Source organism: Capra hircus, chromosome 19, assembly GCF_001704415.2.
Source record: "Capra hircus breed San Clemente chromosome 19, ASM170441v1, whole genome shotgun sequence".
Taxonomy (NCBI): Eukaryota; Metazoa; Chordata; class Mammalia; order Artiodactyla; family Bovidae; genus Capra; species Capra hircus.
Window position 1 is genome coordinate 55,699,176 of NC_030826.1, and position 277,010 is coordinate 55,976,185.

The 277,010-nt window shown below is 54.2% G+C and overlaps 11 protein-coding genes and 1 long non-coding RNA gene across 29 annotated transcripts; 8 read left to right on the forward strand and 4 right to left on the reverse strand.

Moving 5' to 3' along the window:
- On the reverse strand, positions 3,474-13,183 carry OTOP2 (otopetrin 2). 2 transcript variants are annotated; one of them, XM_018063845.1, is made up of 7 exons: positions 12,949-13,183; positions 12,414-12,667; positions 11,588-11,724; positions 10,256-10,314; positions 9,670-9,803; positions 6,401-7,278; positions 3,474-4,019 (listed from the first exon to the last, which is right to left on the reverse strand). In XM_018063845.1, exons 1-7 carry the CDS (start codon positions 13,110-13,112, stop codon positions 3,849-3,851), a joined length of 1,797 nt encoding a protein of 598 aa, XP_017919334.1. In that variant the 5' UTR covers positions 13,113-13,183; the 3' UTR covers positions 3,474-3,848. The 2 variants fall into 2 exon arrangements, with proteins under 2 accessions (XP_017919334.1, XP_017919335.1); XM_018063846.1 differs by having other exon boundaries at positions 12,323-12,667; positions 12,949-13,035.
- On the forward strand, positions 14,001-20,960 carry USH1G (USH1 protein network component sans). 2 transcript variants are annotated; one of them, XM_018063847.1, is made up of 3 exons: positions 14,001-14,348; positions 16,576-17,796; positions 19,238-20,960. In XM_018063847.1, the coding sequence occupies exons 1-3, from the start codon at positions 14,185-14,187 to the stop codon at positions 19,239-19,241; spliced, it is 1,389 nt and encodes a 462-aa protein (XP_017919336.1). In that variant the 5' UTR covers positions 14,001-14,184; the 3' UTR covers positions 19,242-20,960. The 2 variants fall into 2 exon arrangements, with proteins under 2 accessions (XP_017919336.1, XP_017919337.1); XM_018063848.1 differs by lacking the exon at positions 19,238-20,960 and having other exon boundaries at positions 16,576-17,800.
- On the forward strand, positions 33,327-48,663 carry FADS6 (fatty acid desaturase 6). The gene is made up of 6 exons (XM_018063849.1): positions 33,327-33,588; positions 34,231-34,397; positions 44,920-45,100; positions 45,858-46,045; positions 47,277-47,456; positions 48,239-48,663. The coding sequence occupies exons 1-6, from the start codon at positions 33,426-33,428 to the stop codon at positions 48,386-48,388; spliced, it is 1,029 nt and encodes a 342-aa protein (XP_017919338.1). The 5' UTR covers positions 33,327-33,425; the 3' UTR covers positions 48,389-48,663.
- FDXR (ferredoxin reductase) lies at positions 54,362-65,837 on the forward strand. Of its 6 annotated transcripts, none has more exons than XM_018063852.1 (13): positions 54,362-54,380; positions 54,811-54,891; positions 55,676-55,773; positions 60,091-60,186; positions 60,385-60,507; positions 60,644-60,757; positions 61,065-61,166; positions 63,204-63,311; positions 63,538-63,622; positions 63,755-63,954; positions 64,038-64,209; positions 65,020-65,190; positions 65,325-65,837. In XM_018063852.1, the coding sequence occupies exons 2-13, from the start codon at positions 54,813-54,815 to the stop codon at positions 65,453-65,455; spliced, it is 1,479 nt and encodes a 492-aa protein (XP_017919341.1). In that variant the 5' UTR covers positions 54,362-54,380; positions 54,811-54,812; the 3' UTR covers positions 65,456-65,837. The 6 variants fall into 6 exon arrangements, with proteins under 6 accessions (XP_017919341.1, XP_017919340.1, XP_017919342.1 ...); XM_018063851.1 differs by lacking the exon at positions 54,362-54,380 and adding an exon at positions 54,405-54,488; XM_018063853.1 differs by lacking the exon at positions 54,362-54,380 and adding an exon at positions 54,545-54,563.
- GRIN2C (glutamate ionotropic receptor NMDA type subunit 2C) lies at positions 66,735-83,311 on the forward strand. 3 transcript variants are annotated; one of them, XM_018063857.1, is made up of 13 exons: positions 66,735-66,857; positions 72,247-72,660; positions 74,722-75,320; positions 75,655-75,769; positions 76,745-76,956; positions 77,104-77,269; positions 77,557-77,710; positions 78,014-78,139; positions 78,496-78,725; positions 79,092-79,252; positions 79,740-79,927; positions 80,990-81,222; positions 81,803-83,311. In XM_018063857.1, exons 2-13 carry the CDS (start codon positions 72,262-72,264, stop codon positions 82,901-82,903), a joined length of 3,684 nt encoding a protein of 1,227 aa, XP_017919346.1. In that variant the 5' UTR covers positions 66,735-66,857; positions 72,247-72,261; the 3' UTR covers positions 82,904-83,311. The 3 variants fall into 3 exon arrangements, with proteins under 3 accessions (XP_017919346.1, XP_017919347.1, XP_017919345.1); XM_018063858.1 differs by lacking the exon at positions 66,735-66,857 and adding an exon at positions 67,059-67,814; XM_018063856.1 differs by lacking the exon at positions 66,735-66,857 and having other exon boundaries at positions 70,979-72,660.
- On the reverse strand, positions 86,915-141,127 carry TMEM104 (transmembrane protein 104). 2 transcript variants are annotated; one of them, XM_018063860.1, is made up of 10 exons: positions 141,014-141,127; positions 140,098-140,214; positions 129,852-129,973; positions 127,115-127,196; positions 126,068-126,164; positions 125,273-125,350; positions 121,514-121,613; positions 120,952-121,057; positions 101,487-101,580; positions 86,915-89,404 (listed from the first exon to the last, which is right to left on the reverse strand). In XM_018063860.1, the coding sequence occupies exons 2-10, from the start codon at positions 140,140-140,142 to the stop codon at positions 88,644-88,646; spliced, it is 1,485 nt and encodes a 494-aa protein (XP_017919349.1). In that variant the 5' UTR covers positions 140,143-140,214; positions 141,014-141,127; the 3' UTR covers positions 86,915-88,643. The 2 variants fall into 2 exon arrangements, with proteins under 2 accessions (XP_017919349.1, XP_017919348.1); XM_018063859.1 differs by having other exon boundaries at positions 120,952-121,060.
- On the forward strand, positions 89,389-90,751 carry LOC108638197. The gene is made up of 2 exons (XR_001919636.1): positions 89,389-90,352; positions 90,550-90,751. It is a non-coding gene; the product is annotated as an uncharacterized LOC108638197 (long non-coding RNA).
- Positions 141,318-146,674, forward strand: NAT9 (N-acetyltransferase 9 (putative)). Of its 4 annotated transcripts, none has more exons than XM_018063861.1 (7): positions 141,318-141,400; positions 142,004-142,095; positions 143,239-143,348; positions 143,888-144,031; positions 144,604-144,663; positions 144,814-144,908; positions 145,026-146,674. In XM_018063861.1, the coding sequence occupies exons 2-7, from the start codon at positions 142,019-142,021 to the stop codon at positions 145,158-145,160; spliced, it is 621 nt and encodes a 206-aa protein (XP_017919350.1). In that variant the 5' UTR covers positions 141,318-141,400; positions 142,004-142,018; the 3' UTR covers positions 145,161-146,674. The 4 variants fall into 4 exon arrangements, with proteins under 4 accessions (XP_017919350.1, XP_017919352.1, XP_017919351.1 ...); XM_018063862.1 differs by having other exon boundaries at positions 141,330-141,400; positions 142,010-142,095; XM_018063863.1 differs by lacking the exon at positions 142,004-142,095 and having other exon boundaries at positions 141,322-141,400.
- On the reverse strand, positions 147,707-164,764 carry SLC9A3R1 (SLC9A3 regulator 1). The gene is made up of 6 exons (XM_013972188.2): positions 164,056-164,764; positions 153,713-153,874; positions 152,557-152,710; positions 149,973-150,013; positions 148,778-148,867; positions 147,707-148,578 (listed from the first exon to the last, which is right to left on the reverse strand). The coding sequence occupies exons 1-6, from the start codon at positions 164,518-164,520 to the stop codon at positions 148,384-148,386; spliced, it is 1,107 nt and encodes a 368-aa protein (XP_013827642.2). The 5' UTR covers positions 164,521-164,764; the 3' UTR covers positions 147,707-148,383.
- Positions 165,815-233,418, reverse strand: RAB37 (RAB37, member RAS oncogene family). Of its 3 annotated transcripts, none has more exons than XM_018063868.1 (9): positions 232,963-233,418; positions 183,271-183,381; positions 170,232-170,273; positions 169,642-169,708; positions 169,488-169,540; positions 168,522-168,587; positions 167,924-167,980; positions 167,766-167,842; positions 165,815-167,586 (listed from the first exon to the last, which is right to left on the reverse strand). In XM_018063868.1, the coding sequence occupies exons 1-9, from the start codon at positions 233,032-233,034 to the stop codon at positions 167,481-167,483; spliced, it is 651 nt and encodes a 216-aa protein (XP_017919357.1). In that variant the 5' UTR covers positions 233,035-233,418; the 3' UTR covers positions 165,815-167,480. The 3 variants fall into 3 exon arrangements, with proteins under 3 accessions (XP_017919357.1, XP_017919356.1, XP_017919358.1); XM_018063867.1 differs by lacking the exons at positions 183,271-183,381; positions 232,963-233,418 and adding exons at positions 171,302-171,412; positions 173,853-174,189; XM_018063869.1 differs by lacking the exons at positions 183,271-183,381; positions 232,963-233,418 and adding an exon at positions 173,853-174,193.
- Positions 195,754-213,792, forward strand: CD300LF (CD300 molecule like family member f). 3 transcript variants are annotated; one of them, XM_018063864.1, is made up of 7 exons: positions 195,754-195,900; positions 206,148-206,480; positions 207,858-207,957; positions 209,198-209,310; positions 211,675-211,697; positions 211,991-212,140; positions 212,606-213,792. In XM_018063864.1, the coding sequence occupies exons 1-7, from the start codon at positions 195,858-195,860 to the stop codon at positions 212,822-212,824; spliced, it is 981 nt and encodes a 326-aa protein (XP_017919353.1). In that variant the 5' UTR covers positions 195,754-195,857; the 3' UTR covers positions 212,825-213,792. The 3 variants fall into 3 exon arrangements, with proteins under 3 accessions (XP_017919353.1, XP_017919354.1, XP_017919355.1); XM_018063865.1 differs by having other exon boundaries at positions 207,912-207,957; XM_018063866.1 differs by having other exon boundaries at positions 207,930-207,957.
- CD300E (CD300e molecule) lies at positions 262,755-273,767 on the forward strand. The gene is made up of 4 exons (XM_005694160.3): positions 262,755-262,906; positions 268,528-268,875; positions 269,244-269,355; positions 270,445-273,767. Exons 1-4 carry the CDS (start codon positions 262,867-262,869, stop codon positions 270,758-270,760), a joined length of 816 nt encoding a protein of 271 aa, XP_005694217.2. The 5' UTR covers positions 262,755-262,866; the 3' UTR covers positions 270,761-273,767.

A 277,010-nucleotide genomic window follows, 5' to 3' on the forward strand; every position in this document is an offset into this window, starting at 1 on the left:
CAGTCAAAATTAAAATAATAAATGAAATGCAGCCGCTTCAGGCCCCCACTCTCCCATGTGCAAGCTGCCCAATATTTATACCTCCTAAGGTCCTCTTCTGGGGCAAATAGAATAACAAAACTTGGTGCTCTTTTAAAGATTCCACCAGTGATTTCCTATCCTTTTCCCAGTCCTTGTCTTTCCTGCTCCAGTTCACCCTCCTCCTTGTCCAGCCCCCTTCTCACACCCCAGGCACATGCCCACCACAGGCCCAGCCAGAGGACTCCCCGTTTCTCCTGCCGTCTCCCCCCGCCATCACTCCTCCAGCCTGCTGTTCCTTTCATCTCTTGTGCTGTCCTCCCCTAATCACTCTTGCCCACTGTCACCATCCAGCTTAAGCACCTCTCCTGGGAAGACTTCTTCTTTTGCCTAAGCGTCTATCGAGAGTGGGTATGTACTGCTCCGGGTGTGCCTGGTGGGCAGAGACCAGGTCCTGCTTATCTCAGACCCTGCCCTACCCCTAAATTTGTTACAGGCAGGACACTGAACCAATGTTTGCTGACTGCCTCTGGCATTTTCTGGGGAACTTTCAGCACCAGAGCCGTGGACAGAGACCCGAAGGCATCAGACCCTTGACTTTCCAGAAGATCTTTATCTTTTCCCCTAAGACTTCCCCGCCCAGGTTGAGCAAGCCTGAAGCTCACAGGGACAACTCCTTGCTCCTTTCCTCCCAAACCTGACTGCCCCATCTCGCCTTCCCAGAATCTGCACCGAGGCTGGAGGACCGCCTAATGCCAGAATCTGGCACTAACTACCAGGGTGATCTTGGACAAGCTCCCTAGAATCTCTGTTTCCCTTGTCATTCCGGGCGTTTCTCTTCGGTTTCCTCATCTGCACACATGCACAACTATGGAATAGTACCTGCTACACAGTAGATGTTCAATAAAGATTTCTTGAACCGGTAAACGAAGGAATTAATGCATGATACCTACCTGGTGGAGTTCCCTCAAAAGTAAATGATTTAACACACGCACATACCTATAGAGCCATGCCTGGCACACAGAGTGATCTGAGTGTTAAACTATTTATGCACTTCCTCCCTGTTCTGTCCAGTCTGAGAGGAGCCCCAAGGGCCAAGGTTATTGGTGAATTTGCGGGGGTGGGGGGGGGCAGTTTTGATTGGACTGCAGACCTAGACAGGACGCTGGAGGAGGAAGTCCTATCCTCTAGGGGTCCTCGCCTTGACTATCTTCCCCGCCCCCATCCCCAGGGGCCAACCCTGCATCGGCAGCTAGAGGGAGCCCTCAAAGTGGTGGAGAGGATCCTTCCCCCGGAGAGGGTGCTGGGGTGGGCAAGCTGGGGTCGCGGGAAGTGGGTGAGGGCGCCCAGACTGACAAAGAGAAATCCACCACTCTCTGACACGCCCTTCGGCGCGACGCCAGTCCGAAGGAGGGCCCAGACACCAAACTGGTTTGTGGGTCTTGATTAGAGGCAGTGATGAAAGCTGCGGAGCCGTCGGGGCGCGGCGCCCGGCCAGTTCCGAAGGAGGCTGCTGAGCACCGGCCGGGGAGCTTCGGCATTTCTTTCAGAGCCACTCGAGGGACTGCGAGGCCTAGGACGGTCGCCACACGTCTGCCTCGGACTGGGCGTCCGGGCAACCTCAGCCGTCCGGACGTTTCTCTTCCTCCCGGCTTCGGCTGTGCGCGCTCGGACGCGGCTATGGCAAGGCGAGCTCTGTGCGCCCCCAGCCAGGGAAAAGGAGATGGGGCGCGGAGCTGAGGTTGGGGTGGCGATCAGAGAGGGGCTGAAGTTCAGGTCCCCAGGGGTTGGCTTCCCTCCCGCCCCAGTGCTTGCAGCCCCCGGTCTCTGAACCTCACTTTGGGAGCGCAGTAGGTGTGTGTCGAGGGTGGGCTCACCTGGAATGCTCCTGCAGGAGTGCGAGGGCGCTCCAGGCCCTAACGGCGCCGCGGGGAAGCCTTACCTGAGGCCTGGGCAGGCATCGCCGCCGGCTGGCTCCTGTCTGTCCAGATGAGGCCCCCGCGCGGGGACCGAGGCCCCCGACGCCCTGCCCTCGCGGGACTGCGCAGCTGCTGCCTCTCCGGCTCCGCGGCCCATTGATTTTTCTGTTGACTTTGGGGCTCTCATTAATCCTTCATTAATTACCCTGCCGGGGGCTCCCCGGACGGCTCAGCCAATAGCGAGGCGGCTGGACCGGAGGGCGGGGCCGAAGGCCGTGCAGACACGCGGCGCAGGGGTGGGGTGGGGTGCAATGTCCTTAGGCCAAAGTAGAGGCCTTTCGGGGTTCAGGCCACACTTTCCTCTGGTGGCCCAGCAGGGAACGAGCCGTCCTCCATAGATCTGGGGTCGCTCCGCCCCCCCACCTCCCCGTACCCCACCTAGCACCAGCCTTGCCGCACCCTCTCTCCCCCTAAGTCAAACGTGAACTTGGGGCGGAAGAGACCTGGTTCCGACAGGGCAGGGGGCGGGGCAAGGGGCGCCCCCTCTGGCCCTCCTCAGCTCTCCCTGGAGCCTGGCGTCCTGCCCACCTAGTCCTGCTGGCAGAGTCCTGGCAGGTTTCTCTCCAAAGTCCCCTGTGCGCCCGACCCTGTTGCTCCCACTCTCCCCTCTAAATGCCCTCTCCTCCCACCCCAGGCCCCATCCCAACCTGTCCCCCTTCTGACTCCGCTAGCTGCTGGCGCCTCCTTTGCCATCTCTGACTTTCTCAATCTCTCCTTCTCTATCTCCCCCTCCCTCCTTTTTGGGATCAAATCATTTTACTGGGGGGCTTCCAGAGAGGGTCAAAGGGCTGGGAGAACAATGAGATTGCAAGTCCTCTGCCCCACCCGGGTGTCCCCACTTCACAGTCACCCCCATCTCTATATCTTTTATAGAGTAGAAGCTAGAGGGCTTTGGAGAGGCGCCTCGGGGACCACAGGGAGGGGCAGGTGGTGGGTGACCGGAGGCCCTGATGGGGTGGGCTGTGCCACCCAACACCTGTTAAGCTAGAACTGCCAGGTTATAAACTGGGTTATATCAGCGTGTGTTGTAAATGTGAGACCCTGAAATGTTTTATTTGAGAGAAAACAAATGCTCTGATGCTTGAAAAAAAAGTTTGAAAATTATTATTCTTAGTAGAAAAGTGCTGGCTTCCTTTTGCTGTGGGACTGTGGGCAAGTCACTATACTTCTGGGCCTCAGGTTTCTGGCAGTTGGATTAGTCAGTCCTTCCCAACCTTTCACGTGTCATGGAACACATTTAAAAAATGTCTATGTCACTTGAGGATAAAGCTAAGAGGGAGGTGGAAGCCTGGGGACTCCACCCAGCCGCTCCCAGCCACCCAGGTACTAGTCTGTAACTCAGACTTGGCTTGCCCACAGAGAAGCCTGAGACCTCAACCTCTCCAGGGGTCCTTGCAGCTTTGACCCCAAGACCCCCCTCCTGCAATCATCTTAGAGGTGAGCGCTGAGACAAGAAGTGGGGAGCCAGGTGGCGTAGGGCAACATCAGGTTTATTGGTTTCCAGCTCCAGGCCACAGCACTGGCCAGGTCACCGGGCTGGGGGTGGGGGTGGACCCAGAGCCAAGGACGCTTCCAGGCCTTGTCTGGTCCTAGAAAGGGGTGCAGCAAGGGGTCCTCCTCCCCCAGCGGCTCCACCCCCAAGCTCATGCTGGGGTGAATGTGCATGTCCTGATGGTGATCTAAAAACTCATCCTGGAAAAATAACTCTTGTGAAAATGCCACTCTGGGGCCAGTGCGGGGGCGGGAATGGAGAGTACGTGGCACAGTGACTGCCAGCCTCGGCTTCATTCCTGGGGGTCTCTGGGTGGGTGCACGAGCCGAGCCCCTCCTCCCGAGGTCCCGAGCAGGGCTTCAGGACATCACATAGACCTCCAGCAGGCTGGAGACAGCATGCATGCGGTAGAAGATGCCGAAAGGCAGGCAGATGTTGACGATGGCTGCCCAGAGGGAGTAGCCGTAGAAGTCCACCTCCACGGTGTTGCTGAAGTGAGGGCGGGCCCCGAAGGCGGGCATGATCCACAGCTGTGGGGAGAGAGGAGGGTCAGGACCTGGCCCGGGCGGGGGGCTGCGTGTCACTCTGTGGGCGGGGGGCAGGATGGGGGTCCCCACCCTCTGGTTTTGTGGCTATCGAGGGCTGGCTGTTGCCGAGCAGGGGGCTTGCAGCCCCTTGGGCAGAGCCTGGCACTCACAAGGGAACTCAGTAAACGTGCCCAACTGAGCTTGCCCACCGCCAGGCTGAGGCTCCACCCTCAGGATGGCCCACTTGTGGGATGGGGAGAGAGGAGAAGAGGTTTCAGTAGGTGACATGAGAATTTGGAATAAATGGTTAAACCAGCAGCAGCAGCTCTCTCTTGGAGAGAGGCCTGTGGGTGAGGGCGGTCGAAGCAGACAGGCCCAGGCCAGGGGGGCCAGGATCCTGCCAGAAGGCTTCCCCACCCCAGCTCTTCATGAGCTCCACCCTCCAGTTTCACTCTCCACTTCCCACCCTCTTCCCAGGTGTGGGGGGAGGTTGAAGCTGGAATCTGCTTCATCTCTGGCTGTGAACCCAGACGGTTCAGGCATGGGGCGTGAGGCAAAGAGAAAAAACTTCTGGGCTAGGCTGGACCCTCTCCGATCATATCCGTAGGCACATCACAGCCCAAATCGGAGCCTGCCTCTGTCCTATAAAATGGAGTTGGAGATGACACTCTAAGAGCTTATCCAGACTCAGATACCTGGAACAAAAGCGGCCTCCCAAGTGACTCTTAACCTGTAGGTTCGGCCTCGGGAGAAAGTGAGGGAGTGGCCAGGGCTGGAGGAGGTTTCGGTCCTTACTGCTTCTACTGTTACATCAGAGATTGGTGACTGCTGTTTTTTTTTTTTTCTTTTTAATAAGTTATTTGTGCTTATGTGCATGCTCAGTCATGTCCGACTCTTTGCGACCCCCAGCGACTGTAGCCCGCCAGGCTCCTCTGTCCATGGGACTTCCCAGGCAAGATACTGGAGTGGGTTGCCATTTCCTGCTCCGGGGGGTCTTCCCAAACCAGGGATCGAACCTCCTGCATCTCTTGCATCGGTAGGCAGATTCTTCACCACTGCACCACCTGGAAAGCCCTAGGTTACCAGTAGGAGGGGCAATATTCAAAGTGGGGACTTTGCCAAGAATGCACCTCAGTTTTTCCTGTAGACCCCCACTGAAATGCAACCCCTCTGGAGATGTGTTCTACATTGGGGTATACCCGTTTTCCCATCTATTTAAAGATGTTTTCTGTATTAGAGGTATTTTTCTGTCAGAGGTTACAGCTAAAAGGACTATCTTTATATTGAGCAGCACTTCATTGAGGTGTGCCCTCTGTTTGGGATGTATTCACAGGGGAACATGTTTCTCTGTTAGAGATTTCCCTCCCAGGGGTTCTTTCTACACTGGGGCCTTTCTCTATTGGGTTGGAGCTATACACTCGGAGTATTTTTCTATGAGGATGCACCTTCAGGAAACATGTTCTCCTACAGGAGGCATATTTATATTGGGTCAAGCCGGACGATATACAGAGGAGTTTTCTTTTAGCTCAGATGATAAAGAAACTGTCTGCAGTGCAGGAGACCGGCGTTCGATCCCTGCGTTGGGAAGATCCCCCGGAGGAAGGCATGGCAACCCACTCCAGTATTCTTGCCTGGAGAATCCCATGGACAGCCTGGCAGATCACAGGAATTGGACATGACTAAGTGACTAACACTTTCTCTTTCTCTTAGAAAGAGGTTGGCACCTCCCTGGTGGTCCAGTGGTTAAGACTCTGCCCTCCAAGGAAGCAGGTGTGGATTTGATCCCTGGCTGGGGAATGAAGATCCCACGTGCTGAGCCAGCGCAGCCAAAAAAAAAGATTAAATAAATAAAATAAAAAAAAAAAGAAAGGGGCTCTGTGGACTCGCTGGGGAGGGCACAGCTGCTGGGGGTGCTCCTCTCCCGGCCAGCCCGCCACTGCACTCTGCTGACAGACCACTCACAGGTACACTGGTCCCTGCCACTTCCTGTCGCTGCTCCGATTATTCTAAGAAGCAGGCTGGTCACAAGTTCCCAGGAGCAGTCACACCTCCCGTCTGGGAGCGAGGTCCCCCCCACCCCGCCCCAGCTCCCTCTCACCTCCTCCCAGCCCCATGTCAGCATTCCCTGAGACTCTTCCAGCTCTATCCGCAGCCTCGAGGCCAGAATGCTGGCATCTCATTCTCTTTGTATGCCCTGAGATGCTATCTGCCCCGGGGCTGCTCCCAACCCTCCCTGAACCTGCTTCTTTCCTTGAGAGGCATAGGATGCTTCCAAGGGGATGCGGGCAAGATAGAGAAGGCCAGGGGAAGAAACCATAAAAAGAGCATTTTCCCTTGGCTTTCTCCTCCCCGGAGCCCACGCCTGCCCCCGCCTGGGTACTCACGATGATGTTACAAAGCAGGAGAAACAGGGAAATGTCCTTCAAGCACCGGCGTCTCCAGTGGCTCCTGGGAGCCACGATGACGCTCGCAGCCTCCTGAGGTCCTGCTGGGCTGGGGCCAACCAGCCTGGGAGTGGGCGGGCAGGCAGGCAAGGTATGGAGGGCATCCAGGTTGGCAAAGGTCAGGCCATGGCAGGGGTCCTTGGGGGGCGTGTCATGAGGCTCAGCGCTGGGGGGGCCCCGGTGGAGGCTCTCGATGATGAAGACGTTCTGGAAGGTGTGCTGGGCGATCATGAGCAGAGCGTGGGCTAGGTTGAGCCCTGCTAGCAGGTCCCTGGGGGTGCCTGCCACCACGGCTACGATGGAGTAGTAGGAGATGGCATACTGGCCCAGGGCAGCGCCCATCAGCAGGGCCACGTCCAGGGTGCGCGTGGGGTTCTTGTGCTGGTCCATGGCCCGGCGGTCGAAGCGGTAGATGACCGAGCCACTCAGACTGACCAAGGTCATGAGCCCCAGACAGACGATGCTGAAGCTGTAGTAGGTGACCAGGGCCTGCTGGGTGCGGCCCCGCTCCCCGCTCACCTGCACCTCGTAGATGATGAACACGGCCAGCCCCACCACGAAGAGCATCAGGCCCAGGACCGGGCCGACGAAGAAGGTCTCCCGGAAGAGGCTGACGGGGGACGGGGCGTGGCTGTGGCCGGGGGTGGAGGAGGCGAGCAGCCTGCCCACGTTCTTCCACATGACGTAGAGCATGGTGGAGGCGAAGAGGCTGTACTCGATGTTGAAGGGGTACAGGTAGAAGTAGCCCTGCTGGAAGATCTGGCAGACCGCCGTGTCGCAGGAGCAGTCTCCCCCGACCGCGCTGCTCGCACGCTCCACTGCGGAGAGATGGCATGGAGCGGCACTGCCCTCCCGCCTTCCCGGAGGCACCCCATCTGAAGAGCCTCACCCCTGGACCGTGACCTTTGGAAGGCCTAACTTGAGAGCTGCCACCACTGTACCCCAAATGCCTACACAGGGCCTGGCACGTTCATGCATGCCACAAGTATTTACTGAGCACCTACTATGTGCCAGAGACCGAGGGGGCACATCCCTGAACAATATCCAGGGCTCAACTAACAACAACAAAAATCTGGAGGACTTCCCTGATGCTCTAGCAGTGAGGAAGCCGCCTTCCAATGCAGGTCCAGTCCCTGGTCGGGGAATTAAGATCTCACAGGCTGTGAGGCAGCTAAACCCAAAGGGCCACAACTAGAGAACCCGTGTGCTCCAGAGCCCGTGCGGTGCAATAAGAGAAGCCCTGGTGAGCTGCAACCAGCGAAAGCCTGCGTGCTGGAACAGACCCAGCGCAGGCAAAGTAAAAGTAAATAAACATATAAGTAAATAAAGTTAAAGAAAGTCTCAACTGCAGAACTGACTGCTTCATCCCATCCCATTCCTGCAGAAACACACTCCCAAACCTTCCCCACCAGTCATGACTTGCTCAAGACAGGCAAGGCTCTGGTCCTAATAAGGTTGGACCCCCCTTGGCAACCCCTAAACTCCAAGCTTCCTCGCCTCTCTCTCCAGCATCTGCCTCAGCCAGAAAGCACCTGCTGTGCCCAGGTCTTGACCAGGGCCTTCCGTCACTTCAGTTTGTACTGTACCAATAGGCATCTTGTCCCACATCCAGAGTGTGCTCTGATGTGTAGGATACCTTGGGCCTTGGCAGACATGTCTTTTGATCCCCAGAACTATCTCAGCTGGTTTTGCAGAAAAAGGAATCGAGGCTCACTGAGGGCAAGTGGCTTGTGATGGTGAGCTGATGCAAATGCTGTGACTCTCACCCCCGAGGCAGGTCCCTCACCGGGCGCCTCTCTGTACCGCCCGCAGCCCCAGCATTTTAGGTCATCCACCGCCCTGGGCTGGTTCCAACCATCCCCAGGAGCCCTCTGTATGTGGAGGGCGGCCCTTTGTCAGTCCTGCTGGCCTGGGATCGCCTGGATCCATGCTTTCCACTCCTGGACCCTGCCGTGCTGGGTGTGTGTGTGTCTTCAGGTCCAAGTAGATTTGGTCATCTAGTCTCATCGTGGCAGTGGGGGGCCCTAAAGAAGTCCAGAGAACCAGGACTGGGGGGCTGTGGGCCTGTTCTTCACCGTAGAATACTGTGTGTTCAGTAGCATCCAACTCTTTGCCACCCTATTGACTGTAGCCCCTCAGGCTCCTCTGTCCAGGGGGTTCTCCAGGCAAGAATACTGGAGTGGGTGGCCATTTCTGTCTCCAGGGGATCTTTCTGATGATTCAAAGCAAAGATGGGTCTTAATGGTAGTTCTCCATTGTCAAGCTCGGTGACCTTGGGCAAGCTACTTAACCTCTCTATGCCTTAGTTTCTGTATCTGTAAAATGGGAATACTAATAGTACCCATCTCATAGGGAGGTGGCAAGGGTTAAGTAAGATGGTGTTTAAGACACTTAGCACAGTGCCTGATGTATAGCGCTCCATAAGTGGTCACCATCATCATCACAGTTATTATTTCTGCCTTCTCCTCCTTGCCAGACACTCTGTTCTGATCCTGCGCTTCCACCACTGAGCCACCCTGCCTCCCATCTGCTCTCTCCAGCTTGCTCAGCCATGCCCTTTGTCTCCGGAGCCCGAATCCCTCCTCTGGTGGAATGGAGACCTGGACAGTGGGACGAAGGCTGTACCATCCAGGATGAAAAGATGTCCCTTTCGGCCTGGATGGGAGGAGAGTTTGGAGGAGAATGGATACACGTCTATGCATGGCTGAGTCCCTCTGCTGTCCACCTGAAACTATCACAGCATAGTCTGCTAATTGGCTATGTGCGTATGTGCTCAGTGGCTTCGGTCATGTCAGACTCTTTGCGACCCTAGGGACTGTAGCCCAGGCTCCTCTGTCCATGGGGCTCCCCTGGCAAGAGCACTGGAGTGGGTTGCCATGCCCTCCTCCAGGGGATCTTCCCAACCTGGGGATCGATCCCAAGTCTTCTGCGTCTTCTGCATTGGCAGGTGGATTTTTTTACCCACTGGCCCCCCTGGGAAGCCCTAATTGCTTGTACCCCAATACAAAATAAAAGGTTTCTAAAAAAAGAAAGATCTCCCCATACTCTTCCTCCTGGGTCACCCACATCTAGACTTCTTCAGAGGCATAGCTTGGAGCAGGAGGGGGCCTCTGGCCTCTTGTGCCTCCATGCTCTCTACAGGTCCACAGAGCACTCAGCCCAAGGCCTGGCCACCAAGGGGCCAGGGTTAATCTGGAGTGGGCACTCACGGTCCAGAGCGAGGCGGGTGTGGCTGGTGTTGTTGTGAGAACTGCTGTGGGAGTGAGCCTGGTGCACGGATTCATCCACCACGGCCGCCATCCAGATGGCCAGGTTGGTGGTGAGTGTGAACATGAGGCCACACCTGTTCGGGGACGGAGAGCAGAGGTCACTGAGAGTCTTTGGCTCATGTCGGGTCCCCAGCAAGCTGGAGAGCTGAGGCTATACTAGGAGATGGTGCTGAGAAGCAAGAAAACAGGCAAGCCCCCATGTGAGCAGAGAAGATGAGTTTGGAAGGAACACAGCCTGGCTGAGATGCCTCCCAAGAGAGAACTGGGAGTGTCCAAGGGCTACTCTGCTTCCTCCTCTAAGAGAGAGGACATTTGTACATGACACACACCATCCCACCAAGTACCCCCCACCCCCACAGCACAGGCTGGTGGAAGCCGGGCTTACAAAGCGAGAGGGCCTCGACTGAAACCCTACCTGGGGCAGAAAGAGGACCCATGCCCCAGGCTGGGAAGCGCCCATCTCATGCCAGGTGAGCTGAGCACCTGGGCATGGGCACTGGGCCATGGGCGTGGAGCAAGCACTCACCGAGTCAGATCCAGGTGGGTGTGAACACAGTCTTTAGCGGAGACCCAGAGAAAGTAAGTCTGTGTTGAGAGAGAGTGGTGGTGTCATCTACTCCGCAGGTGGGCTCACCCTGGGAGCAGCCGGGCCCACGCCTGGCACTATGTCCGCTCTGCCTCAGGAACTCTCTAATTGCGTGATCACGTTTATTTCAGCTTTACAATGTGAGATGCAAGGTTTTCTCTCTTTCTATTCTGCAGGGCAATCAGTATCAAATACTTCTCTGATCTTTAAAAGTTTGCAAAATGCCACCAGTAAATTCTCTGCCTTTGTTTTCTGTTCCAGGGTGGAGGGAGTGGAGTTTGGAGCCCAGTTATTTACTCCTTGGTGCAGGATCAGCCTCAGGTTAGGTCTTGTCCAAGGTAAAAAGAATCTCGGGGACTTCTCCACTCCACTTAGGCAGCATCCCCCCACCCCATCCTCATCTTTTGTTGCCCTCCAGGTCCTCCCCCTCACCTGGATGCCCACAAATCCTTGCTCTAGTGTTTATCAATGTTGTTGCTGTTTAGTCGCCAAGTCACGTCCAACTCTTTGTGACCCCATAGACTGTAGCCTGTCAGTCTCCTCTGTCCATGGGCTTTCCCAAGCAAGAATACTGGAGTGAGTTGCCATTTCCTTCTCCAGGGTTATTGATGTTGGGGTAGCTTTATTTTCCATTTTGCCTGAGTATTCTTTAAAGTCATAAAATATAAAATTAAAACTATATGAATGCCAAGCTCATAAATGTGTTAAATTGTGGAAACCTGGGCAGCATGGATGATGCTTCAAGAGAGGGAACCATACATGTGGTCATTCTGGGCTGAGGTCTATTCTCAAACCAGTCCAGCCTCAGCTCAGTCGGATCTTTCCAGGGCTTATTTATGCAACAAATAAAAACTTGAAGTTGTTTGAAAAATCCCATGTACAGGATACCCTATTTTCTGAACAAATTCAGAATACAGGGGACATGGCTGAGGCCAAACTGGACTCTGAGCTGAGACCTATGTCCTCTATGAGCCGCCAAGGAAGGCAGGGCAGTTTTAGGAGTCAGAGCAGCCGCCACAAGTGACGCCTCCTAAGTGTTAACTACAGGCACCACTTAGGTTGAAATGAAATCGCAGGGCCCTGAAGCAGGTACTCACATTTGGATATTACTTCATTACCAGGTGCTTCCAGATTTATGGACTCGTGATCTTCACTACAGTCCTATCCCCGCCTTAATTAATTGCTCAGCATAAAAGAGGAGTGGAGTTCAGACCTCCTGACCCCAGGCGCTGGCTCCTTGCCACCACACTCAAGGACACTCCTCTCACCCACCTGGACAATGACAAACACAGCCTGGGTGAGAGGGTACAGGATCTTGATGGCTGACTGGCACTCAAAGAAACTGGAGTAGTAGCCGGTCTTGAAGACGTCCATGACGAGAGTGCAGATCCCAAACAGCACCAGCCCACCTGGGAATGAGGGGTGGGGGTGGATCAGAGAGGCAGGAGAGAGGGATTGTAGATTTGAGGACGGATGGCTAAGTAATGGGATGACGGGGTGGATCCATGGATGAATGGGGTAGGTGAGAGGATGGATGGATGGACAGATAGCTAGGTGGACAGGTGGATGATGAATGGGTGGGTGGAAGGATGAGTATATGATTGACTGAGTGGATGGATGGATGTCCGATTGAGCCCCCACCTCTGTGGCTGCATGGATAAGGGAAAGGGCCCTAGATAGGCTCTTTCAACTGCAACAGCCATCTGTTCTGAGAGATCAATGCCTCTCCCACGATCACCTTCTTTCAGTCTTTAGACAGGGCAGTGAAGTTCCTTTCCAGCCCTCTCCGCATCCCTTTTCCAGGACTCTTTCCCTTCCTCTTCTCCCCCAATCGCACCTCACCCTCAGGCACATCTAGTCTTGGGCAGTGCTGGGCGCGGGGCGGGGAGGTGCACTTCCCAACAGTCTACCTCCGACGGCCCCCAGCGGTTCCTGCGAGAGCTCCCCAGCCTCCCGCTCCCACCCTGGCCCACCCCACCTCCGCCCCCGCCTCGCCCTCGGCACCACCTCGCAGCCAGATGGGGCCTGCGTGCGCGTCCCGGTAGGGGACGCCGTCGGGGCAGCGCGCGGTGCCCAGGAGGTAGAAGAGGATCCAGACCATGGCCAGCAGCAGCATGGTGGTGAGCAGCGCGAACACGTCGGTGTCGTACACCGCCACCTTGTTGAAGGCGCCGCCGCTGATGAGCGTGCAGGCGAGCAGCAGCACGTTCACCGCCAGCAGCACCGACAGCAGGCGGCCGCCCTTCTTCCAGACTTCGGGAGGCGCGGGCCGCGGTGCCGGCGGGCTCTCCTTGGGTTCCGGGGGCAGCTCCGTGGACATGGCAGGGCCACTGGAGGAGGGTGGAGGGGTCACTGTGGTGGGGAACAGACAGGACCCAGGTCAGCCTCGAGGGCTCTCCCTGCTGCATCTTATCCCTGTATTTGGGGACCGGGGTTGGGGGAGCTCCTCGACCGCGCAGAGGGTGGGGGCTGCGGGTGGTGAAGGATGCGCGCGCCGAAGCAGAAGAGAGAAGCCGACCGTGCGGGTCTCGCACTCGACGGGGAGGGGAGAGGCGGATGCGGCGGAATCCGACCCCGTCCAAGGTCCCCCACCCCCCAGATGCGTCGTCCGGCTAGCCCCCAGGGGCACCCACCTGACTGGGCCGGGAGCCGCGCTGAGCTGGGGGTCAGGGGGCGGCAAGCGCGTCCTCTCTCTGACGCCGGGCTGGACGGGCGCTTTATACCGGGGAGGGCAGGATGATTTACAGCCGCGGGAACTCAGCTCCATAAACCTCTCAGTCTCACTCACATGATCCATCTTTTTTCCGGGCTGAATTTAGGGAAGAGCGTGCGGGAGCCAGATAAGGTGAGATTTATATTTACCCGTTAAGAGGCGCCCCCTCCCCCGCCGCCCTGTCACCTCGGCGCAGCCCGGCTCGGGCGCGGCCCCGCAGTGCGGCACCCAGAGGACACCCCGCCCCCGGCGCCCACCGCGCCCTGGCGCCCCGCGATCCCGACACCCAGAGCCCCGAGAGCCGAAGCTCAACAGACGCCCCAAGGGCCCGCGGGCACTCCGACGCGCCCCCAGCCCCGGCGGCGCTTATCTTTGTGCTCCTCTGTTGTCGCCCCAAGATCGGGACCCTGATGCCCCTTGCCACACACCCCCCCCACCCCGCCCAGCCCCCTCAGCAGGACTCCAAGTCCGGTCTTCCTCTAGCCCCTCCCGCATCCCTGCTCCGGCGGATGCTGCGAGGACGCACTTGGGTATCAAGTCCCTGGGCAGTCTTCCAGCGCCCTCTACTGGACAGCGCGGGCAGGGGGCGGCCTGGACCAATGAGTGCAGATTGCTGACCGTCTGGCGGTCGGTCCTCGTAACCTTCTTGGACCCTCCGTCCAGGGGGCGGGGGGTCAGGGCAGCCCTCAGACATCCTTCCCCAGTCCTTGGCCCGTTCCCTCGACGGGTAGCGACATCGGGGGCCGCCGCGCCTGGCTCTCGTGAGGACAGACCTCGAACTGCCCCCAGACTGGGCCTCCCGGGGCGGGACGCTGGGGTGGCCCTCTGGCAGAGAGGCCGGCCCTGTGGGCTCAGGGGCAGGGTCACCGCCGTGAGCTCTGCAGCAGGGAGTTTAGGACCCAGGGGCAGCGCGGGGCGACCTTCCGGGCGGCTGGCGGTCCTCCCCACACCCTCCCCCGCCGGGTGTTCGGCTCAGATGTCGGAGTAGCGGCGGCTCTGGCGCTCCCCGTCCTCGGTCTGCGGCGGCAGGGGCTGGCGGCCCCGGCCCCTGCCCGGCCCCCTCCCCCAGCTCCATGCCTCAGCTCTAACCGCGTCGCCCTCCCCGGCGGGGGACACGTCCCCGTGTCCCCGTCCCGTCCCGTCCAAGTCAGGCGCCATGAACGACCAGTACCACCGGGCGGCTCGGGACGGCTACCTGGAACTCCTCAAGGAGGCCACCAGGAAGGAGCTGAACGCCCCCGACGAGGATGGCATGACCCCCACCCTCTGGGCCGCCTACCATGGCAACCTGGAGTCGCTGCGCCTCATTGTGAGCCGGGGGTGAGTGCCGGCCGCCCAGGCCCCTTAGGGGAGGGCAAGAGCCTCAGGGCCCATCTGGAGCCCCCAAGATCACCTCCTGCCCAATTGTGTGGCATCTTCCCCCCACCTCCTCTGAATCACCTCCTTCCCTGGGACAAGGCCCTAAAGTGGGACCTGGGAGACTGGCAGGTGTGGGAGGTGCAGACAAGCTGAGGCCTCTGACATTTGTGAGCTGGATGTGGGGCTGAGAAAGGAGGGGGCCTGGGACTTTGCGGGGTGGGGGTGGGGGTCCATGATGGGGTCAGGGCTTCAGAGTGAGGAGAAAGTGGGAGGGGCCACCTGGGTGGGTAGTGCCGGGATGCCAGAGCAAAGGGCATGAAAGGCTGGGGGAGAAGGAGCAGAAACCTCACAAGTGGGGCTGCCAAAGAGCCCCTCCCCACTGCCCACCCCCATGCCCCCAGCCGGGGGCCCAAGAGGTCCTCCCCACCAGTGCCCACAGCCCCCACACACTGTTCTCACACGGCTCGCTTCCTGCTCACTCCCGGGATTTATGGGCACTGCCCGCAGGACCAAATGCCACTCGGTTCAGCCACCTCATTAACTAGCTCCCTCTGTCCCCCTCCCCCACACGGGCTCCCTCACCCTCCCTTTGGAGTTGTCGGGGGCGGGGGTGGGGGGACAAGTGGGCATTGCATCCAAGTGTCAGGGCCAGGGAAGCGGTTTGGAAGTAGCAGTTGAGGGATGCGGTGTCCAGGGCTACTGCCTTGGGCTCCCTGGGGCTGCCTGACCCTGTGGACCACTTGCCAGCCCCAGCAGTTTAATAAAGAGAAGCCAGGTTGACCTGGACACCAGGCGGCCTGGATGGGGCAAAGGGAGGCCAGAGATGCCCCCGGAGGGTTAACATGAACATCTCAGGGCCTGGGAAATCATGGTACAGGCAAAGGGGCCCAGCGGGCCTGGTGCCAGGCCCTGGCGTGCGGTTGGAGCACGGGGTGAGCGGGGAGCCCCCCCTTTGCCCTCCCTCCACGGCTGCTCCCCAGGCCCCAGCCGCAGGTGGCAGCAGCCCCCGAGACTAGGAGCTGAGCCATGTTCCAAGAGGCCAGGACTGGCCTCTGTCCACGCCAAGAGGGTACACAGTGATCCTGCTCGCCCCTTGGAGAAATTCATGGGAAGAGGAGACAAAGGGGGCCCCCTGAGTGCACCAAGCCCCCCACCTCCTCTGGAGGGCAAGGGCTGGTGCTTGATTGGGGGGTGGGCCTATTGCCCAGCAACTCATTCCCACATGCAGGACCTGAAGACCAGCAGTGGAAATGAGGAGGGGGGTGCCGGATGGGAGGAGGGGCAGTCACACAATGAAGCGATTCTTCCTCCAGCCCTGCAGGGTGGCCTCCTCATTAGCTTGGGGCAGAGGGCCTGAGCTAGGCCCTTGAGGGAGGGGCGAGCTTGGAGGAGCCAGCGGACGTGTGCCCAGAGGGGAAACAGTCTGGCATGGAGGGGCTGCATCTCCCGGACAGGCCCAAGCCAGCCTGCCTCCCGGGGCTTGTGAAGATGCGATGCGGCGGCCCCAGGACTGGACGGCAGCTGGGCCCAGGTGGCAGGATGCCCGCCCCCTCCCCTCCGGTCCTGGCTGCCCCCACGCTCCCCTCCTGGCCCAGGCCAAGACCCAACACCTGCTCTCACACCCGGGCTTGCCAGGCCTGGCCCTGCTCCCTGCAGACATGGCGGGTCCCAGGGACACGCAGGCACACGCTCACACACTCCTGGGGGCTCAGGCCCAGCGCACACCACTGGTACACCACTGCTGTACTGGCAGCTGCTTTCACCACGCCTGCCGAGAGACCCGGACTCGGCCCTGGCCCACCACCTCTCTGGGCCAGCTCCCCGCCGGGCACCATGAATAATTCACTCTTTTCTCTCTGGGCATCAAATATTTATCCCCTGAGATTCCCAGCCCGCCCTGCTCTTGGGGTAAGGCCCGGCCCTGGCCCCGCCTTCTCCGTCGCCCCACCCTCTGCGAGTCTGGGCCACCTTGAACCGCGGCCTCACTCTAGGTGCCTGCAGTGGCTCCGGGCTGCGGGTCCCGGATGTCCTGGAGTCGGAGAAGCGATCTCAGGCCGTCGAGTCCCTCTGGGGTGCCTCGGGGGGAGCTCAACCAGGCCGGCCGCCTCCCCCGCCTGCAGCTGCTGCCTGCCGACTGCCGGCCTGAGTTTGCGATGCTCCTCACCCCTCCCCGCGTGTCGTTCCGCAGGGGTGACCCGGACAAGTGCGACATCTGGGGCAACACGCCCCTGCACTTGGCGGCCTCCAATGGCCACCTGCACTGCCTCTCCTTCCTGGTGTCCTTCGGGGCCAACATCTGGTGCCTGGACAACGACTACCACACGCCGCTGGACATGGCCGCCATGAAGGGCCACATGGAGTGCGTGCGCTACCTGGACTCCATCGCAGCCAAGCAGAGCGGCCTCAGCCCCAAGCTGGTGGGCAAGCTGAAGGACAAGGCCTTCCGCGAGGCGGAGCGGCGCATCCGCGAGTGCGCCAAGCTGCAGCGCAAGCACCACGAGCGCATGGAGCGCCGCTACCGGCGCGAGCTGGCCGAGCGCGCCGACTCGCTCAGCTTCTCCAGCCTCACGTCCAGCACCCTGAGCGGCCGGCTGCAGCATCTGGCGCTCGCCGGCCACCTGCCCTATTCGCAGGCCACTCTGCACGGCACCGCCAAGGCGGGCAAGACCAAGATCCAGCGGAAGCTGGAGCGGCGCAAGCAGGGAGGCGAGGGCACCTTCAAGATCTCCGAGGACGGACGCAAGAGTGTGCGCTCGCTCTCTGGCCTGCAGCTGGGCAGCGACGTGATGTTCGTGCGCCCGGGCACCTACGCCAACCCCAAGGAGTGGGGCCGCGCCCCGCTCCGGGACATGTTCCTCTCCGACGAGGACAGCGTCTCCCGTGCCACGCTGGCGGCCGAGCCTGCGCACTCGGAGGTCAGCACAGACTCCGGCCACGACTCCCTGTTTACCCGCCCGGGCCTGGGCACCATGGTGTTCCGCAGAAACTACCTGAGCAGCGGGCTGCACGGCCTGGGCCGCGAGGATGCGGCACTAGACGGCGCGGGCCCACCGCGGGGGCGGCTGCAAAGCTCCCCCAGCCTCGATGACGACAGCCTGGGCAGTGCCAACAGCCTGCAGGACCGCAGCTGCGGGGAGGAGCTGCCCTGGGACGAGCTGGACTTGGGCCTGGATGAGGACCTGGAGCCCGAGACCAGCCCGCTGGAAACGTTCCTGGCCTCCCTGCACATGGAGGACTTCACCTCCCTCCTGCGGCAGGAGAAGATCGACCTGGAGGCGCTCATGCTCTGCTCGGACCTCGACCTCCGCAGCATCAGCGTGCCCCTGGGGCCCCGTAAGAAGATCCTGGGCGCCGTGCGGAGGCGCAGGCAGGCGCTGGAGCGCCCACCGGCCCTGGAGGACACCGAGCTGTGAGTGCACAGCGCCTCGGCGGGGATGGGAAGAGAGGGCTTGTCTTGTGTGTAAGGCCCTGGGGTGGGCGTGGATCTGCCTTTAGGGGAGGGGGTAGGGGAGGTAATAACTAGGTCGTCATCAATTACAAGAGGCCCCACTTATTTACCGGGGCTTCCCTGGTGGCTCAGATGGTAAAAAATCTGCCTGCAATCCAGGAGACCCGGGTTCAATCCCTTGGAGGGGAGGATCCCCTCGAGAAGGGCATGGCCACCCACTCCAATATTCTTGCCTGGAGAATTCCATGGACAGAGGAACCCGGCAGACTATAGTCCCTGGGGTCCCAAAGAGTCTCACGCGACTGAGCAACTAACACTTTCCACTTGAAGAAGTTGAAGTTGAGTCGCTAAGTCGTGTCCGACTCTTGCGACCCCGTGGACTGTAGCCCACCAGGCTCCTCTGTCCTTGGGATTTCCCAGGCAAGAATACTGGAGTGGGTTGCCATTTACTTCTCCAGAGGATCTTCCTGACCTAAGGCTCGAACTCTGGTCTCCTGCATTGCAGGCAGATTCTTTACCAACTGAGCCATCACGGAAACCACTTATTTACCCCCAATTCTGACAAAGAAGCTGCTAGTTTACATTGCTGATGTCAAATGCACCTCAATTTTGAAGATGTCAGAATGGAGGAAGTGGGTGTCTTCCTACGGATGACGCTCAGTGGTCATCACAGCCGGGCTGTTTTGAGCCCTGCCGTCTCCTAGGCACTGGAGATGCCCTTATGCAAGTTCTCTCAGTTAATCCTGCCCAGCTCTCATGTGAAGGGGCTATATCATCCCCATCTGACAGGTGAGCAAGTGGAGGTTCAGAGGGTTAGAGTAGCTCGCCGGAGGTCCTTGTGCTGCTGAGTGGAGAGTTGGGCTTGACCCCTGTGGTTCTAGAGCCTAGGGACAAGGGTGACTCCCATGAGATAGAGGGTGTGGCAGTCAGTCATCTCTCCAGATGCCCAAACCCTCAAGGCAGATATTTTACCTGCTGGTCCCTGAACCCTGGAACCAGGAACATGAGCAAATGCTCCCATCAGGACCAACAGCAGCCTTGAGGGTGGAGTTGTCACCTTCAAAAAGCCACATGGGAACCAAGGGCCGCTGTCTCACTGGCAGTGTTGTTGGCCCATCCCGGCCCTGACTCTCCCAAGTGACATCCCATAAGCCCAGCAAACACTGCAGCCCCCTTTTGGTCTCTCTGGCCTTTACACTGCACAGCTGGGCGGGGGTGGCGGGGTGGGGAAGGGTGTCTGGTTTAGAGTTTGGGGGATGGGAGGGCACCCTGAGGCCACCCTTTGCATCCCTGACCATCAGCCTGCCTAGGGAAGGTAAGTGGGCAAAATAGTTGGTCTTGGCTTAAAATAGTGTCTCCAAAGATTCTTAGCTCAAGTCTGCTTCTGTCTCTTCCTCCACAGGTAACAGGGGGCTCCTCTCCCCAGACCAAAATGAGTTGCAAGTTGCCACAACCCACAGTGGGACCAAGAGGTCCTCACAGTTGCCAGCCCTGCAGCTCCCCAGCCCCTTCCCCGGAGCAAGGATCGTGCGGGTCATATTTCTTGAACGCCTGTCCACACTCTGCAGCGGAGGGTATGGCCTGCAGGCACCTGGAAAGCCAAGAGAGTGACCCAGAACATCAGTTCCGAGGGGTCTCAGGGTCCCTAAGCCACATCTATTTGAGTGGCTTTAAAGGACATGTGCATTCGTGGAAGGCCAGCCCCAGTGCCCGTTAGAGCTGCATGGAAGTGTGGGGGGGTAGGGGCACCTATCTCGAGGACCATGGTCTGCCCTCACCCCTCCTCTGAGAGTCCTGTCGTCCTGCTCAGTCTGCAGACTCACATCCTACCTTTTTGTGAAGGAAGGGTTTGGGCTGCCTCCCCTCCCCACATACACTCCAGGGAGGAGGTTCCCAGCTAGACTCTTCAGCCAAATGCCCGAGTTTAGTCCCCTGCCTGTCGCTGAGCATGGCTAACCCCCCCTCCTTCTCCTGGCCATGCTGGGGGTGGGGGGTTGGAGTGCCAGGCTGGGCTGGAGTGGGGTGACTGGTGCCCTTCTGGCATACCCCGGGGTGGGGTCCAGCCTGACTTGGCCCTCCCCATCCCGACCTTCTCCACTCACTCTGTCCTCGGATGTGCAGCCTGGTTATCCAACCTGTTATCCCCGCCTAAGACCCCAGAGGGTCAGGGCCGTGGATCCAAGGTGCTAGAGCAACTGGCTGCAGTATTATGGCCCGGCAGGGATGCTCTATGCTGGACAAAGGCATCTGCCAACTGGTTCAGAGTCCCCCAGGCCCAGGAGGGCAGAGACTGGTTGTAGCCAGGTGTCCAGCCGAGTGTGGACAAGGCCTGCGAGGTGGACCCTGGGAGCCTGGGAATGTGGAGAGTCTAAACTCTGATTGTCCCCAGACCCCCAGGGCTCTGTGTCAGGAGGTTGGTTGGTGGATGTCCCTCAAGCTCTGGAAGCCTCTGGGTGCCTCTCTGGTTCTGCATGGGTAGCAGGTGAGGGAGAGCTTAGCTTGAGTCCCTGACCTGTCATGCTGGTGAGGTCGGTGGAAAGGCCAGCCTCGGAGGGTCCTCAGACCAAGGTCCTGAGTGTGGGAGAGTCACTGAAGCCCACACACGGGGGGCACATATACCTCCATGCGGATGCGTCCTTGCCCTCTGTCGACAGTGGTCCCCCCATCTCTGATCTTCAGCTTGGGAAGAGTCTCCTACCAGGGGGGCATTGCCACAGCCCTCAGCTGCTCCTTCCTGGGGCCCCTTGGCTGGGGCAGGGGAGAGAGAACCCCCACAGAACACCACAGGCCTTGCTGCAATGTGTCTGTGTTTGAGGATGGCCCCCAGGCACACACATGCTCCAAGGTGGGAGCGTGATGGAGATGGCCCCTGTGCCCACACTGAAGGCTTGGCTGCCCTGAGCCCGCCTCAGTCTTTCTGCCTGTTCTCTGGGCCTGGGGCCGCTCCCATGTGCCGATGCAACTTTCCCGGAGCGCTGGGAGCTGCCCTTCCTCTCCGGTTCCCTGTCCACGGATGACTTCGTCCCCCTCCTGGTCCTCCCAGTGCTGGGGTGGGGCAGGCTCCCCGATTCCCACCACTGTACGAAGCGCCCCTCCAGCAGGCTCATTATAATTTTTGTAGAAAACATTCTGCGTCCTTGTCTTGACTATGTCTTGTTTTACTCATGTGGGGGTGGGAGACGGGTGGGTGAAGAGAGCAAGAGGGTGGAGGCGGGAGAGGGCCTTTTTGTGTCCAAGAGGACTTGGTCCTCTTCCTTGTGGGGGAGAGGGTCCTGGGATAGATGGTAGGGCAGCCCCCACACATCTCTGCAGAGCCTCTCTCATCCCCAAGTCTTCACCTTGCTCTCTCTGGACCTAGGATTTAGAGCTGATGGAGAGAGGGGTTTCAGAAGAGCCCCCAGCAGCTGAGTGAGGAGGATCTCAAGACCCAGCCCACCCCAGCCTCCAGTGGGGTCTCCATTTCCCTCATCACCCCCAGGAAACTCATAGGGCAGTCCTATTTAGCGATGTCCTTTCTCCCAGGGGTAAGGCTTGCCCTGAAGCTGCGGGACAAGGGGCTCTGTTTTCTCAGTCAGGTCTGAGAAAGGGCCCTGGAGTCATTTTGTTTCTTTCCCCAAGGTTGCTGGACTCAGTGCTGCTGCCAAGGGCAGTTCAAGACAGCCTCCTCCCTCCAGGATCATCAGAAAGTTTTATAGGACATCAGAGCCACAAGATTGCCTAGCAAGCTTCTAGAGGTTCTAGCCACCTCCCTCCACTTTACAGATGGGAAACCTGAGGCCTACCGAGGAGACCCAGGCCTCCTGATTGCTGCCTGGTCTTCCTTACCCTCCATCCCCCCCATCCCCACCCCCACCTTGGTTGCCAAGGGGACCAATTAAGGTACAGATAACGCGATATGCCGCCCTCGGGTGCTCCTCGGCGTTCCGCCACCTCGCGACCCCTACTGGCGGTCCTGGTCACTGCACCTACCTCACCAAAGACCCGCCTCCCGGCGCCGCCGGTCCAGGGACGGACATGGGGGTGAGGAAGCCAGAAGACCAGACGGTAGAGACCCGAGCTTCGGCGTGGAGGAGAGACTAACCGGAAGCAGTGGGGGCTGGGGTCCCCACGGGTGGAAGCCTGGGGTGCAGCAGCTGGTGTGGCTCCAGGAGGCCTAAGGGGACTTGAAACACAGTGAAGGTGGTTTTATACACCACCTTTCTCTACTCATTCCCCTTAAAATTTAGATCGAGGTCAGGGAGATTCTAAAATGCTAAACTAATCAATGATTCTTAGCTTTAAGGGAGTAGAATCTGGTGTCGGTATGGACACTTGCCTTGGAAAAATGCACATTGAACAGGTTTACACTCACATACAACTTTCCTCCTGACTCCAGGCAGCTCCTGAAGCCGGCAGAGGTCCAGGGACCCCAGCTTACGAAGCCTTAGGGTTTCCGCGGTGGCTCAGTGGTGAGGAAGCCGCCTGCCAGTGCAGGAGACATGGGTTCCATCCCTGGGTCAGGAAGATCGCACATGCCTCAGAGCGACTAAGCCCGTGTGCCGCAACTTCCGAGCCTGTGCGCTGAAGCCTGGGAACCACAACTCCTCAGCCCACACACGCTAAAGCTCGTGCTCAGCGACAAGAGAAGCCGCCGCGATGAGAAACCCGAGCGCCGCAACGAAGCGTGGCCCCCGCTCACCACAACTAGGGAAAAGCCCTTGCAGGGACAAAGACCCAGTGCAGCCAAAAATAAATCCATGCATAAATTAATTTTTAAGAAATAATAAGAAGCTTTAGTTAGACGGCTGTGACATTACATCATAAATGAGACTGTGAAGTTGCCGAAAGTGGGGGTGGTGGGATGAATCAGAGGCAGGAAGGGCCTCAGGGTATGTGGCATTTTTTTTTTTTTTTTTGCCTGCTCTATAGCGTGCAGGATCTTAGTTCCCTGACCAGGGATCAAACCTGGGCCCCCTGCTTTGGAAGCGCAGAGTCTTCACCCCTGGACTACCAGGGAAGACCCAACAAACTTCTCTTTTTACAGATGAAGTAACTGAGGCCACAGGGCAAGGGGGCTGGCTGAAGATCATAGAGCAGCCAAACGGGTTAGATAACAGTAGGTCTCCAGATGCCTCTTGTTTTGCCAGCTGCCTCCTGTCCCCAGGTTAGACAGTCCCGGGAGGCACCATACCCCGTCCTCCCAGCACGTGCCTGTGCAGCCTTCTCTGAGACCAGCCTGGGTTGCTCGGGAGGTGGTCGTACTCCAGGAGGCAGCCGGATCTGGGCGGCAACACTGGCTTTTCCCCTCTTCAGATGTTGCCTTAGGCAAGCTACCCAGCCTCTGAGTCTGTTCCCTCATTTGTGAAACAGATCTTATATTATGAAAGTGTCACCCGCACAGGTCATTGGGAGGGGGTAATGACGGTGCACGGAAAGCCCTTAACATGCTGCCCAGTATTTAGCGCACGTCAGTTAGTAATGATCACAGCTATGCGTGGGGTCTGAAACGGGCCCATGGGGAGCTCCTTGCATCTGTGGTCCTGGCGGCGCAGTGGGTGAGTCCAAGGCAGTTCCAGTGAGCAGTCCTGCTTTTCTGACCCTTATGTGACAAAGAAACAGAGCCCATCCTCATCAAACCAGCGGGGGGTGTTGACAATCCAGCCAGCGGTTGTAGAACAGTCGCCTAGCCAAGGGTGGGGAAGGACCTCTGGAGATGTCCAAGCTGTTGAGGTGCCCAAGGAGCTGAGTATCTTTTATGGAGGGGGAGTCGCAGACCCACCAGCCTGCCCCCATTTTGCCACTGTCTGAACTTTACCAAAAGCTTTCCCCACTCCTGCGAGGTAGGCAGATGAGGGGTTTTATCCTTCACAGGTGAAGATACTGAGTATCAGAAAGGTTTTCGGTATTCCCAAGGTCTCAGAAAGTTAAGGATAGTTCAGGATCCCTCCCCTGTGTCCCTTCTGCTACCCCTGCCAGGGCAGAAGGACCTTATATACAAGCCCCATTTTACAGATGTGGCAACTGAGGTTCAGGGTGGGAGGCAATGACCTGCTGGGAACTGCATAAGCCAGGATATTTAGTCTGGACCATTCACACTGCTGTATTTGGTCAGCTGCTGTCTCAGGGCATGTATCTAGCACTTTCTACATAGTGGGCCCAGCAAACCCAGGAAAACGGTGTCACGGCTCTGTCTGACAGGTAAGGAAACCAGGGCTCGGGCAGCTTTAATTCATTTTGCTAAGCTTCGGGACTCCCCTGGTGGCTTACACCGTAAAGAAACTGCCTGCGATGCAGGAGACCTGGGTTCAGTCCCTGGACTGGGGAGATCCCGCTGGAGGAGGAAATGGCTACCCACCCCAGTATTCTTGCCTGGAGAATCCCATGGACACAGAAGCCTGGTGGGCTACAGTCCATAAGGTCGCAGAGTCAGACATGACTGAGCATTGCACACCACCAAGCTTCCGAGTGCAGAAATGTGAGGGATTCAAACCCCAAACTCTGGCTTTTTCCATGGCAGTCCCAGACCCATTCACTGAGCTAGATGCTTATTCAGCACAATGGTGATTCAGGGGCTCCCGAGGTCGGAACAGGGGCTCAGTTGGCAGGACTTGGGCAGGTGGCATGGGGGACAGACGGGCCTCTTTGCTGCCTCCTGCTCAGCCTCTAACTATACCACTCACGGCTCTCCGCCTGTGTGTACACGTGTGCCCGTGTGTGCCCGTGTGCGCCCATGTGTGTGTGGGTATATGCGATGCAGCTGAGGACTCTGACGTGGATCCGTGCAAGGATGGGGTGTAATGGACCCAGAGCGTGCTCTGAAGCTTGTATTTATTTGTGTGCTTCCGTGTGCTTGTGTGTCTCTGTGGTTTTGCTCATTTGTCTTTGCCTCGGGGTTTCCAGGTTTTTCAGAGGAGGGAGGTGTGCACATGAGTGAGTGTATGTGTGTGTGTGTGTGTCTGTGTGAGCACAGTCACAGAGGGCTTCATGACTTGGTCTAGAGTTTATTTTATTTTTTTAAATATTTACTTATTTGGCTGCGTAGTCTTAGTTGTGGCACATGGGCTTAGTTGCCCCAAGGCATGTGGGATCTTCGTTCTCTGACCAGGAATTGAACCCATGTCCCCTGCCTTGCAAGGCAGAGTCTCAGCCGCTGACCCACCAGGGACACCCCTGGAGCCTGTCTGAGACGCCTCCTCCTGTCTATTGTGTGTTGTCAGGGCTCCAGCTCCTTTAGACTGAAAGGCTGAAGCTCCGGCCCCAGCCCTCACCCTGAACAGAGGGCTACCACGAAGCTTCCTCCAACCCTAGCTCAGTGAGTGGCTTGTTGGGGAGTCAGAGCCCCAGGGGCGGGGGTGGGCAGTAGGGGGAGAAGGGCCGAATGGGGTAGAGACAAATCAACCTTTCAGGGCCATCCGGGTACCGAGGGGCCTGGTGGGCCCTTCTAGGGGCTGCAGTGCTCAGACTGGCCGGCCAGCCCTGATATTTGCTGGGAAGACTGATTTGCTGTTCCAAGCCTCGGTATTTTCGTCTGTAAGTGGGGATAATTATACCCCACATCACAGGCCAGTCGTGAGGATAAACTACCTAAAGCTCTTAGCTCAGCCAGTAGGCAGAAGACCAGCCCAGGGACCTGGGGGCAGGGAATCTGGGGATGGAGGAGGGCTCAGTGGGCACCAGCCAGGCCTGGGCATCCCTGAGCTGGTGACAGAGAGCAGTGCCATGCTGCGCGGACCTTCAAATCCCCTCTCCATGTTAGCACACCTTCTGCACAGTCATGCACAGTGGAAGTTGAGGGATTATCACACTCCTGAACCCCAGCCCTTCACACACACACACGCGTGCACACACACACGCACACAAACATACATGCACACACTCGCACACACACGCACACAAACACAGATGCGTACACATGCACATACATGCACACCCGCACGCACACGTGTGCACACGTATGCACACATGTGCACACACACGGACACACATGCACACAAACACGCGTGCACAGATGCGCGCACACACACATGCGCGCACACACACATGCACGCACACACACATACACACAAAACGTGGGCAAGGACGAGAACAACATAGAGAAAGTGAGCATGTTCAGCCCTTTTCCTCACTGGAAATGGAAACCCTTTATGAATATCGTTACTGACACCAATATATATTAGATTTAAATCATATCAATAGCCAAAATAACAACATTGCTATCGTTACCATAGCCCAAGGAATGGCATTCATGATAGTCTATCTACCTCACACCTTTGCCCTTTTATTACCTTCTTGGCAAAGTGCATATTAATAGTATCACCTCCATCCACTCTGAATCACCCTTTCAGACAACTGAGGCCCAGAGAAGCCAAGGGACTTATCTAAGGTCACACAGCAAGGACTGGAACCTGTGTATGGGAATCACAGCCCTTACTCCCCACAATAGCCCTGGCAACTGGCCCCCCCAGGTCCCTCATACACCCTTCAGGCTGTTCCATACCCCAGAGTCACTCACCCACACTGGCTATGGTGTTGCCCTGGTGCAGGGGGAGAGGAAAACCTTAGAAAACCTCACAAGGCAGGAGGCTGGGCTGCTAAGAGCCCCAGCTTTGGGTTTTCAAGGACCTAAGATGCTGAGGAAACCTCAGTGCCTGTTAGGTGGCGACAGACGACGGCCCCAGAGCCTCAGCAGCATCCCCATGGGATCCAGGTCGGGCCCCTTTCCCTCACCACTCTTGCTTCCTTGACCTGCCTCTGGGCCATCACCAACCTGGCTTTGTCCCTGCAGAATGGCGGGATGGAGGCTGCAGGTAACTGGCACCCCACGGAGGGTTCCTGGAGGTGAGGCTGATGCAGAGACACCCCGTCCCTGTGGTCCTGCCCTGCTGGATCCAGAAGCTTCGGGTGCTGGTCCCACTCTCAGCTGACCAAGGTCTGAGCCAGAGGCCAGGCCACTTCTCCCCAGCACACTCAGCCCCACCCCTGTGAATAATGCCACTTGCCTCACAGAGCTGGGCCTTTGATGATTTGGGGGGTGACAGGAATGGGTGGAAGACAAGAAAGGGTTAAAGACCCATTCACCTAGATTTGGAGCACAGAAAGGGTTTCCCTGATGGCAGGAGGTGTCTTTCTAGTCCATCCTGTGCCCCCCAGACTCCCGGTTCTACCCCTCCAGGTCTCCAAACCCATCCCTGACTCTCAGGGTTCCCCCTCCAGGCCCTGGGTCCCAGGCAACACTCCCTGCCACCCTACCCCAACCACAACAGTAATTAACCCCAATGAACCCCAGCAAATAAAGATCTGGATGGCAGAAGGGAGGAATCATCACTGCCCCAGGGTGGGGAACTCCAGAGTCTCCCAGGAAGACCCAACCCAGCATCATCTAACACCACACCCCTTGTGCTATTATTGATGCCTGGGTAGGTCCATGAGCACCCAGCCCCTTGGGGTCTGGAGTCTTCTCTATCATCTATCTGTTTTTTAACTTAAAAAAAGCACAAAGTCTCCCTTTTTAAAAAACATATATTTATTTATTTATTGGGGGCTTCCCAGGTGGCGCTAAAGAACCCACCTGCCAACACAGGAGATGTAAGAAACCCGGGTTCGATCCCTGGGTGGGGAAGATCCCCTGGAGGAGGACATGGCAACCCACTCCAGTATTCTTGCCTGGAGAATCCCATGGACAGAGGAGCCTGCCAGGCTACAGTCCGTGGGGTTGCAGAGTTGGACAGGCTGACGTGACTCGGCACATACGCACACACGTGTATTTTATTAGGCTGGGCCGGGTCTTAGGCGTCACACATGGGACCTTTGCTGCACCATGCAGGACCTTATAGTTGTGTCATGTGGGGTCAACCCCTGGCCCCCTGCATCGGGAGCATGGAGTCTTAGCCTCGGGACCCCCAGGAAAGTCCCTGGGGTTGTTTCAACAGCTAGTGTTACTTTTCCTGATTAAGGCAGGCAGATGACACAGAGCGCACTGAATCTTAAGGCCAGATAGTGTGACGGGGGATCACTGCTGGACAGTATATGATAGCTGACATCGAAAGTGAGCTGTTAGGGGAGGGACTTCCTGGGGCTCCAGTGCTTAAGACTCCACCCTTTCACTGTAGAGGGCACAGATTTGGTCAAGGAACTAAGATCCCCCATGCCATGTGGCCAAAAAAAAAAAAAAAAAAAGAAAAGAAAGAAAAATAATGCAACCGGGGAGATGATGACGTCAGAGGAAGGGAAAGACAGCTGGAGCCCCTGGCCACCATAGATGTTCAATAAGATTGGTTGAATGGACTTCCCTAGTGGTCCAATTGGAGAAGGCCATGGCAACTCATTCCAGTACTCTTGCCTGGAAAATCCCATGGATGGAGGAGCCTGGTAGGCTGCAGTCCATGGGGTCGAGAAGAGTCGGACATGACTGAACGACTTCACTTTCACTTTTTACTTTTATGCATTGGAGAAGGAAATGGCAACCCACTTCAGTGTTCTTGCCTGGAGAATCCCAGGGATGGGTGAGCCTGGTGGGCTGCTGTCTATGGGGTCGCACACAGTCGGACATGACTGAAGCGACTTGGCAGCAGCAGGAGCAGTGGTCCAATAGTTGAGAATCTGCCTGCCAATGCAGGGCATGAGGGCTCAATCCCTGATCAGGGAAGATTCCTCATGCTACAGAGCAACTAAGCCCGTCTAACTAAGCGTGGACTACTGAAGTCCACGCTCTGCAGTGAGAAGACCAAACACTGCAAATAGACAGCAGCTCTCTCTCACCGCAACTCGAGAACGCCTGGATGCAGCAATAAAGACCCAGCACAGCCAAAAATTAGATCAATTAAAAAAAAATGTTAAATGAGTGGAATATATGAAAATCCTGGATAAATTTTGTAGGAGTGACTGACGTCACCAGAGCCCCAAAGGATGGGTGGGGCTTGGAATGGGGAGGGGGTAAGAATAGAAACAATTTCCCTGGGAATAAAGACAGAGAAGTGAGAAAAGGCAATCCCTATCCAGGGGTCAGAGGTCAGGGATACATCATTCTGCCCCAAGTAGTCAGATGTGGAGCTAGAACTTGGCCGCCCTCAAAGATCAAGCTGAGTAATTTAGACTTTAGGCTGTGGTCTAGTCACCTCTACAGTGGAAGTGTACACGCAATCTACCGGGATACAGGAAGAAAATATTAAAACTCCTATTGATATTTATCTTCCTCCTTTGTAGTGTATATGAAGCTGCTAAGGCTCGGAGAGGTTGAGTAACTTATCCAAGGTCACACAGCTAGTAAGCATGCCAGACTGCAAAGCTGTGCTCTTCACATAAACTGAGTCTTGTGCAGATAGGTGGGAGGTTGAGTGGGAGCAGAGGTTGGTCTAGAGCAGAGTGGCTGGGAGGCATAGACAGCTCCCAGCCCTGGCTGTCTCTGCCTAACATTCCACTGTGGGCAGAGGGCCAGGAGCCTGCCCAGGCCTGCCCCTTCAGGACCTGTTGTAAAAAGCCAAGCAGAGAGCCTTGATGGCAGCAGGCCTGCCTGGCCAACCACCCAGAGCCTTTCATCCCAAGCTTTGTTCTCAGGTCTTTCTCATCTTCGCTGGGAGCCAGAAGGCAGTGGACCAGGGCTGAGAACCCAGAAGGGGCTCACAGAGAGGACTGAAGAATTTGGTAAATCATCCACTCCGCCACCCCACACACTCGGCTGTCCCCATGGCCAAGAGACTTCAGATACCAGACTCACCCTGCTTCCCCCACTTCAGTGTGCTACATTTATGGGTGACATTTACGATCTGAATTATACCTCTTAAAAAAAAATCACCAATTTTGAAAATAAAAAAATAGAAGTATAGTTGATTTACAGTACTGTTAGTGTCAGACACACAGCAAAATGATTCAGGCATATATATATACATATATATATATTTTTTGATTATTTTCCACTGTAGGTTATTCCAAGATATTAACCATAGCTCCCTATTCTGTACAGTAAATCCCTTTTGGCTGATCTATTTTATGTATAATATTTTGTATCTGGAAATAATTACTTTTATTCATGTATTTGGCTGCACTGGGTCTCAGTCGCCGCATACAGCGTCTTTGGTTGTGGCATGTGGAATCCTAGTTTCCTGATTAGTTCCCTGACCAGGGATTGAACCCGGACCCCCTATATGGGGAGTGCAGAGTCTTAGCCACTGAGCCACCAGGGAAGCCCCATGCTCTTTCCATTTTGAAGCAAAATCTGCTTTGCTGCTTTGTTTTTGCCCGGGCCGACTTTACTGAGGTCTGATTAACTGTAATAAAACACACGCCTGTTGAGTGTGCAGGTTAGTGACTTTTGACAGATGCGTACACACCCATGTAAATACCACCACAATCACCATCTGGATCATTTCCACCCTCCCAGAAAGGTTCCTCACGTCCCTTTGCAATAAATGCCCCCCACTCACCCCTCCCCAGGGAAGGATGGGTGTGATTTCTATCGCTATACATTAGCTCTCTCTGTTCTTGACCTTCACACGAATGGGTCATGCAGTTATTGCGTCCTCTTAGCCTCCACCTACTGTCTGTGAGATGACATCAGTTCATCTGTCCTGTTGCCCAGTGCCTTTTTATTGCATAGGTTGTGTGACGGTATCACATTTCATGTGTCCATTCTCCTGTTGGCAGACATTTAGGCTGTTTCCAACTTGGCTCTAATGAACAATGCTGCGATGATCATTCGGGTTCAGGTTTTTATATGGATACATTTTCATACCTGTTGGGTGACTATCTGGGAGCTGAATTACTGGGTCATAGGTTAAACCTATAGAACTTCCCAGGTGGTGCTGGTGGTAAAGAATCCAGTGGTTTTAAGCTGAGGATCCAAGGGGCTTCCCTGATGGTGCAGTCTCAGTGGTAAAGAAGTGCCATGCAGGATACACAGGAGACGGGGGTTCGATCCCTGGGTTGGGAAGATCCCCTGGTAGAGGGCATGGCAACCCACTCCAGTATTCTTTCCTGGAGAATCCCACGGACAGAGGAGCCTGGCAAGCTATAACCATAGGATCACACAGAGTCAGATAAGACTGAAGCAACTTCGCACACACTACAGGGTAAGTGCTGGAGAAGGCAAGGGAACCCCACCCCAGCACTTTTGCCTGGAAAATCCCATGGGCGGAGGAGCCTGGTAGGCTGCAGTCCATGGGGTCACTAAGAGTCGGGTGCGACTGAGCGACCTCAATTTCACTTTTCACTTTCATGCATTGGAGAAGGAAATGGCAACCCACTCCAGTGTTCTTGCTTGGAGAATCCCAGGGACAGCGGAGCCTGGTGAGCTGCCGTCTATGGGATGGCACAGAGCCCACGACTGAAGCGACTTAGCAGCAGCAGGGTAAGTGTATATTTACCTTACAAGAAACCGTCAAACTGTTTTCCAAAGGGTTTGCACCACTTTGTACTCTCATCAACAACAAATGAGAGGTCCATGATTTCACATCCCCTTGCCAAGGATTAGCAGTGCCCGGCTATTTTAATTTTAGCTATGCTCTGGATCTGAAGGGCTCTCTTACTGGGATTTTAATGCGCATTTCCCTCGAGACGAATGCTGTGGCGCATCTTTTCCTGTGCTTATTGGTCATTTGTACCTTTTCTTTGGTGAGCTGTCTATTCAAGTCTTTTGGATTTTGTTATTCCCCCATCTCTCCCAACCCACAGCCCCTACCCCAGCCATCTCCACCTGTCGTATACCCTCTTGCTTTAAGTCGGTTCTAAATTAAGGCTGCCTCTCTCCGAGGAGACCACAGTCAGCCCCCCCCCCCCACAGGGATTCTTCGCTCCTCTGAGCTCCTTCAATATACAACTGCCTCTGCTCCTGTTTAACACAGTACCACTTAGATGTCCAAAGGGTGGACGAGGCTGGACGAGGGGCTTCTTGGTACCAGAAAGCTCACAAGCAGTGGGATTCTGCCCTTATAGAATTATAATATTGCACATTAATAGCAACTATGCTTTTTAAAAGTATAGGTATCCCCATCCCTGAAAATGTCAGACTATCTGAGAAAGAGGAACATGAAGGTGGAATAGAGAGTGGGAAGGTCACTCCCCCATCACCACCCCATGCTTCTGTCTTAAGAATCTCTGATAAAAGCAAAAGATGATTGGGCTTGGAGGAGATGTCCTGGATTTGAGTTCTAGTTTTGCTGTTTAGTAACTATGGGGGGGCTGTGGGCAGATCTGGGCCTCCATCAATTAAATGGGGATGACATCATCCTCTGGGAGTTGTGGGGGTTACACAAAACCTGTTAAGTATGCAGAAGCAGTGACAAACTGTAAGGAACCAGGTGTGTTTGCTTGGGTATGTGTGTGTTGGCCTGTTAAATTACAAACTCTTTAGAATTGCTGACCTGGTAAAGAAAATCTTGCCTATATATATATTTTTTAAAAAATTGAACGGATAAACGCGCAAGAAATCATGAAGGAAAACACCAAAGAAGATAAAGGAACGCAAGTCCTAAGCCTTCCGGACTCTGTTTCCGGTTTCTCTTCCGTTTCCTCCCAGCCTCCTCCCCGCCTTCCTCTCCCTCTTCTCCTCCCTCCTCCAAAGGGCTCCTGCCCGCCCCCCACCACCCCAGGCCTCGTTTTAAAGGGACCTCTATATGAAACCATATGAAAAAACCATATGAAAAAAGAGAAAGGACCCTCAGAAGTGGAGGAGAATGTTTGCACAACACAGCGGCTTTGCTCCCAGGGCCAAGGCCAGACTCCCGCAGCGCCGGGTCAGGGCCTGGGCGGATGGGAAGGGCCAGGGCGCGTGCTGCTCCCGTCTCCAGGGCCCTTTGCAGTGGCCTTCAGCCCCGGGCACCCCTGAGTGAGCGGTACCGCAGAAGGACCCCACCTGAATGCGTTTTCTCTACAGCAGTCCCTTTTCAGTCCCAAATCCACTGTGCTAGAGAGACAGCTCCCCACGTGCTGCTGCTAAAGCCGGATTCAGAGGGGAGCACCCCACCACCACCACCACTCAGGCTTGAACGAGGCCTTGAACTTTCTGTCCCATGAATTCACACATCTTTCCAGACACTGTTTCAGGTTCTGAAGATAAGACTGGAGAAAAAGCGGCAAAGTGAGGCCTGCCGGTACCAGCGTCCCCTCTGTGGGTGGAGACAGGGGACGAATGTCCGTGTCGGGTGTGGAGCGGCTGCTAAGTGCTACTGGGAAAAATACTTAAGTTAAGGGATTAAAAAAAGGTCCCACAAACCCAAGCAAGGTGCGGCGCCGGGATTATATAAAGGAGTTATTTGAGGTCAGGCGGTCAGGGAAAGTCCTGGGGGAGGAGGGTCTCTACGGGGGTCCTCGCGCCCCCATCCCGTCCGAGCCCCCGTCCCCTCCGCGGCGATTTGCTTCTGGCTCCAGGTGGCCTCCCCACCCCCGCGCATCCGTGCGCTCCTCCTGCGCCCGTTCTGGTCCCGCCCGCCAGGAGGGTGGCCCCGGACCGGCCGGGTCGCTCTGGGCGCGCACCCTGATACCGGGGGCGGGTGTCCCCGGCCGCCGCGTGACTCCGCCCCGCCCGCGCTCGCTCGCGCTCGCCGCCTCGGCCACCCGGCGCCGCAGACGCTCCCGATCCTGCGAGTCCTCGGCGGGTGCCCGGCCCGAGCGCGGAGCCCATGGAGCCGGCGGGGGGCGCGCCCCGGGAGAGCGCCGGGGCCGAGGCGCTGCTGGGCGAGCTGGAGGCGCGGGTGCAGGAGGTAGTGAGGGCGAGCTCGTGGTGGGAGCGCCACGGCGTGGACTGCGCCATCCTCGCGCTCAGCCTCTTCGCTTTGCCACCCGGTGAGGGACACGGGGACTGGGGGCTGCGGGGCCCGCTGGGCGGTGGGGGAGGGTGTCGGGGACGGGCGGCGGGGTGGGATAGATGGCGCGTGCCTGGGACACCAGGACAGAGGGTCAGCCCGGAAAGTCTGGTTGGGGAGTCCTGACTTGTGTACCCGGAGATGCCCCGATGGATGAAGGGCAGTGGAGGAGAAAGTTGAGCCGAGTCAGCGAGAAGCGGCGGGGGTGGGGTAGGGGGGCTGGGGGGGTGGGCTGGGGGGAAGGGGCGAGGTGGGGGGATGAGATGGCCTGGGGAGGGGGAGGGTGCTCCATGGGGTGCCTGGGGAGGGGGCGAGGGGCGTGTTCCCTCTGGCAGGGGCGCAGAATCAAGATTCCCGGCCTCTCCTCCGTGAGTCAGTGGCGCTCTGTCTTGTCTCAGGGCCTTTAGGGAGAACCAACCCATCCTACTCTGGCCTTCATGGAACCTGCCACATCGCTGTCCGTGGCAGTCCCCAGGGCTGGGCCCTCTTTGGCCCGGGCTTCCAGGGGTGCAGGCTGGGGCGTTTGGGCTCAGATCTCCAAGAATCAGAGAAAGACCCTCCGCCCTTAAGGCTCTCCCGCTTGCAGCCAACCCTCTCTCCCCCGCCCCCCCCCCCCCCGCAGGGTTCCTGTGCCTGCGCTCTGACAGGCCCCTGGTCTTTGCCCTGGGCATCACCATCCTGGGGGTGTGCCACTACACGCTGACCGTCAAGGGCAGCCACCTGGCCACTCACGGCGCCCTCACCGAGTCCAGAGGCTGGAGCAAGGTCTGGACGCTTTTCTTTGTGGAGGTGAGCCTGGGACGGGGTGGGAGCCGCTGCGAGGCCTTGATGTGAGAATCTAAGTGTGCACAGCCCTGTGAGCCCTCGAGGGCCAGCAGCTGCGGCTGTTGGCACGTGGGCCCAAGCGTGTCGCCTGCCTGCACTACAGTCTGTGTGTGTCTGTGTGTGTGCACAACCCCAAGCCCTTGAGGGGGGAGAGGGCTGCATGAGGAATGATCAGTGCTCAACTGAGGCCGGAGACGCAGCCGGAGCACCTGTTTCTCCTGGGGGTGGCTCTCTTCTTCGAAACACTGGTTCAGGAGGGTGGACCTTCTTCCTACCCCCAGGACTCCTGCGGCTGGCAGTCCTGGCTGCAACCTTCGGGCTTTCTGGTTTTGCAGTTGGGGTTTGGGATGTGAACCACGGACAGAGGGCAGGGGGAGCAGGGGCCTGGTGTCTGTCCCAGCACCCCAGTTCCATAACAGCCCCCACCTCCTGACACCTGGAGATAGTGGAGCCTCCTAGAAGCCCCCTGCTTCCCTGGGTCTGTATGGGGAGGGCCCCTCCTCTCTCTTGATTCTTGCCCCGTTTCTCCCACCGTCTCCCCAGCCTGCCTCAGCCTGTGGGCACGGTCAGGAAGGCAAAGGTGTCTGGCCTGGTTCCCCTTTTCTGGACCGGTCTCAGGTCTCTGATGCTCTGACACCCCCTCTTCCCTCCCTTCCAGGTGCCACCCCCACCATGGACCCTGGGTCCCTTATGAACAAATGTGAAAGCTGGTACCAGAAACAGTCCTTTTCTGCCAGGAACTGGTTACTGTGACCAATTAACTCAATCATTAACTTTTCTTTTTTTGAAAGAGCTTTTATTTGTTTATTGGCCGCACCACGAAGCAGGTGGGATCTTAGTTTTCCAACCAGGGATGGAACCCTCACCCCTTGCTTGGAAGCTCAAAGTCTTAACCACTGGACCACCAGGGAAGTCCCTCAATTACTAACTTTTAATAAAGTTATATACCTTTACATAACTGTACATGCACGCACATAGGACGTTTTATAACCTTATAGTGCATGAGTTAGACGAGAGGAAGCGCTGTCTGTCCAGCGCCCTCCATCGCCTTCAGTGTCCCCAAACCCGCCTCTCCCACCTGCACACGTTTCTATTTTTTTCTTAAAGGGAGGGGGATTCCTTAATTTGTTATTTTCTAAGATTTTTATTTATTTGGCATCAGGTCTTAGTTGTGGCACTCGGGATCTTTGATCTTCGTTGCATGATCTTTAGTTGCAGCATGTGGGATCTAGTTCCCCAGCTAGGGACTGAACCTGGTGCATTTGGAGCGTCAAGTCTTACCCGCTGGACCATCAGGGAAATCCCTGCACACATTTCTAAAATGCAAAGGACCAGTGGGGGGGACTTCCGGTCCAGTGGGTAAGACACCGAGGCAGGTTTCCCAAGGCAGGTTCCTGGGTTTGATCCCGGATCCGCGATCTAGATCCCGCATGCTGCACCGAAGACCCAGCATAGCCAAATAAAGAAAAATAAAGAAATTTACTTTTTAAAAAGGACAAGGGGAACCAATGGGTCCTCAGGGTCCATTTCAAGACACTCTTCTTCCCAGGGACCCCTGAGCGTTGGTCTCAGCCAGGCTCTAAGGTACAGACCCAACCCTGGAGCCAGGGTCAGATGCCCTCCCCACCAAGTTTGTAATCACAAGCAGAGGAGGAACCAAGCGTGTTGTGCTATCACGTGGGCTCTGTCAAAGCTGCACTGAGCCCCAGGGGCCTGGGGGCAGCTGAGAAGGTGGAGTCTTCCCAGGCTCCCCAGATGGAGGGCTCCAGCTGAACCACAGCACGGGATCCACCCGGAGGGACCCCGGCAGCCTGGTGGCCGCACCTTGTCTCGTCCCCTGGGACCCAGGGCAGTGGCCTCATCTTTGCCTCTTTAGTCCCTGGCACAGGGCTGAGCTCAATGTTTGTAGACGATGACCCTGCAGGGGACACGGGGACAAGGTCCGGCGAAGAGCAGGCTGCCGGAAGGTCACAGCCTGGAGGCGGGTGAGCCCCACGTAGTGGGGAAGGCTTGGCTTCCATCCCCAGCTGTGACGGCTGGTATGCTGCAGGCAGACTGCAAATTTCTTGAGGGCACCCTGAGTGGGAGGCCTCTGCTTTTCCACCCCCCATGCCTCAAGGCATGGCCCTGACTCTGGCCAACCTCAGGGAAGATTCAGCTCCCAGTGGGAAGGAGCCGATGGCTCCACGTCCTCGGCCACTGGCATGGGTGGGGCTAGTGGATTCTTTCCTTTTGTCAACCAGGCAGCGGACAGTGTCGGGGCCACCTTGGACACACTGACTCTGTGACCTTGGACAAGTTACTTAATTTAGCATCTAAGTGTTGGTTTCTCCATGTAATACATGGGAAGAAGAATGTTACTTCCATTGTGAAACCAGTGTGAATATTAAACGAGACACCCTAGGTCTTCATTAGGGCCTAGGCCTGACTCTTCAATGCCTGCTTCCAAGTAACAAGCTCCACCACACCCATCACCTTTTTTTTTTCCTCTGGAGGGAACACACAGTCAGTTGCAAGGAAAAGGTTAGTGGTTTTTGTTACGTGTTTTGTTTGTTAGCGTGTTTTTTTTTTTTTTTTTTTAACTTCTTCAAATGCTTTAGTTTTCTGTGTGCTTTTTTTTTTTTTTAACACTTTTGTCTGCGCTGGATCTTTGTTGCTGCAGGGCTTTTCTCTAGTGGTGAGCTGGGGTTACTCTCCAGTTGCCGTGCTCTGGCTTCTCCTTGCGGTGGCTTCTCCTGTTGCAGAGCAACAGAGCTCTCGTGCGTGAGGGCTTCAGAAATTGCGGCTCCCAGTCTCTGGAGCCTGTGCTCATTAGCTGTGGCACACGGGCTGAGCAGTACCACAGCATGTGGGATCTTCTCGGACCAGGCATCGAACCCGTGTCGCCTGTATTGGCAGGCGGATTCTTTACCGTTGAGCCCACTAGGGAAGCCCAGCGTTGTTTATTTTTAACTGAAAAGTTGACCAGCTTATACAAAGCTCAGTGGATCTGTGTGTGGTGTGTGTGGTGTGTATTGAGGGGGCTGTTTGCTGAGGCCCTGAACCATACCTATCCTTTGCATCACACAGAGGACCAGCTCTTGCCAAGTAGGATCTCAGCAGACTACCTGGGATCCTCCTGGATCCCCGGCTCCCCCATCTTTCACGTCCCGTTGTCTCTCTTTCATCCTCCGCTTGTCAACTGCCTGCGCTCTTTCCAAACCGTGACCCTCAGGAGGCAGCGTCACTATAGAAGAATCTAGTACCCTAGTCACAGCCTCAGGTGTCAACTGGAGTGTCACTGGCTTTCCTGGCGCACCCAGCTTTTGCCAGGCCTCTTTCACAATCTGCTGGCATGAGCTGGGGGTGAGAGAAGTCACCCTTTCTGACCCGTTGGATCTGAGGGGCAGGCAGCCAGGATGGCGTGGGCAGCTGACATCCAGGTTGCTATTGCTTCTCTGCTAAAGTATCCAAAATCATATACCCCACTCACGCCAGGATTGACTTCCCTCTGAACACCCACTTCCCGTCTGCACCACAATGTTCCATTCCATTCAGTGCACCTCTGACCCTTTCCCTTGCCCACGGATTACCCTCACCTGCCTGCTCCCTATCCTGGGTTATGTCATGAGGACTTCAGTTATCTTCTTGGGTACTGCCTGTCAAGGGCCACAGGAATGTAGGGGCAGGCTGGGGTGGGCAGGCCCCCACTGTTCCAGTACTGAAGCTTGGAAAAGTTTATTTTTTAATTTATAGTTGATTTATAATGTTGTGTTAATTTCTACTATACAGCAGCAAGGTGATTCAGTTACACACACACACACACATATACACACATTCTTTTTCGTATTATTTTCCATTATGGCTTATCACAGGGTATTCACCCATTCTGTGTAATAGTTTGCATCTGCTGACCCCAGACTCCCAGTCACTCCCCCACTCCTATCCCCCTTGGCAACCCCAAGTCTGCTCCCCGTGTCTGTGAGTCTGTCCCCTGTGTCTGTGAGTCTGTTTCTGTTTTGTAGATAAATTGATCACATATAAGTGATATCTATCATACAGTGTTTGTCCTTTTCATTCTAACTTACTTAATATGATAATCTCTAGGTCCATCCATGTTGCTGCAAGTGGTATTATTTCGTTCTTTTTTTATGATTAATATTCCATATAATATATATATTTCACATCTTATAATCATATTATATTCCATATAGTATATATTATCATATTATATATATATATGTATATACCACATCTGCTTCATTCATTCATGTGTCGATGGGCATTTAGTCTGTTTCCATGTCTTGGCTATTATAAATAGTGCTGTAATGAACACAGGGATGCATGTATCTTTTCGAATTATAGTTTTCTCCAGATCCATTCCCAGGAGTGGGTCACAGGATCATATGGCAACTCTGTTTTCAGTTGGAGAAGATTAACTCCTGCAATCAGGAAGGCTTTAGGGACTCCCTTGCCAGTCACTCACAGTCAAGATGTTCCCCTAAGTGGGAGGGAACAGGCCGTGCCAGTTACTAAGCTCCATTGTGTCTCAACTTCCAACTTTCCTTTTAAAGTCGGCTTTGTGCTATGGGGGTGGCGTCACAGCTGGTCCACGGAGAGCCCAGGCCGGCTCTGCCCAGGGGGAGGGTTGTCACCCGGGGGAATGCTGTCACTTTCTTTCCAGTCCCCTGCGGTGGTGGTGGAAACCAAGCCTGAGCCCAGAACCTGGGGAGCCTGATTACGATGCTTGAACGATTACGATTCTCTTCCTACCAGTTCACTGCAGCCCTTTATCTTCTGGGCTGTCTCTCACCTTGTTTCTGTTTGGCCCCACCTGAACCCTGAGGGGTGGTCCTCTGAGCATGCTCCACTGTGATTTTTAAATTTTTTAATTAAAAAAAAAATTTAGCAGGCAAACTCAGACCTGTAGTACAAAACATACTTCTTCTAAAAAAAAAAACTTTTGTGCTTTTGAAATAATTAGAGATTCACAAGACACTGCAAAAACAGATCAGAGAGGACAAAGCGGTCCAGTGGACCCTTTACCTAGTCCCTCAATAGTTACATGTATTTGTCATTCAACATTTGATACCACATTTGAGCCACCCTGGTGGCTCAGTGGTGAAGAATTCACCTGCCAATGCAGGAGATGTGGGTTCGATCCCTGAGGGAGGAAGGTCCCCTGGAGAAGGAAATGGCAACCCACACCAGTATTCCTGCCTGGGAAAGCCCATGGACAGAGGAGCCTGGCAGGCTGCAAGTCTGTGGGGTCGCAGAGAGTCAGACACGACTGAGCAACTGAACAGCGATTCAGCACACCAGGACGTTGACTTTGGGGTGTGTGTGTCTGTGCGATTTTATTGTGTGTGCAGATTTGTAAAATGTACTTGCAAGGGGTCATGTGGCAGTTCCCACACTGCTGGGTCTCCAAAAGCTTGGCCCCGTGGGCTTGCACATGGACCCCCAGAGGCTGAGGATGCTGGAGCAGGGTTAGGTGGTCGTCTGTGCGTGGTGGCCCTGAGCCTGGTGAGTGTCCTTGGGTGGGTATGGTGGTGAGGGGTCTTGGAGAAAAGGGTGGGGCTGCTCCAGGGGGCTTGTGGCTGCCCAGTGGGGAGGGGAGACTTGGAGGGAAGCTGGGTTTGCTGGGGAGATCTAGGGGCTGACACAGTGTCGGTCAGTTGAGGCTCCACACGGGTGCTGGTTGAGCAGCTCAAAATCACCGAGCTTTCGCTCCCGGCCCAGCCCTCTGCTGGGTGCTGGGGACGCAATGGCGAGCAGAACCCTTTTCCAGTTCCCCAAGGGGTCAGAGTCCAGTGGGTAAACAGGCACACACGAATGACATCAAAATAATAGGAGTCTTAACTATACCCACCGACCAGTACTGGGTGCTTACTGTGTAGTTGATGGCAGTTAATAATCACGCCTCCCTGTGAGGTCAAACCTATTATCACCCTGACTTTGTGGATGAGGAAACACTGGTCTGGCAGGTTAGGTCACTTGCCCCCGGCTGCTCAGCTGCTGCACAATGTAGCCCAGGGCCCGGACAGGCAGATTGTGAAGGCGGCTGTGTGAAGGCTGGGGGAACACAGAGAGGAGAGGGCGTGGCAGGGACATGGTCAGTGTCTGCCGGTGTTTTGGGCTGATGACTAGGGTGTGTCTGTGTGTCTGCACATGCGTGCAAGTGTGTATGTGTTGGTCCTGGCATCTAGCAGATAGGCGGCAAGGTTGCTGGTAGATAGTCTACTATGCACAGGATATGGAACATAAAAGTATGAAAGTGTTAGTCCCTCAGTGGTGTCTGACTCTTTGCAACCCCATGGACTGTAGCCTGACAGGCGCCTCTGTCCATGGGCTTCTCCAGACAGGAATAGTGGAGTGGGTTGCCATGCCTTCCTCCAGGGGAATCTTCCCTTCCCAGGGATCTAACCCAGGTCTCCCACATTGCAGGCAGATTCTTTACCGTCTGAGCCACCAAGGAAGCCCCCAGTCCCCAGAGGCAATAGTGGCAAAGCTGAGAACCCCTGGTGAGAGCGTCTGGAGGAGACGCTGTCAGGACAGGCTGGCTGGGCCCAGAAGTGGGAAGGTGGTTGCTGGTTCGACTTTTTGTGACCCCATGGACTATAGCACACCAGGCTCCATAGAGTTCTTCAGGCAAGAATACTGGAGTGGGTTGCTATTTCTGTTTCTATGTCCTATACTTAAAAAAAGAAAACAACATTATTTGGCTGTGCTGGGTCTTAGTTGCAGCATGTGAGATCTTTAGTTGAGACATATGGGATCTAATTCCCTAACCAGGGATGGAACCCAGGCCCCCTGTGCTGGGAGCATGAAGTCTTAGCCATGGGACCACCAAGTAAGTCCCCAGGTGTCCTATACTTGATGTGACAAACTTAAAGCGGGGAAGACTCCAGCCCACAGTCCCTCCTGCCTGAGGGATGCTGCCTCTGGGACAACCCTCAGCCCCTCCTCCTCACCCTGCCCACCCTGTGGCCCTCTTCTCCTGTCCCTGTCTCTGGAGTGACCCCCCACCCCCGCCAGGCTTTGAGCTGGAGACTTGGCTCCTGTCTTGATTGCCTCCTCCTCCTCCTCCCTCCAGATCCCTCCTTCTGCCCCTGCCCTCTGGTCCTCACCTCTCTCAGTGGCCACACCTACAGCCTCCACCTGGCACCTGCCTCATCCTGACCCTCCCCTTCCGATCCAGTAAGTGACCTGTTAGGACACTCTGTGTCCTAATCTTGTAATGATGGTTTTCAATCCTGCAAAATATTGTTTGCTTAAAAATTAAAAGAGGAAAATATTAGAGGACACATAAAGAGATAGAGGACCTCCCTCACCTCCCAGGAGGGAAATGGGGCAATTGGGGGGTGGGGTAGGAAGAAGACTTCCCCACCCCACTGCATATTTTTTGAATTATGCAAACATATTACCTGCTCAAAAAATAAATTATTTACAAAAGTACCAAGTTAGAGAACTACCTTAGGCTGCTGGTGGAGGTCTGAGAATGCTTAATGAATAAACAACTAAATGAATGAGAGATCTGGGGAGGAGGGACCCCGATTTATTTTAATTTTTATTTATTTGCTTTTGGTTGCCCTGGGTCTTCGCTGTTGCTCTTGGGCTTTCTCTAGTCATGGTGAGCACCTCTTCGTTAAGGTGCTCGGGCTCCTCACTGCGGTGGCTTCTCTTGCTGGGGAGCACTGGCTTTAGGTGCGTGGGCTCCGGTAGTTGCCACTCGAGGGCTGCAGAGTGTGGTGGGTCCCCCAACTGTAGCTGAGAGGAGATGTTGAGAGGAATTATACTGACGTCTACCCCACACTCACTTTGACCACTTGAGGGGCCTGAGTGCGGCTAAGAGATCTAGGTTCTTAAGTCTGCCTGAGAGTCGTAGAAGGTAGTGATATCAGGAAGCTTCTGGAACTTTCTCTGGGTCTGGATGGGAGATCGTCTTGGGCAAGGCCTGTAAATAATCCTTTGCAGCAGGACCGTCTGTAATGCGTGGCCCTGTCCCCCTGTCCTTTGATGGGTGCACATAATACATGCCGAACCCTGTGTCCAGTCTCTCTCCTCCTCCCAAGCCCACCATGTTCCCTCTCATTCTGGAAGGAACATCTAGATGGGAGGGAGAATTCCAGTGTATAGAAATAGCCTCAGATCTGGGTTTCTTTTCTTTTTTAATGTGGACCATTTTAAAAGTCTTTATTGAATGTGTTACAATTCTGCCTCTGTTGGGAAGCGGTGGGGTTTTAGCTCCCAACCAGGGATGGAACCCGAACCCGAACCCTCTCATTAGGAGGTGAAGTCTCAGCCCTGGACCACCAGGGAAGTCCTCTCAGATCTGTTCTTATTCTTGCAAAAAGGCAGGTCACACATATTCCAGAAGCTTGTGCTGAGTCACAAACCAGGTGTTACATGGTGGGCCCTGCCCCCAGTTCTCTGGTCTGGGCATGTGGCTGAGAATCTGGCCCCACAGGCCCCTGAGATCAAGCTTGGTAGGGTTCAGGCCCCAGGCTGTTTCTGGCTCAAAGCATGATCAGCTGCTAGTCTGAGCAGAGATGCCAGAAGGAAGGGCAAGAAGGAAGAGCAGATTGCTGAGTGCAGCTAACATTTCTTGAAGCAAAAAGCAATGCAGGCAGGCTCAGCCTTTGGAGCAGAAGTATGAGGAAGGAAAACAGTTAAAAACATCAGTTAAAGGCAGTCACGGACTTCCCTTTTGGTGCCAGTGCAGGGGACGCGGGAAGACCCCATATGTCCAGGGTCAGCTAAGCCTGTGTATCACCACCGCTGAAGCCTGCACACCCTAGAGCCTGTGCTCGGGGACAAGAGAAGCCACCCTCGAGAAAGTCCTTGAGCGGCTGAGAAGTAATTAATAATTAAATTAAAAACAAACAAAAAACCAACAACAAAAGCCCAGTTACTTTTTTCCAGCTACAGAACCGTGAGGCTCAAAATACACTTGCAAGCCTTGGGCAGAGGTGGGCTGGCCTCTGAGGAGGCCCTGGCAGATCCTGGCAACAGCTCCTTTGTGAACCAACTGGTCCTTTTTTTTTTTTTTTTTAAATAATTGATTATATTTTACTTTTTAAAAATTTATTTTTAATTTTTTTATTTGACCGTGCTGTGCAGCATTTAGAGATCCCTGACCGAGGACTGCATCCAAGGCCCCTGCCCTGGGAGCCCGCAGCCTTAACCACTGGACCACCGGGGAAGTCCCCTGCTCTGCTCTTTGTGGCGCTCACAGTGACTGGCATTGGGTCGCCCTTCACACCCTCTAGGATATAGGCAGGCAGCATCTTCAATAAAATGAGCAAAGTCTTCTGGCTTTTGGATAAAATATTGGAAGAGACTGAGGTTGGGTGTGTTAATTTGCATATATCTGCATGAGAAACACTTTGGCGCCTCTTTCATATTCAGAATGACTGCTCTTCTGGGAGTCAGGTAGCTGCTGCTGCTCCTACCAGCTTCAGAGACTCTCACGTGGGGTCATGCCAAAGAGTCACCCCTAGGAAGTTAACTCTTGGCCACCACTGGGGCACCCTCACCCTGGGTGCCACCCTCAGGGACCGTTTAGAAGATGGCGTTTCTTCCTCCCTAGACTCTCCTCACTGTGGTGGGCTCAGGATGCAAAGCAGTGTCATGAAAGTGCAGATGTTTCCACGGTGAACACTCACGAAATAATTGCCATCAGATGCCTGGAGCTTTGCCTTCAATGCGTCCAGTCCTCCAGCAGCCCTCTCAGACTTGCTGGCCTCCCGCCCCCAAATGCTTTGCAGCATCATGCTGAGTGGATACAGTTGCTTTTTTTTTTTTATGATTATTTATTTGGTTGCATCGGTTCTTAGGGGCTTCCCAAGTGGCGCTAGTGGGAAAGAACCTGCCTGCCAGCGCAGGAGGCAAGAGATGAGGGTTCCATCGCTGAGTCGGGAAGATCCCCTGGAGGAGGGCATGGCGACCCACTCCAGTATTCCTGCCTGGAGTATCCCATGGACAGAGGAGCCTGGCGGGCTATAGTCCATGGGGTCGCAAAGAGTCGGTAAGGACCAATGAATCGACGTAGCGCGCCAAGGCGCGCACGCACACGCGCATCAGGTCTCAGCTGCGGCACCCGACCGCAGTATCTCTCTCTGCGGCTTACTGGCTCTTCACTGCAGCTCGTGGGCTCCTCTAGTTGTGCTGCGGGACTCTTGAATGTGCAGACTCAGTAGTTGTGGCACACTGGGCTTAGCTGCCTCCAGGCATGCGGGCTCTTCGTTCCCCAACCAGGGATTGAACCCGCCACCCCTGCACGGGCAGGCAGATTCTTAACCACCGAACCACCAGGGAAGTCCCAGGATGGCTTGCTGCCCTAGGTCCCTGAGAGCTGATGGTCAAGGCTGATGAGCTGGGGGTGGAAGGCAGGAAGGCCTTGGAAAGGCAGAGTCTGGGGAAGAGGGTCTTTTCGAGGCTCCAAGGGGCCAGCTTTGCTCGCCTGTGATGTGGACCCCGCCCCGCTTCCGGCTCCCTCCTCCAGGTATGCACGTCCTTCACTGCGGAGTATGCCAAGTATGGACACGTGAAGATGCACCATGGCTACACCAACGTGCTGGGCCTGGGGGACTCAAGCACGTGGAGGCTGCCTTGCCTCAACCGCTACGTCTACATGTTCCTCGCTCCTCTCTTGATCCCCATCATAACCCCGCTGGTGGCTGTGGGTGAGTAAGCCAGGGCCATGCCCTGCAAAGACCTGGTCCCCCCCACTCCCCTTCCCTTCCTCCCTCTCCTGGCTTCGTGGAGGCTTCATGAAGGAAGTGATGAGCCCTGAGTTGAGACTAGACAGAAACCTTCTGAGACAGCCAAGCAGGGTGGAAAGAACTTTGGAGCTGGGGCCCAGTCTGACTCTGCCGCTTACTGGCGGGTGATGACTGCAGGCAGGTAACTTAACGTCTCTGAACTTCAGGTTCTTCCCTGCTCCTCAAGGATGGTGGGAAAGCATAATGAGGTCGTAGATGTAAAAGTGCTTTGTAAAGGCCTCATACTCTGTTGTACGTTATAATGTTTAGTCTCGTAGGAGCAATATTGTACGGTAGAAGGAGCAGGGGCTAAGGGCTCAAACCCCATGCCACCACTTACTATTAATATCAGACTGACTTTAGGTTGCTTAATGCTCTGTTTCCTATTCTAAAAATGGGCGAAAGAAAAAAAAAAAAGGGGAATTCCTTGGTGGTCCAGTGGTTAGGACTTGGCACTTTCACTGCTGGGGCCTGGGTTTGATCCCTGGTCGGGGAACTAAAATCCTGTAAGCCACACAGTGCAGCCAAAGGGGGAAAGAAAAGCGAATGAACCTACTCTTCAGGGCTGTAACTACCTTGATCACCGGAGTTTGCACCACTCAGCCACCAGGGAGCCTGCTTCTGTTGTATCAGAACCTTGCCAACCCCCCCTCCCCCAACCTCTCGCCCCTTCTGGCAGAGCGGCTGAGAGAGGTGGAGCTCAGGACGGCCCTGCGGACACTGGGCCTCATCTCCCTGGGCCTTTATTCTCAATACTGGCTGCTCCTGAATGTGTCTGGCTTCCAGAGCCCTGGCTCGGCCCTGGCCTGCATGCTCATCACCAGGTCCCTGCTGGCCCACCCTTATCTCCACGTCAACATCTTCCAGGTGAGGCCTCCCCTACCCTGCACACAGGGGAGGTGGGCATGGGGACCACCCTCCGGGGTGCCTGGCCAAAGGCTGGACTCTAGATTCTAGGGAGAGAGAGGCCACCAGGTGAAGTACTCCCTACTCTTACCCTCTGCCCTTCTCCTTGTGGGTCATCACGGAGAGTTTTGGTCTCAGGTAAGGAGTTTACTTCCCTTCAACACTGGCTGCCAGTCGAGCATGGATGAGAGTTATTAAGCAGCTTCTGTGCAGAGGTGGCATGAATGGTAAAGAGCCTGCCTGCCAATGCAGGAGACGTCAGAGACCCGGGCTTGGTCGCTGGGTTGGGAAGATCCCCTGGAGGAGGGCATGGCAATCTGTTCCAGTACTCTTGCCTGGAGAATCCCATGGACAGAGGCGCCTGGTGGGCTACAGTCCGCAGGGGTGCAAAGAGTCAGACATGACTGAAGCGACCTTGCACGCACATGTGCACAATTTACTTATTCAGCTCCTTAGGGACACAAGTGAATAGGACCCCAGCTCCTAGCCTCGGGGCTGTTACTGTGATGAGCCCGAGGGAAGTGAACCAAGGGCCATCACCGAGGTCCCAGTGGGCAAGTGTCTAGGTAAGATGCTGGAGATGGGAGGTCTTTGTGGGAGGCTGGCAGCTCAGCGCTCAGTTCTGGGGCCACTTCAGTGGGGACGGTCACCTCCCTGCTCCCTGGACCAGTGAGGATCCCAACCTAGCACTTACCACCTGGCCATTAACGACTTAATCCCACGGTTGTGTTCCCTCTGCTTGTCCGGTGAGACCAGAAGTTCCCACTCACTTCCTCATCTTCTAGACTGAGGACAACACCTGGCAGAGGAGGCGTTTCTTGAACCACGAGCAGGATTTTGATTGTTGAAAGGAGAGCAGAGAAGGGTTTCTTCAGGATGAAGCGGAGGCACAGGGATGTGAGGGACAGTGGGGGGCAGTCGTGGACTTAGAGGACCACAGGGCCAGAGGGGCACCCAGACTCCCCCATTCATTGTGCTGACATGGGGACTGGTCCAGGGATGGGCGAGGGTCAGCACAGGACACAGAACCTCAGCCTCCTTGTGCCTCTTCTGGGTCCTGCCGGAGCAGGACATGAGACACAGACAAGGACCCACGGGGCCCCTGGGTGCCAGCTGAGGATGCCGGGGTGGGGTGGGGACACACGGGTCTGCCCAGCCCGGACCCAGGGCCTGACCCTTGTGTCTGTCACAGCACATCGGGCTGCCCATGTTCTCCCCTGACAAGAAGCCCCGACGGATCCACATGATGAGCCTGGGGGTGCTTAACCTGCCCCGGCTGCCCGTGCTGGACTGGGCATTCGGCCACTCTCTCATCAGCTGCCACGTGGAACACCACCTCTTCCCCAGGCTCTCCGACAACATGTGCCTGAAGGTAGACGAGGGTGGGGCTGGAGGGGCTTGGATGAGGGAGCTGCCTGAGGGTGGAGGGGGAGTCCCCTTCAGAGCCCTCTGACCAACTGACCTGGCCAGAATTTCTCAGGAAGGGGCCGCTCAGGGAACAAGCAGCAGTGTGGCTTTTGATCAGAAACACTTGGGTTTCTGACCAAGCAGTGTGACTCTGTACAAGTTAACTGAGTGTCTCTGAGCCTCAGCCTCCTCATCTGTAAAATGGGACTAAGCCTTGCTTGGGCTTCCCTGGTGGCTCAGACAGTAAAGAACCTGCCTGCAATGCAGAAGACCCGGGTTCAATCCCTGGGTTGGGAAGATCCCCTGGAGAAGGGAATGGCTACTCACTCCAGTATTCTTGTTTGGAGAATTCCATGGACAGAGGAGCCTGGCGGGCTGCAGTACAAGGAGTTGCAAAGAGTCAGACACAACTGAGCAACTAACACTTTCAAGCAGCGCTTATGTTGACAGGTTTTGAAGATAATGGAGAAATGGACCTGAAATGTCAGGAACCTGTATGTGCTTGGTGAAAGGGAGAGATGGCATTTGTCCACTTATGCTAAAGAGGACTGTCAGATAGTCAGGATCCCCGGAGAAGAATGCTGGGGATAAAACTCCCTTTCCCTTTCCTGCTGGAAACCTCCCAGCCCCTAAGCTCCTCCCCAGCATCATGCGACAAAGCAGACAGGAGTTGGGGGCTGGGGAGAGGAAGGGTCCCCATGAGGATGCCTCTATCTGCAGCCTCTCCTCCCGCCCACCTTCTGGCAGGTGAAGCCTGTGGTTTCCCAGTTCCTCCACGAGAAGCAGCTGCCATACAACGAGGACTCCTACCTGGCTCGGTTCCGGCTGTTTCTCCAACGCTACGAGGAGTTCATGGTGCAGACTCCTCCCATCACAGAATTGGTGGGGCTGCAGTGAGGGGCGGGCCGGCCCAGCCACCCCACTCTCCTTCCCGGGGCCCAGCCCTGGCTCTCCTGCCTCTGCTGGCCACCCCTGGGCCAAGAGGGCGCTGGCTCCCACCCAGGGGCTGTGCTTCGCTCCACCAGAGTGTGGAGGCGCAGGTGGACAGTGAGGCGGGGAGCTCGCGCCAGGGCTTCCAGGGATCGCCTGCCCTGCTTGCTTTTTTAAGTTTTGAGGAATAAAGGTGGCTGGGCAGTCTGCTAGTCTGGACCTCAGCCAACTTCATCTCAGGACTAAACAGCTGGATTCCTTCCTGCTTCCACTCTGAGCCTCGGGAGGGCTGAGGACAGGGGTAAGGGGAGGCCCTAGGTTGGGGGCAGGCCAGGAGGGGCATGGAGAGAGAAGAGTCCACCTGCCCCCTGGCGAGGGCCTCCCTGGTGCCCGGGAGCTCTGAACTTGGCCACTGCTCCTTCCTGTGCCGTTTGAGATTCCGGCCCCGAAGGAGCCCTCTCCCCAGGGACCACAGGGAGAGGTTACCTTCGGCAGACTTTCCTAGTATCTCAGCCAGGAAGCCTGTGCAAGACCCTGGGCTTAGCAGCTCCCGAGACCCACAGCATCTGTGAGCTCAAAGTGTGTGTTTTGTGGGGAAGGGTTCAGGGCAGATGAGAGTAGCAAGGGGGTAAGTAGCTTTGAGCAGGACCTTGGCTAGCTCTCCAAGTCGGCTTTGTTTGTGATGTTCCCATGGGGTGGAAGAATTCTCAACTGGGAGAGGGAGAAAATGACTGGGAGGGTAGCTGAGGCTGGAGAGGGGTTATGGGAACAGGCACTGGAGGTCAGATGGCCTTGGAGAGGAGAGGAAGGAGGGGGAGAAGGATGGGGATTCAGACACAAGAGCCAGGAGTCAAGGGCCACGCTTAGCTGTGAAAGGAATGTCTGCAGCCTGGGAGTGAGGCGGAGATGTAAGGGAGTGACCCATGCCAGCTGGAGGAAGAGGCTGGGTACTGGGGACGCCACTGAGATCCAGCCCAAAGCCGACGGCCTGGATAGACAGCTGGGAGCAGCGCTGCCTGGAGGCTGGATGAGAAAGTGGGAGGCAGGGCCCGGCTGGAGGCTGAGGGAGGGTCAGAAAAGGAGGCTGGACCTCTGACACAAGGCCAGAGCAGTTAGTTTAAAACAGGGTTTCTCATTTTGGCACTGTGACGTTTTGGCCAGATAATTCTTTGTCGTTGGGGGGCCTCTGTTGTGCATTGTAGGATGTTTAGTCACCTCTCTAGCTTCTATCCACTAGGTTGCCAAGTTGTGACAATCAAAAACGTCTCCAGTCATTGCCAAATGTCTCCTGGTTGGGGGGCGAGTGGCAAAAATCCTCTCTGGTTGAGGACACGCAAGTCTCTCCTGAGTGCATGATTGCTTGTTTTTCAGTGAAGTCCTTGGACAAGGTGAAGGGCATGCTGACCCTGATAAAGGGGAGGCTGAATGCCAGCACGTGGGTGGGTGGGGGGAGAGGGGCAGGCGAAGGTGTTCTCTGAGCCTGGTCCCGTGAGAGCACCCGTCTCTGGTGTGGCCTTAGGCGGCTCTGCTGAGTAGCTCCCACTTGCGTGGCCAGGTCCATTCCCCTCTCCTCTACCCTGCCCTTCTCTCTGGAAGCCCACAGCTCCTGGCCAGTGCCCTCTCCTCCTGCTGCAGCTCTTGCTACTTCTGGAACAGCTCCTTCTTTTTGCTCCTTCAGGGCCTAGGGTGAAAGTGGCTTCCAGCTGTTGATCATCCCCCCCCCCCACCACGCTGGGGGGCACTTCACCACATCCTTCATCCTGCCATACCTCTGCACAGAGTTCCTTCATTAAACTCTCTTCAGTCAGCCCCTCTGAGCACACCATCTGGTTCCTGCTGGGAGGCTGACTGATAGAGCAGTTTCGGATCCAAGCAGCCCTCTTGGAAGGAGCCAGGCTTGGCAGCCTCCCCCACCTCCTGCTCTGCTATATGTTACTGATGCTCTTTTGAAATGCATTGGCAACTCAGAAATGGCCTTAAGGTCTGGGAATGTGATTAATCAAACTGCTAATTCTCCACATGAAAAGTGCAACATCAGAAAAGGCCCCCTTGCACACTCCTGGCTAATGATTAAAACCATCCTAATATAACCAGTGACTCACTATTCCTGATCTGGGTCTGAGTGGGGAATGGGCTGAAGTTGGAGGCCCTGGTACCAGACCTGGCTACCCAGCAGGCCCCCAAGAACACTCTATCACTTTGAGCCTTGATTTTCTGTTACTCTGGGATTGTGACTGGGATTGACTGGGCCTTGAGAAATGAGGGGAGGTGACAGGAGTGAATGAAGCCCTTTAAGGGCTCTGCAGAGACCTAACGTCTAATTTACAGAGACATACTGGAGGGGATAATATTTATGATGATGTTAGCTAACATCAATTCAGAACTTATGGCACATTTTTAACCTATACTATCTTAACTTAAAAATTATTTATTAGACTTTTCCGGGTCTTAGTTGCAGCATATGGGATCTAGTTCCCTGACCAGGGATCAAACCCTGGCCCCTGCATTGGGAGCTCGGAGTATTAGCCACTGGACCACCAGAGAAGTCCTTATGCTATCTAACTTTAACCTTTACAGGAAATCGGTACTATTTCCCCCTCATATTGTGAAGATAAGCCTTAGAGAGATTAAACTTATCAACGTCATATAGCTTGTATGTGGAGGAAGAAAGATTCAAACCTGGTGTGTCCAACTCCAGAATTCCTGCTCTTAACCACCAGAGATACCACCTGTGGGCAGAGAGCACTCTAGGGCTTAATACGGTGTCTATCCTGAATCTCCTTCTCTTCCTCCCATGTGAGAGGATAATAAATGGAATGTTAAGACATGTACATCCATTATGTGCCTGGCAGTGTGTAAACTCTGGGGATAAGAGTGTGATTGGGCCCCAGTCTCCTGGAGCTTACTGTCTAGTGCAGGAATCGAGAAATGTTTTTGGTAAAATGTTAGATGATAAATATTTGGGGCTTTGTGGATGATATGGTTTCTGTCACAACTATTCAACTGTGCCATCAAAGTGCAAAAACAGCCAGAGGCAATATGTAAAGAAATGAACATCACTGTGTTCTGTGTTTTTTGCCATGCTGTGAGACTTGTGGGATCTTAGCTCCCCGACCAGGTATCAAACATAGGTCCTGGCAGTCTTAGCACTGAGTCCTAATCACTGGACTGCCAGGGAAGTCCCTAAATTCTTTTTTTTTTTTTAAATTTTATGTAATTTTCACATGTCACAGAATATTATTCTCTAATTTTAGAAAAACCATTTAAGAATGTAAGTCATGAACTTGTGGGTTATACAAAGACAGGTGGTAAGAGGAATCTGTGCTACAAACTATAGCTTGCCTATTCCTGGACTGATGGGAGGAGTACAAAACACAATGGCTTATTAGAAATCCTTCCCTGGTGGCTCAGACGGTAAAGCGTCTGCCTGCAATACGGGAGACCCAGGTTCAATCCCTGGGTTGGGAAGATCTCCTGGAGAAGGAAATGGCAACCCACTCCACTATTCCTGCTTGGAGAATCCCAGGGATGGAGAAACCTGGTAGGCTACAGTCCATGGGGTCGCAAAGAGTCGGACACGACTAAGTGACTTCACTTTATTAGAAATCAGAGCAGTATTTACTTCTCAGTGAAGAGAAGTAAGTGGAAGGGAAGGGAAGTAAGTTGAAGGGAAGGGAAGTGTCTAGAAGGGGCAAAAGGAGCTCCTGTAAGTGCTGGCCAAGTTCTATTTCGTAATCTAAGTCATGGTTACATCTTGTGATGATTCATCAACCAGTACACTTACGGTTTGTGCAGTTTTCTGTTCATCATACTTTGTAAAGAGAAAAAAAAAAAGTCTGCCATTCCAGTTCTACAAGGATCAAGCTATTAGCTACCACAGTCACTCAGCAACAATGTTCCCAAGGGGAATTCACCATGCGGAAAAACAGAAGTGTTCTGTGCTTTGTATGTTGCTGTTTTAGTCCCTAAATCATGTCTGCCTCTGTTGGGACCCCATGGACTGTAGCCCTCCAGGCTCCACTGTCCATGGAATCGCCCAGGCAAGAATACTGAAATGGGTTGCCTTTTCCTGCTCCAGCAGATCTTCCTGACCCAGGGTTTGAACCCATGTCTCCTGCACTGGCAGGTGGATTCTGGACCACTGATCCACCTGGGAAGCCCTGTGCTTTGGACATACTGCTGCTGCTGCTGCTGCTGCTAAGTCGCTTCAGTCGTGTCCGACTCTGTGCGACCCCATAGATGGCAGCCCACCAGGCTCCCCCGTCCCTGGGATTCTCCAGACAAGAATACTGGAGTGGGGTGCCATTGCCTTCTCCAGTAACAGCCTATCTACACAGAATATTTATGATGTACAATTTGAGTTAACCCAGGAATCTACTGTGTACTATGGAATTCAAACAGCAAACGAGATCCAGATCCTACCACCCACCAGGAGACCTCAAGTGAGGCACGCAGCCCCTGTGGAAGTTGAGGAGCAATTATGATTTAAAGCACCACAACCAAATGAGTCTTAGATAGTCTATTCTGGAAGCACTGAGAAAGGAAAATTGCTGTAGTACCCTAGATGAGACCTGTTGTTTAGAAAAGGGCAGTTAAAAAGATGTTTAAAAAAAATTACAAGTCAAGAAATTTCAGAGGGTAAACTGGATGTGAGATTATATCCCGTATCAAGGTTATCAGAGACAAAGTGGAAGTAAGGAGTCTACTTTTCCCTTGTGTTCTCTTTGCTGGGCTTCCCTAACAGCACTTTGGGTAAATAATGTATGTACTTGTTCTTTCTCGTATGATCACATCAAGTGAGAAAGGATTTAAACAATGAAGCAAAAAAGCGGACAAGGAGGTAGGTCACATTTTAGCATGTCATTGCTGTCTAGCTAGGACATAAACGATGACTGTCTTTCTCAACTTTATTGTCAGAAAATGATAAATATGATATACTGGCCCCTAGATAGTTGTTATATAGCTAACGAAAAATTCCAGTGACCCCAGATTCTTGCATCTTCCCATACATGGAAAAGCACTAAAATCATTAACTCAAGATGTGTGTTCTTTGTGGTTAACAGTAATCTTTTTTGCTTGATTATATGTTATTTCCAGCGGGAAAAAATAAGTTTATAAATATCTTGGTTCCTCCCTTACCTCTCTGAAGCAGTGTCTCCGAGGAATCTGAGAGGCTGGCTTCCTGGGCAACAGTCCTCAGGAAGGTGCCAGAATAAAACTGAACTCAACGTGTACATTGTGCATTATTCTTTAAGCTGACAACGTCAAATAAAAAGATAACTTAAGAATGATAAAGCAGTTTAATAAGTAATGAGGAGCTGGAGTGTTAAGGGGATAAAAACGGGCGCTAACCGGGCTTGGGAGACGACAGGTCAGGGAAGGCTTCTTCAAGGATGTGCCTGACAGGAGGGCCCTAGGGGCAGGGGGTGGGAAAAGGCGGCATCGCAAGTATTGGGTCAGATGTCACTAGGGCTGTATTTAAAAATACATCTTGTTCATTATGAATTTTTTGCCTTAATTTTCATCTTTTAAAACATTGCATTACAATATTATTACCTCGATTTCTGAGAGTTTTGGCGCCCTCTTAAATCCTGCACTCGGGGCCAGTGCAAAATTCGCCTCCGTCTATCCCAGCTTATTGGACAAGGGTGGGAAACCTGGCTCTGTCCTTAGTACAGAGGGCAAGACTCTCCTGCTGGTCCCTCATCTTTGTAAAGGGGAGGACGGTTACGCAACAAGATCACCGAGGGGTCGGACCATCTACAACGCGCCGGAGAAAGTGCCGCGGGAAGACCCTTTTCCCAGACTTCCGGACTTCATCCTTATTACCCAATGGGAGGGGAGGTGCGCTTGAACCCGGCTTGTGATTGGCTGGGACCGAAACGAGCCGGGATAGGCTCTCAAAGGGGAACGGCGACTTGAGTCATCAGCGAGCGACGAGAGCCTTTAGAGGAAGCAGGTAAGTAAACTAAGCTCCTTTCTAATTGGCTCGATCTTTCAGGAGGGTTGAAACAGTAATGGGGATTTGCTCTCCTCCAAGTCTAGGCTCCAGATAATTGGAGAAAAGGTAAAGACGAGGGAGAAGTTTATTGCGTCACTTACTGCCCGGAAGTCCTGGGGGGCGAGCCTTCAGAGGAAGCGGGTGGGTTGCGGGGGCGGGCCTTTCCCTGCGGGGTGGTGGGGATAGAGCCGCCGCGCCTTTCGGTCCTGAGGCAGTGGAGGCGGGCTTGGGGGCGGGGTCGAACCTGTGGGCGGGGGGCCAGAGGAAGGGCTGGGGCGGGGCCGTGCCTGTGGGCGGGGCCAGGGAAGGGCCGGGGCGGGGCCGGGCCCGGCGCGGGAGTGCGGGGCAGCCGGCAGAGTTTGGTCCTCGGGCTGGTTCCTCTTCCTAGGCATGGCTCCGCGCTGTTGGCGCTGGTGGCCCTGGTCGTCATGGACTCGGACTCGGCTGCCTCCTTCCAGGAGCATCCAGAGTAGGAGCAGATCCCCTCTAGGGCTGGGTGGGAGTTCGGGGAGGCCTGCGAACGATCCCGTGAGAAGTGGGAGCCGAGCCGGGGCAGGGCTGGAGAGGGGAGAGGGAGGGGACCAGTGCTGAGACTGGAGGGGTGCACTCGTGTAGACGGAGTCGGGGCGGTGTCCAGGGGCAGATGACAGCCTGTGCGCCAAGGTGTGAGGCTGCTGGGGTGAGACAGGGGTCAACAAAGGTGCGAAGGGGAGACCGTGATGTCCACAGGCATGAGAAGGAGTGAACGAGGGGGATAAGGAGGTCTGTGGGGCAGGAGGGAAGTCTGAAGCAGGAGTCTGTATGGGTGATAGAGGGCTCTGTGGAAGGAGAGGAGTTAGAAGAGGTAAAACGGGGCATTGTGGGGAGATCCACAGGGACGAGATTGGGTGATACTGGGTCTGTTGGAAAATGTGGTATTCTAGCTGAGTGGGTCGGGAAAACCCAGTAAGAAAAATTAAGCAGTGCTGAGCAGTTCAGAGCACCACTTCAGGGGTGATGGGGAGTGTTGAGTTGGCCCTCTAAAGCGGGCTCTGGATGTGGGTGAGATGGGGGCTCTGGATGGACACACAACCTTTGGGGATTCAGATGGAATAAGGGACCCTGGCAAATGACGAAGCTTCGAGGAAAAAGAAGGAGGTTGCATATGAGGGTGAAGCCTGGAAAACTCCGTCTTCTCTTCGACATTTAAGTTGGGATTTGGCACAGGTGAGGGAGTCTTGTTCTGACCTTCCGCCCCCATCCCCCCACCCTAGACTTCGGCCAGCACTTCTCCACACAGGAGCAGACCCCCCAGATCTGTGTGGTCGGCAGTGGCCCAGCTGGCTTTTACACGGCCCAGCACCTGCTAAAGGTAAGCCACTTCCCCCTGGTTCTTTTTCCCAAGATTCACCTGCTGCTCCAGTCCTAAGTGCAAGCCCCACTCCTTTGGGTTTTAAAAGCACTCCTGGATTCCTGATGGGGAAGAGGCTCCCAGCCCATCTGGACAGGACACTTCATACATGCTTTGTCACCCGGGACTCCCCATTCTAGGTCCTCAGCTCGGAGAGAGTGTGTTTGCCTCCTGGGTGGTGGTTCGTGGCAGACAGTTGGCTATGCTTTCCTGGCCAAGTACTCCAAGGAGCTTACTCCAGACCTGCAAGATATCTTTTTCCTGCCCCTCATCTTCCCTTCTTTCTCCTCTCTCTCCTCTCTGTTCCCAATATCCTGCATCTTGAGGCCACCCCCTCTTCTCAAGGCCCTTTGTAACTTTAGGCGCCTCATTGCACTCTCCTTGCCAATAGTTCCAGCCCTCCCCATGCCATGCTGTTTTTTTAGCCTGCTCTCCACTCCCCATCCACCCCTTCCCCCCACCCCATGGCCAGAGTCTCAAGGTTTATAGTACTAGCCTTGGCGGGCAGGGCCGCAAGGTTGCTGGTTACCCTTGAAACATCGGCAGGCCTTGGTGGGGCGGAAGTCGGGGATGGGAGAGGGGTGCGTGTGAGTTCAGCTGACTGAGACATAGGACAATGACCTTGCTGTGGAGAGACAAGAGAAAGGATGACTATATTAATTATGCACTCTACTTAAAAAGTAGAGTGATCAACCTTCCCAGTTTGTCTAGGGTGTGAGGCTTTCAATCTTAAAGCTGGGAGGGTCTTGGGGAGGCCAGGATGAGTTGGTCCCCCTGCTAGAAAGTGACCTAAGCTCACCTTCCAAGCAGCACAGATAAAAGAGCTAATTACAGTGAAGTGACCAGTAAGAGCCTGGTTAGGTGGGGGTCAGTAGGAAAGTGCTTCCTGGAGAGGTGTGTCTGAGTTGCACTGAAGGAGGCTCCCAGGCTCTGGAGAAGGTCTCCCACATGTGGGGCTTCATTACAGGTCAGTTTCCATGTGTTACGACAGACCTGGGCACTGGGAAGGAGACCAGGGATCTTCCACGGCTTGGGTAAGGGGAGCTATGTGAGCAGAGCCTGAAATCTGGGGAGAGGGGGCCTTCCAGGCAGGATCCTCAGTGCCCCTAGTGTGAAAAAAGGCTCTGCCCTGTGCCTACTTTCCCCATGGGAGGTACTGGGGGTGGGCACCAGGGCCAGTTACAAGCTGGTCCCTGCCCACTGGGAGCTTCAGACTACCAGCTATGGTCCTGCGACAGGAACACGAGGCATGTTTGGGACAGTGACAGTTAGCTGAGTCAGGCACTGCCTACACAGCATGTCCTCACAGCCTCAAGACAACTTGTGAAGCAGGTGGCATGACTCTTGCTTCAGAGGTGAGAATGCTGAGGCCGAGCGAGGCTGCCCAAGGCCCCACCGCTGAGCAGGGAAGGTCTGGGTTCTGAGCATGGACTGTCCGATGGCAGAGCCTGCCCTTAAGGTCCACGCTGGGCCGTTCAGTTATCAAGCACTGGACGCTGACATGATCCAGGCACGGCTTGGCCCTGGGGACATGGGCATGAGCAGGACAGACACAGTTGCCACGCTCAAGGACCTGACAGCTTACGTGGGGGGTTGTGGAGTAGAGGAGAAGAGGGTTTACATGATAGTCTAGGATTCCGATGGGCGAGGGGGCGCTGTGTGCAGGAGAGACACCTAACCCAGCCGGAGGGGGGTGATGTCCTTGATCGATGTCTAAAGGACAGAAGGAGGGGTTTGGGGGGGAGCCCAGAGAGGCCCAGGCACAGATAACTACCTGACAGACACCCAGGGGAAGGGAATGCAGGTTTGGGGGTGGGTGAGTTCAGGAGGTGGGAGGGCAAGAGTAGAGGCTGGAGGAGGTGCGTGGGCCTGGGTGCTGGGGGCCTGGAAGCCCCTGAGCAGGCTGGACTCCGGCAGTTTCTCTGAGTGCTGTCCATCCCCCTCCCTCCATCAGAGTCCCCTGGGGGACTGGTGAAAAGGCACATTTCTGGGCCTCCTTTCCACCTAATCAAGTCTTGACTGGGGCCCAGGAATCAACATTTGAAAACAGCATGCCTCCCTTTGTCCTGGGGGCGCAGTTGCCACAGGTGGTTGGCTTCACCAAAGGCTTTTAGGCGGCGGAGGGGGGGGATGTTGAAAGCACCCTGATTTCGATCTGGAGCTCTCTGCCTGCAGGGCGGGAGGCAGGGCTGGTGGCCAGGAGAGCAGCAGGAGCCGCTGGGGTGGCAGTGGGGAGGATGGAGGTCTGATTGGACACGGATGAGGGGAGTCAGAGAGGAGCCCCAGCTTCTGGCTCAGGGTGGAAGGAAGCCTGGGAGCGGAGGGAGAGAGGTTTGGGGTAAGGGGACTGGCTTCTATCTGGATTGGTGTGAGGTGTCTCCGGTGAGCTGTCCAGGGGTCTCAGGCTTGGTAGGAGGGCTGGGCAGAGGAGAGTAGAATGTCATCAGTAAATCCACGGGAATTTGAGGTCATAGGAGGGAATGATGACACCTCCCCAGGGAGTGTCCTGGGCAAGGGGAGGGGACCTCAGATTGGAAGAACCTCTGAGAATATTCTTGTTAGAGAAGGAATAGAGCAAAGAGGACCTGGGAAAGAACAGCTAGAGGGATTGGAGGGATGGGGGAGAGCTAGGAGGCACCAGTGGTAAAGAATCCGCCTGCCAATGCAGGAGACACGAGATGAGGGTTCGATCCCCGGGTCGGGAAGATCCCCTGGAGGAGGAAATGGCAACCCACTCCAGTATTCTTGCCTGGAGAATCCCATGAACAGAGGAGCCTGGCGGGCTACAGGTGGGGTCCCAAAGAGTCGACTGAAGTGACTTAGCGCTCATGTGAGAGCTAGGAAGGAGGGGCTTCCTGGAAGAGGAGTCCGGTCCTGAGAGAACCAGTGAACAGGTCCAGCGGGTTTAGTCTTGTGGAGGTGGCCTTGGAGAGGGCCCTGTGACCTGGAGGGAAGGCTCCAAGCTGGAAAGAAGGAAAGATAAGATGGAAAGGCACATAGTGTATGATATTGACCTCCAGGCTAAGCAGTTTGGACTTTGTCCTGTGGCCGGGCAGCCAGGGAAGTTTCGGGAGCCAGGCGGTGAGACACAGCCACCACAACTGCAGTGACGGTAATGCCAGCTTTTGATGGAACACTCGCAGTGGGTCTTGCCTGGGGCTGAGGGTGCAGGCCTTGCTCATTGCATCTGGAGCATCACGCCAAAAGGAATGTTCCTTGGTCTAGAGAAGTTAAGAATCATTCCAGCGGCACAGAGTCAGATAGTGGTGGCGCTGGGTCAGCTCCCGTGGCTGTTGACTCCAAAACTTCAGCTCTTCAAGGGCACAGTGAGGTCAGTGGCGAGGAGGGAGGTGGTTCTGGTGCCACCTGTGGATGGCACTGATGGGGAGAGTCAGCAGGCACGATGGGCAGTGGGGGGGCCTGGACTTGGACACAGGCAGTGAGCTTCCCAGGTGGTGCTAGTGGTCAAGAACCCGCCTGCCACAGCAGGAGACATAAGAGAACACCGGTTCGATCCCTGGGTCGGGAAGATCCCCTGGAGGAGGAAATGGCAACCCACTCCAGTATTCTTGCCTGGAAAATTCCCATGGACAGAAGAGCCTGGTGGGCTACAGTCCATGGGGTCGCAAAGAGTTGGACACGACTGAGCAACTCAGCACACACACAGGTATAAGTTTCCAAGGGTGGGTCTCAGGTCATCCACAGGCTGGGCATTTCTAGAAGCGTCAAAGGGTTCTAGGACAGGGCTGTGTGTCACACCTGACCCAAATAGATGGAGAAGCTCTCCTGATACAGCTCCGGTGGAGGGAAAGCTGCCGCCTTTCTTAGCTGGCCAGTGGTCTCGCCGTCTCAGTGGGCTGGTGGTCCTTGAAGTCAGGCCTTGGCTGCCCTGGCTCTGGTCTGCCCATCCCTCTAGTCTGGCTCTCTAGGCAGGTGAGGACAGATGGGCCTTTCTCTCTCCTGTGTCCTCAGCCCACTGAGCGGGGCTGTCCTGCTTTGCCTTGGGAAGGGCAGACTTAGCCTCTGCTTCAACCCTACCAGGGCTTCCCAGGAGGCCTACCCATGCAGGAAATGCAGGTGATGTGGGTTCCATCCTTGGGTCGGGAAGATCCCCTGGAGGAGGAAACGGCAACCCACTCCAGTATTCTTGCCTGAAGAATCCCATGGACAGAGGAGCCTGGCGGGCTACGGTCCACAGGGTTGCAAAGAGTCAGCCACGGCTAAAGCGACTTAGCACACAAGACACTTGGCCCCACCAGCCGCTGCCCTCTCCCCCAGCACCACTCCCGGGCCCACGTGGATATCTACGAGAAACAGCTGGTGCCCTTTGGCCTGGTGCGCTTTGGCGTGGCGCCTGACCACCCGGAGGTCAAGGTGGGTATCTCTGAGCTCAGAGCGAGGGTTGAGAGACTTTGGTCAAGATGCGGGGAGGAGGGAGGCTCCCGGACTTCATGGGATGACCCCAGGCTCTCTGGAGGGACTGACACCCCAGACACTGTGGGGTGAGGGTGGCATTGCCGTGGACCCTGGCGCTGCCCCACCCTCTAACCCCTCCCCCGCTGGGCCTGGCAGAATGTCATCAACACCTTTACCCAGACGGCCCGCTCTGACCGCTGTGCCTTCTACGGCAACGTGGAGGTGGGCAGGGATGTGACCGTGCAGGAACTGCGGGACGCCTACCACGCTGTGGTGCTGGTGAGTGCAGACGGGTGGCGGGGGTGGTGGCTGGGGGAACGCTATGGAGAAGGAGCTGGAAGGAGGCCAGTGGGAGCCTGGGCGCTGGGCTGCCCAGTCCCTTAGCTGCCACTGAGGCCTCTGGGTCTGTCCTCAGAGCTATGGGGCAGAGGACCATCAGGCCCTGGATATCCCTGGTGAGGAGCTGCCTGGTGTGTTCTCGGCCCGGGCCTTTGTGGGCTGGTACAATGGGCTTCCTGAGAACCGGGAGGTGAGTTTTGGGAGCCCTCCCCCGGCCTCTTCCTGCCCACTCCTGAGCCAGCTCTTGGCTCCCATAGCTGGGGGAAGGGGCAGCCACAGGCCTGGGAGGTGGCTGGTGAGATGAGACGTGAGGCATCAGGCTGGCCAAGGAGGGAGGCTTCTGGGAAGAGGGGGTGATGGGTAGTGGGGGCGGGACCTGGGCTGAAGCTCTGAGCACGGAGGAGCCTAAGGCTATGACTGGGGATGGGGCATGAGGCTGAGGTCAGCCTGACTGAGGCCCAGGCTGGGTGAGCCTCATCCCTACCTCTGCCCCTCAGCTGGCCCCAGACCTGAGCTGTGACACCGCCGTGATTCTGGGGCAGGGGAACGTGGCTCTGGACGTGGCCCGGATCCTGCTGACCCCACCCGACCACCTGGAGGTGAGTGGGTAGGTCGGGCTGCAGGGGTGGAAGTGGGGGGTTACACCAAAGAGAGGAGGCCCCTGCCTTCAGGGTTTGGGCCTCGTCCCTCCAGGCTGAACTCAGCGCCTGCTTCCCCACATGCCGGGCAGAGGCCTTCTAAACGGCAGCTTTATCTCATGCTATTTCCTCATCACTTTCTGTAGCTACGTAGGCTTTTTAAAAGGAAAAGTTTTCAGTGTACACACACCACTGCCCCTGCTCACAACCCTCTCAACACACCTCCTACGTGTGCGCCTGCATGCTACGTCTCTAAATTGTGTCCGACCCTTTGCGACCCAACGACCGTAGCCCACTAGGCAGCTCTGTCCATGGGATTCTCCAGGCAAGAATGACTGGAGTGGGTTGCCATGCCCTCCTCCAGGGGAAGTGAAAGTTGCTCAGTCATGTCTGACTCATTGCGGTTGGATAGTCCATGGAATTCTCCTAGGCTAGAACACTGGAGCGGGTAGCCTTTCCCTTCTCCAGGGGATCTTCCAGACCCAGGGATCAAACCCAGCCTCGCACATTGCAGGTGGATTCATCTTTAATTAATTTTTAAAAATAATTTCAGTTAGTTTATTTTTGGCTGTGTTGGGTCTTCGTTGCTGTGCAGGCGTTTCTCCAGCTGCACTGAGCAGGGGCTGCTCTCTGGTCGTGGTGCGAGGGTCTCATCGGGGCGGCTTCTCTTGTCTCAGAGCACAGGCTGTAGGGCGCGTGGGCTTCAGAGGTCGCAGCTCCCGGGGTCTAGAGCGCAGGCTCAGGAGTTGTGGCGCATGGGCTTAGTTGCTCCAGAGCATGTGGGATCTTCCTGGATCAGGAATTGAGCCCATATCTCCTGCATCAGCAGGCGGATTCTTTATTCCCGAACCACCAGGGAAACTCGCCTGTATTCATCTTTTAATTCCTGGTTCAGTTGTTCCTTCCTCCAGGAAACCTTCCAGGACCATCCTGAGTAGGTCTACCTCCCCTCCTTCGGTGGATTCGGCTACTTTTTGTTTCAAAGTATGTCACCACTGCAGTGTTACACTATTAATGAATATTTGGTAAGCCTCTCCCCGCCCAGGTCAGAAGCGCGGTGCGGCCGGCACCACGTCTCTTTTGTTCACCATTGACGCTGCCTGCTGTGCCCCTTGCATACTTGGTAAACACTTGTTGAATGAAGATAGTCAGCCTGGTTTGCTACTCAGTTCAGTGCAGTTGCTCAGTTGTGTCCGACTCTTTGCGACCTCATGGACTGCAGCATGCCAGGCTTCCCTGTCCATCACCAGCTCCCAGAGCTTGCTCAAACTGTTGTCCATCTAGCTGATGATGCCATCCAACCATCTCATCCTCTGTTGTCCCCTTCTCCTCCTGCCTTCAATCTTTCCCAGCATCAGGGTCTTTTCCAAGGAGTCAGTTCTTCATATCAGGTGGCCAAAGTATTGGAGTTTCAGCTTCAGCATCAGTCCTTCCAGTGAATATTCAGGACTGATTTCCTTTAGGATGGACTGGTTTGATCTTGTAGTCCAAGGGACTCTCAAGAGTCTTCTCCAACCCCACAGTTCAAAAGCATCAATTCTTCCACGCTCAGCTTTCTTCATAGTCTAACTCTCACATCCATATATGACTACTGGAAAAACCATAGCTTTGACTAGACCGGCCTTTGTTGGCAAAGTAATGTCTCTGCTTTTTAATATGCTGTCTAGGTTTATCATAGCTTTTCTTCCAAGGAGCAAGCATCTTTTAATTTCATGGCTGCAGTCACCATCTGCAGTGATTTTGGAGCCCAAGAAGATAAAGCCTGTCACTGTTTCCATTGTTTCCCCATCTGTTTGCCATGAAGGGATGGGACAGGTTTGCTGCCAGTTGGAACCATTTGCAGAATTGGCGGCAGTGCTCTGTCTGGCCACCAGAGGGGACAGTGTTGCCATTTCAGGTTGCCAGCCTTCTCACCGCCCAGGCTCTGGACACCAGCAAACGGAGAGTCCGCTTCCGCTGTCAGTTTCCAGTGACTTTAAGGTCCTCCTTTTGTGCCAGAAAACAGACATCACTGAGGCTGCCCTGGGAGCCCTGAGACAGAGTCGGGTGAAGACGGTGTGGATCGTGGGCCGACGTGGACCCCTACAAGTGGCCTTCACCATAAAGGTGCTGGGGTCTGAGGGCCAGGGACCAGGGTCCCTTGGGAGGCGTGGCAGGGCAGAGCTGCCCGGGGTGGATGAGGGGGAGCCAGGCAGGGCCCCCTGGGGCCCAGTGCCTTCCGTGGTGGTGGGTGGCAGTGGTGTTTCCCCTGGGCTGGGTTCTGGGGTGGGCTTAGGAGTGGACAGCACTCTGGACCTGACCCTCTCACCCACTCCCCACCCCCACCCCCAAGGAGCTTCGGGAGATGATTCAGTTACCAGGAACTCGGCCCATGTTGGATCCTGTGGATTTCTTGGGTCTCCAGGACAGAATCAAGGGTGAGGGGCCCTTTCCTGGCTCTCCAGCTCACTAGGAGGGGATGATCTAGGTCAGAGAGGGCTAGGGGGAGGGCATGTGGGGAGAGGGCTGGAACCCAGACACTGCCCTGAGATGTCCTGCGTTGCTGACAGAGGCTGCTCGCCCAAGGAAGCGGCTGATGGAACTGCTGCTTCGAACAGCCACGGAGAAGCCAGGAGTGGAAGAGGCTGCCCGCCGGGCATCAGCCTCCCGTGCCTGGGGCCTCCGCTTCTTCCGAAGCCCGCAGCAGGTCCTGCCCTCGCCAGATGGGTGGCGGGTGGCAGGCATCCGCCTGGCAGTCACCAGACTGGAGGTGAGTCTCCTGTTCCCCAAAGACACCCCCGTTCTCAAGTCTCCCTACCCCCCAGCCTGGTGTTTCCCACACTTTCCCCACAGGGCATTGGAGAGGCCACCCGGGCAGTGCCCACTGGGGACGTGGAGGACCTCCCCTGTGGGCTGGTGCTGAGCAGCGTTGGGTATAAGAGCCGCCCCATCGACCCCAGTGTGCCCTTTGACCCCAAGCTTGGGGTCATTCCCAATATGGAGGGCCGGGTTGTGGATGTGCCAGGTGAGAGGGCGTGGCGGGGGCACAGGGAGGCTGGTGTCTCTCAGGGCTGTTTCACATTCATTCCTTCATCAGGTGATATGCATTGAGAAACTGTTCTGAGTCAGGCCTGTGACTCAGCCCCACCCACCTCCTGGCCCTACGAGAAGTCCCCAGTGTAGCTGAGATGCCCACTCGTATGTCTGGTTATTAAATCGGGCTCTGGGCTAGGCCAGGGCTGAGACTAGAGATTAAGCAGCAGCTTAATCCTTGTCCTCTGCAAGTTACCAGCCTGGTTAAGTATGTGTGCTATGCTCAGTTGCTCAGTCCTGTCCCACCCTTTGTGACCCCATGGACTGTAGCCCACCAGGCTCCTCTGTCCACGGGGATTCTCTGGGCAAGAATGCTGGAGTGGGTTACCATGCCCTCCTCCAGGGGATCTTCTTAACCCAGGGATCAAACCCAGGTGTCCTGCATTGCAGGCGGATTCTTTAATGTCTGAGCCACCAGGGAAGCCCCAAAAATCACATACCTATCTAGTTATTAATTCATTCAGTCAGTGTTTACTGAGAGCCTGCTGAAGCAAGGTGACAGGACCCAACTCCTACAGAGAGCGCCAAGATGCAGGGACCCTAAGGTGTAAGGTGGGGGGCGGTGCATGGTGAGAACACCTGGGTATGTTTGGGGAGGAACTGAGGGCAGTGGCGGCAGATGAGTGGGCCCCGCTGACGGGTGCTGGGGGCCATCCTCCCGGCATGTGTGTCCTGGGGCTCAGGCTTGCCAGGGTGCCCAGGCCACTCCCCATTCCTTCGCCCTCTGTCAACCCCACACCAGGCCTCTACTGCAGCGGCTGGGTGAAGCGGGGACCCACGGGTGTCATCACCACCACCATGACTGACAGCTTCCTCACTGGCCAGATTCTGCTGCAGGACCTGAGGGCCGGGTACCTGCCGTCTGGCCCCAGGCCGGGCTCTGCAGCCATCAAGGCCCTGCTGGACAGCCGAGGTCTGGGCCCCATGTGAGCTCCCAGGAGTTGGGGAGGGGGGCATCTGGGGGAGGTCCCTGGGCCGGAAGGGGGCTGCTCCCCACTGGGGCAAGGGAGCAAGTAGAGGCCCTGAGCCATCTTCCCTCTGCCGCAGGGGTCTGGCCCGTGTCTTTCTCGGACTGGGAGAAACTGGATGCTGAGGAGGTGTCCCGGGGCCAGGCCTTGGGGAAGCCCAGAGAGAAGCTGCTGGATCCTCAGGAGATGCTGCAGCTGCTGGGGCACTGAGCCCAGATCCCAGCCCAGCCTGGTGCAGAGAGAAGAGGAGGGTGACCCCAGATCCTAGCCCTGCTTGGAGAAGAGAGGAGGCGCGCTGGGCAGCAGAGAGGCATCGGGGTCAGCCTGAGCGGGACTCTGCACCCCAGCTGCGTTGTCTGCCCGTCCTGGCATACGGCCCTGGCTGCCTCTTCTCCAGGGGTGTAGGAGCACTTTATTGAGCCAGAAGGTCGCTCCTGCCAGTGTGGGTACTTTTCAGCAAGGAGATAACCTTAGTTAGGGATGGAGGCAGGTACAAGCTGACCTCCCTCCCTCCTGTCTCTCTCCTGCTGGACTGTGGAAGGTCCCCAGGTCAGGAATATGCTGGAAATAAAGCACCTGCCACCTAGGGTCACTGGTTCGTGTGCGCGACTTCTTTCGAGGCCCAGGGTCACCTTCCGGCCGCAGCTCCTCTCCAGTCGCCAGGTGGCGCTGCAGAGCCAGCTCCCTGTCCCCAGGGGGGCCGGTGGGGGGTTTTGGCAGCCCCGCCTGGCGCCCACCAGTCTTCCCAGCTTGGCCCTTCTGCTGTGGTCGGCCTGCCTTCTGCCCGCCCTGCAGGCACTCTGTGACCCCAGCCTGCCTGCTCTGCTCGCCCTCCTGTCGGGTCCCCGTCCCTGGTTTGTCTCCAGCACAACCAAGTGCAAGACAAAAGTGGGAGCCAGGGCGCCGGGGGGCCGCTTTGCCTGCGTGTCCCTGTGGCCCCTCGGACTGGCCCGGGTTCCCCGCTCTCTCATTCCCAACGCCTCCCCGCCTTGTTGCTTTCCAGCTGGATAGACAGGTCTTTGAAAAATAGCACCCTGGTGTCCCTAGCGTGTTCATCATCTTTTTACCAGCCCCCCAAGCTGCCAGCGTCACTTTACAGACTGGGGTTGAATCCTCAAAATTAACCAGCCCAAGGTCACACACCTAGTGAGCCTGGGGCTCGAACCCAGGGCTGCGGGCAGCCTGTTTTCTCCGAGTCCGTGGGGTCTGGGGACACGGGGAGAAGGGACACGCCGGCGGAGTGGGCCGGCCGGGGCGGGGCGGAGGCGGCGGGCCCCGGTGGGGCGGGCCCGCGCGGGTGGCGGCGGCGGCCGCCAGTGCTCCGACACAGCCGGCTGGCGAGCCCTGGGAGCCGGAGGCGCGGCGCGGCGCCCAGCCCGGGACGGAACCCGGCGCCGAGTGGGCCACCGGAGGGGCGCGGGGCGCGGGGGCGGGCCCGGCCCCAGCCCAGCAGGCCACGCCACGGGCACCGGCCCCGCAGGCGCCCCTGCCCAGGCGCCCGCCAAGCTAGGACAGAGCGCGCCAGCGCGCGGAGCGGAGTCGCCGGGACTCGCACCGCGCGGGAGGCGGCCGGCGCGGGCTCTGGGCGCGGGCGCAGCGCCCCTTCCCCCCGGTGAGTGGTGGGCGGCGAGCGGGGGGCGCCAACTTCGCCGCCAACTCGGGGCTGGGCTCCGGCGCCTCGCGGGGAAGGACGGCGGGGACAGACGCGGGGCACCGGGGAGAGTCTGGCGGGCGTTCGGAGCCCGAGTGGGGTGGAGCTGGGGGTCCGGGACCTGGGGCACCCGGCCTGGGGGTTCAGACTCAGGCGGGCGGGGACGAGGTGTGGGAGAGAGGCCGAGGGGCCAGGCGCGCGCGGCGGACGCGAGGGAAGGACGCGGGCGAGGCGCCCAAGACGTTCGTCTCCCGGGTCACCAAGCACTCCGGCCCCCGTTTTCGCCAGGCGCCGCGGCACCGCTGGGGAGGGGGCGGTTCGGGGACGCAGGAGTCGGGGCTAGGAGCCCCGCAACTGTTGCTGCGGGAAGCCGGGCGGGGCTTGGGGAGCTGGAGCTGTGGCTGAGCTGAGCCAGAGCGAAGGGGGCTGGAGAGGGCGCGGAGCAGAGAGGACCAAAGGGGCTGTCGGTGGCTCCAGCAGCCGGCCGCCTGCTCCCGGGAGGTCGGCCGAGGATCTGCCCTCGCAGTCCCGCCCCGTCACCATCCCCGCCCCCCCGCCAGGTCCTCCCCTTCCAGCTTTTCCTTCTGTGCAACCTCCCTCCTCTGACCTCAGGGAACCAGCGTGGGCTTTACGGGGTGGTGGGATCTCCCCAAACGCTGGCCCCGCGCCCGGAAGACCCAGTCAGGCTCGAGGCTGGGAGACGAAGGGTGGGCTAAGAAGACTTGGGAGAGGCGAGAGCCCTCCACCCCACGTGCGCCCCCGTGCCGCTAGGCCTTGGCGGCCGCACCAGCGCGTTACTCTGATTTCCCCGGGCTTCGACCAGAATCCCCGACGGCGGGGAAGGGGAGCCGCAAGCCTCCTGCTGCAGAAAGTGGTTCACGCCTAGGCCTAGGCGGGCAGGGCCAGGGCCATGAGAAGGTAAAGTCACCCAGCGGCCAGACCATCCCCAAGGGTGCATCCCACGAGCCGGGTGAGCGAAGGGGGAATTCCTGCCGGGCCCTGACGCTCACCCTAGTGGTCCTAGCCCTGCTCCCCCGGAGGGACTTCGGGCTTGGTCCCCAGCCCTCCAAAGCGCACCGCCCTGACTTCATCCCCGAAATTGAGGAAGGGAATTTGCGGGGTGGGGATGGCCTGCTGTGTCTCAGAGCCCGTCTAGTTTCTGGCTGCGCCAGTCAGCTTCCAAGCTGTTCCTAAATGCGGTATGAGGAATTCGAGTACTAACGTGAAAGGGGCCGAGTAGACCTGGAATCTGACTCCCGAATCTGCCCTAGGGCAGGATTGAGCTGGTACGGCGCCCACACCTGCTCGCCTGGCCCCACTTGCCAGGTGAGCTCGGCGCTCCCCACCCGCGGGGCTTGGGGCACGATCCAGCTTGGGGCCAGCGGGGATGAGGACCTAGGAGCCGGGGAGGTCCGCAGAGGGCAGCGGCGAGGCGGGGGGCGCGGGGTGCGTGGTGCCCAGTTTGGCCGCCAGGAGGCGTGGCGCGGGTCCCGGCGTCCAGAGCCGCCGCCGCCGCATCGCAAGTGTCCTTGAGCCGCGGGTGACGGTGGCTCTCGCCGCTCGCGCCCCCTTCTCCCGCGGGGGGAGCCTGATGCCACGTTCCCTATGAATTATTTATCGCTGGCCTAAAAATACCCCGAACTTCACAGCCCGAGTGTAAGAGATTCCCCTGGGGGTCCGAGTGGAATCAGCGGCGAGGGTAGGGGGTGGGGGGAGTTAGTCTTGCAGGAGGGAGACCGCGGTGTCCGCGACAGTGGGGGCAAGGGGGAGGGGTGGTCTTCTCCCCTGGCGTCCGGGTTCTCCTCTGGCACTCAGCAGAAGGGAGGCAGGGAAACCCGACGGCAGAGCCGAGGTCGCTCACCCTGTGGGCGCGAATCCAGACGGGCCGCGCAGCTGGGGTCCCTAGGCTCCTCCGGGAAGCGGCACGGTTGGTGGGTGGGGCTGACTCCGGGGACCCAGGCTCCCGGCCTGGGGTGGGGACGGCCCTCAGATATCTGGCGTGGCGGAGCGTGTGCACGTCTGTGTGCGGGGAGCCTGCCTGGGATTGGGGGAGCAGAGGAAGAGAGAGAAGAGCTCTAAGCAGGCGGAGGTGTTCCCGCCGTTCAAGGTGATGCTGAGTGTCTCAGAAGACCGACCATTGCCTCCCTCCCCCGGGCTTTTGTGGGGGGTCCGAGTGTTCATTAAATATTAACAGCCCCTTTGCGAAAGGTGTGGACCCGCAAGTGGGTGGGCAGAGGTCTGGAAGGCAACAGTCCAGCGCCCGAGGTGGGGGCATCCTGAAGTGGGCACGTTGCTGCCACAGGGCGTCGTGACAGGAGCCGTCCCAGAATCATAGCCGGAGCTCCCCAACCGGAGGTGGTGGTGAGGAAGGGCAGCTGGCTTGGGACCAGACCCAGACTCTCTGTGTCCCCACCTGTGCGTCCGCAGCTGCGAGGTACTGAGGCAGGGGCTCTGTGGAAGAGGAATTTACCTGGGGCTCTGAAAGTTCTGGAGTTTGTCCTGCAGACGAGAGAGGCAAAGGGAAGAGGCCATTGCGGCCGGAGGGAGCAAGCCTGGAAGTGAGGGCACTGGGGGCCGTCCGGCCCCCAGACTGAAGGGAGGAGGAGACCCACGGAGGGGAGGCTGGTCAGGGTGTGTTGGGCTCTGTCCGTGGGACCAGGATGTCCCGGCTTCATGTGTGGGCACCAGGGAGCAGCTGTGCTGTCTGAGGAGGGGTGCAGTGGCCAGAGGACTTTTTTGGCCAGGGGGGCAGGTAGGGTGTGGCTGGATGGGAGGAGGAGAGGTGGGAGGCCAGGGGGAGACATGTGGGAGATGGGGTCAGGCTGGGGCTCAGGTCTGACCTTCCTGACTTGCTGGGGAGGCTGGATGCTCTGTGGTGGTGAGACTGTGGAGCCTGAGACTCTTGGAATCTGCCCATTGCTCTTTTTTTAAAAAAATGTTTCTTAAATTTATTTTTAATTAGGAGATAATTGCTTTACAATGTTGTGTTAGTTTCTCCTGTACTCCGAAGGGAATCACCCATGCATGTGAGCTCAGTTGCTCAGTTGTGTCTGGCTCTTTGCAACCCCATGGACTGTAGCCCACCGGGCTCCTCTGGCCGTGGGATTCTCTAGGCAAGAATGCTGGAGTGAGTTGTCATTTCCTCCTCCAGGGGATCTTCCTGACCCAGAGATCAAACCCATGTCTCTCGTGTCTTCCGCACTGGCAGGCACATTCTTGACCACTGTGCCAACTGGGAAGCCTTTCCCATTGCTCTTTGAAGCTTAGGGACTGCCTTGACCGGGCTCCCTCCATGCACAGGCATTGTGTGGTCACTCCTGGGGAGAGGCAAGACCTGCCCCAGCTTCCTCTCCTCGCCAGTTCCAGCCCTGGAGGACACCTTCCCATCTGAGAGAGTCTCTGGGGGCGGTGCCCCCTTGGAGCAGACAGAGGACCTGGGTCCTTCATCTACAGTCACGTGGCTGGAAAGAACCAAAATGAGAGCCACATGTAGGCACATTAGAAAAAAGGAAAAAGAAGTGAAATGAATTCTAACACTATATTGTGTCTGAATCAATGTATCTAAAGTATTCCTTCAACATGTGATCAATATAAAAATATTAACGAGATATTTTCTTTTTATAATAAGGAGTTTTTGTTATCCCGTGTGTATTTTACACCTATGGCACACCTCCGTGGGGATGAGCCTCATTTAAGGGCCTGATAATTGCACATGACTGGTGCCTGCTATATTTGACAGCACAGGCCCGGAACTCAGAGCTGGGAGGCAGAAGTAGGGGAGGCTTCAGGCTTCCCAGGGATGGGCAGCTGAGCACAGAGAGCTTGCAGGAGGAGAAAGGAGCGTGACAGTGTCCTTTGCTGGTGTGGTTAGAAACCTCTGATTGAAGGTAGCAGTGAACACGGTGGGCTTATGTCCCTACCCTAGAATCACACTGACATTCAGTTTATTTATTTATTCGGCTGTGCTGGGTCTTAGTTGTGACACTTGGGGTCTTTGATCTTTGTTGCAGCATTCAGGATCTTTAGTTGCTGTATGCGAACTCCTAGTCGTGGCATGTGGGATCTAGTTCCCCGACCAGGGATCGAACGCGGGGCCCCTACATTGGGAGCATGGAATCTTAACTACTGGACCACAAGGGAAGTCCCTCTGGGCTGATATTCTCAGTGTACTGGGAAACCCTACACAGGGGGAGATTTCAAGGGCACAAAAGCAAGTACAGTATTCCCTCCCCTGCCAAAAATCCTGTCTCCTCATTCTGAAATGAAGCCTGGCCCAGCCCGGTCACCCTTTGGCCCTCTCCCGTTCAGAAGTTTCATCGGGGAAGTGATGGAAATGGAAAGGGTGGCAAAGCTATGGCTGACAGCCAGCTGGGAGGGAGAGCTGCTTCGCTGGGCACCACTCACCAGTGTGGCTGTTGGTCCCAACCCAAAGCAGTGATGCTTGTTTCATGAGGACACACATCAGGCCCTTGGGGTAGGTTTAAAAAACCCCTCACACCAGCGACTGCCCAGGGAGGCAACTCTCATGTGAGATACCATGGGGATTGCAGGTGACCCCAAGCCCTGAAAAACTGAGTGGGGTCACACTCCTGCAGCGGAAGAGCTGCTACTAATTGAGGCCACGGAAGGAAGGGTAGGGATGTCTAGAGCCCAGGAGGAGGGGGCTTTGTGCCAGGCAGGGTTACTCAGAGCAGGGTCCTCAGGGATGTTAGATTCAACTTAGAATGCGGAATGTGTGTGTGTGTGTGTGTGTGTTTCAAGAGCTGCCTTCCGTCACCTGGCTATGGAGCTGTCACCTAGAAAATAAGGATGCTGATAACAGTGGGTAGCCCTCTAACTGCTGTGAAGTAGTCCTGTGATTATTGCCGGCAAGAAATCATTGCTCAGAGAGGCCAAGCAACTTCCCCAAGATCACACAGTCAGTGAGTGGCAGAACTGGGACTTGAACTCAGGTCTCCTTGACTCAAACCCATGCCCTTGGTACCAGATTAGCATTTGATGTGTACCTCCCTGGGGCAGACCCCAGATAGATAAGTTTCAAAGGTCTGGCCTTTCTAGCCAAGCATGCTGTTCAACAGCAGAAGGGAAGTCATGAATACCTCTCCAGGCCACATTCTGCCCAGACCCCAGTCTCCAGGCTGCACGTGGACCCTCAGCTAACCTCTCTGCCTCTTTCTCTGTGTCTGTCTGTGTCTGTCCGCCTCTCTCTGTGGAGGGAGGCTCCTCCCTCTTCTCTTTCGTCCTCTGGATGTCTGTCCCTCTGACACTGGCTTTCGCCTCCTCTCTGTCCTTCTTGTTTTTTCTCCACACCTCCATCTTCCTGCCTGTGCCTACCCTGCTCTCTCCGCAGGACTCTCCAGTGGACATGGGGGTGGCCCTGGGCCCGGCCCTGCTGCTTACCTCACTCCTCGGGGCCTGGGCAGGGCTGGGCCCTGGGCAGGGAGAGCAGACTGTGACGGTGGCCGTGGTGTTTGGCAGCTCGGGGTCCCCGCAGGCCCAGGCCCGTACCCGCCTCACCCCCCAGAGCTTCCTGGACTTACCCCTGGAGATCCAGCCGCTGACCGTGGGTGTCAACAACACCAACCCCAGCAGTCTCCTCATCCAGATCTGCGGGCTCCTGGGGGCTGCCCGGGTCCATGGCATCGTCTTTGAGGACAACGTGGGCACCGAGGCCGTCGCCCAGATCCTGGACTTCGTCTCCTCCCAGACCCATGTGCCAATCCTCAGCATCAGTGGGGGCTCTGCTGTGGTCCTCACCCCCAAGGTGCCCGTTCAAAGTCATGTCTTCCCATCCCTTGAGCTTGGAGCCAGGCTGGGGCTGGGAGTGTGGGCTGAGTCTGGGCCAGGGAGATGCTTGGGTCCTGGGAAGGTGGGATTGGGTGGGCCCAGCAAGGATGTTGGGATTGAGAGAGACATGGGTGAGGGAGGGGAAGGCTGTGGGAATGATGATTCTATGTTCTGGAAGATAAACTTTCTGAGCTGCTTTCACATTTGTGACTGGATGAGGGGTAGGCAAGTGGAAAACGCACCTCCGGTTCTGAGACAGCCCTGGCTCGCCTTCTGCCTGTTTTTCTGACCTCCCTTGGTCAGGCTCCAGACCCCAGCTTGAAGGGCCAGGCTGGGCATGGGATCTGAAGTAGCTGGCCTGCAGGCTAGAACTTGTGGGGTCTCACTGTCTGAGACCTGGGGGAGGCAAGCCCTCTCTGTCTGTCTTGGGGGGAGAGAGTTCTAAACACACATTTACCTGCAGTCGCAGCTGGGATCAGCGTCTGGAAGAACAAACACGGGATGCCACATGGGAGTTCAATAGGGCCCCTTCTGGGTCCGGGGCTGGTCAGAGGAGAAGGTCTCTTAAGAAGTGACACCTAAACTGAGCCCTGGAGGATGAGAGGGGTTGACAAGTAGTGTGTGTGGAGGTGGGGTGGAGTGGGAGTGAGAGTCCTAGGCCAAGGGAACAGTTCCAGGCAGTTCACAGTAGTGCAGCTGCTCAGAGGTGAGAAGGAGCAGAGTGTTTAAGGAACGAGAGAAGCCTGGGGAGGGAGGTGGGGTCCCGACCACATGGGAAGACATTTGGGTTTCACCCTAAGAAAGCGAGGAGATGAAGGTATCGAGGGGAGAGACTGATCTATTTGCCGTCTTTTATGCTTATATTTTTATTATGGGGAGTTTTGAGCATACATAAAAATAGAAGAGTTTAATGATCCCAGGTAACCCCTATCCCACCCAGGCCGACCATGCCTTATCCTTTCCCCCACTCACTTTCCCTTCTTCTGTATTACTTTGAAGCAAAACCCAGATGCAATATTTATCTCATCCATAAATACCTCAGTACACAACTCTAGACGATAGGACTTTACAAAATAATAAAACCACCATAATCATCCCATCTAAAAAACAATAAAAATCCCTTAACAGCAAAACACATCCAGGCAGTGTTCAAATCTTCCCCCATTGTCTCATAAACGTGTATGGTAAAATCTGTTGACCAAACTAGCGTCCTGCGTGGCGATTGGTTGGTGCGACTTTCGCGTCGCCACTCAAGTCTTCTCTCCCGTCTCTCTCTCTTTTCCTTGTAAATTTGTTTGTTGAAGGAACTGGTTTGCTTGTCTTATAGGGTTTTCATGGAGTTGCTTTTTTAAAAGACTGGGACAGTCACAGTGTGGTGAAGTCGTGGTGGGGTGGAGTGGCAGCAGGGAGCTCACAGCTTGGAGAGGACTGCCCTAGTCCAGGCTAGATTTGGCAGGTCCTGGGTGCTTTGTGGTGGCCAACGCAGGGGAGAGGAGGAACTTTCTCATCGCCAGGGCTCCGTAGAGGATGGAGCTTTCCCAGTTGCCTCTGGGCTTGACGTTATCTCTCAGCACGGGTGACTCTCCACTCTCACAGTGCTGTAGAAAAATACAGACGCCCAGTGTACCGTTTCTGAGAGGCCCATTCAGCTGGCCGGGACTGGTGGGCTCAAGAGTCATTGAAGCGTTTGTTGAAATACAGATCCCTGGGCGCCATCCTTAGAGAATTTGACCTAGCAGATGTGCATTGCCCCAGAGAATTTACATTTCCTACAAGCGCCCAGGTGACGCTGCTGCTGCCAGTCTGCGGTCCAGACTGGATCAGGCAGCAAGGTTTAAAAAATGATCTCCAGGGGATTTTCATGGGCAGCAGGGGCTGGGAACCACGCGCGGGACCAGGGGGAGGGATGAAGGGCATAGCAGGAACAGGGGCCCCCGGGACGCCCAGCATCTTCCAATGCCGAGACGCGGGGTGGGGTTAACCAAGGGGCGGGGCAGGCCGGCCACGCCTCCGCTCAGGCCCCGCCCCCGCCCCGCAGGAGTCGGGCTCCGCCTTCCTGCAGCTGGGCGTGTCCCTGGAGCAGCAGCTGCAGGTGCTGTTCAAGGTGCTGGAGGAGTATGATTGGAGCGCCTTCGCCGTGATCACCAGCCTGCACCCCGGCCACGCTCTCTTCCTTGAGGGCGTGCGCGCCGTCACCGACGCCAGCTACCTGAGCTGGCGGCTGCTGGACGTGCTCACGCTGGAGCTGGGCCCCGGCGGGGCGCGCCAGCACACCCAGCGCCTTCTGCGCCAGCTCGACGCCCCGGTGCTGGTGGCCTACTGCTCGCGCGAGGAGGCCGAGGTGCTCTTCGCCGAGGCGGCGCAGGCTGGCCTGGTGGGGCCCGGGCACGTGTGGCTGGTGCCCAGCCTGGCCCTGGGCAGCACCGACACGCCCCCTGCCGCCTTCCCCGTGGGCCTCATCAGCGTCGTCACCGAGAGCTGGCGCCTCAGCCTGCGCCAGAAGGTCCGAGACGGTGTGGCTATCCTGGCCCTGGGCGCCCATGGCTACCGGCGCCAGCACGGTGCCCTGCCCGCCCCGGCTGCGGACTGCCGCGCCCACCCCGGGCCCCTCAGCCCTGCCCGGGAGGCCTTCTACAGGTAGGCATCTGCCCAGGGCATGGGCTTGAGGTGGGTGCTTCAAGGCCCGTGGTGGCAGGGAGTTTGGGCTTGCCTGTGACACCTCCCACTAGCTGCGTGACCTGGGGCCGAGTGACCTCACCTCCCTGGGCCTTAGTTTCTTCATCTGAGCAAAGAGCGGGGTGTGAGAGGGTGGTGAGGACCTCAGGGGTCAGCGTAAGGAGACAGAGCAGGAAATACACAAATGCTGCCTGCTGGGGGTGGTGATGAGGCAGGAGGCGGGGGAGGGTGCGTCCGGGTCTGGGCTGGGCTGCAGGCAGGGCTCAGGGGACACTGGCTTCTCCCCTCCTCGCAGGCACCTACTGAATGTCACCTGGGAGGGCCGGGACTTTTCCTTCAGCCCTGGTGGGTACCTGGTCCAGCCCACCATGGTGGTGATTGCCCTCAACAGGCACCGCCTTTGGGAGATGGTGAGAAGGGGGTGAGCCCAGGGGCCCTCGGTATCCTTTCATTGTGTCCCCCCTCCTTGCCCCACAGCTGAGCAGAGAGTCCCATCTGCCCCTTATCCGGCCCCTCATCCTTCAGGTCTCAGCTGAAACATCTCCACTGAGAAGCCTTCCAGGTCCCCCAGGGTGGGTGAGGCACCTCTGCTCTGGGCTCCCACACCACCCTGGCCTCCCACCACTATAAAACTTATTAAGCACTCTTATTGCACAGTCCTGCCCTTGGAGGAGTAACTCACAGCTGTGTTGGCTAAATGGATGGAAACAAATAGACTTTGGGGAGATCTTTGCTTATGAAAGAAGGTTTGCAAAGCATTATGGGAGTAGAGAGGAGGGGCAGATATTGATTCTGCCTTCAAAGGAGGAAATTGGAGAAGTCTTCTCAGAAGTTGGGACATTTGGTCTGGGCTATAGACGGTTGAGTAGGAGCCCACCCAGAAGGGATGCTAGTCTTGTATAGACCAAGGGGAAGAAGGATGTGGAGCATTTTTAATCGATGTGTTCAGGGGTGTGGAGACTGGGGAAGAAGGTTGGGGTGATGGAGAGAAGTTGAACCTAAGTGTGAAGGGTATTGAGTGCTGGGCTAAGGACTTTATGTGAGGGTCCTGGGAATGAGTGTGGAGAGACAGGCTCAGGTCTGGGCTTTAGGAAGACTCCCTGGGCCAGCAGCAGTGTGGAAGCTGGACTGGAGAGTGTGGGGAACAGAGGCGGCGGAGGCTGCAGGGAGGTCTTCCCTTCTGGGCGTGCCCAGCCCTTTGCCCTGACTCTCCTGTTCTCCAAACTCTCTTGCCCCAGGCCCTGCTCTGGCCTGTCCCATGTGATCCTAGGAGTGGTGGTGGGATTCTTGGTCCTGGCATGCCCCCCCACCCCACAGAAGCCATACCTACAGGATGGGCGTAGTAGGGCTGAAGGTCCCAGGCTGAGGCCGGTCACCCTCTGCAGGTGGGGCGCTGGGACCACGGCGTCCTGCACATGAAGTACCCCGTGTGGCCTCGCTACAGCGCCTCCCTGCAGCCCGTGGTGGACAGCCGGCACCTGACGGTGGCCACGCTGGAGGAGCGACCCTTTGTCATCGTGGAGAGCCCCGACCCTGGCACAGGCGGCTGCGTGCCCAACACTGTGCCCTGCCGCCGGCAGAGCAACCACACCTTCAGGTCCGCCAGAACACGGGGGTGGGCGGGGCGATGTGAGCTGAGTGACGGCGGGCGAGTGTCTGTCTTATGCTCGGGAATTGGGGCGGGGTCTGCATGCCAGGCTGAGAGAGCCGCTGGCTCTGACCCCAGTGGTCTTCTTGGCGGCAGCAGCGGTGACGCGGCCCCCTACACCAAGCTTTGCTGTAAGGGTTTCTGCATCGACATCCTCAAGAAGCTGGCCAAGGTGGTCAAGTTCTCCTACGACCTGTACCTGGTGACCAACGGCAAGCATGGCAAGAGGGTGCGCGGTGTGTGGAACGGCATGATCGGGGAGGTAGGCCCGCCCCCAGGCCGCCCGAGCCCACCTGCCTGCCTCCCCCGCCACCGCCCTGACATCCGTCGGCACCCCCCAGATGGTCCCCTAGGTGTTTCCTCCTGGCTGGGGCTCCGCCGGGGTGAGACCCAGGCCCAGCTCCCACGGGTGTCTGAGCTGGCACGGGGACCGTATTGACACCAGTGATGACTCCGGGGGTGGAGCTCTGAGGACTCGGGTGGAGGGTGCCGGCAGGGGGGCCAGGAGGGGAGCAGGAGCCCCTCCTCCGATCTGGGCCTGACCCTCAGGTGTACTACAAGCGGGCGGACATGGCCATCGGCTCCCTCACCATCAACGAGGAGCGCTCTGAGATTGTGGACTTCTCCGTGCCCTTCGTGGAGACGGGCATCAGCGTGATGGTGGCCCGCAGCAACGGCACCGTCTCCCCATCGGCCTTCCTGGGTGCGGCTCAGGGCCGGGGCGGGGGGCGGCGAGGGTGGTGCAGAGGAACCCCCAAGTGGATGTGTGGAGCCTGGGGTGGGCCCTTGGAGGGCAAGCACTGGGTGATAGGACCCTGTCCCAGAGCAGATGGAGAGGGGAGACCAAGGCTTGCTGGGGAGCCTGGTCTCCCTAGGGGGGGTGTCTCCCCTGGGGCTCCGCTGCTCTGAGTCAGAGACCCCTCTGCTCCGTCCAAGGGGCTGGTGACCACGTGGACCCACCTGCCTGCACCCAGGCCTCCTTTGAGCCGCCTCCCTCTGTTCCCAGAGCCCTACAGCCCTGCCGTGTGGGTCATGATGTTCGTCATGTGCCTCACGGTTGTGGCCATCACTGTCTTCGTGTTCGAGTACTTCAGCCCCGTCAGCTACAACCAGAACCTCACCAGCGGCAAGAGTAAGCTCCCACTCGGGCCTGGGAGGAGGGAGCAGGCTTGGAGCTTCCCGGAGAGGTGGGCTCAGGGCTTTGGGTGGAGGGGGTGGGGGAGGCTAGAGAGTGAGAGGATAGGGCAGTGGGGTGGGGGGGGAGCCTTTCAGAGAATATCCCCTAGTGGGGGTTCCTGGCCTTCAGACAACATGCAGGGGACCCATCAGATACATGAGAGGGAGAAGCAAAGTGAGTTGATGTGCTCTGGGGTGGGGAATGCCAGGGATGGGGTTAGTGGAGACAGGAGCCATGGACTCAGGTGGGCTGGACCTGATGCACTCTGTGCCGGGCAAGAGGAACCCCAGCATCTGCCCTCTCGCCCCCAGGGTCCGGGGGCCCGTCCTTCACCATCGGCAAGTCCGTGTGGCTGCTCTGGGCGCTGGTCTTCAACAACTCGGTGCCCATTGAGAACCCCCGGGGCACCACCAGCAAGATCATGGTGCTGGTGTGGGCCTTCTTTGCCGTCATCTTCCTCGCCAGCTACACCGCCAACCTGGCCGCCTTCATGATCCAGGAGCAGTACATCGACACCGTGTCTGGACTCAGCGATAAGAAGGTTCTGAAGCCCCTGCTGTTGGAGGGGCGGGGTGGAGGATGCTGCAGGCAGGCAGGGGCAGGCCTTGGGTGGGACACAGGACAGATGGAGTCAGTGGAATCTGAACTGGAGGCGGGAGCAGGAAGAAGCCGAGGAGCCTGGGGAGGGGAGAAATGGCTTAAGCCCACGTAGTATGTCTTGAGTGCATCTTTCCTTGTCCTGGCCTCTGTGTCCTCGTTTGTAAGACACAGGCCTGGCGCAATCAGTCTCTAAGACAGTTCTGCCGTTCCTGTGTGAGTCCAGGCTGCGGGGATTGGGTTGGGGGTGTTGGCGCCTGGAAGGTCAGAGGAAGGGTTAGGAATGCCGACAGCTGCCCTCTGCCTGCAGTTCCAGCGGCCGCAAGATCAGTACCCGCCCTTCCGCTTTGGCACGGTGCCCAACGGCAGCACGGAGCGGAACATCCGCAGCAACTACCGCGACATGCACACCCACATGGTCAAGTTCAACCAGCGCTCGGTGGAGGACGCGCTGACCAGCCTCAAGATGGGGTGGGTCTGCAGTCCTGCACCCACCCTCTGACTGTCTCTACCCATGTGTCTCCTCGAGAGACCCAAAGTGGGGGCGGTGAGGCTGGGTTGCCCGGTAGGACTCCTGGGGAGGGGCAGAGTGAGTCAAAAATGGACACCCACCAGAGCCCAGGGGCGCAGCTATGGTACTGACCAGGGTTCAGCCTTGCCCTCAAGTGTTGGTTATGACCTTTTTAGGGTCTTTAGGGGCCCGGAGGGCAGAGAGGGCGTGTCCTCCTGGGGCAGAGAGCCCCCCTGGCCTCTCTGAAGAGGAGGGAGGTGGGGTTCCCAAGCCCCAGGGAGGGGGCTTCTTTGCATCCAGGACCCCAGGGAGGAGAAGGCTCTACCCATCCCCTCCCCGCTGGGTGGTGGCCTGTGGGCTCTCACGGCCCAGATCCCCGTCAGGCCCCCGGTTCGGTGCCCTGCACCTTGCTTGATTGCCGGCCTGAGGGCTCAGCCTGTCCCCCAGGAAGCTGGACGCCTTCATCTATGATGCCGCTGTCCTCAACTACATGGCGGGCAAGGACGAGGGCTGCAAGCTGGTCACCATTGGCTCTGGCAAGGTCTTTGCCACCACCGGCTATGGCATCGCCATGCAGAAGGACTCCCACTGGAAGCGGGCCATAGACCTGGCGCTCCTACAGTTCCTGGGAGATGGTGGGTGCAGCCTCTGGTGGGGGCCGGGGTGGGTCCCACGTGGGTGAGAAAGCCCGTGGCTGGGACAGCTGCCTGGTGGCTGGTTAGCATCTCCACTGCTGTTCTCTGAGTGCCCAGCGCCTGTGGGCAGGGAGAGAGGCTCTGGGGGTGGGAGGTTGGCACAGTAGTTGGGTGGGGGCATTAGGAACACTGGAGGGAGACTGGGGAGGGATGAGTTGGCCAGGAGGGAGCAGGAAATAGTTGGGGAGTCCTTGAAGGAGGGAGCTCAGGCCACACAGCGGGGCGGTGGGGTGGGGTGTCTGAACTCCTTTACTTTTTCCCAAGACCCCTCCCCTCCATTTCCATCTTTTTTTTTTTTTTTTTAACAACAGCTATCTTTTATTTATTAATTTATCTTGGCTGCACCTTGGGACATGTGAGATCTTAGTTCCCTGACCAGGGACTGAACCTGTGCCCCCTGCAGTGGAAGTATGGAGTCCTAAGCACTGGACAGTCAGGGAATTCTCTCCATTTCCATCTTGAGAGGACCTGGGGGTGGTGCCAAGAGCCAGCCTAATCCCAGAGCCCCAGCCCAGGCTGGCCTTGGCACCGAGACCTCACACCCGTGAGTGGCCCAGCTGGGCTGCTCCGAGACCCAGAGAGAGCTTTGAATTTCGAGTCCCAGTTAGATAAACTGGCTTTCCATCAGTGCTGCAGAGTAATGTGAGTGATACCAGTGAAGGTGGTTGCAGCCTCCCTGGGGGCCTAGGTCTTCTGTCTCTGTGTGCCCAGTGCCATGCCTGGCATGCAGGTGATCAATAAGTCTTTGACGAATAAATGATTGATAACATTTACCCAGTCAACAAGCCTTTACTGGGCATGTGGGAGGTGAGCATGTCAGAGGCTGGCATTGCCCCCTAGCTCCCACTCTGCTCCCCTCCCCCCATCCTCCCCTGTAAGGCTGGATCCCTGTGTAGTCCTACAGGTAGGTGGTACCCTGGCCCCAGGCCCCTCCTCACTGCAGGCATAGGTGAGCCCTGGAAGGGTCCTCCCTGAGCCAAGTGTGCACCTCCCCGCCCCCAGGGGAGACCCAGAAGCTGGAGACCGTGTGGCTCTCGGGGATCTGCCAGAATGAGAAGAACGAGGTGATGAGCAGCAAGCTGGACATTGACAACATGGCAGGTGTCTTCTACATGCTGCTTGTGGCCATGGGGCTGGCCCTGCTGGTCTTCGCCTGGGAGCACCTGGTCTACTGGAAGCTGCGCCACTCTGTGCCCAACACGTCCCGGCTGGACTTCCTGCTGGCCTTCAGCAGGGTGGGTGCCCACGCCCTAGCCAGGCCCCAGCTGTAGGGGCACCAACCTAGCTGGCCCCTGGCCCTGTTTACAGATGTAAAAACTGAGGTCTGGAAGGTGGCATGGCCTGCCAGCATCACGCAGCAGATGAGAAGCAAAGCCCTTCTCCAACAGGCAGGGCAGGACTCTGGAGCCAGGCTGACCCGGGTCCGAGTCCTCACTGCCATTTACACGCTGTGTGAGTTTAGGAGATGGAGTTCCTCTCTTGGTGCCTCAGAGCTCCTCTGTAAATGCTCCCAGTGGGACATAAGAGGCGCCTAACAAATGTTAGGGAGAAGGCAGTGGCACCCCACTCCAGTGTTCTTGCCTGGAGAATCCCAGGGATGGGGGAGCCTGGTGGGCTGCCGTCTATGGGGTCGCACAGAGTAGGACACGACTGCAGGGACTTAACCGCAGCAGCTGCAACAAATGTTAGCTTCTTCTTGGGACTGAGAGATGCCTGAGTCGATGGATCCCGCCTGGGCCAGGGGTGAACCGGGTTGGGGCGGTCCGGGAGGGCAGGGCCCGGCTCACGGCGAGTCTGTCCCCTCCCTCCGCCCAGGGCATCTACAGCTGCTTCAGCGGCGTGCAGAGCCTGGCCAGCCCCGCGCGCCCGCCCAGCCCCGACCTCACCGCCGGCTCGGCCCAGGCCAGCGTGCTCAAGATGCTGCAGGCGGCGCGCGACATGGTGACCACGGCAGGGGTGAGCAGCTCCCTGGACCGCGCCACGCGCACCATCGAGAGCTGGGGCGGCGGCCGCCCGGTGCCCCCGCCGCCCGCCTGCCCCGGCCCGCGGCCGCCCACCCCGGGTCCTCCCCGCGAGCCGAGCCCCACGGGCTGGAGGCCGCCGGGCGGGGGGCGCGCTGCGCTGGGGCGCAGGGCTGAACAGCCCTCGGGCCGCCCCCCGACGCCCCGGCCCGCCCTTCCCGACGTCTCCCGGCCGTTGGGCCGGCGGGCCTGGGAGGCGCGGTGGCCGCTGCGGCCCGGGCCCCGCGGACGGTGCTTCTCGGCCTCCGAGCGGCGTGCGCGCCCGGAGCGTCCCCTGTCGCCCGAGCGCGGCCACTGCAGCTCCTTCCCTCGCGCCGACCGGTCCGGACGCCCCTTCCTGCCGCTTTTCCCGGAGCCCCCGGAGCCCGAGGACCTGCCGCTGCTCGGGCCGGAGCAGCTGGCTCGGCGGGAGGCCCTCCTGCGCGCGGCCTGGGCCCGGGGATCACGCCCGCGCCACGCGTCTCTGCCCAGCTCGGTGGCCGAAGCCTTCACTCGGCCCAGTTCCGGGCCCGCCCGGTGTGCCCGCCCGGCCTGCGGGCGCTTGATACCGGCACAGTCCATGCGGCTGCCCTCTTACCGCGAGGCCTGCCAGGAGGGGCTGTGGGCCGGGCCCCCAGCCTGGCCGCACAGACAGCACGCCTGCCTCCACACCCATGCCCACCTGCCGCTCTGCTGGGGGCTTGTCTGCTCTCACCTCCCACCCTGTGCCGCCCACGGCGCCTGGCTCCCCAGGGCCTGGGGGCCTCCGGGGCACAGGGACAGGACCCTGGGGCGGAGCCCAGAATACAGCGACAGTGGGGAACTGGAAGGGGTCAGCAGGGCGGCCTGTGGGACCCACGGCTTTCCACGGCCTTGCACCTGGAGGCGGATCTCCAGCTTGGAGTCAGAAGTGTGAGGGCTCAGGTCCTCTGGTTCCTGTTCAGCTGGATCCTCTGCCTGGCGCTGCCAGCAGTTAGCGGGCAGGTGGTCTCTGGCTTTCTTGGCTTCTGTCTTGAAATCCAACCGAGTGACAGATGATATCTTCATGGTCAGCTCGGTGACCTCAGCGGCTGCAGTCCTGTTGTGGGTTGGGCTTCTGCTATCTTCTTATGCAAATCCCTTCCCACCTGGCCTGGAGTCACGCGGAGAGCAGCGGGGTCTCCTGCTGTGAGCCGGTCCCTGGTCCTTGCTGCTGGGGGCTTGCTGTGGGAGGCGTGTAAGCTGGAACTTGGGGTTGGGGCAGGGCTTTCGTGTTTCTTGTTCCATCTGGCTGGAGTTTCTTTTCTCCAAATGCTGGGACATTAAACCAACCTTTTACAACCCACTGGCCCTGACTGCCTCATTCTGCATCCCTGGAGTGGGGCACACGGCAGCCTTTAGGTGACATAAGTATCATGGGAGTATCCCAGGTGAGATGCCTGCCTACAGCAGGTGGGCAGCTCCCTTGGTGGGAGTACCCAGGAAGTGAGGCTGAGCGAAGACTCTGGGCAGAAGCCACTTGGTTTTCAGTGTCAGCTCCCTCCCACCCTGGTGCCAGAAGTGACAAATGTGCTCAGCAGGGGGCTCTGGTGGTTGAGGGATGGCTTCATCCTTCAGTGTCCTTGAAAACAAGGGCTCACGCCAGGGGGCTGTGGGTGCCCGGCTCTGCCAGGGGCCCCGATGGGAGCCCAACAATGTCATGGTGCCGATGGTGGAGGGAGGTCTGTCCGGGGAGCCTGCTGGGCTTTCCTGGCCAGCGGTATTCACTCCACGGTGGCTGTGCTGGGCTCAGACTGCCTGCTGGTTCTGGAAGCCTGGCCCGGGTGGGCTTCTGGGGCCAGGCACAGCTCAGCTTCGCTGGTGCCAGGACTCCTGGGGCTGGGAGGACCCCCAGGTCAGAGAGTCTGTCCCACATCTCAGTGCTTTGTCCTCGCTCCGGGGCTCCCAGCCCCACGTCCTTCCTCTGCCTCATGTCATTGACTGTGAACCATCTAAAAAGATGGCTCTTGAGTACCGTTTGCAGTGCGTTCACATCTGTGATTACATTTAGCCCCACAATGACTGAAGCCAGAATTCCTTCTTCATCCATTCTGCAAACACTGGTGCCAGCAAAGCTTTTCTGACTGTGAGCATGTGAAGCCTGAGGCCTTTCTGTCCTGACAATTAGGGTGAAGCAGGGCGGAAACTAACTCTGTGTCGTAGGGAGGAGGCCAGCAGCGCCATGTGCAGCCGCTGCCCCATGTTCTTACCCTCACCACTCCTCCTTGCTGGCTTCCAGGAGGCTGGGTTCCCTCACGAGTCTCCAAATAGTCCACTGCCTGGCACTGGAGCCACGAAAAGTGGAAAAAAAAATTTTTTTTTTGTTTGGCTTTAGGGGTAAGAGCAGCTGAAATAGTAGAGTGGGGGAAATTTCTAATACCCTCCATTCCCAGCTGGAGTGCCTGACCACCACCAGTTTAGGGGGCCCCCATCCAAAGTCAGTTTCACTTTCTCTGCCCCATGGATTTTCAGATTCAGATCCAGAATCTGGGAGTTCCACAACAGGTGGGTCTGAGTGAGTGCTAGGACACAGCCTCTGGAGGTGAGAGGGTTAACCATTGGCCACCAGCCCCTGGATCTGAGCAGGCTGCAGTAGGTGAGGCTGGGAGGGGTTTCGAGGTCCAAGCTGCTCTCCGCTCCCTGTCCAAGATCATTAATAACCAAGAACTGGAAAGATAATTAAGAACCACATGTGGGGCTGAGCCTGCTGCTGGCTGGCTCTAAGGAGGGGCCCTTCCCATGCCCAGGGACAGGTTCCTGGCTGCCTGGCTCCTTCTCTAGGAATGTATTCTGGGGAGAAGCGAGTCTTAGGGGGGAGTGGGGGCAGGAAGAGTGCCTTCTGCAGGTTCAGATGCCTGCTGCCCCTCTGTGTGATCAAGGGGAGGGCAGAAAGCCTGGCAGGGGCTCAGGGAGCCAGCTGTGTGGGTGAGTGCAGCGAGGCCATGGTTATGTTCAGTCATCGTAAAGCAGGGCGTGACTGGGGAGCCAACAGCTGGCTGAACCCAGACACCCAAATGCTGTGCTTTTGACGGGACACACGGGGAGGGAGGCAGTTGGTCGCATCTCAGCTGCAGACGCTTCCCGCTGTCTCACTCTGCTCCCTCCTGCTGCCCTGGTCACTGCGTTTCTTCCTCTGTCTTTATTGAGGGGCTCATCCTCTACAGCTCCTCTTTCCTGGGGCCCAGGTGTGGGGAAGGGGACACAGAGCTTAGACAGGGGTGGGCAAGATGGCTTCGGTCAGGATACCTGAGCTTCGGTTCTGTCTTGGCTCCAGAACTCCCCAGCTTGGGCTGAGGCTGGGGCTGTGAAGAGGGTAGGCTGCCCTTCAGTTTGCAGGGGAAGTTGGGGAGCCAGAGACTACCCCCTCCCCAAAGCCCTAAAGAATTCAAGTGCATTTCCTGTTTCTGAATCGTGGCAGGCAACTGCGAACAAGACACTCGACTCACTAGGTGGCTATGAAACCAACTAGGTGCCTGAGGACCCAGACCAGGGGTCTTTGATGAGTCTAGAGGGACATGGCTACACGTGCAGTATGTCTGGTGAGGACAAGGGAACTGGTCGGCAGTACACGGAAGAGCTTTCTGAGCACTTCAGGACTTGAGCTCCCATACAGGTCAGGGATACAGGTACAAAAGACAGGAGCAGAGAGCTTGGGGGGTGCTGCCTCCAAGTGGCGGGTCCGATTTCTCGGTCTCCACTCTTAGCCTGCAAGTTATGCCGCTAAGGTCCACATGGAGAGTGCCAGTGCCATGCCTGGGACACACCAGGCACTCAGGAGACGTCACTTCCCCCTCTCTGCAGTCTACACCACGAGCCCAGGCCCTGGGGAGGCGGGATCATACAGCTCCCACCTGCAGCTCTGGATCTTGGTTGCAGAAGGCCAGGTGTCAGCCCCGATCAGAGGTGGGGTCTCTCAAAAGGCATGGTTTCAGCCTTCACTGGCCCAGTGCCATACACACTGCCGGCTCTCCCCCTGGGAGAGCTCTCTCCCGGGAGGTGGGGGGCTGCCCCTGCCCTCCCCCATCCTGCCTTTGGCCTCTGCCTGTTGCTGAGGCTGCTCCCACCCCCATTTTGGCAAGAACAGCTGTGTGGCTGAGGGCCTGGCAAGGTGCCTGCTGCCCACCTCCCACCACTTGGCAGTGCCTCCTGGCCTGTCATCCGCCATATGCCCCATCTGTAAGCCCGCAGCCGCCTCTCTGGCCTCAGGTGAGGGCACAGCCAGGAGCTCCTGGCACGAGGCTCAGCACTTTTGCGGGGAACAGACAGAGTAGGCTGACTCCCACCTTGACCTGGCCTGCCCTCAGGGCCAGTCTGGGGCAGGCAGGACAGGTGAATGGCAGCAGGTTGGGGCCTCCTCTGCAGCGACAACTTGGACCCGAACCAGGTTGGGCTGGCATCCTTTCCTAGCTTCCCCACCACCGACCCCAGGTTTGTCTGTAGACTAGACGCCATCACCCTACTTGCCCACCTCCCTAAGTGGGTGTCAACACAGCTGAACGTGCTGGACGGGCAAGGTCAGCACCTGGGGACCGGCCAGCTGTTAGGCCCTAGGCCCCCGTCCCCTGGGGCTATTAGCAGCAGAGAGGACGCTGACCCCATCTGACCTCCAGCAGCACAGAAGTTAGGCAAACAGCAAGGAGCAAAGGAGCCCAGACCGGCAGGGGTGAGGCGCCCTGGTTTGCTATCAGTGACGTGGACACCTCGGGCCACTTATTTCCGGGACTGTGGCTGCTCGGCTGGGAGGCGGAGCGGAACGTGGCCGCCGGACTCTGCGGCTGTCAGCTCCAGATTGCCACATAAATCAACCTGGCTTTACGACACTAATAAATTTGTGTCCAAAATTTGGTTTGGAGCCTGAGGCGGCAGGATGGTTTGGTTCGCTTTGTCCTTAAGCAAGAGGAAAATGTAATTGGAGAAGGGTAAGCACAGACGTTTTAATTGACTTTTCAGCAAAACAGCTGGGCAGCCCCAGGGAGGGTCCCAGCCCCAAGAGGGTGGACATATCCCGGCCCCGCCCACCCTGCAAGGCCTCCTGGGAGGCAGCTGCGACGGCAAATGGGGAAGGGGTATCTTTCCAGGAGGATGGAGGATAACAGTGCGTTGGACGAGCTGTTAGGACGGAAGATGCATGACAAGAGTGAGAAAGCAGGTCGTGGCCGATTGAGACACTGGACTCTCACAGGCCGGGGACTACCCCGGGGGCCCCAGGGGAGGGCTGGGACCACCCGCGGACACCCGGTGTTCTTGCAAAGCCTGTGTCCCCCTCCCCGAGACCACTGTGGGCCTCAGAAGACCTGGCAGCCACGCTCTGTCCAAAGTTTGAACACAGTTGAGATGCATGGGGGTGGAGGGGGCGGGGAGCAGGCTGCTGGGATTCCCTGGAGAGCCGAGCAAGGCACTGAGATCAAAGAACGGAGGGACAGGGACCCCACCCCAGAGGCTGCTCCTGTCCACTGCTCTGGGCTTCAGGACAGGAGGATTAGGCCCAGGGCCGGGGGCTCGCCAAGGAGGGCCAGGAGGAGCCCCCAGGTCCTGAAGCAGGAGAAGGCACATTGAAAATGCAGTTCATTCGAGTCACCCGTGTCTCCCAGGGAGGCCGGCCCAGCAGGTGCATGCATGATTACGTGTATGGGGGGGGGGTACCATGTGGAGCTGGTGAGGTGCCGGGAACCTGGCCCTCCTTCCATGGGAAGGGTGAGCGGGCCTAAATTTCACCCCACGGCGCCCAAGGGGCATGGAGAGCATGGACGTTGGTCCATACCCACAGCCCGGCTCGAAAGGGAGCCCCTGTTAGTGTTGGAGTGGGGGCAGGGTCATTGGGGAGCAGGCCCGGTCTCTTACGGGGTGGGAACCATGGGCTACATGCTGGGGTGCTCCCAGCCACGGTGGTGACAGCCGGGGGTCACTCCAGTGCCCCTTGTACGCTGGCCCCTGCCCCCGCAACCCAGGCACTGCAGAAGGCCCAAGGATCCCTTCCAGGGATGTGTGGGCTGCTGTGTCTGCGAGAAAATGGCTGCTTCCACCTGCTGCTCCGGGGTCATCGTGGACTCAGGAGCCCAGGAGAGATGTTGGTGCCCTCCGCGTGGCCCTCACTGCTCTGGTCTGGGGCCCCTGGGACCAATTAGCACATCCAGTCCTTGTCACTGGCTGGCCTGGTGCTCCCCTAGGAGAGGTGCTTGGCACCTCCAGCCCTGGCGGAAAGGCGAGCCCTGCCAGGCCCAGTGGGGAGGACAGGAGGGCTCTGGGATTGCCCTGGTGGAGCGGATTTGCCAAAGATGCGAGGGGCGGGGGCTGGGAGGGAGGCTGGGGGGACATGAGTCTGGTATAAACAGTGGCAGTGCCAGCGCTGCGTTTCCACCGTTCCAAAGCAGAGGACTCGATTCCAGTAACCAGACTAGAACCTCGGAGCAGCCGCGTGGCCCTGCTGTGGGGCTCGGCTGGCCGGGGGCAGCGCCAGGCAAGAAGACCTGGAGGAGAGCGACCTCAGCGAGGTGCAGGCTGTGTGGAATCCTGGGTGGGGAGGAGGTCCCCTCCAAGAGCCTGGGTCTTGCCTGCCCCGCTGTGCCCAGGGAGGCAACGAGCTCTGGGCTCTGCCAGTGGGGCCCCCTACCCCTCTCGTCACCAGACACGTCCTGCTGTCAGAGCTTGGTCTCGCTAAGGACGATGTTGGCGGTGACAAAGAAGAAGCAGGAGAAAGCCCAGAGCAGCACAAAGCCCACCCAGAAGGTGTGGCGGAAGGGGGACCTGTGCTTGTTGACGGTCCCGTAGCCGAAGGCCAGCTGGGTGTCCTTGCGGCAGAGGTACACCAGGAAGGCCGGGATGATGTACTGGATGCCTGTGCCTGCGTAGGCCCCCGTGATGCCCACCAGGGACTCCAGGTCGTGGGTGCAGAAGGCCACCAGCACGGGGGGCAGCAGGGTGATGGTGGGGAACACCACGCGGTCCACCACCCAGGGGTACGTGCCCCCCTCGCGGTGGAAGAGCGTCTTCCAGTTGTTGCGGAGGGTCACGGCGATGATGGGGAAGTTGGTGCTGATGGTGAAGACAGGGAAGAGGCCCAGGAAGAAGCGCACGGCGGCCAGGCCCACCACGTCGCAGCGCGCGAAGTTGAGGGTGTACATGTCCAGCAGGCTGTCGCCGCGGAAGCAGAAGATGGCGGTGAAGGAGAGGAGTCCGTAGAACGCCAGGATGAGCACGTAGTCCAGGAAGACCAGGCGCGTGAGGTGGTGCTTGGAGGAGACGGGGGTGAGGAGCGACGGCAGGGAGTGCTGGCACATGAAGGAGTAGACGCACACGCCCAGCAGGTTCCGGACACCCGAGAGGTCGGCCAGCGGTGGGCGCCCCTCCCCGCGCCCGTGCGCAATGCGCACCAGGGCCAGCACGATCATGATGGCGAAGGCTGCAAGACAGGACCGCGGTCAGAAAGGCAGGGAGGAGGGGCAGCCGCGCCCGGGCCCTGTCTCGGGTCTGGGGGCGGCAACTGCAGGACCCGAGCCCCGAGAGAAAGCGCATTAAGATTCCCAAGGCTGGGAGAGTCGTCCTCGGGGGCAGGCCAGCAGTGGCTGCTGTACAGGAGTGTGTGTGTGTGTGTGTGTGTGTGTGTGTAGCGTTGCTGGGCACAGCAGAAGGGCGATCAGTGGAGTAGCCGCGGGCTGTCCCCTTGGAGGAGTGCAGGCTCCCTACAGCCCAGGGCTCTGGGGGTAGGGGTTTCCTGCAAGCCTCCTGGCATGGGCAGGCCTGGAGTAGGGTGCTGGTCGCTCTTCTCCCTTTGGTTTAAAGACTGGGTTGTCTGAGGATTGAGGGGTGGGGTGGAGGGCATGGAGCCCTTGGGAGGAGCCATCCTCCTGGGCGGGGGCCACGGAGGATGGCGGCCTTGGGTGGAGGACGGGACCGAGTCACTCGAGGCAAGAAATGGCACTGGGGGCCAATGCTGCAGGAGCTGAGGCCAAGGCTAGAGGCTGAGGCTGTGTGGCTCTGTTCTCCTGGACAGGTAGGGGACAGGAAGGACTCTGCCTCGGGTGTGCTGCAGAAAGGGAAGGGGATCGGGGACTGTTGAGAGCAGACAGAGCTCCGGGCTGGCTGCACTCTTACAGCGGCCCTGATACCACGAGCCGGTGCTCCTGAACATCAGCGCCTGGAAGACAGACGCACTTGCTGATCCTGTGGACGCCAAGTCTCTGGCTTCCCGAATCTGTTATCCAGAGTTCCCAGAACGGCCACTGCTAGGCGCTCTGCACACCCAGAGACCCACGGCATTCCTGTCTCCAGTGCCAGGGTCCACACACCCCTGCTGTCTCTGCTCAGACCAGACCTGGCAGCCCCTCCAGCCTGGGCCCCCACGACTCAGGTAAAGCCCACCGTGACACCTGACATTTCTTGGGCAGTTATGCAAGTGAGGTGAAGGGACAGTGGCTGAAGAGCCGGGCTGCCGACCACGTGGCTCCTGCCTGCCAGGCCGTCACAGGCTTGGGGGTCCTCCCAGGTGGGAGGCTGGGGGTCTCCCCACTGTGCCCTTCAGGCCAGGTCACACCGTCTGCTCCCCAGAAGGGAGCCCTTTCTCCGAGGACGCCCGGGAAGCCAGACTGCCATCTGCCCACAGTGACACTTGGGAGCAGGACGGATGGAACTGTCATCTATTACTTTTAATCGGAGCTGCCGACGCTGCCGGGCACTAGTCGGGAGGAGGGGAGCCAGGAAACAGGCCGTGGAAATTGCCAATAAAGACGATTTGTTTCTGAGGCTCTCAGCCGCACACGTCCCTGCTGCTCCTGATTCTGGGGGCCCCATGACCAAGGGCATCACAGGTCCTGCCAGTGCTCGTCAGTCAAGGGGAAGCGGCGACCCAGTTCCCCCCTCGGGGACACCTGAGACCCCAGTGGTCTGGCTCGTGTTTTCTTGGGGTGGGTGCAGGGTGGGGAGGCGGGTCAGAGATCTGTGTAGGAGAGCCACATCCAGAAAGTGCACTGGGGCAGGATATGATGGCAGGGGGTGGGGGGCACCCAGGGGAAAGGCCGGACAGGGTGGAGGTGGAGCCAGGGGGTCTTGGGCTTCCCCGGTGGCTGAGTGGTAAAGAATCCTCCTGCAATGCAAGAACCACAGGAAACATGGGTTCGATCCCTGAGTTGGGAAGGTTCCCCTGGAGGAGGGCATGCTAACTCACTCCAGCATTCTTGCCTGGAGAATCCCATGGACAGCGGAGCCTGGTGGGCTACAGTCCATGGGGTCACAAAGAGTCGGACGCCACTGAAGCAACTAGGCAGGGAGTCTGCCCTGGGCCAGAGAGGGTTACAGAGCAGAGCTGAGCGGGTGGGGTGGCTACAGCTGGCCCTGGGCCCGCCTGGTGCTTAGCTGGTCAAGAGGCTGCAGCGGACAGTTCTGCTAGCAGAGGTCGGCCACCTGAGGCAGGGCCAAGGCCAAGAGGGCAGCTGCTACAAGGCAGGAGCTCAGTCCTGCCCTGCCCCCACCTGAGTGTCTGGTGGTGAACTGGCACTACCCCGGCCCAGGCCGAGGCTGCCATGTGCTGTGAAAGAGGCACGTGGCAAACCCTCCAGAGATCTGTTGAACTTGGCCGAGGGGCTCTGGGTCTGGTGGGCGTGCAGGAAGCAGGAGAAGCTGGCTGTTTGGACGTGAGCCTATCCCTGCTCCCTCCAGCTAGGAGGCTGGCTGGCGCGTCTCTACTCATTTTCCTCCTCAGCTCTAAATCTCCAAGACTAGTAAGAAACACAAGCAGAAACCGGCTTGCTGACTTCAGAACAAGCTACCTGCTCAGTCCTGATGGGTGGCTCTGATCTTGAGGGGTCATGGCGCCGAGGGGGCGAGGGCCAACTTCCCCAGAGCCGTCTGGTCCTGCCCTGGGGACCACACGCCTTCCCTCTGGGCCCTTCCCTCCCCCGGGGCGGGCAGGGGAGCAGAGTTCCCTAGGAGAACAGCTGTCTCCTAGATTGATTATCCGGTCCCCAGGAGATGGCTGCTCCAAAAACTCATCGGGTCTGATCGTAAATCAAGATGAAACGAGGGTGACAGGCTGTGAGCGACGGATGCGGCCAGCAGAGCAGGGCTCTGAGCGTACACCGGACGCCCAGGGCTCGGGCGCTGCCACGGACGGGACGCCCAGGGCTCGGGCGCCGCCACGGACAGCTCGCGCCCCCGGGTTGCGGCCAAGGTGGGAGAGAGGATGAGGCAGTGAGCATCCTGACATCTGGGCGGGCAGAACCTGCAGTTCCCCAGGGCACGCATGGCGGGCTGGGCTTCTCTCCGAGCCTCACAGGCTGCGTTCAGAGAGCCTGTGTGATGGCTGGGGTTGCAGTCCGCGTCCATCCACTTCCACCTTCGTCCCACACCAGGCTGCTGGGGAGGCAGCCCTGGGGGTGGGGGGAGCAGCTGGGGGCCTGACACACGTCGCCCGAGGAGTGGCTGTCGGCCTCGGAAGGGGCAGCTGCAGGGTAACAAGCGGGGTCAGGAGGCTTCTCTTTTAATCTCTGCAGCACCAGCCCGGGGGGAAAAACAACCGGGCCTGTTTTGTGTGAATCAGAGGGCTCACCAGGACCATTCATTCATTCATTTGGCGGTGATGTCCTGAGGGTCCCCTGTGCCGGTAACTACTCTGGGCATCTGCGGATGGTGTCCTGAGCCAACAGGAACAGACCTAGTCCTTCTAGGGCCTACAGTCCAGGGGCCCACCAGGTGGAACTTACAGGGGAGAAATGACTATGAAAGAAAGGACCACTACGTGAGCTACGGTGGGGATATGGGGAGAGCCCAGTCTCAGGAGGTCCAAGCCAGGACAGACCACCACCTGGGGCTCACAGAGGGGAGCCAGGCGCCAGAGTCGCTTCAGAAGAACCAGTGGGGCTGCCCTGTCATGGTGCAGGAGGGGAGGGTCAGCCCGAAGGGGGCGGGACGGGGTCAGGGCCCCTGGACGGCACTTGCCGCCATGCCCTGTTCCACCCTCAGAGTATTGATCCACCTTGAGCTGTTCCTGCACTGCCTCGGGAGGGAGGGACAGGGAGAGGGAGAGAGACAAGGCAGGGAGACAGACAGGAGCGGAAGGCAGGTCCTAATCTGTACAGATCCTGAGCCCTGAGCAGACAGCTTGGAGGAGACATCTCCCTGATTCCTTTTCTGAGGAGGTCAGGTTGAAAGTGGCTCAGGCACGTCCAGTTGGCAGCCTCAGGTCAGTGGGGTCATGTCATTGCCACCTTTCCGTCCTGGGGACATCAGAGGCCTCAAGTATGGGGGTCAAAGTAAACTCTTATACCAAGATGCAGGCTCATGATAGTTAACAAGTCATCAGCGAGGCCCCTAGGGTGCTCTGACGAGAAACCCCCCTTGGTCACCTGCCCTGATTTGCACATGACACTTAAGAGACACAGGACTGAGGTGTGAAACTGGGTTGTCTTTAAAAAGCCCAAGGAGAAGCAAGCTCTCATTTGCCCGGGGCTGTGACCACCTGGGTGGCCTGCTCTGCAGAGGGGAAGGGACGCACTGCTGGGTGGTGCTGGGGGCGTTCCGGAAGTGGCCTCTGGTCCCGGGTCACTGAGTCAGAGGCATGTTTTGGTAGAAGTCTGAGCTAGAACAGAGCTCCTCTGGAAGGTGGGAGGACTCTGCCCAGCGGCCCAAGCCCAGCCCTGACCCCTGCTGTCTCCTCTGCGGGCCCTGGGAGGAACACAGCTGTCACGGGAGGAGAGGGGATACCTGTCCACTAAGACCAGGTCCCTCATCCTTGATCCCCAAGGGCCCCGGAGCACACAAACACAAGGAGCCACGACGGAGAGCCAAGGGTGAAGCTGATGGAGTCCTTCCGGTGGTGCCCCGGGTGGGGGCCGTGCCAGCAGCCCAGCCCCTGCCCCGCGGCCAGCGCTGTGCCGTGCATTGCCTGGGAGGTGCCACCTCCCTCCCTGAGCTCTGGGCCTGGCCCCAGATGCTCCCCCCACACACACCCTGCTGCTCTCGGAGCCCCGCGAGTGGCCCTGTTCCCTCACGTGTGAGGCGCAGGCCATCCGTCAAGGGGGCTGTCAGGGGGACAGTGCCCTCCTCTCCAAGCGGGGAACCAGTGTGCCATGGCTGATGATTATGAATGGCCCTGGGTGCCCATCTCAGCTCGGGCACTGGCGCTCCAGGTGGGGAGCTAGGTCCCGGAGAGATTCCAGCTTCCTCCTTCAACCCCCAGTGCCCTTGGAGGTTGAGTCATCACGCTGGGCTGCCCCCAGCCCCCAACCCTGAGATTCAGGAGGCCTGGGAGGATCTGATGGGGTAATGTCAGCCTGATGTGAGAACACTGAAGATCAGGCAGTTTCTTGGCCCTAAAAGCAGGAACAAGTGGCTGGGCAATTGTTCCTTATAAAATAGGACTGGCTAGGAACAGAGAGCCACTGGGCAGGTTCCCAGGACACGCAGGTCAGGGTGGCAGCTCAGCCTGCAAAGCTCTAACCCCTCGGAGAGAACAGGAGAGAGAGAAGGGGGGAGGAGGCTGCTGCTTTCCTTCTGAACGAGCGAAAGTCCTCGAGTTGCACTGGGCTCAACTCCTGGCCCTGTCCTGAACTGGGTGAGCCTGCAGTGGTCACTTTGCTTCTTAGTGCCTCTGTTTCATCACCTTTAAAAAAGGGAGATGCTCGTGGGGGTGGGGACATGGAATAAGATGTTATTTAAAAAGGTGACAAAGGTCCGTCTAGTCAAAGCTACAGTTTTTCCAGTAGTCATGTATGGATGTGAGAGCTGGACTACAAAGAAAGCTGAGTGAAGAAGAATTGATGTTTTTAAAGTGTGGTGTTGGAGAAGACTCTTGAGAGCCCCTTGGACTGCAAGGAGATCCAACCAGTCCATCCTAAAGGAAATCAGTCCTGAATATTCTTTGGATGGACTGATGCTGAAGGTGAAACTCCAATACTTCGGCCACCTGATTCGAAGGGCTGACTCGTTGGAAAAGACCCTGATGCTGGGAAAGATTGAAGGCGGGAGAAGGGGATAACAGAGGATGAGATGGTTGGATGGCATCACTGACTCGATGGACATGAGTTTGAGCAAGCTTTGGGAGTTGGTGATGGACAGGGAAGCCTCGTGTACTGAAGTCCATGGGGTTGCAAAGAGTCAGACACGAGTGAGCGACTGAACTGAATTGAGTAAGCACAGCGCAGGATCTGTCCCACAGCAATCACTCAAAAACATGTCCGTCCCTTTTATCATCACAGGAACCTTATTTCCTATCCTGATAGCCCAGGTCAGCAGGAAAACCTATAAACCCTAAGTCCTCACCTAATTCTCCTTCTGCACAAGGAGGGTCCTGGGGTCAACCCATGACCCCACTCAGGTCGAGTCACAGTCATGACCCTTTCCTGCTGAGGGTCTCTGGCCCAGGTGTCAGCTAATCTCTGGGGGCTGAGGAGGACCCGGGGCAGGCTGCTCACACTTGCTCTGTGGACCAGAGCCACCTCTTTCTGCTCCGCTGAAGCTCATACGAGGCCAAGCTGCCCCCAACACCCGGTTGGCCATGGGGACTCGGCGTGTGCTCTCTGTACGGGGCTGGGTGGGAACTGGAAGGGAACTGTATGGACTCTTCTGCACCCATGTGAGCCCATCCTTCCGGTCATTGCCCTCCCACTTGAGCTCAGGCTGTGGTCGGGGCAGAGGCTCCTTTCACACCAAGAGGGGACAGGACACAAGGAGACACGCTCTCTGGCGGGGAGGGGCGCCCTCGGGGGAGGAGGGAAGCCCCTGAGCAGATGCACTCGGCTCCAGGAGCACCGTGGCCCTGGGTCAGATTTTGTGCCAGGTTCACAAGACATTCTGTGATCTCCGGCCTTGCCTGTGTAACTCGCACAAGTCCCCTGCGTTGCGATGAAGGAAGGGACTTTAGATCTGACTGCCTTCCCCTGCTGGATCAGCCCCTGAGGTTTCCAGCTTGGCGGGCATCATTATCATCTCAGAGGCAGGAGAGGAGGGTGTTTGAGTAATCAACTTAGGGGACGGAGGTTCTGCTCCAGAAGGACTCAGGGCAGAGCCTCAAGTGTGTCAGGAGGAGCGAGTTGTTGATCAAGGGCAGGTATTTGAGTCTCTGAAGCAATCAAGCCTTAAGTATGAAATCAAGAGCTCTGGCCTTTTCATCCTTCGACTTTCCACGCCCTCAAGGCACGGCAAGTGGCGGCTGGGGAGCTGGCTCCTGTTTGTAATCGCTGAGAGAGCACAGCCCAGGGGCCTCTGGCTGGCGGGCGGACTAATCTCCTTTGGCGAGATCAGAAACATAACTCTTCCACACCGTCACTTTTCCCGAAGGCGGCTCAGTCCTTTCTAAACCTTCTCTTCTTGCTCCTTCCCCCTCTCGGGTGTCTAAGCCCTAACCCCTGATGTGACCGCACCTGGGGTGACTGCGTGCTTCCCAGGGGGTGCTGGGAAGAATCCGCCTGCTAGTGCAGCTGGGGACGGGGCCGTTAAAGAGCTGTTACAGGTCAAATGCGATCAGAAGGGCGGACCCTAATCTGATGGGATATGTGCTCTTTTTTAAAAATAAATTAAAAAATTTTTATTTAGTTATTTTTGGCTGCTCTGGGTCTTCATCACTGCACGTGGGCTTTCTCTAGTTGGGACGAGTCGGGGCTACTCTTTGCTGTGGTGCTCGGGCTTCTCTTGTTCTGGAGCACCAGCTCTAGGGCACGTGGGCTTAAGCTGCCCCGTGGCATGTGGGACGTTCCCAGACCAGGGATCGAACCCATGTCCCCTGCACTGCAAGGCAGACTCTTAGCCACTGGACCACCAGGGAACTCCCACGTGCTCTTATAAAAGGAGAAAGGGGAGACAGAGCCCATGCTGTCTGCACACACAGAGGAAAAGCCACGTGATGGCATGGTGAGCAGGCGGTCACCTACAAGCCAGGGAGGGAGGTCTCACCAGGAACCAGCCCTAGTAGGCTCCTTGATCCTGCGCATCCAGCCTCCAGAACTGAGAAGACAGACCTCTGCTGTTTAAGCCACCGGTTCACGGTATCGTTATGACAGCCTGAGCTCACTAAGGCAGCTGAAGAGCAGTGGCTGGATGCAGAGAGAAACCAGGAAGGCCAGAAAGAGGGGAGGCGTGGGGCTCCCCAGGGTCTGAAGGCAGATTCCGGGGCTGCCCAGGGCCACAGCTCCTCCGATATGGATGCCCAACCTGGCTGCCTGGCTGGGGTTCACCCTGGCTCGTGGGCAGCCCGGTTCTGAGCAGAGTCGTGCCCGTAACCCTGGTCTGTCGGGCACCTCACCTGTCTGGGCCTCATCCCCCTCTCTCTGCTTGAGTCCAGGCAGCTGGCCTGCCGACCTCCTGCATGAGCAGGAGTCCCTGCCTGAAGGCCAGGTCAGCACAAGTGTCGGCCACACGCAGAGGCCGCTCAGAGGGGAGAGCCAGTCAGGGTCTCTGCTTGGAGCCAAGCCGGGCTCTGAGGTCAGCCCTGCCGCTAATGAAAGGGGTCATTTGGTGACATGTGGCTGGCCCTTCAGCAAGCTTTAATTAAGGTCTTCTCTACCTTAAGAGCCTTAAGACAGCATCCTCCAGTTCTTCTTTCAACTAACCTCTGCATCTGCAGAGAAAACTTTTGGAAAACCAAGAATAAAATTAAGACCAGAGTGAAACATACATAGAAAGGTTTTCCTGGATCCCCTCCGCTGGCTGCATAACCAGTGAAAGCTGGACACAAGGAGAACCCTGGACAGTGGCCGAGGTGGGGGATGTCAGGGTGGGGGCAGCGGCAAAGGCTCGGGACAAAGCCTGGCTGGGAGGGCAGGTGGGGGTCCATGTGCTACTTTCATTTGCGGCGGGGGGGGGGGGGGGCCTTCCTGGCCTTCCGAGAAGCACCAGTTGCGTGAGGGGGCAGTGCTGAGTGGCTGTGAAGGAATTCAAACACTGAGCTGGCCTGTCGAGCCAACAGGATGTGGGGAACAGATGGCCCAGGCATGGATGACCCCGGGCTGCTGGTGGTGACGGATCAGAGCAGTCCCAGCAGGAGACACTCAGCTGAGATCAGTCATGGATCCACGGGGGGAGTTGGCCACTCGGCCACAGATAATTCTGGGGATGGGCAAAATTGGAGCCCTCGTGTTCCCGGGTGACGTCCCCTCCCGGGGACCTTCTGCTACTCGGGCCACCAGCCCTGGGCCCCACCTCTTCCTGCTGGCTCGGCCTGAAGGACAAATCTGGGGCACCTGCCGGGGGAGGTGGGACGTGCGGGGGCCGAGGAAATCCACGCGGCTCCAGCGTATGCACAGACCGCTGAGGGGGATGGTGCCTGACCCACTTTGAGGGGAGCACAGAGACGGGAATAACGCGCGTGGTGCTGCTCTGAATACACGATCAGAGGGAAGGCAGCCCTGTGGGTCCCCGACAGCCCAGCCCGAGGAGGGCTGCTGCGCCGGAGATGCCTTTATTAGAGAGAAGCGGTTTTTTAATAACACTGAACGGGGCGCCCCGAGCCGAGCCAGCTGTGTCCCTGAGCGGGAGGCGTCTGCTGGGGGTGGGGCGTTGGGGGGGAATAACGGGGGTGAAGGGATGCTGCCGCTGTGGCCCCTTCCAGCCTAAGAGCTGCCCCCCTGCCCCCCTGCCCCGGGTGGCCCAGGGACCACGGTCCACAGTGGTCGGTTAAGTAGCTGAAGGCTCCAGCCCTGGGGTCACAGCTGCTGGGACTGTGGGCCTGAAGGACAGCACTGTCGTCTGCGTCCCCTAAGTGTCCCTGGTGGATGCGTGGCTGACGGTGAGAACTAGGAGTTAGGAGGAAGCCCAGCCTCTCTGCGAGGCCGGCCTGAGTCTCATTACTGGGAGGCTCGGGCTTTCCTTGAAGACGTGGGGGTGATGGTGAAGAGCAGGGAGGCATCCCATCTGATGGGCCTGGGGCCCAGCACTGGGTGGGGGGCGGGACGGGGAGGCCGGACAGCGGCAGCCGGCAACGCTCCCAGATCTCGGCAGGGATACCCAGGGACACAGCTCTTTCGGGGCAGTTTGGGCCACGTTCCTGACCTCCTGGCCAGCCCCAAGAGAGGTTCACTCTGGGGCCGCTCCTGGGACATAGTGGCCAGAGATGACCACAGTGAGGGTGCGCACAGGGCTGGTGTCTGGACGCTGGAGCGCTGTGCAGACAGCGCTTTCTACATGGTCTCATTGTATCTTCCAGGTCTCCCAAACTCAGCCACCCGGGCTCCCCAGAACTTATTTGAGCAGCAAAAGAAATCGATGGTGGCGCTTGTCAGATATGTTCTGACGTTTTCCTGACATGTGGCTATTTGCAAAGGCCATCAGCCCTTTAGATCGCAACCAGGGGCTTCTGTCGGAGGGACTGGCCCGCAGGCTTCTCAGCCTGTCTGGAGCTCTGGGTGGGGGAGGGGGTTGGGGGGGATGGGTATGCTCAGACAGGGTCCCTGCAGTCTGCCCTGGCCTCAACAGATGGCAGAACAAACTCCTAATTACGCATGAGAAAGCTTCCGGCTCAGCACATCTATTTATGATTTTCCAGTCCCTTCGGTGTTCCTTCTTCCCTGTGCCTTCCAAGAACCCAAGTTAGCTGATTGCCACCCTATCTCCCCTCCCCGCTTGGCTCCCCCGGACATCCTGGGCCCTAATCTGGGTGGTGGGGAGAGACACGGTGGGCAGGAAGTGGGAAGGCAGGGGGGACATGGCCACAGAGCTGCCGTTCAGCAGCAAAATGAAGAGGGGGCTCATCGCAAACTGACAACTTGGCACACACTCGAGAGGACAAACAGGGCCAGGGTGCTCACTGCCTCTGCAGGAGTTCTAGAAAAATCACCTGGGGTCATTTTGGGCCAGAAGTGAGATGCCCTTCACCCACTGCGATATCCCACGGGCAGGGGTGACTTGCTCCCTCCCACGGCGGCGTTGCCTGGCGGTTCCCCGGGTAAACGATTTCTGCTCCCTGCCCGCCCCCCCATCCTGCTCTGTCCTGTGCTCTGGGATCAGGACCGGGGAGACCCCTTCAAGCAGGTCTGCAAAGGAAAATGACTGGGTGGCTCCAGCGGGAACTGAACCCCAGGCTCAGCTACCTGTTAGAGGGCTGACATCACTGGGTGGTTGGGCTTCCACCCAAGAGGGCTTCGTGTCAGAGATGGCTTTCCTTTTCGAGCCCAGAGGCCTGACTCTCTCAGGGAGACAAACAACAGGCCCGAGCTGTCACCCACGGTTGGCGGAGAGGCTGCGGCCGATTGATTACCTCTCGGATCAGAGGGAGAAGACGGGCAAGGGCCTCGCAGCGACAGCCAGGTCACTGCCTCGCGCCCTCTCACAAGGCCACGGCCACCTCGCCCTGCCACCCTGCCAGGGGCTGCCTCTGAGGGCCTGGGGGCTGCAGGTGGAGACTGGCGGAGGCCCCCTGCAGTCCCCTTGCTGCCCTAAAGGGAGAGGCTCCGCCCGGGAGGAGGAGAAACAGAGCGGGGTCACGGCAGGCCGCAGCGGCCCGTGCTGGGGGAAAGAGCAGCCCATTTTCTAAAGCAGCTGAGCCGCGGGCTCCATTCCGTGAGCTCCGTCCTGGAGGAAGGCGAGGACCCCAAGAGCAGAACTGGGAGGGGCAGGGGCTGTGGGAGGTGCCCAGGGATCCCGGGCCAGCTGGCGCTGGGAGCTCAGCATGGCCTCTGCGGGTGGAGCCGGGTCTGACCCGAGCCTGGGGCCACCTGGTGTCCGTGCCAGATACCCGCCCTTTACTTACTGTCAGCCTCCTCTCTGCCTCCTACAACCTCTCTCTTCTAACACAGGCACCGCTCACCACACACAGACAGGACCTCATGTTATACATGCCCCCTGGGGATCCTGGGGGGCTGGGGAGACCCCTCTGCCAGGCCCATCAACCAGAACAGCAACAGCATCTTTGCTTTGAGACCAAAACCAGTGTGTGACTGATCCCAGAGCGCCCGCTGGGGGCGGGGGTGACGGTGGCTGCACACCCTCTGGTCGTGGGCCCAGGTGGGTCCCGGCCCTTCCGGGTGGATGGCAGAACGGTGTCAGAAGTGAATGAACTCCCAGCCGCCAACTCCCCCCGAGCTCAGTGGGGGTCTTGCTCTTTGCAGTGTCAGTTGGAAGGTACTGTGGTGGTGTCTTTTTACGCTCTAGTGGCCAGGGACTCAAGAGGCGGCCACCACGGCCCGCTGGGTTTTAAGGCTGTGCTGCATGGGGTGTCCGTGAGAACAAAAAGCAGCTGCTCTCCTGCCCTGAAGGGGCCCAGCCCCATCCAGGCCTCTAGGAGCACCACCCTCTGGGTGATGGGGACCTAGCACAGTCAGAACAAGCGGTCCTCAGCTGAGCCCTGCCTTTGCCCACGTGACCTTGAAGTGACTTGTCTTTTTTAGGGACAAAATTTGCCCACCAGTAAAAAGGCACAGAGTGCTTGCCTCCTCCCCGCGCTCAGGAGTCCACGGGAGCCCCTTCTACCTCCTAGCGCTGGCTGCGAGCCCGCGTGGCTGTCTCGGAAAGACTGGGAATGAGGGGAGCGAGGCAGACCTCGAGATGCTTGTCAGACTCACCGATCCATCTCATCAGGGACGTGAGGATCTGTAGGTACTTGGTCTTCTGGACATCAAAGAAGGTGAAGGGTCCGAGGAGGAGCGTGAAGACGGCCTGGTGACAAAAACGAGAGTGAGAAGGTGCAGAGGCCGGGCGCGTGCGGCATCCCGTGCGTGTGGGCAGGGCACACTGTTCATGTAGCCTCCAGCCATCACCAGGGCTGCTCCGAACCCAGGTGTGCGCCGGGAATGGCAGAGGCTCCCTGGGGTCAGAGAGCACCGCCTGGCGAGTTCCTAGGACCAGGGCTGCAGCAGAAAATGAGACCCGTGCGTGTCTGCTGGGCCTCATACTTGTGGTCCTGAGGCGACTTTCTAGGCAAATCACAGGTGATCTCTTGGGGACATGGCCCTGCTTGCTTCTCTTCTCAGTAAGTGCTGACCGAGGGGGTCACGGGCCCAGCAGCAGGCTAGTGTGAGCACTGGTTAGGAAGGTGAGGCTCCAAAACAAACCCCAGGTACATCCCGGGTTCTCACGGTTTACTGGGAAGAAAGGACAGAGGGGCGGGGACGCAAGGGCCCCGATGACCCGGCACAGTGGGAAGGACACCATCCTGAACGGTTCAGAGGACAGGATCAATTAGGATGTCGGTAATCAGCAACCTCTTGAATTCTGAGAGAAGGTGAAGCCTGAAGAATCAGAGCCAGTGTCTCCTGGGGCAGAGCCACAGAGAAACATCCTGGACCAGGAAGAGCAGGAAGCCCGGAGTGGACGGGTGTTGGGGGTGGTAGCCGTGGGGGTGCCGGCACTGGCCCCCCTCGTGGCCCTTCCTCTCTGGAGAACAGGGAGAGCGAGTGCTTCCTTAGGGGGAAAACAGAAGAGAATTCAAACCCGGCCTTAGAGAACTGGGATCTGGGGAAACTGAACCCCTCTGCAAAAGAGAACAGGGAGGCGGATAAACGTGGCCCCACTGAGACTGGGGCTGGGGACGGAGGGAAGCGGAGGCTCTCCATGCCAAGCCGGCTGCTCCGAGAGCGGAGCGATTAGAAGCCGCTGGGTGGAGTTACGAGGATGGCACCATTTCCAACCTGCCACTCGGAAGCGGCAGTGGAGGCAGCAGATAACATTTACAGCGTGCCACCTTATCACGCTAACGCTGATGCCACTTGCCAGGGATGCAGCGGGCGGTGCCGAGCCCGAAAGTGGGGAGCAGGGTTCACTCTGGGGGAGTCGGGGCTGGCCCTGGGATCCGGGTGAACGTGTCCCAGCTGCCTAGCCTGGTGGCCAGTCCCTGGCTCCCCCGATGGGGGTGGGGGGTGAGCCTGTCCCCTCCACCCCTGCCCCTCCTGGAAGGGGAGCAGGATGTGGGAGAGGCTGTGACCCCTCATCCAAGTCCATTATCACTGCGAGAATGACAGGAAAGACTGAAGTGCTGCTTAAGCAAGGGCTCTAATTAGCTGGGGTGGGTACGGCCTCCTGGCAGTCCCCCAGGGCTCGGAGACTACTGGAAGGAGCTTCCTTCTGGGGGCAGACAACCAGCTCTGCTTCCGCTCTGGAAGAAGCAGCAATTTCAGCAGGTGGGGTGATGGGGGAGGCAGGGACAAGGGCTCTTGAGCAGTCCTCGCCGGTCCCCCTGTGGCCTGGGGACAGTGAGGTGACAGTCACCCAGCCGTGTCCGATTCTTTGCCCCCTCATGGACTACAGCCTGCTAGGCTCCTCTGTCCGTGGGATTCTCCAGGCAAGGATATGGGTTGCCACGCCCTCCTCCAGTGGATTTTCCCAAGCCAGGAATCGAACTCTGGTCTCCTGCATGGCAGGCATGGCCCGGGGCCACAGCGAGGTGTGGGGTCACCAGCTCTGGGCCAGCTGAGCCAGTCCATCTGCAGCGCCTAGCAAGTCATTTAGGAAAATTACCATCTCAGGGGAACTTTCCACTGATGAATTTCTCTTTTGAAGGATGGGGGCGGGACACATCACGTGGAAAAAAAACATGTACCAAGCCACCTGCCATAAATGCACTCCAATGACCCTGGGCTGCTTGAAACTAGACTGTGGTGTGCCCGGGCCTGGAGTTGGGGTGTTTCGCTTCTGACCTACGATACCTCTGGCTGTGGGTGCCAGACATGTTCGTGGTGGGCAGCTTGTGGTGGGGGATCAGAGCTCATCTTGGAGGCCTAAAGACTGGGTTTTAGAAGGTTCTACTGTGTAAAAACAGGGAGATCATAGAACCCGCCCTGCAGGCAGGTGGGGAATTCTGCTGCTGTGGGCTGCCCTAGGTCTCCTCTGCAGGAGGGACCCCGTCTTCATCCTCCTCCTCCTCGGGAGATACGTCAACATCCTTTTACACACAGGCCCCATTGCATACCCCCCTGTAGACAGGACTCTGCTGAGAGACCCTTCGTTTAAAGGGACAGAGCACACAGGACCACCTCCCAGGGCAGAGTCCGGGAGTGTACGTGAGGCGCCCACTGAGTGCCAGGGAGCATGAGTTGGGCTGGGAACGGGGGTCCAGCCCCGCTAGCTCTCTGGGGTCCACCTGCGTGACAACAGGTCTGTCCCCAGCCTGGGGGCAGGCGGTGAAGGGTTCTTTGGAGAGACTGGGTCAACAGCTGTGACATCTGTGGCTGGACAGCAGCTGGAATGTGCTTTCTTTATCCCCCCAGGTCGGGACCACAGGCAGACCGCAGGGCCCGGGAAGACGCAGGGCCGACGGGCAAACAGCAGTCCCTGCGCGGGGCGGAGCTCACGCCGCACTGGGAGCCCAAACCAAGACACAGCGCAAGCTGGGGCTAATGAAGGAACCCGTGTCCTCTGCAAACCGGTTCAGCCAGACTCGGCGTCCACAGTGGGAAAGGGCAGAGGGCTCGGCCGGCGGTGTGCGTGGGCTCGGCCCGGTGCAGCTTCGAGGTCTGGGCAGGGGAATGGCCCCAGGGTCCCGGGGGTCCAGCCGGCCCAAGCTCACCGCTAGATGCTGAACAGCCACGCGTGGCACTGCCCGTCTTCTTTCTCTTTTTACCCAAAGAAGGAATGAAAAGGCAGGAGACAGTCTGTCCTCCTGGGTTTTCCTGTCCAGCCTGTGTGACATTATAAATTAGCTGGCTCCCCGAGCCATTTCCAGACACCCAAATGCCATGATCAGTTCAAGCTCAGGATCTGTTCAAGGACTCTCCGAGCCGGACTCATTACAGGAGGCAGAGACACCAACTGCCGTGGCCAAACGTGTTTCTTTAAAAACAAAACAAAACAAAACAAAACAAAACAGACAAACAAAACGAACAAATTCTTTGGTCTCTAAATGAAACCTTTGAACTGGTCACGGGAACAAAGTCTGAGACCCAGGAGGGTGCAGACGGGGCCGTGTGTGGGTCTCTCTCGTCCGGCTGTTGAGTCGAGACGCCCACTGAAGGCACGGAGTCCCGGGGGGGTCCTGGTGGACAGGAGGCGGCTCACGTCCCCAGCACACGTGGCCACGGATCTCACGGTGTCCTGGGGGGGACTCGGCGAACTTGACCGGGAGTCTCAGCACTCGACACGGCTGCCTCTCCACCTGCACCCCAAGGCAGGTTAAGGGCGCCACCCACCTCCGGCTGCTCCCACGACCCCCGAGTCTTTCCTCACTGTGCTGATGTCTGGTAGCTGCTGTAACCTGGTGGCTTAAAACCACAGAAGTGTGCTTTTTTACAGTCTTGGAAGGGACCCAGGGAGCCCGGGAGGAGTCAGAGGTGTGTGTGTGGCTAGGGGGGGGCGGTAACAGTGGTAACAATGCGTAAAGTAAGAGGACTCAGGAGGGCAGAGGGCTGGCAGCAGGTTGGGACTGGGGAGCCGTCTGGAGCCCCGTGTCCCTGTCGTGATCCCTCCTGGGCCCGAGCTCGCTGGCACCCGTGTCCCCTCCCCACACTCAGCCCCACGCACACCTGCTCGTGGTTGACACGCACTCACGGTTTCAGGGCCATCTGTAGCGCTACACCAGCTATACCTCCTGCAACAAGCTAGAAAGCTAGACGAGCAGCAGAACGGTCACCAGGCAGGGGCCGGGGCCTTGCTTTGCTGATGAGGGGCGGAGGGTCTGGAGAGGCTGGGTGACCCAGGAAGCAGTGGACGGGACCGGGCGTCTCCTGGCCCTGCTTCCACCCCACCCCCGACCGCTGTGATGTGCATGCTCCCCGCTGTGTGAGGCTGCTTCCCCACCACAACATCTCCTCTCCCTACTTCCAGCTGGTTCTCACCCTCATGCCTCTTCCCTCGTGACTGCCCCTTCCCCCTCTACCTCCCTTCTCTCTGTCACCTCTCAAGCCCCGCTCAGGTGCCAGTCTCCCCTGCCAGCTTCGCCAAACATTTGCATCTTCACTGGGGGGCTCCTGACTGAATCACCAAACGCACGGTGGGTACCACACCACTTAAATTCTCGTAGATTCCCTGTTTTGTTTTTTTTTGTTTAAATATTTATTTGCCTCAGGTCTTAATTGTGGCATGGGTTTAGTTGCTCTGGGGCATGTGGGATCCTCTCGGGCCAGGGACTGAACCTGTGTCCCCGGCATTGCAAGGCAGATTCTTAACCACTGGACCACTAGGGAAGTCCCTGCAGTTTCAACATGAAAGGCCAGCAGAGCCACCTGGTGCCTCCATGCTCTAGGACTGGAATGGGCACTCAGACTTCTCTGTTAATCCAGCAGGGGTGATGGAGCAACAATTTCTGGAAGGGTGAAGGGTAATATGCTGCCTGATCAACCTAAACACACAGAGACCCTTGGGCGGGCTATGCAGTACACCGGGCCCCAGGGAGCCAGTTCACACATACCAAGGGCACGGCTGAGCCCTCTGGACTGATCTTGGAGGTCATTTCAAGTGACAAAGGACACAGATGCCTCGATCACAGGGCTGCCCTTGTTGGGCGGCTAGGGGTTAAGAGTTAATTGGGATTAATGGCAACTCAGCACGAACCCGTCCCTAAATGGGAACTGAACTTTCAACGCGTCCTTGAAGTGCAGTGAAGACATGTTCAAGGAGTCTATTTTTATTTCTCAAGTGGCTATGAACGTTTTGGTTTGGAAGTTTACATCTTCCCAACTTGAATTACAACGTCTGATGACGCGGCCATGAGGAGGAGGTGTGCCCTAGGGCAGCAAGGGGCAGAGTAGGGGCCGGAGGCTTCGAGGCCACACGCTCAGGGCGAGGGCCTGTGTCCTGAGGGTGTCCCAGCTAACGGCAAGACCTCAGAGTGCTCGTGAAGGTCCCAGAGCACATCGCCTGTACAGAGAAGGTGGTCAGTGAACATCAGCCCTGGCAGCATCACTCCAGCAAGGAGCAGCACACCCTCGCGGGAGGATGGTGTGAACTCCACCCGTCCTCCCAATATGCTGGGACCAGGGAACGCGAAACAACTGAAGCCAAGTGAGGGGCCCCCGCCACACAACATTAGATCAGGACTGTTCCTGTTGCACGACCTGCAGACCAAACACTCTGCAGGGCGAGTTCACATTCATCCCCATCGAGTGAATGAACGTGAGGGAAGGAGAGCAGAGGCCCGTGCATGGCGCTTGGTGGAGCCTGAGCACAGCTCATCAGCCAAAACCCTGCGAGGAGAGGCAGCACCGCAGAGAGGAGGCCACTGGGACGCTGCAGTGGACCAGCACTCGTGCAAGAAACGGAGGCTGAGGTTTCAGAACGACACTCTCCCCCAGAGGGCAGAGGATGGGCGGGGGTGGCCCTGCTGTGGGAACAACAGCCCCTGCCAGGAGAGGCTGCCGGCCTTCAGACGACCAGCCCGGCCACGACGCGGGTGCTGCCAAGCTCTTACTCACCGATCCTTCAAATACGTTCAGCTGCTGGAGAAGGGGTGATGGAGACAGACGGAGGCCAGATGCCTCTCCAACCCCCGAATGAGCTGCTTAGAGCAAGTCGCCACGGCTTAGGGTCCCTGGGTCCCTCCCTGGATTCCCCCAAACCTCACCCAGAAGGTACCTGGGAGATGCTTGCTGAATAGAACGAAAGATTCAGGTGATGCCTGAAGATAAGAGTGGAGACTTGAGGCCCAGACACTCTAAAGAGGCTTCTGGAGCACAGAAGTCAGCTCTAGAAACCTGCTATCATCTCACGACATCTGCAAAAGAAAGCCAAGTCGGCTCATGTCAAACAATTTAGTCCCATTTGGACTGAACAAGAGCTGAGACACGTTAACACCTGCGGCTCCCATCAGAAGGCGAGTGTGTGCCTGCTGAGGAGGTAGAGCTGGGGAGAGGAGGGCGCAGAGCCAACAAGAAGCTGGAAGTCACAGGTCCCCCAGGGAGTTCTTAACCAGCCACTGGACTACAGAACAGAGGCAAGAACCCAAACCCACACGGGGGGACCTCGACCGCCTGTCAGACCTGGGGATCAGGGAGAAAAGACCTGTCCTCACGCCTGATTAATTCAGAAGAGGATGCAACTCTGGGGGCAGCTTCTGGGCAGCAATGCAGACTGGCCAGGGAGGGGGTACCTGAAACACCTCTGCTAGAAGACGGGTGAAAACGCTATTTGTCTGTGGGGAAGCCTGGGAGAGTGATTTCAGGGAGGAGCCATGAAGGGGTGGCTGCTCCTAACCCTGCACGCGCATTCAACTCTGGCTGTCCAAGCCCCGAGGATGTGAGTTCCATTGGTTTGGGGTGGGGAGAGGGCCTGGAAGAGAACATCCAAGAGGCCCTGGATAGAGCCGACGCAGCAGGGCTCCTGGGACCGCCTGTGCCATCTGGGAGGGGAGGGCTGGACACAGGCTGGTCCAGGCCCCTGGGGCATCACTCCCTTTGGACCCACGTCTCTTGCATCGGCAGGCGGGTTCTTTACCCGAGCCTGCAGAGAAGCCAGAACCAACATTACCGGGCACCTACTGAGCGCCCAAACACAACATCTTCCATGTAAGATTGCTTTTTAATCCTGACACCCTACACGCCGGCTATTGTCATTTTGGGAAAAAAAAAAAAAAAAAAACAACAACTGAGGTTGAGGGGAACTAATTAACTTGTCCACAATCTCATAACAACCAAAACAGCTGAGACCAGAGCTCAGAGCTCAGGCTGTCTGTATCCAAGGCCCATTCTCTCCGTGGAGCACTTGACCCCCTCCCTTGATTATGCCTCAGAGAAAGAGTCTCTCCAGCACCCCCTCCAAGGCTGGCTCCCGGGGGGCCGGGGGCAGGAGGGCTGGGCTGGTCCAGTGGCATTAGCCTGGCACGGCTGCCGCCTCCCTCGCCCTCTGATTGGAGGACAAGCCTGTGCGCCTGTGTTGTCTCTTCCTCAGCTATAAAACCAGATGGTACCCGGTGGTGGGCAGGGTTCCAAGGATTTGATGCCAGAGCCGCAACCCTTGTGGTTTGTGTGTGTGCTGGAGCGGGAGATAAATAGTGTGGAAAACCCACGCAGTCACTCATTCAATGATGATAAGCCCTGGGGTTTATAAAGGACAGCCTGGCTCCTTACAAGTGTGAGAAGAGAGATGGGTTGGTGGTGGTGCACGCCCACACTGCCAGGTGAAAGACCGAGGAGCCTGGCCTTGCACGAGGTGGGCTTTGAGGACACGATGACAAGGAGCTGTGGAGGGTCAGGGGCTATGGGAGGATGAGGGAGGTGGGGTGAGACAGGTGGAAGGCTGGGGGCCCTGCGGGGGGAAGGGACCTGACTTTGCAGCCGGCACCCGTCCTAACATTAACACTCCACTGCTCACGTTCCAGGTGACAAGGGGTGGCAGAGACAGACACGGGCGGTGAGCCAGCCTCCTGGCGATTGGACAGCTTCTGACTGCTCCCCTTGATCTGCAGTGCCCATCCTCTCAAAGACAGGGGGCCCCTAAGCCCTCTCTGGGGGGCAGCTTCTGTCCCGGCAGCGAGGAGCGGAGGACGGCCCAGGTCTCTGGGAAAGGGAGGGCTGGCTGGACAGGGAGGTTTTGAGGCCGGAGCAGTGGCCGCCCACCCGAGGGGTGTCGTCCTCTCAGACGCTCACAGAGCAACCCACCCCCCGCCTGCCGCCGCTGTGTGTGGCCGGCCTCACGCTGGCTCTGGACCCAAAGCTGGACAAGGTGCAGCTCCGGGCCTTGAGGAGCTCCTGGTGAGGCCAGAGAACTACACGTAGATGATAGTCTGATTAACACCACGGCACGGGGTGTCGTGGGGGGAGCCCCTGATCAGCCTGGAGTAAGTGAGTGCCTATCAGACTCTGCAGCAAGGGGAAGGCACACGAGCGGTGCAGAGCTGTGAAAAGTGCCCAGGGTCTGCGGGAGTCAGTGGCCAGTGAAGGTGAGGTGGTGGTGACAGAGAAAGTTCCAGAAGGGAGATTAGAGCAGACCACATCTCGTGGAGGAGTTTAGAGCTGCCTCACACAGAGAGAAGCATTCCTAAAGGGTCCTGAGCAGGGAAATGGCAGTCAGGTTAACCTTAAACCAGGCTGAAAGAGTCAAAGACAGAAAAGCTTTATGACCTTAGGGCGAGCCTCATGCTGGGAGGTGGCCGGGCTGGATAGGAGGGAGAGGGCTGGCGAGGGGCACCTCTCTGTGGACAAGTGGTCCAGGCGCCCGGGGCTCCAAGGTGCGCCCCTGAATCCCCCGGTGGAAGCCCTCCCTGTTCTCATGGGATGAGATCCAGAAAGGATTTGAGACACTAGAACTGAGAGTCCGCGGGGCTGGAGGAGAGAGGGCAGAGCAGGGATGTCCCCGTCCAGCTGGGAGCGGTGACAGCCGTGGGGAAACGCTGAGCTGGCCCTGGTGGGGAGCTCCGTGGAGCCAGGGAGGCACATGAGCCCGGGGCGGGCTCCCAGGCAACCCTCTGCGGCAAGAAGAAAACAGGCCTTGGGACTTCCCTGGGGGTCCAGTGGATAAGACGCCAAGCTCCCACTGCGGGTTCGATCCCTGGTTGGGGAACACACCGCCAGGTCTTGTAGAGGCTGGCAGGGTTTTTCTAATGGGCAGCAGGGTTTGAAAAGCTGCAGGAGAGGACAGCAACCTCACTCCCCAGGCTCAGCGAACCGAGGCACAGAGAGAACTTCTCAGGCACCGCGGGCCTGGTTCACCGCGTCCCACTTTTCAGCTACTGAAATCTGTCTGCCAAGAACTGGAAACAGCTCTGGGTCCTGGTCTATTTCTGCTGGATGTTAAGGAACAAGAGAGGAGGGGGTACTTGGCAGTCCTCCCACCCCTGGGCCAGGCCAACTTATTACACGCTGCCTCACAGATGCGAGGAAGCTGGAGTTACTGGCCATGTGATCCTGGGGCTGGGGAAGTTGTCGGGGCCAGGCTGGGATCTACTAGGCCTGACAGGTCCTCAGAACGGGAGGCCTTGAGGGTAACAGGCGAGCGTGTATCACTCTGCATTGTGGACTGTGTTAACGGAAGATGGGGACCCTTTGGGCCGTCGGTCCTGTTCCTCGGCTCCCTTGGGAGAAAGCACCCACATCCCCAGCCATGCGACCCTGGGCTGGGTGGGCCGTGAGCCCCATGGACCTCAGGACCTGCACGGCTGTTGGTGCCTCCAGGAACCAGCTGGCATCTGACTGCTTCTGCTGTGACCCCTGTCCCCCAAGGGACAGGAGGTGGCAGAGCCATCGCTGGCACCTCGGCCGGATGCGCGGGCACCCCACGCAACTCCCCTCCCCAATCTCTGCTCAGGGAGAGTGGGTGCTGGGAACCAGGCTCTTCACGGGGGCTGGAGTGGAGGACGTCGGGTGCCTGGACACGGGAGCCCTGCGGCAAGCAAGCGCGGGCGGCTGGCTCCACCCCTCCCCTGCAGACTGCCGACCTCCAAACAGTCAGGAAAGGGCAGGACTCTTTGCTGGGTGCCCAGTAACCTTGGACGTGGGGAGGGGAGCTGGCCGATCAAGGAGCTCTGTCGAGCTGGGTATGAGAAATCTGGCTGAAGACCCCTGGCTTCCTCCCTGGGGGATGGTCAGAGCCCAGAGGCCTCTCCATGGGGCTGGCACACTGTGGCTCCGGGAGGAAGCACCACCTGCAGGGCCCTGCTGGCCATGGTGGCAGAGGGATACCGCCGGAGGGCCCCCTCTCTTGGGGACGTCGAGAGTCTGAACGCGGCCTGATGAGGGCAGCGGAGCGGCTGCGTCCCTGCCTGGTTAGAGTCGCGTGCCATGGAGCAGCTAGGCCCACTCCCTGCAACTACTGAGTCTGTGTGCTGCCGCTACTGACGCCCGAGCACAGAGGAGGCGTCACCTTCAGTCTGTGACTCGTGACACCAGTCCAGAGGCCTGTGACGCCTGCCCGTTCGTTCCTAGGGGAGGCTCGGTTCGGAAGGGCCCTGACCCCTGCTTCCCTGGCTGAACCTCGGGAGGAAGATCCAAGGGAGACCAAGGCCTCTCCCCGGGATGCTGGGTGTCGGCAAGAGAGGGCCTTGGCCAGCAGTGTTTCTCAAGGGGGAGAGGACCCAGAGTCACCCTTGGAACTGGTGCAAAGTGCCGATTCCTGGGCCTTGCAGTCCGAGGTGCTGCTACATTAGGTCTCGGGTGTCACCTAGCAACGTTTTCATTTTAATTAAATTTCTTTTTGGTTGCACTGGGCCTTCGTTGCAGGCTTTCTCTAGTTGCGGTCGGCGGGGCAACTCTTCTTTTCCGAGCACGGGCTCTAGGGGCACCGGCTTCAGTAGTTGCCATTCCCGGGCTCAGCGGTTGTGGCTTGTGGGCTTAGCCACTCCATGGCATGAGGACTCTTCCCAGACTAGGGATTGAACCCGCATCCCCTGCGTCGGCAGGCAGATTCTGACCCACTGTACCACCAGAGAAGCCTAGGAATCTATATTTTTCATACGTGCCAGTGGTTCTGGAACCAGGCTCTGAGACCCAGTGGAGTGAGACTCGTGTCCTGACCCGGGGAGAGGGGGAGCTGAGCAGCATTCATGGAGGCCGGTGACCTGTCCCTGGGGTGGAGGGCAGCCTCCTGAACGGCGGTGAGCAGTTCTCCTGCCAGAACTGCTCAGATGTCACAACTTGGTCGGGGAAGGGGGCAGGGTTGGTGAGGCTTCCAGCCATGATCAGCACCCAACCTGACCCAGCAATTGCCTCCCTCCTCCTGTCAAGGTTTCCAGAGAACATCTCAATCTGCAAGTTCTTCCTGGAGCTCAACTCAGAGGCCCTGCAGTGCCCTGTGACCTGTCTTTCCGCCTTCACGCAGCATCTGCTCGGCGACGCCCCCTGCAGCACCCCTCTCAGCACTGCGAGCCTTATTGAAACGTGCCTTGGTCTACTCTAACCCATGAGACAGCCCACCCATGTGCTAATCAATCAGATGTCATCCTTGATCTGCACCCTAACTGCTCAGCCCCGTCTCATCACGCCCAAGTCCCAGGCCCCTCTCTGCTGCCTGCACATCCTCTGGGGTTCTCTGGCTCCTGCGTTCTCCTTGGGGCCGGCCTGCGGGCTGGGGGACGCGCCCGCAGGTACCGTCAGTCCCTGCACGGTTTGCAGGGCCAGCACCACTGGCTGGGACACCAGCCATGCGGAGGAACGCAGTTATTACTTTAGAAAGAGTGCTTTATTTAATTAAACCATTACTGCCAGGGCCCTGGGGCACTGTTTAGAAAGACAGCAGATTCTGCTTAGAATAGACACCCTGTAACAGAGAAAACATTGCTCAGGGAGGGGCACGGCCTCCCAAGTCAGCAGGGCTGTTGCAAGGACTACGGATTCATCTGTGCCCTGAAGCAGCGGAGAGACCAGAGCAGGAGGAGGAACATGGTTCGGCATATACAGCTCTGATTCTAGTTAGCACAGAGTATTTAAGAACAACTCATATTATCCTTAGAACTCCTGAGAGGCTGTTACGCTTCCTTGACCACAGTTCATTCCCAGACTTTTTGGGAAATGAAGCCAAAAAAAAGAGCAAGGGAGAGTAGAAATCTGAAATTGACAGCTAGAACATCTCCTTAAAGAATACAGAGTCTTTTTCTTTTTTTTTTAGCTGTTTGCCCAGAAATGGGAGGTTTTGGAGCAGAGGGGATACGGAGATGACCAGAGCTGGAGTATTTTGGGAGCTTTCCTGGAGCGGCTTCTTCTTTTTTTCAAAATGAATTAATTTGGTTGTGCTGGCTCTTAATGTGACATGCGAACTCTTAGGTACAGCATGCATGTGGGACCCAGTTCCCTGACCAGGGGTTGAACCCTGGCCCCCTGCATCAGGAGCTTGGAGTCTTAACCACTGGACCGCCAGGAGCAGTGGTTAAGAAGCCCCTCCAGAAGCCCCTGGAGCAGCTTGTTGAGACGACTCACTGAAAACACACCACACACACACATGGATCAGTGGCCAGGACCCACCCGAGGCGCTCGTGAAGCAAGGAGAACCAGGTTTCTTACCCTCTGATCTCATTGAGCACAAAGAGAGAAGCCTGGCACTCAGGGTGTGCCCGAGATCAGTGTGAAGTGTGGATAAAAATGGTCCAGGAAGAGCACAGTGCAGAAGGTCCCCAGCGGGGATGAACACTCCCCACGGAGACCTATTTGGAAGTTTCCCAACCAAATTGGCCTGTGCATGAGCGTGGGCCGTGGATATATTCTTAATATGCTCCATGAAGCTTTCCTGGCTTGGGGCTGTGTGTGTGTGTGTGTCTGTCTGTCTGTCTCTGATGTCCACGCCAAATCCACATTGGCCTGTTTCTATACAAGCCCAGCTCTGGATTCCCACACTTTACACACGAACATGCGGATACTAGAATTTACCCAAGAGATGGGCTTCTAAAGGTTCTATTTATAAATACTTAATTTTCACAGAGCAGTGTTTTACACACACTAGGGAAACCAAGAACTCAAGAGAAACCTGCCGTGAGTCCTTCTGTAAATTAACAAACTGTTCTGTAACAAGTAATTACCCCCTGTGAGTTTGTCTTTTACGTTGGGAGTTTCATACGATGGGGCTGCTTAGAAGCCGAGTCTGCCGGCAGAGCCTGCGACCGGCTGTGGCCCACAGATGACTTTCCTCTCTCACTGCCCTTCTCTGGGCCTGCGGAACCGGGGTCAGGGAGAAGGGACGGGACACCAGACAAGCCAAACTGACAGCTTCCCACAGGCGCGGGGTATACGCGGCCGGCGCCCAGGGCGAGTCCTGTTTGTAAGGACGCACTCGTTATTTTCCAGGTGACAGAGCGGGAGACGTCCTAACAGGGTCAGAGAGACACTGAAGCTGTCGTTGTCAGAAGGGGGTCTCGGGAGCTCGAACCGAGCTTCCTTCACCCAGCAGGACGGAAGGAAGGCCAGAGGGTCCCAGCTCACCCGGGGAGTAGCTTCTGAGGCTGGAGGAGGGGGCGGAAGGGACTGTCTTGTGATCCCGACTCCCGCCGCCTGATGTTTTTACTGGGAGCTGGGAGCGGGCAGCACAGGGGAGTCAGCTCCGTCCTCTAAGCTGGCAGGTCAGGCATCAGCCATCACGGAGGCAGGATGCGGGGCGTGATGGATGGCGAGCTTAACGCCGGCGGACAGAACCCATGTCCCCGAGAGCCGCATTAAGAACAAAAACAAGCAGCTTCTCACTGCACTGGAGGAAGCTGGGGCCAAAGGACGCAGGGTGCCGGGGGTTGGGGAGGGGGCGGGGGGGGGGTCCCGCGGTGGTCTAGCGAGGGGCGCTACCCAGGTCTCCTCGGAAACATGAGGGCTGGTCTGGAGCAACGCTGGGCAGTGCTGGGCTGGCATTGGGCACAGGCACCAATGGGGGGTGACGGCTGTGGGCCCTGGGGGTGCCCTGGCAGGAGCTCCAGAGACAAGCCTTGGTGTAGGAGTGAGTGGCAGTGTAATCTGAATTTCACTTAGAAAGGGCGGGGGCTGGGATGGTGGAGGAAAGCACAATAAAACACGCGTGGCCGCTCCCTGGATGAGCTGGAGCAGCAGCTCCCCAGGAAAAGGAAGGGAGGAAAATGCAGGCCCGCCCCTGTATTATTGATTTCCCTGAAAAAGAAGAGACAAGCTAATCCTTTAAAGTCAGTCATTTCAACCTGAGCGCTGGCCACTGTTTGAAGTTAGAATTTGCTCAACATCAGCGTCTGTCTGGGGAGTGTGTACACGCGGTTTTGGGGTGTGAGGCAGAAATGCTTTCTTCCTAGAGACCCAGGATCGTGGGCTGGAAGCACAGATTGGGCACTTGGGGAGCGTTCCACACCCTGGGACACAAGTGTTCCTGGGGGCCCAGAGGAGCTGGCGGATGACCACAGACCCCCACCAAGTCACAGTGGGCCCGGCCTGGGGTTGGGGGAGCTACTCCATGGGCCGCACCTGCAGGGGATTGCCCAGCATGACTGGCAAAAGGGGAGGGAAGTCCCTGGTGGTCCGGTGATTAAGAAACCACCCTGCAACGCGGGGGACACAGGCGTGACCCTTGGTCGGGCAACTAAGGCCCCAGGTGCCTCGGGGTGACAGCCTGCAGGCCACAACTAGAGTCCATGCGCTGCGGGAGGCAAAAGACCAGACGCAGCCACAAAAATGAAAACAAACCGACCTTCCTGGAGCCTCCAGAACGGGGTGAAGTGCGGACACTGGGAGAGGAAAAGGAAGGGAAAGGAGACGGCGTCCCTGGTAGCCTAGGCAGGTCCCCAAACAGTCCCCCTCCTACAGGGGAGGCGCCCGGATGTCCCAGACCCTGTGAGGCCCCGTCGGCAACCCCCTCCTTGCCCCAGGTGGCCAGGAACCTCGCCCAACTTGTTCCGGTTTGGTGCTGGGCCGAGTCCCGATCCATGGGACTCAGACAGGGTGATGTCCCCAAACAGGGGACTACTGGGCTGTTTACTGTGCTGAGGGCACAACTCTGGATTTGTGGCACAACCCCTGACTCCCCCGCGGAGACGGCTCATCCTGCCAGCATGGTGCTCGCCCTCCAGGGCCACGCCTCTGGTCTCGATGGCCCCTGCTTCCTTCTGGGTCCCCCACCCTGTGCGTATCCAGGCACAGTGCTCATGCTGTCTCCATTGGAGTTGTGCTCTGGGGGTGCAGGCTGGTCTCCTGGGATGGTTCTCGAGAATCCCCAGGTCCCATGAAGTCACCGCTGCTGCTGAAACTTGTTGTCTCATCCTGACTTTCCCTCCTCCCTGGTCCTGGAGCCTTCAGGCCACCTCCTGCCCCAGAACCGGTGAGAATAAACATGTAAGCGATGGCAGTGGTGACCCACTTATTAGCAGATGCCATAGCCCCAGGGCACCGGGACTGCTGCTGAAATAACAGAGACAGAGGCTGTGGTAGGGCGGGGAGACGTCCTTGGGCAGATGTGCGGAGCGCCAGCTATTCGAGCGAACGGGAGAAGCCCTCCTGGCCACCAAGGACTGAGGGGCGGCAGGAAGATGGTGGGATGTGCCAACACGGATCACTAAGCAGGCCCCATCCTGGGCAGCCCCGCCCTGACCTCTGCAAACATTAGGCTCCAGGACTGGTCAGCGGGTCCCTTCGTATCTGCGCCCTCATCTCTGCCTGAGCTCAGGCCCAGAAGGACCTTCAGCACTAATCTAGAGTCCGAATCAGACTGACCTGCTCCTTCAGGAAGAAGAGTCCAGCAGGCAGAACCCCCCACCCCCCTGCAGACCCCAACACACACCCTGCTTCTTCAAGGGGTGTCTGGCGGGAGAGACCCCTCTGTCTGGCAGAGGGTGTCTGGCGGGAGAGGCCCCTCTGTCTGGCAGAGGGTGGCTGCACCACCCTCCTGGGTCACCTGGACCCTCGAGGTGGATCTCCCAGCTCCTGCGTTCAAGGCAAGCCAGGGTGACCTTGTCCTGGTCCAAAGCGGCCTTCAAGGGGCCACCCGCCTGATGCTACCAGTTTGTGGCTGGGTCTCCAGCCAGGATGAGCTCCGCTCTGCCATCTGCGTGCCCAGTTCTGCCCGGCCTGGCCTGCTGGGCGGCTGGTACCCCAGCGGCATCGATCCACCTGTGAGCGGTGGAGGTCGCTCCTGCCGCCGGCGAGGAGCCCCCAGTGCTCGGGGAGTCCCACTGCCCCCCAGGACTGCCCTCTGACACTCTCAAGGGGCTGACGCTGATGGGGCCCAGGGCGTGGGGTGCGAGTGAGGCTGGACAGGACCGCAGGAACAAGGACAAGACAGCCAGGCAGTGCCCTTGACTTGAGGGGACAAGTGACACACGTCTGTCCTGCATTCAGGACGCGCGGGACAGTCTGATGCCTGGACGGGACTCATTTCCATATGACCCTGCCATTCACCAGTGGCCCCTGACTCCTCCTCACCGTGCAGGAGAATGAAATGCTCAATCCTGACTTTGTTCCCTACCCAAGACAGAGACACTGTGCAGAAAGAATCCCAGGATGCTCCCCAGCCTGCAGGCAAGGTTGCCGGTTTGAAAGCGCTGGGGCATCAACACTTTACCATTTGATCCTTCAGAGGAGTGGGGTGGGGTGGGGTGGTAGGACTGGAGATGGGGCGGGGATCTGAGGATCAGATCTGGATGTTAACTCATGTGGGCCCTCTGGACGGGGCCCAGGCTACCACTGGTCCCAGCTATGGCATCTTGCTGGGATGCCTGGAGGGCACACGTGACTCGAGGGACCATCCTCAACTTTACAGCGCCCTGTGGCTACCCCAAGGAGGGAGGAGACGGAGAAACCTGACTCAGATCAGCTGCACTGGAATCACAGGATGTGGATGGAGCTCATGGGCCAAGGGAGGGCAGGAGGAATTTTCCGTTTGTTAAGGTCAAGGGCTTCAGGGAGGCCACTGGTGGCTGCGGGTAGAGGAAGCTCCCTTCTCACAAGCACTCACGATGCTATACACAGGCTGGCCTCTGAAGGCAGTTAATATCCTAAGTGTTCTTGTCCTGTGTGTGCATCTCAGCAGCATTGCCGGGGAGGCACGGAAAAGATGATTTCCAAGGACTTTCTAAAAGCTAAATCGTAAAGTAGAAGCCAGATTATACTGGCCTGGAAAAGACAAGAAGTGGCTATCAGAGATCCTTTGAAACAGGCAGGCTGGGCAGGAGCACAGTTTACCTGAGACAAGGAAGTGACTGTCTGGAGTGGGAAAGGGGCCTGAAACCCACCTGCTGTCTTGCCCAACGTGGCAGCAAAGCAGCTGGCAGAAAGAATTGCCATGGGGGCGGGGGGGCACTTCCCTGGCGATTCAGTGGCTAAGACTCCGCGCTTCCAATGCAGGCAGCCTGGGTTCGATCCCTGGTCAGGGAGCTAGATCCCACCGGCCCCAACTAAGAGTTCACGTGATGTTTACTAAAAAGAACCCGCACGCTGCAACTGAGACCCAGTGCGGCCAAATAAATATTTAAGAGAGGAAAGAAAGAGCTGTGGTGGGAATCTCTAGCCTGGAAGGACAATCTTCCAAACATGAATGACTGCGGCGGCGGGCGGGAAGGTGAGGGAAGAGAACGCCCCTCGTCTCCCGCGACCTAAGGGCCCACCTGATGGAGCGAGGACACAGGGGTGAGCCCCTCAGGCCAGACTTGGGAGGGAAGGCGCCATTAGCACAGAGCGCCCAGGACCGAGGAAGGAAGCCCAGGTCGGCCGACCCCGTCCTTCAGTCACTGGGCCTCTTCTGGCGCACTAACAGGGGGTGCTGGCACGGGGACGGAGCCCCCAGTGTTTAGGGTCAGGAGGCTCGGTGCTGCGGAGGCTGTGGACCCCGGGGGCCACACGCGAAGCTGTAAAATAACTTCTGAGACGGCGCCGAAGTCCGCCTGCTTGGAGTTTCTCCAAACCAGGCAGAAGAGCGAGTCTGAACTGAAAACCTGAGCGAACAGAAACCCCTAGCAGCAGCGGCCGGGGGAGGTGGGAGGGTGTCAACACCCCGCAGTGGAAGGGCTCTGGGCTCTGGTTCTGCTCGCTCCCCGCCCCGCTCCGTGCCCCCCCGCCCCCCCTCGCATCCTGTGTTGTGTGGCTTGTGGGGGCCTGGTGGCAATTAGCGTCATGAGTTATAAGTGTAATATCTGGGAGATGAAGGCAGTAATTAATGCCTGTCTGCTTTCCTGAAGGGTTCCTTCTGTTCGCCCAGAGAGTTATTGAGATTCAGGAAGGGAGGCTTCCATCATGTGGAAGGTTTACAGGACTAAGAGGAGGAACGATTTAATAAGGCAATAATAATGGTGCTAAATAATTCACCGGGCCCGTGGCAGCAGCCGGCACTCCCTGCACTCCACGTCTGTTTTGCAAATGGGCGGGGGGATGTGCTGGACAGACCCTGCACAGCCTTCAGCGGCCCCACCAGGGAAGGACCCACCTGAGGGGCTCCCCCGCTGACCCTCAGTCTTGGACCTGCCCCCAGGTCTGTGCTGAGCCTCTTGGGCCCTTTCCTCAACCCCCTCCTTCTGCAATGTCGGTCAGAGATCCAGACGGGTCCTCGTACTCACCAACGCTTTTGCTAATTCTATCAATCACAGTTTGTTGAGATGCTAAGAGGCTAGTGGGCCTCCAGTCTTCTGGGGGTCCTGCGGAGTCCTCTGCCTGCCCCCAAGGGTGGGGAGTGGTGGGGGAGTGCGGCTGGGAAAACCTGCCACCCAGGTCCCACTGGACCTCAGGTGAGATACAGTTCTCCGAGAAGACAGACTCCTGGCTGGAGCTGACCATCAAGACTGTTCCAGAAACGGAGGAAAATGAGTGTCTCCCGGGGCTGGACCACAGGACTACCCTGGGGGCAGGTCTAGAGGGTGGGGCTAGGAAGGCAGAACCAGTCCCAGGCCGTGAACGGAATTCAGAGCTGAACAGCACAGCCTCGGAGCTGCGGAACGGCTGGAGGATGCGGACAATTAAGAGGCGGGCCCCCTGCCTCTCTCACGGCTCTGCCTCGTGCTCCCCCTCAGCCAGGCGGCCACGTGTCGAGCTGTGTGTCACCTAATTCCCCTAAATCTGTGTCAGGGCTGAGGAGCACCAAGAGGAATCGGAGAGTCTTAACACACGCTGCACACGCGAGAGGGAACCATTTCTGAGTCCCGCCTGCAAACCAGGCAAAAACAGATACCCAAGACTCATGGGGCGTGTCACTCAGCTCCACCCCCCTCCAACCCCCAACCTCTCCACAACAGCACAAAACAATCAAGACGGAGCCTGGAGATTCATCCTCCCTTGTCTACAGAGAGCAGGGGAGACCCCTCCTCATGCGGGAAGCTGCCCATAATCAGGGTCTCCATGAGACAGCTCAGTCCCACCCGCCCAGCCAGGAATCTGCCCTGGAATCCACTCACGTGCTCGTGGAGTTGGGAGGGTGGAAGGTCAAAACAGGAAAAGCTTCCAGAAAACCAGCCCGGGGCCTCTTTACGGGGCTTTGCTAAGCGTGCCCTGAAACCCTGAGCTAAGTTTATGAGAGTTCATCACCCTGGAGCTGGCACCGACCTGAATGCCAGCTCCAGACCACATATGACAGAGGCCTGGTGGCCTGGACTCCCTGAGGCTGGCACTATAGTGACATGATCCACCTTCCGACCAGGACTAAGAGCCCAGGAACCAGCCAGGGTGTGGAGCTGTGTCGACGCTCCTCTCTGGGGAGAGCTCCAGCCGAGAGTGAAGGCGACTCACAGGCCCGGGTCCCGCCCGGCTGGCCACTCACCAGGTAGATGCGGTAGGCGTCCATGCGGCGCAGGGGCCCCCAGCACGGGTCCGTGTCGTTGTACTTGGTGTCGGACTCCACGCCGCACGAGTCATTGCCTAGGGCGCTGCTGATGAAGAGAACCGTGGCTCAGTGTGGGCCTCCCTGCTTGGCCGGAAGCTGACAGAACCTGCCTCTGTCAGTTGCGGGCAATCGCGGAACCTCGATGCCCTGCCCCGCACTTCGGCTTTGGGTCCCACGATCTGACCCTGCAGGCTTTCCTATTTCTGGGGGCAGGCACCGTCCCCTAATTCCACTGCACCGTTTCTCGGCCACTCGGGAGCCCCCGGTGGGAACCCCAGACCCCTTCCCAGCGAGGCCGGGGAGGGACAGTGGTGAGGAATGTGTCTCCACAGGCCAGGACACATGGCTGGCCAGGGCACGTGCAGAGAAGGGCCTCGGACACCGACCAGCTGGGGACGCTGATGGAGTCGCTCAGTGCTGGGCTTCCGCCAGAGAAAACATGGTCCCGACCGCCTGAGGGAGCCCACCTGGCTGCAGCTGGTGGGGCGGGGACACTCACCAGGTCACCTGCATGAGGGAGAAGGGCACGGCTGCGGCGTAGATGGCCAGGTCCCCGTACAGGTAGACGATGATGCAGAAGTAGAACAGGTTGACCCCCACTGGAAGCAACAGAGCCGTCGGTCAGGGAGCCAGCCTCCCGCCTGCTTTTCCCACGACGGTGGCTTGCTCTCTGAGCGGAGTGGGGAAGGCCTTCCCTGAGCCCTGCCTCTCATTCCGGCTGCCTACACCGTGATGCTGGCGGGAGACGCATCTGCTCGTGGCTGTCACATGAGAGTGGGGGGCTGGGCCAGGCTGGATCAGAGAGGTTCTGAACCCAGACCGGCTGCAGAGCGAGCGTGGGGCCTGCACTGGCCGCGGAGGACCTGGAGGCGTCTGCGCTCGGGACAGGCTGCCCAGTGAGGGGGGGCGGGGACGAGGGGGGATGGCCCGAGGCAGGGGCCTGAACCCCAGAGCAGGCCTGGGCCGGGGATCTTTTGCAGCCATATGCGGCCCGAGGGACTGAAAAGCAAGAAGGTAACAGGGAGCGGCCCAGCTCCAGGAGCTGAAAGCCGCTCAGTTGTGTCTGACTGTTTGCGACCCTGCGGACTATACAGTCCATGGAATTCTCCAGGCTGGAATACTGGAGTGGGTAGCTTTCCCTTCTCCAGGGGACCTTCCCAAGCCAGGGACTGAACCCAGGTCTCCTGCATTGCAGGCGGATTCTTTACCAGCTGAGCCACCAGGGAAGCCTGGAAGCTGAAAACAAGAGAGTGAAAAGCCCTGGATTCCCAAACACTGAGTGTTTCATAAATGTGGCCCGTCACCAAGCACCCAAGGGCAAGGCTGGCCCGGTGTGCTCGGTGCGGGGAGCGGCTCACGTTCCTTCTTACTAGAATCACCTGCGGGGAGGATGCTGACAAGGAAGGTCCCTCTGCAGAGGCCAACCTTGGTCCCTCTCTCCCAAGGAGGGGCCTGGACTAGGACCCAGGAGCTTGGCTCTGGTCGTAATCTTGCCAGCCTCATTTCCTGACCCTGGCAAGTCCCTGACCGTCTCTAATCCTGTCCAGTGAGAATTCAGCCCGCGCTAAATTCCACACGTGATTCCGGCTATAAAGACCCGGTGTAAAAGTGCCTTAAAAGAGCATCCGGGCCCTACAATCTCAGGGTCATGGCCCCAGACAGCCAGCCTCAAACTCCTTTTCAAACTGATGGCTTGTTTTCAGTGTCACTGATCTCAAGCTGCTGGTGTCACTGAGAACAGAAAGAAAAATGAAGTGTCAGTTCGCTTCTAATCCTGGTGGCTCCAAAGAGCCTCTGGGTCCCCAGGGGTGGTGGGAGGGGACAGTCAGGGACAAGTTCCTCCTGGGCTATTTGAGATTGGCTCTGCTCCTAGGAGTCTAGGGGGAAACGACTCAGAAGATACTATTCTTGGAAGAACCCTGGAGGGTTTCAGAGAGCGCCGATGGCCAAGCTCGGCGGTCCCTGGGGGGGCCACCGCCGCTCACCCCTGGGCTCTGAGTCCGGCTCCCCCTCAAGTCTTGTGGGCGGCGGGGGTCACTGCCCCTCCTTGCTCCCAGCCTTTCCTCTGCCTGCAGTGCACTCATGTCAGCTGTTTATAAACTGCCACTGGCCCTCCCTGATCAATAAATTTCATTACGAGACACAAAGTGGGAGGATCAGTGCACTTCCTTGAGGACCGCAGTGACCAGGCCTGGCATTTCTAATTACAGGACTGAGTCTGGACCCCCAGGGAGCCTTGTATGGAGGCTGGCAGCCCTTCCAAAGGTAATGGGCTGATCGGTGAATTAGGATTGAGTTGAGCAGTGATTCCAGTTTGGGGAGGGGGGCGGCGACTGTGCGCCCCACCTCCTGCTGGGGACATTTGGCAAAGTCTGAGGACATTTTTGATTGTCAGTATTGGGCAAGAGCTACTGACCACTAGTGGGGACAAGTCAAGGGTGCTACTCAATGTCCTACAACACGCAGGGCAGGCCACACAGTGAAGGAGGGTCCAGCCACACGGCAACAGAGCCGAGCTTGAGAAACCCCGGAGCAGATGAGGGGAGGGTGTCCTCTACATCTGAGCTGCTCTCGAATGAGTATGTTCATTTTCCATCAGTGTCGGGTAACCTAGAAGTCTAGACTGCGGGGCACTCATACACAACAACATAAAAAAACCCGAAACTGCAAGTTCCTAGAATTCTTATAAAGAAATCAGAGTGGACTGTAAAACACGAAGATTAGGAAGGAGGTTTAAGAGGTGTATGCCCTCGCCTCGATGTGCGTTCTGTTTCAGAAGCTTGCGTTTGGCGGGAGGCTGTGCAGTGGCAGTCTCTTATAACGAGACAGGGAGAGAGAAATGGGACGAAAGAAGAGCACAGAAGGCCCAGACGCAGCCAGTCTCGGTCTGATGAGTTCTGAGAGTTCTCTCTGAGGCTGGTCCGGTGGGGAAGGGCAGAGGCAGGCTCTGGGGTGACCTCGATCACCATCTCCCGTCCCATCCCACCACGGTGATAAGTGGATGCTTGATGTCCTAAGAAACAGCCAAGGAGATTCTAGTTTCCACAGTCTCCGCCGTGGCTCCAGCTCAGTGCAGTCACATTCAAGACAGGAAAGAGCCAGTGGAGACGCTCCCCTCTGCACACAGTGGGGCTTGGATGAAGGGGCAGAAAAATCTCCCAAGGTAACTGCAAGGTCAAGCACTTCCTGAGATGTGTCCGACTCTCTGCGAAGGTTCGGGCATTACAAAAACTAAACCCTTTAACAGATCATCTCCCAGAAGAACAAGATTTGGAATGGAGGCCTAAGATGTTGCCGGAACAACCGACACGGATGGCAGCATCTGAGCTGGCCGCTGTCCTTGCGATCCCACCAGGCAGCAGGTGGAGCACGCCAGCAGGTCACGACCAGCCCTGCAGAGTCCAGACAGCGGCCCTGAGCACGGGCTCCTGGCGCCCTCTGCCGACCACTGTGAAGACACCCTCCCCACACACAGCCACACACCACCCTGCCGTCACTGGAGTGGGGTGCTCTGGGCTGTCCTAGACACAACAGTCCAGAAGAAAAGAGACAAGGCAGAGGCAATTAAGAAAAAGGAAGAGAACCACCCGCCGCCCCCACTGGAAAGCTGTTTGGGACCCAGCCTCTGTGAGCCATAGTTGGTAGTGAAAGTGAAAGGCGCTCAGTCGTGTCCGACTCTTTGTGACCCCATGGACTATACAGTTCATGGAATTCTCCAGGCCAGAATACTGGAGTGGATAGCCTTTCCTTTCTCCAGGGGATCTTCCCAACCCAGGAATCGAACCCAGGTCTCCCATATTGCAGGTGGATTCTTTACCAGCTGAGCCACAAGGGAAGCCCCATAGTTGCTGAGTTGTTGTTTTTTAGTATCTGACTCTTTGCGACCCCATGGACTATAGCCCACCAGGCTCCTCTGTCCATGGGATTCTCCAAGCAAGAATGCTGGAGTGGGTTGCCATTTCCGTCTCCGGGGGATCTTCCCAACCCCGGGATTGAACCCATGTTTCCTGCATTGTCAGGCGGATCCTTTACCACTGGCTGCTTTTTTATTCCCGATACACTGAACAGGGAGGGAACCAAGAGAACACCCTGAACGGGTTCAGGCCTCCCAGCAAGGTGGCTTCGCAGGCCAAGAATCCGTTCCTCCTTCTCCCGTGCCCTGTCACCAGGCAAGGTGGAACCCCCGACCTGGGTGCCCTGGCCCACGGGAAGGCACCAGCTTTCCTGCCCGCTCCCCACGTGGAGAAAGCACCCCCACCTTTATTGAAGAACATGGAGGCCATCTGTCCCAGCTCCACCCGGTCTGTGATCTCGAAAAGGTTCGATCCGCGTCTCTCTGTGGAGCCAAGAGCAAAGAGGGAGTGTAATTTTTTCCCACGAGGACAAGCTCCTCGGAGGGGTGCTGGGTTCGCTGAATCCTCCAGAATAATGAAATCCCAAGGGGCTCAAACTCTTAAGAAAACTTTTCCTTGTGCTTCCTGCTTGAAACATTTTTAAAAACGCCCATAGAGGAGGCTCCCTGGTGGTCAGGACTCTGAGCTTCCATCACAGGGGTCATGGGTTTGATCCCTGGTGGGGAAATGAAGATCCCATGTGCCTCCAAGTGCAGCCAAAAAATAAATAAATAAAGGAAAAGAGAAAATGTCTACAGAAAGGGAGCCAGGGATGCTCACTGTGGGGTGAGTGGGAAGGCGGGGGTGCCTCCCTGGCTCAGCTGGGCTCTGGGTGTGTCTCTGTCCGGTGGGACAGGAAGGAGGGAAGTTACAGACTTGACACAGACTCGGGCTTCCAGGGGCCGAGGTCAAGGGCCCTCCCCAGGCTGCAGACAACAGTTGGCGGCAGATCCAGCAGGGGGGAGCCTGGCCCGGCTCCAGGGTTGCGGCTCTGCTGTATGTTCCCTGCTGCCTTCCTGGCATCAGCCCTCAGGTGGGAAGTGCTCTCAGAGGGTCTCTGCAGAGAGAACCCCCGCCCCTGCCCTGAGCCCTCTCCATGAGGAAGGGGAACCCCGTGGACCAGAGGGGAGCGCGGCCCAGCCCGGAACCCCAAGACTTACGCACAGACAGGATGGGCCGCTTCTCCGCCCGCTCGTAGCTGTCCTGGGCGAGAACGTCGCTGTCGGAGGCCGAGGAGGAGTCGTCGTCTTCCTCCTCCTGGGAGGGGGCGGGATGCGGAGGGTAAGGAAGACAGGAAAGGAAAGGGGACACCCAAGGGAGAGCCTGCTTGCTCGTTCTCTCTTCCTAGAAGGCATCTGAGCAGGGAGCTTTCCATACTTCCGGGCTGTCCCATCAGAGGGTCAGAGGCGCATCACGGGTCCTGGGATGAAGGTTCCCAGGTCAGAGGGAGGAGGGAGCAAGGAGGGGATGCTCAGGGAGCACTGAGGGAGGAGGGAGCAAGAAGGGGATGATCGGAGAGCACTGGGGAGGAGGGTGCAAGAAGGGGATGACGAAGAGCACTGGGGAGGAGGGTGCAAGGAGGGGATGACCGGAGAGCATCGGGGGAGGAGGGAGCCACGAGGGGATGACCGGAGAGCATCGGGGGAGGAGGGAGCAAGGAGGGGATGACCGGAGAGCACCGGGGGAGGAGGGAGCAAGGAGGGGATGGCGGAGAGCACCGGGGGAGGAGGGAGCAAGGAGGGGATGGCGGAGAGCACGGGGGGAGGAGGGAGCAAGGAGGGGATGCGGAGAGCACCGGGGGAGGAGGGAGCCTGAGTGGATGCTTGGAGAGCATCGGGGGAGGAGGGAGCAAGGAGGGGATGGCGGAGAGCACCGGGTGAGGAGGGCGCAACAGCAGAGGCTGTGCATATTCTGGAAGCTGACATGGCTGCGAACTTCAGCTCCTCACTAATGCCCAGAGAAGTCCAGGTTCTGGAGAAGGAAATGGCAACCCCCACCAGAATTCTTGCCTAGAGAATTCCTTGGCCAGAGGAGCCTGGTGGGCTACAGTCCATGGGGTCGCAGAGTCGGACACGACTGACTGAGTAACTTTCTTTAACGTTTCCGGGTTCCGGAGCTGCCCACGGTCAGGAGGGGGTGCGGGGAGAGGCCTGGCCCGCTCTCTGCACTCAGCGGCTCCACGACGGAGCCCAGGGTGGCCCACACACCTGGCGGGTTTCCATCCTCTTCCAGCGGAGCTGAGCGTTGGCCGCCCCCATGGCCTCCACCACGAAGGTAGTTGTCACGAAGCTGCAGGGAAAGGCCACGGGTTAATCGCCAAAGGCAGGGAGGAGGTTGGAGGAGGCACAAGATAAAAGGAAAAGCCACTGAAAACTGGACCCGACCAACCAGCCAGCCCAAAGCATTCTCTCTGCTGAGGAAGGTACCCCAAGTCCTAGGATGGGTCTGACCCTGTACGAAGGTGTGTGTGCCTCCACGGTGCCTCATGGGCTCGCCCTGATGTCTGTTTATATTTAGAACATATTCTCAGTGCACAGGAGACCAGGGTGTGAATCAAGCTGATGGAAGGAGAGAGTGTGACCTTGGGGGAGAGGTGACTCGGGGGCAAGGTGGTACAGCACCCCAGGAGGGGCCTGTTGGGGGCAGAGGTGGGAGAGATGGGGGGTAGAGAGACAGCAGATGAGGCTCTATACTGGGAGGAGGAAGCCGGTCCACAAGGGGCCCGCCCGGGGCTTCAGGGAAGGGCAGTGGGCAGCTCTCACGTCTCTTCGCTGGGCAAGCGGTCAACCCCCACTTACACACGCTGATGAACGGAGCACGGGTGTGGATAACTGAAAAGGGTGCTTGGCCCTGGAATCACCCTCCCCTTTTTACTTCTTGGGGGGGTAGGGGGTACTTTTACTTTCCTAATAACCTGGCTAATATTAAAATAATTGTTATTTTAATGTTTGCTATTAAAGTAAATGAAGAAAGAATGCAATAAATCAACATATTTAATTAATAAGTTAAAACATATTAACAGATGAAAATGTGTTAATATTTTAATAGCCTAATAATCTGGCCCGAATCAAAACGGAGATTGGGAGGTAGCATCAGACCTTTGTGAGAAGTGAGACTAGAGTGAAGAGAAAAATCTACTTTTTTTAAGGAAACCGGAGAGATTGGGCTGACAGCAAGAATGCTCTGTGAGCAGACGTTACAGGGCAGGGCCGGGTTCCTGCTGCGAAAACCGGAGTGACCCCACCCCTGCTGAAACGGAGCAGGTGGAACATTCAGGAACATTCACCTCCCTCTTTCCTGAAGCTGCTGGGCAGGCGGGCTTCCCGCAGGCCCCCCTGGCTCACCTCGGGTGCTGGCACCTGCCGCAGGCTGGCAGTCAGGCGGTGGGGACGGGGGCGGGGGGTGGGGGGTGCCCAGGAGTTAACCCACAGCCAATGGGGGTGGGGCAGCCAGCCCTGAAACTCCAGCTACCGCAGCTCCTCCTAGAAAGGTTTCTCATTATCTTGCCTGAGTGACCATTTTAAGGGCTTTCCATTGCCTCTTCTTTTGGGAAGTAAAACTAAAATCCATCTTAATTAAGGCATAAAGAGGCTCTCGTGGCTGCACGAAGCCAGCTCATGGATCATGCTGGAATATAATGGGCTGGGGGGGCGTGGCAGCCCCTGCGTGGCGGCCCCTGCCTGGGTGCCCCCAATAACCACTTCCCTTTCAGGCGGCTGCCTGTGCTGAAGGTCCTTTGAAGGGGACAGCGGAGTCACAGGAGGACAAGGACGTCTAGGGCTCCTGGCCACAGAGCTTGCAGGACGTAATGAGCCCACAGTACCTTGAGGCTACATACAACCTCCCCAGAGGAAAACACGGGAAGAAAGGGAAAAACAGGGCCGTTTCCCACCCCGTGCAGCCCCGTGCAGCCTTAGTTGACTTCAGCTACTGAATTCTGTGGCGCTTCCCGGGTGGCTCAGGGGTCAAGGATTCGCCTGCCAGTGCGGGAGACGGGAGTCGATCCCTGGGTCGGGAAGAGGCCCTGGAGGAAATGGCAAGCTCCTCCAGTCTCCTTGCCTGGAAAATTCCATGGACAGGGAAGCCTGGCGGGCTACAGCCCACGGGGTTGCAAAAGAGCAGCTAAACAAGTGACTTCTTGTTTAGTGACTAAACAGGAACAACAGAATCCCTCTCTAGCCTGGGGCCCCTGCCTGTGAGTTCCCCGAGGAGTGGCCTGCAGAGGCACCAGCTGCCGCATCCCAGGTGAGCCACGCACACCTGCTCACGGAGCGGGTGCCCGAGGGCTGGGCCTCCTGTTTGCTGCTGGGCACGGAGCCATGTGAGATTAACACCTGAATATGGCTGCACCTGCCTGCTTATCACTGCTGCTCGGTGAAACTATCTTAAACAAACTCTAAATTCCGAGCTGATTGCCTGGATCACCTGAAACGTTAGTTGGCATCTCTTCTGTGGCTGGCTGGGAACTTCTCAGGGAACACACGCCGATGGTCACATTCAGAAATTATGGGCGCAGCAGAGGAGGAAAGCCAGCCGGGGAAGAAACACGTGAGCCCCACATGAGACATCCTGGAGCCTAACTGGAGGTCTCCGCTTGTTTTTTTTTTTTTTTTCTGCTAATGTCTTGCTGTGCCTCAGGGTATGTGGGATCTTAGTTCCCTGACCAGGGATGGAACCTGTGCCCTGTGCAGTGGAATCTCAGAGTCTTAACCACACTGGACCGCAAGGGAAGTCCCTAGAGGTCTTAACTTCCCAGTGATGGGGGGTGGGCAACTACTCCATCAGCGTGAACCCCCGCCGCCCCAAGACCTTTGGGCCTCCTCTCCTTGCTCTGCGAACCTGTTACCAGATATCTCTGTTAGATGGATGGAGAGAGCTCGGGCTCCCCGGGGAGGTGCCCCCGGTTTCACCCCCAGCACCCCCAACTCCAGGATGGCCTCTTACCTCATGAAGCCCAGGAATATCAGCAGCACCAGGCTGACCAGCCACCCGGCTGTGGCAAAGGCCTTGGGCATGGTGAGCGCACCGGTGCCCACGATGAGGTTGAACATATACACCAGTCCGACCTGGAACCGAGAGAGGCAACATTTGAGCAGCCCAGAAATTGACAAGCCTCACCACCCCCAACAGCTCCCAAGGGTGACTCTGGGCTATGACAAAACCCGTGGAAACCAGGAGGCCCAGGAGGCCTTAGCCAGGAGGGCACGTAAGAAGGGAGGGTTCCTCTCGGGTTCCAGGGAGGCGGGATCTGCAGCTGCACGCTGGGCGACCAAAGCCCGTGGTCCATCCGTCTTTTCAAAAAGTCTCTGGGGCTCGGTTTTACCCTCCTCTTTCGAGTCATCACCCCCATCACTTCATCAGTGCATAGTATTTGGAGCTGCATCTTAGATGGCAGCTCTCTGCTCAACCCCCTTGCAGGTTTCCTGAGGACAGGCCAACAAGTCTGGGGTGACCTGGCACACAGACCAACCCACATTGCTGACCCTCCAAAAAAACCCCCTACTTTTCCAAGACCACTGAGCACGCAACCCAGTCCTCCTCCCCACCCATCCTTGCAACTGCCCTTTGGGATGTCAACATTCATGCTGGTTCCCTTTTCCTGCCCTCGTTTCTTAAATTTGAGAAGGAATTCCCCAGCGGTCCAGTGGTGAGGACTTGGTGCTTCCCCTGCTGGGACTCAGGTTCAATTCCTGGCTGGCGAACTAAGATCCTCCTGCAAGCCTTGTGGTACAGCCAAAATTTAAAAAAAACAAACAAACAAAAAAAAAATTGAGCTATAATAATTCATGTGCCATAAAGTTCAGCCGTTTAAAGTACACAGGTTTTCAGTATATTCACAAGTTCCGCAGTCAGCACCACCATCTAATTCCATTTCATTACCCCCTAAAGAAACCCCCTACTCACTGGGAGCCACTCCCAACTTCCTGTCACCCCTGGCAACCCACCTCCCAGTGGAACTGCTGAGTCACTGACTTCAGGTTTGAAGCTTGAGTTCACACCTACTCTCCAGCTCAGCTAATTCCAATGATTCCCTTTTCAAGATCTCCACCATGAAATTCTCTTCTTTGACCCGAAGCCTCAGCTCCCACACCCCGTCCATCCTCACCCATCTGCCTTTGTGTTCCCTGTGTTGCCCAGTTCCGGCCCTCCCTCCCCAGGCCTCCCGCTCGGCCGTGGCCTCACTGACAGTTGGCTGGTTCCTGAAAGCTGGCACTGCCCCACCAGCTCCCCACATCTTCCCTGTTCTAACCTTTCTGACCCTGGGCCTCAGAGATGATTCAGCATCCGCTTCCTCAGTTCCCTAATATGAAGCTGCTAAAGGCTCCTGGAATTAAAAAAAAAATCCTCACGATGAGGGGACTTCCCTGGTGGTCCAGTAGCTGTTGTTGCTGCTGCTAAGTCACTTCAGTCGTGTCCGACTCTATGCGGCCCCATAGACAGCAGCCCACCAGGGTCCCCCGTCCCTGGGATTCTCCAGGCAAGAACACTGGAGTGGGTTGCCATGTCCTTCTCCAATGCATGAAAGAGAAAATTGAAAATGAAGTCACTCAGTCGTGTCCAACCGTCAGCGACCCCATAGACTGCAGCCTTCCAGGCTCCTTCATCCATGGGATTTTCCAGGGAGGAGTACTGGAGTGGGGTCCGGTCGCTAAGACTCCTCATTCCTAAGGCAGGGGCCCAGAGTCCATTCCTGGTCAGGGAACTAGCTCCCACCTGCTGCAACTAAGGTTCAAAAGCTGCAACTCAACATTCCGAACACCATAAGTAATATCCGGTGCGGCCAAATAAACAAATAAATAATAATAAATAGCTTTTTAAAAAATTAAAAAAGCAATTCTAACGCTGAGTCCTCTGACGGATGAGGGTCTCTTCCACTGTGGTCGGCGGCATCAGATTTTCTTTCCTCCTCACGGTGGACTTGTGAGCATGTCCCACGAAAAGGCTCCAAACCTCAGTCTCCAAAACCCAGACCCGGGGCTCCCGTCTCTCTCAAGTGAAGGCTGTACCTCTAGCAATGCTACAGAGGTAACGGAGACCATCCCATGCACACTCCCCAAGCCTCACTCTTCCCTTTCTCTTCTCCCTGCACCAAGCAGCTTGCAGGACCTCAGTTCCCCAAGCAGGGAGCGACCCCTGGGCCTATGGCAGTGAAGCTGCAACCCCAGGGAATTCCCAAGCATCGCCCCTTCCGAACTCAAAAACTGGTGCCTCCTCCCTCCCCTCCTCAACCACCGCAATGAGAAGCCCGAGCAGCTACTGTAGCCCCCGCTCCCTGAAACTGGAGAAGAGCCCACGCAGCAACGAAGACCCAGCGCAGCCAAAAGATGAGATAAAAGCAGCAGCAGCAGCTATAGCCTCTGCCTTCGTGTCCCACAGTTTGTGGTTTCCATCCCTAGAACTCTCTTGAAACTGCGTTCTTAAAAAATCACCAATGACCGAACAAAAAACAAACCAAAAAGAAAAATATAATCACCAACGACCTCCTAACCCAACGGCTGTTAGTCTCTAACCTCTCTTACGGTTCTGACATTGGCAGTCTCTCTCTCTGTGTATCTCGTCCTCAGCAGCATCACTCGAGCCTACGGCTTTAATTATCCCGGGGGACAGAAGAGGACGGTGCTTCTCTTAGCGCGAACCTTTCTGCCTGCGAGCCCCCTCCACCTAGACACCCCAGAATGGCCCCAGAACCGCCTTTCCCTCCCTATCTCAGTGCTGGCGATTTTATTCCTAGGAGCCTTCACAAAAGCGCTTGCAAAATTCTTTGGAACCGTCCCTCTGCCCTCAATCATCAGGTGAAGTGTACAGAACCGATGGAAAAACTGGACTCCAAGAACACGAATGACTTCCATGGGGCTGGGTGAACTGACAGTAGGATGCTCAAGTGTGTGACTTCCTGACTAAAATAGGATTGACTGGGGAAGGCGGGAGCGGGCGGCCGACTTAGGAGGTCGGGCTGAACATACACACATAACTATCCATAAAAGAATCAACAAGCACCTACCACGCAGCAGACTCTGTAGTGGGTACTGCTCTCTTTATAACTCAAATGAATCACTTCTGGCCTGAACTACAACAGCAGGTTCCTAACTGATCTCCCTACACCCCACTGAACCGTGTGCTGCATTCTAAATCAGAAACACTAAGTCAGGACCCATTCTCAGATGAGCCTCAGTCGGATTTAAAAGGAAGAAGAGAAGTAGGGAGTGTTGGTCACCATCCTGGGGCCCGTGACAGGGAGGCTGGAGGGGCCAGGCGGTGGTTAGGAAGGGAGACAGGCCTCGGGGCAGGGGTTGATTGGCCATCGGAGTGCTGGACAAATGGGAGGGCGTCCTCTAGAGAGGACACAGCTCTGTTCAGGGCACCAAGCTCCTGCGCCTCCCACCCAGCCCCTCAACTCCCACCCACCATGGGACGGGGGGAGGCGGTGCCCACTCCAATGCCGTGCCCATTACAAGGCCCTTCCCAGTCTCCCAAGTCTTTCTTGCTCCCAGTTTCAAAGCCCTGGATTGAGAGCACTTCTGATGCCCTAGTTTGGGTTTTTGGTGTTGAGGTGTTTATCTTTCCCCTATTGTTACTAAGTCTGAGGCTTGCTCTGTCTCACTGCGTCTCTCTGCATTTCTCGGGGTGACTGGCAGACGGCCTCGAGATGGGAACCCTCGGTGGCCCTGGCTCAGTTCCCTCTGCCGTGAACCTGACGGTCTTTGTCCCAGTCTCACTTTGATCCCGGAGGCAGATCCCAGTCCCGTGTTAAACGTCCCAGTCTCATCTCGATCCCTGGATGGATCCCAGAAAGATCAAGAGAAGTTGAGCTGTCTTCCTCTGGCTCTCGACTGGATCACACCACCAGCACGAGGTGCTTCCCCTGCCGAGAGTCCTGGCCCAGGGAGACGTTGCGAGAATAAATGTGAGGGTGTCAGCTAGCCTTCTGAATTGACTTTTCAAAGATGTGAGCGTCCTCAGGCTCATTTTGACTTTAGTGTGTCAGTCACTCAGGCATGTCTGACTTCTTGCAACCCCATGGACTGCAGTCTGCCAGGTTCCTCTGTCCATGGGATTTACCAGGCAAGAATACTGGAGCAGCTTGTCATTTCATTCTCCAAGGGATCTTCCAGACCCAGGGACTGAACTCGCATCTCTGGCATCTCCTACACTGGCAGGTGGATTCTGTACCACTTCTAATTCCCTGACCAGGGATCGAACCTGTGCCCCCTTGCAGTGGAAGCATGGAGTCTTAACCACTGGACCGCCAAGGATGTCCCCTGAATATTGCTTTTATAAGTGGTAACGCTTATGAAGAGCAGAACCTCATTTCTTTATGGAAAATGGCTCTGGTGATGGTTCTCATGATAGAAGTTAAGAGAAGGCAAAGAGACCTAAGAGAGTGATGGTTTTCAGCCAGAAGTTTTATAGGAATGTGAATTCCCTGGTAGGCCAGTGATTCAGTTCAATTCAGTTCAGTCACTCAGTTGTGTCTGACTCTTTGCGACCCCCATGAATCGCAGCACGCCAGGCCTCCCTGTCCATCACCAACTCCTGGAGTCCACCCAAACCCATATCCATTCAGTCATGATGCCATCCAGCGATCTCATCCTCTGTCGCCCCCTTCTCCTCCTGCCCTCAATCTTTCCCAGCATCAGGGTCACTTCAAATGAGTCAGCTCTTCGCATGAGGTGGCCAAAGTATTGGAGTTTCAGCTTTAGCATCATTCCTTCCAATGAACACCCAGGACTGAATCTCCTTTAGGATGGACTGGTTGGATCTTCTTGCAGTCCAAGGGACTCTCAAGAGTCTTCTCCAACACCACAGTTCAAAAGCATCAATTCTTCGGCACTCAGCTTTCTTCACAGTCCAACTCTCATATCCATACATGACCACTGGAAAAACCACAGCTTTGACTAGACGGACCTTTGTTGGCAAAGTAATGTCTCTCTCTGCTTTTGAATATGCTATCTAGGTTGGTCATAACTTTCCTTCCAAGGAGTAAGAGTTTTTTAATTTCATGGCTGCAATCACCATCTGCAGTGATTTTGGAGCCCAGAAAAATAAAGTCAGCCACTGTTTCCACTGTTTCCCCATCTATTAGCCATGAAGTGATGGGACCGGATGCCATGATCTTAGTTTTCTGAATGTTGAGCTTTAAGCCAGCATTTTTACTCTCCACTTTCACTTTCATCAAGAGGGTCTTTAGTTCCTCTTCACTTTCTGCCATAAGGGTGGTGTCATCTGCATATCTGAGGTTATTGATATTTCTCCCGGCAGTCTTGATTCCAGCTTGTGCTTCTTCCAGCCCAGAGTTTCTCATGATGTACTCTGCATACACATTAAACAAGCAGGGTGACAATATACAGCCTTGCCGTACTCCTTTTCCTATTTGGAACCAGTCTGTTGTTCCATGTCCAGTTCTAACTGTTGCTTCCTGACCTGCATACAGGTTTCTCAAGAGGCAGGTCAGTTGGTCTGGTATTCCCATCTCTTGAAGAATTTTCCAGTTTATTGTGATCCACACAGTCAAAGGCTTTGGCATAGTCAACAAAGCAGAAATAGATGTTTTTCTAGAGCTCTTTGGCTTTTTCCATGATCCAGCGGATGTTGGCAATTTGATCTCTGGTTCCTCTGCCTTTTCTAAAACCAGCTTGAACATCTCGAAGTTCTCGGTGCACGTATTGCTGAAGCCTGGAGAATTTTGAGCATTACTTTACTAGCGTGTGAGATGAGTGCAATTGTGCAGTAGTTTGAGCATTCTTTGGCATTGCCTTTCTTTGGGATTGGAATGAAAACTGATCTTTTCCAGTCCTGTGGCCACTGCTGAGTTTTCCAAATTTGCTGACATATTGAGTGCAGCACTTTCACAGCATCATCTTCCAGGATTTGAAATAGCTCCACTGGAATTCCATCACCTCCCTCAGCTTTGTTTGTAGTGGTGCTTCCTAAAGCCCACTTCACATTCCAGGATGTCTGGCTCTAGGTGAGTGATCACACCATTGTGATTATCTGGGTTGTGAAGATCTTTTTTGTACAGTTCTTCTGTGTATTCTTGCCACTTCTGAATATCTTCTGCTTTTGTTAGGTCCCTACCATTTCTGTCCTTTATTGAGCCCATCTTTGCATGAAATGTTTCCTTGTTATCTCTAATTTTCTTGAAAGTGAAAGTGAAGTCGCTCAGTTGTGTCTGACTCTTTGTGACCCCGTGGACTGTAACCTACCAGGCTCCTCCGTCCATGGGATTCTCCAGGCAAGAATAGTGGAGTGGGTTGCCATTTCCTTCTCCAGGGGATCTTCCCGACCCAGGGATTGAACCCGGGTCTCCCGCCTTGCAGGCAAACACTTTAACCTCTGAGCCACCATCTTTCCCATTCTATTGTTTTCCTCTATTTCTTGGCATTGATCTCTGAGGAAGGCTTTCTTATCTCTCCTTGCTATTCTTTGGAACTCTGCAATCAAATGGGTATATCTTTCCTTTTCTCCTTTGCTTTTCACTTCCCTTCTTTTCACAGCTATTTGTAAGGCCTCCTCAGACAGCCATTTTGCTTTTTTGCATTTCTTTTTCTTGGGGATGGTCTTGATTCCCATCTCCTGTACAATGTCATGAACCTCCATCCATAGTTCATCAGGCACTCTGTCTATCAGATCTAGTCCCTTATATCTATTTCTCACTTCCACTGTATAATCATAAGGGATTTGATTTAGGTCATACCTAGAAGACCACATTTCCAATGCAGGGGGCACAGGTTCAATCCCTGGCTGGAAAACTAAGATCCAGCAAGCCATGACACAGCCCTTCCTTCCCCACCCCCCAAAAAACTTTCATGGGGAAATTAAGTACAAAAGGCATTTGTGAATTCAAGGATGGCTGAAGGTGTTGGGATGTAAAAGCCAAGTGTCTACTGTCAAGCAAGGTTTCTCACACAGAGCATTGCTGATACTTGGCGCCAGATTATTCCTTGTTGTGGGGGCTTGTTCTGTGCATTGTCGGGGTGTTTAGCAGCATCCCTGGCCTTTAGCCACTAGACTCCAGCAGCCCCCACCTCGCCCCTGTGTTGTGATAGTGATGGGGTCTCCAGACACTGCTAGATGTCCCCTGGTAGGCAAGACAGCCGCTAGCTGAGAACCACTGCTGATAAACGCATAGTGAAATAAACACACTCCCAAAAGAAGCTTCAAATAGATCTCAGTGAAAAAGACCCTTTAAGACTTTGACAAAGAAGTTAATTAGTGATCGACTGTTGGCAGTTAGGAGCAGAAATGGGTAATCTCATTTGTCTTGGGTTGTTGCTATTTTTCAGTTTGAGGCTAGTATTCTGGGCCTGGGGGTAGCCGGCGGGGGGAACCATACAGGAAAATGTATGGTGTCTCCACCTTCCTGGCCAGAGTTAAACCCTCTTTACTTTCTGTCAAGGGGATTAGAAAGGACCGATCTCAAGGAGCAGAATAAACAGGCAAGGAGCAAACCTGAGCTGAGCCCCAGGTCGGGTGGAAGGCAGTTGTGAGGCAGGAGGAAGCTGGTGTGTGTGTGGGGTCCCCTGTTCTGCTGGTTGGTGACTGTTCTGTGGGGACAGCCTCCAGGGAGGCAAGACAGAAAGCAGAGGAGTAGGGTCTCAGTGGAGCAGCCCTGCAGACCGAGCTTCCTCCCCTTCTTGAGTCTTCCCTGTGGCTGACCCTGGGACCTGCTGCCCCCCACCACTCTCTAGGGGTTTGGCGCAGCGTTCCTGCATGAGGTCGGCGTTACCGGCATCTTTCAACGGCTTCCCCAACGACAGTTGTCACAGGAAACAGAAGGCGGTGGAGATGGGGAAGCAACAACTCGGGTTTCAGGCCGCAAAACAAGCCCTCTTTCCTTCGAAAGCACCGTCACCCATCTTCGGCAAGACAGGCTGGCGGGGGGTGGCCTCAGCAGCTGCCTCTCTGTGGGCAGGGACCCCCTTCTTCCTCTATTTCGACCACAGGATCCCTTCAGTCCCGTGCCACTTGTGGTCCCCATACATGGGGACACAGACAAGCCTGTTCTGAGGTCACCTATGAGGGCGAGGTGCACAGGCCTGAACCATGCTCCTGTGACCCCCACTATCCTTGAGAGGGCTCGTCATCTGAGCCCCCTGCAAGGCTCATCACACGTCGGTTATGCAGAAGAACGCAGGCGAAGGCAAACACTCCTGACACCCACGAGTGGCAGGATCTCACAACAGGCACAGAAAGGTAGGGAGTGGCTTGGGGCTGGGGATGTACCGCTCAGCGTCAGGCTCTCCCAAGGCAGCCAGCACGGTTCCGCCTATGCTCTGCTGAGCAGGGGAATTCAGCTGCAGAGGAAAGCAGCGCCTGCAGTCAAGTCTCTTCCGCAGTCCCTCTGGGCTCAGTGCGGGGAGGTGGGGAGTGCATCTCCAACCCTCCTGGTCTCCCAGGGGATCAAGAATCATTCTCGCAGGATGGCAGTTACGGAAACCTCAGGCAGGGTGCGTGTCCTCGGCTCAAACCCTGACCGCTAACTCCTCCTTACTGCCACCTCACCCTCAGTACCATCCACCTTCCCCTGCCTCTCTCTTCACCAGCACGATTGGAGAACATGAGCCGCTGTTTATGGCCAATACCCAGAGGAGGCCCTTGAACGCAGACCTGAACAACACCCAACACATAGGAGATGGAGGGAAAGAGTTTTAAAAAGCGGAATTTGCGGAGGCCTTTAAGTCTCACTGCCCCATTTCCTGTGGGCACATGCTGACGTGTGAAATGATTACTGAACAGCTGGAGCCCAAGGAAACTGGGCACATCAAAGGCTCTTCTTCCAAAGGCTCAGCTACAGAAATAACTCATTTCCTCACCTCTAAGCTTACAGATGTCGGAAGATGACACAGGAGCCCTGGTGACGTTTATACACAGTGTGGACATGTCATTGATGATACCCAGAGGAGGCTGTGGCTGTTACATAATTCCACAGATGAAAGGAGCATAATCCGATCCATTTCAAGGTTCAAGAAAGACTAACCTGATCAGTTATGAGGGGAAGGGGCTTCCCTGGTGGCTGAGGGGTAAAGGATCTGCCTGCCGATGTAGGAGAAGAGGGTTTGATCCCTGATCGGGGAAGATCCCACATGCCCTGGAGCAGCTAAGCCAGTGACCCACAGCTACTGAGTCTGTGCTCTAGATCCCGGGAGCCGCAACTACTGAGGCTCACACTCCTAGAGCCTGCACTCCACTGCAACAAGAGAAGTCACTGCAACGAGATGTCCAAGCACTGCAATTAGAGAGCAGCCCCTCGCTGGTCACAACTAGAGAAATGCCCATGGAGCAATGAAGATCCAACACAGACAAAAAAAAAAAAAAAAATACGAGGTGAAGAAGGGGCCCTTGGAGTCACACACGAATGGCACAGGACCTCGGTGTGAGGGTTTTTGTCAGCTCTTCTCAGAGGTGGATCCTTATCCATCACATCCCAACTTCGCAGAGACAGAGGAGCATAGATCCCCAGGGAAGTGCAAAGCAGGGCAGCTGTACTTTCAGGAAAGAGGACTTCGCTACTTAAGGCAGTGCTGCCTTTTCCTGGGATACTCAGCAGCACTGGAATACTTGGTAACGACATGAATCAATCATTTGATTATTCCAATCCTCCAGCCCTTCAACTATTCACCCAGGCAAGAGGACTCCGTGATGGAACCATGACCAATCTTTTATAACACAAAGAAGATAAACTGAGTGTATGTGAGGGTAACGCAGACGCACAACGGTGAGAAATCCATCATTGTAATTGTTCTAATTACAGGTTCCAGCAAACCACAACTGGAGGTCTCCGCGTGCTTTCTCTGCCTCTTACGTCATCCAAGACTATAAAAGTTGTGCAACATAAAGTTCAGGTAAGAAGTGAAGTGGTTTCAAACTGCTGAGTGGAGCAAAACCCATAGTCAACAGCCCCCATCCATATGAACTGACCTCACAGTTTGCAAGAGACAGCAGCCCTGAGATAAAAATAAGGGGCAAGCAAGTCCATTTTGTGTTCCTGACTGCTCTCTGAGCAACACGTAAAGAGTTAACAAATCTGACTCTCATCCTCTGTTCACCATGGCTTGCTGCTGACTTGGGTTCCCAGACCCCAGCCGTGAAAGCTGCTGGGCTCACAAGCACAGTCCAGAGGAAGCAGTGTGCTTCTCTAGAAGCCAAGGGCACCGATGTGGGCAAGTTAGGCCCCCAAAGTGAAACTCACGTAGGGAGAATAGAGCTCCCCGGTCTCTGTGATTTCGCCTGCCATTTCCCAAAGTGAGGAAGGGTCCCTCGGGGGTCAACGTTTCTTCCTCGCTAGGGCGGCAGCTGCTGCGGCTCCCTGGAAAAAGAACAGACTTCAGCTTTCTCATGGACCTAGACAGCGGCTGGGGATGTCTGCAGGGCTACCCCCTCCCCATCCTTTAATCAGATGCTTAAGGCCTCAGGGGCTTCCTGGGTGGCTCAGACAGTAAAGAATCTGCCTGCAATGCAAGAGACATGGGTTCAATCCCTGGGCTGGGAAGACACCCTAGAGAAGGGAATGGCAACCCACTCCAGGATTGTTGCCTGGAAAATCCTATGGACAGAGGAGCCTGGCAGGGTACAGTCCGTGAAGTCGTAAAGAATCGGACACAACTGAGCGACTGACACTTTATGGCCTCAACATCTGGCACCAGACAGCGGGGACAGAAGTATCTCCCTGTATGGTGACACCTGGGTGGTCTCTTTCTACCTTTCCCTGGCTGTGCAGGGCATGTATTCATTGCCGCTCAGACTGCAAGTGATTTAAGGGTCCTCGGATGCCACTAAGTCTCACCCAGCACAAGTGTCTCCTTAACACACTCTTGTTATCCCCATTCAATGCCAGCAACAGCCAGCTCACGATCGCAACAGAGCAGCCAAATAACTGTCTCCTCCGCCTGGGGCAAGGGGCTGGGGGCTTTCTGAGGTCACCACCCCCCAACCCAACTCCTTGTTCCAGAGCCCCGTCCAGGGCCTCCGCTCCACGTCCCCCAACCTGCCCTGGGGCTCTCGCTCCTCTCCGATCCTTTTCCCCATTTTCCTCCTCTCTCCTGAAGGAGCCCCGAGTTGGGCACGACCCAACCCCTCCCCGTCCCCCCAGCCTCTCGCCCCGACACCTGCAGCGAAGCCGGCTCCGGGCCGCCGCGGCCGCTGCCTGCGATCCCCGAGGCTGCGACCGGCGCCAGCTGTCCCGCACCAGCGCCTGCAGCGCGCATGCGTCCGCGCCGGGAGCCCACCTTTTCCGCGCGCGCCGCGAGCGGGGCGCACGGCGCGGATTGGGCGCCTCGCGGGGGCGGGGCTGCGAGCGCGCCTCCGCGGCCGCCGTCTGCGGGGCGGAAGTGGTCGGGGCGCACGGCGCGGATTGGGCTCCTGACGGGGGTGGGGCTGCGCGCGCGCCTCGGCGGCCGCCTTCTACGGACCGAAAGTGGGCGGGGCGCGCGCCTACGCGCGTGAGCGAGGGGGGCCGTCGGCCCCGGGAAGGAAGCTGGGGCCGAGTGCGGAAGGTGGGCGCCTGTCCCGGCCAAGGAGCGGCTGTGGATTTGGCCGTCCCTGGGATCCCAATGGCCGTGGGGCTCGAGAAGCGTAGCCTGTGGCCCCTCACAAAGGGCAGGCGATCGAGGCCTTCCGCCCGCCTCCCTCGAAAGGGGCCCAGGATGGGGCCCGGATGGCTCGCGAGAGCCCCGGGGTGTGGGGGGCGGTTCGCTGGGAAAAGGGGTTGGAAACAGGTTTAAGACGCGGCGGAAAATTAACCGTCTGGGGCGGCGTCTTAGGACTGGGGCAAGTGATGGGATAAAGTTGGTGCAAGTTTCGGTAAATCTTCAGGCTTGGGTGTGAGGCCTTCTGGGTGATGGGGTGGAAGGGATAGCCCGTGCTTGAAGGCTCCTTGAGATGCGAGTCCAGGATTGTTTAATTATCTTTCACCAGCCCGGTTCCCCTCCTTGCAAGGGTTTTAAAGGCCGTGTTCTCTGAAGGGTTTGTGAAGGAAGAAGGATGGCGGCTCTCTTCTGACAACTTAGCCCCTGGAGGCGTTTAGCGAATTGAGAGCCCAGGTTCCCACCCCAAGTGGGAGGAAACTCAGGTGCTGAAATCTTTGCCCTCCCCGCTAGCTGCAGGCTGCTACCATGAGGCTGAATCAGAACATCTTGCTGCTGGGGAAGAAGGTGGTGCTGGTCCCCTACACCTCAGAGCATGTGCCTAGGTAACTACTCCCCTGACATGGGCTGCAAGCCAGCTCTCCGGTGCAGCGAGGAGGGTCAGCCTGTCTTAGCCCAAATCTCAGAGGCTGTTTTTCTCTGAGGAGGAGAAACATTGGTGTGAGAAGTCATTGCAAATAGGAAAAAGTGAAAACTGAAGCAGAGGACAGTGACCTCCCTGGCGGAAGTCACCGGTCCCCCTATTTCCCCCTTTCACCCCGCCCTTCAGCTTCCTTTTTGACCTTTCAGCAAGGAATTCCTTTCTATAAACCACATGTGGGTAAGGAAGAAAAGGTATTGTCTTCTCTCCTGGTTGTAAAAGAGTGCCACACCCCTGGTGCCAGTAAATAGGCTCAGTTCTTGGAGACTGAATGCTGCTGCTGCTAAGTTGCTTCAGTTGTGTCCGACTCTGTGCGACCCCATAGACGGCAGCCCACCAGGCTCCGCTGTCCCTGGGATTCTCCAGGCAAGAACACTGGAGGGGGTTGCCATTTCCTTCTCCAGTGCATGAAAGTGAAAAGTGAAAGTGAAGGCGCTCAGTCGTGTCTGACTGTTCGTGACCCCGTGGACTGCAGCCCACCAGGCTCCTCCGTCCATGGGATTTTCCAGGCAAGAGTACTGGAGTGGGGTGCCATTGAAACTGAGCCGATGGGTTGTTGTGAGATCTGTTGTTTGGGACGGCCAGGACTGAGTCTCAGGGTGGGGCTCTTGCGGTGGCAGTTGGTAAATGTCTGGTAGATGGGCTGGTGGTGCTGTGGGCGTGTATTCCCTGCTTGTAGTTTTCCTTTGGGGGGTTTCTGGCGCTCCGCCTTTGTGGAGATCTGTCCAGCCTTCTTTGCTGAGTTTGGCTTGCCATTACATCTCCTCAGGAATTTGAGGAATGTTTAGTTTCCGACTGCTCCTCCGCACTGACCCCTGAGACAGGAGAGGAGGCCGGACAGATAGGACTGGCTCCTGCTGTCTCTGGCTACTGGGCCCGCGGCCTTCTGCCATAGGAGCCATTATAACCCTTTCTTGGGTCTTCTCTGGCCCTCTGTTAGCCCTAGGGGTTTGCCTCTCAAGCATCCGTTTCTTCATCTCATAAAACGTCAAGACTTAGGCTTCTGAATGGGTCCTGCTTGCTGAAGGCTGCCCCTCCGCCCCTGTAGGTACCACGAGTGGATGAAATCAGAGGAGCTGCGGCGTTTGACGGCCTCGGAGCCGCTGACCCTGGAGCAGGAGTACGCGATGCAGCGCAGCTGGCGGGAAGACGCGGATAGTGAGCAACGGAGGAGGCCTGCGCTGGTTGTGGGAGGGCTGATTCCAGAGGCTGTCCTGGGTTCCCTTCCTTTCCCATTCCCCGCTGGCTCCCCAGAAAGGTTGCAAAAAAAGTCACTTTGTGGAAAGCCGGGGAGGTGCCTGAAACCCTGAGACTGGGACGCCCCCTGAAGCCAGACCCCGAGGGTGGGGGCTGGTGCTTCTGTTCTCTTTCCCACTCACTGCACCGGGCCTGGAGGGATTTAGAGAAAGGAAAGCTTGTGGGGCTCTGGCTGTAAATCAGGCCGCTCCACCTCGTGCCCCTTGCTGCAAGCCCAGTGCGGCCTTTGTGTCGCATCCCCCTCTGAGAATGCAGTCGCTGTTTGCAGAAGGCCACTGTTTCCTGAAGGAGGCCGCTTTCGGGCTTTGTAATCAGCGGGAGGAAGCGCCAGCTCCCCTTTTCTGCCAGACTCAGACAGGGCTAGTTCTCTGGCTCAGGTAGGAAGACTGGCCTATTCCCTCCTGTGGGGAGAAGGTGACAACCCTGTCCCCCCTTCTCAGAATGTACCTTCATTGTGCTGGATGCAGAGAAGTGGCAGGCCCAGTCGGGCACCAGCGAAGAGAGCTGCATGGTGGGAGATGTGAACCTGTTCCTCACGGATCTCGGGGACCCCTCCTTGGGGGAGATCGAGGTCATGATTGCAGGTTTGTTCCACCTGACCCTGCCCTCCTTTCCCTCTGGCCCTCTGATCCACTGAACCTAAAGCTGCCGAAAGAGCTCGGTGCAAGGCCCTGGCCTTGGTGAGCCCAGCACCTGGCTGGGCAGACCACCACTTGGCACCCTGTTAGCCACGCGGCTCACCCTTGGTGGTTCGTTTTATTCCCATCTCATGCGTGGGTGTGAACTTAACCTTTGGTTTTAGGATTTGCAGGCTGCAGTCTGCCCCATCTTTGAGGTGGACTGGAGACCCCCCAAAATCAGTGCTCTTCCCTGGAGCATCTTCCTATGCTGTGTGAGGAGACCCCCGTTTCTCATCGTGGTCCTCAGCCTCTTTCTAAAGGGCTGTGCGCACGTGCTCGTGGGGCAGCACACTGAGCTGAAGGGGTCAGTTTTGGGGTCAGGTTGCTGAGTGTTGCTCATCTGTGAAACCTTGGGTGAGTAGTTTAACTTCTCTGGGCCTCTGTCTCTTCATCTGAAGAATGGTACCCGTATTTGCAAGCTTCCTAGGGTTGTGAGCCGGGCATGCAGTATCAGTGACTCTTGTCATTCCTCCTAGAGCCCAGCTGCAGGGGCCAGGGCCTGGGCACGGAGGCCGTCCTTATGATGATGCTTTACGGTGAGGAGGGCTGGGCAGGCGGTCCCAGGGGAAGGAGAGGGGTGGGGGTGAACCTTCAGGCCCAGGGGTGGGGGCAGGTGGGGTGGAGGGTGCTGGGAGGAGGGGGGCGGGATTCATAGTGCGGCTTACCCTCTCTGATCCCTTCTGAAGGAGTGACCAGGCTAGGTCTGACCAAGTTTGAGGCTAAAATTGGGCAAGGAAATGAACCGAGCATCCGGATGTTCCGAAAGCTTCACTTTGAACAGGTGAGGCTGGTGCTGGTGAGAGGGTGAGGCCTGGGTCTGGGCAGGGGGCCCGGTGGTGCTCGGACCTGGGTCTGTAACTTAGCCGGCCTGGCCCTGCTCTGTCCCTGGCGCACGTAGGTGGCTGTGAGCAGTGTCTTCCAGGAGGTGACGCTCAGACTGATGATGAGTGAGCCGGAGCGACAGTGGCTTCTAGAGCAGACCAGCTACGTGCAAGAAAAGCCCTACAGAGAGGGGGCGTCGGAGCCCTGCTGACAGCCGCTGTGTGGAAGGCCTCCCCGTGATGATGGGCATGGAAGCCTGGAGCTCTGGTGACAGCCGCTGTGTGGACAGGCCTCCCCATGCGGATGGGCGTGGAAGCCTGGAGCTCTGCTGACAGCTGCCGTGAGGACAGGCCTCCCCGTGCGGATGGGCGTGGAAGCCCGGAGCCCTGCTGCAGGTGAATGGATGGAGCCTGGGGTGCAGGGTGCGCTGGCCCCACTCCAGGCTGGGAATCTCCTTGTGGGGCCCTTCAGACTCTGGGCTGGACTCGGCCTCGGCCTGCCTCTGGCTGGCTGCTGTGGCTGGGCTATTCCAGGGTCAGCCCGTCCTGCCAAACCTGGACTCAGACTGTTGTGGATGGCCCGAGTCCACAGGCGGAGGAGGCAGGTAGAGGCGGCCTTGGGGACCAGAGGGTCCTACGACCTGGCAGGGCCTCCCTTTTCCCTGGAGGGGCCGCCCAGGTTCCGGCCGGAAGTAAAGCGCACTGCATCCAGCTGGCCCTGTTCCCTCACTGGGCTGACGGTGTGGGGGTTTGGTGCTCAGTCATTCTGCAGAAGCAGGAGGGTGTGACCCCGGGAGGTTTGGAACGGAAGGAGGGAAAGTGGTGGGTGTCCTGGTCTTTGGAGCCAGTTTTGAGGGTGGAGTAAGTTAGTTCTGGACACAGCTCCACGTGGCTGGAGCACCCCCCGCCGGCTGCAGGAGGAAGCGGAGGCCCCCCAGGCTTTGGCCTCCTGAAGGCACTTCGCTCTCCCGGCCTCATCCCGCGGCCCCCGGAGCAGCTCCACCTGCCGAGGCCACGAGGGGGTGCCCGCAGCACAGACCTCAGATGGCCGGGCTGCGTGGCAACCAGCGCTTAACTGGCAGCCGGGCACCTCAGAGCCAGCGGGACAGCCTTTGACGTCTGTCTCTCATCACGCCCTGTCGTAACCCGGTGGCATGCTTTCAAAACACAGTTGGAGAAGAGGCCTTTGAGGGCACCTAGGGTATTTTCATGGAGAAGGAAATGGCAACCCACTCCAGTAATCTTGCCTGGGAAATCCTATGGACAGAGGAGCCTGGCGGGCAAAGAGTCAGACACGACTGAGGGAGGGGGCAGGCGCTTGCTAGAGGCCCCAGGGCTTTTGATGGCAGAGCCAGCACTGTGGCTGAGGACTCCTGGCTCCCAGGCCTCTCTCAGCAGATAGGAGCGCGGAAAACTAGAGCCTAGAATACGCCTGAGGGCTTTCCTGCCAAAGCAGGGGACATGGGTTCCACCCCTGATCTGGGAAGACCGCACGTGGCAGAGCAGCTGAGCCCATGCATCACAGCCACTGGGCCGGGGCTCTCGAGCCCGGGAGCTGAAGTACTGAGGTCTGTGGGCACTGGAGCCTGTGCTCCCCAACGAGAGGAGCCACCGTGGTGAGAAGCTCATGCCCCCCTAAAGAGCAGCCCCTGCTTGCCAAAGCTAGAGAAAAGGCCCCGTCGCATGAAGACCCTGCACAACCATAAATAAAATCATTAAAGAAACATGCCTGAACCTGACACACAAACTGCTTGCTGAGGTGCCAGGCCCCTCAGTGACAGTTGCCTCTGAGCCACCTGTGCCAGCTTAATCAGAGTCAAAAGTCCTTAGGGCATCCCCACCCAGCAGGTGAGGTAGGGAGGGCCTGGTGGGGCTGGCACACCTGCGGGGACCTCCATCAGAGGTCAGAGGGTGGGGGCAAGGGTGAGTAGGGTCAGGCCAGGCCCAGGCTAGCTGCTGCAGTTGGTGCCGTGATAAGGGTTTTGGAAGGTTTCTCTTTACCAGTGGTGGAATTCTAACCTTAACAGCTCTAGTGATGATCAGATAGTGACCTTCCCTGCTTGTTCTCAGTCCCAGGAGTCTGGCTTGAGTGGCCTCTGGGTGGGGTGGAGGACAGCCCATGAACTGGGCCCTGCAGGCCATGCTGGCAGCTGTCCAGGATGCCCTTGGGTCAGCAGCATAGAGACCCGGACCTCCCGTGGAGGAGCAGGGCCTTTCAGCCTTGGAAGGTCCCCTCCACCCCACCTGCCACAAGCATGTCCCAGGGCCCAGCGGGCCAGGTCTGTCCTCCCCATCCCCACGGTCAGGTCCACGGCCAGGTAAGATGAGAGTATCTGGCGGGGCAGGGACACCAGCTTGGGCCATGCCTGGGCATCTGCACCTCTCTGGCTGTGGGCAGAAAGATTAAAGCCAAGCCTTCCGTCTCCAAGTCTGGCTCCATCATGGATTCACTCTTTGAACGCTCCTGGGATCCAAGGTGGGTCTTAGAGCCCTCCCTCTGCGCACGTGGGCCCTAAGCTCCCCGTTTCCCTGCTGGTCATCCCTGTAGGGCAGCCCTAGCGAGCCAAGCACACAGGGGCCCTGGCGGGTCCTCCCACAGGACCTACGCATGGCCTAGCCACCCAGCGGCTACAGGCTCGAGGCCCTCTGGTTAAAGCCACCCCACTTCTGGCTCCAGGCTTGGGGTCCTAGGGAGCCCTAGACCACACTCTGGGGACATGCATGGACAGAGCTGCAAAGGAACACACAGAGGCCAAGGTGGTTTGGAGAAACTAGTTGAATTTCGGGTAAGAATTTCCTTACAATTGTGTCTGGCTCAGGGCTGGGCAGGGCGTGGCCAAACCCTCCCCATGTTGCCTAGGTCTCGGGGCAGGGGGGGGTGGGCAGAAAAAAGTTGAAGGAAGGGTAAGGCCACTGCTACGTCCCGGATGCAACAACCTGGGAAATCATGTTAATCAAGAATTGAAAGTCCTTCTAAACTCTGTAGTACTGCACTTAAAAATCAAAAATAAGATGCCCAAGTCACAGCTCTGAGGATGGTGGCCCCAGTCCACTCCGGGATGTTGCTGTGGTTGGAATCCTTCCTTGGTAGATCCCAGACCTGGTCATCACTTGGGGTCAGGAGGGAAGGTGACCTCTCGCCCAGTCTTAGGATCTTTGCTCGATGGAGGTCCCAGTGACGTCCCAGGAGTGTGGCAGGGGGACTGCAGGTGGGCTGAAGCACCCAGCGAGGAGGGGCACAGAGTCTGCTTTTTAACGGGCAGGACAGAAAAAGTCACCTTGTCGGAGGTAAGGGAAGAGTATGGTTCTCTAGAAAGATCAGATTTGCCGAGAGAGGAGATGCTGGTGCTGATTTGTGTGCTGATCTGGGGGTAAGTGGGGGAGAGGGAGTTGGCTGGGTGTGGGACTGGGCTTTGCTGGTGTAGGGGGTGTGGCTCAGAGGTTGCTGAAGAGTTCGTTTTTCTTGCTCCAGTCCATCTGCGGGGCCCGTTTGCTGATGCGCTTCTGGTGGGCCCTCTCTTTGGCCACGGCCAGGGAGATGTTGAAGTCCAGGATGGGGTCAGAGGACGAGGAGGAGGTAGACGAGGGTGCCGTGGAGTCCTGTTTCTTGGGGCTGTCTTGGGAATTCAGCTGCAAAGAGGAGCAAGAGAGCGGGCCTCAGTGCCTCAGCGAGGTGCTCCCTTGAGGCCATGCGTGGGGAAGCCAGGTCACGAGAACAGAACGTGACTCAGCGTGTGACCTCCACGGCAGGCTGGTGTACCAGGAGTGAGTGACGCCTGGGAATGGACTTGCTGTCACCTGGGGCCACCCCCCACCCGCCCAGCCTTACCTCCTCGCTGGTGTCACTGGAGGCGGTTCTTGCCAGGGGTGGCACGGGGCTCTCGGAGGCCGTCTCGGCCAGGGCTTCAGGACTGTTCTCCTGGTACGGAGAGGAGGCATGTGGGTGGGCAGGCCTGAGCTACGAAGGGCATTCCCGGGGAAGACGGGGCCTCGGTCTGAGCCTTGCCATCCACCCCAGAGCCTGCCTGAGCCTGCCAGGGCCCCGCAGGGATTTACATTTTCACATTCTTCCAAGGATCAGAGGGCAGCCGGGTTCCACCATCCAGGGCAGCGGGACCATCCCTCGTGGGACTAGCTGGATGGCTCACCCCGCCCCTGTCCTCCCAGACAGCCTCTGGAGTTGACTCCTCCTTGGCACAGTGACCACAGAGGGGCCTCCTGGGGCGTGGGGGTGCCGGGAGACTGCTCGGTGTGGGGAACACTCGTGATGCCCCCTGAGTCTCCTACAGTCCACCTGACTTGTTTTCTTGGACTTGACCCCGGATTCTTGAAATCACCCCTCAAGCAGCCAAGAAGGGCTTCGAGGGAATAAGGTGAGGGAGAGTGAGAGACCCACAGGGAAAGTGACTGAAGGCTCAGGTGGTTCAGGGCCTTCTTGCTGCACAACCCGCCCCACCCCGGCAGGAGACCCCAGGGAAAGGAAGCCTTAAAGCAGACCCCGAGGAGCCCTCTCACCCCATGGTCTGACCCTGAGGGGGCTGTCCCAGAGCCCAGGCCTTGGGCTGCAACTGGGCACTCCGCTTCTGCCTGGGTTCCTGTGGCCCCAGCTGGCACTGGGCTGCACCATCTCTCCCCCGGCCCCCACTGCCTCCTCTTCCCTTCGGCCTGGGTAGGAGGGGCTTTGTTCTCCCAACCCAGACTGGAAGTAGCAGGGCCCGGGCAGGCGGCGGGCAGACACTGCCGCTCTGTTCTTGGGGGGAAGAATGGCCTCCTGTGTGGTGGGGAGCTGGAGGCGGGGCCCGTCACCCAGGATGGTGGCTGCGGAGGGCCTGGCCAGGCGGCCCCGTCCCCTCTGCCTTGGCCCCAACTGGGGCCCTTACACGGCCTGGGGCTCGGGAGAGAGCTGCCAGGAGACACGAGGTTTCCACCTGAACCAGACCCTGTCCTCCTCCTAGCCACGCCTCCTCCCCCCACTCCCGCAGCCCCAGGACTGAGCCCGAGAAGCATCAGGGCTCTGCCTTTACCTTCTCGATCTCCCCGTTGGTAATGGGCTCAGGCAAGGGACCTAGATGGGGAAGAGCGCAGGTGAGTCAGAAGCTGTGGACGGAGAGGGGCGCGGAAGGCGGGGGTTGTGGGTTTGGGTAGACCACTCGACCTTGTTCCCCAAACTCAGTGTTCAAGTCTCTTGACTGCCACCCACTACAGTACACTGGACATTCTGGCAACCCAGCAGCCGCAGACTAGCATTTAACAAAACAACTTGCCTTTACTACATCGCAGGGCTCTTTGATGTTTCCTATTCAGATTGATTAAAAAGATGGGGGAGGGACGGCTGGGGAGCTGGAGATGGGCATGTGCGCACTGCGTATGTAAAGTGGAGAACCGACAGGAACTTCCTGCACAGCACAGGGCACTCTGCTCAGTGTTACGCGGCAGCCTGGACCGGAGGGGAGTTTGGGAGAGAATGGATACATGTATATGTATGGCTGAGCCCCTAAGCTGTTCACCTGAAACTGTTATAACATTGTTAATCGGCTATACTCCAATACAAAATAAAAAGTTGAAAAAAAAAAGGAAGAAAGGTGCCTACTTAATTAATCCCAAGAACCACTGATGAGTAAGGAGCTGTTTGAAAAAAGCTCTGTTGTAGACGGGGTTGAAATTCCAGGCAGCTGCCTCCCAACCACCCGGGATGCTGGTTAGAAATACAGATCCCTGGGCTTTGACACCAAGGTGTTTATCTACGTGGGTCTGGGACAGGCCTAGGAATCAGTATTTTTCGAATGCTTCCTAGGTGATGGTTGTGTCAACAGAACTGGGACCACGCCCTGGTTATGATTATCACCTGCACCAGCTGCGAAAGAACCCCAACTCCTCCTGGCCAATGTGGGGATGGAGGGGGGCCCCAGGGCTCAGGGCAGAGTCCTGGGCATGCCGTCCCCCAGCCAAGGGGGAACCTGGTGGCGACAGGTGGGGTCAGAGGGCAGGGACACGGCCTGGGGTCACCCTCCCAGGCCTCGCTTAGGGTAGACGCCCCACCTGGCCGCAAAGGGGGCTATTCTCTCTCAGGTCAGCCTGGGTGGGTTTCTTCTGAACTCTTAGCTTAAGGTCAGGGTACGTCTTTCTCCTTGCCCTGGACTGGGCAGGCACACCTCTCGTCCAGCCCTCCCACAGTGGCTGGGCAGGGGACACAGGGACCCTGACTCACCCTCCACTGCACCCGCTCACCTGTGAGCCGTGGGCTGCCCAGCTGTGGGCAGGAGGCAGTGGCTGGGGACGCGCAGACTTACATGCACTTGGGAGGGGAACACCCGCGCAGGGGACCCGCCCCCACGCCTCCCTCTGCAGGTCCTCTGATCAGAGGCTGCAGTCATGGAGGTTCCCAGGGCCCTTCCTCCCCAGCCAGGGGGAAGAGAGAGGGTTGATGACTTGGGAGTCGGGGGAGAAGGGTGCTGGGGGAGTCGGGAAGGTAGAGGAGCAGCCAAGTGGAGTCCAGATTTCAGCTGTCTTCCCACACCGGGGCCTCCCTGGTGGCTCAGGGGTAGGGAATCTGCCTGCCAATGCAGGAGACCTGGGTTCCATCTCTGGGTCAGGAAGATCCCCTGGAGATCTCCGCAGACAGACAAGCCTCGTGGGCTACAGACCACAGTCAGGCGGGACTGAGAGACTAGCACTTTCCCTTTCCCATACCACACTGCCAAGAGCAAGGCTGGGGGCTTCTCGGGGCCTCAGCTTTCCCCCTAGTGAGGATGGGGATTATCAGACTTACCTGCTTTCCATGAACTTGGGAGACAAGGGCACAGTGGTACCCACCTCCCATGACTGGAGTCTGCTAGTGGCTTCCAGGATACCCCCAGGACCCACTGGGCCCCACCAAGCTGGCGATCTGAATTTGTGGCAAGACCTCTGTGTGGACCCCTGTGCTCCACATCTGACCCTCAAGGAAGCCCCACCCACTGCACAGTCCAAAGAGGTTCCACCTAGCGCCTCCCACCCCCTCGGGAGCTGTCTTCATCTTCCCAGGGAGAAGGTCCAGACCAGGGAGCAGAGCGTGGCTCAGCTCCTCCTTGCCCTGGGCTGTGGCTGCCCCGTTTGGCTTGGGCCAGGGCGGGGGAGGTGCCAGGCTTGGCAGGGTGATCGAGTGGCGGGGAGGGCAGGGGCCCAGGGACCCACCGCTCTCTGGAGCCAACAAGCCTGGGTTTCCAAGACAACCTGAGAGAAGGGAAGGGGAGGCACTGGGCCCCTGTCACTGGACTCTGATCTGACCAAGCCAAGGCTGGAAGCCGCCCCAGAGTTAACTGTTTCCTTGCATCGGCCCTGCCCTGAGCGCTTACCTCGAGGAGTAGAGTTGAGCAGGGCGGGGGAGGAGGGGGGTCCCCTCCCTCTGCGGAATCAGCAGCCCATTCCATCTCACCATCCCTTGTGCGGGTCCCCACCCCCGACCCCCCCAGCCATAAACCATCCTTAGAAACCCACTGCCCATGCCGGCTTCCTCTCCCTGACCCTGTCCCCCAACCCACACTGCCTGCCTCCCCTCCCGTGGGACCCAATAAAGTCCAGAGCACATTCCTGACCCAGGGGGGCCTCAGGCTGCCAAGCCCAGCTCACCTTGCAGGTGCTCCTGCGATGGGATCACTTTGCATTTCTTGAAGAACTCGTCCGTCTCCCTGTCCACCACCAGCAGCTTGGCCTCGTCCCCGCCAGCCTTGATGGCAGACACCACCTCCCCGTGTGGCTTGCCCTCCACGCAGACCCCATTCACCTGTGGGTGGGGGCAGGGGTTATCCGCACAGGTCTCAGTTCTGGGTGGGGGGCAGGTGACGGCTGAGATGGTTGGCAATTGGGGAACACGCAGTGCCCACCCCAGCCCCCTATCCCCATCTATAGAGCCCTGAACCAGGCCGAGTGGTCCTCCCACTTGACGGTTGGATGGGGAGGCAGGACACGTGGGAAAAGCCAAAGAAAATACCCGGCCGAGACTGAACAAACACAGCTGTGACAGACGGTTTGGGAAGGGTCTGGGAGGCCTGGGTTGGGCCCCAGCTTTTCTAGGTACTCCCCTGCCTGGGCCTTGGTTTGCTCGCATGTAAACTGAGACGTCTTGGGAGAGCTGATCTTCCAGCTCTGAGGCTCTAAGACTGAGATTCTGGGACCTGCCCCAGGCCCTGGGTTCGCGTTTCCTCTTCTGACCGGCAGAGCACAAGGGTGCAAGAGCGTGCCTGCCAGCCCCACTCGGGGCACGGATTTCATGGCCCCCAGCCCCGCCCTGTCCCCATGCTGGTGTGGAGGCCTCGGAGAGCGGGAAACTGGCCGTGGCCCCAGGCAGCTCCCTGGACGGATGCGGGAACTGTGGGCCGCTGAGCGTGTCTGCCCGGCGAAGAAGAGCCCACAGGAGGTGCCAACAGGAAAGAAGTCAGTTCACCTGTCTGTCTGTCCATCCATCCATTCACCTATCTTTCCTTCCTTTTTAAAAAATCTTTTTCTTGGCCGCACCTCGCAGCTCGTGAGATCTTAGTTCCCTGACCAAGGACCCAGGAGAGGAAGTGTGGCGTCCTAACCACTGGACCACCAGGGAATCCCCATCTTTCTTTCCTTCCCTCGTGCCCACTTACCCCATTCTCCCCTTCCCTCCCGCCCTCTCTCTAGCATCTACGGGCTGTCCGGGCCTCAAGGGCTAACCAAGGAGCAGGTGGTATGTTGGCTGCCGTGGAGGAGGCTGTCAGGAAGGAGGAGCCTGGGAAGGGGACAGGAAGCCTCACGTTACCTCCACGATGCGGTCTTGGGCCCGGAGCCCCGAGGCCTCGGCAGGCGAGTCTGGGTCCACAGCCCGGATGAACTGGCCTGGCTTGGACTTGTCGCTGTGCAGGTTGAAGCCGTAACCACTGGGGCCCTTCTTCATGGCGCAGAGCCGAGGCCGAAGCTCGCGCTGTGGGGAGAAAGGAGGGGCCGTGGTCCTTCCACACCGGCCCGGGGTGCTGCCCTCCCTGCTCTGTGCCTGAACCCATCCCCTCCGACCGAGAGAGGCTCCTCAGGTCCTCCAGCAGCCAGAGAGAATGCTGGCCGGGGACCCTGCCCTGCCGCAACCTGCCTGGGCGCCCCTGGGCACAGAGCCGCCCCTGAGTACGTGCCACCGTTCCCTCTTTCGGCAAGTGAGGGGTGGGGGCAGACTAGCTCAGGACTCTGCCTTTCTGACATTCTAAGGTTAATCATGTTATTTTTTTGGCCACACCGAGAGGCATGTGAAATCTGAGTTACCCAACCAGGGATGGATCGTATGCCCCTGAATGGGACATGTCGAGTCAACCACTGGAGCGCCAGGGAAGTCCCTTTATCTTGGTGTTTTGATGGCTACCTCATCCCTCCTAGCTAATGGTTTGGTCAGCTTCCCTCCTGGTAGCATCCCCACCAGCCTGAGTACCTGGGACAGTGACCAGGGACCCCCAGCCCTTTTGTATCATCCTCTCTGCAAGGGGGAAGCAAGGGCAGGTGGTTACTCAGAGCTGGCATACATATTTACAGTAAAGCCTTCCCTCGCCTACATGGACTCCCGGCTTGTCCCCACCAAGCCAAACGGCCCACCTAAAGGGAGCTGGGAGCCAGATGACCATGGGGCTGAGGGAGGCACAGCCAGGGGTCCCGGACGTCCCACCAGCAGAAGCAAGGCCGAGGACAAAGGTAGCGACAGAACCCCAAAGAGCCTGCTGGGTCCCAGGGAGCCTGAACGGGGAGGGGGCGGCGGAAAGCAGGGCTGGACTGCGGGGAGCCCCGTGCGGCTGCGACCTGGAGAGGACCTGCCAAGAGTCCACAGACAGGCTGTGTGCAAACACTCAGACCCTCAGCTCCCACCATCCTCAGCCCAGCTTCAGCAGCTGTGGCCCGAGGGCACGTTTACATGATGGAGGGAGCTGAGGCGGCCTGAGCTTGGAGCCCATGGACAGACATGGGTTCCCTCTCCCCCGGCCCCCAAGCCTGCCAGTTTGGGATTATCACCCGGATGCCAGGCAAAGAGCAAAACCCGAAGTCAGGGCCCTGGCCCAGCTTCCAGCTTCCCGGCTCAGTGACCTGGGGCAAGTCATTTCCTTCTTAGAGCTTTGGGTTCCTTGTTTATAGACCGTTCTTAGTGCCACCTGCCTCCCAGGGTTGCTAGGAGGTCCAGTTAACATACGTGGGAGCCCCTGAGCACCCCACACCCCTGTGCATGTGGGGACGCCCCCATCGTTGCTAATACCGATGGACACAATCACAGGAAGCGGAGAGGTGAGACTCCGAGGGTGGGGTGCTGGTCGTTCTGAAACCTCGCTGCCCAGCTGGGAGAGGAGGCAAGGGAGGGGTGGGGTGGGGAGGACCAACAGGCCTCCTGCCCCAACCTGCCAGGCCCAGGAGGCAGCTGCCACCTGCGGTGGACTCAGTCCCCACCCCTCAGCTCTGCGGAGGATGGGGGAGTAGGGGGTGGGGAGGGTGACTCTGCTTTCCTTCAGAGGCCTGGGCGGGCCTTTCAGCTTCAGGATGTTGACAGGGGGTGTGGAGAGGCCCAGACCGGAAGGAGGGCAAGGTGACAGTTAGGCTTGGCTTTACCAGTCTGGGCATCCCAGACGGGCAGAGGCACTTACGTGAGCATGAAAAGGGGGAGGGGGGCCCATGCCCCAGGGACTCCCCACGGCAGCCCCCTGCTGGTTGCCACCCCCCATCCAGTTCCGGGAGTAAGTGAGGCTCTTCTCCCCTCAAGCTAAGCCCTCCCCCAGGCCCAGGGGGAGCAGGAACAGGTCCGACCAGTTGCTGCCACGGGGAGGCTCGGCTTTCTGCAGGCAGCGCTCCGCTGTCACCCTGAGAAAGCGGGAGGGTGAATCACGGGAAGCCAGAGGGTGGCTCGCTGTCTCCTGCCCCTCCCGCCGCCCCTGACTCCAAAGAGCCTCCCTCCCGTGGGTTAGGACCCTAACCCTAACCCCCATCCTGGAGATGGTGAAAGTGAGACCCCAGACGTGAAGCCCATGGCCCGAGCGCCACGGTGGAGGAGCCAGGACTCCACCCGGGACTCTGACTTGGAAACCCATGTGCCCTGCCACCATCCACGGCAGGACCCAAAGCCTAGACTGGGAGGAGGCCCACTTGGGCAAGAGCTGCAAACTCGGGCTGCAGCCTCTGCTGGGAGGGGCGGGGAGATGATGAAACCACAGGCTTCCTTCCGGGGAGGGCAGCTCGGTTGGGAGCAGGCAGGCCTGGTGGCTTCCCTTACTGATCCAGAGCACCTGGCACCCTGGGGACCCTTGCCTGGGGACTGGTCCTTTGCACCTCACGGCCCTCTGCCAGGCCATGAGGATCTCAGGAAGTGGTAGATCCCCCTCCAGGGGCCCAGGAAACCCCAGGCATTTTCCGAGGCGCTCAGGCTAGTATAGAACCCCACCCAGCTCCTACCTTCCCAAGCCCCTGGAGACTGGGCAGGGGGCTCCCCTTCCTTCCCATGTCTCTCTCCACCCCTCCTCCAGCTGCCTCCAGAACTGTCACTGCCAGCTGCTGAGTCAGTCATCAAAGGAGCCTAGCCCGGCCTGGTGGAGGCTGGTGCTGTCTGGAGTCCTGGGGCAGCTCCCTGAGGCCCCACACTGGGAAGATGCGGAGAGCTCAGGCGCTGGCCAGAGCTTGGCCACCGCTGCTCTGGGCCTGGGCCCCTGGAGCTGGGGCAAGGGGATACCTGGGCCCGGTATGGGGACCCCAGGAGCTCACAAGTGGCCTTGAGCTGTGGTTGCAGCTCCAGAGGGGTCCGCGCTGGAGGTGGGGTGACTTTGAGGGGAATATGGCCACAGAGTGTTCAGAGACTCAGGTGGGTCTCAAGTGACCATGGCAGCTTGGGAGTAAAAAATCAGGATCTGCTCAGCAAGGAGACTGGCAGAGAAGTGAGAAGAGGGTCCGAGAGGCAGTGGTGGCTGAGGGGCTGTGCAAATGGGCTGGGGTGGCTGCGGGTGGACAAATCTCTCACTCCCGGGACAATAACAGAAACAATTTTTGGAAAAGACCCCCTCCAGGAGCTCTGCCTCCAGATTCTTCTCCTGTGGGCTTCTCCCACCCTCCTGGTCTCAGGAGATCCCAAACCCCGCACAGGCCTGGCGGCTGCTCTTGCACCACCTCCCCCCAACCCCCAGGGAGCCCAGCCCCACCCCCGAGTGGCCGCCCAGTCACCTCCACCCACGCGGCCCAGGGAGCAGGCGTTGGGCAAGGAATTCAATAGGCACCATCAGCAGCCACCTGGGAGGCTGGGGAAAGTCGATACCTAATCCCAGTGACCGTCTCTGGGGAAAGAGCGGGCCGTCTCTGGGGAAAGAGCGGGCCGGGCCGCTCCCTGCTCCTCCCCAGGGAGGGGAGGCTGGGGGGCCAACGCCCCACTGGGCCAGCCCCTCCCCGGCCGACGCCATGGTGATGAGCCCTATAGAAAATATCCCACAGGCTTGCTGGCTCTGGGTCTCAAAAGGTGGGGCTGGAGGAGCAGGAAGACCACTGGGGAGGCGACCACTGGCCAGGGGAATGGACAGAGGTGACTGGTCACCACTGCCCCTCCCCCAGCCCAGCCAGCCGGGGCTTTATGCAAATAAGATAAGAATGGTACCTCCCGCCCCCTAGGCCCAAGCTAGGGAATCGGCCTCAGCAAGGGGGGATGGGTGGGGGTGGTGGTGGAGACAGGGAGACCTGGTCCTTCTGGGGGGGGAGGGGTGGGGATACTGGGGGGAAGGGGCCAGGGCTGCTCTGGAGACAGGCCTGTGCCTGGCGCCAGCTCTTCAAGGAAACCAGGGTGGAGGAGGCGGCTCTGCCTGGGGAGCACGTGTGACCCGGTAGCGTGGGGGCACTGTCTTGTAGGGCAGGCTTCAGAGTGACTGGGAGCTCAGACCGCAGGCCAGGGTCCAGGGCTCTGGGCTGAAAGCATCCTCTCCTCACCCAAAGGGAGGGATGACCAAGGGCTTGGCTGCCACTGACCCATGACCTTTGACCCCGATGTGCCTTCATGTATTTCACCCTAGAAGACCCCTACCCAAGGTCTGCACACACTGAGGAATGCTGGACAACCACCCTTTGTGGAAAAAGAAGGGACTCTGGCCCTTGATCCCGCTGCTTCTCAGCAGGAAGGCCTCTCTATGGAGCCTCGCAGGGTGGGATTCAGGTGGTAACAGGGGGACTAGCGCTCTGACACTGCCCCCCAAGGGCCCTGAGCCAGGTGCTCCCCCGCTCTTCTCTCCTGGTGCTGGCCGGAGACACGCCGATGGAGCGTTTGGCTCAGGTCTCCCCAGGGCTGGGCAAGCCTGGGATGGAGCAGCCTGGTACCTGGGCTGCTGCCTGGCTGGACACCATCCAGGCTGGCCGCCCCATGCCTGCCTGCCCGTCACCCTTCTCATCCCTCCCCCTCCTCCCAGAAGTCGCTGGATTTAACTCCTGTGGGCGGTCCCAAGAGGCTCTGTAAGGACCTTCTTGGAGCTTGTGAAACTGGGACTCTACTGAAATAACAAAGAGCAGCTGGCCTTTAATGAGCACTTGCTACGGGCCAAGCGCCACACTGGGGCTTTTAAGTGTATTTTCTCCCTAAAACTCAACTATAACTCTTCGAGGAAGGTATTACCACCCTCACTTCACAGTGGAGGAAAGCTGGGTTCAAATAGACAGCATAAATTGCTCAAGTACAGGCAGCTGATGGGAGAACAGGATAGACTTTGAGCTCAGATCTAGAGTGGCAAGGTAAAGAATCCCCCTGCCAAGCAGGAGACAAGGCTTCAATCCCTGGAGAAGGGAATGGCGACCCACTCCAGTATTCTTGCCTGGAGAATCCCATGGACAGAGGAGCCTGGCGAGCTACAGTCCAAGGGGCTGCAAAGAGCTGGACATGACTTAGCAACTAAAGAACAACAACTAGAGCAGCTTGTCTCACAGAAACAGAATGCCACTCATGTCGGTAACTTAGAAGGTTCTAGCAGCGATATCAAAGAGTAAAACAGAAACACGAGTAATCAATTTCAACCTTATTTAACACAACATATCCAAAATATCATCATCCCAACAGGTAATCTAGTGAAAAGTTAGCAAGGGGATATTTTACCCTTAGGGCACATCTCAATTTCGACTAGCACACTTTAAGTGCTAGGAGTCACGTGTGGCCAGTGGCTGCCGAAAAGGCCCATTCTACAGAGCCCAGAGGCCTCACTCTCAACTATTCCTACATCCCCACGGCCTTTGCTGTTTCATTTGGGCATCACGGCCTTCTAACAAGCAGAGAGAGAGGCTGGAGCCTTTGTCCCTGGGAAGTCAGAGCCCTGGCCTCAGTCCCACAGCCGTGAGTGATACTAGAACCCAGATCTAACCCAACAGTCAAGGCAGGCCTCTGCGGGTGGGGGTCCTTTGTGCTACAGGGGAGCCCCAGAGCCAGCAAGGGCAGCTCTCAGGCCCTGGAGATGAGGGTACAGACTGGGTCATTCTCGGCCAGGCCCATCACACAAGAAGGATGGGCCCTGGAGCCTGCCCCTTCTGGGCCAACACCTTCCATCAGGGCTGACACCTTTCCTGACCGTGTCCCCTGGAGACAGAAGCACCTGGGTACCCTGAACCCTTGCAGGGAGCTGGTTCCAGCAGCCTGAACTTAGGCCTATGCGATGGCCCTGGTGTGGCTCAGAATGTGATGGGCAGAGTCAGAGTGAGCGGGGTGCTCAGACACCGCTCTGCTGCAAGGTTAGGGCTCACTAGCTCAGAAGCCAGGGGCCACCCCCTGAACCGATGGAGCCTCAGCCTCCACATGCAGACAATAGGGCTAATCTGTCTCACAGGGTGGTCGTGGGGATTCACTGAGATAAGTAAGGCGTGCTTAGTACAGAGCACGTTGCCAAACACAGATAATAGCTACCATTTATTATTTATCAAGTTACAAAATGGAGAAAATAATACCTAATTTGCCAGGTTGTGGTGGGGGAAGAACAATAGAATTTGTATCATTATCTTTAGGGCACAGGGCCGGGCGATTAGCAGACTCAGGAGAAATGTGGGTTTCTTTCTCTGCCTTGAGCTCCCATTACTAGAGCTCTGCTTTCTCTAAGAGGCTTGCAGCATCCACATAACCTTGGTGAGGCCCCTTCTTTTCTAATTCCTAACCCCTCCACTTTCTTGGGGGCCAGTGGATGGGAAGCCTAGGGAGGCAGAGAAGAGCCCCCATGGAGACATGACAGGGTTCCTTGAGAAGGAAGCCCCTTTCCTCTCTCCAGGAGAATGTCTCCAGGATTGAACAGGAACCAGAAGATAAGGGGTGGGGGTGGGGGTGGGGGGTGATCCCTGTGGAGTGAGAAATCCCAAGTATGTGGCTTAAAAGGAGGAAAGGACACAGAAACCATCCCACCCTGTCCCTTTCAAATCCAAACACCCCGCAGCTCAAATCCCCCTCTGCTCTGGCCTGCTCTAACTCGGTCCGGTCCGTGGGAGATGAAACCTGGGAAAGAGGTTGGAGGCTGCCAGCGAATCGTGCCCACCCTGCACTGTGCCACCTGGGTTGCCTATCCGGTCTCTGCCTCTGGGATCAGCGTCAGGTGTGGCGGGAACCCACCCCCCAGCTGGGCACTTACACTCCCGTTCCTCCCCATCATCTCATCAAATCTCCCCGACAACTCTGCAGGCTGGGAGCCTCTCTTCCCATTTCACAGAGGAAGAAGCTGAGGCTTGCAGGGAATGATGAACCATCAGGGCCCCAGAGCCAGTGGGCAGCAGGGCTGGCATTCCCAGACTTCTGGTTTTAAAATGGAAGCTGCTAGTAGGCAAGAAAAAGCCAATAAGCTCTATCTGGAATTCCAATCTCTGGGTGTGCTCTCTAGGCACAAGCAGGCCCAGGTGGGCTGGGCTGAGATGACCTAGGACAAAGGTCCCCCAAGGCTGTTTAGCACTCACTCATTCATGCAAAAATTATTTATTGAGTCCCTCCCTGCCCTGAGCCTGGACAGTGCTGGGGTGATAAACATAAATAAGCTCCAGCTGTTGCCCTTGGGACTCTGAACGAGGTGGAGGAGGAGAGGTGAACAGATGATTCAGATACTGGGCGTTCGAGGGTGAGAAAAGGTGGAAGGACAGGGAGCAGGCTGAGGTGAGGCAAGGCAGCTTGTGTTGCCTGTGCGGTAGAAGAAAGGCCACCTGGAAGCTGAGTGGTCTTGGGGAGCCTGCCCGGCACAGAAGGGGACCGAGGGTTCCCAAGGGCTTGCTGTCACCCCCAAATTAAACAAGAGGAAATGGAAGCTCAGAGAAACTTGGCCAGAGGTGGCGCGGCGAGTGCAAATATCAGGTGCGGAGGCTCAAAGTGCATGGCACGCTGGGAGGGAATCCGGCCTTGGTGTGGCTCGGTGGGCTGGGGGTGTCCGAGAGGGGCAGTGCGGGAGCGAGGCGACCAGATTGTGAAGAGCTGATTATTCAACAGTAGTGATCCCAGACTGAGCATCTAGGGATGCCAGGCTTGGCCACAGCTGCCCGTGCCCAACGCGAGGGGCAGATTCAGGCCTGGCTGCCCCCTTGGGTGAGCGTGTAATCATCACTGTGAAATGTTTATTAACCCACAGCCTGGCCACCAACGTTCACTGAGTGCTTACTTAGTGGAGGCTCTGAGCTACTGGCTTAACAGACATCCTCATGTAACCCGCCAACCCCACGAGGCCGCGGCTGTCACTCCTGAATTAAATGAGAGGAAATGGAAGCTCAGAGAAACTTGGCTCGAGATGGCTCAGCGAGTACAGCTGAGAAGGGGTGCTGTGGCTCTCTCTCCCCGGGGTGGATGTGAGCTGGGCTGGAAGCACCCTACACCTTTCTCCAAGACCAGTGCTACGAGCACCCCTTTGCCTTCTGTCCTGAACTGTTGTTGACCCAGGCTGCTCCTCCCAATGAGATGTCACCTGCCACTCTCTCTGCTTGACAACTCCCCACGAAAACCTTTTCCACTTCCGAGAACTAAGGAAGATGTCATGACAGCCCCCATAAGTTAATTCAGATTCAAAGTAATCAATAACATGCAAACGCTGTATGCATCCCTTATACAGACCCCCCCCCCCGCCCCCGGCCCCCCCCCTCCCGTCTTCTTGGGGAACAATGAACTCTTGTGGCTATTAACTTTTGTTTTTTTTGAAGACAGGGTGAGTCACCTGCATGCCCACCATACCAAACTTTACAGGAATTTCCTACCAGAGGGGCTTAACACTGCTGAGCGGCTACACAGAGGCTAAGGGAGATCCCAGGTCGTGGCTGGGATTCAAATGCCTGGGCGCACAAGGAGCTCAGTCCCGCTCCCACTAGGGGCTCAAGCGTATTATTTGTAAAATCCTAGAGAAGGCAGGTGTCCCTGGAATCCAGCGCTCTCATTTTATCGATGGCAGAACCAAGGCTCAGAGAAGTTCTGACTCTCTTGTTGACCCAAAATCCCAAGAGGCCTGGTGATGTCCCAGGGAATGGCTGGAGGAACTGGCTGGATAAAGCATACACACGGATGCAGGGGTCACACCCCGACCTGGGGGAAACCCCATTCTGTGGTCGCCCAGAGAGCAGGAGCCAACCTCTGCTGCTTTTCAGACGGCCTGGCGGGGGAGCGCACGTGGAAGGTCAAGCCTCCATCCTGGCCTCTGCGTCCCCCACCCCTAGCAGAAAAACCAAAAGGGCAATGGGAGGAGCCAGCCGAACAGGACTGCAACTTGGCGGCGGGTGGGGGGGGTGGGGGGGAGTTACTTGTGCAAGTGCCAAAGTCCATTAAAAAAAAAAAAAGGAATGCTAAGTTGGTGCCCTCGGCACAAAGTTCAAACTGGATTTGTCTGGGACCAGAGATCAGGAGTTCCTACTCCCTGGGGTCAACCCCCTGCCGGGGTGCTCTGACCCCACCCCCACCCTTGCCAAGGCCAGCTTGGCGGCGGCAGGAAGTGGTCACCCGGTGGCCTTGGCATTCCCAGCTCCTGGTGACCTCACTTCTACCAAACCAGTTGGTCCTCTCGGGCTCCACCTTCAAACTGAAAGGCTGAACTGTGCCTTTTCTGTGTCACAGGAGGCTCCTACCGGTACCACGGACACCCCTGCCAACAGGTGGAGAGCTGGTGAAGCTGAAGAGGCCCAGGGGAGGCCCCGACCCTCCTCCCTCCAGTCTCACCTTAAGGCCGCCCCCACTCTCTGGGCAAGGAAGGCTCAGTACAAGTCCTGTTTCTCCTTGCCCCTCCTGCAGCTGATCCAGGCTGGGGTTATAAACACCCAGCGTGGGCAGAAAGCAACCAGCCTGCTTGCTGTCCAGGGCCTGGAGTGAGACAGCCAGTGCCAGGCAAGACCACCTGCCCGTGGTGACCTCCTGGCTGCTGTCCTGCCCCCCACCCCCACAGCCAGCCACTTCTCCAAGGTCTTCCCTCCTGCTCCCAGATAGGAGCTAGCTTACTCCTCACATTCCTGAGAATCATAAATCCTCCTGGGGGCAGAGCTGCCACCAGCCCCAGACCAGACGCCCCTGCACCTCCTCCCTCAGCCCCGCCCCCACACATCTCCTGCAGATGGTGGAGCTTCTTTCTTAGAAGTCACGCTGGACTTCAGGAGGATGAAGTCCACCGGGCTGAAGTTAATGATACACAGGCTAGCGGACTGCGGGGAAGGGGCGAAAGGGCCCCCTCCCCTCCCCTTCTCCTCCCACCGCTGCAGCTCCACAAAGAAAGAGGGTGGTTATTCCTCCGGCTTTTCGAAGTCGGGCCGCTTCATTTACCACCCCCAGGGGCCTGTGGAGGGAGCTGGCCACTCGGAGGAGGGGTGGAATTGGGGGTCCCAAAGGATCGGAGCAGACAGCCACCAACAGAGTGGAGGAAAGGGAGACTGGGCTTCCTTGAGCCGCCCTCCTTCACCTTCACTCCCTAAGGCGCTCAGGGTCCCAGCCCAGCCTGGGGATGGGACGTAGGGGTCGTGGGACGCAGCCTCAAGACTGTAACTGCCAGCTGGCCCAGTCGGCGGGCGGAAGCAGTCTCGCCTCCGAAGATCGAGTTTCAGAAAGACAAGGCGGGGAGCAGGGCTGGGCATCCCGGGCGCCTGGGTCTCCCCACTACTCTCCTTCCCCCCCCCGGTTCCATCCAGCCTCGCCGCGAGGCCCGGGCCCGCACTTACCCGCTCCTGATGGCTCTGCTCGGCCTCGCGAGGCTCCGGCGCGGCGGCCGGCGGCTCATCTTCGCCGCCAGCCCCTCGCTCCTCGGCGGCGGCGGCCGGCGGTTCGGCCTGCCCGGGCCCTTCCTGGGCACGCAGCATCTCCTCCCGGACCTGGACGCCCAACTTCTGCAGCCGCTCGTCGGTCTCCGGGTCTACCACCAGCAAGCGCACGGAGTTGAGGGCGGCACGGATGCGGTTCACCACCTGCTGGTGGGTCTCCTTCTCTACGTTCTCGCCGTTCACCTCCACTAGCCGGTCTCCGGCCAGCAGTCCTGACTTCTCGGCCGGCGAGCCGGGCTCCACCAGCCGGATATACTGGCCTACCTTGCCCTTTTCCCCGTGCAGGTGGAAGCCGTAGCCGTTCGGACCCTTCTCCAGGCAGCAAAGCCGGGGCAGGGGCGCCCCGGCTGCCGCGTCCGCGCTCATCTCGCCTGGCAACGGCTCAGCGGCGCTCAGCGGTGTTCGGTCGGGGTCCGGAGACGGGCCGGTCCAGCTCCGCGTCCCACCCTGCGGGCCGGGAGGCGAGGGCGAGAGCGGCAGGGCAGCCCGGCGACGCCGGACGGGCTAAGAAGCGAGCAGGTGTGCCGGGACCCGCGGCTGCGAACAGCGAGGAGCCGAAGCCGGGAATCAAACACCGATCCCCGCCCCGCGCGGCGACTGAGCGTTCCAGAAACCGCCCGAGCCGCATACCCCGGGGGCGGGGCCGCGCGGAGGGTGTGGACCGCCGCGGGCCAATCAGAGGCCTCTCACGGAGGCGCTCAGGCAGGGTGAAAGGCCCTGACCAATGGGAGCACCCGGGGGCGGGGCTCCGGGCTCCGCTCGGCGCCCCGCGGCGGGAGAAGAAAGAGCGCTCAGGAAGTGGAAGTGTTTGTTACTGAGTGTCCGCAGTGCAGGCCCGGGGAGGGGCGCTGGGTGCGGGGCGGGTTCCTGGTACCGGGCTGGGTGGCTCGCAAGATCGGTTCTGATTCCACCCCCCTTCCTCCGTCCGCCACCACCACCACCACCTGCATCAGGGATTGAGCGCGCCAACCCTCGGGTAAAGGACCTTGAGGCTTTAACAGCCTTCAGCCAAACTGCATTTCCAGTTGGGGGGTGAGGGTGGGGGCGACTGTTGCTAGGAAAAGCAATCCGGCTCCGGGGCTGCGTGGTCCCCGCAGTTTTACTGTGGTCCAGGCCCGCCTCGGACCCAAGAGAGTAGTTCGAATAACAATATTTTCCAGTTTGTGGGGCGCTTAGTGCAGGGCCTGCTAGTAGGGGTGCGGGCTCCGATCTTCGCTGGGACAGTGTGAAGGTCCAGCAGAGCGCCCAAGGCTTCAACGGGACTGCGCAGCGAAGACAGGCCACCCAAGGGCAACTGTGTATCGGCGTCAGCCTTTGGCTAGGGAGGTGGGGCAGGGGAGAGGCAGGTCACAGTCAGGGGGCCGATCTCTGGGGAAAAGGAGCCCTGACGTTTTCAACAGAGAAAGTAAAATGATTAGGACCGTGAGATAATAAACCTTCTTTCAGCTCCTACTTTCAGATGAGAGGCTGGTCACAGAGGCTGGGGGCAGTCTGTTAAGGGTGAGGTGACCAGTTTGGTGGGGGGGTGGGCATTTAAGGATGAGGATCAAATGATTTTGGCAGTCAGTGACAAACAATAACGATCCTTTCAACATGAACTGCCGCCGCCCTCCCCCCACCCCCGCATCATGTCCACCTCAAAGAAACAGTGGACAGGGTGTACTTTCCAAAATACTGCCATTTAATGCTGAAAAACACAAATGCTAGAGGCCCAGAGCAGCCCATGTGACTGGATCGCCTGCAACCTGCCTTGGGCCCCAGAAGAACCCTGCAAGGTCAGGCTCCTCCCTGCTCTGCCTGCAGAGCTTCCTTATCGGCCTGAGTTGGAGCTGCTGACTCTGCTCCAAGAGCAAGATTTCTGCTTTGAAAGCAAATGCAGCAGCCTGAGAAATGGGCAGTACATACCTTACATACCCCTCTCCCGGCCCCTGGTGTACAGAGCTGGAGTAAAGGTGTTTCTAGATCAATCTGCACAGCTCCTGACCTCTTCCCAGGCCTGAGGTCAGGGCTCGGGAAGACCTGTGACCTTGGCTACACAGAAACTCCTTGTGCGCCCTTTCCCCACCCAGATCTTACCGGAGAGACATTGTTTTGCATACAATGCATTGATTTACCCGGAAATGGATGACCTCTTACTCCCTAACCAGGGTCAGAGAGAAGGGAGATAAAGCAGTTTGGGCTCTAAGGTCAGTCAGTTGGTCTGTCTGTCTGAGAAGAAAAGGAATGAGGGAGGTCAGGGATGAGGCAGCACTTGGGTTTGGGGGTTACACAACGGCCTGAGGTTTGCTCACTTCTGCCTCCTGCCTATGCCAGGATCAGAGTTTTCTCTGCTTTCTCTTTATTGGGCTCTTTTGTCCAGCAGAAGCACTAGAGTTGCTTGAAGAAGTAGCCTGTGGGCTGCATACCTGCCAAAGGGTTGGGACCAGAATAACCTTTTCCTGTCTATAAATTTAGGTGTCTGGAGACACAGATGGAAAGGTAGAAAGATAAAGCCAGCGATTCAGGGAGGAGAGGCTCCTCTGGGATCTGAGGTTCAGGAACCAGGTGTTTCCAGGTGCTTTCATGTATTTGTGGGCTGGAGGAAAAGGGGTACACCTCCCAGAAGGGGGGCCAGTGAGCCCAGAGGTAGCCAAACAGATAGACCTAATCTCTGCTACTCCTCTCCGATCTCCCCACAGGGAGCCAGGTCCCTGGCCTAATCTCCACATCTCTTATCTTCCAGAGGCTTTGGTCTGACTCCCAGCACAAGGGCTGTGTTTTATTGGGGAAGATTGCTCTCTGGGGAGCTGGAGGAAATGAAGGCCTGGGTTTGCTCAGCTGCTTGCCAGCTGAAGGATTGGGGTGGGGGAGGGGGGTGGTGTCACTACTTGCCCTTATGCCCCAGAAGTGCATCAGTGCCCCCTGGTGCTGAGCTGGAGCAATACTACCCTCATGGTGGTCAGGAGGGAGGCCCAGGCTCCTAAGTCCTAGTACTAGAAGGCCAAAGGACCACCACCAGCTCTCTGGCTCGGTTTTTCTGGTGCTCTTTTGATTAAGTTATGTATCATTAAAATGAAAGATAAATATTTTGCCCTCCCCTGTGGACGCAGGGAAGCTCCAGGAGCTAGGGGAGGGAAATATTTTGCCCTCCCCTGTGGACGCAGGGAAGCTCCAGGAGCTAGGGGAGGGGCAGGAGTCCTGAGGGGCTGTGCAGTGGGTCCCCCAACTCTCTCCCTGCTGGCTCAGCTGCTCAGAAGAAGCCAGGTCTGGGGTGGGGGGGGTGGGCGGTGAGGGAGGACGGCTGCATCCTCGGGGGCCTCTGGAGCTTCTTCTCAGACCCTTGGGATTCACAGGAAGGAGCAGCAGCTGGGCCGCTTCTTCTGGGACTCCACGTAGTCTCGGATCTGGAAGCTGGGTTCATCGGCCTGCCGCCCGGCCCTGTATTTCAGCTCCCTTGAAGAAGAAGGAGAAGTGGGCTGGGCAGTTGGTGGGGAGCTGAGCCTTGCCCCAGTCCCACGGCCTCCGAACGCAGGCTGTAGATGGGCCCTGGGACTGGGCGAGGGGCCAGGCCGCACTGGGTCCCAGATGGCGCCACCCTGCCCTGCACGCTCCCTTCCCGGCTCAGCACTCACTTGGCAATGGCCAGAAAGGCTAGCTCCACATTCATGCCCGTCTTGGCGCTGGTCTCCATGAAGGGAACTCCATACTCCTGCCAGGGGGAGAGCGTGCTCCTTGGCCAGTCTCGGGCTGCCCCCATCCCTCCCCTCCCACCCCCGGGCCGGTCACTTACCCTGGCCAGCATCTCTCCGTCCTCTGAGCGGATCACCCTTTCACTGCTCACATCTGCCTGTCAAGCCCAGGTGGGTCACTCTGGGGGAAGGACGCCTTGACCCCCAAACCGGCCCCTCTCTCTGCCCTGGGAGCAGGGCCTCCCGCCCTCTGCTGGTGGCCTGCAGGACTGCAGGTGGTCTGATCCACCCGGGGCCAGGACTCCCTCCTCAGGTTCTTAGCACCCAGCAGGGGGATCTCACCCCAATTTAGGGAGATGGTGGGTAACTCCGCTTGGCAAAGGGGTGGTGACCAGCCTTGAAGGGATAGCGGTAGTTGAGGTTAACCCTCTCCCATCTCAGATCTCCATCCATGTACCTAGTCCCTAGGATCTAACAGAGTAGCTGGACATTCCTGGAATTCTCAGGAAACAGCCTGACCTTTCCCTGCATAGGGCCAATTCCAAAGCTTTAAGAGGGCAGATGAGATGGGCAGAAGCTTGCAGACAGGTCTGACCTCTGAACTGGAGGCTGGAAAGGGTTCTTTGCTGGCAGGATGTCCAGCAATTACTCTGGTGGCTGTAGGGGAGGATGGGCGGACCCTGCCCTGGAGTCACTCACCTTGTTGCCCAGAAGCATGATCACCACATCCCTCTGGGCGTACTCGTGAATCTCAGTGAGCCAAGCCTGTGGGAGAGGGCGCGCTGAGCCCCAGCCATTCTCCTCCTTTCCCCGGCCTTCCCTGCTTCTCCCCTCTGGATCCTCCTGGGCTACTCACTGCCCTCGATCACTGAACATGATAGCCTGGGCCTTCTCTCTCCTGCGTCTTTGCTTGGGCCTCTCTCCAGTCCTGAATAGCTCTAAACCCCTTTCAGTGTAACTCAGTTCTATGGAAGATAGAGGAGGCACAAGCTTTATGTTCTAGATCGGCCCTAGTCACCAGCACTCTCCTTGAATGCCCCGTAGAGGGTTCTAAGGCCACGTAAGGGCTCGGTGATCAAAAATACTGTGATCGATTAGAGATGTCTGCCATGCCTGTGGGGCTGGGGGAGGCAGTAGGGATGCCATGGGTTCCATCCAGTTGGTAAGCTGTTTTATCTCTATATGTCTGGTTTCCCCGGTTTGCTTGCCAACCTCTTGAGGTCACCGCACTTGTGCACAGAGTCAGTGCTTATATTTATTGAATTATTGCCTCGACTACTGGATAGTTTGCTTGTGAAGACAGAGCCACTCATTTTGTCTGCCTGAGTCACTTTCTAGAAACTTGGGCTGCATATATGGTAGACGTTTTCTGCTTGGGCTCTTCCCTTGAGCTCTTGTCCAGGGTGGAGTTGGGGACTTTCTGAACGTTCTGTCATGAAGTGCACTTATGAATCACAGGCAGGGGTAAGCAAGTGGCACACAGCCTGCTTGGCCTTCATGCCCACATGCCAATCAGCTGCCCACGAGGAGTTTATTACTTCTGAGTCACAGCTCGGGTTTTTAGTGAGGCAGCAGTATTCCAGGCTCCTCCCATTCCCACAAGCAGGAAGCGGTCCTGCCCTGCTGGCTCCCGAGAGTGGCGAGTGGTAGGTAGGGAGAACCTACCCGGATATTGTCGAAGGAAGATTTGTTGGTGATGTCGTACAGCAGGAGCAAGGCTGGAGGGGGAGAGAGAGGTCACACGGGGCGGAGGGACTTGGGGCAGAAGGGTGACTGTTACAGGCTGGCTGGGGAGTGGCGCCGTGCCAGAGGCCCTTACCCTGGGCGTCTCGGTAGTAAGCATGCGTGACACTGCGGAACCGCTCCTGCCCTGCCGTGTCCCAGATCTAGGGAGGGAAGGACAGACAGTCAGAAGCGGGAAAGCTCTGTGCTCAGCAGAGAAAACCCTTGCTGTGGTATGAGGGGCGGGAGGTGAGAGGTTTCGTTCTTTGGTTTCTCAGGGACCTGTGAGCGCCTGGTGACCTGCCAGATGGTGGCAGTTAACGAGTTAATGAGTTCTGTTCTCATCTGATGCTGTTGCCCTGAGTGGTGACGTCCAGGGATTAGGGGTGTCTAGCCTCCTAGAGCATGTGAGGCCCGTGACACTGGGGAGGATTTGCAGCAAGCCTGAGCTTGTCTGAAGGCACTTGGAGCTGCTGCCTTTGACAGAAGAGAGGGGCCTGGGAACGGCTTTCTCTGCAGACATCAAACAAACAAAAGCCGTTTCCTCTCCTGGGCCCCACAGGAAATTACCCCAGGCTGAGGGCAGGGCCGCAGGCCTCCTGTGGGTGGGTGAAGAGCCTGGGCAGGCGCCCCTATCCTTGAACCGCCGCCCCCCTCCACCCCAGCCCTCGCAGCTGCTGGTCTCACCTGCAGCTTCACTCTCACACCATCCACAGTCACCACTTTGTTCTGAAAGAGAGAAGGGCAGACGGAGAGGTGGGTGCAGGGGGCGGGGGAGGCGGCTTGGCTTCTGCGTCCTGCTGAATCCTGCACAACAGCCGGCACCCTGTCTGGCCGCTCCCCCAGGGTGCCAGGGTGTCTGACGAGCCCCGGAGATGTCTCCAGTCAGATCGCCCCATCAGGGCGGGGGGACTCTGTCCCCAGACAGCCCGACTTCAGAGTCCTCTCGTCTGTGGACACCGTCTCTCCTTCTCACAACACACCAAGGCAAGGGAGCCTGAGAACGTGCCTGCCCCCACCCCCCAGGGCTCAGCAGGACACACAGGCCGAGCCCTGGGGTGGGGGCGGGGGGGTCCTGCCTCTTCCCTGCTTCTGTCTGCCTCTCCTGGGGCTCACTCTCAGTGCTGCGAAGTAGCTCTTCGAGATGTGCCCACCAGCATCTCAGAGACCTCAGCGGATGGATCTGCAGGGCTGTCTTTGCCCTGATCGCCCACTGGTTCTACCGCTAGGTGAAGCTTCCCCTTCTACTGGGAAGAGGCACCCGGCCTCTGAGAGCCCTGCTGCCAGGGTTAGACCTGAGCCCTCCTGGCCCCTGGGGCTGTGCGGTGCTCAGAGTGCTCGGCAACCCCGATGCCAATCTGTTGATGCCAACCCAAGATGGGTTCATCCCGGTGAGGGGGCGGGCTGCTGGCTGCTGCTCTCTCTCCATAGGACCAGTCCGGCTCCTCAACCTCGCGCCCTGCGGTGCTGCCCTGAGCTCCAGAAAGACCGGCTGACCTCACGTCTTGCCCGAGAGGCCGGCTCACACCATGGGGGTGTGTCTGCTCTGCTCAGGGGCAGGATTTTAAGATCTCTCATTTCTCATTCTGTAGGGGGGTAGGGATCCCCGCAAGCCCAGACTCCTCTAAGCTGGCCACCTCTAGGGTGAACCACTGCAGACCTGAGGGGTCAGCGCAGGGAGCAGAGGACAGTCCCCCCGTGCCTGAAGCTGTGACCCCTGGTTCACCCCTGGGAGGAGGAGCCTGCAGCCACCTCACCCTGAAGTCTATGCCGACGGTGGCTATGAAGGTCCCGGACAGGAAGGCCCCGTCTCTGAATCGGATGAGGAGACAGGTTTTGCCGACGCCCGAGTCTCCCAGAAGCATCACCTAGGAGATGGGGGCAGAGGCAGTTAATGGGGCGCTGGGGCAAGACTCTGGGCTCCCAGGGAGGGCCGGGAAAGGATGCTGAGCCCTGAGCGGGCACCTGCTTTTGGAAAGCCTGCTTCCTCCTGCTCTCCTCCACTCTCCCGGGCTGCCGCTGGCCTCCCAGCTGCTCCCTCGGACCCTCTTGTCCTCATCTGGCTTCTGGCACGCCCGAGTTGAGACCCCAGAACCAAGAGGCCCCCAAATGTGCTCTGTGGCCCCGAGAACAACCACTTTTCATGCGTCTAGATTCTGGCCCCCTTGGCCCCCCTACCATGCCACGCTGGGATCCCGTCCGTTGCTGTGTGTTCCACGCTTGCGTGCATACATGAGTGGGGCCACCATGCCAGAAAGAGAAGCATTAATAATTCAGCCAGGGATTCCCACCCAAGGGAGGGTATCAGGATCTAAGGCGGGTAGGCCTCTGTCAGTTGCCAAGGCATATTCTAAAATTGCTCGTGTTCCGGTGTTTTATTTTTGGTCACCTTTATTTGGAAGTTCCTAATGACATCTTATGTTTGTAAAAGCCTTGCGTGAATTAGGGAAGGCTCAAATTTATACTAAAGCAGAGAGACATTTAGCCTGAAGTGCTTCCCGCAGTAACCTCCCAAGTGGGACAAGTGGCTTGCAAACTGGCATGGGGGGGCAGGGGTGGGGTGGGAGAGAGTGTGTGTGGACGTGTGTCTGTCCCTTTACTGTCTGGCCAGTCTCTGCTCCTCTGCTCTGGGGATGGGGTAGGGTGGGGCCAGGGAGGGGATCCCTCTGTCCTGACACTCCTCAAACTCAGAGAACAGGGGTTGAGACCTAAAGCTGAAATTTTTTCCAACTGGCTGAAGAGATGCTTAATGAGTGGAGCAGGGACTAAGGTTTGAGTTCTTTGGGGGGCCTTGACCTTGACCATGGAGCCCAAAGGCTTTCCTGCTGTGACCATGGGTATGGGATTAGATGGCCAGTTGAGCAAAAGGTGCATGAAAGCTGGGGTCCTGGCTTGTACATGGGTGACTGGGGGACTTTGGGAAGATCCCTTAACCTTTCTGTGGCAGTTCCCACAGGGTTAGAAGGAAGGATGGATGATTTCTTGGACAGATGGTGGGCTGGGGGCTGGGGAGCTCTCTGGAGCCTGCATGGCTCCCTGGTTCCTGGGTACTAGTACCCGATGGGGCAGGAGGGAGAGAGGGAGGGAAGGCAAGCAGCTGTGTACTTAAGAGATCACAGCTGCCTTGAGTAAGCGATGCCAGCCACCCACCCAGCCAGGCAAGTCCACCAAACACAAACAGTTGCCCAGCCTCGCCACCTCCTAGGCAAACACCCAGCTGGCTTGTCAAGCAAGGAGGTCAGGCAGTGCCCCATGGCCCAGGACTGGTTCTCAGTGGCTCCCCCTCCCCTGCACACACTGGGGGCCCATTTCCTGCCTGCAGCCCACACTGGGGCGCCTATCTCAACAACGGCTCTGGGCGGGTGACTTGCAGACTAGCTTCCCCTGAAAGAAGGGGGGGAGGGCGGTGGAGGGAAGAAAGCAAGGCACCGAGAAAGGCAGGTCTCCTTCAAGGTCGTGCCGCAGGAGACAAGCCGGCCCCCTCATCATCTCTCCCCGACCCTACCCTAGGGAGGAAGAGTGGAAGCTCTGGGCTCCCTCTTTCAGAGATCCCGGTTCCTGTCTGCTCCCAGGGTGCAGAGGAAGGGCAGACTGCTCAGTGTCCACCAGCAACCCCACCTCCTTCGACCAGGGCCACCCGCAGCGGGAACCAGGCCCAGAGAGCTGACTTAAACTCTCCCAGGTGGGATACTAGTGCCTAACTGCTCCCATCATTCTCAGGGTCTAAAAAATTCCCAGGTGAGTCTACTGTTCTGGCTAGCAACATCCGCCCAGAAGGTGTGCGCAGCTGGCTGCAGGGCTGGGAGGGGGAAGGGGTCGCACCTGAGGGCAGCTGGGCTCCTAGTCCACCCTGGGAGAAGGGCAATAAAGCGCAAGTTTCCCCGCCGTCAGGGGGAGCCCCTTCCGAGTGTCTTTCCCAGCGCACAAGCGCTGAGTTGTGGGCTCAGGGGCTAGCGAGAAGCCCGGGGTTCCCGGGGCTCGCACTGGCCGAAGTGAGGCAGAGGGAAAAGGGGCTGGGGTCCTCAGGGGGTGGGGAGTCACTCAGTACTTCCTACGCACCTCTCTTCTCTCCCAGATCCCTGGACGTTGGCATGGGCCCAGGGGCTGTCTCGACCCTTCCCCGCTTACTCTGGGAAGACCTGGCTGTCGGGGGTGGGGGGGCGGGGATGGGATGAGTCCAGCGCAGCCGCAGCCAGAGAGGGGCTGGGGGCGGGGGGGGGGGGGAAGGGCGGGGGAAGGGCGGCCCCCGGCTCACCCCCACCAGAGCCGGCACCGTAGTCCCCAGTGCTGGGCGCGGGGCCCACCCACCTTGCCCGTGAGATCGTGGCTCGGCCCGCAGGGGGGGGAGCGCTCGGGGGCCTCGCCATCCCGGGTGGCCGCGGTGCCAGGCGTGCCCGTCATGTCCCTGGACCAGAGGTGAGCTCGGGCCCGCGGCGGCCGAGGGACAGGCAGGAAACGCCCCGCTTGAAGCTCCGCCCGCTCCTTCTCCCCTCCACCGCCCCAGGCCGGGACCCCGACAGGCTCCTCCCTCCGTTCCGCCACCTGAACGACGCTGGCGGGGAGCTGGCTGTCCCGCGGGGGCGCGCAGGACCGCAGAGTCAGCTCTCGAGGGGGCAGGCAGGCTCCTAGAGCCGCACCGATCGGAGGGCGTAGGCCAAATCCAGCCGAGGACAGCTCCCCAGGGCCGCCAGCTGCCAGGTTTAGGGTTCCACGGGGAGCTGTCCCTGGGGACCCCGCCTTCTGGGGAAGGTCTGGCATCACTGGGACCCGCGGGCTAGCGCCCGGGTTGCGGCTGCCCAGCGTGGCCGGCAGGCGACGCCCGAGCTCCATCCGGCCTGCGGTCCACAGGTGGCTGGGGTGGGGGGACTGGGGGCGGGGTCCGGGGAGAGTGGAAACGCCCCTGGGCCGCGCGGCGCGGGGTTCGAGAGCACGCTTGCGTCCTGAGCGCAGCTTGCAGGCAGTTTCGCTCTTGCTAGTGGGCCCTAGCTCGACGTCATCCGAATGTGATTGTGTTTTCCGACCGGTGGGTACTCACCATGCAGCGCACTTGCTTGGGCCCCCGGCGGTGCTTGCACTTTGACACTTCCCCTGTTCCCCCCTGACCTCTTGGGCTGTGCCCAGAGTGTCCCCTACCGGGAGAGCTTTCCCAGGCGGGCTTCCCGGCACACTTCCCAATCCAGGTGCTCCTCCAGGCAGGACTAGCCTTATCCACGTGTGGCCCTCCCCTCTGGCACCTAGTAGGTCTTAAAGCCTGGTACCAAATGAATTCATAAAGTTGTGAATCAGTTTGAGCTGAGTCTCTAGGACCTCCCAGGAATCCTCCTGCTTTTGTTGACAGAGACTAAGAGTGTGTCCAGGGGTGGTCCAGAGCAAAGTTCAGGGGCCCTGGCCTGGGCTAACCATTCAATTCAATTCAGTTCAGTCGCTCAGTCGTGTCTGACTCATTGCAACCCCATGGACTGCAGCACGCCAGGCTTCCCTGTCCATCACCAACTCCCGGAGCTTACTCAAACTCATGTCCCTCGAGTCGGTGATGCCATCCCACCATTCAATTACCTGATCCCAAATCCTACATAAGTGCGGTCAGGTTCCCATGGAATAGGGTGGGTACTTTACAGAGGGACTGGGTGAGGGGCATGTAGAGGGGCAGGGGCCCTGCACCTCTTTAATGAGGTATTGTGGGTGAGGGACAAGGGGCAGGCCTGGCTTACGGGCGACCATAAGCCTCGTGGGGACTGTATGTGTACACCTGCCTCCTGCCCTGGAACTTTAGGCATCACTTGGAGCTATTTTCCATGGAGCACTGTTTTTATTTATTTATTTATTTGGCCTCAAAGTGCAGCATGTGGGATCTTAGTTCCCTGACCAGGGATCAAACCCACCCACCTTGCTTTAGAAGTGTGGAGTCTTAACCGCTGCACCACCAGGGAAGTCCCAGGAGCTGTTTTCCGGAAGTGGGTGTGCCACAACCTCATGCCACATAGGGAGGGACGCGAGCAGGGAGGACACAGAGCCCTGCCTATGTGCCCTCTTGCCTGCTATTTGGGCGTCGCAGGCTTTGGTCTCAAATAACGCCCCAGTCTGTTCAGTGTTCTGAGGGCTCACACAGGAACCCTGCAGGGTTTTAGCCCAAGAGGGTGATGACTGAGGGGGAAGGAGAGAGGGGATGTGGTCTGGTCCTCTTTGGCTTTCCTCTGCCAACCAGGCTGATGTGGGTTGCATTGTGATTCCCCCCTTCTCAGAGACAAGCTCAAGTCCTAAGCTCTAACAACTCAGAATGTGACCTTATTTGGAAGTAGGGTCATTGCGGGTATAATTATTTAAGATGAGGTCTTAGAGGAGAGGTTATTGTTTGGTTGCTAAGTCGTGTCTGATTCTTTGCAACCCTGTGGACTGCAGCATGCCAGGCTTCCTTATCTTTCACTATCACCCGGAGTTTGCTCAAACTCATGTCCATTGAGCTGGTGATGCCATCCAGTTATCTCATCCTCTGTCATCCCCTTCTCCTCCTGCCCTCAATCCCTCCTAGCATCAGGGTCTTTTCTGATGATTCAGCTCTTTGCATCAGGTGGCCAAAGTATTGGAGCTTCAGCTTCAGCATCAGTCCTTCCAATGAATATTCAGGGTTGACTTCCTTTAGGATGGATTGGTTTGCTCTCCTTGTAGTCCAAGGGACTCTCAAGAGTCTTCTCCAACACCGCAGTTCAAAAGCATCAATTCTTCAGTGCTCAGCCTTCTTTATGGTCCAACTCTCATATCCATACATGACTACTGGAAGAACCATAGCTTTGACTAAATGGACCTTTGTAGGCAAAGTCATGTCCCTGTTTTTTAATACACTGTCCAGGGAGGAGGAGGTGGGACCTCAATCCGACGTGAATGGTATCCTTTTAAGAAGAGGACGCAGGGAGAAAATGGCTATGTGGAGACAGATGTAGAGCTGGGAGCGTTGCAGCTACGAGTGAAGGAATGCCAAGAGCTTCCAGGAGCTGCCAGAGGCTGGGAGAGGCGAGGAGGGGCCTTCCCTTGAGCCTTCAGAGGGAGTGTGGCCCTGCCTATGCCTTGATTTCTGGCCTCCAGCTGTGGTTTGTGTCGGCTTCCGCAAGACCGTCTTTGTCCTGTGGCAGGTTTGGGATGGAGAAAGTTGCCCATTGGTGTGGATGCTCTAGAAATGGTGGAGAAATACAAGCGCTGTGTGGCTGCATCTCCACTGTGGGCAGGTTGGTAGCAGTGGGGCATGAAGCCCACTAACATGGCAGAGAGGCCCGGCTGGACTCCTCTGGGCTGTGTCTGTCTGGCCTGCCAGGTCTGGGGCCTGTGGGTGGTGTTGTGTGCGCAGTATGTCACATGCTGTCCTCTGGGACACTGCAGCATCAGGTGGGGTGTTCAAGGGCAGCCTCCAGGGAGGCAGAAGTGAGAGGGGGTCAGGGATGTTCAGAGCTGGGAGGTGCCAGGGTGGCAAGTGTTGCCCCAAAGGGAGGCTGCACAGCCCACTCAGAGATGGGGAGTGTCTTTAGACAGGAGGGGTGGCGGAGAGAGCGGACGGAGGATGCAGCCTCTGGGGAGTCCAGCCTTCCTGACGGCCTCTCTAGTGTTGTGTACACGCTGGGGCAGCCTGCATCTCCCCGAGTGCTCACACCGGGCACACGTCACCCCACCCACTCCTAGCACCTTACCACAGACACACACACATACACCTCACATGACACACACAGAGAGACACGTCACGCCCCATCAGAGACACCTCACACCCAGACACGCACATGCCTCATATGATGGACACACACACCTCACGTGACACACACACACAGACACGTCATGCCCCATCAGAGACACCTCACACCCAGACATGTGCACGCCTCATATGACAGACAGACACACCTACAGACACACATACACACACACACACACAGAGACACGTCACACCCCATCAGAGACACCTCACACCCAGACACGCACACACCTCATATGACAGACACACACACCTACAGACACACACACACACAGACACACACACAGAGACATGTCACACCCCATCAGAGACACCTCACACCCAGACATGTGCACACCTCATATGATGGACACACACACCTACAGACACACACACACACAGAGACACACACACAGAGACACGTCACACCCCATCAGAGACGACCTCACACCCAGACACGCACACAACTCATATGACAGACACACACACCTCACGTGACACACACACACAGACACACACACAGAGACACGTCACACCCCATCAGAGACACCTCACACCCAGACATGTGCACGCCTCATATGACAGACACACACACCTCACGTGACACACACATCTCACATGACACACACACACAGACACGTCATGCCCCATCAGAGACACCTCACACCCAGACATGCACGCACCTCATATGACGGACACACACACCTCACGTGACACACACACACAGACACACACACAGAGACACGTCACGCCCAGACATGCACACACCTCATATGACAGACACACACACATACACCTCACATGACAGACACACAGACACGTCATACCCCATCAGAAACACCTCACACCCAGACATGCACATGCTTCATATGACAGACACACACACCTCATGTACACACACACAGAGACACGTCACACCCCATCAGAGACGACCTCACACCCAGACATGCACACAACTCATATGACAGACACACACACCTCACGTGACACACACACACAGACACACACACAGAGACACGTCACACCCCATCAGAGACACCTCACACCCAGACATGTGCACGCCTCATATGACAGACACACACACCTCACGTGACACACACATCTCACATGACACACACACACAGACACGTCATGCCCCATCAGAGACACCTCACACCCAGACATGTGCACGCCTCATATGACAGACACACACACCTACAGACACACACACACACAGACACACACACAGAGACATGTCACACCCCATCAGAGACACCTCACACCCAGACATGCACACACCTCATATGACAGACACACACACCTACAGACACACACACACACAGACACACACACAGAGACACGTCACACCCCATCAGAGACACCTCACACCCAGACATGCACGCACCTCATATGACGGACACACACACCTCACGTGACACACACACACAGACACACACACAGAGACACGTCACGCCCAGACATGCACACACCTCATATGACAGACACACACACATACACCTCACATGACAGACACACAGACACGTCATACCCCATCAGAAACACCTCACACCCAGACATGCACATGCTTCATATGACAGACACACACACCTCATGTACACACACACAGAGACACGTCACACCCCATCAGAGACACCTCACACCCAGACACGCACACACCTCATATGACAGACACACACACCTCATGTGACACACACACAGAGACATGTCACACCCAGGCACACACATACCTCACACCCCATCACAGACAGCAGACAGCTCACACCACAGACACACAATGGCTCACACCACAAATACACATCTTACATCATGCACACACCTCACACACACACCTCAAATCATATACACCACCCAGGCCACAGAAACACACACTGCTCACATCATGCACACCTCAAGTCAAGTCACATAAGCACCTCAAATCATTCCGCATGCACCGCTTTTATCAGTGAGCATGGGTACCCTTCATATCAGACCATAGCCACACAATGCCTCACCCCCTCTGCAAACACACACATCTCACATCCCTCAAACACGTGTCACCACTTCACGGTCACAGACCGGACTCAACACCACTTCCCAACATGCACGCTACATCACTGCACAGACACCCTCCTCACTGACCCCCACATCTCACACCTTCCCTAGAGGTAGAGATAACCCTCTGAATGCAGTGTCTCTCAATGACCCCAGCCCCTCTCATCACCCCCAAGTCCAGAAGGCACACACCCCACACTTCACCCCTAACCGATCTCCCTGACCTCCTCTGGTACACAAGTCACCCTGACACAACCTCCCAGTACGGAAGTGATGCTGCTGCGTGAAGCCTCATGGTTGTTCAGAGGAGGGCATTCAGGAGATGGGGGAGTGAGCGGAGGGGGCGGCAAGAAACCCGCAGAGCTGGGAGAACACCTACATTAGAGTCTGAGGTGCCTGACCGCCGGTCCCCACGTGCGCGTGGGTGAGCTTGGGATCCATGACTACAGGTAAACTGGAGATTTTTATGTGCATTACCTGCGCGTTTGGAAACCACTTGACTGAACGCACCAGAACTTGGCCTGCAGAGGACGGATTCCAACTTATTGGAAAGCAGTAGATGAGCCACTGATGGTGCTAGGTGCTGGGGACCAGGGATGAGGCTTTAGAAAGATGAACGTTACAGTTGTGTTCAGGCAAGACTGGAGAGTTTAGGGGACACTGAGACAAGACATAGCCAGGAGAACCTGACTGAGGGGGAGGGAGCCGGCTGGGGAGACTGCTGTGTGAACCCTGTGGGTGTTCACACCCCAGTAAACTCATCCACAGGACTATGCCACCAGTTTGGTGCAGATGATGACGGAGAAGTTGGCAAAGACCTTGCTTTGAGAGCCATCTACCTAGGACCTGGGCAGGTCCCACTTCCAGAAGCAATGAGCTCAGAGGTTCTAGAGGGGGCCTGGGGGCAGATCCCAGTGGTCTCCCCACCCACCTCTGTCTCCTGTATTTATTGTTATTATTACTAACTTTTTTTTTGGCCATGCAGCAAGTGGGATCTTATTTCTCCAACCGGGGATTGAACTGATGTCTCCCGTAGTGGAAGCACAGAATCCAACCACTGGACCACCAGGGAATTCCCCACCTCTGTCTCCTTTAAAGTGAAGGTCAAGGATTCCTCCTCTCTCCTGCTGCCCAGGCTCCACTCAGCCTAATGAGCTGGGTCAACAGGACACCCACCCACCCCCACCAGCTACCAGGAATTCTGACCACAGCCAGGGCTGGCCACAGGACATTTGCACATGGCCAGCTCATTGGAAAAGATTTTGATGCTGGGAAAGATTGAGGGCAAGAGGAGAAGGGAGCAACAGAGGATGAGACGGTCAGATGGTATCACTGACTCAATGGACATGAGTTTGAGCAAACTCAGGGAGATGGTGAAGAATAGGGAGGATGGCGTGTTGCAGTCCATGGGGTCACAAAGAGTCAGACATGATTTAACGACTTAACAACAACGAGCTGTCAGCAGTGTTTCAAGTTAATGTGCAAACGACAGGTGGACAAGCAAGTGTCCGGCAGCCCAGCTCTCTGGGGGCCCCCAGACCACTGATATTGGGAGGAGACCCCCGTGTCCTCCAGCCCCTGTGTCAGAGGACATGGGAGACTTCACCTGCTGGGCAGAGATCCAGCTGGTCTGAGCAGAGGGTTGGAAGGAGACCCGTCTCTGGGAAGGAAACGAGTGGAAAGTCCCTTGCCTCTGGCGCTAGCCAGAGGAGTGGGGAGGGGGCTTGTGGAGGAAACCAGTGTTTTCCCAAAGGAGTGGGGAGGGGGCTTGTGGAGGAGACCAGTGTTTTCCCAATGAATGCTGCAGGCCTCTTTGTGTGGAGCTGGGCCGTGGTGCCTGGCCCGGGGTTAGTCACGTGTCCTCGCCGTGGCCCCTGTCACGGGCTGTCATCCCACCTTCTACGGCCAGTGTGGGCTGAGGGGTAGGGTGTGTGCCTGGTCTGCTCCCAGGCCACTCGCTAGACCCAGGAGACCCCAGACTCAGGCCTGAATCGGGCCCCCAGGCCCTCACGCAGCATAAGCTACCCGTGGGTTTGTCCTGAGGTCTGAACCAGGGCCAAGCACGCAGCCAAGGTCCAGGAGGGAGGGCGGGCCTGGCCCATGCGCTGCTGGCCACTCGCTTTCTTCCTTCTCACACTGGCAAGTCGCCTCGCTTTTCTCACCAGGCTGGTGGCAAACATTAGAGGTCCTACCCCTGAGCCTCCGAGGAGCGTGAATCAGTTTCCCCCACCCCCTCTCTGCCTCTCACCCTCTGACACGCGGAAGGACAGGGATGGAGTGAGTGAGGAGGGTGACTGTGGGCACACACGTGCCCTGCATGCTGAGGGGCAGGTGATGCAGGCCCGCGGTGGAGGACGCCTGGCACCCTCATCCTGGTTGGCTTCCTGGCACCCTGGTCCAAAGCCTGGGGGCTGCCAGTGTGGCCCCGCCCCTCCTGGACTCAGCCTCGCTGCTCGCAGCACTAGGAGCCTTGGGTGCTGGTTTTTGCGGCTGAACTTCAGCTGGCACATACCCTGGCCAGTCTCTTATTTCTGCTCCATCATGGTCCCTTGCCTTCTGCACGGCGACCCAGTGGTCAAGTCCAGATTCTGGGGGGTCCCGCCAGCATGATTCTGCTGTGTCGCAGCACCTCCCAGGCTTGGTGCTCTGTTTGGTCTGGGAGGCTGGCCTTTCAAACACCCATGCTGCCCAAGAAATGACATTTGTCTTTCCGCATCTCCAGATACTAGGATTCTGGGGACCCCTAAAGAAGGCCCTTTTGCCCCTGCCACCATCCAAGAGAGGGCCAAAAAGCTTTCCAAAGGCTTCCCCAGGATTCAAGGTCGCTGCCAGCCGCTGGCAGGCATAGTGAAAGGGGAGAGAAATAAGGATGTGGGCTAGAGGAAGCGCTCTGCGGCCTGCAGAGGCGCTAAGAATAGACAAAACCTGAGGATGCTTCCTTGATCTGAGCTTCTCCCCTGTGGTGTGTCCAGGGAGAGACAGAGTGTGAAAACCTGAGCTTTAACCCTTGACCTGCCAGTGCCCTAGGATCCACAGGACAATACCAAGTTTGGACATGTGTATAACATTTTTTTTTAATGTGGACCATTTAAAAAAGTTTTATAAATAGTTTAAAGTCTTATAAAGAGCTTCTCAGGTGGCACTAGTGGTAAAGAACCTGCCTGCCAGTGCGGAGATTAAGAGATGCAGATTCGATCCCTGGGTCAGGAAGATCCCCTGGAGGAGGAAATGGCAACCCACTCCAGTATTCCTGCCTGAAGAATCCCACGGACAGAGGAGCCTGGCGGGCTACGGTCCATAAAGTCACGAAGAGTTGGATATGACTGGGTGACTGAACAGCAGCATAAAGAATTTGGTACGATATTGCTTCTGTTTTGTTCAGGTTTCTTGGCACGAGGCACGCAGGACCCTAGCTCCCAGACCAGGGATCGAACCTGCACCCCCTGCATGCAAAGGCGAAGTCTTAAACACTGACCGCCAGAGAAGTCCCAAGGACTTATGTGCAATTTTTAAGCTACCTCTTTGCCTCTCTGGGCTTCTTCTTGCCCTGTATCTATGTCAGGATGCTCCCTTGCCTTCTAGCTGTCTTTGGTCATGGGGAGCCCCAGAGGGAGGTGGATGGGGAGCAGGAGGGGAGCAGTGTGGGACAGGGGCCAGTTTCCTGCCCCGGCTGCCTCCCGGGTGGGCTCCGACGGTGGCTGTGTTCCACCACCGGGGTCAGGGCAGCCCTCTGTACACAGCCCTCTTTGTTCCTGGTTCTGCTGATGGTTCCCTCTTCCCTTTCTTCAGACCTTGGGTGGGATGGATGCCCTGAAACTGCCCAAGGGCCCTGCCACTTCCCTCCTGGTTTCCCCACCCCCTGCCTGCACCTCGACCAATAGCCGTTTTATTAAACCTCCTGAATGACCCAGTGTGAGCGTCCACCTGTCTCCTGCTGGGACCCTGTCAGAGGCCCAGCAGGGCCCCCAAGCCCAGAGTGCTTACTGTGAATCCGATGCCCACGGTGGCCGAGAAGGAGCCCTGGACGAACTTGCCCTGGTCGAACTGAACCAGCAGGGAGGTCTTCCCCACGCCGCTGTCCCCCACCAGGATGGTCTGAAAGGGAGCAACAGAGGGGGCTGAGAGGTTCTGGGGCTGTGGGAGTGGGCTCCTTCTAAACGCACACACACATGTTCACACACACACATGTTCACAAACACACACACACCCCAAGCTCTGGATTTCCTAGTGAAACCGCTGAACGTGGCATGAAAGGATGAAGGAAATTTTGTGTCAACCCAAGTTAATCAGTCTCTGGTGACCTTGAGAATGTGCCTCTCAGACTTCCAGCCCCGAGGGCATTGCTGACTGAGGTCTCACTGCTGCGCGCTGCGGGCCGTCATTGGTCTGTTCCTGGGAGAAGCAAGACTTCCCTAAAAGCCAACTTTGGCTCCTGGACTCTCTTGCAGTTTTGCAGAAACTTCCAGAGACTTCAGAGCAGCCTTGCATACGTCTGCCCAACCTTCCTGCTCTTCCTCCTTCACCTGGGGACAGACCTGGGTCAACCATGAGTTGGCGCTTCCCAAGGGCATCTGCTGGGTTCCCAGGTGGCGCTGTGCTGGGCTCAGTGACTCAGTCATGTCTGACTCTTTGCGACCCCATGGGCTGTAGCCCGCCAGACTCCTCTGTCCATGGGATTCAGTAGGCAAGAATACTGGAGTGGGTCACCATGCCCTCCATCAGGAGAACTTCCTGACCCAGGGATTGAACCCAGGTCTCCCATGTTGCAGGTAGACTCTTTACTGAGAATCCACCTGCCAATGCAGGAGACATGAGAGTCTTGGGTTCGATCTCTGGGTCAGGAAGATCCCCTGATGGAGGGCATGGTGACCCACTCCAGTATTCTTGCCTGGAGAGTCCTATGGACATGGGCTACGATCCGTAGAGCCGCATAGAGTCAGACCCCACTGGCGCGACTTAGCATGCACCCATGCGAGGGCATCTGACATCTGCTTCTGTGGAGACTGAATCCGGTGTTGCTGCAGCTGTTGACCTTTGAGATGCCCGGAAGGGAGTTCAGGGTGAAGAATGGGGCACTATGTGCTCCAGAAAAACTGGTGGAACAGGTCTTTAGATAGATACTTTCAGGACTTGATTTCAAGACCCTAATCCTCGCATCTCTTCATATCTAGGAAAGCACTAAATCTCTTCACGGTGACATTGGCTCCTCGTAACTAGCAGAAACATACCTTTTGTGAAATAGGTGCGCAATTGCACGAACTCCCCCTTCACCAAAATCGCACATACTGACCTTCCCCACTACCTCCTTGGAGCAGTCTCTCAGAGCCAGCTGGGGTGCTGTCTCCCGGGTTGCAGTCATTTTGCCCCAAATGAAACTTAACTCACAACTCTCACGCTGTGCATCTTTTTAAAGTCGACATCTTCATCACAGTCTGACTGCTTTTCCTGCCTCTCCCACCCCATTGCTCTCATAGGTGTTTCCCTCAATAATATCCTTGCACTTTTTTTTTTTTTTTTGTGACCACACTTCGAGGCATAGGGGATTTTACTTCCCCTACCAGGGATCAAACCCTTGTTGGAGGCTCAGAGTCTTAACCACTAGACTAGTAGGGAAGTCCAAAATCCCTGAACTTTTCCTAACCCTTTTGGCATCTGCTTCTTGGAATACCTGTGTCTGGGGGTCTCCCTTATGGGAAAGTCTATAGAATGAAAAAAATGAGGATGTCTGGATATACACATTGGGAAGAATATGCACTTGGCCTTGGAGAGGATAACATTTCAAAGGGACACAGAGTCTGAGAAAGAAGGGTCTGGCTACTTCTGTACTTGCAGGAAGTAGTGGGGAGAATTACCTGGAAATTCAGGTGCAATACCTGAGAGAAAATCATAAGCAATAGGGAAGAAATAAACATGCACTCAGAGGCTGATAGCCAGTGGATCCTCGATGAATGAATGGCTGGGTGAATGCATTAGTTTCAAAGTGGACAGTAGCCACTGTCCAAAGGCAAGCATTCAGGGTCACTGGAAAGACTTGGGAGATGCCAGCTTTAGCTCAACTTACAAAACCATAAAGATACAAAAAAACAAAATGAAAAACTGTAGAGATCGACAGGGCCTCCTTGGGTCAGACCATGGCACTGGGTCACTAGCAGGGGTCATTCGCGATGTTGCCTTTGGACGCTCTTTGACCACGGTCCCTCAATCCCACTTCCCGAACCAAATTCTGTTCAGTTCTTATTTCCTCCTGGAGAAGGAAATGGCAACCCACTCCAGTACTCTTGCCTGGAAAATCCCATGGATGGAGCAGCCTGCTAGGCTATAGTCCGTGGGGTCACAAAGAGTTGGACACGACTGAGCGGCTTCTCTTTCTTCTCCTTTATTTCCTCCCTGGTGAAAAGACTCCATTTGTTTGTTGTATGCAGTGGCTTTAATAATTTATATCTCAAATCTAACTTCCTCAAACTGGAAGAAGTGCTTCCTAGAGAGGATATTCCAGAATGTGAGGGGTCAGTCTGTCCATCTGCATCTACCACTTTTACTAAAAGATAGGACAGATTCTCATTCTTTCTGCCCTTATCCTTGTCCTCTCCAGGGTGAAGAGTTACCATCACCTTCTTCTCTCCTGTGAAAACAGTTCCCTTTTCATGGGACCTTTTCTGATTCAGTGAGGACTCAGTCCAGGGTGACGGAGTTCAGCATTTCAGATCCAGTGGAATTCTGCCCGGAGGCAAGGAAGGGATGATGTGCTTGGGCTGGTCTTTTTAAAAACAGCAACTCCATGAAGATGATCATGTTAGGAGTCAGTTGATGATGGGGGAAAACTTTTTTTCTGGGCCACCATGGAGAGCTCAGAGCTGATCAGTTTAGAAATTGAATGATTGCCCCTGAAACCCAGGGCCACCTTTATGCCTGGTCTTTATCTGGCTGTGCCCCTCCCCGTGAAATAAGTGGTCCATGGAGCTCAAAGACTTGTGTCCCCGCTGTAGACTATAGTTTGCTCCAAGCTAACTGCTAGTGTTGCCTGAGTCGTGGCCAAGGGGTGGCTGTTTGCTGGGATGTGGACAGAGCTTGGGTGTGAAGTCTGGGTGTTCACATACACACTCTCCTGAGGGCCTTGGGGTGTGGAATGTGCGGGAGTGAGGAGGGCAGGGGAACGTCTGGGGACGGCGGGCTGAGGATAGGGAGACATCTGTCACTAGGCTGCTATGTCTCGGAGCAGAACTTCTGAGAATGATACATTCAAATCTGGCTTCTGCATTGGTAGGCAGGCATTTTTGTCAAGGTAGGAAAGTCAGATGCACTTTTTTTTTTTTGCCATAGTGTGTGGCCTGTGGGATCTTAGTTACCAGCATGCATGCGTGCTAAGTCGCTTCAGTCATGTCTGACTCTTTGGACCCTATGGACCGTAGTCTGCCAGGCAGCTGTCCGTGGGATTTCCCGGGCAAGAATACTGGAGTGGGTTGCCATGCCCTCCTCCAGGGGAGCTTCCCAACCCAGGGACTGAACCCACATCTGCATCTCCTGCACTGGCAGGTGGATTCTAGTGCTACCTGGGAAGCCCCTTCGTTACCAGATCAGGGATCTAAACTGTGCCCCCTGCAGTGGAAGAATGGAGTCTTAACCACTGGGCCACCAGGGAAGTCCAGATGCATTTGAGTTGATAGATTTAAAGAAAATATGTTTATTTATTTGGCTACCCTGGGTCTTAGTTGCAGTTCACGGGATCTTTCCTTGCGGTACAGGGACTCTCTAGCTGTGGCTTGCAGGCTCAGTAATTGCAGCCCACAAATTTAGTAGCTCCGAGGCATGTGGGATCTTTAGTTCCCCTACCAGGGATTGAACTCGAGTCCCCTGCATTGTAAGGTGGATTCTTAACCACTGAACCATCAGGGAAATGCTGATTTGATAGATTCTTTTCTTAGCTAGCTTTAGACTGTTAAAATATCGAGACACATGGTATATGGGCCGCCATTTGTATGCTAGCCCTGGTCCCCCAAATGTTAGGGAGGGGTCTGTCTAATCTATTATCTTAGATGCACAAAGGAGTGTCTCCACTCAACAGCTGCCAGGATTTTCCTGAAGTTACTCTGGGTGTGCTCCAAATTTCACTGCACAGAGAAGCCTCAGATCTGGGTTTTCCAGGGCACCTCCACTTTTGGGAGCACGTATGGGAATGTTAATTAATCGTGGTTGTGACAGAAACCTCTGGGTTAGCGCTGCCATCGTTTAGACAAGTGTCTGTTCTCTCTTCTTGTCATTTGGTTTATGTCCCTATTTGTGTCTCATCCACATCCAAAAGGGACCTGAGGTGATTGACAGCAAAACCCACCATAGGGGGTAAAGAACCCGCCGGCCGGCGCAGGAGATATGGGTTCAATCCCTGGATCGGGAAGATGCCCTGGAGGCGAACATGGCAACCCATTCATCCCCATGGATGGAGAAGCCTGGTGGGCTTCAGTCCACGGGATCACAAAGAGTTGGACACGACTAAGCATGTGGGCATGAACACCGCTATACCAGAGGGCAGTTAACGATGCTGCCTGATCATGCCTGGCATAAATTCCCCAAAGTGAGGTTGGGTTTCTCCTGCGTCTGAGCTTCCATTTGGTTCTGGATTTCCTGGCAGTCAAGATGAAATGGGAAGCCAGATGGAGTGTGTGGTACTTTATTGCCAGGAAAAATGCCTGAGTCCTTTCAATCAGTGAGTACTTTTTCTCTTGGCATGAGCTGCTGAGAGGAATCTCTTGTATGGATCCTTACACAAGAGGCCTGAATGACAAAATGGGCATTTGTAATGTTGCAGAAGATGCAAAGCTTTTCCTCCAGCTTTTGTATCGATCTTTGCTAAAAGCCGGGGCCTGACATCTACTCTCACTTCCGTAGAGGCCTCTCAATGGAGCCGGGCTAATGGTGTCTAAATACATTGCTTTCCTGTGATTTCGTGATTCAGGGGAACATTTAGAAAACCAAGATGAATGGAGTGGTTACTGTGGCTCTGACAGTGGTTGTTAGCAACCTTGTTTTTTTTTTTCTTAACAAGACAGGAAATTCAGAGGCCATAAAGAAAAAGATCGATAGATCTGATTGTATAGGAAAAAAAAATACTCTGGTCATTAGAAGATAAAGCAACAAAATCAAATGAGAAACGACAGCGGGAAAATATTGGCAAGATGGACAGAGGAGCCTGGTGGGCTGAGGTCTTGGGGGTCGCAAGGAGTCGGACGTGACTGAAGTGACTGACACAGCACAGCGAGTGCCAGGTAAAGGGTTAAACACCTAGTAATATCAAGAGCTCTCAAAAGAAGTTCTCAATAGAAAAATGAGCAAAGGTTATGGATAGAGAGGCTTTATGAGCATTTCATATAAACGGAAACATGCCATATGTGATATTTTGTGACTGGTTCTTTTACTTAGCGTCCTGTTTTTGAGGTCCATCGATGTGATAGCATGCAGCAGTAATTAATTCCTTTCTGTTACAGAATAATATTCCATTATACGGCTATCCCACATTTCATTTTCTCCATTTATCAGTTGTTGGGTATTTGGGATGTTCCCACTTTTTTTGGCTACTAATAAATAATGCTGCTATGAACATCTATTATTACACATTTCTGTGTGGACATATGTTTTCATTTCTCTTGGGTAGGTATGTTTGTTTTAGGTGTCAACATGGCGAGGCTATAGTTCCTGCTATTCAATCAAACACTAATCTAGATATTGCTATGAAGGGATATTTTAGATGTGGCTAACATCTACAACCAACTTCCGCTTGCAAAGGTACACCAAGATAGGTGTACCAGGCCACTCATTGGAGCATTTGTAGGAGGAGGTAGTTCTGCAGTTGGGACTGGTGGCTTGTAAGTCTTCAATAATCCACATTTGCCTTATCCAGTTAACTGAAAGATCTTAAGAGTAACGTTGAGCTTTCCCTGAGAAAGAAGTTCTGTCTCAAGATTGTAGCATTGGCTCCTGCCCGACAGATGCTGGGCTTGCTGGTTCCCACTGTTGCATCAGCCAATTGCTTAGACGAAATCTGTCTTTATAGATAAATCTCCTACTAGTCCTGTTTTTCTGGGGAACCCTGACTGATAAAAAATAATATAGAATGCTTCGCTAAAACTTTGATTATGGTCAACATTGGCTGAGACTTGGGGAAGCAGGCACATATACATATACCATTGGTGGGAGTCTACACTAGGGCCTTTTGGAGAAAAATTGACAATATCTATCAGAGTTACACTGCAGATAGTGATTGCAGCTATGAAATTAAAAGATGTTTGCTCTTTGAAAGAAAAGCTATAACAAACCCATACAGCATATTAAAAAGCAGAGGCATTACTTTGCCGACAAAGGTCCTTCTAGTCAAAGCTATGGTTTTTCCAGTAGTCACATATGGATGTGAGAGTTGGACTATAAAGAAAGCTGAGCGCCGAAGAATTGATGCTTTTGAACTGTGGTGCTGGAGAAGACTCTTGAGAGTCCCTTGGAATGGAAGGAGATCCAACCAGTCCATTCTAAAGGAGATCAGTCCTGAATATTCATTGGAAGGACTGATGCTGAAGCTCCAGTATTTTGGCCACCTGATGTGAAGAACTGACTCATTGGAAAAGACTCTGATGCTGGGAATGATTGAAGGCAGGAGGAGAAGGGGACGACAGAGGATGAGATGGCTGGATGGCATCACTGACATGATGGACATGAGTTTGAGCAAGCTCCGGGAGTTGGTGATGGACAGGGAGGCCTGGCGTACTGCAGTCGATGGGGTCGGAAAGAGTCAGACATGACTGAGCAATTGAGCTAAATTGAACTGATCAAAGTTACAGATGCCAATTTTTTCCCACTCAGCAGTTCTAGGGCTTTGCTTCCAAAAGTGCACCAAGATATATGTACAGGACTGCTCACCGTAGTGCTTGTAGGGGCAGATAATCCAGTAGTTGGGACTGGTGAAATGAACTCTAGAATTTACATGCAATGTAATATTGTAAATGATAAAAGAATGAGGAGAATCTGTATGTGCTGTTTGGAAAAAACTATATTATTAAGCAAAAGACGAAGGGGCAGAGAGGTTTGTTTGTATGATGAGTTACGTGCACTTCACTTAGACGCATATTCTAGTTATGCATAAGCTTTAAAATCTACTTTTTAAATTTTTTTGGCCATACCATGTGACATATGGGATCTTAATTCCCCAACGAGGGATCAGACCTATGCCTCCTGCATTGGAAGCTTGGAGTCTTAACTACTGGACCACCAGGAAAGTCCCTGCATAAGCTTTCTTTAAAAAGAGGCAACAGAGTCTGACAATGGTTTCCTTGAGGTTCTGGACGTGGTGAGGTGGGGTTGGAAAGGAGAATTTTCTTTTTCCTTTTGTCTCTCCCACACTTAAAAAAACTCTGTTTGCATTGCCTTTTAAAGAAATGTTAACTGGGATTATTTCAAAGTGGGCATTATTGGCTTTGTTTACTTTTTGAATTTTCCTGTATTAAAAATCCCTAATAAATGTAATGAAGTAATTGATGAAATAAAGTCATACAGGAGTGATCCTTTACTTAACCTGAAATAAACTGCTTTTCTAAAGAAAGGAACACAAAATTGGTAATAGAAACATATACTTATATTCAACAGTGGTTGTCTCTGGGGTGGCATTAGAACTGATTTACCATGCACTGTTTGGGTTCCTCTGTGTTTCATTATTCTTCAACAATGAATACACATTACTTTTGCAAATTGAAGAAGACTGTAGTCTGCAAGTCCAATGTGACCAAGAGGAGTTTTTTATTTTAGTCCCGGAGACATTTCTACCAAAAAGAAACATGAATTGGTTCTGCCCTCCAAAGCTTTAAAGCCATCCTTTTTTTTTTTTTTCCTTTGGCTGTGCCACGTATCTTGCTGGATCTTAGTTCCCTGACCAGGAATTGAACCCAGGCTTTTGGCAGTGAAAGCTCCAAGTCCTAACCACTGGACTGCAAGGGAGTTCCCTAAAACCAAACTTCTTGATGATATTTGTTTTATAGGACATCTTTTTCTCAAAGGAGATGGTGTTGTTTGTGATGGAAATCTGTTGAGAAGTGAGTGATATGAACGCACACATTAGTGTCCCCTCCTGATTTCTGGAATAACTTTGCTTTTCTGCAGGAAGAGATAAAAGACGGGTGAAGTATAAACCTGAAAGTTAAAAGTGATTATCTCAGGGTGATGAGATGAAGGCAATTATATCCTCTTTTTTTTAAACCTTATCTGTATTTCACAATTTATTTTCTTGAAATGAACTTGTATTGCTTTCTTAGCTTAGAGCAACTTATAATTTTGAATCACAAGCCACGGATGGCTAGTGGTCCAAGGGCCTTTCTGATCTGAACCACATTAGAGGGAGAGGTGAGGTGAGGTGTTGAGATAGCAGGGGCAGCGCGGGCCATCTGTGAAGAGCTGCACGGAAAAGTCAGAGGGCAGAGGGGACTGGAGTGAACAGAAACCGCGGGGCAGCTAAAGCTGCGGAGTGGAGAATGAGGCAGCCGCTGTTGGGTGGATCTGGATTTCATGGGGTCGTCTTTTAGTTTTCAATCTCAGTAACACTGCAATGAGCTGTCCGAAGTTCAGTGGCGTGTAGCAAGTTTGTGAGGCCGCGGTTTAGCCTGGGAGGTCTTTCTGGTCTCAGCTGGGCTCCCTTGCGTGTCTGGGAGTCAGCGAGCTGTTGGCCAGAGCAGCGTGGCTCTTGATCCTCTGGTTAGCCTGGTGCATTCTCAAGGAGGAAGTAGAGAGGCATATGAACAAAGGAAATGCAGGAGGCTCCTGCAGGCTGGGGCTGGGAAACGGCACACTGTCACTTCTGCTGCATTTTCTTGGGCAAAATAAGTCCCGAGTCTGGTCCAGACTCAAAGAGAGGGGAAGAGACTCTTCCTTTTTTGTGAGAAGAGCTCTGGGGTCAAGGGATGGATACCCAGGGTGGGACCGTTTATCCCAGGCCTGAAGCTCATACAACGTTGGAGGCCCTTTTTAAAAGGATCCTGGAACTTCCTGCTGGCCCAGTGGCTAAGGATCTGCGCTCCCAACCCAGGGGCCCAGGGTTCGATCCCAGGTCAGGGAACTAGATCCCACATGCTTGCCATAGCTAAAGATTTCAGGTACAACAACCAAGACCTGGCACACACAAATAAATAAATAACACACACACACACACACACAAAGAGGGGGAAAGAATCCTGAAATATGAATACAGAATTTGATACAGGGGCCTGGGCAAGTGAGGGGTGCTGACATTTAAGTTCCATCAGATTTGTGGCCTCTTCCTCACTTTCACAAAGAAGCGAGAAGCTCGAAGCCCCAGTGAGGAGAGCCGTCGTCATGCCGGTGGCAGAGCCCAGAGGGAGACCGGTTCAGCCCAGCGTTGGCGCCTGGACTCTGGGCGGCTGTCTGCTCTGGTCCCTGATGTCTGGCTAAGCACCGTTTGCGTCTGCTCCTCCACTGAGAGTCTTAGTTCCGTCAGGTCCACCTCGTTTAGACTTTGGTTTTGTAATTCTCCAGTGGGCCTGGCAACTGCCATCTCGTGGACCTTCTATTCCAGAGTGGGAGAGACCCAGTGAAACCGGCCCTTTTGATACAGGGGCTGCTCCCCTTGCCTGCACGCTGTCGCTTAGTCGTGTCTGACTCTCTGCGACCCATGGACTGGGGCCTGCCAGGCTCCTCTGTCCGTGGGATTCTCCAGGCAAGAACACTGCAGTGGGTTGCCGTGCCCTCCTCCAGGGGATCTTCCTGACCCAGGGATCAAACTGTATCTCCGAGGTCTCCTACATTGGCAGGTGGGTTCTTTACCACTAGTGCCACCTGGGAAGCTCCTGAAAAGACTGAGTCCAGAAAAAGATTGTAGTTTGTAAGCCCAATGTGACCTAGAGAGGTAGCTTGAGCAAGTTTCTGTTCCTAGTCATCAGGACAACCTGACGATTGCATCAACACACACACACTCCTCACTGCACGTGAATTTGAGCAAACTCTGGGAGATAGCGGAGGACAGAGGAGTCTGGAGTACTACAGTCCATGGGGTTGCAGAGGGTCGAACACACCAATGGAACCACAACGCCTGTGCACACACAGCATGAGCACACACACAGTACAATACACACTCGTAACACAGCTCCCACACACGGGCCCAGGTACAAGCACGAACACACCACACATGTGCCCATACGTGCATGCGCACGTGACTCACTCACACACACAGGTGCTTCAGAGCAGGGGAATCTCAGCTGACCCGTCCAATCCCTTCCTTCCCACATGGAGATGTGGGAGCCCAGCGAGACAACAGGCTCATGCGGATGTCGATGGCCAAGCCAGGAGGAGAGCCTCAAACGGGTCATTGGAGACACGGGGCTCCCGGAATAGCCTGACAGTCCTCTAGTCCCCAGAGGCATTTGTGTAGAGGAATAGACTCGCTGTCACCTAGAGACATTCAGAGAATTCTCTCTTTTTTTTGATGTGGACCACTTTTAAAGTCGTTATTGAATTTGTTATAACTTTGTTTCTGTTTTATGGCCATGAGGTATGTGGGGTCTTAGCTCCTTGAGCAGGGATTAAACCTGCACCGGCTACATTGGAAGGTGAAGTCTTTCTTTCTTTCTTTTTAATAAACTTTACTGAGGTATAACTTACGTACAATAAAAGCCACACATTGTAGGGTATAAGTGAAAGAGTTTTAACAAATGTGTATACCAATGTAATCACTACCGCAATCAAGATACAAAGAAATTGGCATCTTCCCTGGAAGTGTGGAAGGTGTCTTAACCTCTGGATCACCAGGGATGTCTCCAGAGAATTCTCTTTGGTTGATTCCAAGCAGAATCTCTGTTTCTGACCCAGGAAGGCCCAGGATCAGAGGGTCAGGACACAGGCTGAAATTTGGAGCAGCTCAGAGACTCTTCGCTTCTTATTGACTGTGCCCGAGAAAGGAAAGATCACCTCATATCCCTCAAAGCATTGCTTTCCAGGGTGCCCCATCTTACTTAACTCATTGGTCATTTGCCCTGGAAGCCAAATGATGTCTCTGCTGAGACCAGATGTCTCTCAGGATAGCTATTCAGGGTCACAGGCCGAGGTTGGCTGTGCCGAGCGGTAGGGTAGGGACAGAAGGCTGACCGAGTTCTCACTCTGTATCATTGACCTGACTTGACCACTGGGAAGGGTGTAATGTGAGAAGCCAATTCTGGCCACATCCTGGAAAACCCTTGCTTATCAGCTGCTGCATTTTCCTGTGCAAATAACCCTTCTGACACCTAGTCACTCCTGATAAGGACATGAGGGGCTCAGATCTCTCCTTGAGGACAGGAGGGGCTCAGATCTCTCCTTGGGACACACTTGCTCCCCAAGACATCACCAGGTATGTGGGGCACACGGCAAAGGAAGCTCCAGGAACAAAATCTGAGAAAGGTCTGGTACTTTTCTAATTTCCAGGCTTCATCCCAGGTCTTGCTGGGATTCTGATAGGGGAAGGGGAGGGAAGGATGACAACTCTGTCAACACAGAGTTGTCAGAAAGAAAGGGAGTCAGTGGGGGAAGCTGGTGGGCGCATCCTTTATTTCCACTGCGAGAAGTAGTCATTGCAAAGCGTGTGTTGAGGGGTAAGGTGCTGGGGGTGACTAGCTATGAACAATGAGCTGGTTTCTTCTGGAAGGTATAACTGACAAGTTTCTGGAGGATTCAGGCTAGAATCGATATTCACAGATGCTTACCTTGTAAGCTGGGCACAGTGATAAGAGTTTCTGGTATGTTCTCAGGGGCCCCTCTTGCCCACTGCACCAGGAGTTCCCTGATCACATATTCCTCTCTTTGAGCCCTTTTCTTTTAGTGGGTACTCTGTTTTTTTTTTTAAATGAATTAATTTATTTATTAAAGTATTTTTTCTGCTGCCCCATGAGCCGCATGGGATCTTAGTTTCCCAACCAGAGATTGAACCCTTGCCCCCTATACTGGAACCTTGGAGTCTTCACCACTGCATCACCAGGGAAGTCCCAGTTGTCTGGGTTTTGATACTTCCTCACCCTCTGCTTCCCATCTCTGGTCTAGCTTGGAATCTAGAATCTCTCCTGTGACTTTGGCCCAAGCCCCACTGTGATTAAGTAGAATTCCTGAGCTTCTGGGCTCCTGAGCATTCAGCTATGCTTGAAATCCCACGTGTAGGCTGTTGTGTCCATCAGTCTTGGCTCTCCACAACTTCTCCACGGGTACCAGGCTCCCCCTATCCCAATCTTCCCACCAGGGGAGAAGGACTGAGTAAAAGCCGCTCAGACCCAGCGGGTCTGCAACCTTCAAGGCTGAGAAGGAGCAGAGTTCTCCTTTTAGAGAACCCATCGAGCCTCCGGCCAGGGAGGTATTTCTCAAAAGCTTATTCACGATCGCTTCTTGCATGGCCTTGAAATTTCACCCATCCTGCCTCCTTCCGCTTTTCATCTCATTCGCCAGTGGGAAAGGACCGAAGGAGGAAGTGTGAGAGTGAGAGTAAGCAAAAGCAGAAGGGCTGGAAGCGAAGGAGGCTGCAGCTGGTTCTCCCTGACGCGCTGCGCCTAAAGCCGTGCGAAGACACAATGCACCTGCTGCCATTGTTCTGCCTCTTGCTCCGGCTTTCAGGTGAGCGGGGGCCGGGCCTGTTCGCCCAGGGAAAGTTGATGGGGAGGGAGGAAGCTGCTGGCAGAGGAAAGAGGGGGCTCAGCAAGGCGTCCTGCTGAGGCACCAGCTCTGTTTCTAAGCAGTTCCTCCCAGTCGTGAGCCCGTGGGTTTCAGCCACTCAACCCTGCGCTCAGGGTTTCAGGGCCCACAAGGCCAACGCGGAAGGTGGAGCGTGGTCTTCACGATGAAGCCAGCACCAGGCATAACTCCCGACCTCTGGGGGCTGATCCTTCAGAATGGACAGACTGGTGGCCGCTACTGGTGGGGGAGAAGCAGAGGCGCCCTGGGTGCTCAGGAGAGACGGGGAGTATGCACCCCTGCTCTCACATTCCAGAAAATGTTATGAGCAAGGGAAGGCTCTGGAGAAGGGGTGAGGGTGAGGTGGACCTGGAAGGAAGGGAAGCAGGGGATTTGCCTGATGGAGTGGAAGAGATGGTTCTTCGGGGAAGAAGGAAATAGAATGGAAAGGTCGAGAGAAGCTAAGCGTGGTAAGATGAGGAGGAAAAGGGGGCTAGGATGTGAGCAGAGACAGAGGGTTGAAGTCAACTGGAAGTTGATGGAGACCTTTTTGTTTTTTTGGCCATGCCACATGGGACAAGGGATCTTAGTCACCCAACCAAGGATTGAACCCATGGTTAAGACTTGTTAGAAGCGTGAGTCTTAACCATTGGACTGCCAGGGAAGTCCCATGGATCTCATTGTGATTAAAAGTCAAGGGGATTTTCTTGGCTTGGACAGGTTGGGGGACTGCAGAGCTCAGTGTCTGAGCACCTTCTGTCTCTAGAGTCAGCCTCTTGTTGATCTCACCTCCTCTCTGAGATGACTCCTGTTTTTGTATCCCGAGCCTGGACATCTCCCTCCACTCAAGAATCTTCTATCCAGCTCTCCATTCGACTTCTTCACTCAGATGTTGACATTTCTTCTTCTTTTTTTTTTGTCCATGCCCTGAGCTGTGGGGTCTCAGTTCCTGGACCAGGGAAGGAACCTGGGTTCCCACAGAACCTCAACCACTGGACCTCCAGGGAGGTCCCAGATATTGACATTTCAAGTGTGGCCTGACCACATCTCCTCTGTCAAAATCCTTTCTCTCCCATCTTTGTGTTTGGCAACTCTATCTTTTCAGGTGCTTGGGCAGAACCCCAGGGGCATCCATCACTTCTTTCGTATCTCATGGTGAGCCTTTGAAATGTAAGCCAGATCCTGTCTCTTCTGTGGTCAAAACCGTCCAATGACCTCCATCCTAGAGTACAAATCCGAAGTCCTTACAGAGGCTACCAGGTGGTACCATCCGGGTCTCCCTCCACACCGTCTCCCAGTCTCCTCTGCCACTCTGCTCCCCCGGCTCAACCCACCCCAGCCATCCCAGCCTCTTGGATGTTCTGTGACCATCCATGCCAGGCGCACTCCCGCCGCAGGCCCTCGGCCCTTGATGTTCAATCCGCACAGTGCTCTTCTTCAGAGAGCCAAGGCTCCAGTCCTCAGTTCCTTCCCGTCTTTGCTTCTCATTGAAGCCATCATTGATGACCCTAATGAAAATAGCCATTCTCTGGACTTCCCTGATGGTCCAGTGGTTAAGATTTTGCACTTCCACTGCAGGGGGCTTGTGTTGGACTCCTGGTTGGGGAAGTTCCACATACCACACGGCGTGGCCAAAAAGAAGAAGAAAAAAAAGCAGTTCCCTTGCATTACTTTTCTCCATGTTTATCCTCTCCCTTCCCTTACTTTGATAGAATATAAACTTCAGGAGGGCCGGGATTTTTGTGCCTACAACCAGGACAGGTGCAGTTAAGACAAATAGTGAGTATTAGTTGAATGAGTGAATGCCTCTAATGGACAGGGAACAGTGATTGCTATAATGCCCAACCCACCTCACCCCCTAGAATCTTTGTCCTTCTACTTTCATAGAATCAAACAATTGAGGCTGTTAACATTACCTGGAGAGGACATTGCTCACAGGATTGTAAAATGGTGCAGCCACTTTGGAAAGCAATTTGACATTCATGAAAATATTAAACATGTGGTTACCACACTAGCCAGCAATTCCACTCCTAGGTATATATCCAAGAGAATGGAAGACGTACGTCCATGTAAAAAAAATGTGTATGCAAATGTTCATGGCAACATAGTTCATAGGAGCTAAATAGCGGAAACAGTCTAAGTGCTTGTCAACTGGTGGATGGATAAACTAAACCTTGGTGTACTCATACCACGGTGCACTAGTCATGAAAATGAAGGAGATACTGACACGTGCTACAGTCTGGATGAATCTGGAAAACATTAAGCTTGGTAAAGAATCCAAACACAAAAGGGTGTATGTTGTATTATCCCATGCATATGAAATGTCTAGAATATGTAACTTCATAGAGACAGTACATTATTGGTCCCCAGGGGCTGGGGAGCAAGTTAGGGGGGAGGGACTCCTTCATACGGGGTCTCTCTTAGGGTGATGACTACGTTCTGGAATTAGTGGTGATGTTTGTATAGCTTCGTGAGTATCTCACAAAAACGCTGAACTGTACAACTTAAAAGGGTGAACTGCGTGATGTGTGAATTATATCTCAATAAGAAAATAATCAAAGAGCAGAGAGGAGAGTTAGGAGCAGTTATGGTCTCCAGAGAAAACTTTCTGTGGTCGCCTTTGGATCTGAGGCTGCAGAAGGCACGACAACCAGATAGTCCTTTGTGACCTGTGACTGTTTTGCGTCGTCTGCTTTGATCATTCAGTCCATCAGGCGTAGAAATGAGAATGATACTTATAAGCAGCGATGCATCCTGCGAGCAAAGCTAAGTGCCGTGCCCCGACTCAGGGGGCGGGGGGAGTGCTTTCGATGGGTGGGCTTGGAAGGAGCCCTCTGAGAGGGAGCCACCTGGGCTGAGACCTGGAGGACAAGAAGGAGCAGGTACTTCAGATCGAGGAAGTTTCTCAGGCACAAGGGACAGCAAGGCTCTCCTATGGAAATGAGCTTGACCTTGGTACATCTGAGGAACAGAAGGCCTTTGTTACAGGCCCCACACACTCCTGTTGGGGCTGATTGGGAGGTTCTGTGCTATATGTTCTTTGTGACCCATGGACTGTAGCCCACCAGGATCCTCTGTCCAGGGAATTCTCCAGGCAAGAATACTGGAGCGGGTTGCCATTTTTTCCTCCAAGGGATCTTCCTGACCCACGTCCTCTGTCTCCTGCGTTACAGGCTGATTCTTCACCCACTGAACCACTGGTGGGGAGGTTGCTTTTATTTGTTAGGGGAAAAGGTCTTAGAGGAGGAGAGAGACATGTGGCTTGTGGGTGGCTGGAGATGACTTGTGGATGCTCAGCCTCAAGTTTCGGTGTGGAAACAGAGGAGATAGATCTGGGGTGAGAAGTTAGGGGACAAATTGGCAAGCAAGGTTGAGGAAGGCACATAGAGGGTTTTGTTTTTCCCCCTGACATCTGGAGCAGGGGAACGTGATGGCTGGCAGATGTGAGAGTAGTGCATGCGTGTACACGGTTTGGGAGGGATTAAGACCGAGCAGGAATGTTTGTCTGAAGTGGAACAGGCACAGCTGTGTGCTGATAAGAACCTAGTCGCCAGCGCGAACCTTGGTGCCAACCTGTGACCAGCCTCAACCATAGGACTTCCGATCACAAGCAACACGTTTAACCAGCACTGCTTCCTTCTTCTCGCGAGCTCACTGTTGCAAAAGTATGCAGAAAACAGCCCAGAAACTTTTCACTAGGCTTTATAGCGATTCATTTTCTGTGAGAAGCAAGACTTTCAATGACTCTCTTTTGTGGCTCAGTGATAAAGAATCCGCCTGCCAATGCAGGAGACGCGGGTTGGATCCCTGGGTTGGGAAGATCCCCTGGAGAAGGAAATGGCAACCCACTGCAGTATTCTTGCCTGGGAAATCCCATGGAAAGGGGAGCCTATTGGGCTACAGTCCATGGGGTCGCAAAAATGTTGGACACAGCTTAGCGACTAAGCAACAATAACAACATCTCTTTTCAGAGAAAAATTACCTGCCTGTCCCACTTGAGCCTCACCGTAAGTGGTGGTGGAGGTGGACCAGACCCCAGAAGTGTTGACCCAGAGTGGAGACTAGCTGATGTCCCCTGCTGAGCTGGAGGCAGGCTCCGGGCCCGCCTGTCACTTACTGACACTGAGTCAGTCACCTCCCTCCCTGCGGCTCAGTTTCCACCTGATCTAGGATTATTCTCCATCCTCCAGGCTGCGAGTAGCCATGCCCAGTGAAGGTGCTGCTTCTTGGAGCTCCGGGCTGCCTCTGGGCCAGGACGGTTCCCCAAAGCAGAGCCAGTGCTCTGCAAGGTTGATGGGGAGTGGGCACCCCGAAGAGGGGTCTGAGAGAAGGGAGTGGACAGATGGTTCAAGGGTCAGTGCAGGCCTGCTCAGCCTCTCAATTGTGTCTGACTCTCTGGGACTCCACGGACTATAGCCCACCAGGCTCCTCTGTCCATGGTATTCTCCAGGCTAGGATACCGGAGCAGGTTGCTATTTCCTACTCCAGAGGATCTTCCTGACCCAGGGATTGAACCCATGTCCCACTGCAATTCAAGGAAGTGGAATTCTTTACCACTGCTACCAAGGAAGCCCAAAACTAAACGCTCTACAAGCCATTAGAGGCGTAGCAACTGAAGATGAGGCGGCCGTCTATGTTAGAGTCCTAGGGCTCGGGGACAAACGACCACAAACTTAGGAGATTAGAAGAACACAAGCTTAGAATATTACATCTAGAGATCAGAACGGAGAAGGCAATGGCACCCCACTCCAGTACTCTTGCCTGGAAAGTCCCATGGACGAAGGAGCCTGGTAGGCTGCAGTCCATGGTGTCACTAAGAGTTGGAAATGACTGAGCGACTTCCCTTTCACTTTTCACTTTCATGCATTGGAGAAGGAAATGGCAACCCACTCCAGTGTTCTTGCCTGGAGAATCCCAGGGATGGGGGAGCCTGGTGGGCTGCTGTCTATGGGGTCGCACAGAATTGGACATGACTGACATGACTTAGCAGCAGCAGCAGCAGAGATCAGAAGTCTAAAATGAGTCAACAGGAAAACATTTCTCCTGGTGGCTCTAGGGGGAGAATTCAACCCCTTGATTCTTCTAACTTCCAGAAGCTGCCCGATCTCCTTGGGATGTGGCCCTACATCACCGCAGCCCCTGCTCCACGGTCATCTCTCCTTCTCTGACCCTGACCCTCCTGCCTCCCTCTGATAAGGACTTTGCTTAATTCAATCACACCTGCACAGACCTTTTTTGCCATGTAAGGCTAATTGTGTTCACAGGTTTTGGGGGTTAGGACATCTTTAGGGGTTGTTACTCGGCCCACTATACTGTTAAACAGCCCTGTCCAGGCATTTGTTTTTCTATGATTTTGAAAGTAATAAGTTCTTGTTATTGATACTTAGAAAAGTACAGGGGAAAAAAAAGTGAAGTACATAAAAAATGAGGAATTAGGAAAAATAAAAAACCTCATGTCTGTCTGAATGCTCAAGGCAACCAGTTGTTTACATTCTAGCTTAGTTTTGATCTTTTTTATGCATTTTAAAAAGTTAGTTGATATTATACTGTATATGATTTTTAAAAACCCTAATTTTCACTTCATATGAGAATCTTCCACATAATTAAAAATATTTCTAAGCCTCATTATCAGTGTTTGCATTATTTCATTGTGTACTTATTTCCCCGATTGATGGAAGTGGGTTTTGTTTCCTTTATTTTTGCTAACTATGTAATGAATCTTTGTGCAACCCTTCTTGTGTGCCTCTCCGATTGTTTCCTGAGGACTAAATCCTAGAAGTATCATTACTGGAGCAAAGGGCATGCCTGTGTCTGACACATGAAACTGCCTTATGGCTTTCTGTGTGTTTAAACCAGTTACCTTCCTTCCAGCATCTTCTCCTAGTGCCTGGACCACCTGGCCTCAGTCAGCAAAATGCCAGTCATCAATACTTGGTTGATTTGATATGTGAAAAGTGGTGTTGTCTTCCACATTTCTTGTTTGTTACGTTGTTTAAATCGAACACTTGAATTTTATTAGCCACTGAATTTCTTCTTTGTGACTTGCCTCTTATCTCTCATCAGTTTTCCAAATGGAGTCTTAAATGTTTTTCTTCTATACGTGCTTAATCAAGAGAGACACTATTGGGAATAGTAGTGGTCCAGTGGTTAAGACTCTGACTTCCAAGGCAGCAAGTGCAGGTTCGATCCCTGGTCGGGGAGCATCCTTGTAGTCAAAAAGTCAAAACATAAAACAAAAGCAATACTGTAACAAATTCAATAAAGCCTTTAAAAACGGTCCACGTAAAAAAATCTTGAAAGAGAAACACCATTAATCCTTTTCTATGTTATTTGTTCTAAATATGTCTCTCAGTCTGTTCTTTGCCTTTTCAGTCTTTTTTAATTGGTATGTCCACATGCTGTCTTTGCATGTAGTCAGATTCCCTACTGACTCTTCGTTTCCTGTCATTCATTAATTTCAAGTTTCGAAACTGCTCCCTGTCATCTAGAAATTTTATAAACATTCACTTCTATTTTCTTCCAGTTTTAGAAATGCTTTCCTGTTTTATGCTGACCTCCTTAGTCTCTCTATATTTACCTAATGGAGTACACTGGGAGGTGACAGGAGAGGGTTGTGCCCTAACCCTTCCCTTCCCTGCTTACCCTTTTAGTTTTCTATATTGTTGCTGTTTACTTGCTCAGTTGTGTCTGACTCTTTGTGACCCCATGGACTGCAGCATGCCCAGGCTTCCCTGTCCTTCACTATCTCCTGGAGTTTGCTCAAACTCATGTTCACTGGGTCGATGATGCTATCCAACCATCTCATCCTCTGCCGTCCCCCTCTCCTTCTGCTCTCGATCTTTCCCAGCATCAGGATCTTTTCCAATGAGTCGGCTCTTTGCATCAGGTGGTCCAAGTATCGAAGCCTCAGCATCAGTCTTTCCAATGAATATTCAGGACTGATTTCCTTTAGGATTGACTGGTTTGATCTTCTTGTTGTCCAAGCGACTCTCAAGAGTCTTCTCCAGCACCAAAATTCAAAAGCATCAGTTCTTTGGCACTCAGCCTTCTTAAAGGTCCAACTCTCACATCTGTACATGACTACTGGAAAAGCCATAGCTTTGACTAGACAGACCTTTGTCAGCAAAGTGATATCTCTGCTTTTTAATACACTGTCAAAGCTTTTCTTCCAAGGAGCAAGCATCTTTTAACTTTGTGGCTGCAGTCACTGTCTGCAGTGATTTTGGAGCCCAAGAAAATAAGATCTGCCACTGATTTCACTGTTTCCCTATCTACTTGCCATGAAATGATGGGACCGGATGTCATGATCCTAGTTTTTTGAATGTTGAGTTTTAGGCCAGCTTTTTCACTCTCCTCTTTCACCCTCATCAAGAGATTCTTTAATTTGTTTTCACTTTTGCCATAGTTTTCTATGGCATATATAAAATTCTTAAATAGACTAGGTCTGCTTTTAGGCTTTTGACTGTGTTCGACTGAGGCATTCACCTAGTCTTGTTAGATTTCCAAGGTGGCTTCTTTATTAGGCCTGATACCATTTTAATATTTGGCAGGCAAGTCCTTACTCATTGCTCAACTTTCAGATGTTAAAAATTCTTGTCTCTTCATTTATTCAGATAACCTCTAGCATACATTACATATAATATTTATTACACATGCATGCATAGACATATATATACACGCACACATATATACTACACCTATGTATAGACAGAGATTATTGGGAAAAAATATACGTGTTATAAAAATGTTCTGGGGGTTTTTGAATTATATCTTTAAATGTATTTGGGAAGGAAGAAAATTTTTGCGATATATAGCATTTTCATTCAGAATTATAATATAGCTCTTTTATGTGTAAACCTTTATGTCAGTCAAGAAAATTTCAAAGTGTTTGTGTATGATTTTTTTCTATAAGTCCTAATTGTTTCTGTTCAAGCTATTCCTTGGTATTTAGTATACTTTTATTGTTATTGTAAATGAACACTTTCCCATTTTGTTTTCCAATTACTTGTTAGTGGTTTACAGGAAAGCCACTGATTTTTAATACATTTATTGTGTTTTGAGCCACTCTACTGAATTCCATTAAAAGTGAAAATCCTTTTAAATTGAAGATTTAAATATTTCCCCTAAATGTTATTATTTTCCCCCAATAATGATATATTTTATATTTTTCTGTGTCTCACTACGTTGGTCAGAATTTCAGAAAATAACCTGTACAGATGGGTAACACGTACAGAAAAGTGGATACAGAATTAGTGTCCAGGTTGACGATTATAAAGTATACACCAATATCTCACAATCATTGCGGTATTTGCTGAGGCTTTTACTCGATAATCTTGATCAGATAAAGGAAGTTCTACTCTTAATTTGTGAAGAGTTTTTAGAAAATCAAATGCGTGTTGACCATGTGGCCTGTGGTCAGGGATTGAGCCTGGGTCCCCTGCATTGGCAGGCAGATTCTTTACCACTGAGCCACCAGGAAAGCCTCTCTACTTCATTAATTTTTATTACCTTCATTATTTCCTTTCTTCTAGTTTTTTCTTTCTTCTTACTCCTCCTTCTGTTTTTTAACTTTTGAAATAAATGTTTGATACATTAAAGTCCTCTTTACTTTTCTAATACATGGATTTAGTGCTCTAAAATATCCCTAAGCAGAACACAACTGGTCTGCCAGCAGATGGGTCTGGGAGGCCCAGGCTAGATTGCTATTGTTTCTATTTAAGCTGGTGTTTCAAAGAGAGATTTCACCCAGATTTTGAGCTACTCCTTAAAAGTGTAAAGATCTGAAACCACATCGCCTGCTTCTTGCATGAGGACAGTGGGACAAGTGCCCCCCACCCCGACCCCATTCAGGGGCGTCTGCTCTCCAGACTGCTGAGCTCTTCACCACTTCCCAGGTTCTGACACCAAGTGCTAGAGACAGCTGCCACTCTTCGTGATGCTTGAGGTGTTGTTTCCTTAGTAAAGAAATATTTCTCTGTATCTCCGATCTTTCAAAGATGAGGAAATGGAAGAAAGAGCAAGAAAATCGTATATATCAGAAAATGCTGCTGCTTTTCTCTATAATCCTTGCCTTCCTGCAGGGCTGTAGTATTCAAGACAGTATGGATTCGCCTCATTGTTGTTGTTCAGTGCCTAAATCGTGTCCAACTGTTTGTGACCCCATGGACTGCAGCACACCAGGCTCCTTGGTCCTCCACCATCTCCTGAAATTCACTCAAATTCATGTCCACTGAGTCGGTGATGCTATCTAACCATCTATCCTACGCTGATACCTTCTCTGTTTGCCTTCAAACTTTCCCCACGTCAGAGTGTTTTCTAATGAGGCAACTCTCCGCATCAGGCGGCCAGAGTATTGGAACTTCGCAAGGATAGATCAATGGGACAGAATGGAACATCCATAAAGAACTCACACATTTGCTTTTTGATGAAGCAGCCAAAGCAATTCAGTGGGAAGAAATGGGATCTGGGTAATAAAAATTCCAGAGCACCGGGAAACTGATGGGCATTACTCTTTTGGTCAATTTCAAAGGTGGGTCGGGAAGATCCCCTGGAGAAGGAAATGCCAACCCACTCTAGTATTCTTGCCTGGAAAATCCCATGGATGGAGGATCCTGGTAGGCTACAGTCCATGGGGTCGCAAAGAGTTGGACAGGACTGAACAACTTCACTTTCACTTTTTCACTTTCCTACCAGGCTGGTTTACTATAGAACCAGTAGACATAATTAGAACCATTTCTAATTAGGAACAGTTTCTCCAGAGCTGGGTGATGAGGATGTTTCCCCTGGGCATCCTGAGGTCGACAGTACAGAGTCATCATCTGTGCAAATAGGTCCTTTGCTCTTTCTTCCCCATCAGACCAGAATAACACAGGGATGGCTGCAAATGGACGTTACTGGAAATGGAAAGACTTAATGGCTACAGAGGGGGGAAGAGGGGTTAATTATAGGAAGGTACTCTTGCTCTGTGTCAATGTTTTTGTTTCATTGAGATCTGTAGTTCTGCTTTCATGGGATTTTCTTGGTGGCTTTGGCTAGAATTTTGAAGGACAAAAAGTCCGTCTTGATCTGTCTTCCTTGACTGTTACTCAGCTCAGGAGGCCCTTGGGTCTGGTTGAACGATTCACAATGCAGAAGGCTGTGGCCCTGCCCCCAGGATGGGAGGTGACACGTACATGGATTTGTGTTTCCAGGCTCATCTGCCATCTCGGGTCCCAGAGCAGTGAGAGGTGTGGAGCAGGGCTCACTGACTGTGCGGTGTCAATACGACCGTGGGTATGAGCCCTATGTAAAGTGGTGGTGCCGGGGGGCTGGCTGGAGCAGCTGTCGGTTTGTTGTTAAAACGAACCTTGGATCAGAGAAGGAGGTGAAGCAGGGCCGCGTGTCCATCAAGGACAACTGGAAAGACCGCTCATTCACCGTGACCATGGAGAAGCTCAGGCTAGACGATTCAGACGCTTACTGGTGTGGGATTGAGAGAACTGGAGTCGACCTGGGGGACGACGTTGATGTGACCATTGACCCAGGTAAGACTATGTGTGTGTGTGGACGTGTCTCTTCAGGGCCTGCTCTGTCCAGGGACCCAACTGTCCCTCAGAGGGAATGTCCCAGGGGTGGGGGAGTCCTGAGGGCTCACGGAGCCCCTGCTGACCACGTGGGCTGGAGTGGCTGGGCTTCCCCTCAACGCTCTCCTGGCTCCAGGGCCACCTCTGGGCTGGATCAGGCTTTCCCAGCAGCCGGTTTCCCTGCGCACAGTCAGTGCCCGAGTCTGCTCCCAAGAGGATGAAGGTGGTGGTCCCCGTGTCAGTCTGTGGGCCAAGGGGCCCTCCTCTGTGGGACCTGGAGACCCCGATTCCTGCCAGTGCTTTCCTGGGACCCCTGCTCCCCTGGGGGTGTTCCTGCTCTTTCTGGAATTCAGGGTTGGGTCTTCAGAGCTGCCGTTCCCACTGTGTGTTCCATATCCCATCTCAGGGGGAAGTCCCAGCCCAGTGGGGGATGCTGTGCTTAATGTCGGGGTCTAGACAGGGCTCCACAGACAGAAGGCTGCAATTCTGATGCATGAAACCCCATCAGGAACCATTTATACATTTAAGTTGAACAACACTCTCTTCCTCAATCCTTCTAGAAGGCAAACACTCCTGGGCATGTTAGCTCAGTGATCTTGGTTTGACATAACTTATCTATTTGGCTCTGCTTCTGCTGATCCTCAGATAGATGGCACCAGCTCACGGGGCACCTGTGTGGAAGCGGGGCTGGGTAGACAGTCAACAGTGACCGCCCCTCTCCGCCCCCCCACTCACACCTGGAACCTGTGAGGCTCATTATACTTGCAAAGTACAATAGCTATGTCATCTCATTCAATCCTGATACCATTCCTGAGAACTCTCCCCATCGTGGGTGATTAATAACGTCCTCCAAGTGCAGGCTTTTCCTGGCCTTGGGAGTTTGCTTAGGCTACCATTCCTGACCTTTGACTTCACAGATCTTGGCTGTGTCAGCTGCCTGGTAGCCCCCATTCTACTCCTGTCCTCGTGGATAAGTAGATGGGGGAGGCACCGGCCATGGCCCCGTCACAAGCACCTGGAGCATTTGAATCCCGCTCCCTCCAGCTGCACTTGGCCTGAGGCGACCCTGGGCCCCTCTAACCTCCCTGGACCTGTGCCAGCCCCACTGCCTCTGAGGCTCTGAGTCTCCTGGAGGCCAGGGAGATATAAGCAGTCTGGGCTGTTGGCCCCTCCCTTGGCCCTGCTCCAGACACTCAGGATAGGGAGGCTCATGCTCATCAATCCTCAGGGCAGGGAGGCCCATACTCCCCAAACCCCCATGCCCCAGACTCAGAGCCATGTGTAGGGTGGTGGGCGGTGAGCAGGCAGAGTGCTGTGTAACCTGATCTCTGTGCCAAGCACCAACTACAGTGCCGACCACCATTCCTACCACCTCCACTGTCAACACAAAAGATAATATTCGCTCCTCAGCTGTGACCGGCCACCACTCCAAAGACAGGTAAGCCAGCTCTGAGGCTGCCATTCCTCATGAACCACTGGGCCCAAACTCCTCGGAAGGAGGCACCCTCTGTAGTCCCAGGTCCCAGCCAGAGCTTGTCTCTGCACTCTTGGGCTCAAGAATGCTAGGGCCCCCTCTCACTTGCTCTCACAGCTCAGGAGGCCAGAAATGAAACCAAGGTGTGGGCAGGTTGGCTCCTTCTTGGGACTCTAAAGTAGAGTCTGTCCCAGGCCAGTCTCCTCAGTTCTGGGGGCTGCCGGTAAGCTGGGCATTCCTTGGCTTGTGGCAGCATCACGCCAACCCTGGCCTCTGACATCACATGGCCTTCTCCCTGTGTGTCTGTGTGCCCCAATTTCCGCCCCCCCCCCCCACTTTTAAAAAAATTTATTTGACTGCACTGAGTCTTAGTTGTGGTATGTAAACTCTTAGTTGCCAGCTGTGGAATCTAGTTCCCTGACCAGGAATTGAACCTGCCCCTCTGCATTGGGAGCGAGGAGTCTTAGCCACTGGATGACAAATTTATCCTTAATAAGGACACCAGTCACTTGCCTCGGGCCCATCCTGATCCAGCATGACCTCGTCTTAACTTGACGACCTCTGCAAAGATCTTACTTCCAAACGGATCTCAGGTTCTGAGTGAACTACTGGGTGAAGGACGCTGTTCAGCCTGCACGGGGGGCAAGCAGAGAAATAGGAAAGACTTTCCAGAGCCTTTGCCATGCAATTTCTGTTTGGCCTGCAGACCCACAGAAACACCGTGTGGAACAGTCCTCTCCCATCTTTTTTTTAAAACCAGGACTTCCCTGGTGGTCCAGTGGCTAGAACTCTGTGCTCCCAATGTGGAGGGCTTGGGTTTGATTCCTGTTAGGGAGCTAGATCCCATGTGCTGCAATAAAGAGTTTGCCTGCTGCAGCTAAGACTCAGCACAAATAAATGAAATATTAAAAAAACATTTTTGGAGAACTCCCTGGTGGTTCAGTGGTTAGGATTCCATGATTTCACTGTGGAGGGAGCAGGTTCAATCCCTGGTCAGAGGACTAAAATCCCATAAGCCCTGTGGTGCAGCCAAGAAAAGGAAAAAAAAATCTTTGAGGGCCCCCAGGAGTAGGGGTTTCCTAGGCTGGAAACCAGAACCCTGCAGTTGGAAGGTCTAAAGGTGTGTGGCCATCTCTGCCCCCGGGTGGGTGGGATAAGGTCAAGGGGGGAGGTCGACCACGGGGGCCTCCTCTGTCGTTTCCAGCAACGATGGCCTGGGGCTCAGTGTCCTCCTTCCTCTCATCTTTGCGGTGTTGCTGCTTCTCTTCATGGTGGCCTCGCTCGTGGCTTGGAGAATGGCGAAGAGACTGAAGAAAGGTGAGGAGACCGGGCTGAGGCTGGGGTGGGCTGGGCTGGGTAGCAGCGCGTGGGGTTGACGACCCGCGTGGTCATCCCGGAGCCTTCGGACCCATGGATCGCCCGCAGACTCCGGAAGGGTTGCTGTCCCGAAGGCCTCAGCAGCTGGCGGTTTGAGGGGCTGGAGCTTGGAGGTGAGCCCAGGAGCTTTCAATGTCAGGTCTGCCTTGAACATCCCTCCTTGTTCTTCTTGCCTCTTTGCTCTGCCTCCTGGTCCATTTCCTGATTTGACTCTCGGTGGCCTTAGGCAGGCAGCCCTTCTAGAGCACCCACACCCTTTCGAGTCTTGACCACCACTTGCTGTGGTTGTCACGGAGGGACTGAGTTGACGTGGGGGCAGGGGAGACACCCTCAGGAAGTTATGCACACACGAGTCAATGGACACACAGGCGCATGAGCCCATGGACACGTATGCATGCGCAAACACCGCCCACACGTGGATGCACACGCGTGCTCGGTCACACGCATACAGTCCTCTGGATTTCCTCAGAAGGGTTGGTGGCCACTCCTGTTTTTATCTATTTACTTTTGGCCATGCTGGGTCTTCGTTGCTGCTCAGGCGTTTCTCTAGTTGCGGCGAGCAGAGGTTACTCTCTAGCGGCAGCGCGCAAGCTTCTCACTGCGTAGCTTCTCCTGTTGCTGAGAACGGGCTCCAGGGCGTGAGGACTTCAGTAGTTGTGGCTCATGGGCTCCAGAGTACAGGCTCAACAGTTGTCATGCATGGGCTTAGTTGCCCCAAGGCATGTGGGATCTTCTGGGACCAGGGATCGAACTCATGGGGCTTTGCATTGGCAGGTGGATTCTTTATCACTGAGCTACCGGGGATGACCCCAGGCCTGATTTTGCTCTTCCTCTTCTCCAGCCTTTTCTTAAGCTACCCTCCATGTTCTATGTAAATTTACCCTTTAGGGAAGGGCCCCTGCTCACGAGTCTGCACTTGTCAGTCACGAGGTTTGGCCTCGACCAACCCTTTTCCTGTCTAGCTCCACTTCCACATTCTTAAAATGATTGCACCTTCTCCTTCTTGGAATCCAGCAGGACCCGAGCTCTCACGGGGCCCTATTCAACGCTGCCCTCACCTCCCCCCGCCCCCACAACAGCCTGGGGAATCTTGTAGTTTGGGAAGAAGGGAGCCTAACTCTTGGCTCATCATATTGTCCCAAATGTATTGTCTGTGACCTAAATACATTCTGTTCCCCCTAAAAACCGGGGCTAGGGGGCGGTTATATTATTTCTCTGTAGTCTCCAAAACTAGGTGCAGGAGATGGCAGGGAGATAAAGAAATAGCTGGTCCATACAGTGTTGACTCAGCTCAAGTGCTTCACTTGGAGAGCAGCTTAGAACAATCCTGTCTCATGAGCAAGCTGTACTGCTGGAGCCCTTGTGCGCCTGGTACAGCCTGCACCGGGAAAGCACAGAATAGGCTCGGCCACTAGCAGCCCACATCCCACCCGAAGGCTGGCCACAATTCAATGGGACAAGGGTGTCGTCTTTTTGTTGTTTAGTCGTTCAGTTGTGTCCTACTCTTGTGTGACCCCAGGGACTGTAGCCCACCAGTCCCCTCTGTCCATGGGATTTTTCCAGGCAAGAATATTGGAGTGGGTTGCCATTTCCTTCTCCAAGGGGTCTTCCCGACCCAGGGATCGAACCTGGGTCTTCTGCACTGGCAGGTGAATTCTTTACCACGGAAGGGTGATGAGACAGACATAAATCAAATACCCTGGGAGCTGGCAAGGGAGGGATTCGAGAGCCTGGGTAGCTGCAGAAAGTAGGTGTGACTTGAGTTGACCCGTGAAAGACGACAGGCAGGTTGAGAAACGGTGGAGTTACAGGCAGAATTCCAGAAGTTATAGGAGGAGCCTAATCCCAGAGGAGTTGATAGCTGGCTGATCACACAGTTCTGCGATGCGGGGAATAGATGGACCGAGGTCTCCTTATTTGTCATCTGAGGGATGAAAACTAGAACCAGGTCTCTTCTCAGATGGCTCAGCAGTAAGAATCTGCCTGCAATTCAGGAGATGCGGGTTTGATCTCTGAGTCAGGAAGATCCTCTGGAGTAGGAAATGGCAACCCACTCCAGTATCCTTGCCTGGGAAGTTCCATGGACTGAGGAGCCTGGCAGGGCGGCAGTTCATGAGATTGTGAGGAGTTGGATGCAACTGAGAGATTGAGCGTGCATGCGCACGCGCGCGTGCACACACACACACACACACTCACTCTTTTCTCTGAGCCTGAAGCTTAATTCACTTCATTTCTTCCCCAGACCTGGAGGCACGGGTGAGTCTCTGAATGGGCTTTCTAACTCTGGTTGTTTTTGTCTTTTAGCTGCTGGGACATCCCCAGTGGAGGTAAGAGAGTCCCCGAGGTCAGAACAGAAACACCGGACACCTTGCCCCCCTTCTTGTTTTCCATCTCCCAGGAGCACCGAGGCCCAAGTGCCTCAGACAATCCCTGTGCCCAAGTGCCTGTATGCTCATGACCCAGCTGCAAGGGCTGGGAAGGGGCCCGGGAAGATGCTGGAATCAGCAAGAAGGGAGGGGGCTTGGGAGGGGGCAGGCGTGGGAGGCTGAGAGGAAGTGGAGGTTGCAGCGGAAGCTGGGAGCCGCGTGTCCCTCTGTGGAACCCGAGTCTCGTCTCCTAGGTGCTTCAGCCCCCGGGGAGCGACATCTGCTACGCAGACCTGAACCTGCAGCAGATTGAAAAGCCCTCTGGCTCCTCCCGGAAGAAGGCCTCTGAGAGGGCCCCCTCCTCCCCCCAGGCCTACTCAGGGGACGGGGACTATGCCAACACGGTATGTGCTTGGTGGGGCTCGGACCAGACCCGCCATTGCCTCTTCCTTTGAGGATGGGTTTTCTCTCGCCCATGTGGGAAGGTGGGCGCTGAGCAAAGATGCAGCCATCGAAAGACTGGCTGGCAGAGCCCGTGCGGGCTTTTGGCCTCTGGCATCACCTCCATACCAGACCTCAGCACTGGAGACTCAGAGTCCGGTCAGACACGGTCCGTATGCTGGGTGCGGCCGAGTGACCCAGTATTCTGTGCAAAATGTGCTGCCCTGGCACAGAATTGAGGGAGAGCACCTTCTCCTACGGCTGGAGCTCAGGGTGCCTGGCTGAGTGGAGGGAGGAGGGGCTGGAGGGCCTGGGAGAAGCCTCCAGAAGTCCTGGAGGGTCCGTCTCCCTGGGGTCCTCCAAGGCCTCCTCCATGGGTGGGCAGCCTGCGGCCAGCACCTCTAACCCCGAGGACATCTTCACTGCAGGCTGACGTCTTCAGGGACAACATCCCCTACACCCCTCTAACCCCGAAGACATCTTCGCTGCAGGCTGAGGTTTCCAGGGACAGCATCACCTACGCGGCTCTGTCTTTGGACACCTCGGATGAACAGCCGACCTACAGCAACATGGAGCATCTCAATACCCGCCCTCCCAGCAGGATCCTCGAGAAGTCCACGGAGTACAGCACCGTCAGAAAGCCTTAGCCTCAGCCCCAGAGGCCCCTCTCTGAGCCCCCTCGAGACCTCTAAGTACCTTCCTGCTCCTTTCATCTGCTTTCTGCCCCTTCTGTCCCCTCAGGGGACCAGCCAGCGACTGAGGTCTCTGACTGATGAAGCTGGCATCATGGCCAGCTCTGGTCTGATGGCTTGGGGTCTGGTCTCAGGGAGCTTCTGAGAGTTAGACAGGGGTCTTTCCACATCCCATTCTCTCCCACACAGCTTGAGACAGGGTTGAGGATACAATCTGGAGCTGCTGAGGGAGTAAGCAGGATGATAATGGTAATAACAGTAATTCACTTCTATTTATTGCTTATCATGGGTGGTGGGCTTCCCTCTTGGCTCAGATGGTAAAGAATCTGCCCGCAATGTTGGAGACTCTGGTTTGATCCCTGGATTGGGAAGATCCCCTGGAGAAAGGAATGGCAACCCACTTCAGTATTCTTGACTGGAGAGTCCCGTGGACAGGCTACAGTCCACAGGGTCACAAAGAGTTGGACACAACTGAGTGACTCACACTTTCACTTTATCATGAACAGTGGACTGAATAATGGTCCTTGAAGTTATTTGCATCCAAATCCCCAGAACCTGGGAACATTACCTTCAGGGGCAAAAGGGACTGTGTAGATGTAATGGAGTCAAGGATTTGGGGATGGGAAGATTATTCTGGGTTATCCAGCTGGGCCCTAAGTATAAGCCCAAGGGTCCTTATAAGAGGGAAGTGAGAGGGTCACAGAGAAGAAGACGGTGATGGTGGTAGCAGCAGAGGTCAGGACGATATGGGCAGGACCCAGGGAATGCCACAGCCTCCAGGAGCTGGAAAAGGCAGGAACGGAGCCTTCTCTGGGGCGCGCAGAAGAGTCAGCCTGTCCGACACCTTGACTTTAGCCCAATGAGACTGATTTCCTACTTCTGGCCTCCACAATTACAGGAGAATAAATTATTATTTTCATGAAGCCACTGTGTTTGTGGTAAGTTGTTACAGGAGCAATAGGAAAAATATACTATGGTGACAGGCATTCGTCCCTAAATGCTTTACCTGCAGTAACTAATTTACTCCTCGTTACAACCCTAAGAAGATGCTTTCATTACTGTCTCCACCTTACAGACGAGGAATCTGGGTACAGAGATGGTCAGTGACATACCAAGTTTTACCCCTAGCAAGTGATGAATTGAAATTTGAACTTGGGCATTTTGGCTCCAGAGTCCAGAGTCTGGGCCACCACCTGGACTCTGTGTATAAAGAGGACAGTGTGTGTGAGCGTGTGTGCGTGCGCGTACACAGGGGTAGTCAGTGAGTATCTATAGATGCTGGACTGGGACTTCCCTGGTGGGCCGGTAGCTAAGATTCTGAGCTTCCAACGCAGGGGGTCTGGGTTTGGTCCCCGGTCCGTGAATGAAATCCCACATGCCACAACTAGGAGTTCACAGGCCACGGTTAAACATCAAAGATCTGCATACCATAACTAAGACCCAGCACAGCCAAATTAAAAAATGTATATATTACAGATGCCAGACTTACTGCTTTATTCTAGGGTCCCGACCCCACTCTCTCTGGAATCCTGACTCCTGCCTCAGCTCATCATCTCCATGGTTGCCAAATTAGTCCAGTCCCTGGCCTGGAGTCCCTCTTGTTCTCTGCCCCTGAGTCCATCCTCCTCCCAGCAGCCAGAGGGATCTCCTTAAAGCACAGGCCTGATCACTCTTTGCTTGGGGCCAGGGACCCGTGGATCTGGGTCTGCCCCAGGACCCTCTTTCTGGCTACTCTTCCCCTGACTTGCCCTGCTCTGTCCTCACTGGCCTTTCTCCTGTCCATCTAACTTTTAATTACCTCAGTCAACCTTTAAAATAGGCATCTACCAGATACATAGCTGGATATAAAGTTTTTTTATCCCAGATTCCGGTCATCTGGATGGATGGCATTCTGAAAAGGGACCTTTTCGTGTCTTTAGAGATGGAGTTGACTAGGCCCTGATATTTGTAAACTTTGTCCAGTCCATTCTATAGCTAGCCAGGCAGAGGACTTCTGAGTGGCGGTCCTCACAGGAGGCACTTCGGTTCTTCCGGGGTTGGGTCATGACTGCAGGAATCTGTCTTGAATCCAGCCCAATTTGTTCAAGCCTGAGCACGCTGGGCAAACGGTCAGGGTGGGGGAAGGGAGGCAAACATGTGCAAGAGGGCCGAAGGAAACCGTTTCTTAATGTTTAGAGATTACCATCTTGGTGTTGTCTCAGCCGTATCCGGCTGCTCCACAGAGACTTTGCTGCGGCAGACATTGGGTTCTGGACTAGCACCTTGGTTGCAAGGGAGAGAAAATTCAGATAAGCCTCATTTGGCCCGAGTGAGGGCAGCAGTTACCATTTCCCAGGAAAGCACACTCTGTCAGGACAAACTCCAAGATGTTTAAGCACTCAGTTCCGTTTGAGTGCCCAGTTATTTATAGCCTGACAATGGTGCTGGAGTTACCCTCCTTTGGTTTTTGAGTCATTAATATTTAAAGATTCCACTTTATAAAACACTGGAGGGTTTGGATAGTCTCCTTTTGAGAATACGTGTGTATTTCTGGCTTTCAGAAGACAGAGCCCCCCTGCCCCCGCCACTTTTCTTTTTTTTAAAACTGAAGTATAGCTGATTTACAGTGTTAATTTCTGTTGTACAACAAAGTGATTCAGTTATACATATATATTCTTTTAAAATATCCTTTTCTCTGTGGTTTGTCGCAGGATAGTGAATACAGCTCCCTGTGCCGTTCAGCAGGACCATCCTGTGTTCAGTTTGCCCATCCTGTGGGAGTTTGCATTAACCTCAGGCCCCAGTCCATCCCTCTCCCACCCTCCCTCCTCCTTGGCAACCACAGGTCTGTTCTGAATGGACCGGGCCCTTCTGAGGGTCAATTGAGAGTCATATACCATTAATATATATACGTTGGATTGGAACTTGCCCGGCAGTCTGACGCTGTGCTTCCAACGCAGGTTTGATCTCAGGTTGGGGAATTAAGGTCTCACATGCTGTATAGCATGGTCAAAAAGTTAAAAAAAAAAAAAAAAATATATATAGACTGAAGTGGTGCTGAAGGCCACCTTTGTTGGATACTTTGAAAACAGAGTTCATAGCCACTGGATCGTGGAAGGGCCAGGCAGCTAAAATCAGTTGATTTCATGCATCAGTGATTATTTATTTTTTAAAGAAGGGCAAGACTTGTTAAGAAGCATACTATGTTTTTAAAATCTTCATTGACTTTGTTACGATATTGCTTCTCTTTTCTATGTTTTGGTTTTTTTGGCCATGGGCCATGTGGGATCTTAGCTTCCTGACCAGGGATGGAACCCCTATCCCCTGCCTTGGAAGCGGAAGAATTAAACACTGGGCCACCAGGGCGGTCCCTCACATATAAGAACTTTTTAGACCAGGAAGGACTGATATAGCGGTCAGGCTTTTATCTTACCAAGTAGGTGTATTTTTATCCAGTGTAATTGGAATTGTTAATGGTCTGTTTACTGGAAAAGTTGGTTCTATCAAGGAATCACACAAAAGATATATTCTGTCTCTAAATGCTTTCTTTGGCTCAAAATATCTAAATGTGTCATCATTGGCTATTAACAGTGTCAAGATGTAGATCTAAGCCTTTTCTTTGCTGATGAATCTGCTGAAAAAGAAAAAGGGATTAATCGCCTTTTCTGCACAAACTACACACATTGTCTGGTCCTGGAGTTTCTAGTTCCAGTTTCCCTGACATAGAGCAAGACATTGCAGATACTGATGAAGCAATCCGATTGCAAAATCCTTTTTCATTTGTATGCTTTCATTATGAATATTTTATAGTCTTCTCCCTCATTTCTAATTTGCTGTTAAAAAACGATATGCTTTAATTGAGTCTTTCTAAAACACTCGATTTATTTATTTATTTATAAAATTAAAAAAATTTTTTGGTCGCACCACACAGCCTGCAGGGTTATTGAACCAACCACACCACCTACAGTGGAAGCTTGGAGTCTTAATCACTGGATTGCCAGGGATGTCGCCTCAATTTTGTAGAAATAACTTTTTTTGTTTACACTCCCTGCCATTGGTCAATACTGTTTCTGTTTATACCCTTAATTGGTTTGTTCATGGACGAATTCATCAAATTGCATAATTATAATTCACAGGTATGACCGGCCTAAACAGGTTTGGGCTGGATGCAGTTGACTCTTGTTAAACATGTATCTCAATGGGTGATGCGTGAAGAGCAGAAGCAAGGGAAACTTCAAGAGAATCTACCCGTCGCCACAGGCACAAAGACAGTATTCTCACCAAGAGATTGAAAGGTGTTGGTTGCTGAAATAAGTTGATTAAGAAAGGGATTGGTTTGGAACTTCCCTAGTGGTCCAGTGGTTAAGACTTGGCACTTGCATTATAGGATTCAGTCCCTGGGAGGGGAACTAATATTCACATGCCTTAGGGCATGGCCAAAAAAAAAAAAAAAAAAAAGAGTTAAGACAGTTTCTACTAAACCATCTGTTATGACCATAGTTTCATAAAAGAAAGGACATGTGAGTGCCCCAAATCAGAACAGTAGGCGGTGCTTCCCATGAGGACAATTGGTGACTTTGGGCCAACATGGATTTATGTGTATAGACCTCCTACGAATTGACTAATGCTTTGTCAAGGGCTGGTGCTCACATGGTCTGTGCAGGCGTGCTAAGTTGCTTCAGTCGTGTCTGACTCTTTGCGTCCCCGTGGACTGTAGTCCACAATGCTCCTCTGTCCATGGGGTTCTCCAGGCAAGAACATTGCAGTGGGTTGCCATGCCCTTCTTCAGGGGATCTTCCTGACCCAGGGATCAAACCCACGTCTCTTACGTCTCCGGCACTGGCAGGCGGGCTCTTTACCACTAGTGCCACCTGGGAAGCTCAGCATTCCCCTAAAACCTCCTAGTAACTTATTCATTTGAACGCTAAGGTTGTCACTCATGAGGGCCCTGTGACCTTACATCAGCAGGGAAAAGAGCCGCTTCAGTCCCTCAGATTCCCCTGCTCAGCATAAGCCCTTCCCTGAATAATCCACTGCGATAACAAACTCACACGGCCCCTTCCTGAATGGGTGCAATTCCAGCACCAACGAAAGGTGACCGGACCCTGGTTTTACTGAAGAACCTCTAAGAACGGTTTCGGAGTTAGGGAGGGGGTAAGACTGTTCCTGGGGCTTCTCCGATGGCTCAGACTGTAAGGAATCCACCTGCAATGCAGGAGATCTGGGTTTGATCCCTGGGTCAGGAAGATCCCCTGGAGAAGGCAATGGCTAACCACTCCAGTATTCTTGCCTGGAGAATCCCATGGACAGAGGAGCCTGGCAGGCTATAGTCTATGGGGCCACAAAGAGTTGGATACGACTGAAATGACTAACACTTTCACTTTCAAGACTGTTCCTAAGAATCAGAAATAGAGAAGAGACATTCTGAACTTCTGTGTGATAGAAAAGCCGCTCTTAGCAGAAAGGAGGGATGTCTTATCTTGTGCTCCAAAATAAAAACTCCACCTGGGGACTTTCTGAAACCTTCCACATCCTCCCCATCACCCTTTCCATCTTCAGTCACAAACCCAGATACCCCTAGTTCCGCTGTTTGTTACCTTATTATTCTCATTATCTTTGGCCATGATACAGAGCATGTGGGATCTTATGTCCCCGGCCAGAGATCACACCTATGCCCCCTGAGATGGGAGCTTGGAATCTTAACCGCTGGACTGCCAGGGAAATCCTTACCTCCGTCAGTTGTTTCATTTTAAGTTTTATTGGGCAGAGGATGAGATGGCTGGATGGCATCACTGACTCAATGGACAAGAATTTGCGCAAACTCTGCGAGATAGTGGAGGACAGAGAAGCCTGGCGTGCTGCAGTCCATGGCGTTGCAAAGTTGGACACAACTTAGTGACTGAACAACAAGTTTTAATGACATACTTGGTGCAGACTATATGTCTACATAAGACGTGTATTTGTTTTAAAGGATAGGGAAGCAAACACTCCCTATTCACCATCCTAGGGAAGAAATGGAGTGTTACCACTGAAACCACTCAGCTCATTGTCTTTTGCTTCTTCCAAGGAAGACTGTGCTTGCCTATGGTGGCTGTACGCTTCTATCACAGCCCCTGACCCACTCTCCTTGCCTTCATGTTAATTACCAAAGCCATCGGAGAAGCTGGTCTTCATTATGCAGCATTCTGTACTAAATTAACAAATCTACGCACAACCCTTCCTACCTCAGTACAACTTTTCTCCTTCAATAAAGCTACAAGCCAACGCCTGACTGTGCCTTTATGCTCTTTAAGGATCTGGTGATGCTGGGAGGGCAGCCTCATCAAGTTTCCTTCCAGCATCCCCATGCAGAATACTGCCCTCTGTAAGAGACGGTGAGGGTTTCTGTGACAAGGAAGTAGCAGGTCACGACCCCAGGTCTCATCCACGGTGCCCAGTGCCAGCCCCCTGGTCACTGGAAGGAGTTGCAAAGTTCAGGCAATGTACTCATTTGAAAAGTTCACATTGCCTTTGCAAGATTGGTAATAAGCCACGAAAGCAGAAGGACTGAACCCCGGAGGCCCTTGTCCTCCCACTGAAACACCCTGATGCCTGTCGCGTGGCAAATGAAAGCAGGACCAGCAGAGAGATAACCTCTAAAAATAGCTGAGACTTGAGAAGAGAAGTGAAAGTGGAGGCGAATGAAGGAGATTCTTCCCTGGAGCCATTGTGGTGTCAGCAAACCTTGGTGTGCTTTCCTGTGGCTATTATCCTGCAGCTGGCTATTTAAATTGAAAAAAAAAAATTGTTGAAATACAGTTGGCTTACAGAGTTATGTTAGTTTCAGGTGTGATTTAGTTATATATATATTCTTTTAGTTATATATATATTCTTTTAGTTATATATATATTCTTTTTCAGATTCTTTATCATTATAGATTATTCTGACTCTGCGACTCCATGGACTGTAGCCTACCAGGCTCCTCTGTCCATGGGATTCTCCAGGCAAGAACAGTGGAGTGGGTTGCCATTGCCTTCTCCAGGGGATCTTCCTGACCCAGGGATCGAACCCAGGTCTCCTGTATTGCAGGTGGATTCTTTACAGTCTGAGCCACCAGGGAGGCCTTATGGATTATAAATATTGAAGATAGTTCCCTGTGCTATACAGTAGGACTTGTTTATCTTTTGCAGTTGTGTTTTTATGGAGGCAAATCCCCCAGGGGATAATGTTGCTCCTGGGACTCATTGCACCAGACCTACTTTTCAATGGTGTCTGGGTAGCCCCAAGGTTGGGGTTCTGTCTTTTTCTTTCTTTTTGTGGCTGTACCACATGGCATGTGGGATCTTAACTCCCCAACCAGAGGTCACACCGGTGCCCCCTGTGGTGGAAGCACAGAGTCTTACTTAACCACTGGGCCACCAAGGAAGCCCCAGGGTTCTGTCTGTTTCTTGCTTATTTGCTGGGTGGCCTTGTACGATCACAGAATGTCTCTTGGGGTCTGTTCATCCCTCTGCCAGATGGTTTTTAACCAAAGAGCCACAGGCCCTCTAGCCTGTGATCTCAGAGCGACCAAAGTGACCTTCTGGTTCCCAGTGTGTGATAGCTTGGGCCTCACTGACGTCTCTCCAGCCAACTCCAGCTCTCTCTGAGAGGTCCCCCAGGAGCTGCTGCACAGGCCCCAGGGAAGGCTCCTTCAAGGCTTTTTATTTCTTTAAAAAGCTGGCCCTGGGGAGGAATACAGCTCACTTCCTGGCCACTTTGCCCAGAGCATAAGATCACTTTTCTCTGGCTCCTCACAGCTCCTCTGAAGCCAGGCATGGGGTGAGGCCAAAAGAAAGGAGGGCACATCCAGAGAACAGCTCAGGACCATTGCAGAGACCTAGGCTCAGACCCTGCAGGCGGTCCTATTTGACAGCCGTGATGGTTATGGATTTTGTGGGTCTCAGCACAAAATAATGATATGGGGCTCCTTGTACAAAAATTAAGAGTCTCGAGATGGGGAGAGTATTAATCCGATACTAAACCAGCAGAGTATTCAGCCCATCATAGGGCCCTTCCAGGTGTGGGGCTGGTGTGATGGCCCAGGTGGCATGCCCATGAAGCTGGCCTCATTTGCCTCACTTTTCACCTGCTTTTATGAATCCATGGGCTGCTCACAGCTTACCCCGCCGCACCTCCTCCCCCCTGAAAAATCCAGGCTTCTTCACACCATCTGACTCTGACCCCAAAATGAGAAGGAAGAGCTTCCCTCCATTCCAGCCTGAGCGTCACTGCCTGCATCCTCATCCCCTGCCTCCCCCTGCCCCCCGCACCCCCTATCAGCCTCCTTCCTGGGAGATTGGAAGTTGGGTCATCCTCCTCCATTGGAAAACCTACTCCCACCCCCAGGGTGAGGTCTGGCTCCACAGCCCCAGTAAACCAGTCCCTTTAGAGGGTGACGTCAGTTCATTTCCTGAGTCTGGTCATTAAGAAACTGAGTTGGACGATTTAGTCTTCAGCAACAGCAAGAATGAGACACAACTAGCCCAGTTAGGTGGGAGAGTGACAAGCTCAGTTCATTTCTTTTCCAGTCCCTTCTCGCTAAAACACTGAAAAGGTCCTGTGGTCCAACTGGGATTACCATAGGGGCATCTGTTGTTGCATGGCGAGCCCACAGCTAACGTCGCCCCCATTCTCCTGGGAAGATGCTTTCTTCCACCCTCCATCCCTAGGGCATGGGTGGGACTGACTCCCCCTTCACGGGTGACATCGACCCATCTCAGCCCAATGAGCATTAGCTCTAGGACTTTTTACGTATTTATTTTTGCCTGCACTGTCTTAATTGTTTTTGCATGGGCTTTCTCTAGTTGCAGCCAGCAGGGGCTGCACGTCATTGCGGTGCCCGGGGCTTCTCATTGCAGTGGCTTCTCTTGTTGCTGAGCACAGGCTCCAGGCTCCTGCGCTGGCTCAGGAGTTGCTTGCGGGCTTCCGTAGTTGTGGCTCGTGGACTCTGGAATGAGTGCTTCATAGTTTGGCTCCAGGCTTAGTTGCTCTGTAGCATCTGAACTCCTGGACCAGGGGATGGACCCACGTGCCCCACACTGGCAGGTGGATTCCTAACCACTGAGCCACCAGGGAACTCCAGGGCCTTGGCACTTTTGAGTTTGGATTTTTTTTTTTTTTTACTTGGATCTTTAGAGATGATGATGGAGGGGTACCAGCTTTGCTTCTCTGAATCTGACTCTGCCATGCTTGGGCCATGCATCTTTGCTCTGGGCATGTCTCAGAAGAAACACTTCCTTTCTTGGATATTGGACTTGAAGAGATTCCTGTCTTGGGTGCCTGGAGCCATTCTGAGCTTCACGGGTGGGCTCATTCCTGGAGGTGTGGCTATTACAGCCTTTCAGATCAGTCACTGAATTAGGAGCCCAAACTTGGCACCCTGAGATTGCCACAAGCATTTGACCTGGTCCTCTGATTTTCCCATCATGTGTGACGAGAGGTCCCCAACTTCAGGACATCTTCATGGGCACCAATATCCATGTGTCCATGTTGGGCTGAAGTCAGATATGGCTTGAGTCTTCTGAGCCAGCCTGCTGAGCCACCCAGCCTGCCTGACTCAGCTCCTTGGGGTAGGGAATGGGTCTTGTTCCTGGGCTCTCAGACACAAATGGTGCCCAGCAAATGTTTGCTGAATCGATTCTCAAGATTCTCAATCAAGCATATCCACTTTCAAGGGGGGCATGTGGAATGGCACAGTGGTGGGGTATAAGGAAATGACCCCAATCCCCTTTTGTCTCTTTCTTGGTCTCGCCCTTAAAACCCAGATCCCTAAGGCCCTGATGTGACCCCTGAGCAGGACGGAGGCAGAGCTGTGGGTCCACACCTGTGAGTGTCATCGGGATGATGAGACTCTTGAAGAGGAAGCATCCCGCACCCCCACCCTGGCCACCTTCCTCTCTCCCCACAACCAGCTCAAGTCCAGGGCATGCTCCAGCTCAGAGGCACGTGGTTCCTAAAGGGGTGCAGGAAACTGGGTATCTGGGGAGAAGAGAGTGCCTGCCTGACCTGGGTCACAGGTAAACACAGCCGAGGGAGGGAGAGATCAGCGAGGAGAGGACCCGAGGGTAGAAAGGGCCGAGGGAGCCGTAGACTGAGGCCGTCCTTTCAGCCAGCAAACCGCATCGTCCTGACAGTGTTCAGCATCTGAGTTCTCCAGGTCTCCCTCTCTTTTATCTTCCCTGAATTTCATGCTTAGCAAACCATCCCCTGATTGTAACATGGCTTGACATCCAGGACAATACATCAGTTTTGTGAGTTTGATTAACACAAGCCTGCCTGGAAAGATGGGTCCATTGGGTTTTTTTGTGTATTTGTGTGTGTGCATGTTTTGGCTTTTATTTTTAATGCCTTTTTTTTGTTGTTTTTTTGAGATGGATCCACTCTTGACTGAGTGAGCAAAACTGGGTCTCTGATCCTACAGAGCTGGGGCCACACATGGGACCCTGTCAACACCTGAAAGAGATGACAGTCTGTGATCCCCTTGGTGAAGTCCTTTGCCCTCTGCCGAATCCATCCATTTGCATTTCCAGCTTGCTGGGGTTTGAATCTAGGCTTTGCTACTAATTAGCTGTGTGACCTTAGGCAAGTTCCTTAATGTCTCTGTGCTTCAGTTTACTCATCTGTAAAATGAGATTAAAATAGGTTTGTTTAGGGTTGAAGGCTGTTAAAGAGCTTAGCACAGTGCCTGGTTCATCTGTGCTTTGTAGGATCTGCTATTGCTATTTGAATTTCCATAATGCCTACCTGCTGTGACCTTGAACGAGTAACTTTTTTTTTAATCTGGCTTTTGTTTCCTTGTTTATCATATGGAACTAATAATACAATCTATTGGAAAAAGCATGGGGTAAAAGTGAAGTGTCATAGAATGTATTATAAGTTTTATTTTTAAACTATAATGCTCCACAAATGAACCAGGGGTTTATTTTTATCATTTATAATGAACAATTATTAGTCTCTCGGGGTCCCTCTGCACTGTATGCTCTCAGCTACAGACTGGCTCTTGCCATGCGTGCTTGCCGCCTACCTCTACAAAGATTTAATCAAGAGCTGCTGCAGCTGCTGACCTTTAACACCCCCTGAATGAGTTCAGGGTGGAGAGCAGGAATGAGGCACTCTGTGCTCTGCGAAAACTGGCCGGACAGGTCTTCAGATATTATCAGGAGCTGATTTTATGAGCCCAATTGTTATACGTCCTCATATCTAGAAAAGCACTAAAATCCTTCATCATGATGACTGTTCCTCGTGACTAGCAAAGGCCTCACGAGACTAGTAGAAACCTTTTGGAAAAATACGTGCTTGATCGCATGTGTTCCCCCTCTGCCAACAAAGCTCCATATTGTCAAAGCTACTGTTTTTCCTGTAGTCATGTGTGGATGTGAGAGCTGGACCATAAAGAAGGCTGAGCACCGAAGAATTGATGCTTTCGAACTGTGGTGGCAGAGAAGACAGCAAGGAGATCAAACCAGTCAATCCTAAAGGAAATATTGAATTGGAAGGACTGATGCTGAAGCCGAAGCTGCTTTGGTCACCTGATTCGAACAGCCGACTCATTGGAAAAGACCCTGATGCTGGGAAAGACTGAGGGCAAGCAGAGAAGGGGGCGATAGAGGATGAGATGGTTGGCTGGCATCACCGACTTAATGGGCACGAGTTTGAAGATAGTGAAGGACTGGGAAGCCTGGAGTGCTGCAGTCCATGAGATTGCAAAGAGTCAGACATGACTGAGTGACTAAATAGTCGCTTCGCCAAAAATCACATATACACTGACCTTTCCTCCCTTGCCTCTTTGGAGCAGTTTCTCAGAGCTATCTGAGGTGCTCTCTCCTGGGCTGGAGTCCTCATTTTGTCCCCAATAAACTTAACTCATAACAGCCACGTTGTGTTTTTTTTTTTAAGTTGACCGTACAGATGATTTTAATACTCAGTTCTTAGCCTAGTGAAACCTGAGAAGGGGATCAGAGAAGAGGGAAGAACGTGGGTAAAGAGGAGCTTTGGCACCGCTCCCCACAGAGGAAGGGGGTACCTCAGGGGCTGGAGGAGGCTCTGAGTCTGTACCAGCAGCTTCACTCCCTCCCAGAGGTTAAGAGGCTTCTCTGTGTGAAGCTGGGAGAGGCTGGAAGAAGTTGGTGCCAGTTCCTGACTCTCCCCTGAGGGTATTGCTCTGATACATGGCAGAGCTGCTTTTTAAATAGCAGAGTTGCTGTTAGTGATGCGGTTGCAAATTCAAATGGCAGAGGGAGGAGGAGGGGAAAGGTTTGCTTTGCCTTTGAGAGGCAATAAAAGATAAGAAACAAGAAATAAGAACACCTCATCACTGGGCCTGCCTGTGCCTTGTGAGTGTGTGTGTGTGTGTGTGTGTGTGTGTGTGTGTGTGCGTGGGTGGGTGTTTCTGCTGTTGGTAACTGGGGGTAGGTAGATGGCTAGAAAGCAAAAGGAAAGACGAACGTAAGCAGAACTTGGTTCAAGACGCATAAAAGCGTATCTATGGGGCTTACATAAGCACCACTATTAAAAAGATACCTTTATGTTAATGGGTAAAAATTGTCTGCTAAAAGCAGAAATGCAAATAAGAAGGGAGGGAGTAGACTTTGGCATCAAGGTCAGGGAAATAAGGATCATTTGCTTGGGGAATTGTGAGCTCTGCTTGTTTCAACAGTTACATTATTTTCATGGCATCACTTAGGGGCTTCCCAGGCGGCTCAGTGGGTAAAGAATCCGCCTGCAATGCAGGAGATGCAAGGGACACGGGTTCGACTCCAGGGTCAGGAAGATCCCCTGGAGGAGGTCATGGCAACCCACTGCAGTATTCTTGCCTGGAGAATCCCATGGACAGAGGAGTCTGGCGGGTTACAGTCCATACGGTTGCAGAGTCAGATACAACTGAAGGGACTGAGCAAGCAGCACTTGGGACCTCGCTAACGTCATGAGTGGCACAAGGTCTGGAAGGCCTTGACGGGTGCAGTCAGGGGTTAAGGTGTCCAGATCTGTTGTCTGTTGTTTGCTGCTGTCTTGGAGCTCTCTTAGCTGTCCCCCAGAAAGCTTCCTCTCCTGGCAGATGGGAGGGTGGTCCAGGGCTGTTCCAGTTGGGAAGGTGCATTTCCTGAGCTCTCTGCTAGGTAGTAAAGAAGCTGTGATCTCCATCATTGCTTGTAATCTCCAGGGATTGTTCCTCTTGTCTGGGAGGAGGTTGGAAACAAGAAACATGCTGGGAGATGCTTAGAGCCACTTCACGTGTCTAGCTCCACAATCCCCTACCCTGCTGTTCACCTCTGGCTGTTTACTTCCAGCAAAGCTGGATTTCCTGCCCTGAAGATGAAGGGAGATGGCCCAGTCCTTTCCCAGAAGAGCTCATGAGAGGATCACTAGCACAGCAACACTAGTGAGTTTCAGATGTTTCCTCACAAACAGTCCCAGGAACTCTAAATTAGAGGGCAGAAGTGTTTGGAGTGGGAAGCCTGAGACTTTGGGAAATGACTTGGAGACGTTGGGCAGAGTCATGATCATTTCCTGCTAAGCTTATCCAACAGAACCAGCCAGCATCCCTCCCCAAGCCAGCTGGCTGAGCTGGGATCTGGGCGAGACTGACAGATTAGCCCAAGGAGTCCCAGATGGTCAGAGATTGTTACTGATGTAACATACACATCATTTGTTTATTGGAAGGTCTCCAGAGTGAGCAAGAGAGGAAAACAAGCAAATGGAAATATTCTACAAGGAGTGGGACAGCTAATCTTTCTAGGCTTTCTTGTTTGTTTCCGAGCTGAGACTGGAAGTCAGGCAAGAGTTGGACCTAGTCTTCTCACGCGTTCATTTTTTTTAATGTATTTTTTCTTTTGCTTTTTCCTTTTCCATCTCTTCTTCCCTTCTCTTTCTCCTCCTTCTCCTTTTCCCTCTCTTTTCTTAAAACCACTTTATTGAGATGATAAATTTTGAAAGTGAAATCTCTTCACCTCCAGGGCATGGATTTTTCTGTGAAATCAGATTCTTTGACCACCAATTTGTGTTTCATTAACTTTGTTTGATGGGAAAAAAATGTCCCCGAGGGGTAAGGAATGGTTAGAAGGAGACAGATTAGCTGGTATGGTCTTTTGCTGATTGATTTGCCTTCCTCTGATAAAATTTTCTGATAGGGAAGAAAATTACCACTGAACCCAGATTGTTGTCTAGGGTGAATGGGTGGTGGCCTTGTGGGAGGGAGGCTGGCTGGTGTATAGAGCTCTGCCTTTCTTAGATATTAATTCTCAAGCAGAGGCCATGAGCGAGAAGCCTCAAATTGAGATTAGAAGTGAACATTTCTTTCTGAGTTACCTCCCTGTTATCTTCCCAGACCTTTATTAGGGCACCTCTGAGACCCTCCTGAGTATTATAGCAGTTGTGTGCATGTATCACGGGCCAGGGCTTGCTGGAGGTGGGAACTAGTTTCAGTGTGTGTGTGCTTGTGTGTGTGTGTGTGCCTATGTGTATGCATCCTTTATAACGCTCATCATAGTTTCTCACCCTTTGGAAACGATCCATAAATGTTTGCTGAATGACTAGATGAGGCACGTGGACTACTGAGGGAGATAAACGTATGAGAGGGATGTGAAAGATCAACCCGAGAGAGGAGGGAGGGGAGGAGAGGTGACCTGCTTCCGTGTCCCACTCACGTAGAAGAGGTGTCGGGGGCAGAGTTAGAAGGAATGGGAATCCTGTAGGACAGGGACCTATTGATTTTATTTCCCTAGTAATTTCATTTTTCCCCAATAAGGACCAGCCCTGCATGAATGGATGGACAGTTCATGTCTTTATGCCTCCCTTCCCCCTCCCCGGTTGCTGGTTTTGCTGAGGTGCTAGGGAGGAGACTGACTTTAGTATATTAAATATTTGCTCCTCTTGAAACAAAACTGGCTTGTGGGTGTTCATCGTAGCACTGGGGATGGTGAGTTAGGAAGCGAGCTCTTGAACTGAAGTCTCTTTGTCCTGATTCACCAGCATCTGGGGCAAAAGCTGCCCCACTCTTTCCCCAGAGTTCATAGTCAGGCCCTGGCACAGCAAGAACCCAGCATGGAAGGTTTCTGAGCCCCTAACTCACATTGCTGCCTTTGGTGGCTCCTGAGATTGTGCTGATAGCAAGAGAGGGCTGAGAGTTCTCTGATGGAAAGAGCAGCAGGGTTGTTTACATGTTTTAAATTATTTAGCTGCATCAAATATTCAGATTTGTGAGAACAACACCAACTCTATTTAAAATCTCCAAGCATATGATGGATGAACTCTGCTTCCAGGCAGTTCCCAGCTCCCAGCCCAGACTCAAGGAATATTCTGAGAATTTCTCAGGCTCATTTGGTTCAGCCTTCACCTCTTGGGATGAGTTAAGTGCGGGGGCATCCAAGGCTGATGATCCTTGGTGAATGTGTTTCAGATAAGTGAATTTTAATGAGAGGTCTCATTGTATCCATTAGGGAAATTAAAATGGAGGACTTCAGGCTTCACAAGCAGGGGAGCAGGCCTCTGACCCACCTGGACACTACCTAGATTCCTGGCCTGCCTGCGGGCACAGCAAGTCAGGTGACACTTTAGATAAGAAAAAGAGTGAGTCTTGGAATCTCTTAAGTCCCTGAGGACCTGGCCAGAACTCCCCTCCTTCTGCCCGCATCTAAGAAGTCTTATGACTCACCAGGTGAAATAAACAGCATTGTAAAAGTTAAAGTTAAACCAGAGATGCATTTTTGCACACAAACTGATGATGATATCAGTTTGGGATCTGGGATTATAAACAAGAGCCCCCGCAAACTGCAATTTGATGTCTTACCCATGGGCTGGACGCACCATCTGGGTGCTGTGCTGTGCTAAGTCGCTTCAGTTGTGCCCAGCTCTTTGCGACCCTACGGACTGCAGCCCGCCAGGCTCCTCTGTCCACGGGGTTCTCCAGGCAAGAATGCTGGAGCGGGTTGCCATGCCCTCCTCCAGGGGATCTTCCCACCCCAGGGATGGAACCTGCATCTCTCACGTCTCCCTCATTGGCAGGCAGCTTCTTCCACTAGCACCACCTGGGAAGACCCTTTCCCAGTTGGGATTCCAGGTTGCTGTCAGTGAGGGACTCCCCAGTGCTTTCAAGTCTGGTTGAAGGTTGTGGGCCTGATTTGGTGATGTATAGACTGTTACCTTTGTCTGCTGTTTCTATTTCTTTTCTTTTAATGACAGCATATTGCAATTAATTCAAATAAGCCTCTATTAAATATTGGAACTGTTTATGTGTGTGTAACAAGCAGTTTCTTTTGTTAACAAATCCTTCAAACCTAAAACAAAAGTAAAACTTTTGGTGAAACAGTATCCCATACCTCACCTCCCAGAGAAAAGAGATGTTTGCCTTAGGAAATCAGGGTTGCGATATTCACACAGAAGTCAGGAGTTTTGCGTAGGTAGCTCAGTCCCCTGGGATTGTGTCTGTGAAATGTCTGTGTGTGTTTCTGTGTATGAAGCTGCTGCTTTTCTCATGAAGCTTCATCATGTTAGGTGAGACCCAACGTGACACCTACTGAAGTTGTTCTGGACCTCAAGATGGGTGTCCTAATAACAACCATTTATTGAATTTTCTAATACACCTGATAAATAAATAAAGATATTACATTATGTTATCTAACATTTTCACTCAAAAAAAAAGCAAACCCTCAGCAAGCCAGGTATTATTATCCCTGTTTTATAGATAAGAAAAATAAGGCTCACAGATGTCTTTCAGAATCAAATCAAGGTCTGGTCTGATTCCAAGTCTGGGGTTTCTTTCCACCATACAGCAATATCTTTTCTCTGGCAGGTTTCTAGGACTATCCTACATAAAATTTAGTAGCTCTGTCAAAACATTAAATAATACTTCACCCTCTGAAAAGGTGACCTCTGGGGAGGAGGATGGGGGCAGTATGTAGGAAAAACGTTGGGGGTGGTTTCTGGGAAGCTGGTAAGGTTCTTCTTCTTTTTTTTTTTTTAATTTGTTTTTTGGCTGCATCGCGTGACATGTGAAATCTTAGTTCCCTGCCCAGGGACTGAACGCGTGCCCCTGAAATGGAAGTGCAGATTCCTTTTTCTTACAATTTATTTGCTTATTTTTGATGGTGCTGTCTTTGCTGCTGGGTGGCTTCTCTCTTGCTGCCGTGAGTGGGGCTGCTCTCTGGCTGCGGTGTTCAGGCTTCTCACTGGGTTGGCTTCTCCAGCTGCGGTGTTCACAGGCTCTATGGTGCAGGCGCTAAACTCTCTGTGGCATGTGGGCTCGGCAGTTGTGGCTGGAGGGCTCTACAGCACAGGCTTAGTTACTCCACGGCGTGTGGGATTTTCCTGGATCAGGGATGGAATCCTTGTCTCCTGCCCTGGGAGGCAGGTTCCCTACTCCTGAGCCACCAGGGAAACCAGGAAGTGCAGATTCTTAACCACTGGATCTCCAAGGAAGTCCCAGTAATGTTCTGTCTTCATTTTGGTAGTGGTTGCACAGAAGTGCTCACTTTGTGCTAACCCATCAGGGTATAGACATATGGTTTGAGCTTTTCTTGTATGTGTAATTCTTCAATAAAATGTTTATTTAAAAAGAATCCTCCCTAGCAATTAATGTTGGGAGGGAGCCCTCCCTCCTACAGTCAATTTGTTATAACGAACCAACAGGAATTCCTTGGACTCTGTTACACAGTAAAGTTTAAAATGATACAAATATGTTGATACCCTGTCTCTTTACAAAAAGTTTTCTAAGTGGATCACAATAAGAAGTCGTGTACAATAATAAAATAATACTAGGAGGAGGTGACCAGTATTATAAGAAAAGGAAAATTGCAACCCACATATGTTACCCTGTTTGGTATCACAGAAGGTTTAAGGCCAGCTTCTACCCTCAAGGTGCTCACAACCAAGTTGAAGATATTGAGCATTTACTGGTGGTAAGTGGACACCTGTCTTCAAATGTATTGGAACTTGTAGGAATAGGCTCCCTTCCAATTTGGTAATCAATAAACCCAAAGGAAGTGAACGTTCTCATGGGCTATAGCCTAGATTTCCTGTGTGGGTAATTGAGGTGGGAAAGACCATACATGATCAATAATTTTGAAACTTGGACCACCAAGTCTTAAAGCTTTTTAAATGGATATTTATATCTTTATAGGATGGATTGGAGAGACCCATATATCTAGTCACTAGGATGCTTTTGTAATTGATTTGCAATTAAATTCCCTTTTGTTTGCATGCATTTTTGACTGAGGCTAGATTCACCACCTCTAAGAACACAGACCTTATTCTAGTTTATTTCAAACAGTGGTGGTTTTTAAACTTCCTAACTGGGGAAGTTATGCATTTTTCTTCTTCTCTATACCTTAGAGGTTCAGGGGCCTAAAGGGAGAAGTCACTGGACTCATCAAATCTATAGACCCTCTTCTCTTCATAGTTGGCTTTCTACAATTTGTATCAGAAATAGCCAGTGTGGCACCTGGCAGTATCTGAAAGCTTAATGTGCATATTTATTTTCTAGAGATCATGTTAAAACACATATTTAGATTCAGCAGGTCTGGGGTGGAGCCTGAGATGTCACATTTCTAACAAGCTCTAAGGTAACGTCAATGCTGCAGGTCCGTGGACTTCACTTATAGAGAGAAAAGAATATTAGACTTAATATAATTCCTGGCTTTTAGCATGTTGCCATTCACTACCTTGTTTACTTGGGCAAGTCACTTTACCACTCCAGGTTTGAGTTTCCTCAAATATCAACTGGGAGGCATGCATGGATGCTAGTAGGCTTCAGTCGTGTTTAACTCTGTGTAACCCTAAGGACTGTAGCCCACCAGGCTCCTGTCCATGGGATTCTCCAGGCAAGAATGCTGGAGTGGGTTGCCATGCCCTCCTCCAGGGGATCTTCCTGACCCAGGGATCAAACCCACATCTCCTATGTTTCCTGCATTGGCAGGTGGGTTCTCTACCACTAACACAACCTGGGAAGGCCAACAACTGTATAGTAGAGAACAAAAGTGGATGAGATTACTTCAAAGCTTACATTCATGGAATTTTCAGAGTGATACCTTGATTAAAAAAAATCTCCATGTATAGGACTGTGTGCTGCCTTTCAGGGACTAAAAGATAAACCAGTGTTAACAAAGCAGGAAATAAAAGGGCTGAACGAAGAAGGCAGAGAAAGAGATGAGGAGCAATGGTGACTTCTTATGGCAAAATATATATTCTGCTTATTCACAGTGATTTAAACAAATATTTATTTATTTGGCTGCGTCGGGTCTTAGTTGTGGATACAGGAAACTTTAGTTACAGCTTGTGGGATCTAGTTCCCTGACCAGGGATCGAACCCAGGCCCCCTGCATTGGAAGTGTAGAGTATTAGCCACTGGACCACCAGGAAAGTCCTGACTGATGGGTTTGAATTGAAAAGTGTTGCCTGGAGGGAGGCTGCTACTTTTCCCCAACAATCCACTTCAAGAGGATGTTATTGATAATTTACATTACTGATAATTTAGTTATGTTACTGATAACTTAGTTATATAAAAATCTTGAATGAGAGAAGCAACGGGTGAGTGTGAGCTATGAAATAAGCACTTTCAGGAAGCTATGAGTGAGTCCTGGCTGGAGGGCAGGTTTCCGGAGGTGCAAGGGAGTCTGGTTTGAAAACAACAGTTTATTTTTGCTGCAGACCACTTCGATGTTTAATTTCAGCCAAGTTGGCCAGGAATTCGGGTATTTGACCACAACCACCAGACTTAATGGGACTGGAGCTTGGGAGGCAAGGGTGGAAGAACAATGTACCCTTCCACAAGGGTTATGGAATGCAAAGGTTCTTGAGGGTCACAGGGCTGAGAGTCAGGAGAGAGGATGTGAGAAAGGGATCCAAGTGATTTAAATGAATGAATGAAGCCCCTGACGATCTGAACCTCTGGCGGCGGCCCCTCCCCCGTGTACCCGCATCTGTTTTAAGTAACAAACAACATCAGGCAGAAAGGATCCCCCAGGCTCACAGAAACGGTCTAGTTTCCCTCTAAGTTCCAAAGCCAAGAGAAGAGAGAGAACTGGTGACGGAGCCCTCCCCCAGGATTGAGATGGGAGCCGGGGGTGGGGGTGGTGGTGGGGGTGACCCGAGGAGATCCTTACCTTATGCAGGACGTGCTCATGGAAGTCAGGGCCGGCTCCCCCTTGGTAGGAGTCGAGTCTCTGCAGGTCCATTCCCGGCTTGGAGCCCGCTGTTCCCCGCTCTCCCAGCGCTCTGCGTCAGCTCCGTCCGGTCTCCTACGGGTGCAGCAGGCTCGGGTCTAAGCCCGGCCGGCCTGCCGCATCCGTTTCAGCACTGGACAGCTCCCGCAGCCGCTGCGGCGCGGTACCCTAAGAGCAGGCGGCCTCTCCCTTCTGCGACCGCAGTGTTTCAGCACCAGGAACAGCGATACCGTCCCTGCGCGCCCAGGGCCAGAGTTCTGAGATCCCGTCCCCTGTCTCGCGACTCCAGGCTGTTGGGAGGGATGGAAGATTTCAGTCTAGCCTGCAGTCCGTGCGAATCTCATTCAGCTACCGGATCCTGGGATCTCAGCGTTCCGGCTGCGTTCTCAGGGCATTGTGGTCCCGGGAGCTCACCATTCCTGATTTTTAGTGACCGAACATCCCCGTCACAGCACGCAGCTCAGCTCTCCTCCTGCGGTTGCAGAGGCGAAGCCCAGCGGCGCTGGAGCCACTTCTCTTTGATCTCTAGACAGTTCCCTACAAGATGTATGAGGTCTACAGTTGAGGGCCCAGAGGGGTCCCTGAAGTTTCTGAAATAATTTGCACAATTCTGCTTACCTGCATTTCCCTACAGAGAGGGTCCAGAGCTTAAATTACACTCTCTAGGATGTGTATGTCCCCCTCCCCCAAACTTAAGAACACTTGGCTTGGGAAAGGCAGAAGGGCTATTTGATTTGGGCTCCAGAATTCAAATCATAACTCTGAAAAATGATGGCTTCCCTGGGGGCTCAGCTGGTAAAGAACCTGTCTGCAATGAGGGAGACCTGGGTTCGATCCCTGGGTTGGGAAGATCCCCCGGAGAAGGGAAAGGCTCCCCACTCCAGTATTCATTCAGGCCTGGAGAATTCCATGGACTGTATAGTCCATGGGGTAGAAAAGAGTCGAACATGGCTGACCGACTTAAGAACAATTGGCTTGGGTGAGGCAGAAGGGTTGTTTGATTAAGGGTACGGGCTCCAGAGTTCAAATCACAACTCTGAAAATGATAAGCTGTGTAACCTCGGCAAGTTACTTAACTTCCCCTAAGCCTCCATGAAGTGGAAATAATAATAGTACCTACGTCATGGTGTTGTTCTGAGGTTTTAATAAGTTTATTCACATAAAGAGCCTAGAATGGTGCCTGACACGTATTAGGAACTCAAAAAATGTTAGCTATTGTGCCTTCTGGACAAGGGAATGAGAACTCTGTCTACTTCTCCTAAACACTGGGAAAGTCCTGCTGCTGGGACCAGCAATTTGCAGGCTTTTGTTACCACCTGAAAAAGTGAACTTGAAGTTGACCCCTATGGGAACAGGGAGCTGAGAAGTGATCTCAGGGGTCATCCTCATATGATGACTTGGGCATTCAGCAAGCAACTACCTCATTAGACACAAATTCTATCACCACCAGCTTCTAGAGACAATACAATATGGAAGGAAAGGGCCAGGCCTAAGATTAAAAGGGTGCATTTTACTTCTAGGTTTCAATTTCTTTTTTGGCTAGGTGGCTTTAACCAAACCATGCAAGTCTTCTGGGATAGCTTATGTTTTCTCATCTGTAAAATAGGTTGAACAATTTGTGCCTATCTCATTGGGCTTTTGTGAGGAGTGAATGAGACAACTATGTGAAAAATATTTCTTTCTTTTTAAACTGTAAAACCAACCAAAGAAACAGAAATTTGATTTCCAACCTATTTTTCTGGGCTTCATGCCTTCTGGACCTTTTTGTAACATTTTAAATCAACATAATAATTTTTGAAAACACCTTGTTCTCACAGAAATTACATTTTGGATTGGTATGTTTTTAATATTTGGAGCTGCTCAAGTGTCATTGGCAAGAAACTTTGTTACCTGAAAACTGGGTTTACCTCTTGGGGGAGTGTCTAACCAAAGACGCAACCAAGCCAAAGGGTGAGAGAAGGAAGGATTAATTACTTGCAGTAAGTAAGGAGAACACCAGGGGTCTTTCCCAAAGCAGTTTCTCCCCAAACAGCAAAATTGGGAAAATTTTAAGCTAAGGGTGCCTGGGCTTCCCAGATGGCTCAGTGGTAAAGAATCTGCTTGCTGATGCGGGAGACATAGGAGATGTGAGTTGGATTCCTGGGTTGGGTTCTATCTCTGGATTGGGAAACTCCCCTGAAAGAGGAAATGGCAACCCACTCCAGTATTCTTGTCTGGAAAATCCCATGGACAGAGGAGCCTGGCAGGCTACAATCCATGGGGTCATAGAAGAGCCAGACATGACTTAGCAACTGAGTACAGCACAGCACCGGAGAAGGCGATGGCACCCCACTCCAGTACTCTTGCCTGGAAAATTCAATGACAGAGGAGCCTGGTAGGCTGCGGTCCATGGGGTCGCGAAGAGTTGGACACGACTGAGTGACTTCCCTTTCACTTTTCACTTTCATGCATTGGAGAAGGAAATGGCAACCCACTCCAGTGTTCTTGCCTGGAGAATCCCAGGGACGGGGGAGCCTGGTGGGCTGCCATCTATGGGGTCACACAGAGTTGGACATGACTGAAGTGACTTAGCAGCAGCAACAGCACAGCACAGCAAGGGTACATATTTATTCATGAAGGGGCTTGAGTAGAGGAGAATGCAGTGTAGAGTTGGGGCGTAGACAGGGTCCAGGCTCTAGCTGACTGAAGACAGAATGGTCAGCAAAGATCAGCATCATTATTCCTTAGGTTCCTGTTGGTCTGGTGGTTGATTGCTTTAGGGGGTTTGGATCTTGCAAAATAGCTCAAGAATGTGCTTTAGGCTAACCTTACCTTCAAAACAGAACTGGCGGGTCTTCGTAACTGATAGTGTCTCTGATATGGTTAAGTTATCTCCCTGGGCTGGTAATAGCTAATGTTTCTTACATTCTTTTTTCCCCTTGAAATCACTAACTACTAATGAGACTCATTCTGCAAGGGTACTGTGGCCAGCCTTAGATCACAAGCTGGCTTAGGCTTAGAAGGCCTTCTTTTTTATTTTGTAAAAAATTAATTTATTTATTTTAATTAGAGGCTAATTACTTTACAGTGTTGCGGTGGTTTTGCCATACACTGACATGAATCAGCCACGGGTGTACACGTGTCCCCCATCCTGAACCCCCTCCCCCCTCCCTCCCCAGCCCATCCCTCTGGGTTGTCCTGTGCACTGGCTTTGAGTGCCCTGTTTCATACTTCGAAATTGGGCTGGTGATCTGTTTCACGTATGGTAATATACATGTTTCAATGCTATTCTCTCAAATCATCCCACCCTCGCCTTCTCCCACAGAATCCAAAAGACTGTTCTTTATATCTGTGTCTCTTTTGCTGTCTCACATATAGGGTCATCGTTACCATCTTTCTAAATTCCTTATATATGCTTTCATAGACTATATCGGTGCTTTTCTTTCTGGCTTACTTCACTCTGTATAATCGGCTCCAGCTTCAGCCACCTCATTAGAACTGATTCAGATGCATTCTTTTAAATGGCTCAGTAATACTCCATTATGTATATGTACTACAACTTTCTTATCCATTCGTCTGCCGATGGACACCTAGGTTGCTTCCACGTCCTAGCTATTGTAAACAATGCTGCGATGAACATTGGGGTACATGTGTCTCTTTCAAAATGACTTCTTTTTATATCAAGAAAGCTGTGTTTGGTTCTCTTCCTCTGGGGACCCCCATCAATCCTATCCGCTTACATATCTGCAGACCTATCTCAGAAGAGTGATTCATTTTATGGGGCTCTCTGGTCTAAATTTTTTAGAGGTGACATTTTCTTACACTGCAATGAAATAAAACTCATTTTATGATGAGGTAGGAAAAAAATGACTTATTTGTCTGCTTGTTTGGTCTCCTCCCTCCCCTACAGTGTGTGTCACGCATTTGCAACGATCTCCTTAGAAGGTAGCATTCCTTGTAATTTTGTAAGGGATCATGATGACCCACAGCTTGCTTTGTACGTGCAAATCTGGATTGTATGAACCATCAAATACATCATCTGAGGTACAACCCTTTGTCTCAAAAACATATATATCAGTTCTCAGAGCTTTCTGAAAGACTGACTCCTGGGTTTAAATCCTTAGATTGTCTTTTTTTTTTTAATACATATTTCATTTATTTTATTTGGTTGCATTGAGTCTTAGTTACAGCATGTGGGATCTAGTTCCCCGACCAGAGATTGAGCCCAGGCATCCTCCATTGGGAGCACAGAGTCTTAGCTCACTGGACCACCCAGGAAATCCCCTTAGATTGTCTTGAATAAAAGTATCTCAAACAGGGGCTCTGTAACAATCTAGAAGGGTGGGATGGGGAGGGAGATGGGAGGGAGGGGACATGGATGTACCTATGGCTGATTCTTGTTGATGTTAGACAGAAAACAACAAAATTCTGTAAAACAATTATCCTTCAGTAAGTAAATAAATACAAATATCTGTTTCTTTCTTAGATCAACTATTAGGTTTTTGTTGACAGCTGTCTCCATATGCTGAGGAAGTATTTATTTGCACAGGGACTCTCACACCAGAGGGGCAACTACGTTACACATCCAGCCAACTGCTTGTTCCCCTTTCTGAGGTTTGCCTCTGGGTCCAGCCCCCTTCTGCTGGGAAATGGTGTTCGAATTCTGCTGGGGCATGTGGTTCCGAGTTTCTTCTTTCAGCCCTTGATTTCAGGATCTGTTGAATTCTCTATGCTCAGTTCTCTTTCTTTATCTGTGCAAAACTTCAGTGATCAGCAGTGCTGGGCTATGTGACTTCAGTGGTCAGCTTCCGCTTTGCTTTCACGGTTTACAATCCACATTTTTATATTGATGGCAGGTTATGTCCACTCTGAGAAATTTGTCTCTATCAGCATCTCCCTGTTAGAGGGGATTCTTAAGAACACTCATTTACATTTTATTTTTTCTATTTTATAAAAATTTTTTTTGTTTTGGCTGTGCCTCATGGCTTGTGGGATCTTACTTCCCTGACCAGAGATAAAACCTGGGTTCACGGTAGTGAAAGCAAGACTCCTAACCACTGGACAACCGGGGAACTCCCTCATTTACATTTTAGTAGGAAACTTTCAGTCCTTTGTCTGGGAATAGCAATCACTTTTGGTGGGGCTCCTTTCCATATCTATCATGACTGAACTAAGTTTAAGAATTTTTATTTTTTCATTTCATCTCAGAGATGAAAAAGCAATAAATGTCTGTAAGTCAAAATACAGAATGATATATTCAATTAAAAAAATAAAAAGGAAAATATAATGCTATGAAAGGGGTCTTCTCTCAACTTCCAATCTCTCTCCTCTCAGCAACCTTATTTTTAGCTGTTTCTTATTTTTAGTTCCTTTGATGCCAATTTTATGTTTATCAACCACAAACACTTTCTGTTGGCCTGTACCCTGATATATCCTTTGCTCATCCTTCTTGATATAGTTATGTCACTGTCTTCCGTTCTTTCGCTACCATTTCGTACAACAGACCAAAACCTCCATTTCTTGACTCATTAGCCATAGATTGTATCTTTTTAGTCCCCAAGATGTAAGATGAAGAATTAGCACCCCTATCCTTTGTTTTGCCTCGCTTCCCCTTACATTTCCCAAGCTGTATCAGATATACTTTTATAAAGTTCTTTATTCTAGAATGATTTTATGCTTACAGAAGCTTGCACAGAGTATAGAGTTCTTGTATATCCCATATCCAGTGTCCTTTACTATTCACAGTTGCATACCTGTCACAACTATGAACCAGTATGGCAGCCCACTCCAGTATTCTTGCCTGGAGAATCCCATGGACAGAGGAGCCTGGCGGGCTGCAGTCCACAGCGTCGCAAGAGTCGGACACGACTTAGTGCACTGTCTCTGTCTCTCATTGATGTACTATTTTAACTACAACCCATGTTTTATTTTGGAGAAGGCAATGGCAACCCACTCCAGTACTCTTGCCTGGAAAATCCCATGGACTGAGGAGCCTGGTAGGCTGCAGTCCATGGGGTCGCAAAGAGTCGGACACGACTGAGCAACTTCACTTTCACTTTTCACTTTCCACTTTCATGCATTGGAGAAGGAAATGGCAACCCACTCCAGTACTCTTGCCTGGAAAATCCCATGGACTGAGGAGCCTGGTAGGCTGCAGTTCATGGAGTCGCAAAGAGTCGGACACGACTGAGCGACTTCACTTTCATTTTTCACTTTCATGCATTGGAGAAGGAAATGGCAACCCACTCCAGTGTTCTTGCCTGGAGAATCCCAGGGACAGGGGAGCCTGGTGGGCTGCCATCTATGGGGTCGCACAGAGTCGGACACGACTGAAGTGACTCAGCAGCTTAGCAGCATGCTTTATTTGCATATCCTTTTTTTTTTTTTTTTTTAAACCTTAAGTCCTCATTCTGTTCTAGGATCCAATCCAGGACATTTCATTGCACTGAATCGTTGTGCTTCCTTAGGCTTCTTCAGACTATGAGCGTTACTCAAAGTTGCTTTGTTTTTGACGACCTTGTGAGGAGTATTGGTCATGTATTTGGTGAAATGTCTTTCAATTTGGATTTGTCTGACATTTTTCTCATGGTTAGCATGGGATTATGCCATTATCAAGACATCACATCCAAAGAATGCACTATCAGTATGACTTATTGATGGTGTAAACCCAGATCATCTGACTGAGGTTGTGTTTGACAGGTTCACCCACTGACGTTTATCTCCTCTTTAACATTCTCCTTTTTTTTGGAGCACTTCTTTCTCTCTGGAACTAAGATTCCTAGGATCCAAGTGTCCTAGCTCTGGAGTTACCTTGTGTATTTCTTTCCCCCTCTTTTTATTGAAGAGTAGTTGATTTACAAAGCTATGCTCATTTCAGGTGTACAGCAAAGTGATTAGATATAAATACACAGATACACACACATAATCAAAGTCAGATTCTTTTCCATTGTATGTTATTATTATAAGATATTAAATATAGCTCCCTGTGTTATGCAGTAGGACCTTGTTGTTCATCTATTTTATATTCAACAGTGTGTATTTGTTAGTTAAGGTTATCATATACATTTCTGCCCAGGCTTAGAATCAGTCATTTCTCCAAGAACCCCTGGTTCATTTTGTTGGAGAAAATATTTGGACCAAGATCTGGGTGCTTGATATGTTCATTGCTACTGGGATATTATCAGATGTACTTTTGCTTGTAAAGTTTCTCAGCTGACAGAAGGAATGTATTTTATGTAACCATACTTATATAATATGTAAATATATTATAATGTTTTTGATTCTTTATAGACTTATTCTGAAATTTGAATCCTTTTCCAAACCGTGGATTTTTTTTACCACTTAGCCACCAAGGAAGCCCATTTAAACTGCTATATTTAGGCAAATACAGTTTACTTGCAGAGTCAGATAATATATTACTATCATGTTTTCATTTCATTTCCAAAGGTTTACATCACCACGCTCAGAAAGATTGTTCTTATATACCCCCATTGCTCAAAATCATGCATTGTTTTAATCTGTCTCTTGTCTTTTTGTGTATTTTTTTATTTTCTCTGATGTTTGTGATTGCTTTTCTTTTTTGCTTTTTGAAAGAGGGGCCCTTGTGACTCAGCTGGTAAAGAATCCGGCTGCAATGTGGGAGACCTGGGTTCAATCCCTGGGTTGGGAAGATCCCCTGGAGAAGGGAAAGGCTACCCACTCCAGTATTCTGGCCTGGGGAATTCCATGGACTGTTTAGCTTATGGGGTCGCAAAGAGCTGGACACGACTGAGTGACTTTCACTATCTTTATTATAAAAGACCTTCTGTCTTTTTACTTTTCTTTTTCTGTGGTATTCATTCCATTTCTTTCTTGAATCTCAGTGACTTCTTGGTCTGACATGTGCTGGTTTCTTTGTCTTTAGATAACGACTTTCTTATATCTCCTTTTCCTTGAGTGTGTCTAATTGCTTTTAAAAATTGGATTCTGGGACTTCCCTGGTGGTCCAGTGGTTAGGAATCTGCCTGCCAACACAGGGGACATGGGTTTGATCCCTGGTCCAGAAAGATTCCACATGCCTTGGGGCAGCTAAGCCCTGAGCCACAACTACTGAAGCCTGCATGCCTAGAACCTGTGTTCCGCAGAAAGAGAACCCAGCAGGCCACAACTAGCGTAACCCCCACTCGCTGCAGCCACGGAAAGCCCACGTGCCGCAGTGAAGACGCAGTGCAGCCAGTAAACAAATCAGCTGAATTCCAGGCCTTCATCGTGCGCTCAAGGCTTGTTTTCCAAGTTCTCTTCCGTGTTATCTCATAACGTCTATGCTTTAGGACTTTATTTTCTCGTTCCAAGCTGAGCTGGTTGCTTTCTGGGCCTGCTGCGTAGCTGTAACTCTGGTGTTTTAGTTTTATTTTTATGTGGACTCAGTATTTCCCATGAGTCATACTTTCCTCGTTCTCAGCTTACTCCTTCGAGAACTTGGTTTGCTTTTCTTAATTTACTGCTCGTGAATAAGTATTTGAGGAAGTTTCTTGAGAATGTACTCAAATAACTTCTTAAGAACGGGGGCATGGGAGGTGAACTTCCTGAGTCTTGACCTATCTGAAAAAGTGTTTGTTCTAACCTTACTCAATTTCAGCTCAATTTGGAATTCCAGGTGAAGTCTATTTCCCCCAAGTTTGAAGACATTACTACATCGTCTTCCAGTTCACTAATGGGAGTTAGTATTGCTAACTGGAAGTGTTGCCAGACTAATTCCTCAGCTATGGAAATGGCCTGTTTTATTACTTGTTTTTCTTCGGCAACTCTTAGGATCTTGTCTTGATCCATGGTTTTCTTTTTTCTTTTTAAAAAATATTTATTTATTTATTTGGCTGAGCTGAACCTCGGGTGGGGATTAAGTGGCAGTTCCATTTTGGGTCTCGAAGGAAATAATCTACAAGCCACAGTAATAAAAGTAAAACAGGAGGATTCTGAGACAGTGGATTTGAAGGAAACACTCAGAATAAAACTCCACGATGATTTAATGTTGCATAGAGTCGTGAAAGGAGGAGACAGGATGGCCTTTCTAGCGTGAAGGGTGCAGCAACGCCGGTCCTCTCGTGAAGCGCTTGGCACAGCTCCCGTGATCAAGCTCTGGGCTCTTGGAGTGAGTGAGAAATTCACTATAGGAAAGAGCCACCTGATTATGGTATATGCAGACACTTGTCCCCCCCCCAAATCTCCCCCTCCCCCCTGCAAGCTGGGATGAGGATGGAGGTTATGAATCATATCTACCTGCGAGGAACAATGGGGCTATCTCCTTCCTTGGGGCTTTGGAGAATATTGCTCATTCATTCATTCTTGGCCAGGTGCTGTACCAAGTGCTGGAGATAAATAGATTGAAGACCCTCTGGCTTCCTGCCTTTGAAGAGTTGACAGTCTACTAGTGACTAACAGACACAGAAATAGCACACCAGGTGGGAAGGGCCATGGTGGGCTGTCAGGGAGGTGGTGTAGCGCTGGAACCAACAGACCCAGAGCTGAATCCCAGCTCTGCCATGTTTTTTTTTTTTTTTTTAATCTGGATGACACTATTATTGGGTTGGCCAAAAAAAGTTTGTTTGGGTTTTCCTGTAAGCTGGTGTGGAAAATCTGAAACAAACTTTTTAACCAACCCATTATTTCAATTTTGCTAAACTTCACTTCCCTCCTTCATGCGACTGTCATGAGGATGAAATGAAATAAGGCATGGGAAATGGTCATCCCACGACCTGATATAGATTGGGAATAATAATACTGAGAATAATGAGTGCTGCAGGTCTGGAGAAGACGGTGATCAATTCTCTCTGCCTGGAGATGGGGGAGCCGGGAAGGGTTTCACCCAGGAAGGGATCTCCAAGCACCAACTCTTCCTTTCTGAGAAAGGCCCCCAACTGGTATCTTCCCCTGTCCCAGGACACCAAGGAGTCACACCTTTGACAATTGACAAGAGCTTCCAATAAGGGAAATTCACTCTAAAGCCGTTGCGGTAACTTATCTCGAAACCATAGTTTCGTGCCTTGGCTTCTCTTAGCTTCTCTACTGGGCACTCTCTGGGAGATACAGGGATGAATAGTGACTGCACCTGTCTTATGCCCACCATCTGTCAGTCTCCTTTGCAGCTATTGTCTAATTTAATCTAACCCAATAATCCTTGGGCGGAGGCTCTCCTTCTGGTTTTATAGATGGTGGAAGTGAGCTGGTTCGGGGACATTAAATTAATCACTGAGATCATGCAGATAGCAGACAGAGCCAGATTCGGTCCCGCAGAGCGGCCCGAGCTGATGCGCATCCCACATCCTGCAGCTGCCTCACTTGCGTAGCCTCATCAGTCAAGAGTTGTGGTTCAGAAAGGGGGCGGGTGATTCACTCAGTGCTTTTAGCTCCATCGCTGGAAAGCTCTCTGACATGCAGGGCTTTTTCCAAGTGCCAACCTTTCCTGCCATTCCGTCAGGTTCAGGGGAGGAAACACTAAGAGGGTTTGCCTCTCCAGGGCTACGGACACGCTGGTAGTCTTGCCACTTCTGTTCCAGCACCCCCATTCCGGGCACATACAAGGGATTGCCGCCAAGCTCTGGGCAGTGTCCCAGTGCCTCTCTTCCCTGGAATCTGGGTAACTGTGACAACCCCTATGGCTAGGACCCATAAGCCGGGGGTCTTTCTCTCAGTCATCCATACCGGAGCACTCTTCTGTCTCATGCACAGGCCAGCTGCACAGACCAAGAGACTCAAGGAGCATCTGGGCAGGCTCCTCTACTGAGCTCAAAGCTCTCTGTAACTCACTGTCTCCTCCTTGTGGACATTTGTCCCCAGCAGGGACAGCCAGGAAGGTAAGGATGCCTCTGGTGGCCTTAGTCGATTGGCCCCCTTATGGCTCCAGCCCCACATCTGGGTCTCATTACTCTGGCAACACTCACAGGTGGAAACACGTTCTAGGGACATTTTTGCAGAGCAGAAACAGAAGTCAGACCTGCAGTGCCCTTACCCATCAGTGGCTTAAATGGTGCAGAATCCACCTGCAATGCAGGAGACCTGGGTTTGATCCCTGGTTCAGGAAGATCCCCAGGAGAATGGAAAGGCAACCCACTCCAGTATTCTTGCCTGGAAAATCCTATGGACAGAGGAGCCTGGTGTGCTATAGTCCACGGGGTCGCAAAAGAGTCTGATACAACTTAGCGACAAACAGCAACTTGGCTGTGAGGATTAACAAATGGTTTTTATCCATAGTTAGCAGCAGGTGTGTGTTGCACACCTCTTTGTAGGAGGCATCATATTTTGAGGGTCTTTCTTTGCTGAAATCACACACCACCTGGCCACGATCCTATGCCAGCAGGCCCTCTTATGCAGTCTGCCACCTGCTTGCAGGGATCAGCAGATTCAATTTCAGGTATTTTTCAGAAGAGGCAGAAGGTACTCTGGGCCCCTAGGTGCTCTCTCTCCTTTGTGATTTTTCTCCTCAAGGCACAAAACTGAGCATCAGAATTGGGAAGAGGAAAATTCAGTCCCCCCTTCCAAGAGCTGATGATGCAAGGATCTCAAACTATTTATTCATCTATTAACCCATTTTTTCTTTCAGTTGAACTTCAGGGTGCATAGAATTGGGATAATCAAAGCAATGTGTTCTAGCACATTCACCCATGAATGGTTCCTACCCTCTCTTCCTTCCTTCCTTCTTTTACTATAATGCAATAAGAATGTGCAAACCCAAACCAAAGGCTAGGACCTTGGCAATGATCTATATACAATCATATTCCCTCCCCACAACCCACCCATAATTTTGTCTCCTGCATCTGAGGTTATGATAATCCTGATTCTTCTGTCCATCACTCCCTTCTTTCCTTTTTCAGATAGTTCCATTGCATCTACATGCATTTATCAAAACACATTTTTAAAATTTTAGTTTCTTTTGACTTGAGATTATATTGCTAAAATTCTTCTATATTTTGCTTGTTGATGTGGTTCATTGTTTTGATTGCTCTGTGTGTTTGGTTGAATGAAGAGACCACATGTTTTTTTCATCCCTTCTATTGAAGGAAGTGATTAAAAAGCAGAGACATCACATCTGTATAAAAGCTATGGTTTTTCCAGTAGCGTGTACGGGTGTGAGAGTTGGACCATAAAGCAGGGTAAGCACCAAAGAATTGATGCTTTTGAACTGTGGTGCTGGAGAAGACTCTTGAGAGCCCCTTGAACTGCAAGGAGATCCAACCAGTCAACTGGAAAGGAAATGAGTCCTGAATATTCACTGGAAGGACTGAGGCTGAAGCCGAAGCTCCAGTACTTTGGCCACCTGATGAAGAACTGGCTCACTGGAAAAGACCTTGATGCTGGGAAAAATTGAGGGCAGGAGGAGAAGGGGTGACAGAGGATGAGATGGTTGGATGGCATCATCGACTCAATGGACATGAATTTGAGCAAACTCTGGGAGATAGTGAAGGACAGGGAAGCCTGGTGTGCGGCAGTCCATGGGGTTGCAAATAGTTGGACACGACTGAACAACATCAACACACTAACTTGGCTCTTGGAGTCTCAGTTTCCCTGTGGGCTCTAGTAATCATACTGAGCTCTGAGGCTTTTGTGTGATTGAGATAATCCATAAATCCCTGTGCTGGTGTTTGCCGCATAGTAGGCACTGCTATTATTAACCTGGGCTGTAGTGTTAGCTCCTTTTATAGACTGAGTTTCAAATCCTGGATTTGGAGGGAGGGTGTCTACTAAGTTTTCATACAGACTCCAGGTGAGTTTCCTTAGAATTGGGGGTGTTGGGTGCCCTTATAAAATTACAGATTTCCCCAGACTTTCTGAATCAGGATCTCTTGGAAGTAAGGCTTGGGAATTTGTTATTATAAAGCTCTGTGATGACTCTATGGAGAAGGAAATGGCAACCCACTCCAGTATTCTTGCCTGGGAAATCCCATGGATGGAAAGGCCTGCCAGGCTGCAGTTCATGGGGTTGCAGAGAGCCGGACACAACTTAAGGACTAAACAAACCAAACAACAAAAAGAGATGACTCATACACGAGGACAAGTTTAGGAGCCGCTGGATAGAGTTGGGTAGAGAGGAATTAAGGGAGAAGAGAGGAAGAGAGGAAGGGGAAAAGGAGAGTAAAAAGGGTAACTCTCAAATTAATCATTCAACGTGGAAACTTTTTGATTCAGAGAGACTATGCCTTTCCACCTGATATTTCAGAAGTGGGAACAGATGGGAGGTCTTATTTCATCTACCTGCTCTAAAAGCCAGGCAGGGACAGGGACAAAAATACTTTCCTCAACAGGGAGCTCGTGACACAGGACAGGACAGTCAGGTGCGTGTCAGCGGCCTGACACCTCCCAGCCACATTAGAAGTGAGGTCACAGCACTGCCTGTGGCTAGACTCGAGGGGCCACCTACACCCAAGACGAACTCTGAGGATGGGATTTGGTCTCGGGATCATCTCATCTCTGGGAGGTCAATGCAGGTGTCAGAGCTATCTTGTCCTGCCTTATCAGCTGTGGCATCGCAGTCTGCCAGGTGAGACATACTAAGTAAAGTCAGTCTGAATAATTTCCCAGTCTGGCACTGTCTGTTTCTGTTATATATCAAGTCATTACATGACCTCATTGCCAGCCCTGCAGTTTTCCCACTGAAGCAGCGATCCAGATTTCAGGGAGGAGTCCTGGGGACAAGGGGCAGCCAGCTGAATGTTGCAGCTGTCTGGAACTGATGCTTGATCCAAGCAAGGACTGCACCCGAAAACATGGTTCAAATAGGACTTTGTTTCCTTCGCAGAGCTGAGGAAGAGTCTTGGTGGGGATGGAGGCAGATGGTGGTAGACACAGAAGCAGAGATTTTCTTTGTGGAAGGTCCTAAGAAAGGGGCTGGCTGAGGGAGGGGGGCCTCTGTCACCTATCATTTCCTTCTGGATAATTTACATCTTTATATTGTGTCCACTAGTGGGAAGGTAGTAGAAAGAATGGGTGAGAATATGAGCTTTGGGTCAGATCTGTGCAATTTGTGACAATATATATTAGCTATTATTATTAGAAATAATTTATTATATTGCACAGCATAGGCGTTTGATGTGATGGCTGACTGCTTAATGGGAAGCTGCACGCAAAGGGTTTAGCATCAAAGGATATCCATTCCATAAACCCATGTTGGCTTCTTCATTGCCTCCTTCAAAGCACCCAAGGCTGTGTCTGACTCTCTGGACAAATAGTGATTAAATAAACATGCAGTGACAAAGCACAGACAATAAGCAGGCTTGGTCTGTGTGGAGACTCCACCCTGGACTCAGAAATTGGCTTGGGTTTAAGAGAAGCCGTTTTGGGCATCTTTGTTTATCATGAAAGCACTGGCTTCTGTTTTCCCTCTTATCTCGAGATGCTTTCAGGCACGTGAGAAGCAATCATCAATCAACATTTACTCATCAGATACTGCCCTGTGCCAGGCGACAGGAGGCACTTTATCAACCTCTCAATTTAGTTTCTGTTTCAGGTGGAAGCCCAACACGGAAGATTTTCCCTATCGACTAGTTCCTGCTTCTGTTTCTTTTTGGGAAACCAACTCTCTGTTCAAAAGTAAGGGTATTTGGGGGTCATTTTCTTGGAAATTTGGAGATGAAGGGATATGAAATTAGCTGTCAAAGGAAAGTGGTCATGATGTGTAAAAGGGACAATTTGTATTAAAAAATCTCAATTTCAGAAAAATAGTACATTCAGGCTAAACAGGGAAGTGCTGTTACCAGAAAGGACTTTCCTGGTGGCTCAGTGTAAAGAGCCCGCCTGTCAATGCAAGAGACACAGGCTCCATCCCTGGGTCAGGAAGATCCCCTGGAGAAGGAAATGGCAACTCACTCCTGTATTCTTGCCTGGGAAGTCCCATGGACAGAGGAGCCAGGTAGATTATAGTCCTTGGGCTCACAAAGAACTGGACACAACTGAGCGACTAAACAACAACATTGTTACCAGACCATTAGCAGTAAGATAATGAGATAATGGCGATTTTTATTTTCTCAGTATTCTGCATCTTGTAAAATTCCTGTAGCGAGTATATTACATTTAAATCAGGGAACAAAAGTTAAAAACTAAAAAAAAACCACTAAAGAAATTTCCTTAAGCTGGGTGGGGAACACACACACATTTTATTATTATTCTTTATGATTTGCTTCTACGTTGATGTACTCTTTGCGTGAAGTATTTAATGCAGAACCTCTTATTTAAATAAAATTTCATCTCTAAGCTACCTTAATTGGAGCCGGAAGCTCCCTGGAGGCTGGTTCCCTCTGTCCTGCGCGCCAAGATCTAGACACCGCCCCGAGGTGGGCCAGGACCTCAGGAGGGCGCTCTGGGGTCCGGTGCCCTCACGGGTCTGGTTTCCTCCTTCTGCAGGTGGGAACCCTCAGGCCTGGGGGGAATGGCAGAGATGGAACCAGACTCTGCACTTGCAGCTGCTTACTGGTTTCCCGCGCCCATATACTGTCTCTCTTCCTTTCAGTCTCCTAGTTTGTTTGTTTTTACCCTCTTAAGGCTCTCAGTGGTCTAGTGCGTGAGCGTGTGTGTGTGTCTAACTGTGTGACTCCATGGACTATAGCCCGCCAGGCTCCTTTGTCCAGGGGGTTTTCCAGGCGAGAATCCTGGAGTGAGTTGCCAACTCCTCCTCCAGGGGATCTTCCCAACCAGGGACTGAACCCAGGTCCCCTGCATTGAAGGGCAGATTCCTAACCAGTGCACCACCGGAGAAGTCCCTTGGGGGCAGTTTTCTTAAGCAGCTATGTCTTCTCTAGACTGTACAACTCATCAGGCTGGCTGTTGGAAAACTCTCATTTTCCAGCAGGTGGCGCTACCGCTCAAGTTTGTTTTTCGTTTCCCGCAGAGCCCAGCCTGTTTCCCAAGCGCCCTCCCTCCCTGTCTCCCGGGGCTCGGGGGGTGCTCTCTGCAGAATAGAGGAAGAGTGGGTTTAACCCTCAGTGAGCTGGGCGTGCCTGGGGGCCCCAGGGGGCGATCGATCCTCCGGTGACGTTTTCCCAGTGGCTGTTGGGCACCCTTCCTGCCGGGCTCCTGAGCGCAGCCAGTAGGGACCACATCCCTCAGGTGCCCTCTGACGCCTCGTTTGCAGCGCCTCCCTCCCCTGAGTCACACGGTGGTCTCGCCTCAGTACTTTGGATTCTGCAGGAGAGAAACAGGATCCTCCAGCATTATCCTGCACAACTGTCTTCCCTCCTCGCTCAGCGGCTCAGCGGTGTCTGACCCTTAGTGACCCCATGGACTGTAGCCCCTCAGGCTCCTCTGTCCATGGGGTCCTCCAGGCAAGAATACTGGAGTGGGTTGCCATTTCCTTCTCCAGTGCAGTGCTGGCATCTGCCCCAGGAAGCCTGGGCTTCTTCAGAGACTCTTGTACGGGGGTGTCTGCCCAGGTCAGGCTTCACCAGGTTTCCCCAGCTGTGGCTGAGCAGGGCTGGGACCAGTCCCGTGGCTTCGGCTGGTTCCACAGCCTCTCGCAAGATCTGTCTGCCTGTTACTCAATGCACAGGTGATTGAGACCCCTCCCGGGTCCCTTGGTGTATGGTGCTGGATCCCATAACTCCCACAGAGGCACCTTTGCTTGTGGATGCTGACTTTTAGTTCCTGAAAGGGGGGTTAAAAAGGAGGGGTGTATTTTGCCACTGTGATGCTTGCTCCTTGGAAGAAAAGCTATGACCAACCTAGACAGCGTATTGAAAAGCAGAGACATTACTTTGCCAACAAATGTCTGTCTAGTCAAAGCTGTGGGTTTTCCAGTAGTCATGTATGGATGTGAGAGTTGGACTATAAAAAAAGCTGAGTGACAAATAATTGAATGCTATTGAACTGTGGTGTTTCAAATTTCAAATTCTAAAAGATGATGCTGTGAAAGTGCTGCACTCAATATGTCAGCAAATTTGGAAAACTCAGCAGTGGCCACAGGACTGGAAAAGGTCAGTTTTCATTCCAATCCCAAAGAAAGGTAAGGCCAAAGAATGCTCAAACTACCGCACAATTGCACTCATCTCACATGCTAGTAAGTAATGCTCAAAATTCTCCAAGCCAGGCTTCAGCAATACGGGAACCGTGAAATTCCAGATGTCCAAGCTGGTTTTAGAAAAGGCAGAGGAACCAGAGATCAAGTTGCCAACATCCGCTGGATCATGGAAAAAGCAAGAGAGTTCCAGAAAAACATCTATTTCTGCTTTATTGACTATGCCAAAGCCTTTGACTATGTGGATCACAATAAACTGTGGAAAATTCTTCAAGAGATGGGAATACCAGACCACTTGACCTGCCTCTTGAGAAACCTGTATACAGGTCAGGAAGCAACAGTTAGAACTGGACATGGAACAACAGACTGGTTCCAAATAGGAAAAGGAGTATGTCAAGGGTATATATTGTCACCCTGCTTATTTAACTTATATGCAGAGTACATCATGAGAAACACTGGGCTGGAAGAAGCACGAGCTGGAATCAAGATTGTCAGGAGAAATATCAATAACCTCAGATATGCAGATGACACCACCCTTATGGCAGAAAGCATAGAACTAAAGAGCCTCTTGATGAAAGTGAAAGAGGAGAGTGAAAAAGTTGGCTTAAAGCTCAACATTCAGAAAACTAAGATCACGGCATCTGGTCCCATCACTTCATGACAAATAGATGGGGAAACAGTGGCTAACTTTATTTTGGGGGGCTCCAAAATAACTGCAGATGGTGACTGCAGCCGTGAAATGAAAAGACGCTTGCTCCTTGGAAGGAAAGTTATGACCAACCTAGACAGCGTATTAAAAAGCTGAGACATTATTTTACCAACAAAGGTCCATCTAGTCAAGGCTATGGTTTTTCCATTAGTGATGTATGGATGTGAGAGTTGGACTATAGAGAAAGCTGAGCACCAAAGAATTGATGCTTTTGAACTGTGGTGTTGGAGAAGACTCTTGAGAGTCCCTTGGACTGCAAGGAGATCCAACCAGACCATCCTAAAGGAGATCAGTCCTGGGTATTCATTGGAGGGACTGATGTTGAAGCTGAAACTCCAATACTTTGGCCACCTGATGGGGAGAGCTGACTCATTTGAAAAGACCCTGATGCTGGGAAAGATTGAGGGCAGGAGGAGAAGTGGACAACAGAGGATGAGATGGTTGGATGGCATCAACGACTCAACGGACATGGGTTTGGGTGGACTCTGGGAGTTGGTATGGACAGGGAGGCCTGGCATACTGCGGTTCATGGGGTCTCAAAGAGTCGGACATGACTGAGCGACTGAACTGAACTGAACTGAACTGAACTGTGGTGCTGGAGAAGACTCTTGAGAGTCCCTTGGACAGCAAAGAGATGCAAGCAATCCATCCTAAAGGAAATCAGTCCTGAATATTCATTGGAAGGACTGATGCTAAAGCTGAAATTCCAGTACTTTGGCCACTTGATATGAAGAACTGACTCATTCGAAAAGACCCTGATGCTGGGAAAAATTGAAGGCAGGAGGAGAAGGGGATGACAGAGGATGAGATGGTTGGATGGCATCACTGACTCAATGGACATGAGTTTGGGTGAAGTCGGGGAGTTGGTGATGGACAGGGAAGCCTAGCATGTTGCAGTCCATGGGGTTGGAAAGTCAGACATGACTGAGCAACTGAACTGACTGAGAAAGGAGGATGTGTTTTGCCACTGTGATGCTTTAGCTCATTTCTTTTCTTTCTTGTGAGTATTTTATTTAATTTTTAATTTAGTAAAGTCCTTGTCTTTAGTACTTGTCTGCCAAACACTTACTGGTTTTCATTTGTAATTTTGCCTTATGTATTATATCAACCTGTAATTTTTCTTTTCTAAAAAAATAAAGTTTTTTTATTTTTAATTGGAGGAGAATTGTTTTACAGTATTGCGTTGGTTTCTGCATTATTCAACATGAATCAGTCATAGGCATACATATGTCTGCTCCCTCTTGAATTTCCCTCCCACCTGCTACCCCATCCCACCCCTCTAGGTTGTCACAGAGCACCGGGTTTGAGCTTGTGAGTCATACAGCAAACGCCCATCAGCTAGCTGTTTTACACACGGTAATGTATATGTTTCAACGTTACTCTCGTTTTTCACTCCACCTTCTTCTTCCTTCACCGTGTCCACAAGTTTGTTCTCTATGCTTGTGTCTCCTTAAAAAAAAAAAATATATATATATATATATATATATATATATATATATATATATATATATATATATATATTCGGCTGTCCTGAGTCTTAGTTACAGCATGCAGGAACTTTAGTTATAGCACGTAGGATCTAGTTCCTGTCCGAGGGTCAAACCCTGGCCCCTAGCCCTGGGAGCTCCGAGTCTTGACAACTGAACCACGAGGGAAGTCCCAGTTCGTTTCTTTTTCGCACTGAATAACCTTCCTTTGTGGCATGTAGCACAGTTTGCTTGGCTAGTCACCAAACATCTCAGAAGGACATGTTTGGAAGGACAGCTCGGTTGCCTCAAGATTTGACAGTTGTGAATAAAGCCTTCAGGAGCATTTGTGTCCAGGGCTCTCTCTGCTGACACTCTGAGGAGACCCTCCCACGAGCACTCGGGCCCTTGGCACATGGATTTTCTCTCCATGGCCGCAGTACTGCTGGGGTTTCCAGGCTGTGAGCACAGGAGGAGGTCACACTGCTGTTTCCTCTAGTGCTTGTCTGCCAGATGCTTACAGGTTTCCTGTCCAGTTTCTTCCTTAAAAAAAAAAAAAGCAGCAGAATAAACAATGGCTGTGATTGTGAATGAAAGCCACAGTGATGAGACAGACAAATAAGCAGAAGTAGGAGAGTGTAATCCTTACTCTCCGCCGGGTGGGCCCAGATAGAGTTGAGAATGGCGGGGTTGTGTCGAGGTTTGTGAGACCAAATGACCAGTCTGAACGCTGCTTGATGAAAACAAGAATCGGTTATCCAGAATGAGTATTGTCGGGAGTCACCTATGTTGAGATGATCCAGATTGCTGTTTTGTTTTTTAATTGTGTTATGCTTCTTTCAAACTGTGGTGCTGGAGAAGATTCTCGGGAGTCCCTTGGACAGCAAGGAGATCCAACCAATCAGTCCTAAAAGACATCAACCCTGAATATTCATTGGAAGTTCTGATGCTAAAGCTGAAGCTCTAAAACTTTGACCACCTGATGTGAAGAGCCGACTCCTTGGAAAAGACTCTAATGGTGGGAAAGACTGAGGGTGGAAGGAGAAGGGGGCGACAGAGGATGAGATAGTTGGATGGCATCACTGACTCAGTGCACATGTGTTTGAGCCAACTCTGGGAAATGGTGAAGGACAGGGAAGCCTGGCGTGCTGCTGTCTATGGGGCCACAAAGAGTCAGACACGACTGAGCAACTGAACAACAACAATGCTCTCAGAGACAGGCTGTAGTCACTATTGGAAAGACCCCAACACACTGTGGCACATTGTAACATTGTTACACATTACTTCGGCAACTATTTATTCGTTAGTTTCTTTCCTGATTGTTAGACATGTGTTTCCTGCCAACTCCAGCCTCCTGGCCCAGAGACACACATGGTTTCTAGAACCTGGTGGCTGGCATTTTAATCCCGACTCTGCCAAGCATTAATTAGCATTACAGCTCAGGCAGACACCTACCGTTTTTTTTTTTTTTCTTCTTCCTGGGGATTGAGGCTCTGCCCAGGGAAGTTCCCTGGGGTGCCCTTGGCCACAGACACACAGGAGATGAACACAAGGGTGACTCCAGGATGGACTGTGAAGGTCCCTGGTCAGAAATGTGTATAAAGAGCCGATGCAGTATGGCACCCGGAAGGGGTGGGAGAGTCCATCCGTTAGGAGGGACGACCAGCAGCTTCCAGGATGAATCTCAGAACTTTGAATTTCACATGAGAAAGCAGCTGAAGGAGATGTTGCTCAGCTCAAATGTTATCTAATAGAAATACTCAAGAGACGGTGTTTGGGTGGGTGCAAGGGGTGGGTGTGGAGTTAGAAGATAAAAAACAAAACTACAATAAAAGATGAACAGGGCACACGTGGGGACCTAAAGGTCACAAGCTCAGGTTATGATTTTTTTTAATGTGCTTTTTTAAAAGTTTTTTTTGATGTGGACCATTTTATTATCTTTATTGAATTTGTTCTTTTTTTTTTTTTTTCAATGTGTTGGTTTTTTGGCCACCAAGCACGTGGGATTGAACCCGGGGGACTGAACCTTGGCATTGAACCTGTGCTCCCTGCTTTGAAAGGCGAAGTCTTAACCACCAGACCTCCAGGGAAGGCCCATTTCCTGTTCTTTTTTAAAAAAATTGTGGTGAGATATACATATTAATACCACAAAACTGGCCAGTTAAACCGTTTCAAAGTGCACGGTTCAGTGGCGTTGAGTATATACTCACTTCTTTCGCCCAACCATCCACTCAGTTTTCATTGCGGTTTTCAGTTGTATTTCTCTGAAAACGGATGCGGCTGAATACCTTTTCATGTGTGCGTTAGCTCTTCACGTATCTTCCTCAGTGACGTTTCTGTTCAAATAAATCCTAGGCTTATTTGAAAACTTGAGTTGCTCCCCCTTTCTATTGCTGATTTATAAGAGTTCTTTATATATTCTAGATGCCTGGTGTTCAGACGTCCACGATGCGCTGCAGACATTTTCCCTCAGTCTCTGTCCTGCCGTTTCATTTTCTACACTGTGTTTTTGATGAACAGAAAATACTCATTTTAATTTTTTCCCCCTGATGCTGGGAGCGGTTGATGGCAGGAGGAGAAGGAGCCACAGACAGAGGATGAAAGAGAGGATGAGACAGAGGATGAGTCATCTTTCATGGACAGAGGACGAGATGGTTGGATGGCATCCTCGACACGATGGACATGAGTCTGAGTGAACTCCAGGAGGCAGTGAAGGACAGGGAGGCCTGGCGTGCTGCGGTCCATGGGGTCGCAGAGAGCTGGACATGACTTAGTGAGTGAACAGCAGAAGACTAGGTCCTGGGACACAGCCTCTCATAGAGAGCTGAGGACCTGCTCAGGAGAGGTGAGGGGGCAGCTGAGGATATATGTGATTTTGGTGAAGAGAAGAGAAGCTTCTCTTCCAGATTCTTAGCCTCTTCCATGTGGCGGTTCCCCCAAATGCACATGTTCTGGGCGGTTCTGGCGGGTATGGGTCGGGCAGTGGTAAGAGGCCCAGATGACACCTCTCCTGTCTCCTGTGTCCCTTGGGGCTTTCAACACCCGGCTCGGGGGGAGGGGCAGGGGGCCAGCAGGACTGGGGATTAGGTTGTGATTCCTTGGGAAAGGAATTTGCCTACTTCCTGGCCACCGAGCCCTCGGTCTCCTCCACAAGCACGTCTCCTGCCCCTTCCCCTGGCTTTCCCCGACCATCCCAAAGGACACCAAACGGAACTGGGACTTGTGAGCCTGATGAGATGATGCCTGGTTTCAGGGCCTGTCTGGGCTTCCGTCTTCTTATCTGTAACCTGGTGATGATGGTACCCATCTGAGCTTTAGAAATAACTGGACTTCCCAGGTGGCTCAAGAATCCACCTGCAATGCGGGAGACCTGGATTTGATCCCTGAGTGGGGAAGATCCCCTGGAGCAGGAAATGGCAACCCACTCCAGTAGTCTTGCCTGGAGAATTTCATGGACAGAGGAGCCTGGTGGCTACAGTCCTTGGAGTCTCAAAGAGTCGGACATGACTGAGCAGACATGCACGCATGTCTTAGAAATAATTTGGGCAAAGCCCCGAGGCAGGACAGCAGCTGCTGTAACTAGGAACCCTGTTTGGCCTCCTCCAACGGCTGCACCTCCACTTACTGCTCCCGAGATGCTCTTGGTCTTTTCCAGAAACTCTGGCTCACATTGCCCTACGGCCAGCTTCCCACTCAGCTTTCCACCAGAACATTTGATTTTCCACATACAGAGTCCTGCCCAGGAAGAAGGGCCCACATCCCCGTCCATGTTTGAGCAGAACCCACTAACCCAGGCACCCTTTTCTTACCTGGAATCTTTGAAGGAAGTGAGAGGTGTCTTTGGTGATACGACCTCTGAGACCTGGCTCTTTAATGTTCATTAATTAAAAAAAATGATATGTCTTCTTCCAAGAATTAACTTTAGCATTTTCAATAAATATAACCATATTAATAATGATTTAGACATAAATTCTAAAGCTTAACTGACTTGTTTTCCACTGTTATTTTCTTTATATCGTTTCTTCCTCAAACTAAAATTATTTGGGTTCATTTCTTGGTTGGGTGGAGTGCTTTGAATTATTTTTTCTGTTTCTTTCTTTTAAAGACTACAAATGGATAATGTACATGTGGAGTCCTTGTATTTCAAAACCATGATTTTTTTTTTCTCTATAAAGTGCAGCATTCTTGGGCATTGATTTTCTCTCTCAAAATCCACGGAGATTGCTCCATTACATATATATGTATATTTAATTGTATATATATATATGTAATCATATATGTTCATTTAAATGTAATGTATATCATGCTTAGAGAAGGCTGTGTAAAACATATACGTGTAGTTTGCAGAATAATTTTAGAGCAATGTTTATTTATGGTTTTGGCTGTGCCTTGTGGCATGCGGGATCTTAGTTCTCCAAACGGGCATCGAACCTGTGCTCCCTGCAGTGGAATCGCAGAGTCCTGACCCCTGGGCCACCAGGGAAGCCTTAAAGTGATGTTCCTATAACTCGAATGAGGTGAAGAAGAAGAACAGCTTACTGGTCACTTGCCTGTCCGCCCTGCGGTCCGCTCCTCGGCCCTCACCTCGCTGTCTACCCGCCCGTCTGTCATCTCCTGGCACACCTTATGTTATGCCCTTCACGGTTAGTGTCGGTTTTTAATAAGTTGAAGGTTCAGCATCACATTTTGGTCATTCACAGCCGAGCGGCACAGGGAAAGCTTCCTCCTTTTGAGAAGGACACGCCCCTTAGCCCCCAGCCTCTCCAGCTGTTGGTCTCCTCTTTGCTCATTCACTCTGCAGTGCTTTTCATCGGTCTTCCCAGCAGTCTACAGAGACGCTCTTGACCGGTCCAAAGGCACCATCTCTGTCCGCGTCTTCCTTGGCTTCTCAGCAACATTTGGCTTAGTTGATCACTTTTCCTTGGCGGAAACTGGCTCCTTTCCTAGGTTTCAGACTCTCCCGGTTTACCTCCTGCTTCGCTTTCCTCCTCCCTTACTTTACTTTATCACTTTCTCCCCTTCTTGATTTAGAAGATATTTCCGAGCCTGGCAGCTCAGCTCTTGGACCTCTCCACTGGTCCTTTGCGTACCTCACGCAGTCTCACGGTTTGAAGTACCAGTAACTACTGCGGTCTTCCAAATGGGTGTCTCGCACCCGGCTCCCTCACTGCACATTCAGGTCCCCTCTTAACATCTCCACCTGACGTCTAGTGGACGTTGGGAGCTTACTACATCCTTGTGGGGTTCTACATCCATCCTCACCGTCAAAGCCCTTCTCCCATCTTAGGAAGCGTCACCAGTTTTACGGGCTGAGTTGTGTCCCCTGAAAACTTACATTAAAGTCCTACCCCCTGGACTTCCTTGGTGGTCCAGTGGTTAAGAATCTGCCTGCCAATGCAGTGGACACGGGTTTGGTCCCTGGTCCAGAAAGATCCTTCATGCTGTGGAGCAACTAAGCCTGCGAGCCACAGCTACTTGTGCTCCACAGCAAGAGAAGCCACTGCAATGAGAGGCTCATACGCTACAGCGAAGAGGAGCCCCTGCTCGCTGCAACTAGAGAAAGCCCCTGGGCAGCAGCAAAGACCTCGCACAGCCAAAAAAATAAATAAAGAAGAAGAAATAAGTCCTAACTCCCAGTGACTCAGAATGTGACTGTATTTGGTGACCAGGTCTTTAAAGAAGTAAGTTTAAATGGGGGCATTGTTGTGGGTCCTAACCCAGTACGACTGGCGTCTTTATAAGAAGAAACTCCGTCACAGACACATGCAGAGGGAAGGCCATGTCCACACAGCGAGAAGATGGTCATCTACAAACTGAGGCCTTCGGAGAAACCAGCCCTGCCGAACCTTGCTCTTGGACTTCCAGCCTCCAGAAGTATGAAAAGATAAAGACCTTTGTTGGGCAGCTCTAGCAAACTAAGAACACTACCCTGACCCAGTTTCGCCGGAGGAAACCCGGGAGTCACTCGGGATTCCTACCCCGCCCCCTCATTCTGCACCTAGTTCGTCACAAATCCTGATGCTTCTGCTTCCCGGAAGCCCCCCGGGACCGTAGGCTTGGGTGCATCACTGCGTCAGGCCGCCGCCACTGCCCTCCCGGGTGACAGCAGAGCCGGGCTCCTCCCTGCTTCCCTTTTTCCCGCATCTGCACAGCGGAGTGGTTGTTTTCATACATAAACCAGAGCCCACCCTGCCCCGGACCTTGCGGAGGTTTCCCACGGCTGTCACCGAACATTCCAGCGCTTTACCACGCTCGACAAGGCCCCCTCTCGGACTCTTGCGTCTCTCTTCCCCACGGTGTGCCGGGCTCTCCTGGTTTCCTTCCTGTTCTTTGAATTCATCCAGTGGTTTCTCATCTCAGGCCCTTCGCGTCTGCTCTTCCCTCGGCCTGGAATGCTTCCCCCTTAGCCCCGGCCCCGCCGACACTCTGGGCTGGGTACCTCCTGGTGGTGGGGCCGTCCCGCGCACTGCTGTGAACGCAGCATCCTTGACCCCAGCCCACTAGATGACGGTAACACGTCCCCCACCCCGACTGGGACAACCACCACTGTCTCCAGGCTTTGCCAAATGTCCCCTAGGGGCACAAATCCCTCCGCTGAAACCCACTGCCATAGCTCTTTATTTTTCGTTTAGTTTTAAATTGTATTTTGGTTGCTGTGAGCCGGCTTTCTCTGGGTGTGGAGCGCGGGGGCGGGGTGCCCTTGGCGGAGGTGCACTGGCTTCAAAAGGCGGTGGCAGAGCTGCTGATTTTGAGGAAGCAGAGCCCCGACTCAAGTCTGGCTTGGTTCCTGCTCGGCTCTGCAGCTCTGGACACCCAGCTTGGGACCTGCCCCTTCCCTACACACAGTGCTGTTTCCTGTTCTGGGCCAAGCAAGTGTGTTGCCTTAAAGGTCCGGGAGCGAAGAAAAGGCAAACAGAACATGAAATCTGGTGCAGTGGGTCCGGGCACCTTCAGCCTCTATTGGACTGGAGGTGTAGCGTCCACTCTGAGTCCAGCTTTTATTCCTGATTGCAGACTACCAAACTGTCTTTGATCTATCTTTCCAAAGACACTGCATTGACATAGTCCGGATCTCCTGGTTTTTTGCCCCAGGCCGTTTCTGATTGTCTTGGGAACAGTCAGCAAGTGGGTTGGCAGTGTTCATACCTGCCGCTGACCTGGTGTTCCAAGGTCCATGCTTTCATGATCCCAGTCATACTCTTCTGGGTCTGGCCTTGGGGTTTGTAACAAGGCTCCTATTCTAAGAAAAACATGAAGAATAATCATAACACAGTTTCTTAACGTACGCTGTTCTTCCAAGTACTGTTCCTGTGAAATTTCGCAAGGCTGTGAAAGCACGTCATTAGGAAGTCTCACTCCACAGGTGGACATCCCCTCTGCCCCGGGGACACTCACCCTGAGCTCCCAGAGCCCACCCCGTCCTTGACTTTGCCCCTTCTCCTCCTCCTTGGATGTCCAGGCTCCTTGTCCCCTACCTGCCTGACCCCCTGCTCCTCTCCTCATCCACAAGCGTCGGCTTCTCTGGGTAATTCCTGCAGGACACAGTAGTCTCCTTCCTGTAGACAGAGGGGCCTGGAGGGGACCAGCTCCTCCCGCTCTGTGCCTGGGAAATAGAGTCCTTTCTCCACTCTTGGCAGAAATACACTCTAAATCTCCATAAACTGGCCCATTTAGGAGCTTTTTAAAGCATTAAATATACACAGCATTTTTTGCATGAAATATATTAAGGAGACTACTTTTAATATTCAACATGTTTAATTATATGCTCAGTCGCTTCAGTCGTGTCCGACTCTTTGCAACCCTACGGACTGTAGCCTGCCAGTCTCCTCTGTCCATGAGATTCTCCAGGCAAGAATACTGGGGTGGGTTGCCCTGCCCTCCTTCTGGGGATCTTCCCAACCCAGGGATGGGACCTGTGTCTCCTGCATTGCAGGTGGATTCTTTACCCTCTGAGCCACCAGGGAAGCCCCAAGCATATTTTACATCTCATTATATGTTCTCTCTTTTGATTACTTGCAATTAGTCTATCTGTATCAGAAGTAAACTTCAAGCTAGTTGGAGTGGTTTTTTCCATTGGCCAATTTCTCTCTTCTATCAAAGAGGGTGTCTCCTGGGCTCAGGGCAGCTTGGAACAGCAGCACTTATGACGAACGCAAAAGCAGGAAGTGAAAGGTCGGGAGCGGGAGCCCCAGAGAGTGGAGGAGGAAAGGCGGGATGCTGCTGGTGCTGGTGGTGGGTGAGCGAGGGAGAAGGGCTAGACTTTGGTTGTGTTGAGTTGGAGATGCCAGTGGAATCAGGATGGAGCCGTCCCAAGGTCATGGGGCTCAGCTGGGCCCTTGGGGCGAGGGGCTGGAGACACCGGGCAGGAATGCCAGGTGTGACTAGAGCCGCTTAGGGGGCCAGGGGCTGTCCATGGGTGAAGCCCACCTGCTTCCTCCAGAGCCACATGGGGCTGTACTAAGTGAATGGAACCCAGAAGAGAGTGCCCACATCTTGGGCCATCAAAGAAAGATGATGGGGGCCAGGAAGAGGCACCCAGGTCTCTAACTGGCCTGGACTGAGCTGGGCTGGACTTGGCCTGAGGTCACTTTCTAGGTTGTTTGGACCCTGAAAAACCATAGCACCATCTACCATAGCTCCTGTTACCCACGCGCTGACTATCCCAAGGGTGTTCTGCTCTCAGAGTCCTGCTTCTATAATTACGGGTAGGAATGACCGCTAGGCACACATGGGGAGGGTTGCATCCTAAGAGCAGAGGACGGCAAGCTCTTTTTGTCAGGACCAGGCAGCACGCATCTTAGACTTTGTGGACCTCTGGTCTCTGCCACAACCACTGCACTCTGCTGTTGGAGCCTGAAAGCCACATAGAGAACGTGTAAATCAAGCAGGGTACCTGTGTTCCCACACAACTTATTTATGCAGGCTAAAATTCGACTTCCATGAAATTTTCACATGTCATGAAATATTTTTGCTTTTGATCTTCCCCCCAACTCTTTGTAAATGTCAAACTGTCCTTAGCTCATGGGCTGTGCAAAAAAAGGGGAGGGCTGGGGGTGTGGCTGTGGGTTTGTGTTCATCTCTTACAACCTTGCAAGCCTCATTGATTGCCAGGATGCTTTTATATTTCTTTCTTTTTCTTATTTGGGGTGGTGGTGGTGTTGCACTGTGTGGCTTGTGGGATCTTAGTTCCCTGACAGTTCCCAGGAACTGAACCTGGGCCCTCAGCAGTAAAACCATGGGTCCTAACCACCAGATCGCTGGGGAGTTTATCTATATTACTTTACTTGTCATGTCATGAGAAACTGTGACTTTGAAGCTCATATTTGTATGTGGTGCAACTTAGGTCCCTGTTTCTATGGGAGACTCTTTAATACGTGGCTGTAAGGGGTCAGGATGGTGTCATGATTCCATGAGGCTTCCCTTCACTCTGATTTGAGGCTGTAGGGTCTCTTTACGGATGCCAGCTTTTGGCAGGGAGCTCCAGCTCCTGCCTAATATAGACCTGAGACATCAGCTCCTGGCCCTGAGTGGCTGTTTCTTCATTTATTTGGATATTTATTGATTTATCTGGCTGCATGTGTCTTAGCTGTGGCATGCAGTCAGACCCAGACCCCCTGCGCTGGGAAAGCGGAATCTTAGCTCCTGGACCTCCCGGTCCCGAGTGGCTGTTTAAATGCCCCTCTCACCTCCTGAAAGAGAACTATCCATTTCTAATAGTTTCCATTAGCTCTTCAGTATCAGGTCCCACTCCTGGTCTTGGCTTTCAATTCCCTTCCCATTTCTGGCACTTGGGGATGTTCTTTGGATGATTTTGACCTCAGTTATATATTACAACTTTCAGAGTTGTGCTTTATACAGAATTCCTATTTGGGTCTAGGAGGAAGTCTCTGTATTGACTCATCTACCATAGTGGGTGCGCTTTCTTATTGGATTTTAGTGAAATGTGACCACATTAGTCATATTTTGTATATATTTTAAGCCATCAGCACTTGATTTTGCTTACTTGAATTTCCTTTACTTTGTAAACAACTCCAGGATCACACTGAGGAATTAAAAAAAGAAAGCAGAAGAAAACAACAGAAAAGCAAGACCGAAGGGACTGGAAATTTGTTTGATCCTCTTGGTGGATCAACGAACGTGAGAACCATAGCCTCCCTCCAGCTGTTATCAGTGTTGAAGAAATGACACAGGAGAAGGGGCTACCCTGATGGCCCAGTGGCTAAGGCTCTGCACTCCCGGTGCAGGGGGCTCCGGATTGATCCCTGGTCGGGGAACTAAGGTCCCACGTGTGATGTGGTGTGTCCAGAAACAAAACAAAGCAACAGCAACAGCAAAAGTAGGCAGCCAGAGAGGAGGGAAGACAGAGAAAGGCAAGGGACAAGGGGGCTCCTCTGTTGCTTTACATCTCGGGATTGAGATCATGAAGGCTCAAGGTGTGAGCCAAACCTTATATTGTCACTAAATGGACAAAAAAATGGGTAGATTTCTCTCGTTGATTTGTCTGTTCTCTGAAGTGTCTCTTGCCACCCTTCCCCTTTTTCTAAGTAAGGCTTCAAATTAGGAAGTAGCTAAGAGATTATAAGGGAAGTAGATGAGCAAGCAATGCACAGGAAAGTTGAACCAGTGGAAGGTGGGTGACCCAGGCTCTGTTGTCGACACCTAGACTTCAGCTGGGACCTGGATCCTCTGGGGCCGCCTGCCACGGAGATAGGACCATGTGGCTGCCCTCAGCTCTTCTCCTTCTCTGCCTCCCAGGTGAGTGGGGCTGGGGCCTTTGGGAACTTGGTATTGCAGAGGGCAGGACCGTGGAAGGGTATAGAAGGTCCGTCCTGGGTTCAAGCCAGAGGCAGAGCATCAGCAGGAATGGGAGGGACACATCAATTCATCTGTCTGTGTATCCTTTTATACATTCAAACATTCATCTTATGGTCCTACACACACTTGTTGAGCACCATCTGTGTGCCTCCATGCACTTATTGAGCACCAACTGTGTGCCAGGACTGTTCTGAATGCGGTAGTTCAGAGCAATTTCTGCACTCAGGGACTCGTGGTTGGATGAAGGTGTCAAGTTCCTATACTACTGCGTGAAACTAGGGCTTCCCTGCTAGCTCAGACAGTAAAGAATCTGCCTGTAATGCGGGAGGTGTGGATTCGATCCCTGGGTTAGGAAGATTCCCCCGGAGAAGGGAATGGCAACCTACTCCAGTATTCTTTTTAATTAAAAAAAAAGAACTTCTTTATGGCTGCACTGGGTCTTTGTCACTTTCTCTAGTTGCGGCGAGCAGGGGCTACTCTGCTGTGGTGTGGCTTCTTGTTGCGGTGGCGTCTCGTTCCAGAGCCCAGGCCCGAGGTGTGCAGCCTCAGTACTTGCCCTGCACCATGTAGGATCTTGCCTGCCCAGGCACTGAATCCACGTCCCCTGTCTTAGCAGGCAGATTCTTAGCCACTGACCTGCCAGGGGAGTCCCCCGCTCCAGTATTCTTGCCTGGAGAATTCCCTGGACCGAGGAGCCTGGAGGGCTACAGTCAGTGGGGTCTCGAAGAGTCAGACATGTGTAGGACTTGCTATAGAAGAGGTTCACTCATATGGTGATGAGTGTGCACACAGGACCCCCAGTTCTGCTCCTGGAAGGATACAGGTCTCCCTAAAGCATCACTGGGAGTTAGTCTGGAAGGATGAATGAGTCAGCTGAGTGGAAAATCGGAGTAGCTGATGCCAAAGCGTGGAGATGCTGGAGACCAGAGAAAGCTCAGGAAGGAGCAGCCGCTCTGTTTGGTCAGGGCTTCGTTGAAGGGGGTACGAAAGATTTATCAGGAGGGATGAACGAAGAGTCTAGAAGGGCAACCTCAGCTTCTACGTTAACTCCCTCCTGGAAGAGCATGATCAAATTGTTCCTCAAAGGTTGAACTTTCAGAAGAGAAAATCTTTAAGGAGACATTCAAAGTGCATGAGAGCACAGTTTTAACATTAATTTTTACTGGGGAAGAGCTGATTCACAGCGATGCATCAGCTTCTGCAGTACAGTCTATGAGTCAGCCGTATGTACACATATACCCCCCTTTTTTGGGTTTCCTTCCCATTTAGGTTGCCATGGAGCACTGAATAGAGTTCCTTGAGCTATACAGGAGGGTCTCGCATCTACTTTATACATAGTAACGTGTGTATGACCACGGAGCACTGAATAGAGTTCCTTGAGCCATACAGTAGGTTCTCGCATCTACTTCATACATAGTAATGTATGTATGACTGTCTCACTCTCCCATCCGTCCCATCCGCCCCACTTTCCACCCTTGCTGTCTGCATGTTCATTCCCTACATCTGCGGCTCTGCTTTGCAAATAAGATCATCTATACCATTTTTTCTAGATTCCACATATATGCATTAATATATGATATTTGTAAGTTTAAGATAAAAATTAGAGGGTTTTCTTCATGCTTTTAGAGTAATTTTTTTGTTAGGTTCCCTCACAAAATGTAGAGCCTGCCCAATGTAATGACAGATTCTTCTGGAAAAGTGGGTGGAAAAGGGAGAGATTTTAAGGATCTATTTCTATATACTATATGTATAGAATATATTACACATGTATAACTAAGTCACTTTGTTTTACAGCCCGAAACGAACGCAACATTGTTTATCAACTATACTCCAAAATAAAAAGGTTTTTAAAAAAAAAGTAAAAAAGGAAAAAGAAACCAGTCATGGGCTAGAGTATTCACACCTTGGAAATTGGCAAACGCTACAAATCAGGCTTCTCCCCCAGGGAGTTGGTTTACCAGCATATCAGTGCTTGTTTAAATCTTCTTGCTTAAATCTAATAAAATGTTTAAGTGCCCCAGCCTGGGTGCAGTTAAACTGAAGATGGAAACTTCTTCCCACCCTTTCTGAGGAACTGGCTGAACTCTCCAGACCCACAGCCTCATTTTTCCATCTTAAGAACATTTGCAGCTGATGTTTCCCATGGGCTAAGATCGGAACTTTGAAGTCACTTGTAAAGATTTAAATTTCGGTTCTTCTTTTTCATCCCAGCTCCCTCCTCCACCCTGTGCACCCGTCTGGGGTTACAAACATGGTATGGAGAAAATGTGATTACTTTAAATTTATGGAGGGCACCCAAGAGGGTTGTCAGGGATATAAAGAAAGATGGCAAGGGTGATTCCAGAGCAAAGAGAAAAAGAATGGAGACGGAGGAAGTGAATTCCGATATAAAATGAGCAAGAAAAGAACTTATATTTATTAAGCCCTTTACAACCTGCAAACACTTTCAAACCTATGGTACAATTTAGCCCTCTGAGCATCTTTTCAAAAACTTGTATTGGATTGCAGTTGATTTACAATGCTGTGTACAGCATTCAGGTGTATAGTGAAGTGAATCAATCATGCGGGTATAAGTCAAAGTCGCTCAGTCATGTGTGACTCTTTGCGACCCCATGGACTGTAGCCCACCAGGCCTCTCTGTCCGTGGAATTCTCTAAGTGAGAATACTGGAGCGGGTAGCCATTCCCTTCTCCAAGGAACCTTCCCAACCTAGGGATCAAGCCTGCGTCTCTTGCTTTGCAGGCTGCTTCCCTGCTGGTCGGCAGTAAAGAATCTGCCTGCAACACATTCACATGTATCCACCCTTTTTTAGGTCCTTTTCCATGTAGGCCATTACAGAGTATTGAGTAGATTTCCCCGTGCTATACAGAGGTTCTTGTTAGTTACCTATTTTACATACAGTAGTCTGTATATTTCAATCCCCACCTCCCAATTTATCCTTTCCCCAACTTTCCCCCTGGTAACCGTCAGACTGCTTCCTACCTCTGTGACTCTCTGTACCATGTTTTAGATCCCACAGATAAGCAATATCATATGATGCTTGTCTTTGTCTGACTGGCTTCACTCAGTATGACAAACTCTAGATCCATCCATGTTGCTGCAGATGGCCTTATTTCATCCTTTTTTATGGATGAGTAACACTCCATTGTGTATATATATATGTACTACATCTTTATCCATTCCCCTGTCGATGGACGTTTAGGTTGCTTCCAGGTCTTGGCTGTTGTAAATACTTCTGTAGTGAACGCTGGGGGTGTGTGTATCTCTTTGAATTATGGCTTCCTCTGGACATATGCCCAGCAGTGGGATGGCTGGGTCACATGGTAGCTCTATTTTTAGTTTTTTAAGGAACCTTCCTGTTGTTCCCCTCTGAGTAACTTCATGACGCAGAGCAGTTAGTATCACTCCCACTTCACAGATAAAACCTTGAAGGGATTAGTGACATATCCAGTAAGTAAAAGAACTGAAAATTAAATCCAGATGAGCCTCCTCCCCAGGGCTCTTTCCAACGCCCACGGGGTATCTAGAACAAAGCAAAGCCTGTGATATTCACAAAACTGCTCAAGGTGCGTCCTGCAGATTGCTCTGCTGACCACCTAGTGTTTCCATTATGAACTCATTGCTCTCCGACTTGAGCTCCTGTAAGCAACCAGCAAACACTTTCCTTAAAAAAGGCACACATGAATTTATACGGTCCCACGTAAGACCTGCTAATCTTGCATCCAGGTGCTTTCTAGCAGGACAGAGGAGAGTACTGTCTTGGAATTAGTAGAATCTTCTTTTCTTTTTCTTAACTTCCGGTGTCCGGAATGGGTTGGTCTTGCCTGGATGCCTTCTCATCATTGGTCCATACAAGGCCCTCTTTTATGTTAAAGTGAAGTCGCTCAGTCCTGTCCGACTCTTTGTGACCCCATGGACTGTAGCCTACCAGGATCCTCCGTCCATGGGATTTTCCAGGCAATAGTACTGGAGTGGGTTGCCATTTCCTTCTCCAGGGGATCTTCCCGGCCCAGGGATCAAACCCGGGTCTCCTGCGTTGCAGGCAGACGCTTTACCCTCTGAGCCATCAGGGAAGTCCTTCTTTCATGTTAATCATACATAATTTAGCAAACCTCTGTGAGCTCACTGGCCAACCCAAGAATTGGGATGCTACCTATAACTTAGACCTACCCGCTCCTTCCCAATCCAATCTGGCTTCCTCATTCAAACACCAGTAACTTGGTATCACTTGTCAACATATTTCATGGACACTTTTGATATATTTGTGGGTTAGGTAGAAAATTGGGCTGAGCTATTATAATCCACCTTCTAAATCCAAGGGTCTGTGATGAGAGCCAGAGGTTTATTTTTTCTCCCTTGAGAACATGTGGAGAGCAGAGTAGACAAGAAGTGATACTCTTTAAACAACGTGTTGGCTTCGTCAGGCCGTGGCTGCGGCGCGTGAGGCCTCTGGCTGCCAGGTGGTCTTTTGTTGTGCGTCATGGACTCTCTAGTTGCAGTGCGAGGGTTCGTCTATGCTAGGCCTGAAGCACTGGGTTATTAGCTCCCTGACCGAGGATCAAACCCACGTCCCCTGCATTACAAGGCGGATTCTTAACCAGTGGACCACCAGGGAAATCCCAAGAAGTTATACTCTTAAGGAAATAGTTTGAACTACAAAACACCCAGGATGCAGAAATCTTACTCCAAAGGCAAGTGTTTTGGTTACACGCCCAACCCTCATGCCTGGCAGAGGTTGGAGGGTTAAGGACAGGGCAGGATATTAAAAAGCATGGATGGACCTAGAGAGTGTCACACTGAGTGAAGTCAGTCAGAGAAGGAGAAACATTGCGTGACATCCCTTACATGTGGAATCTAAAAAGAAATGATGCAAAGGGACTTTCAAAATAGAAAGAGACTCACAGGCTTCGAGAACAAACTTATGGTTTATGGTTGCCGGGGGGACGGATGGGAGGAGAGGGTACTTGAGGAGTTTGGGATGGGCATGTACACGCTGCTGTATTTAAAATGGAGAACCAACAAGGACCTACTGTGTGGCACAGGAGACTCTGCTCAATGTTATGGGGCAGCCTGGATGGGAGGGGAGCTTGGGGGGAATGGATACACGTGTATTTACAGTTGAGTCCCTTTCCTGTTCACCTGAAACAAATTGTTCCTGTTCACCCATCATGATGTTGTTAATCGGCTATATCCCAATAGAAAATTCGAAGTTTAAATTAAAGCAAAACAAGCAAACAATGAAAAAGAACAGGGCAGGACTGCCAGCCCTCTCTACTCCCACCTCCAACCGTGGCCTGACTCCCCTTGTTCCCGGGGACAGGGTGCCCGTGCAGCCAGGCAGCGTGTCTGGGCTTGCCGGGCATGGGTCTGAGCTGGCTCTGCTGACCGCCGTCTCCAGACCCTCTGGCTTAGGTCTTAAATCAGGGTGTCTCTCCAGGTCCCCGTCCCCGAGCCTGGAATGGTCCACGCCTCCCTGGTAACTTTCCCCTTGGGCTTCAAGCAAACAGCTGCTGGTGGGGCCTCTTGGGACAGAGTCCTGGGATCTGACTTGTGTTTTCCAGGCTGTTTGTCACTGACGGGCCCTGGCTCTGTGGCGGGTACCACGGGGAGCTCTCTGCGTGTCCGGTGTCAGTATGAGAAGGCATACAAGGGGCATAACAAATATTGGTGCCGAGGAAAGTATGGCAGAGTGTGTCGCAAGATTGTGGAGACCAAAGGAGAAGAGAAAGAAAAGAGGAATGGCCGCGTGTCCATCAGAGACCACACGGATAACCTGACCTTCACAGTGACCATGGAGAACCTCAACATGAATGACGCTGGATCCTACTGGTGTCGAATTCAGACCATCTGGATCCTGGACGTGCTGTCCTGGGACCCCTCGGTCCAGGTTGAGGTGTCTGTTTTCCCAGGTAAGAGCTCCCTTTGGTCCAGCAGCAGAGCTTATGGGGAAAGAGTGGGCTTGTGGACAAAGATGGGGGACGAGGATGAACAGTGACCTGGGTCTTGTCCTCTGTCTCAGCAGTGCTGGGAGGAGCCTAGGGTGTGCTCAGGGAGAAAGGCAGCTGACCCTTCAGCTTTGGCATGGGCTGGGGTGCATAGGTACCCCACACAGGGCACCATCCTTGCCGTTACAGAGAGGCAAAGACCCCTGAACACACTGACCCGCTTTGGTAGAAGGTGGTGGTCACTGGATGATTCTGTGTGACGTCAGAGCCACATGGGTGCTTAGTGTGGGACTGGGGAAAGAGTGATGCCTGAGCCATGCTTTGATCTCCAGCACCAAGTACCACCCCAGGGAGCACCGCCTGTCTGGCTGTACCGGACACCCTCCAGACAGTGAATGATGGACAGAACCTCAGCACCAAGGAGATGTTGACCCACTGCCCGGGGTAAGGGCCTGGGAGACTGTGGGGGAGGAGGGTCAGCAGCCTCAGGGGCCCTCGGCTCGGGCCTGGGGCGGGGCCTGGCAGCACACCGTGACCTTTGTACCTCACCCTTCGCTGGGTTTCCCTCCAGCTCTGGTTCTGATGTTTATATTCTCCAAAGCTGCATGCAGAGTGGAAAACAGCACCCGTTCTGTGAACCCTCTCCCCTGAGGGGCAGCTGCAGGGACACAGACGGAGGGTAGTTTCAGGTGGACTTGAAGCCCCTCCTCCCATCCCCACCCTCCCTGTCTCCCTTCTCACCGGGCTGTGGATGCAGAGGCCTGATTCCACGGTCCCTAACCCAGGCTCTCATCTAAAGTTATTTGCTCTACCAGAGATTCTGCTTCCAGGAGCTGCCTGTGGGGGTCTGTGGGAGGTGTGCTGGTTCCAGGCTGACATTTAGGTCTGTCTCCTTCTTCCAAAGATACCCAGAAGGGCTGTGATGCTACTGTCAGACCCTGAAGGGAATGAGGAGGCGAGGGCTTTAAAGTGTGGGTGAGGACTGGTTTCAAGAAGTCAGCTGATAACAGGGAAAACTATGTGTGCAGGAAAGGGATGGAGAGGATGAGTTTGGACGCACACTTCTGAAAGTGGGCACTGCCCAGTCCCTCTCCTCCTTCCGTTCCCTCCCCTCCCCTTAAGGAGAGTCCCAAGGGCAGTTCCTGAGGCAGGAATGATGACAGGAGTCCCAGAGAGGGGCTGCCCTGACTTGGGTCTTCTGGGTTTGTTCCTGAGTTATCTAGGAACTTCCCTGGTGGCTCAGATGGTAAAGTGTCTGCCTACAATCCGGGAGACCCAGGTTCGATCCCTGGGTCAGGAAGATCCCCTGGAGAAGGAAATGGCAACCCGCTCCAGTACTCTTGCCTGGAAAATCCCATGGATGGAGAAGCCTGGTGGGCTACAGTCCATGGGGTTGCAAACAGCTGGAGACAACTGAGCGACTTCACTTTATCTAGGCTACAGTGTCAGGGCGCAGGGAGAAGTGGGGTGGGAAGGGACCTGGGACCTCCTCCAGAGGAGGCAGCTCATTTCCAGTCACCGTGTCTCCCACAGGTCCCGGCTCAGCAATATCCACTTCCTGCTCCTGGTCTTCCTGAAGCTGCCCCTGTTCCTGGGCATGGTCGGGGCTGTCCTCTGGGTGAACAGACCTCAGAGGCACCCTGGAGGAAGGGAGAGACAGCTTGACCCTGGAAGTCCACCGTGCAGCGTGCTGTTCCCAGGAATGCCCTGTCCAGGAATACAGCTCTTCAGACTGGACAAGAGAGACCTTCAGATTCTGTGCTCCAGGGCAGGGGGACAGCAGTTGCTAGATTCTGGAAGGACTCAGGTCTTCTGGGGGCACTGGTCCAGGGAGGGTCCCGGATCTTAGAAGACACTCGTTCTGAGTCCTTGGGTGAGGAAGGGCTCAGCCACCCCTGCCCTTGCTTGGGGGTTCTCTTTTCTCCTCCCCAGATATCCTGATTCCTGGGCTTCACACCCACCTCCCAAGGGCAAGAATTCTCTGGAAGTTGTGTGCTCAGAGGCCTGACATTTTACTCTTCCCCTTGGCACAAAAGCTTCTTGGTTCAGCACTGCCAGGGAAACGACCACATCCTCCCTGCAGACAAGAGGCTCCCTGAAGGCACACCCCTCCCAGCTTCAGTCCTGGGCTCACAGGGCTCCATCTGCTCCTCTGGGACAATTCCAAGGGAGTTTAGTCCTGACAGAGTTTGCTCATGCAGCTGTCCTGTGAGCTCAGGGTTATTTCCTCTTTTCCAATGCCTCTTGGGCTTCAAACCTTCTTGTGTCCTTGTGACCAATGTGTGACTTGGCTGAGTGCATCTCTGTCTGGCTCAGCCACAACTGAGCAGCTTCAAGTTAAACTTCTGGGGCTGTTTGGAGCAGTAATGGTAGAAGGAGGCAGTGGATACCTCTAATGTCACTCCGAGAATTCCCTAACTTGGAGAGTCTCCCATGCACAGAGTCAATGGAGAGTCCAGGTTTATCCAGTTTAGGAGAAGTCTGGTTGAGACCATCTATCAACAGTTAACCATTTTTGCAGAAGAGGCAGACATAGCTTCAAATACAGGGTAGAGGACACAGAGGAAAGGAGATGCTTCACCATGCTGGGATCGTACGATGCCACCATAACCACAGGCACCCTTAGCCCAGGGGAGTGCTCAGTTGCTTCTTGGATGCATATCCATTACTCCCTCCCTGAAGTATTCAGGCAAGAGTCGCACAGCCTGTCAACATTTCCGCTCACCTTTCTGCATCCAGAGTGACCCTTTTCCTCTGAGAGCTCCTCTGAGCATTGAGTTCTCAGGCAGCGCTGCTGTTCTCTGAACCTGAGCTCTGATGTGGCTCTCATAAGGGTGCATACATTCATGGCATCTCAGGGAGAGCTGGGGCTGGCCCCAAACTCGGCTGAAGGAAAACCTCATTCTAAAGAGGCACATACTAATCATGACCGGAAAATATACGCAGGGTGGTATAAGAAGCATAATAATGGGCAAGAGAAGAGCTTGCAATGCACCTCATAAGGAAGATAAACTCACAAGTCAGTAGAGCACAGGCAGGGCTGGCAAGCACCACGGGACAGTCGCAGGCGAGATGCTCCATGATGTCAGAGGGGAAAATATTATGTCACACTGGCTGGGTCGGTGGGAGGAGGTGATATTTGAGACTGACCTTAAAGGAGGTATATACGTTCAGTCAAGTGGGGTGGTAAGGTGGGGTTGGGGAGCCGGGGGAAGGAACATATTCAGAGCAACAGCAGAAGTGAAAACAAGGAGGCAGAAAATACTCATCGTAATAGTCAGGCAGAGAAGACCAATCAGCAGAGTGTGAGGTTCACATACAGTTTCCCATGGTGGAGGTGTGTTTAAGATTCTGGTGGGATGAAGTTGTGGCAGTGCAGTTTTAACTGAAAAACCTAGGAAGACCCAGTTTTAAGACCTTAGTTTTAAGGTGGGGGTGTGCTGAAGGGGTTTGGACTCCAACGTCTACTCAGGCTTTGACTGAGACACTTGGATGAATTTGAGCAGATCAACATGGAGTCATGGATGTGTTTTAGGAAGGTTTACCCAGCTGATGAATAGGATAGTCTGATAGGAAGAGTCCGGGAGTACAGAGATGTCAAGCCTGAAAGACCAGAAGGATAGGTCATCATTGAGAGAAATAGGGAAGTCGGGAGCAGGCTAGGGGGATAAAGAGCTTGGTTTTCTCTATGAGACTGGGATTACCAGGCATAGAGGAACAGTCAGAAGCTAGAGATGTGGGTTAGCAGAGTACTCATGCTGGAGTGAAGATGTGTGGGGTGGTAAACTGGAGCCCAGGGACAGGGGGAATCATCAAGGGAAGAGTTCAGGACCAAGGACAGAGTCCTTGAAGCACCTGCAGTTAGGAGGGACTGGGGGCTTCCCAGGAAGTGCTTAGGGGTAAAGAACCTCCTTGCCAATGCAGGAGACAGTAAGAGATGCAGATTAGATCCCCGGGTCAGAGAAGATCCCCTGAGGAAGGGCATGGCAACCCACTGCAGTATTTTTGCCTGGAGAATCCCGTGGACAGGGGAGCCTGGTGGGCTAAAATCCATACGGTTGCAAAGAGTTGAACATCACTGAACTGACTGAGCATGCACGCATGCAAGACAATAAACAAGCAATTGCATAGATCAATATTGGGAAAACAGACGTTTTTACCATGTTGAGTCTTCCATCCACAAATGAGGTGTATCTCTCAATTAATTTAAATATTCTTTGACCCCTGTCATCAGGATTTTGCAACTTTTAGCACACAGATGCTAGGCAGGTTCCATTAGATTTTTACCAGGTGTTTCTTCTTTGGGGGGAAGCAGTTCTGAATAGTGTTTTATTTTCTACCAAGTTGTTGCTAGTATCTAGAAATATGACCCTTTTGTGTGTGTATTGATCTTGTATCCTGAGATCTGGTTGAACTCATTTATTGGTTGAGCAGTTTGTTTGTTTTTTTGGTAGATTCCATGGGATTTTCTACATAGACAATTATGTCATCTGAGAAAAGGAACACTTTTATGCTTCCTTTCCAATCTTTAAGTTTTAGTGGTGTCCTGGAGGCCTGGGGAGCCCAGGGAAGGTTTAAAACACTCTGATGCCATGTAGAGGATGTGACATTGTGGGTCCACTGCTTTCAGCCATTGCTACTTTTAAAAGAGAAGCTGGGGGACTTCCCTGGGGTCCAGTGGTTGAGACTCCATGCTTCCAAAGCAAGGGGGTGTGGGGTAGATCCCTGGTCAGGGAATTAAGATCCCAAAGGCTGCATGGCATGGCAAATAAAGAGAGAGAAGCTGGAGATGAAATCCCTCATGTTTACATATGGGCAAGAGATTCCATTAATAAAATACCATGATCAAAATGAAACATGTCTGTAAATCCATGCAAGTTACAGATACAGTCTGTGACTTCTGAGCAAAGCAGAGAATTTCAGAACCCTGTGTATCTGCCTGGTATTTATGCCTGGGGCCATATGGTGCCCTCAGCAGGCTTGGGAACTGACCTTCTCAAGAGCACAGATGGATCTATTGGGAGGGTAGGTGAGCCAGACACACGCTGGTCCGGGGCAGATTCAACTCTGCTACCTGGCTCTGTGACTGGGCACCCAGGGCCCTCACCCTTCACATCGCCTTGTTCTTATATGTGATGCGAAGGTGCTGGATCAAGACGTGTGTGTGGCAGCTTTAAAGTGTGACTTCAAAGTTCCTTGACGCTCCTCCTATCAAAGGTTGGGGCTTACTTCCCCTCCTTGAGTTTGGGTGAACTAGGACTGCCTCAGTCTCAGACTGGAGCAATGTTTCTCAATGCTTTTCCCATTATCACCCTCCTAAAGATCCCCTGGGGAAGGAAGTGGCAACCCACTCCAGTATCCTCGCCTGGGAAATCCCATGGACAGAGGAGCATGGCGGGCTACAGTCCATGGGGTTGCAAAGAGTCGGACACGACTGAGTGACTAAACCACCAGCACAACCGTCACTCACAGTTTGCATCTACATGTAGGGAGTCTGACTGTGACCTCCGTGAGGGGATAAAAAGGGGTCTTCCAGGTCTCTCCCCTCTGTTTGCTGTCAACTCACCACTGCCAGATATATTCTAACTCTGTGTTTGCTTTAGGGTCACTTCACACCCTCTAGAATATATGGGTCATCCTCTCACACATGAAAAATGAAACTAGTGTCCCAACGAAACCGTCTCAGAGGAGCACAGGAAATCCATAGATTTTAATAGGAAACGTACAGCACGAATGTACAGCTCACAAACACACGAGCTGGGCTCTGGACCAACCCCGTCTTCAATGATCTGTGTCCAGGCTGCCCTTCCTCTTAGAGGAACGGATGCAGCAGAAGGTGGGCTTGGTGGACCCCTGGACACCCAGCCCATGGTGGGGGGTCTTTGCCCATCTAGACACACTTTAAAGCTATTTTAAAAATAATTTTTGTGTATTTGTTTTTGGCCGTATGTGGTCTCTGTTGCTGGGTGTGGGCTTTCTCTAGTTGTGGCTAGCAAAGGAGCTGCTCTCCATTGCAGCGCACGGGCTTCTCATTGCAGTGGCTTGTCTTGCTGTGGGGCTCAGGCCCTGGAGCTCAGGAGTTGCGGCGCTTGGGCCTACCTGCCCCGAGGCATGTGGGATCTTTTCTGGCCAAGGATTGAGTCGGTGTTCCCCTGCATTGGCAGGCGGATTCCCAACTACCAGACCACCAGGGAAGTCCCAAAGCTTTTTAGTTTAATCCCAGTTTTATGTAAACCGATGGATCTAGAATTTTGAAACCCATTGTTGGGCGGGAGCCCTGGACAAGGTCTTAGTCAATTATCTTCGGAAGAGCCGCCCTCCCTCCAGAGTCACAGGGACGGAGGCATTGGAAGGACACCCCCCACTCCAGGTGAGATCACAGGGGCCTCTGAGGACCCCGTGTATGAGGGGAATGCCATCTCCTCTCCTCTCCTCTCTTCAAGCCTGCGGTGGAGGCTGCAGGAGGCAGAGAGGCCCTGTCAAGTTTCCAAGGCCAGGATGAAAGGGATCTTCTCCGTAGCAGAGACACTCATCTCCTTTGGGACTGAAATCACCGCTCCTTCTCTGATAAGAAGTCAGAAGCTTCTTCTCCATCTGCTCGGCAGGCGGGCGGGCGGGCAGGTGTTGGTGGTGAGTGCGCTGCGGTTCTCCAGCTAAGCCCAGCTCATTGCCCCCCAGGCTGCCCCAGACTCCTGCTCAGCCACGTTGCAGCACACAGCAGGCCCCCAAGCAGGGGCACCTCCATGAAGGTCAAGAGCACCACGCGGATGTTGCAGAGGAGGACGCTTACGAGGCCCAAGTGACAGGAGTGAGCTGCGTCTTTAGGGGAGCCCTGGGCCCTGCCTCTCTGCCCCCTCCCAGAGCTCAGACCTGGGTGACAGAGGGGCAAGCCTGCGTCCCTGCTGGGGTCTCCTCATGGGGCACAGCCGTTTTGCTCAAGGACTAAGCCTTCAGGGCCTCCCTACAGGCTCGGTGCCGGGGGCTGGCACCCTTTGCCGTCTGTTACCATCCTGCCTTGTGACTGCTCCTCCACGATCCTCCTCAAATCCCCCACAGTCTAGACCCTCCCCTGTCTTTCTGATTTGGCCTCAGCTCCCCTGGCCACCTTGTGTTGCCCTTGGTAAATCCTGCCCGTCTTTCAAGCTCAGATCTAATATCACCTCTTAGAAGCAGAGAAAGATTCCTCAACCCCCATCAACCTGGCTATTTATCTGTTCGGTTCTCCTGGGAGGGGTCTGTCCCTGCTCTGACCCCCATCAGACAGTGCGTATAAGAAGAAATAGCTCATATAACACATACGTAATTTTTAAATTGGAGGGTAATGGCTTTACAATGTTTTGTTGGTTTTTGCCATACAGCAGCGTGAATCAGCCATAGATACACATATGTCCCCTCCCGCTTGAGCCTCCCTCCCACCCCCGCCCCATCCCGCCCCTCTTGGGTCGTCACAGAGCACTGCCTTGAGCCCACTGGCTCTCTGTTTCACACACGGTAATGGGCTTCCCTTGTGGCTCAGATGCTGGTAAAGAATCTGCCTGCAGTGTGGCAGACCTGGGTTCTGGTTCAATCCCTGGGTCAAGAGGATCCCCTGGAGAAGGAAATGGCAACCCACTCCAGTATTCTTGCCTGGGATATCCCATGGACAGAGGAGCCTGGTGGGCTACAGTCCACGGGGTCGCAAAGAGTTGGACACAACCGAGCGACTGACATGCGCAATGTAGGTTTCCATGCTGCCCCCTCGGTTTGTCCCACCCTCTGCTCCCTCAGTCTGTCCCGCCCTCTGCCTCCTCTGCTGTGCCCACAAGTCCGTGGTCTATATCCATCTCTACTGCTGCCCCGCACATAGGTTCAGCTGTACTATTTTTCTAGATTTTACATTATGCATAATATACAATATTTAACACAATAATTTATTTGTGTTACATATATATACACAGTACCCATATTTGACACTTGGTCTAGTCTCACACTGCTGGGCCCGTGGTGGTCTCTGCTCCCTGGATAGCCCCTCCCGGTACAGAGGAGAGTCTGATCCCCTCCCCCACAAGCTGTGCCAGGACCCCCCTCTCCCTGCAACACCCCCTCCCCACCCGGGGCAT

Excerpts from the sequence above, each read along its gene's own strand:
- OTOP2 (XM_018063845.1), bottom strand. The coding sequence starts at position 13,112 with ATGGATCATGTGAGTGAGACTGAGAGGTTTATGGAGCTGAGTTCCCGC. Across the intron at positions 11,725-12,413 it reads CCATGCTGCTGCTGGCCATG|GTGGGCTGGTGCTGTTTGGG; the intron begins GTCTGGATCCTC and ends CCTCATTCCCAG. Across the intron at positions 4,020-6,400 it reads TCCTGCTTTGTAACATCATC|CTGTGGATCATGCCCGCCTT; the intron begins GTGAGTACCCAG and ends CTCTCCCCACAG.
- USH1G (XM_018063847.1), top strand. The coding sequence starts at position 14,185 with ATGAACGACCAGTACCACCGGGCGGCTCGGGACGGCTACCTGGAACTC. Across the intron at positions 14,349-16,575 it reads CGCCTCATTGTGAGCCGGGG|GGGTGACCCGGACAAGTGCG; the intron begins GTGAGTGCCGGC and ends GTCGTTCCGCAG.
- FADS6 (XM_018063849.1), top strand. The coding sequence starts at position 33,426 with ATGGAGCCGGCGGGGGGCGCGCCCCGGGAGAGCGCCGGGGCCGAGGCG. Across the intron at positions 34,398-44,919 it reads GGACGCTTTTCTTTGTGGAG|GTATGCACGTCCTTCACTGC; the intron begins GTGAGCCTGGGA and ends TCCCTCCTCCAG. Across the intron at positions 46,046-47,276 it reads TCCACGTCAACATCTTCCAG|CACATCGGGCTGCCCATGTT; the intron begins GTGAGGCCTCCC and ends TGTCTGTCACAG.
- FDXR (XM_018063852.1), top strand. The coding sequence starts at position 54,813 with ATGGCTCCGCGCTGTTGGCGCTGGTGGCCCTGGTCGTCATGGACTCGG. Across the intron at positions 60,187-60,384 it reads CTGACCACCCGGAGGTCAAG|AATGTCATCAACACCTTTAC; the intron begins GTGGGTATCTCT and ends TGGGCCTGGCAG. Across the intron at positions 60,508-60,643 it reads CCTACCACGCTGTGGTGCTG|AGCTATGGGGCAGAGGACCA; the intron begins GTGAGTGCAGAC and ends GTCTGTCCTCAG.
- GRIN2C (XM_018063856.1), top strand. The coding sequence starts at position 72,145 with ATGTCTGTCCCTCTGACACTGGCTTTCGCCTCCTCTCTGTCCTTCTTG. Across the intron at positions 78,726-79,091 it reads CTGGACTCAGCGATAAGAAG|TTCCAGCGGCCGCAAGATCA; the intron begins GTTCTGAAGCCC and ends CTCTGCCTGCAG. Across the intron at positions 79,253-79,739 it reads CTGACCAGCCTCAAGATGGG|GAAGCTGGACGCCTTCATCT; the intron begins GTGGGTCTGCAG and ends CCTGTCCCCCAG.
- TMEM104 (XM_018063859.1), bottom strand. The coding sequence starts at position 140,142 with ATGGCAGGCGAAATCACAGAGACCGGGGAGCTCTATTCTCCCTAC. Across the intron at positions 121,614-125,272 it reads CTCCATGTTCTTCAATAAAG|TGGGGGTCAACCTGTTCTAC; the intron begins GTGGGGGTGCTT and ends TGTTGCTTCCAG. Across the intron at positions 101,581-120,951 it reads ACGCCTACCGCATCTACCTG|GCCGTCTTCACGCTCCTCCT; the intron begins GTGAGTGGCCAG and ends TTTTGTCACCAG.
- NAT9 (XM_018063861.1), top strand. The coding sequence starts at position 142,019 with ATGAGGCTGAATCAGAACATCTTGCTGCTGGGGAAGAAGGTGGTGCTG. Across the intron at positions 142,096-143,238 it reads ACCTCAGAGCATGTGCCTAG|GTACCACGAGTGGATGAAAT; the intron begins GTAACTACTCCC and ends CCGCCCCTGTAG. Across the intron at positions 144,032-144,603 it reads GATCGAGGTCATGATTGCAG|AGCCCAGCTGCAGGGGCCAG; the intron begins GTTTGTTCCACC and ends CATTCCTCCTAG.
- SLC9A3R1 (XM_013972188.2), bottom strand. The coding sequence starts at position 164,520 with ATGAGCGCGGACGCGGCAGCCGGGGCGCCCCTGCCCCGGCTTTGCTGC. Across the intron at positions 153,875-164,055 it reads AGCAGAGCCATCAGGAGCGG|CGCGAGCTTCGGCCTCGGCT; the intron begins GTAAGTGCGGGC and ends TTCTCCCCACAG. Across the intron at positions 148,579-148,777 it reads CCAGTGACACCAGCGAGGAG|CTGAATTCCCAAGACAGCCC; the intron begins GTAAGGCTGGGC and ends TCCTCTTTGCAG.
- RAB37 (XM_018063867.1), bottom strand. The coding sequence starts at position 173,945 with ATGACGGGCACGCCTGGCACCGCGGCCACCCGGGATGGCGAGGCCCCC. Across the intron at positions 167,981-168,521 it reads TCATGCTTCTGGGCAACAAG|GCAGATGTGAGCAGTGAAAG; the intron begins GTGAGTGACTCC and ends TGGGCTTGACAG. Across the intron at positions 167,587-167,765 it reads GCCTTTCTGGCCATTGCCAA|GGAGCTGAAATACAGGGCCG; the intron begins GTGAGTGCTGAG and ends TTCTTCTTCAAG.
- CD300LF (XM_018063864.1), top strand. The coding sequence starts at position 195,858 with ATGCACCTGCTGCCATTGTTCTGCCTCTTGCTCCGGCTTTCAG. Across the intron at positions 209,311-211,674 it reads GGCGAAGAGACTGAAGAAAG|CTGCTGGGACATCCCCAGTG; the intron begins GTGAGGAGACCG and ends TTTGTCTTTTAG. Across the intron at positions 212,141-212,605 it reads ACGGGGACTATGCCAACACG|GCTGACGTCTTCAGGGACAA; the intron begins GTATGTGCTTGG and ends TCTTCACTGCAG.
- CD300E (XM_005694160.3), top strand. The coding sequence starts at position 262,867 with ATGTGGCTGCCCTCAGCTCTTCTCCTTCTCTGCCTCCCAG. Across the intron at positions 268,876-269,243 it reads TGAGGTGTCTGTTTTCCCAG|CACCAAGTACCACCCCAGGG; the intron begins GTAAGAGCTCCC and ends TTTGATCTCCAG. Across the intron at positions 269,356-270,444 it reads ATGTTGACCCACTGCCCGGG|GTCCCGGCTCAGCAATATCC; the intron begins GTAAGGGCCTGG and ends TGTCTCCCACAG.